The 218255-nt window shown below is 48.9% G+C and overlaps 2 protein-coding genes across 6 annotated transcripts; both read right to left on the reverse strand.

The window, feature by feature from the left end:
• Positions 1-6895: 6895 nt before the first annotated feature.
• On the reverse strand, positions 6896-118133 carry KCNB1 (potassium voltage-gated channel subfamily B member 1). Of its 4 annotated transcripts, XR_009558889.1 has the most exons (5): positions 118074-118133; positions 116159-116891; positions 15318-17969; positions 14773-14884; positions 6896-11926 (listed from the first exon to the last, which is right to left on the reverse strand). XR_009558889.1 is itself a non-coding variant. In XM_060284175.1 (3 exons), exons 2-3 carry the CDS (start codon positions 116723-116725, stop codon positions 15960-15962), a joined length of 2577 nt encoding a protein of 858 aa, XP_060140158.1. In that variant the 5' UTR covers positions 116726-116891; positions 118074-118133; the 3' UTR covers positions 14144-15959. The 4 variants fall into 4 exon arrangements, 1 of the variants encoding a protein (XP_060140158.1); XR_009558890.1 differs by lacking the exon at positions 14773-14884; XR_009558888.1 differs by lacking the exon at positions 6896-11926 and having other exon boundaries at positions 14144-14884.
• A 9113-nt stretch (positions 118134-127246) lies between these two features.
• Positions 127247-170381, reverse strand: PTGIS (prostaglandin I2 synthase). Of its 2 annotated transcripts, XM_030839042.2 has the most exons (10): positions 170229-170381; positions 162547-162670; positions 160575-160753; positions 157919-158062; positions 153313-153464; positions 143206-143387; positions 135881-136049; positions 134748-134929; positions 133085-133236; positions 127247-130596 (listed from the first exon to the last, which is right to left on the reverse strand). In XM_030839042.2, exons 1-10 carry the CDS (start codon positions 170300-170302, stop codon positions 130452-130454), a joined length of 1503 nt encoding a protein of 500 aa, XP_030694902.2. In that variant the 5' UTR covers positions 170303-170381; the 3' UTR covers positions 127247-130451. The 2 variants fall into 2 exon arrangements, with proteins under 2 accessions (XP_030694902.2, XP_030694901.2); XM_030839041.2 differs by lacking the exon at positions 170229-170381 and having other exon boundaries at positions 162547-162819.
• Positions 170382-218255: the final 47874 nt, after the last annotated feature.

Genomic DNA, 218255 nt, shown 5'->3' on the forward strand with positions numbered 1-218255 from the left:
CTTCATATAAACTTTAGAATCTGTTTCTTGATATCCACAAAATAATTTGCTGGGATTTTGCTTGGCATTGCAGGGAATCTTTAGATGAAGTTGGGAAGAACTGGCATCTTGACAGTATTGAGTCTTCATATTTGTAAGATGGAATATCTCTCCATTTATTCAGTTCTTTGATTTCATTCATTATACTTTTATTGTTTTCCTTATATAGATCTTATACATATCTGTTGGATTTATAACCATTTCAGTTTTTTGGCTGCTAATGTAAACGGTATTGTGTTTTTAAAATTTCAAATTCTACTTGTATATTGGTGGTTTGTAGGAAAGTGATTGAATTTTGTATATTGAGCTTGTATTCTGCGACCTTGCTATAGTCACCTATTAGTTCAGGAATTTTTTTGTGTCAGTTCTTTTGGATTTTCTACATAGATGATCATGTCATATGTGAACAAAGACAGTTTTATGTCTTCCTTCCCCATAGGTACACATTTTACTTAGTTATTTGAGTCTTATCTCTCTTTTTTCTTAGTCTAGCTGAAGGTTTGTCAGTTTTGTTTATCTTTTCAAAAAACCAGTTTAGTTTTGTTGATCTTTTCTGTTATTTTTCTGGTCTTCATTTCATTTATTTCTTTTCTGATCTTGGTCATTTCCATCCTTTTGCTGACTTTGGCCTGAACTTGGTCTTCTTTTTCTGGTTTCTTGAGGTGTAAAGTTAGGTTGCTTTTTGAGATTTTTTGTTGTTGCTAATGTACGTGTTTATAGCTATAAAATTCCCTCTTAGAACTGCTTTTGATGCATTCCATAAGTTTTGGAATATTGTATTTCCATTATTGTTTATTTCAAGATACTTTTTGATTTCCTCTTTGACTCATTGGTTGTTTAGGAATGTGTTGTTTCATTTCCACATATTTGTGAATTTTCCAGTTATTAATTTCTAGTTTCATAGCATTGTGGTCAGAAAACATACTTGGTAAGGTAAAAATCTTCTTATATTTGTTAAAACTTGTTTTGTGAACTAACATGATCTATCCTGGAGAATGTTCCATGTGAATTTTGGAGTTGTCGGATGGAATGTTCTGTATATGTCTTTTAGGTCCATTTAGTCTAAAGTATAGTTCAAATCTAGGTTTCCACATTGATTTTCTGTCTGGGTGATCTATCCATAGTTGAAAGTGGTACTCTAATCCACTCAAATCCCTACTTAAATCTCCTACTATTATTGTATTGCTGTCTATTTGTCCCTTCAGATCTGTTAGTATTTGTTTAATATATTTAGGTTCTCTTATGTTAGGTGCCTATATATTTACAATTGCCATATCTACTTGATGAATTGACCCTTTTATCATTGTATGAAGTCTTTCTTTGTCTCTTACAGTTTTTGACTTAAAGTCTATTTTGTCTGATATAAGTATAGCTTACCTTTGCTCTCTTTTGGTTTCTATTTGCGTGGAATATCTTTTCCACCCTTTCATTTGCAGCCATTGTGTGTCTTTAAAGTTGAAATGAGTCTCTTGTAGGCATCATATACTTGGGTCTAGTTTTTTTTTTTTTTCTTTATCCATTCAGCCACTCTGTCTTTTTTTTTTTTTTTTTTTTTTTGCGATACGTGGGCCTCTCACTGTTGTGGCCTCTCCCATTGGGGAGCACAGGCTCCGGACGCGCAGGCTCAGCGGCCATGGCTCATGGGCCCAGCCGCTCCGCGGCATGTGGGATCTTCCCAGACCAGGGCACAAACCCGTGTCCCCTGCATCGGCAGGCGGACTCTCAACCACTGCGCCACCAGGGAAGCCCTGGGACCAGATTCTTGATGGCAGACATTTCCATTTTTATTTGCCTGGACTATGATGACTCCATTATCATCAGAACAATAGCAGATAAGGAAATATCTGGGTGAATAGGATAGACTATTATGTTTCTCTTGAGTTCTTTGAAGTATGTTTAATATTTGAGAGTGAAAGTTACAAACAAATAAAAAAATAAAAACATTTCTTTCAAGGTAGGTATACTGGCCATAAATTTCTTCAGTTTTTGTTTGTCTGAGAAAAATCACTATTTCTCCTTCACTTTTTTTTTTTTTTTTTGGACACGCTCTGCCGCTTGCAGGATTTTACTTCCCTGATCAGGGATTGAACCCATGCCCTGCGCAGTGAAAGCACTGAGTCCTAACCACTGGACTGTCAGGGAGTTCCCTCTCCTTCACTTTTTTTTTTTTTTTTTTCCTCCTTCACTTTTGAAGAATAATTTTGGAGGGTCAAGAATTGTAGGCTTTTTTTTTTTTTCTTTCAACACTTTAAATATTTCATTCCACTCTCATCTTGCTTTCATGGTTTCTGAGGAAAAGCTGGATGTAATTCTTATCTTTGTTCCTCTAAAGGAGAGGTGTTTTTTCCTTGGGCTTCTTTCAGGATTTTTTCTTTTTCCTTTCCTTTCCTCTTTCTCTCCCTCCCTCCCTCCCTCCCTCCCTCCCTTCCTTCCTTTCTTTTTCATTTTGGTCAGTTAGTTTAATAGACATTCCGAGGGAGGAGAGAGGGGAAGCAACACGGGGAATTTAAGGAATTTCAGTCTTCGGCATCCCAGTTCCCCCAGCCGGGCTCAGAAGGTCTTCCTATTAATGATCCCAGGACCGATAAGATAGGTCACAGTGGAGGTTTGGGGTACTTGGGTTCATCATGACAATAAGTGCCACCGTCTACTACCATGACGACGGGCCAAGCCTAATGCCATGCCCAGCACTTAGGTCTAAACTGACACCACGCTGCAAAACAGCTGCCACACTCGGCAGGCACAGGCGAGAATCAGAGACCTGAGGAGGGGACTCGCCCAAGGTCACACAGTAGTCGGGACTCACCCCTCTGCTCCTCTTTTCAGCAGCGCAAGGTCAGCGCTCAGTAGGACAACTGCTCTCGTGCATGCACTTCCCGGTGAAGACAGAAGCCTGGCAGGGGCTCAGCCTCTTCAGATTTTACCTCCCGTCTCGGTCAAATGAGCCAACATGCGCCTCCACGCATTCCACGACAACCCACCGCGCTCGAATCCCCGCCCCTTCCCCTCCCCCACCCCCTCCTGGGTGCTCACCTGCACCCAGCTGCAGCCCAGGACAGCCTTCTGAGCTTCCGGAGGGACGATGGTCGGGGGCGAGAGGCCCTGGTGCAAGAAGTGAACTGTGGTGACCCCCGCCTGCGAGGCGTCGAGGAGAGAGTGGCCATGGAGCAGGACCCGGATCCCTGGAGAGGTGGATTCGACCGCGCTGGAAAGCAGCTGAGCAGCAGCCGCTGGGTGGGCCAGCACTCAGCTCTCTCAGGACTTTTTCTTATCTTTGATTCTCTATAGTTTGGAAATCACATGCCTGGGTGTAGGGTGTTTTTTGTCTGTTTGTTTTTTGTGTTTTGTTTGCATGTATCCTACTTTGTGTTCTCCCAACTTCCTGGATCTGTGATTTGGTGTCTGACATTACTTTGCAGAGATAGTCAATCATTATTTTTTCAAATATTTCGTTTGTTTGTCTTTTTCATCTCCTTCTGGTGTTCCCATTACATATATGTTAAACCTTTTGTAGTTACCTACAGTGCTTGTATATTCTCTTCTCTTTTTTTCAGTCTTTGTTCTCTTGGCTTTTCAGCTTTTGAGTTTCCCCTCTGCTGGAGGGAGGAATTTACATTCTATTGAAGGGAGTAAACAATAAGCAAAATGAACACATAAAATACAGTGTGTCAGAGGGTGTAATCGTTATGGAGAACAATAAAGCAGAAAAGGGGATGGATTGGGAGATGTGTGCATGTGAGGGGGGTCAGTGTGGGAGGCTGCTACTATAAATAGGGAGTGAGCCACTGTGACTAGCCTGGAGAAGATGTTCCAGGTAGAGGGGAGAGCCAGAGCAAAAGCCCTAGGGTGGAAGTGTGCTTGATGTATTGGAAAATTGGCTGGTGGCTAATGTGCGTGATGGGGAGTGAAGGAAGTAAAGAGTAATAAGATAGGAGGTCAGAGAGGGTGGAAGGGTCTGAGAGGGGGTCCAGAAAGGAGCAGCATCACTAGATAAACCCATGGTGGGCATGTTTGAGGACAGCAATGAGGCCAGTGACAATGGAGTGAAGCATCCTTAGGGGAGAGCAGGGGGAGACGAAATCAGAGCGGCAGGCAGGGGCCAGGGGATGTATGGCCTTGTAGACAATGCCAAGGACTTTGGATTTTATTCAAAATGTGATGGGAAGCCTTTGGAAGGTTTTGACAGAGAAGTGACATGATCGAACTGACAGTTTGACAGGATCCCTCTGGCCACTGTGTTGAGAAGGGCCTGAAAGGGATCAAAGGCGGAAATAGGGAGCCTGGGCTGGAGGCTGCTGCAATCATTAGGCAACAGACGACGACAAGCTGGCCCAGAGCTATGGCAGCGGAGGGGTGAGAAGTGCAGATTCCAGGTCTATTTTGAAGGCAGAGCCCACAGGAACCGCTGAAAGGCCATTCATTTCAGAACTGTTTGTTACAGCAAAAGTTTGGAAGCAACTTGAATGTTCAGCTGTAGGAGTCTAGCAGTTACTGTGTACAATAGAATAGAACATAGGCTTGCAAAAGAATGAGGAAGCTCTTCGTGTGTCCATACAGCATGATTTTCAAGATATATTAAATGAAAAAAGCAAAGTGCAGAACAGTGTAAATGTTACTATTTGTGTGGGGTAAAACCAAACACACACACTTATACATGTGTGTGTGTGTGTGTGTGTGTGTGTGTGTGTTTGCCAAGAATGTCTCTGGAAGTATATATGAGGAACTGGTAGCAGTAGTTGCTTCTGGAGACAGGGGGCCTGGGGTCTAGAGGTGTGAGGGAAATTTCACTTTTCAATATACTTTTTGGATTTTGAATTTTGTACCTCTTCCGGTGGTTCTCAACTGGAGGTGATTTTGTCCCTCAGGGGACATCTGGCCATGTCTAGAGACATTTTTGGTTGTCACAGCTGGGGAGAGGGTGTTCTTGGGATCTAGTGGGTGGAGGCCAGGGATGCTGCTAAACATACTACGGCGTGTAGGACAGCCCCCATCACAAAGAATGATCCAGCCCCAAATGTCAATAGTGCCGAGGCTGAGAAACCCTGATCTATGGAAAAAATAAAAGTTCCATTTTTTAAGGACAGTCTTTTATTCTGAGGTAATATTTTTTGGGGGAGATTTGAAATATCTTTTGTTTTACTAGGAAATGGTGATAGTACATGGTCGTTACTTTGGCAAAAAAACCCCAAAACGCCAGCAAGGCTTATATACTTCCCCAAACTGAATTGGCAATTTAATTGGCCTATGAAATTCTAAAGTTGGAAACTACTCTTTCCAGGCTTTGAAATGTAGTGATTTTAAAATATGTCCACAAATTCTTCCATACTTTTGTCTTTATGAGGTGCAATTCCTCTTAACTTTTTTTTTTTTTTTTTTTTTTTTTTTGCCATGCAGCATGTGAGATCTTAGTTCCCCAGCCAGGGATCGAACCCATGCCCCCTGCATTGGAAGTGTGGAGTCTTAACCATTGGACTGCCAGGGAAGTCCCCAATTCCTCTTATCTTGAGTATGAGCTAATGAATAGAATTTGGTAGACGTGATGCTGTCTGATTTCTGAGACTAGGTCACAAAAGGCATTGTGCTTCCTCCTCGCTTTCTCTGTCTTTGATCACTCACTCTGGAGGAAGCCATCTGTCATGCTGTAAGAACATTCAAGAAGTCCTGTGGAGCAGCTCACACGGTGAGGAACTGAGGCCTCCTGCCAACAGCCAGCAGGGACCTGAGGCCTCCTGAGCCATGTCAGAATCAGATCTTCCAGCCTCAGCCCAGCCTTCAGATGACTGCAGCTAATGTCTTGATTGCAGTGTCATGAGAAACTGCTCCCCACCCCACCAGCCAGAACTACTCAGCTAAAGACCCTCCTGAATACCTGACCCACAAAAACAACTATGAGATAATAAATGTTTCAAGCTACTAAGTTTGGGGGTAACTTGTTACACAGCAATGGATAACTAATATAGAAATCATCAAGCCCTGTCAATCAAGGTGATCACAAAAGGGCAACGTATGAGCAGAGTAGCCTGTCCACAGATTTTTTTTTTTTTTTTTTTTTTTGCGGTATGCGGGTCCGTCACTGCTGTGGCCTCTCTCGTTGCGGAGCACAGGCTCCGGATGCGCAGGCTCAGCGGCCATGGCTCACGGGCCCAGCCGCTCCACGGCATGTGGGATCTTCCCGGACCGGGGCACGAACCCGTGTCCCCTGCATCGGCAGGCGGACTCTCAACCACTGCACCACCAGGGAAGCCCCACAGATGTTTTTATTTGGCTACTACAGGACCAAAAGAAAAAAACAGAATTAGTTGTTAACACTAAAAAGTTGGGCTACTTCCCATAAAAATCAAGATTTCTGACTTGTCTGAAAGGGTCTGAGGACCAGGATCTGGCATTGCTGGGCCTGCATCTCTGTGTGGTGACTGAATAGAGTTCACCCCTTTAGACAGGGAATGTGATCTTCCGTTCGCCACACCCACCACTGCTCCCTATGTGTCTTAGCTGGGTTGCTTTACTCAGTTATGTTACCTGCTTAACTTCTGTAGGCATTTGAGCTTATAAGTTGTATTGGGAGACATTTTTTATGAGGTATCAAGGCTAGGAATACCCAGGCATCGTTGACATGAGAGTCAAATGACCAGAATTGGGGTTCCATGGACACAGCATGGGTTAGGTGACCACTGCTTGCATATGGGGATGACAAGTCAGTCATGTTTCCATGCCTCCTCTCTTTCAGATGAAGAGAAACAGTCAGCGCTGCTTCTCCAGGTCCCCAGGCTCTCCAATTCAGCCTCCCTTACAGATCTTCACACCCTCACCTCCCTGTGCCCTCCAGAAAATAAACCACCAAGCTTGTTTTCTCCATACCTTTTTTTATTGAACTCTGCAGACTCATTAAGGGACCATTTGCTTAGCAACTCTTAAACATTTGGACGTATTTTACAAGACAGGACAGCAGCTGGAGGTCACAATGTCATCTCATCACATGCATAAAAAGACACTGGGTTTTGTGTGGTTTGGTTTCCGTGTGTGTGTGTGTGTGTGTGTGTGTGTGATGCTCATCTTCACCTTTACAGGAAGGACTAGAGACATCAACTGACCAGAGATGAACAGAACCCATGAACGTGACCCCGAGAAAAGAGTGGCTAAGGACATTGGTCATTTATGGCTAATGTGATTGGCCCCCATTATGGGTGGGGCGATCAGAATGGCTTTGCTGGCAGAAAAGCCTCAACCTCACACCATGGTTCCTGGGAGAGACAGAGGGTCTTAGCTGATGGGACCAGGGAGCATGCTACCATGGGGGGGCGTTGGGCTCAGAAAAAAGGAAGACCATTGGTTCTCAAAGCTGGAGGACAGGGTGGCCCTGTTTTCCAGCTCAGCTCCCACGGCTCAGGGAATGCGATCCAGTTTCCAGATATCAGCTCCCACATCCCTGCCCCCAGCAAGTCCCAGACCAGGGGGAACTGTTACCTTGGACCCTTGGCCTAGCCTATTGGAAAACCACCTTGTAGTCCCCCGTGGGCTAGTGTGAGCTAAACTAGAGCGCGAGGCTGAAAATGCAGGATAGGAGGGTCAAAAAGAGGCTGGGGATGTCCCCGTAGCCCCCTGGAAGTGTAGCTCTGAGAAGACCCTTAGGGCAGAAAATTTGACCGTCATCTTGACCACCAATTGAGTCAAAGAACAGATGACACTGATGGGGCTTCCGGGCTTCAGTGGGAGGAACCTCCCATTTCTCCTTCCTTCCCAGTTAGGAAAACCTCAAACCAGGTGAGAACGAATGAACGCCTCTCTCCACTCACACATTCACTCATTCATTCATTCACTCAGAAGTCACTCATTTACACAACCACTCAAAAAAAAAGCCAAACACGGGTTGGGTGACCACTATGTGCCAGAGTCATATGTTGGGAAATAACCCTGAGTTCCTTGACCTTGGATTGAAGCCAGGACAGGCCTGGAGGGCAAAGGGGCCACAGCTGCACAGCCCAGCAGCTCCTGATTGTCCTCTTCTCCACCCTGCAGGCATCCGGAGCTCAGATGTCAAGCTCATCAGAGAGAGACCCCAAAGCCCTGGTGAAGACCAGGGAGCCTGAGCCCCGCTGTGGAGAAGTCCAGATCTCAGGGGCATCTTCTTTTTTTTTTAATTTATTTATTTTATTTATTTATTTATTTATTTTTTAGCTGCGTTGGGTCTTCATTGCTGCGCGTGGGCTTTCTCTAGTTGAGGCGAGCGGGGGCTACTCTTCACTGCGGTGCGCGGGCTTCTCATTGAGGTGGCTTCTCTTGTTGCGGAGCGTGGGCTCTAGGCACAGGGGCTTCAGTAGTCGTGGCATGCAGGCTCAGTAGTTGTGGCTCACAGGCTCTAGAGCGCAGGCTTAGTAGTTGTGGCACATGGCACACTTAGTTGCTCCGTGACATGTGGGATCTTCCTGGACCAGGGCTTGAACCCGTGGCCCCTGCATCGGCAGGCAGATTCTTAACCACTGCGCCACCAGGGAAGCCCCTCATGGGCATCTTCTTCTGCGCTTCCCTCCTTGTTTTCCAAACCTGGATTAGTTTAGGGAGGCAGGAAGTATGCAACAATCCACGCAGGACTCTGGAGAGCATCCTAATGGGACAGAATTGGGAGTTTTCTTCATTTTCCAGAATCGTCATCTCATTGCAGCCAGCAACTTGAGCTATTTCTGTAGGGCAGAGCCTCAGAGGGGGATATCGGAAACTGGGTTTTTGTTTAATTTTGGGAGGAAGGCAGCTGCTCAGACTATCCATCAAAACCTATGGCTTTGCCTCATCCTATAATGAAGCAACCTGAGACTTCCTGGACTTGGGGTCACCCTGAGGATGAAGCCTCACTTCCTCCAAGCCCACCATACACAGTTAGCTGGAACTTTAAAACCTCTTTCGTCACATGCTGTCCTTGGAGCATGCGGTATCCAGACTCACTTGGGAAGGGGCTACAGAGGTGGGAAGAGCGAGCATTCAACCTGCAGGTAGCCGAAGCCTCGTTTAGTTGTCAAACTAGATTGCGGCTGTCTCTTTCTTTTGGCCCTTCTGGACTTACTTCATTGGGTGGGGACTCTCAAGGGTCTTGAATGGGATTTCCTGTTTAATTTGCCAAAAAAAAAAAAAAAAGCCCTTTAGGGATGGTACCATGTGTTATTGCCTGGCCAGTTTGTTCATTAGGCAGCCGGCGAGTGGGTAAAGGAAAATTGTATCTCATGTACAGAAAGCCTGAGGCCTACGAGGGCCCAGGGCCTGGGCAGAAGGGCTGAAGCACCGTGAGAAGGCCGCCCAAACAGGGGGGCTGCTCCTTGGCTGGCCTGGGGGAGGGGAGCTCGAGCCTCATCCCACACATGTGGTCCCTGTCAGGGAACTGGGGTGGATAAGCGACCAACAGAGTCACTAAAAGTGTCCAAGATGGGGAGCACAGAGGATCAGGGTATCCTGCTGCCACTTCCCTCCCTGACATTCCCCCAGAAAGCTCCACATTCTAGAATCTGAGTTTCTGCTAACTGTGCTCTCTGCCTGTGCCCCAGTTGCTTGAGCCTGTGCTCAGATGTTCAAACCACACACCCGCACACATGCATACATTGGAAGTGGGTGGGGCGGAGGTGCTGGAGAGAGAACTTCTCCAGACGTTCAGTTTGGTCAGCATGCAGTGCTAGCTTCCCTCAGCAACATCCGTTTTGTACATCAACTAGCCTGTCTTTAAACACCTGTGCTGTCAGAGAGCTCATTACCCAACATGGCATCGAGTTCCATGGTGAGGCAGGCCCACCTATTAGAAGTGCTTCCTTAATTTGAGCCGAAATTGACTGCCCTGTCCCTTTCATGCAGGAGAAACTTTCAGAGACTGGCATGCAGACATAATGTGGGCAGGTGGGCTCTCCCTCAGGTGAACTGCATCCCTTTCCCCGCCAACCTTTAGATCTTTCCAGGATCTTTGCAAGAAGGAATGGAGAGTGAGTTAGCAGTGAAGATGAGGGGTCACTCGATTAACAGAGTCCCTTCCAAATCCATGTCTTCAAGACGTCATTTTGGGGAGTTCAGGAGAAATTCCAGGTTAAGCCAATATCAAGGTCAGTGGATGGAAACCCAGACTACACAACTTCTAGATGAAAACGGCCATGGGCAAGGGTGTTTGCTTATCTGGGCATCAAACCTAGCAAATGACTGGGAGACAATTTTGTTGTTGTTGTTCTTCTTGTGCAGTAGTTTAAAAAAATCTTGTCTGTTTTAGTTGGCTCTGGTTCAAACCAGATTACCAGGAATTTGGGGGCGGTGGGAAAACGCTGATTAGAATCTCAGTCCAGAATTTGTACTTCGGATGGTTTCCTCTTGGGGTTGACCCAACAGGGATGGCTCACTGCCATCTGGGGGTCCTGATTTGGTTCAGATCTCTGACCTGGGCAGAGGCCAGAGCCCTGTAGCTGTGGGAGAGGCAGGTGGGATATGAAAATCTATAGATGCAAGATGGAGATGATCTGGGCTTACGTCATCTTCCTGCATGAGCTGATGGATGGAGAATCATTTCCTGCTGAAGATCCTGCTTCGTGAGATGTCCTCTGCCTACCCGAGGCCTGGAAACTGCCTGGTGGAATTAATTATCAAGATAGTCCAGACACTCCCCGAGGCCTGGATAGGAGGAAGCTGGAAAAATACCACTGCCCTTGCCACGAATGTCTGGCTCTATGGAGCCAGGCAACTGGAAAGGGAAGGGGAGATGAGATGGCAGATTCTGGGGACGCATCTTCTCAGGATTTGGCTGCAAGCTTGTCTGGCCACTGTTTTTTGGTAAGCCTGTTGGAAATGGATTGAAATGAAGAGCTGATAAAAAGTTGATGAGATCTGAGGCCCAGGATTTTCTCTAAGTTTCGCAAGAACCTGAAAGTGCCCTGACCTTCAGATCCAATTGATGTCACAGGAGAGCAGGGCGCTGGGCGTGGCAACAGGCCAGCCAAGAGGGGTTTAGGCGTCTTCTGAATCTCAGGAATGTCAGAGGGAGGTTTTCTCGCACGAGATTTTAGATTCCAAGATCTCTGGAAATGAACAAACTCAGTCCCTTTAGATCCCCGGAACGGCGTGGAGGATGAGCTAAACCATCCCACATCCCATCCTGATTTTAAGGGCCATCTGTAGCCCTGCTTCCCCTGGTTTCACTCCTGCATCTGTGTTCTGGAGTTTTAAGAACAATAAATAGAACAGACAGAATGAGGAAAGTAACAGGTCAACAGATTCTAGGCCTTGTGTCAGGAAATGCCTGCATGAGGAAGTCAGACCCCAAAGTCTTTCCCCACCTCCAGGAAATCAGAAACGAAAAGAAGAAGAAAAAAAACGATCCAAGGAGCAACAGGAGGAAATGAAGGAGACCAGAAGATATCAGCTGCGATTATGACCAACAATAAAACCCCTAAGATGTTATTCCGTATTACAAAAGAAGAAATTAGACTCAATGGCCCAATTATAAATTTGCTAAAAATACATATATATATATTTTATCCGAACAGAAAAATAGACTACTCTGAGATGCGTGGACATCCTATGATGTAGTCACGCATCAGATACTTCTAGAGCCAGAAAAATGGCGACAGAAAATGCAGAGGTAACTCTTATTTCTGGGTGTAGCCAGGGCTGGTTTGAGTCGCCCTGGGTTGAGTGAAAGCATTTGGATGCTGTCATATAAGCAGTGGGAGGCGAGGAAATTTTAGCTCAGGGCTGCAGGTTCTCCACTGTCCTGCTGGGGGAGTCAGGGGAAGCCCCCTTTTAACGCCTGCCAACTTCGCAGCAGTAGAAAAAGTCCTTTCTCAAAGGATCACATGCTAGAGGCTTCTCACCACATTGGATTCAAAGTTACTTGACTGGAGGCTGAAGCCCGGGGTCGTGTTACTTGAGACTAGTTGGCAGAGAAATGAGGAAAGGAGAGAGAGAGAGAGAGAGACACCTGGCATTAGTGACCCTTGTCCATGGTGAATTTTAAATTTCCCCCTGCCCATGGACTATACACTCCAGCCATAACTTGGAGCAAGACAGGAATATACAACAGTTACAAACATCAACAATACATTACAGTTTTACAGAAGAGAATACGGTTCTGTTTTTTCTGCTCAGAAACGTGGATCTTATTCAGAGAAAGGGCAGGGGTGAGGCTTACAGTTACTAAGACACGGCGGAGGAGAGGTCAGGAATCAGTCTGAAAAAGTTTGTATCACCAGCAATTCAAAGGGGCAGAAGCCAGGTGGGTTGAAAGGGAATGGCCTCCTCAGGATTTTGCCGTTTCCCCATCGTCATCGTCTTCCTTTCTTGACCCCCAGTGCTTTTAGATAAAGGGGCTTCACGGGAATGAATGTTCTTTCCTCTTTTTTCTTTCCCCATTAAGTGTGCTTAAGGTAAAATTCCTAAAGAAGGCACTGAGAAATCTACTGCACCGAAGTCCTATTGCTTCTTTACCCCAAGATAAAAAGGTGAATAAACGGAGGACTCCCCCAGAGCTCTCCCACCTCTCTCTGCGGGTCGTGGACAGTCCCCTGTGTGATCAGGACACAGAGCTACCTGGTCCCTAGCCCTTTTTGATAATGGTGTAAGTTTGGTGGGGTTCTTGATGAGTTTTACTGAATTTGCCAAAGGGACCAGGCATCCATTCACCTCCAGTCCCTAGATTCATTTCTTTGGGATGACTCGTTTTTTTTCCCCACTTTCGTTGGTTTAGGAATGGGTGGCACGTGGACCATCAAGTTAAAGCCAGTATTTGCCTCCAAACCATTGCTTTCCTCTCCTCCATCAACACCCGTCTATCAAGGTTAGCTTCTCACTGGAGACTCAGGTAGATATCCCAGTGCGCGTACACAGGTACAGGTAGGGTGTACACATATTAAAAATCTGGGTATGTTTCTTTTTGGCAGGTGGGGGCCTGGGAGAACTGACAATACTCTATTTTGAATCGGCACAGGGTAAAAGCTATATTCCTACAATACATCCACAAGTAAAAGGAAAACCCAAAACAAAACGCAGTACTTTCTAAGCATAGTATATGCTGAGTTTCAGTTATTCTGTTTCTATAAGAACTCTATAGGACTCTGGCTATTAAGCCTGAAAAGGTAGGTTCTTAATGATACTTCTGAATTCATCCTTCAAAAGTGACTCAATAAAATGCTACTTTAAGTTCAGACAAAATACATGAGGAAGGAAGGGGTAGGTCCTGCACGACCACACAAGGCAGAAAGGGCCTTTGGTTAGAGACAAGGAGAGTTGCACCAATTGGTTATTCGTTTAAAAAAAAAAGAAAGAAAGAAATCATTTCTAATCTGTACACTTCTCGTCTGCTTCAACCAGCAAATGAAATGCCTCGATTTGAAGAAGGGGTGGTAAGTTCCTTCTCGCTATATATGGCTATATTTAAACATGTTCACTTTCCTGATATGTAAAATAGACTATATTATTATTATTAATTTTTACAGATAGCATCAGCTCTAAAAAATCTGAATCGGAAATCACAACTATTTACTTTTATCAAAAAGCATTTGTTTGTTTTCCCTGAATTTTCACATTTGTGCTGATGGCGGATGTAAATGGTGATGGAAACAAAGAGACGTGAGATGGCCCAGGGAGGACTGTTCTGCGGCCTTTCCTCCACAGGCCCCCAGCTTGTACTGTATGCTCAGTAAAGCACCTTGGGAGCTTCCTCTCTCTGGTGTGCCGCCAGCACAGGCTGACCTCATACTCCCTGCCCCTTAAATCCCTTTGCATTTGCTGCGAGAGTACTCCGAAGAAACTTCCAGAGTCAAGATACTTTGTTAATGCAGCAAAAAACAGGACTGCACCCTCTTGGAGGGATCTACAATCCTTGGAGATGCTGAGAAGCAGTATGAACCGGGTGTATATGCAGCAGAGAACACGCGTTTTTAAGGGCAGTGGAATGATGCCACGTCATCATACCTGTGACAGGTCGCCCAACCTCATGCCACTGTGCAGAGCGCAGGCAGAATGACGCCATGATGTCTGTGCACTGACAGGTGGATTGTGCCGTTGTACTAACAGGCAGACCAACAACATATTCTACGAAGGACAGGGAAACCATGTTTTGTTCCATCAGGAAGACACATGCCTGGCACTGTATGGAGGATTGGCAGATCTACACTATCGTACCTGGGACACCATCCTTCAAAATTGTATTAGGAGAACAACATCGGTTCATTGTACTAAAGACAAGCAGATCAATAATGTGTCATCTTTACTGACACATGGGCCAACAGCTTGGCATCCTGCTAACCAGCGGCTCCACTCAGTGTTACTGCCCTGAGGAACGGCCAACACCAACATGCTGTTGGACTAAAATCAGGCAGGCCAACGCCAGGTCATCAAACTAAGACAGGAAGACCAACACCAAGAGATAGACCAGAACCGCTCACAATGCACACAAATACTTATTGCTTTTGTCGGTACTGGCTGCATTGATGGCTGCAGAAAGGAGAGCTGAGCTGTTAGTACAGACAGTGACACTGAAAACACACCAACACCTGGTTGACAAGAAAGAGAACAGAGTAAAACACCCAATGCCCAACCGTCTACTTCATTCTTCTGAGATGTTCCTGTTTCCTGTACACATGACTTTACAAGAGGCCCCATGCAGGGGCCAAGAACCCTTCCTGATGCAAGAGGGTTAAGGGGAAGCTTCAGGGGGGCAGGGAAGGAGCCCACAGACTTTGACACAGCAGACAGCAATACCAGCACAGTATCACTCACCGTGGCCAGACACATGCCTGGAGCAAAAACCCAACTGTAGTCCCAACAAGTGGCCCACGGGAAATCATGCTTGTTTTAAAGTGCAAGATGTTGACACTGTCCCTGGTAGAACCTATTTTTGAAAAACATAAAGTGCTTTTTATTTTAACTTTTTTTTTTCAAACTTGAATATCACAGGAAACAAAAAAGAATTTCTATTATAGTAAATGCTTTCCCTGCCCCAGCAGGAAGTATTCAAAAGTCTGAACTGGGCATTTCAAATGGGGTTTTTTTTTTTTTTCCTTTCGTTTTTTTCAGGTAAAAAAAAAAAATCAGATTTTATTCTGTTCTTCGGTAACATACAGTCTCTTTGAATAAGCTATTCTTCTGCATATTTGACACTTGCATATCTTTTGAGTCTACACTAGCGATGTACAGAAAGCATTTTCCTTCTATAACCCTAAAGCAATGCTCAGAGTTCATACTGTTGGCTGAGTGCCCGCCTTCTGAACTCTTCCCAGATTGCCAGGGGGCAATTAGAATTGAGTACAAGTGGTGCAACTCACCCTGATGATATCTCAAAATAAAATCTCAGGTACTACGGAATACTGAAGTCAATGAAGACATTTGAGGAAGGGTTTTGCGCTGGGATCGTGGCTTATGGTGCAGTTTTCCCCATGACACAAGCATTCCCTGTAGCCTTCTAACAGTGGGATCCATCCAGCAGGTGATGGACAGAAGTTCCTAGAGGTGGCCAGGCAACACCCAAAACCAAATTGGTCAACCCACTCTTTTAACACCAGCCACTTGTTCCGGCATCCTTCTCCAGCTGAAGCCAGGAGGGATGGCGATCTTGCCCTCAGAGGCTGTGATGGAAAGCCACGAGAGAAGAATGGGGAGTAGGTGGCCTTGGTTATGTCTAGAACGTGGTAGTGGTGGCTGTGAGTTCTGCTCTTGTCATCTTCCAAAGAGGGCCGTGGAGCTGTTACAAGGAGGCGCCATACCCTGTGGCTTGGCCAACTTCACTCTGATGGACCCGTTAACGGCTCTCAAGGTTTTAAGGGAGATTTCTCTGGTCTCTCTTCTTTCTGGGGGCTTTACAAAGCCTTTCTGTTTCAGAGGTCATGCAGAAAAGCTCCACGGCAGGTAAGCTGAACAGCACTCCTCTTTGGACCCTGCCACAAGTCTCTCCTCCGTGTGGAGGTGGTTCAGATGCTCTGATCCCGTGTGCTTCCATGGGCTCCTCCCCCCGGCAACACGCGGACGTCGGGGGAGATGTGGTTCTCAAGCTTGCACTTTTCCTGACCACTGGGAGTTTTTCCAGTCAATGCTTCTGTAGAGTAAATACAGTTCTGCCTTAAGAACTTAGGGGAGGTGGGTAAGGGGGAGCTTTCAAAGTGGTTCTTCTCTGATCTTGTCCCGACGCTGAACTTGGGACTAGTGTTCCCGTGGAGGCTCTTGGGAGGGCTGGAGTCCACACTGTAGAGCACTTGCCCCTCATCATCTGTGTCCGCATCAATGTACTGGTGGATACCTGCTTCAAAGTTGAACGCTATTGCTGTGTGTTTCTCTGGCGACCGGGGGGGTGTCCTAGCACTTGCTGTGGTGTAGATGGAGGACTCTGGACTCAGCACAGGCCTGTCCAAGAGTGTGGCACACTCCAGCCCAGCAACGGCTGCCGCAGCACCCCCCCGGTTCCTAAGAGGGTCATGGTACATCCCTAGAACGGGGACTAATGGTCTGGGATCCCCCTCCATGAAGTTGACCTTAAGTGCTCGAAGCTTCAAGGGGTTGGTGGTCTTCATGGAACTCTTTGGGCTCTCAATGAAGAAAGCAGAGGGATGGCTGGCATCAGCGGGGGGGTTGGTCTCCACAAACCTACCACCAGTGGCACCCAGAGCTCCCTGCCAGCCAACCTCTGGGGCCATGCCACCTCCGGTTTTGCTGGGGAGTGATGCCAAAGGGCTGTGGGAGAATCTGGTGGCTTCAGGGAAGTCTGTGGCACAGCTAATGAAGCTATCAATGCTTGACATGCTTCGCATGTCAATGACCCCTTCTGTACGAGTGGGCAGAGGGGCTACGGGGCTGGGGATACTCTCCATTTCAAGTTCTTCCTTTGGTTTGCTCTGTGTTGCTGGCTCCTTAGTATTGAGGATGGGTTGAGACTGTGTCTTGGCCATCTTATTGTACATGTCTTCCAACTGCTGGACGTTCAGGTGCTGAGGACTAGAAGATGATCTGGCCTTCTCAGGGGATCCCTGCTCCTTGGTTTCAAAGGACTTACTTGAGCTGGTTTCGGACAGTGTCCTCTTTGTCCATTTCCATTTGTTGGGAGACAAGTGATTATCTTGCACTTTGTCTTTCTGACCCATGTTCTCTCCACTTTTCTCAACCACAATGTCCATCACCTCGATGCTCCGGGGGAATGCATCCTTCATGTTCATGGATACGATGCTGCCATTTCTCTTGGCTCTCTCCAGAGCCTCTCTCCGCTTGATTGCTTTCTCCTGCCTCTTCTGCTCCTTGTAGAACTCAGAGAAGTTATTGACAATGATGGGGATGGGAAGAGCAATCACCAGGACCCCTGCAATGCAGCAAAGACCCCCCACAATTTTCCCCAGGAGAGTCTTGGGGTAGATGTCTCCATACCCAACGGTCGTCATGGTGATGGTGGCCCACCAGAAAGAGGCTGGGATGCTTTTGAACTTGGTGTCATCCTCATCCTTCTCGGCAAAGAAGACAAGGCTGGAGAAGATCATGATGCCCATGGCAAGGAAGAGGATGAGCAAGCCCAGCTCATTGTAGCTCCTCCGCAGAGTGAAGCCCAAGGACTGGAGGCCAGTGGAGTGACGTGCGAGCTTAAGAATGCGGAGAATACGCATGATGCGGAAGATCTGGACCACGCGGCGGACATTCTGGAACTGCAGCACGCTCTTGTTGGATTCAGTGAGGAAGATGGTGACATAATATGGCAGGATGGCCAACAAGTCAATGGCGTTGAGCGGGCCCTTGAAGAACTTCCACTTTTTAGGGGAGGAGAGGAACCGCAGCAGGTACTCCATGGTGAACCATGCAATGCACACGGCCTCCACGTGGGCCAGCTGGGGGTTGTCTGTGGTCTGGCCAAACTCATCAAGGCTCTGCAGCTCCGGCAGTGTGTTGAGAGACAGGGCAATGGTGGAGAGGACGATGAACATGATGGAAATTATGGCAAGGATCTGTGAGGAGAAGAGAGTGGAATTTAGTTATCAACCACCAATGGGATGGTCATCCTAATACTCTGGGTTGCAGGACATTCCTCAACATTCAAGAGCATTTTCATAGCTCACTAATCACCTAATGACTGGTTGTTTGAGCTAAAAAGATTATTTATTCCAATCCATTTATCATACAGACGTGGAAACTGAGGCCCAGAGAATTGAAATGATTTAAAGCTAATCATCAAGCCCAGGGGTCAGTCAATTTTTTCTATAAAGGGCCAGATAGTAAATCTTTTAGACTTTGAAGCCCATGAATTCTTTGTTGCAACCATTTAACTCTGCAGTTATAGCATGAAAACAGCCTTGGATAATACATAAACGAATGAGCATAGCTGTTTCAATAAAACTTTATTTACAAAAACAGGAAGTGGGCTGCAAGCCATAGTTGGCCATCTCGTGATCTAGACCAGTGGTTCATAACTATTATGGGGTGGGTTACCGCTTTCCCGACATTATACTAATGATAATATCAATAGTTACCCTTTATCGAGCGTTCATTGTATTCGAGGCACGATGCTTGTCACTTTCCATGCAATTCCTTATTTCATTCTTACAACAACCCCATTAAGTTGTTCTTCCAATGAAAAGATGAGGAAACTTAGGCTTCCAAAGCTAGTAAGTTGCAGAGCTAGTATTTTAACCTGGGTCTGTCTGACCCCAATACGTGAGCTCTTAAGAATGTGTTAGAAATGAGATGAAAGCCACAGACCTTTTTGCTAAACACTCAAGGTTTTGCAGATGATTTTCAGGGAGGCCTAGATATCCCGGTCTCATGTTATTAACTCCTGAGTATGACTATGAATTTTTGAGGCTAAGGATCACAGCTTAACTACCTTTGAGTCCCCTGGATCAAGAAGAGGGTTTGGTCCAGATGTTTGGGCTCACTGGATGTTTGTTGAATTTAATGGAGCCTAGGCTAATCTACAGCTTATGCAGAAATGCAAGCAGATGTAATAAATTGCTCTAGGGTCTTTTTTTCAAAAATACAAATCCAGTCACATCACTCTCCTGCTCAATAAATCTCCCGGACTCTTCAGGAAAAAATCTAGACTCCTAAACTTATCTATCAGCCCTCCTCCCCACCCCCCAAAAGCTGTCCTCTTCTCATAGACTTGCGCCTCCCTTTCTGCTGCCCCTGCTAAAGGGCAGCGGGTGGGGGTGGGGTCTCCATGCTTGTATCATTTGATCCTGGCTGCCGCTGAGTGGCCAGAGATGGACAGAAAACCCAGGCTGGGCTGAACCGGTCCACCATGGAAGATTTGAGTTCAGGGATCCAGGGGTGAGTGGGTTATGGGGGTGGTGAGCCTCTGAATTAAATGGTCAAGTACGGTCCAGGCCTGAACCAGCTTCACGATAAGCCCAAGCCTCAAGCAACTTTTCACTCACGTTGTAGGGGATCAGAAAAACCATAACAAAATCCGAGAAAGCTGAACCTTTTAGAGAAGCCAGAAATTAAAGGGAAGCGGCAGAGAGAAGAAGCAGAGAGGACACAGGAGACCTGAAAAGGGTGTAGAGGGCCACAGTTAAATGCTTGGGCTCTGGTGTCAGGCTGTTTTGGATTCAAGTCTCAGTGCTTCCACTTCCTTACCTTTAGTCAGGCATTTAACTTCTCTAAGCCTCAGTTTCTTCATCTGCAAAATGGGATGATAATGACAATATCTATCTCAGAGAGCTGCTGTGAAGATTAAATGTTAATGTTAACACATGCAAAGCACTCAGGACAGGTTCCAGCAGCACCTAGTGAATGTCTAATAAATGTTAGCTGTCATCACAGGGGAAATAGCTCAGCCCACACCCTGTCAGCCCAGAACACCCAGCCTCCGAGGGGCCAGCTAGTCTTTGCTTCTCGCCCTTGTTCTGAAACTGCCTGCCGTATCCTGAAAGTAAATGCCGCTGCCGCTTGGGTGAGCGTGAGAGGGTTCTGTCCCCTGCAACACATCCCCGATCAGGACACATGGTTGCCGAGTCTCTCTGAGTTTGACTCTGACCCCCTCTCTTTGGCCTCTCCTGCCACAGGTTCCCAAACTTCACGCTTCCCTAATCACACACTATCATTGGTCAGTTCTGCAGGTCTGTGCCTCTTCCTTTCTGTCCAGTGAATTCCAATCCATCTTTTAAGACCCAGCCCACATGGCCCCTCCCTGCAGAGGTCATCCCTGGAGGGGCCAGCCACTCCATTCTCTGGGCTCCCTCGTCATTTTGCCAGCGTTGGGGTTCTCAGCACACTACAGCCTATTACAGGGGTGTGTGTGTGTGTGTGTGTGTGTGTGTGTGTGTGTGTGTGTGTGAATGTGTCCATCACTGCCCAGAATCTGTAAGCTTTGGGGGGACAGGGATGGATTCTGAGACTCACCTCTGCACCCACAGCGCCTAGGGCAACAGGTTTTCATGGTGTTTCTTGGCTGTGGCTCAAGTTCACGGCCATTTATGGGTCCCGTGGCCTTGGGCATTGCAACTTTCCTTGCCTCAGTTTCCTTATTTGTGAAATGGGGATCCTCCAGTAGTTCTTAACTGGGGATGATTTTGACCCCTCCCCCTTCCTTTGGGGACCTTTGGCAAATCCTGCAGAAATTTTTTGTTGTCACGATTTGGAGGAGGGGTGATAATGGCAGCTGGAGGGTGGAGCCAGGGATGCTGTTAAATACAATGCACAGGACAGTCCCCACCAGGGAGAACGATCAGGCCCCAAATGTTAATAGTACCAACGTTGAGAAACTCTGGGATATACCAGCAGTCAGCCCCTCAGGAGCTGTAGAATGAGGGAAAAGAGCTGTTAGCACAGAGCTAGGCACAGAGTGGGTCTGACCTTACAGAGCAGCCAGCTGGGACCTCGGGGCTGAGCCCCTGCAGTGGAGCTGCTACAGTTTCTGACTCCTGGCCCTGAGGGCAGCTGCAGGAGAATGGAGCAGATTCCTGGGGAGTCTGTTCCTTTAAGAGCTGGGAGATCTCATTTCCCCCAGAGGCTGGCAGGGGAAGCCTGCTCCAGTTTCTAACCCCCAGACAACTCCAGGGAAGGCCCACATAATTGATGTCTGCTGACAGATGCATGAATTATGCACCCACCTATTGTACAGTCCTTAGCGCTGTTATTCTAAGGCGGGCACCCCCTCTTTGGACCCCAGAAAGTGCTCTCCCTCCCGTCCTCTCAGCCTGAGGATGCTTAGGAAAGAAGAAAATGCAGGCAGAGGCCTCACTGCATCCTGGAGGGGGGTGTCCGCTGCTCAGGGCTGCGTTGGGAGGGTCAGAGGCTGCCAGGCCTCCTGCCCTGGCACATGCACTCATCAAATAGCACTTGTGCTAATGCAGTGTGACCCACCCTTCCTAGCCCTGCCCACAAGACTGCTTTCTCTTCCAGACCCGCTGAAGCCCTTAGGGTCAGGGTTACACTTCCTGACTGGGGAGCTCCTGAACATGAGTTAAACCCTCTGTGCCTCAGTCTCCTCATCTGTAAGATGGGGGTGGGTCACTGAAAGGCGGCAAAGGGAATTCAATGAATTCATAAGGCCCTTAGATCAACTTTTATTGCTTTTATTATTTCACAACACTATATTTCTTTATAAGCCGGTTGGACTTGGCTCTGAGCAGTAGTGTTATTATTCCCACCTGGCTGAGTGGCCTTGGACAAATCACTTCCTCTCTCTGAGACTCCATTTCTTTATCTCTAAAATGGAGATGAAAGTAATTGAGCACCTACCACATAACAGCCACTTAATATATATTTTATATTATTAAATTATTATTTGGATAATTTATTGTCACCCTTACCTCCAGCCTCTGGACTTGTTGCTTCTGGAGGTCCAGGACTAGGTCTGTGGACCCCAGTGCCTGGCTAAGCCAGCAGACATCCTCTAAACAGTCTTGAACCCAAATGAACAGTATTGATTTAGTCTCTGGGATGGGCTGCAGGGATGGGGGACCAGCCAGGCCAGCAATGAGTCCTCCCGGCCCCGGCTCAAACCCCTGGCCAGGTCCCTGCATTTTCAGCCTTGCTTTCCTGGATCTGAGCCCAATCGGGTTTGGGCAGGACTCCAGGAACCCAGGGAGCAGAGGCAGGAAACAGGACCAGGACTCAGAGGCTGTCGCCAAATTCCCTCCCTGCAATGAGGTTCTGAAGCCTGCAGCCTACTTGTCTGCACCAAGCGTGGGAGGGGGTTTTGGTCCTCTGGGAGAAGAAATTAGCAGGTAGGGCTACCCAGGGGGGAATCAAGGGTTCTGGATTCCCTTTCTCATTCTAAAAAAAATTGTTGGCTCTGGTGGTAATCACAGGATGCCTACCTTTGGCTCCAGCAATAAACAGGCTGTTTATCACTTGCTCTGACCACTTCCCTGCTCTTCCAGGAATATGGACAAGGCACAGAATGTCTGTGCAGAAAAGGGTCCAGGCTCCTTTCTGGAAGGATGGGGAGACTGAAGCAGAGAAAGGAAGGGACTAGTCTATGGTCACACAGCCCATTAGGGTCAAGTCTGTGCAACAACACTAGAAGCTCTGGCCAGAAGAGAGCTGCACCTAGTGTTCAGGTCCTGCAAACTGTTTTCATACACATCCATCTTCCCAGCAGCATTATTTGTAAGAGGCAAAAAGTGAAATCAACCTGAACGTCCATCAACTGATGGATGTACAAACTGTGGTCTATCTATACAATGGAATATTATTCAGCCATAAAAAGGAATGAAATACTAATACATGATACGATATGGAAGAATCTTGAAAACATTATGCCGAGTGGAAGAAGCCAGACACAAAAAGCCACATAGTGTATGATTCCATTTATATGAAATGACCAGATAAGACACACCTATAGGGACAGAAGGCAGGTTAGTTGTTGCCAGGGTGGGGACAGGAATTAACAGTTAATGGGCATGAAGGATCTCATGGGGATGATGAAAATGTTATAAAATTGATTTAGGATGATGGTTGTACAACTTGGCAAATTTACTGAAAAATCATTGAATTGCTCACTGGAAATGGTGAATTATATGTTATATAAAATTAGCCTCAGTATAAGTTATATAAAAAGTTGCTTTCCATAAAGAGTATCCCATTGCTTTTAATCCTCACAACCACATTGATGGGTCACAGGAGAGAAGCAGAAATCTGAGCAAGCCACAGCCCTGCTGTAAACCCTGAAATGGCTCCCCATGAAGTTCCGATCCTTTTGCATTTAGTTGGCATATGTTTACTGAGCACTTACTAAGCGCTATGCTCTTTGCTGGGGATGCAGCATGGATAAGAAAGACAATTTCCCTGGCCTTAAGGAACTGGTAGGGAAAGGCAGACAAAAAACCGCATAAACCAATAAAGGAGCAAGATGATGTCAGATAGTATTATGTGCTACATGTTACTGAGAAAAACAAACCAGGAGTATCAGTAGAGAAGCACTGGGGGTGTCCACATGAGGTTGGGTGGTCAGGACAGGCCTTTCACAGGAGATGTGCTGGTTCTGAGAATTGAAGGTGAGGAGTATGTCATTCAAAGATCTGAGCATTCCAAGTACAAGCACAGCATGTGCAAAGGCCCTGGGGTGGGAACGAGCACAGCGTATGCAAAGGTCCTGGGGTGGGAATGAGCTTGGCATATCAAGCAACAGAAAGAAGCTCAGTGTGGGTGGGGCTGCGTGAGCAAGGCGGAGAGTGGGAGGAGATGAGGTCAGAGAGGCAGAAGGCATAAAAAGGAGATTGGGATTTTGTACTAAGTCCACCTTTCTTCTCTCTCTGGACCATTTCCTCCATCTCCCACTGCATATTCCATAATGAATCCTGGCAAAACCACTTATAATTCCCAAGCCATTCTGCCATGGTTGCTCACACCTCCAGATCCTTGTCCATGCTGTTCCTTCTGCCTGGAGTATCCTTCCTCCCCTACTTCTCCTGGCTGATTCCTACAGCCTGTTCTGGCCTCAGCTCAGAAGCCACTTGCTCCAGTGAGCCCTCTCTGACTCCCGGTTGTGGGTTGAGAACACCCACCCTCTGGACTCTCACAGCCCTTGAGTTTGTCCCTTCACGGCACTGATCTTTCCAAGCTGGAATTTCCTCCTCTGTGTCCTGCAATAGAATGTCAGCTGCATGAGGGCCCAGGCTGGGTTTGTCTTGCGTTGCTGTAACCCCAGCTCCTGAAACGGTGCCCGGCACAGAGCAGGAGATCCCTAAATAGTTAATAAATGAATGATCAAGCAAATGAATGAAATGGAGGCTCAGAGAATGAAGTGACTTTTCCAGGGCCACACAACTTGCAAGGAGTGGATCTGGGACTCCAGTTCAGGTCTGTGCGTCTCCCCAAGACGTTTTCAAGGACGTAGGAGGTGGCAGAGTTTCTGGAGCATCAAACCTTTCGCTCCTTTTATGGTGCTTCCGCTTCCTCAGCTTTAAGGGGGGATTACAGATGGGGAGTTTTAATCAGAAGGGTCACTGGCGCAGATCCGATTAAGGGGATTGGAAGCAGGCTGATGGATTTGGCTCCCTCTTCTACAGGTAGGGGCCTCTGGTCGGGGCGGGGGTTGGTGAGAAATTGGAGTCGGGAGCCTGCAGGGGGCGCTCATGGGCGCAAAGGGACAGGAATCCAGGGACAATAGAGGATAAAGGCCTTGGGGTGAGCCAGGCAACAGAGGCCTTCACCATGAGAAGGCAACCGAGACACACAGGTGGAAACAGGGTGCAGTGACATTGCTGGGGGTGTCCCAGGCGTTATAAACCAGAGGCCTTGGGGTCGAGAAATTTATTTTTACTTCTTTGTCCAAGTTTCCAAATTAGGAGATTTCACATGAAAATCTAGATTTTCAGATTTCCCTTGGAACGTCACATGCTGTGTCTACACGTTCAACCTGCATTCCCCATGGCAACAACTGGCTGGCGCTAAGGAGTAGCTGTCCCTTTAGACAGGGCACGGGCTCCCCAGTGTCCACAGGCCCCTTCACTCCTTTCATTATCTGTCAGGTCTCTGTAGGTGTCGGGTTTGCCCCCTGGACCCACTGATATGATATTGAAGACAGCAACACTTACCTGACCTGCTACCATATACGAAGAACTTTCCAGACAAGACCTGCATCTAATTGCACATGCCAGGAGCCTAAGGGTCACACTTGCCACATCCAACCCCATCCTTTGCCTCCATATCCAAACTGTCACCAAGTGCTCTCCCTTCAGGCTCACAAACATCTTTGGATCTGTTCCATTCGCTCCACCTGCTAAGCCATGACCCTGTCCCAAGTCACCTTCACCTCCCACTGGACCACTGCAAACTGACCTCTTTCTGGTGTCCCCAAAGCCACTAGATGTCCCCAATATCTATTCTTCCCTTCTTTCATTGTAAGAGAGTTTTAGTGGGACAAAGGGTTACCCAGAATGAAGACTACATTTCCCAGCTTCCCTTGTAGTTAGATGTGGCCATGTGACTAAGCTTGGCCAATGGAATGTGAGCAAAAAGGATGCTTGCCCTCTCTCCTTTTCCTCTTTCTTGCTGGAGGGGAGGCAGATGTGATGCACAGAGCTGGAGCAGCTATCTCGGATCTGAGATGGAAGCTAACCCCAGCCCTGGACTGGCCCTTTACTGAAGAAGTTTGCCAGCTCCTGGTCTACCTCATAACATCCATCTTGTTTAAGCCACTGTATTTTGGGGTCTCACAGTTCCAGTCACTTAGTCTATACCCTGCCTAACTCTCCACCCTCATCTTGTTCCATGCTCCCCTTTGCTTTCTCATCTCAGGCACATTAGCTTTCCTTTGGTCCCTCATAGTCTCCATGATCCTTCTGCCTGGAATGCTTTTCCCTCCACTCTGCTTGGTTAACTCCTACTCATCCTTCGTAGCTCAGCTCAGGCATCACCTCCTCAGGGAAGCCATCCCTGACCAGGTCAAATTCCTAACTGCAGGCTCTAGTAGTGCTATGCCCTTCTCCTCATAATGCTGTCCAAGTTGCAGTTTTACAATAATGCCCACCTCTGTAGAATGTAAGCAACTGGAGGGCAGGGGTTGTGTCTAAATAAAGAATGTTATTTCATCCCCCAAACAATCTGCAGGGTGTGCTGTGTCCCCTCCCTCCATTTTATAATTGGGAGAACTGAGGCTGAGAAAAACTATATCCAAAGCGACAATTAAGGAAGTGGTAGAGGCAGGGTTTAAATCCATGTCTACTAGACTCTGAAGCACCCACCCCACCTTTTTTTAAAACACTGAGGACCTTTCTTATCCCAGCATCCTGGGCTCTGGGTTATGGTTTTTAATGTATGCCCTCACTTGAACCATCTTCCCTAGGTGACCTGACTCTTCCCAGAAAGCTCTGGGTTGGGTACCCTTTTCCTAACACGTCAACTAAGTTCTCATGAGCTTTGCCAAAGCAGGAATTCTAGAAGCTGGTGCTGTTACAACCTCCTGCGCATCTGAGGACAATGTCTCTGATGGGGGTGGGAACTTGACTCTGATCCCTATAGAGGGAGGAGGTGATGGGGAGAAACGCGGGGCAGTGTCCTTCCTGCCTGAGTGATCGCCAAGTCCTGCTATTTGCTGAGGGCATGCGGAGCTGAGGAAGGGACTGTCAGTCTTAACGGTGATGAACGGCATCAGTCCATCCCCGCTGCAGAGAGCAGTGTTTTGAATAAAAAACAAGGAGCATGGGCTTCCCTGGTGGTGCAGTGGTTGGGGGTCCGCCTGCCAATGCAGGGGACGCGGGTTCGTGCCCTGGTCCGGGAAGATCCCACATGCCGTGGAGCGGCTGGGCCCATGAGCCGTGGCCACTGGGCCTGCGCATCCGGAGCCTGTGCTCCGCAGCGGGAGGGGCCGCGACAGTGAGAGGCCCGCGTACCGCAAGGAAAAGCAAACAAACAACAACAACAACAAAAAAAAAAAACAAGGAGCATAGGAGCTGTTAGGCAAGGGCAGTGTCCACAGGCTCTGCTCGGCCACAAACCTGTCCTCTTGCCCCTGAGCCTGACAGGATGGGGAGAAGCGTAGTCTCTGAGAGCTTGGCTGAGGTGGCTGGGTGGCTGAGAGTAACTAAGTGTGTTACTCTGGATGCTGGGATTGGGTACCACTCTGGCTAACGTCAGAATGATGGCCCTGTGAGTGGTCATTTAGACAATAGCCAGTTTTGCTGGTTAATACCCAATATACATTCAGAAAGAGTCATTTGGGTGACTTAACAATAGTTCTTTTTCATTTTAGTCTCAGTAGAGATTCATATTGAGGTAAAATGGATGTGTGGATAGTCTAGAGACCTACTTTCTAATTCTGGCTGGGCATCCTTAGGCCAAGTGTCTTCACATCTCTGATCTTTTTCATGCAATATCTACTGAGGGTCTGTAGCTGCAGGAATGGAGGTCTCATGCTCAGAGCTACTGGATTCTTGAGTCACCACTTGGAAGAGAGCTGTGCGGGGTTGTTACTGGATCCTCAGTGGGAATCACATGAGTCAGAAATAAACCTTGATGTATAAAGTCATGAGACTGTGTGTTCGTACGTACTGCAGCATAATCTAGGGTATTCTAATTCATCCGGTTGAGTTGGAGTGCAGGTTCTATCTGGTTTTAGCTGAACTAGTCCTTGCACACAAAGATGAAAGGCTTACAAAGATCCTCGCAAAGAAACAACTGCTCAGGGATAGTATTAATAATTCAAGCCCAGGAGAGCATCAAGACAATAGCTAAACTGATACTTCTCCTCCTGGTATGAGTCCTTCAACAGTAACAATGTGAGGTTGAAAACAATGAGGATCTCGTCATGTCATCATTATCAGGGAGACTCTGTAATACGGATTTTCATCCACTCTCTTTTACGGTGAACCCTGGCTTCATTCACTCATTACATATAGGAAGAAGACAGGATAAGTGAATTAAAAAAATGAATGAATGGGCTAGGTCCAGTGGGGTGGAGGTACTAGAATATACTGGTTAAGAACTAGACCTGCATTTTAATCCCAGCTTCTTAATTTTCAAGCCATGAGACCTTGGACATGTTACTTAACCTCTCTGAGCTTCAATTTCCTCATCCCTGCAATGAGGATAACCAGTTCCTATTTCACTGAGGATTCATTGAGAAAATGGCTGGCACACAGTAGAGGTCCAGTGAATGTTAGCTGCTCATTTTTTTAAAAACTGGGAGGAAGACTTCAGCTCGATGTAAGACTATACTAAGGTGGGAGCCGTTACAATTAGTTATTATTATTTTTCTTTGGAGGGAGGCCAAAGGGTGGGTATCCCTTACACAGCTGTGTAAATTTACACAAGGAACTTCACCTCAGTTTCCTTGTCAGTAAAAAGGGAATAATAGGGCTTCCCTGGTGGTGCAGTGGTTGAGAGTCTGCCTGCCGATGCAGGGGACGTGGGTTCGTGCCCCAGTCCGGGAAGATCCCACATGCCGCGGAGCAGCTGGGCCCGTGAGCCACGGCCGCTGAGCCTGCGAGTCCGGAGCCTGTGCTCCACAACGGGAGAGGTCACAACAGTGAGAGGCCCGCATACCGCAAAAAAAAAAAAAAAAAAAAGGGAATAATAATACCTACATGGTCAGGTTTTTAATAAGATTGACCTCATTCATTCACTCAGTGATGCGAGGTACCATTTTAGGCTCTAGGGATACAGCAGTGAACAAACCAGGCAAAAATCCCAGCTTGTGTAGAGCTGACCATCTTGTAGAGGGAAGGGATACACAGTGAACAGTAGCAAGTCAACAGGATAATTTCAGGTGGTGAAAGTTGCTAGGAAAAAATGAAGCAGGTCAGTGGGAAAGAGAATGACCATGAGGTGGGTTTACTTTAGCTGAGGTGGTCAGGGAGAGCTTCTCTGTGGAGGTGACATTGAAACTGAGACTTCAATGATAAGGAGCAGTTGCCATGTGACCATCGGTGGGAAAAGCATTCCAGGCAGAGGGAACAGCAAGTGCAAAGGCCCTGAGGTGGGAACGTGTTGGGCCAGTGTGAAGTAGGGCTACTGAAAGGGAGAGGAAGAGGAGGTGAGGTGAGAGAGGTAATGGGGGCAGGTGTTAAAGGGTCTCCAGGCCACACACACTAAATGTAGAACATGTCATGATTATTAGTGGTATTATTAGCAGCAGTATTCCTCTGATTCCCTTCTTCATGCCCAACTAAGGACCCGCTTTGGAAAAGACAATCATTCTGGAGGAGTCCCTCAGATATTCAGCCAAGAATCCTGTTAGGTCAATTTAGCCAGAATCCCCTTTTTCCCTGATGTTTCCTCTTAGTAATTTTCCATCCACTGACCCCTATCTGCTCCTTGGCTATAAACACCCACTTGAATGAAACTTACAAGCTTTTGCACAGCAAAGGAAACCATAAATAAGAAGAAAAGACAACCCTCAGAATGGGAGAAAATATTTGCAAACAAAGCAACTGACAAAGGATTAATCTCCAAAATATACAAGCAGCTCATGCAGCTCAACATCAAAAAAACAAACAACCCAATCCAAAAATGGGCAGAAGACCTAAATAGACATTTCTCCAAAGAAGATATACAGATTGCCAACAAACACATGAAAGGATGCTCAACATCACTAATCATTAGAGAAATGCAAATCAAAACTACAATGAGGTATCACCTCACGCTGGTCAGAATGGCCATTATCAAAAAATCTAGAAACAATAAATGCTGGAGAGGGTGTGGAGAAAAGGGAACCCTCCTGCACTGTTGGTGGAAATGTAAACTGTTACAGCCACTATGGAGAACAGTATGGAGGTTCCTTAAAAAACTAAAAATAGAACTACCATACGACACAGCAATCCCACTACTGGGCATATACCCTGAGAAAACCATAATTCAAAAAGAGTCATGTACCACAATGTTCATTGTAGCTCTATTTACAATAGCCAGGACATGGAAGCAACCTAAGTGTCCATCAACAGATGAATGGATAAAGAAGATGTGGCACATATATAAAATGGAATATTACTCAGCCATAAAAAATGAAATTGAGTTATTTGTAGTGAGGTGGATGGACCTAGAGACTGTCATACAGAGTGAGGTAAGTCAGAAAGAGAAAAACAAATACTGTATGCTAACACATATATATGGAATCTAAAACAAAAAATAGTTCTGAAGAACGTAGGTGTAGGACAGGAATAAAGACGCAAATGTAGAGAATGGACTTGAGGACAGTGGGAAGGGTAAGCTGGGACGAATTGAGAGAGTGGCATGGACATTATACACTACCAGATGTAAAATAGATAGCTAGTGGGAAGCAGCTGCATGGCACAGGGAGATCAGCTCAGTGCTTTGTGACCACCTAGAGGGGTGGGATAGGGAGGGTGGGAGGGAGATACAAGAGGGAGGGGATATAGGGATATATGTATACGTATCACTGATTCACTTTGTTATACAGCAGAAACGAACACACCACTGTAAAGCAATTATACTCCAATAAAGATGTTAAAAAAAACAACCCCAAAAAACACCCACTTGCTCATGCTGTATTCAGAGCTGAGCCCAATCTCTCTCTTACTGTAAAATCTTACTGTAAAACTACCATTGCAGCGGTCCCCACACATGTCTCAATGGTCCTGAATAAAGTCTGCCTTCCCATTTTAACAAGTGTCATTGATTTTTTTTCTTTGACACCTTCCTTCTCTGGACCCCAGTAGCCTCTCATTTTCCTGTTATAAAAGGGAGTCAGCAGAGCCTTTGGCACCTTCTCATTTGCTGCTCTGTGGGCCTGGAGAGCCCTTTGCCCACTCCCTCTCTCTTACACACAGTTTGCTTTCTGACTTCTTTCAGGACTCAGCAGAAATGTCACCTCCTCAAAAAAGCCTTTTCAACTTTCCCCAGACTGAATTAAACGCCCTTCAAGTGTGTTTCTCAACTCTTTTATTGCCCCTGTCATAGCAGTTTTTTGTTTTTGTTTTTTTTTGCGGTACAGGGGCCTCTCACTGTTGTGGCCTCTCCCGTTGCAGAGCACAGGCTCCGGACGCGCAGGCTCAGCAGCCATGGCTTACGCCCCAGCCGCTCCGCGGCATGTGGGATCCTCCCGGACCGGGGCACGAACCCGTGTCCCCTGCATCGGCAGGCGGACTCTCAACCACTGCGCCACCAGGGAAGCCCCATAGCAGCCTTTTTAAGGTAGAAACTAGGCCTTGTCCCTCCCCTTTTCAGCCCTCCAGTGGCTTCCGACTGTGCTCAAAATAAGGTTCCATCTCTTATGGGCCTTATAAGACCCTGCCTGATCTCATCTGTGTTGGCCTCTCAGCTCTCTTCTCCTCTGCTTTCTCCCACACAATCCCTCTCCCCTAGCCACACTGGCCATCTATCTGCTCCTCAACATGCCAGGATCATTCCTGCCTCAGGACCTTTGCACTTGCTGTTTTCTCTCCCTGGGATGCCATCCCTCCAGATTTCTCTATGGCTGGCTCCTTCTTATCCCTCACATTTCCTCCTTAGAGAGGCTGTCTCTGATAACCTGATCCAAAAGAAACTCCTCCCTACTCACTCAATCTTGCCATCCTGTTTTACCTCACTGGGGATTTGCCACAATCTGCAGTCATCTTGTTTCTTCATTTGCTCACTCATTTATTGTTTTCTTCCCCACTGACCTTGGTTAGCACTATGAGGGCAGGGACCATGTCTATCTTGCAAGGCTGGATCCCCCGTTGCCCGGCACAGAGCTTGGTATGGAGTTGACACTCAACAAATACTGGTGCAGTAAATGAACAAATGAATGGATGGATGAGTGCATGGTTGTTGGGTGGATGGATGGATGGGTTTAGAAGCCACGGCCTCAACTAGACCACCCAAATGTAACACGTTTATTGAGTACTCACCCTGCATGAGACACTATGGGGAAACACAAGCTGGAATTAGCAGCTGAACATCTAATAATAATGACATAATAAAAACAACTAGTATTTATTGATTACTCACCATGCCAGGCACTGTACCAACTGCTTTACATGGGCAGTCTCATTAACTCCTTAAGTCAACCCTAAGATGTAGATACTCTCATAATCCCTGTTTTGTAGTTGGGAAAACCAAGGCACAGAGAGGTGAGGCTTCCTGGAGGAGGAATCCTTTGGGCTGGACCTTGAGGGCTAGAGATGGATTCCAGCAGGCAGAGATGAGAGGAGGAGGTGTTCTAGGTGGAGGTAACCATACGTGCAAAGGCTTGGAGGTGGGGAATGAGAGTCAACCCAGTTTGGCTGGGGTGGGTGTGCACAGAGACGGAGGCCGGCAAGAGTGGAAACCACCACCTACTAAGCGCCTACTGCATGCCATTTACTCACTCAAGGCATTTTCTCACAACCACCCCAAGAGGTAAGTTTTATTACCTCCACTTTTCAGAGGACCAATCTGAGGCTTGGAGCAGCTAAATAACTTGCCCAAAGTCACACAGCAGAATGAGGGTTGAACTGAGGCCTGCCTAACTCTGGAGTGGGCATGCTGGGTCAGAGGGGTATTCAGGGGTCGAGAAGAGAGAAGACAAAGGCAAGCTGTTAAGTGAGCATGTACTAAGAGCCAGGCACAGCATATTGTCTCATCTAATTCTCACAAGTACCCAGGCAGTTGGTATTTTTGTAGCGTTTTTTTGTTTTGTTTTTTTGGCCACACCGTGCAGCTTATGGGATCTTAGTTCACCTACCAGGGATCGAACCCTGGTCCCGGCAGTGGAAGCACGGAGTCCTAACCACTGGACCGCCAGAGAATTCCCATGTAGTTTTTGATTTTTGAGACTGTTTAGCATTTTGGGGGGAGAATCAACCCTCTTCCACTCTTATGTATTGAGTGAAGTTGACCCTATTCCCCAGTCCCAGGGAGGGTAAGAATGAGATCAAAGCTTACTGGTTAGGATAATCTATCCCCCTGGACACAGTGATTGGTTTAGCAGTGTGGGCATGACTCAAACTGGCTAATTTTCATCCTGGGATTGTTTCTGGAATTATTGGGAAAGAGGTACTCTCTTTCATCAGAGACTGCTGAGTTGACAGGATATCAACCTATGGGGGCCAGAAAGTAATCTTTGGCCCTCTGGAAAGAATCTGCCCAAGAATATAGCCAATGTAGAGGGACTCAATGCTAAGAGACAAAGGCAAGTTTCTGATGACACTATTTGAGCACCTGGATACAGCCATTCCTGAAGCCATTATCCTTGGACTGTCAAATAACATGAACCAATCAGTGCCCTTTTTTTGATTTGGGTTTATGACTATTGCAAATAAAAAGTGAACTGGCTAACAAAATTCTTAACTTCATTTAACAGGCAAGGTAATTAAGATTCATAGAGGTAAAGTGACTCACCCAGGATCACACAGCCAGGAAGTGACTGAATCACACTGAGATATAACATAGAAGGTGCCTGGCATCTAATAGGTCCTCAATAAATGTCAGCTCCCGTCCCCCACAAACCAAAGAATGACAGAGTAGAGGACTGGAAGAGATACGCCATGTGGAGCTCCAAGTTTCTGGTCAGATTCCGGATTCCATCTATAAACTTCCAAACTGTGTTGGGGTCTGGCAAGAGTGGGAACCAAGGCTTAGGAGTTGGCAAATAAAGTGAATCAGCTGCCAGGATGTCAGGGTTTAAACAAAACTCCTGAGGATCTCACTCCCTCCAAAACATGCCATCTGAGGGTCCTGGCTGCAACCCAAGGTTTCCAGGGAAGGGCCTGAAGTCCTAGCACTTAGAAACTTATACTTAGTAGGAGCGTGCGCAGATAATGGTTTCAGTATTGCCAAGGATTCTGTGGTCATTGAACTTTTCAGAGCTCCTTTTCACTGGAGCTGGACAAAGAATAAAGGGTTTAACCTGCAAACTCTGACACTGAACAGAGTTGGGTTGTAATCCTGGCTCTTGCCAGCTGGGTGACCTCTGGTACATTACTTAACCTCTCTGAGCCTTGGTTTCCCGTTGTGTGAAATGGACAGGAATGGAGGAAGAAATCAGGCAAAGCAGGTAAAAGCTTTTAGTTCACAGTTTAGAATCTCTCTAGCTTTTGGGCCACAAAAGTGAGTTCTACATACAGGCTGAGTCTTGGCATAGATAATCATGTCATCTCTCTGAGCCTCAGTTTTCTCATCTGTAACATGGGATTCAGAATAGTCTCCACCACACGGGTGTTTGTGAGGCAGGGAAGAAATCATGGGGGAACATGCGTACCCCAAACTGCCACTTGGTGCCAGTGAAGGGTGAGTGTCTGTGACAAATATGAACTGAGGGCTGGAGGGCTCCACCTACATACAAGCAGATGGTTTTGGCCCACACAGTGGATTATTTGCCAAAATTTATTTCCCCTACAAATCCAGATTTCCAGTTTCTCAAAAGGAAAAAAAAAAAAAGCAATCTGAAGCTCTGGCTCCTCTGGGCCCCTGTTCCTCTGTGAATGCTGGGCTAGGGCTGAGTGCCAGCTAGTCCAGGCCTGTGCTTTTCAAGTCTTATAGGCAGCCCCCGCAAGTTGTTTATGAGGCCTACTTGGCCTCTGCAGGGATCTCAGTTTGTGAGCCTAGGCATAAATCATTAGAAGTGTGGCCAGCGATGAGGGAAAGAATTAAACAGTGCCAGGGAAACAGTCATGGGCCCCTTAAAGAACGCTGGGTCTGCAGCTGGCTCCACGGGATGCTCTGAATCAGGGATGTGGGGCTGGAATCCCCACCTGTTCTAGCACCTCACCCCTTCCATACTGTAGCCTGCTCTTCCTGGTCTGTAGGAAAGCTGTGTTGTTGCTTCCTTAGAGCCCCTGATGCATTTTTTTCCCCTGCTTCCAGACCTCTCTGAAGCCCTCCCCACCCCCATTCTCCACTACCCACTCTGCCAATAAAACAAAGTGATGGGATTAAAAAAATAGGGAGGGGAGGAGTGACTAGTTCAGTTCAAGTGGCCAGGAAGACCCTCTCTGAGGAGCTGACATTTGAGTGGAGATCTGAGAGATGCAAAGGAGCCGGGCATGGGAAGACCTGGGACATGGTGTTCCAGGAAGAGGCAACAGCGAGTGCAAAGGCCCTGAAGCAGAGAAGAGATTGTAAGAGGAAGAGAAGGGAGAGCTGTGTACCTGGAGCTGGGAGAAAGGTAAGGCGTGTCAGAGATGAGGTCTAAGAGAGAAGTGAAGAAAGCCTTGAAGACCTGATAGGATGTTTCTATTCTGAGAACCACATAAGCCACAGAGGGCTTTTCAGCAGGCTAGTGACACGGCCTAATGTAGATTTTAAGATCCTCCAGGCCTTGGTAACGGCCTGTAGGGAGATAGGAATAGAAGCAGGAATCTAAGTGAGGGAGACTGGCAGGTGTCCAGGTGAGAGATGGTGGTGGCTGTTGAGAATACAGAAGAAAGGTTCAAGGCATATTTTGGATGTGAAACTAACCAAATTGCTGATGGCTCAGACGTGTGAAGTGAGGGAAAGAAGAATCAAGGAGGAATTCCAGGTTCCATCCTGAGCAACCAGGAGGCTCGTGGTGGCCTTTTCTGAGATGGGGACGACTGAGAGGAACATGCTGGAGAGGCCAGAGGAGCACCTGAGGCCAGATCATGATGGGCTGTGAACACTGGCTGAGGGGTCTGGAGGAGACCCTGCAGGCAATGGGGAGCTACGGAGGGCTTTTGAGCAATAGCTGAATATTCATTCAGTCATTCAACAAACGTTTATGGGACGAGGTGATCCACATTCTGCTCTCTTCCAGACAGTGATGCTCCCCCCAGCCAGCAATGGGTTTAGGGGCACAAATCACACTCTTGAGACCAGAGCGTTGATAAGGAGATCTCACCTGCTGATCCATGGGTTCCCTTCCCCTCCTTCTCCATCCCCTGCTTTAGGAGCCAACGTGCATTTAAAAATCATTTACTCACTGATTGTCTGTCCTCCCCTCTAAAAGCTCCATGAATGTAGTGACGATCTTTGTCATTTCTGTGTCCCCCATGCTTAGACCTGTGCTGGGCACACAGTCGGTGTGCCGTGACTATTTATTGAGGAACTAAATTTTTAAAAAAGCCCCAGTCTGCCATCTTGAAGGACCAAGTGAGAGGCTATCAAGCACTGGCCTCAGGCCTGGAACACAGCAGACGTTCAGCAAATGGTGTTGAAAATGCATGGAAAATACAGGCACACTGTGTGCAGCCCTGGCCCCGTGTCTGGTGGGTCTTGAGGCCTTCCCCAGTACAGGATGGGCCTGAGGGGTGGGGACAGAGAGGTGGCCTGTGACCCACCCTCCTGGGCCCCTGTCTCGGGGCCTAGACTGGACAGGTAGGCGTGGTGTCTGAACTAATCCCAGCTAAGCAGCCAGACATGTAAGGATGTGTAATCCGAGGCCTGAGCACACACTGTCCTTCTGGCTTTAGCCTGACCTTGGCTGGGATGACCCAAGTCGAGGTGGACACCCCGGCCCCCCAAGGTCCCCCAGAGCTGAGACCCTCCACACAGTCAGGGACAAAGACAAAAGGGAGCCCTTCTCTGAAGGTAGAGAGTGACAAGCTCACCCAGGTCTCCCCCACCTTCCACCCCTGCCAATGTGGGGAGTGCATCTCTGCACCCCTCCCCCATGCCTGCATCTCTGGATCAGAGTCCTCCCTGATGTGGGAAACACTGTACAAAAACATTGTGTCAGGGAAGAAAAGAAGGATCCATTCATGCAGCAAATATTTATGGAGCCTAAACTATGTGTGAAGCCCTGTTATAGATTCTCAGGACAGCAATGACCAAGACAGACCTTGTCTTCAAGTCTCTGACATTTGGGTCGGGGGAGAAGATATTAAATGAGGAAACATAAATGAACAAGGTTACTTCAGATACCACAAAGACAAGAAAATGGGCTAATGGGATAGAGTGTGACTGGGTGTAGGGAGGGCATCGTTAGCTGTGGTGGTCAGGGAGGGCTTTTTGGGGAGGTGACATCTGACCTGAAGGAGAAGGATTCAGCTGTTTAAGATCTAGCAGAGGAGTGTCCAGTCAGAGGGAAGAGATTTTAATCCTCCTAAGTTATATAAATTGGCACCATTACCTCCGTTTATTGAGTACTTACTATATGCCAGGCCCTGCTCTAAGCAATAAGTTGTTTAACACTTAAAACAATCCATTATTGTTGTCCCATTTTATGGATGAAGAAACTGAGCCACAGAGAAGTTAAGTACTTTGCCTAAGGCCACACAGCTAGCAAATAGCAGAGCGGGGATTTGAACCCAGGTCTGCTCTATCCTCCAACTTAGGATGACTTTTTCCCCATCCTCAGAGCACAGGGAGGAGAAAAACTAATTGTTGAGCACCTACCAAGCACCAGGCCCTTTGACCTCTGTCATCTTTGCCTGGCCCTACCTCTGAAGTCCACCCACTGGTTTCCTGCCATCTCTTTTCTCCTCCCCTGTTACGACCTTGTCCACCTCCAGCTCCGGGAGTGGCCACGTGACCCAGGCTGGTCCAATCACCATATTTCAACCCTCTTAGACACAGTGATTGGCTGGAAGGATGGGCATGTTACACAAGATGGGCCAATGAGAGCAAGTCCTGGGACTTTGGATGTAATCCTGGGCTGGAGAGGAGCAGTTCTCTTTCAAAGGGGAATGTCTAGCTGGGAGATGAGGAACCAGGAAGCCCAGAGAGCTTGCCTGAGAGTGAAGCTCACCCAGGGGAAGGCAGAGACCAAAGATGGAGAGAGCCTAAGTTGCAATGACAAGTCCTGACAATATGGTTCAAGGGCCTGTGTATCTGGGCCAGAAGCCAGAGCAACTTCTTGACTTTCCAGTTGTTTGAGCCAATAAATCACCTCTCCCTTTCTTTTCGAGCTTAAGCCAGTCTGAATTGGATTTCTGTCACTTGCAACTGAAATCAGAATATTTTTTTCCTCCTGGAACGTCCTCCCTTCTCTTCTCTCCTCCTACCAATAGTACTGTTCTTACAACCATCATGAATATAACCATCATTGTCACCACTAATGCAATTACTACTTTCATTAATACTTCTATTACCACTGCCAGTAATAACACTGTCATCACCACCACGAACATATGACTGCTGGGGCCATTATTGCTCCTATGATTGGTGCTGGTATGACTACTATTACCTCTATTAATGTCACAATCTCCATTGGAAACCTCCCTTGTTTACAAAGCCTTTTCACCATCCATTGCAAGGGCAAGGACATTAAGGTTTGCAAAGGTGATGGAGTCTGCCTACAGCCATAGGCAAGGCTACTCAGATTAACATTCATTCACTCCCTCACCTACTCATTCATTTATTGAAGAAATGCCATTGACCGCCTTCTGCATGAGGATGGGCTCCTCGTGCAGCCCATGCTGGGAGGATGCTGGGATGCAGCAGCGATTATAGACTTGGTTCCTGCCCTTGCTGGGCTGCCAGTCAGGGGGACATTCCAAGAAGTTTCCTCACAGCCCACACAAGAAGCCTGGCCAGGATCATTCTCTCCTATGCAGGGTTCTGAGACTATGGTGGAGGAGTCCTGTCTGTAGGTAGAATTGAAGGACTGCTGTTTTTTACCTCTTACCTGAGCTGCCTTGGCCAATGGTCTCAGCCTCTCAACATTTCTCCCCAACTAGACAGTGAATTCCTCGTGCGTGTATGTGTGTGTGTGTGTGTGTGTGTGTGTGTGTGTGTGTGTGTGTGTGTGTGTGTGGTGGAAGGGATGCACGGGGCTTGGGGAGTATGGGGTGAGGTGGGGAGAGAGCCTGACTTTACTTCTCTGTCTCTGCACAGTGCCTAGTATAGGGCTAGGCACATAGTAGGGGCTCAATAAATGCTTATTAATGGATTGTTTTTCAGAGGCAGAACTAAGCCTCCTTTCTTCCATCCACACAAATTTCTATCCATTCATTTATCTAACATACATCTAATTCTTCCTTTCACCTATCCTCCATTCTTTTTTTTTTTTTTTTTTTTTGCGGTACGCAGGCCTCTCACTGCTGTGGCCTCTCCCATTGTGGAGCACAGGCTCCGGACGCGCAAGCTCAGCAGCCATGGCTCACGGGCCCAGCTGCTCCGCGGCATGTGGGATCTTCCCGGACCGGGTCACGAACCCGTGTCCCCTGCATCGGCAGGCGGACTCTCAACCACTGCGCCACCAGGGAAGCCCTATCCTCCATTCTTATATTCAGCCAGCCAGCCAGCCGGCCACCTACCAGTCTACCTTTATCTGTCTACTCATCTATGCATCCATTCACTCAACCATATACTGTCCATCTTCCTCTCTCTCACTCTCCTTCCATCCATTTATTCATTCATCCAGCCAGCTTCCTATCTGTCAATTCTCTTTTTGTTTTTTTAGGATTTATTATTTATTTATTTATTTTTGTCTGTGTTGGGTCTTTAGTTGTGGCACGTGGGATCTTCGTTAAGGCATGCAGGATCTTTCATTGCAGTGCACATGGGCTGTTTGTTGCGGCACCTGGGCTTCTCTCTAGTTGTGGCGTGCGGGCTTTCTCTTCTCTAGCTGTGACGCGTGGGTTCCAGGGCACGTGGGCTCTGTAGTTTGTGGTACACGGGCTCTCTAGTTGAGGCGCAAGAGCTCAGTAGCTGTGGCAGGCTAGTTTGTTGCCCCGTGGCATGTGGGATCTTAGTTTCCTGACCAGGGATCGAACCCGCATCCCGTGCACTGGAAAGTGGATTCTTTACCACTGGACCACCAGGGAAGTCCCTCCATCTGTCAATTCTTCCACTTTGCTTTTCTCTCTTCTTTCTCTTCCCTCCCTCCCTTCATTCTTTCCTCCTTTCACTCATTCTCCATTTTTAAATTCATCCATCTTCTCTCCACTTAACCAGCATCCACTATCCTTTGGTCTTCTATCATCCATCCATCCAACCGTCCATCCATCCATCTATCCTTTCCTCTCTCTCATTTCCTGTGTTTGTCTCCATCTTTCTTTTAATCAATTATTCATTCATCCCTCAAGCATGTCCGGCCCTGTGTCAGCTGCCACGGGTAAGGTAATCACCACTCGATTCCTTCCTCAGAGAAATCACATTTAAACCAGACGGGTGGCTCCTCAGGACCAGGCTCCCTTTCGCCGTCCCTAGAGTCTGTCTCCTGAACCCTCCAAGGGACCCCAGCTCTCACCCAGGCATTTTTTTCTTGCCTGTGCTTGGAATCTTCCCTAGGGTTCCAGCCCACAGCCCCAGCAGAGATTATAAACACAGCCACTTTCTCCGGCTGTTCCTAGAGCTGTTCTTAACCCCTGCCTTCAGAGAACACAGCCCCGGACAGGGCCAAGTTGCCACACAGCTCTGTGCAGCTGTGTACAAAAATAATACAGTACTGCTTAAGCGCCTACTGAGTACTGGCATAATGAGGGGTGTAATGAAGAAGATGACCTAAAATTTCAGAGTCCGAAGGCTGCTCCCCGGTTCAACCCTTTCCTTACAGCCATGCTAGGATAAGAGGCTGGGAACAGCCCAGAGAAGAAAGTGACTAACCAAGGTCGCCAGGCCACTCTGTGGCAAAACCAGGATTAGATTAGGGGTCTCCTGACCCGGTGCCCCATCCCCTTCCTGACTGGTCCCGGCCTCTACCCATTCCCCTTGGGTAATTTAAGTTGATTCCAGCCTCCAGGTTTTTGCTCTTGCTGTGCCTCATCCCAGCCTCCTTCCCTAGAATGTTAACATTTTCCTGGCTCTTAGCAATTTGCGATGAGTTTGCAAGATTGAACAAACAAACAAAACCTTGATTCTCTCAGCCATTTTTGAGGCACTCCGAATTCCTCCAGGGCTTCTTATCTTCCCCGACAACCCAGGCCCAATCCCTCGCTTCCTTTTAAAACTCTTCCTTCCGGTTTCCTGAGGGGTGCTCTGTCCCTCCCGCTTAGAGCCAGCCAGGGGTGGAAAACGCAGTGGTCTACAGGGCCCAGGCAGGAAGTGCGAATAACTCCAGCTGGCTGGATGTAAAACTCCAGGAGCGGGGAGGGGTGCTCAGGCTACTTCTCACCAGCTCCAGAAGGGAACAGAGGTGACCCAAAGGTGGCCTAATTTTCCAACTTCTTAAGAGAAACAAAAAAAAAATCTAGTTTTTTTCCCTGAAATCTTCCGAATTGTTAACGCTGGCAGCTGATTCAAATATGTAAATGCAGTTCAATTCAGACAATACCCATGCGCAGGCTAGATCTGCTTCTCTCTTCACAATCTCATCTGGTAGATAGTTCCCTCCTCCCGCTCGAATTGTCACAAGACAGCCTCGCTCCAAGAAGAGCTTATTGCTCTGAATACAAATGACATAATAGTTAACAGTAGCAGCTACCTCAAATTCGATAACCAAACACTCCAATCACCACTATGAGATATCGTCATTGGACAAATGAAGAAAACGAGAGGCTCAGAGAGGTTAAGGAACTTGCCCAAGGTCACACAGCTAAACAACAACCTGGATTTGAGCCCAGGTCTGTGTGACTCCAAGACGGTGATCTAGCCCAGTGGTGGTGGCGGCGCTGTCCCTTCGGAGGCATTTTGGAAATGTGAGGGTGGGCAGGCATTTCTGATTGTCACGTGATGGGGTGGGTGTGCTACTGGTGTTCAGTGGGCGGGAGCCAGGGATGGGAGAAGTCCTGTGATGCACAGTCTTGCATCAAAGTCTCATCCTGCCTCCAGTACCAAGAGCGCCCCCAGTTTCTCCCTTCCCCCACGTTGGTAGCTATTATTACATGCCAGCTGTATGCCAGGGACTTGAGATCCAGCAGCCCAATGAGGTAGGTACTGTCAGTAACCCCACTTTACAGATGAGAAAACTACAGCTTGGAGCGGGTGGGTGGTGACTTGACAAAGGTTACGTGAAGTGGCACCAGGGCCAAGGCTAAGGTGAAAAAATTTAAGGGTGCAAGATGGAAGGGAGTCCCTCAAAACTCAGTAATCAAAGTAAATAATATTTTAATGCAATATTTTAGAAAATCAAACTTAAGGCAAAAAAATGCATGATGAACAAAGCATCTATAACTTATGTAAAGACAGAATCTGTCATGTTGAGCCATCCTGGCGTCTGAAGGAAAAGAAAAAATCAATAATACTGATTCTGGATTTTTGTGTCTCCCCTGCCACCCCCGAGCCCCGGCCCCAAGGCCATACTAATGGTAGGTACCCTGTCTCTCTATCACTAGCCTCAGTAAGACGGGGAATGAGGAGGCCAGTCTTCCACCCGCAACTCGCCAGGCCTTAATTGCGACTGGTTAAATTATAGGCCCCAGAAAGCCATGATTTGTAAGCAGAAGACAGACAGGCCTTTAATTAGAGCCAGGCGGGTGGGTGGCTGGCTAATACTAAGTTCCGTAATAAGAGCTGTATTTTTGAATCCTCTGGCTTGATCACACCCATTCTGGAGGCCTCTTTGGAAACTTGTTCATAAAAAATAGGGTAAACAGCTATTTCTACCCCAGGAGAAGGAAAACGACTCTGCAGCAGGGCGACCATAACAAGGGTGGGCTCTGGGGGCAGTAGGTCAGGGACAAACTCCAGTCTTGCCACTGACCTGCTGTGTGGCCTTGGGCAAGTCACAGCCCTCTCTGAACTTCTGTTTCCTCATCTGCAACACAAGGATGAGAAAGACCTACCCTGCTGGTGGTGAGGATGATTAGAAATTATACATAGTAGGTTCATACCCCTCATGGGTTTGGTTCCAAGGATAACCACGTAAGATGAATCATGAACCACCATCCTTTACTCTTGAAAATGCCTACCTTTAAATTGGAAGGGCCCAAATCCTGGAAGTTCAAAAGGCAAGAAGTAACATCCTTCACTTCAGATGTGGTCTCCCTCTTTGTGACCGGGAGGCACATGTCTAAAGCGGGGCCTTTAGGGGAAGGTGAAAGGATGAAGGAGGAGATAAAGAATTGTTTTTTTTCTGTCTCTCTTCCTTCTCAAGCGAGAAAAATCCAGTTCTCATGTATTAGATGCTTGGGTAAGAAAGTCTGTTCTAGCTAAAAGTCTGTGGCTCATAGAAGCACTCGCTATGGTTCTGGTTTGAAGAAACAACTGCTGGGGTTCCAGACTTCCTGAGCTGCCTATTTCTGGCTGTGAGCACACATGGGAGCTGGTTAATGTCTACAGAGCTAGTCTGGAGTGGCTGAGAACTCACAGTGGATTCAGCCTGGGGTGGCTGACTTCCTTGGTAGCTTTAGCAGGAATGAGTAGCAAGGCTCATTCAGACTGGTCAGGAGGGAATCTGTGCTGGTGTTGCCTCCTTTATTTCCGAGGCTAATTGCTGAGGATGTGCACAGACTGCAAAAAAACACAGGCTGCTCTCGGTGTGCAAGGCCCCTGATAATGTAAATAAAGTGTAAATAAACCATTAGGTTGAGGATAGAAGGACCAACAGATAACAGAGTGGCCTTCTGCTCAGAGACTGGCTGTTAGTCGGAGGTTGGGGCCAGTGATTCTGTGTGTGTGTGGGGGGCGGACTGCCCACAGGGGCAGGTGCTGGAAAAGTTCGAGGACGTCCCAAGGATGGGGGAGAACACTCAGGCACTCAGTGGGCAAAGGCTGGCATGCCAGGCGACCTGTAACGCACATACGAGGCAGGGCTGCTTATGATTTCCCGACTCCATCTAAACACATCAAATATTTTCTGCCAGTGCCAAGGTTTAACATACCCTGAATTTTCCAGAAATGCAACCATTGAATAAAACAGCTGAAGAACTGTACTTTCATCTGTTCAGGTACTAAGTTACTCACCACATTGGGAAAACCACGTGGCTGATGGCAACGCCACTTGTGGTATCTGGGCTACCGATATACCTGTAGCTCTCTGCTTTTGTCACTGTCACACAGCGCTTCTATGTATAGGGTGAGCGCCTGACACTTCATCGTGTTTTCTGGTGTCATTGTCGTGACCAGGTATTTGTATATTGAAATGCATGAGAGTTTAATATAAATTATCCTTATAATTCTCCTTTCTACTAAAGGTAGGGCATTACATATATTGATTTGGCGGGGGGAGTTACATATACAGGTAAAGTACATTATCTACTTTTTTTTTTTCTTTTTGGCTGTGTGGCATGCGGGAATCTTAGTTCCCCGATCAGGGATCGAACCCAAGCCCCCCGCAGTGGAAGCATGGAGTCTTAACCAGGGAAGTCAAGTATACTATCTATGAATTTCATTTTAGGGCAGTAAGTGGTGAGAGGAGTTAACAAAATATTTGTTATATGTAAAGGGGGCTTGGGGTTGAGCAGGTGGAGAAACATTACCCTGAATGATGCGTGTTTATACATCTTCCCTTCTCAGGGCTGCCTTCCTTGACCCTCTCCTCCCTCCCTGATGAGGGCATGTCTCTCTGCTCATGCTTTCAGGGCCAGGCTGAGGCATGCACTGTACAACCCTGAGAGTGACCATCTTAAACTTTATGCCCTGGGCACCTCACTCGTCTCACCCTCTTCCTGACCCTGCCAACACTATTTTGAATATTTGTATGATTAGCTGCAACGCCTGTCTCCACTGCTTCACTGGGAGCTCCAGTCCAGGGCCCAGTCTGCCGTGTTCATCCATGATCCTGCAGCGCCTAGCACTGTGGTGCTTGAGGCGCTGTGGTCACTGGCTGAAGGGCTGGTATATTTCATATATATGTAAATAAAAATGAATTCATTTCAACTTTATGGCAGGACGAAAGATTATCAGCTCTGGACCAGGCGCCAGGTCTGTAAAAGCAAGTAAGACGCAATCCTCCTCCCTGTCTAGCAGCAGAGAGACAGACATACAAATTATCGCAAAGCAGAGTGGGGCGTCCCAGGGAGAAGGGGGAGCCCGCAGCCTGGGAGAAACCAAGTCCATCTGGGGGTGGGGAGAGGGAAGACTTTCTACAGGAGGCACGACTTGAGTCTTGGGGGAGAGCAGTTTGCCAGGCAGCCACCCACCATCCAGTCTAACCGGCTATTTTATAGACGAGGAAACTGAGCCTGGTTCTAGGTCCAGCTCTGCCACTGCCCTGCTGCATGACCTCAGCAAGTCTTTCCCCTTCTTTGGGCCTCACTCTCCCCATCTGTACAATGAATGACCTCCAGGGTCAGCCTATCTTGTGGAACAGAGGTCTTAAACCGGCAGCTCTCAGGCTGAATCTCACCTGCTGATGGCTGTTACCTGCCTGATGCCAGGATGCATTTGAACTGATGAACTATGTCTGAGGTCTTCACAAAGGCTAAAAACTTTATAAATTAGATGCCAACATTTTAGATGACACCTGAAAGCACTGGTTTTCAACCAGGTGTGATTTTATTCCCCAGGGGACATTTGGCAATGTACCCCCTACGGAAGGTTTTGGTTGTCACAGTGGGCGTGGAGTTGGGGCGGGGGTGGGGCCTGACTGGCATCTAGTGGGTGGAGGCCAGGGATGCCGCTAAACATCCGACAGCGCAGACCCCTACCCCACCCCACCAGCAAAGAATTCTCCCACAGTGCTGACGTCGAGATGCCCTTGCTAAACATCAAGGCCTTTTTCTGGGCCACACCAGCTCCTGGGAGGGTCCATCCAGATCCCATTGTCTTTCTACTTGGCAATTAATCACCAGCCTTTCTCGGAAGTCTGGAATTTTTCTCTGTTTTGTTACTATGCTTTCTCCCTTCAGGCCTAGACACCCTGCTAGCCTCCAGCTCCCTGGGAGCAGGGCGTGCCTCTCCTGCTCACTCTTGACTTCACCTCATTTCTTTGGTTCAAACCTCGAGGCACCTTGGACACCAGGCCTGCATGTTAAGACCCTTCTTTTCCACATGGGCACAGAGGGTGACACTGGCTTGACCAAAGTCACAAAGCGAAGGAAGTGCTGTTGCTGAGATTTGAACCCAGGCACCCTGACCCCCAGCTCGTTCTCTGAAGCTTTGTTTCTGAGATTTGACCTCCTCTGGGGTTCAGGTTTTCTATGTCCTCTCTGCTCACCACCCTCTATGCCTTTCTGGTTAGAACTGAGCCTTAAAGTTACGTTGGAAACAGAAACAAAAGCTGTCTTTGAATCCTCCCTCTTGGTGATGTGCTGAGGCTTTGAGTTAGATCTCAGAAGGACTTTCTGACAATGGTATGTTGGGGTGGGACGAAGGAATGGCATGAATGGTGGGGATAAGGTGGCACACAATATGGGGGCTGAGAAAACAGGCTCTGGAGACAGAATTGAGTTCTAGTGTTTGGGTTTCACCCTAGACTAGGACAAATTCCTTTACATCTCCGAGTCTCAGTTTCCCTGTCTGTGAAATGGGCGCAGTGATCCTTCCTCAATCATTGAGTTGTGAGGATTTGACGGGAACATGCATGTGGAGGGCTGGCCCAGGGCCTGTTCAATGAGGGGAGCTGGAGTGGCTGTTAGCTCCAAGGTCTGTGGAGGCAGGGGGGTGACTGGAGAATTCTAGAAGGTGACAGCGTGTCTTCCTCTCCAGAGGGTAGAGGAAGGAAAAGGCTCTTTCAACTGCCTTGCTTTCTCTTTTAGGAATTCTCCCCCACACACCTCTCTGCCCACTTTCATGCCACAAATTTCTCATCCCCCAACCTTAGCCAGCAGCCCCCAGGGCGTTGAGTACTTCACCAAGAGAGGAGCCTAGACGCTTCGCTCTGCTCTTCTCTGGCTGCGGCACGTTTCACATTTTATGTCCGCTCAGTTGCCACGTACTGGACACTTTATGTGGGCCCGGCACTGTGCTGGGGCCACAAGAGCGAATGAGACAGGAAGTCATGGTCCTCAGGGGAGAGGAGGAGCCGACAAGCATATAAATAAAGGCAGGCAGGGAGGGGGTTAACGGGCAATGGGAGAGGTGCCTGTGGGAGGGAGGCAGCTGGTCAAGAAAGGCCCCTCGGGCTTCCCCGGTGGCGCAGTGGTTAATAATCCACCTGCTAATGCAGGGGACGCAGGTTCGAGCCCTGGTCCCAGAAGATCCCACATGCCGCGGAACAACAAAGCCCCTGCGCCACAACTACTGAGTCCACGTGCTGCAACTACTGAAGGCTGCCTGCCTGGAGCCCATGCTCCACAACAAGAGAAGCCACCGCAGTGAGAAGCCTGTGCAGTGCAACGAAGAGTAGCCCCCGCTCGCCACAACTAGAGAAAGCCGGCGTGCAACAACGAAGACTCAACGCAGCCAAATAAAAAATTTAAATAAATAAATAAATAAAATTAATAATAAAAAAAAAGTTAAAAAATTTTTGTAAAAGAAAAAAAAAAAGGCTCCTCTGAGGTGCCTACACAGCTGAGGTCTGAGGATGAGCACATCAAGACAGAGGAAACAGCAAGTGCAAAGGTCCTGAGGCAGGAATAAGGTATGTTTCACGGCCAGAAAGAGGCCAGCGTGGAAGAAGCAAGGGAAAGGAAGGTCAGAGATGATGATGGAGAGGCAGGCGGGAACCAGATCACCCGGGGTTTTGAAGGCCAGAGCGAGGAGCTTCCAATTTTTTCTGAAAACCCAGAGGAAGAGGAGGCTCTGGGTGCAGGGTGGAAGAGCTGCCTTTCTGCTGGGAGTGCCGGGGCTCATGGATACCAGCCTCAATCCTGCATCCTCACTTTTGCTCAGGCAGATTTGCCTGCCTGGAATGCCCTTTCCTTTCCCCTCACCTGTCCAGCCTCTCTTCAGCCCACCCTTCCTCAGGAAGCCCTCCCTGACAGCTGAGCCCGTGGGGACCTCTTCCTCCCTGACCACCCCTCTGACACTGAAATCCTCTGGGAAATTTTGCTGACAATGTAGATTCCTGGTCCTCCACACAAAGAATGATTCAGGAGGTCTGCAGTAGCACCCAGGAATCTGCATTTTTAACAAACTCTTCCAGATGATTCCGTTACTGAGCCTTAGAGAGACAGTTGCTGGCATTTTCCCAGAGCCACCTCAGGCAGTAGGGTGGGTGGTGTGTATATGGAAGGGGAGGGAAGGGGGCAGTCAGTCGAACCAGAAGACCCTGGGTTCAAATCTCAGCTCTGCTGCTTACCCAGCTGGGTGTTCTTGGGCAAGTGCCATCACCTCTTTGAGCCTCAGTTTCCTCATCTATAAAATGGGCATAGTCACACCTAACTTGAAGTGCTGTGAAGGAGATCTGTCCACATAATGTGCTTAGCCCAGGGGGCGGCCCACAATTGGTGCTTAATAAACCCTGTCTGGTCCTCACCCCATAGCAGCTTCCCAAGGGCCTGAATGAGACCAGTTAACACACTGAGGTTTGCTGTGTACCAGGCAATGCTGTCTAGACCAGGGGTCGGCAAACTTTTTCTTTAAAGGGCCAGACAGCCAATATTTTAGACTTTGTGGGTCACATGGTCTGTCACAACCACTCCACTCTGCACTTGGCACAAAGGCAGCCAGAAACAGACAGAAACAAGTGGGCCTGGCTGTGTTCCAATAAGACTTCACGGATAGTGGAATTTGAATTTCATATAATTTTCACGTATCATGAAATTTCTTCTTTTGATATTTTTCAGTGACTTGAAAATATAAAAACCACTCTTAGCTTGCAAGCCATACAAAAAGGGGTGGTGGGCTGGAATTGGCCTGTGGGCCCCGGGTTGCTGACCCCTGCTCTGGACACTTCGTGTGTATTCACTCCTGGAACCCTTATGAAATAGGCATGTTATTACAACTGGATTTTCAGATGAGGAAATGGAGGCTCAGAGAGGCTAAGATCCTTGTGCCAGGTCCATCTGACCCCTGTTGCGAGAGATGGTGGTGAGATTTGGATGCAGGCAGAGCTGGGCTCAGAGCCCTCACTGTTAACACTGTGCTCTCCTGCCCTGTTGGGGCTCCACACGCCTTAGATGTATATACCACGTTTCAAGAACCAGTGACCTCTCCTTATTGAGAGAGAAAGAGAAGAAACAACTTTGATATTGTTTAAGCCACTGCCATTTGTGTCTCTATCACGGCAGCCAAATCTGTATCTTATGTAAGTAATTCTTAGAATAATTGTGGGGGGGAGGGTGGCTACTAAGCAGGGTGGTTGGTGATGGCCTTTCTGAGAGGAGATGTTTGAGCTAAGATCTGACTGTGAGAAGGAGCTGATCATGGGAAGAGCCCTGGCAGACAGTCCCAGGCAGAGATCAGTAAGTGCCAAGGCCCTGGGGTCGGAGGAGCTTTCAGGGCTACCCTACATTTTAATTCACATCCCACTAACAGGCTGTGCTGTGATCATCCATGGGGTTCTCACTCCCGTGGCAAGTAGCTTGATTTCTCATCTGAGAAATGAGATAAGAATAGCACTCTTTTCATGGGGCTTTTGTGAGGATTGATGAATGCATAACTGGTTCTTACAATGGTGCCTGGTCCCTAATGGGCGCTCAATAAATGGTGGATCTGTTTCCTGTCTTCTCTGAAAAGAGGTGGCCCTGGAACTGCATGCTTCCCAAGTCAGAGGGGAGCGTCACCAGTGACTTAATGTGCAAGAACAGCTTTCTCATGTGGAAATTTTCTATCTCTCACACCTCTCTTGTCTCTCTTTTTCTACTCCCTCCATCATCCATCTGTCCGCCCACCCACCCATCCTTCTTCCTTCCTTCTACCATCTATATACTTACCCACCACCTATCTGTCCATCATCTACCCACTTGTTCATCTATTGTTTATCTATCCACACATCCACATGTCTATCCACCCATCCATCTGTGTATCTATCTATCTATCTATCTATCTATCTAGCCATCCATCCATCCATCCATTCATCCAGCCAGCCAGCCTGCCAGCATCTATGGAGAGCCTGTGCCAGATTCTGGGGCTGCAGAAACTAAATAAACTCAATCTATGCCCTTGAGGAACTCAAAGTCACTTAGGCCAGTAAGTACCTAAGCTGCTTTGTAACACATGACAGACAGTATAGAGTTTGAATTTCCACTCTGCCACCTCTGCCACTTCTCTTGCATGACCTCAAGATAGTGACTTTACCTCCTTCAACCTTAACTTTCTCATCAGTAAAACAGAGGCAGTCATCCCTATCTCCAAAGATTAGATGAGACCAGAAAGATAAAGTACTTCTTACAGAACTTGGCACGTAATAGGCATTTAAAATATGGTTCCTATTATTCTAAGCGGAAACACAGGAAGGTTTCTTGGAGGCTTCTAGGCTTGACATAAAAGGATGGAAAGAATTTGGCTCCGTGAGAGTTAACAGGGGAAAGTGAATTCTAGGCAGAGGGCATAACAAGAGCAAAGGCAGAGGCAGGGAAATCCAGGGTTCGCAGAAAGGCCAGTGGAAGAGGAATCTCTGGTTTCCCTCCCTCAGTGTTCTCGGGGCAGCAGGTCCAGAGAACCGAAAATACCAGAGAGGGGAGGGTGGGTGCAGGACAGGCCCTGAGGGGTGACGACCTGCAGTCCAGGTGACCCAGATAGCCACAGGCAGACAGAACTGGGTCATGGGAATTAATCTCGGCCACAAGGTGGGTTCCCCTCCACTCACCATCTGGGCTGGCGGGGCCTGGCTGGGTGGGAAGAGGTTTGCTTTGACACTTGGCTTCCCACGGGCGTCTCAGGCTTAACAAGGCCCAGCAGTGCTCTTGAGCCCCTACTTGCCCTTCACTGGATTTTGCCTGTTTTGGAAATGGCACCCCCATGCCCCCAAATCCCCAGGCCACCAACCTGGGAGCCCTGCTTGGCTGCTCGCTGCCCCCTGGGCTCCACCTTCAAAACGGATCCGGAGTCTGACCACTTCTCCCCACCTCCACCGCCACCACCCTGGTCCAGGGATGCAAGGATAGCAGTGGCCTCCGCACGGTGTCCGCGTGTCCTCCCTTACCCCTGCAGTCCTTTCTCTACTCCGAATGATCTTTTTTTTTTTTTTGGTACGCGGGCCTCTCACTGTTGTGGCCTCTCCCGTTGTGGAGCACAGGCTCCGGACGCGCAGGCCCAGCAGCCATGGCTCACGGGCCCAGCCGCTCCGCGGCACGTGGGATCTTCCCGGACCGGGGCACGAACCCGCGTCCCCTGCATCGGCAGGCGGACTCTCAACCACTGCGCCACCAGGGAAGCCCCGAATGATCTTTTAAAAACATACATTGATCCTGTCACTGCCCTGCTCAAAAGCCCCTAGGGGTGTCCCATGAACTTGGAATAAAAGCCAGCGGCCACACCATGGCCTCAAGGCCCTGCCTGATCTGGCTCCGGCTGCCTCTCCCATCTCACCCCCACCCCCTCGCTCACACTGGCCTCTCGGCTGCTCCTCCAATATCCCAGACTGGCTCCAGCCTCAGAGCCTTTGCACGTGCGGTTCTCACTACTCCTCCCTAGATCTCTGCAGGTCTCCTTCCTCCTCACCCTTCAGGTTTCAGCTCAGAGGTTACCTCCACAGAGAGGTCTTCCTGACCACCTTGGTAGAGCAGCCCACCAAACCCCCTCACTTGTTATCCCAGGATCCTCTTTCAGGGCTTTTAAAGCACTCAGTCATTTCTTTCTTGACTTGTTCATTGTCTCGTACACTAGAGTGAGGGGGCAGGGACTGTGTCTGCCTTCACCCCTGTGTATCCCAGCTCCCTGGTACAAAGGAGGTGCTCAATAAATGTTTGTTGGATGAATGAATACACAAGGCCTTCTCCAGTGGGGAAGTTGTAGAGACTTCTCAGAATCAGAATCACAGGCTCATGGGAGTATTTTTGAGACATCTGAGTGGTGAGCTTCCTAAAGATCATCAGAGCCACCATGCCCGATATACAGGTGTGGAATCTGAGGCCCAGAGAGGGGAAGGAACTGGCCCTCAGGCACACAGCCCTGCTGTGGCAGAATTAGGGCTGGGACCCAGGCTTCCCTCTTTTCAGCCTCTCATCTGGGGGCTTGTTCTCTGTCATGACCTCGATAGAATTCTCCTGATAACCCCCTTCCCTACCTGCCCCCCTCCACCTTTCCACAGCCTGCAGACCCTGCCACGCTGGCTGCCCCCTCCTCACAGCCCTGCACCAGCCACCCCACCTTCCTTTGCCCCAAGTCTTCTAGACTTGTTGGCTTCTGGAAAGCCCAGAAGGAAGCAGAGACACTGCAGCCTTCTCCCCTCTGGGGTGGTGGTGGGGTGCTGGAGAGGAAAGATCACCGGGTGAGGGGTTTTTGCTACCTCTGGGGTCACAGCCAAGGGTAACCCAGCCCCAGAAGCCCCTGCCCAGACTCAGCCCTAGTCCTGCCAGGCCCTGGCTGCCCAGAGCCCTCATTGCCAGTCAGAGGATTATCCCTTGACCTCCTGCAGATCTAGATGGGAGGACAGGCAGTACGCAGGCCCAGGCAGGCCGGGGTTTGCAGCTCTCCTCGGTCCAGTGGCTTTGGGACAGCCTCTTCTTTCTCTGAGCCTCAGTCTCCCCGTGTGTAAAATGGGGTGAAACTACTGACCCTGCAGAGAAATCAATAGAAAATCTTTTCTTGCTTCCCACAAGAAAACATCAGCAACCACAGTTTGAGCGCCTACTGTACGAACTTTTCCAAGTGCTTTAATTGTAGCCTTTAAGCCTCTACAAGGGCCACCTGAGTAAGACCTACATTTACAAAACCACCCAGAGAACATACCCGCCCTGAAATAAATGCTCCCCACACAGCACGGATCCCGACGATGACATGCTCTGGCCTTTTTTGTTCTTGTTTTTTCAATGGTGGTTGTGACCCACTAAATTGATTCTATGACCCGCCGTTTGACCCGCTGTACTGTGTTAACTCACTTAAACCTCTCAAAACCCTGTGAGAGAAGAACTATTCATACCTCATTTTATACATCAGGAAAGAGCTTTGAGGCCAAGCCAGACCTCAAATCTTAACCGCTGTGCTCAGCTGCCCCTTTAAGGGCTGGGCTGGGTAAGTAGGGCCCCTTCCTGGGATGGGGCGATGGAAACCTTTCCACAATCCCCTGGCAATTTCCCTTCCTTGGCCCCAGGCAGCTCCTCTTTTGGTTTTCCTAAGCAAGATGTCAGGTTAGTAAAACAGATCCCAGAGTTTAATTAAAATAATGAGCCCTGCCAAAGGAAGGGCGCCAGGGCCAGCCAGAGTGGGGAAGATGAATTACAGTTTTGCTCGGGGAAGAGGTAGGCAGGAAGGGAGGGGAGGAGAGGGATGGTGAGTGAGTACGAGAGGGAAGATGATAGGAGAGAAGAGAAAAGAAGAAGGAAAGAGTGGGAGAGAGCAAGAGAAAGGAGGAGGAAGAGAAGGGGGGGAGAGGGTGATAGAGGAGAGAGACAGACAGACAGACCTGAGAGGGCAGTCATGTTTTGAGTTGGTGCTGCTCACATTATCGCCTCCTCTAAGCCCTCCTCCCAGAGAATCCCAAGATCAGAATCTTCTACAAGATCTGAACTTGTCACTCCTCTACTTTAGAGCTTTCAGAATAAACCCAGACTCCTAACTGTGGCTCTCAAGGCCCTGAAAGGTGTGGCCCCTACTGCCCCTCCTGCTGCCTCCGTCCCCACACCCCTCCTCGCCTCCCCACAGCCCAGGTCCCCTCTCCCCGTCCCCACACTGGGCTGTTCTGAGGGGCCATACGAGGGCTCTGCTCTCTCCTCACTCCTCTTGCCTCAGGTAACACTGGCTCCTCCTTCAAGGTCTCTTTAAATATCATTTGGGGACACAGGGCTGAACCCGACTGGCAACACCCGCTTCCTGAGCTCACAGCTCAGAGCGGAAGCTGGAGCACACACGAGTAATGAATAAAAGGAGATAAGGTTGAAGGCACTGAGTGGAAAAGCAATGACCGACCTTCCGAGCACTCTCTGTGCCGGGCCCTGCTCTGAATGCTTTATGTGCGTTCATTGCATCTTGCTCCAGCCCCAAAAGGTGGGTGTTAGTATTGTCTTCACCCCTGTGAGCAGTGAAACAGGCTGCTCGCAGCTTGTCGGGGCAGAGCCGGGTTCCGCTCGGGAGGTCTGGCTTTGAAACCACCAGGCTTCAGGGTGGCTCCAAAGCGTGAGGAGACGGGCAAGGTGGGCAGGTGGGTGGGCAGAAGGAGAGGCAGGCAATTGATATTTGGTGGCTCAGAAGGTGATCTGCTCAGAGAGAGAGAGGGGCTGGCCATGCAAAGATGGAGGAGCGTATTCCAGGGTAGCTGCACGGTGGGATGTTCTGAGCCCAGCCCACCTCAGCACCCCATGAGTTCCCATCCTTTTAAAAATGTGCTTGCCCCAGGCCAGTGTGGGCGCTGGGAGAGGCCACAGTCAAGTCCACTGAAGGCCTTGGTGAGTTCCAGACCTGAGGCAGGTCACTAGGCTCTTTCCTCTCTGTGGGTGACCTTGGGGAAAAGTCTAGGGGACCCAAGAGGGGAGGGGCCACCAGTCTTTCCAGTAACCAGAGGTCAGGGGAGGGCCATGCCTGTCTCTTGGAATATAATGTCTTTTCAGTTGTCACTGAATGAATATCAGCGAATGGCTTCATTGGGAATTCCCTGGTGCAGTGGTTAGGGCTCCACGCTTCCATCGCAGGGGGCACAGGTTCGCTCCCTGGTCGGGGAAATAAGATCCCACATCCCACATGCCACATGGTGCGGCCAAAAATAAAAAAATGTAAAAAAGAATGGCTTCATTCGTTCATTTGCCCACTCCAGCCTCACCATGGCCCCCCTGCCCTCTAAGTCCTCTCTAACCTCATCTCCTACTCCTCTCCCCCAACATGCTCCATTCCAACCTCAAGGGCCTTCTGGCCATTTCCCAATATATTGAGCTCATTTTTGCCCCAGGGCCTTTGCATTGCAGTCCCCTCTGCCTGGAAGGTTCTTCGTCCATTTTGTGATGCTATCCCTAATCGAGCCTCAGCTTCCAGGAAGGGGTTGGAGGTGTGCAAAAGAGGGGCCATTCCACCCAGACCTCATAATCCCTAAGGGTCTTAAACAAGAGTTTTCATGATATAGACATAAGGTTCCTCACTACACCATTGTTTATTAGATCAGAAAGTTCAGAACCAACCTCAGTGTCCTTCAACAGGGTAAAAGTTAAACCAGCAGTGGGTCAGCCACACAACGGAATACTATGCAGCTGTAAAAAGGAGCAAGGTGGCTCAATACACATGAATAGCGAATAATCCCTGAGGAATGATGCTCGTAACCAGTCCCCACTTCAGTACACCAAAGAAAAAAGGATCTACACATCCATGGATTGGGATGAACTTGTATATAGATAGATTGCTTCTGGAAGGGATCAGAAGAAATTGGTAACAGTGGCTGCCTCTGGAGAGGAGGGCTGGGGGAAGGGGAAGGAGAAGGACTTTTCACTGTGTGCCTTTTTGGACACTTTGACTTTCATATCGAGAAGATATATCACCTATTCAAAAAACTGACATCCCAAAATTTTTAGAATTTTGACCTTAACTCTAGATGGGCTACATACATAAACAGGGACACAGTGACAATGATGAAAAAAAGCCATGTTCGTCAAACCTCACCATCCTTGTATCCCATTACTGGCTCATGCCTCGAGAACAGCATGAATTTAAAATGTAAATATATAAGTACATAAAACAAATCCTGTGGTTATCTTGTGAACCTCACACATACATTGTGCTGTAATTTTGTGCAGGTGGGCCAAAAGCATGAATTTGTTCAATTTAATATCTAAAAATTTTATTCTATTTTATTTATTTGGTTCCACTGGATTTTAGTTGTGGCTGACAGGCTCCTTAGTTGCAGCTCGCTGGCTCTTTAGTTGCAGCTCGCCAGCTCTTTAGTTGTGGCATGCAAACTCTTAGTTGCGGCACGCGTGTGGGATCTAGTTCCCTGACCAGGGATTGAACCCGGGCCCCCTGGATTGGGAGCCTGGAGTCTTCACCACTGCGCCACCAGGGAAGCCCCTAATATTTTAAATGTACCATAACTTTTGGGATGTCTTCATTTGGGGGCTTTTAAAAAAATAAATTAATATTCCAGGAGTCTCAAAAAATAGAAGTCTTCCAGGCTTCTCTTGGCCTGAGGGACCCTGTCCCAGTTCTCCTCAGGGAGAGACCAGGAACAGTAAACCCATAATCCCACATTTAGCCACTCCCAGGGGACGATGACAAGTTCTCCAGGATGCAGAGGCTGGGTCAGGTCCGCCCCTGGGAACGTGGCCCCTGGTGAACGGGGGCAGGAGGGAATACCAGCCTGGGAGGCTGGTCTGGCTACGAACTGGGGGCACCGTCTTGTTTTTTAGCTGCCTTTCTGGGAACTGAGCTAGAAGCTCCACCCAGTTCTGTCTGAACCCACAGCCCAGGCTTTTTAGCCACTAGATCAAAGTGAGAGATGTTGATACTGTATGTTTTCATTTATAAATCTAAAAAATGAAATAAACTTATCAATATAACAAAACTGAAACAGACTCACAGATACAGAGAATGGACTAGTGGTTACCAGAGGGAAGAAGGGCAAGATAGGGGTAGGGGATTAAGGGGTATAAATTACTAGGTATAAAATAAATAAGATACAAGGATGTAATGTACAGTACAGGGAATATAGGCAATATTTTGTAATAACTTTAAATGGAGTATAATCTATAAGAACATAGAATCACTATGTTGTACACCCAAAACTAATATAATATTGCAAATAAACTATACTTCAATAAGAAAAAATGAGGGCTTCCCTGGTCGCGCAGTGGTTGAGGGTCCGCCTGCTGATGCAGGGGATGCAGGTTCGCATCCCAGTCCGGGAGGATCCCGCGTACCACGGAGCGGCTGGGCCTGTGGGCCATGGCCGCTGAGCCTGCGCGTCCGCGTCCAGAGCCTGTGCTCCGCAGCAGGAGAGGCCGCAGCGGTGAGGGGCCCCGCGTACCGCAAAAAAAAAAAAAAAAAAAGTGAGATATGTTGATCTAGCGTGGCTGTGACCTGGCTTGAACCAAGGTCAAAGTTTCCCACTAGACTGCAGGACAGCAGAAATGACCAAATGTCGCTACTAATAATGTACACGCGTTTAACACCTTTGTGAGCATTGCCCTTCACTGTCTTCAAAGCTTGTGCCCAGCCTGCATCTTACTTCTCACGGCCACCCTAGGAGGTAGCAGGATTGGTTTCATAATTCTCACTTTACAGACAGGGAAGCTGAGACTCAGAGTGGGGAGGGGACTCGTCTAAGGTCACACAGCAGGGGAGTATCATACATGGTAAGCGTCTCCAGTCCAGACATCTCTCTGAGACACCGCCTGGGGGAAGCCAGGGTGGGCCTCACCCAGTGCCTGGGTCCCCAGGGCACGGATAGACAAGGCCCCCACCTCCTCAGGTGGGCAGAGACCAGGTGACCTAGTCTAGGCTGTGTTGCTGAGCCTGGGTGCGGGGGGAGGCACGTGGAGGCACCAGTGACAGGGAATCTCAGAGTATCTAATGGATCAGTGAGACCTGTCACATCTGCCTTCAAGAGGTATCTGGAGTGTACCCACCTCTCACCATCCCGACAGATGCCCCCTGGCCAGGCCACCATCCTCTTCTGCCTGGATGGCTGCAATCACCTCCTCACTATCTTCCTGCTTCTGTCCTGATCCCTACAAGAACCCCACTCCACCTTCCACATTCATCTGGAGGGATCCCGTCAGAACCGAAGCCGGGTCATTTCACTCTTCTTTGCTCAAAACACTGCCATGTGTCCCAGTGCGCTCAGAACAAAAGGTGAAGTCCTTACAAGGCCCATAAGGCCCTGCGTGGTTGGGCCCTCCTTCCCTCTCTGACCCATCTCTCTCCATTCCTCCCCTCGCTCACTTGGCTCCAGCCATGCCGGCTTTCTTTTTTTTTTTTTTTGCAGTACGCCGGCCTCTCACTGTTGTGGCCTCTCCCGTTGCAGAGCACAGGCTCCAGACGTGCAGGCTCAGCGGCCATGGCTCACGGGCCCAGGCGCTCCGCGGCATGTGGGATCTTCCTGGACCAGGGCACGAACCCGTGTCCCCTGCATCGGCAGGCAGACTCTCAACCACTGCGCCACCAGGGAAGCCCCACGCTGGCTTTCTTGATGCTCCTGGAACACACCAGGCACTCTTCAGCTTCAGGGCCTTTGCGCTGGCTGTCCCCTCTACCTGGAACACTCCACCCTGACATACATACTCATCTCCTTCACTTCTTTCAGGTCTCTGCTTAAACGTCACATCCCCAGAATGGCTTACCCTGACCTACTTCAAGCGGCACCAACCTCCCATGAACACCTGAATATCTGTGCCCTTACTCCTGACATATTACATCTATGCATAGACATTATATATTTGTGTCCTGTTGTTTTTGTTCTTCTCTCCTTTCTAGAATGCAAGCTTCATGAGCTGTGGAGGCTTGGTTCTTTTCCTTCATTACTGTATCCTCGGAGCCTAGCAAGGGGCTAGTGGACAGTAGACACTAAATAAAGATTTGTTGGAGAACAAACAAATGAATCCAGGTCTCCAGACAGACTCCTCAGGACTCCGACTGGGCCAAGGAGCTCTGAAATGCCCCATGGATCTTTCTCTCCGAGAAATGCAAACCCTGCTTCCCACTGGGGTTGGGTAGTTTGCTGGCCACGTGCCCAAGTCACTGCAGTGACGATACCCATTCGGTGTGTTTCTGTGATTGAAGGCAAAGCACGCTCTGTTTCCTCAAGGTACTCACACAAACACAATGAGAACTTTTTGGGGCTCAAGGTAAAATTTGTAGAGTGAAATGTTGCTCCAAATGCATGGTTTACAAGCAAGCAGGAATTATTTCTTTGTAAACAGGAAATGAGATCTTATGCAAAACAGGCTTTCCTTGGGGTTGGCTCCCTTTTTCAAAAGACCATTATTAGGCAGAAAATAATCATTCATAATAATGATAGTTACCACTAACTGAGCAGCTATTATGGGCGAGGCACTGTATGAAGTACACTGTCTACTTCATCCTCATGATATCCCTGAGTAGTATTCCTGCCTGCCAGAAAAGGAAACGGAGGATCGAGAAGTGAAGTGACTTGTCTGATGTCCCACAGTCACTAAGAGCAGAAGACAGTACCCGAACCCCAAATCCAAGAAAAGATCCTCTAAGGACACTGGCACTAGCAATTTGCTAAGACAACCATGCAGATAAGGACAGGCCTGCTGGCCAGGGTCTGAAAAAAAAAAAAAAAAAGGATTCTGGATCATCCGGATGACAAGGGTAGCCAGTCATGCAGCACCCAGAGCTCGGGCTGGGGTTACACTTCACTGCTGGTGCGTTCCTGGAAGACAACCAGAGAGCTCTGGCCGTTTCCCCTTAAAAGCGCTGGTGAAAGGCGAGGAGAGATGTGTTTGGAGAAGCTTCTTTGGATTCCATTAAAGCAGGTGCTTAGGGGCCTGGAGCAGCCACATGCACGTTGCCCCACATGCCGTGTCATGTGGTTTTAAAAGTCTCTAAAACTCTGTCTGCCAAACTGTCCCTCTCTTATTTTAAGCTAGCTCGAACTCCCCAAAGGGCCAAGATGACAGGACAGGCCCAAGGAGGGCTGATAGAGGGATCCTAGCCATGACAGTCAAGGCCCGCTCTGAAGCTGACAGCATCCAAAAAGCTCTCGTCAGCATTACCTTGGAAAACTCTCTCAGGAACCTGGTGAAGATGACTAGATACGAACTGTGGTCTATCCAAAGAATAAAATACTACTCAGCAATAAAAAGGAGTGAAGCACTGATGCACCATGGGTGAGCCTCCAAAACGTGTGCCAAGTGAAAGAAGCCAGACACGAAAGGCCATATATATGATCCCATGTCTACGAAATGTCCAGAAGAGGCAGAGCCATAGAGATAAAACGTAAATTAGTGGTTTTCTGGGCCTGTGGGTGGGAATGGGGAGTGAATGCAAGTAGGCGGGAGGGTTTTGGGGAAATGTTCTGAAATTGGATTATAGCGATGGCTGTACAACTCTGTAAGTTTACGAAAAATTATTGAATTGTACATTTAAAATGGAATGTTATGGTATATAAATGATTCCCCGGAGGAGCCAGGGGTGGGGACTGGGGGTAGTTAAGGCCTCGTGGAACACAGGAGATAAATGGGTATGTACTGGTTAGAAGGGATGGAAGCTGTGATTTTCTTAGTCACCTAACTGGGGAAACCAAGGAGCAGGAGGCCTCTGACTTCCTACTAGTTAAAAAGAGATTATATTGTGACGGGGATAAAAGCTGAGAATCATAATGATAACGGCTGACATTATTCAGTGCTTATTCTTCACCAGGTGCTGTGCGAGGCAGTTTACACATATGAACTCCCTTGCTCCTCCCAGCAGCCCTATGAACTGATGCTGGGAGAAAATTCTCCACGGGTCGCTCGATGTCTGCGTGTCTTCTGAGCAAGAGACACTGAGAGCTTTGTACTGGACTCTCTTCTCAAGGATGTCTGCATAGCAAGCAGCCTTGGAAGATAGAAAGAGTATCTCCCTCTGGGGCAGAGAGAGTTGTTTCCCAATAACTATAATAAAGACAAGGTCTCCCTCCAGAGCAAAGGCTGGGTGGGTTTGCCAGCAGCCCTCTTATTAAGACTGGGGGTTTCCTAAGCCTAGGAATCCTCAGTTGTGACAAGTCCAGGTGGTGCAGCATCCACCTGGGTCAACTTGCTGTGCTCCCACGGAACCTGGGGGCAAAAAGAGCTGATGCGAATGTGAAGTTCATGCCACCTGCTGTGCTGTGAGTGATCAAGTCCTTTGTCTTCTGACCCAGGGGTCTCGTGTCTCCTGCTGGTATCTAGTAAACTGGGGCAGGCTCACTTGTTTGCTTGCAAGCAAAGTAAAATCTCAGAACCTTCCACAGTTCTTGACAGTTGGCGCTCACATCACCCCCATTTTACAGATGAGGACTCTGAGACCCAGAGCATTAAAGCTTCTTGTTCAAGGTCACACAGCTAGCAAAGTGACAGAGTTGGGACTGAAACCCAGACAGATTGGGAAAGGCAGGAGATCTGAGCAGGGGACTGGCGAAGGTAACACCTGGGAGTGACAGGAGCTGAAAGCTCCGAAGATACACAGAAGGTCGTGCCTCTCAGCCTCCCAACCCCATACACCCCCAGATGCTGCCTGTCTCCACATCCGGCTGCTGGGGCTGAGCAGCCATTTGGGACGGCCGCGATATATTTAACGGTGAGTCACGCTCTCCCCCAGCAATCAGCAGTGGCAGGCTCGGGAGGATGCAGGGAGCATCTCTGGGAATCCAAGCCTGAGGGTCGCCATGGCAACCCCACCCAACTCGCTTGCCAACAGCTGGGATGCCAGGGCCTGAATCAAGGTAGAAAATAGTCTCATAGGCCGAGTGCGGCCAAGGACAGGAGCAGGCCTGCCACACGCCATCACTGGTGGGTTCACCAGGGGTTGCTGCAGGAGTCCTGAGGACTTGGTCATCAGTAAGTCTCATAGGCACGCTGGTGAGCTCAGAGTCCCCCCATGGAGGCCTGATGTCCCTGGCCTGCTGGGATGAGGGTACTTGACTTGATGGGTACTCTGGTGAGCACCATCTCTTTCTGCCTTTGTTCCTCTCGGTTTGTCTGTCTCTCTCATACATACCCACCCTCATGAAGACCCCTCTCCATCTGAGGTTTCTAACAAAGCATGATTACAACAGCTACAGACTGCTGGCATCCTGGGGATGTTAACCACAGACCAGCATCTTCCAGGGTAATTCTGAAGACTTCAGAACCTAAGACAAAGCAGCTACACCCACACTCCCACACCAAGTATCAATATTCCAGTGAAAGCAGTTTGGAACCCATTCATTCATTCATTCATAAATTCATTCATTCATCAACTTGTTGTCTTAATTGTTCATTCTGAATTAAATTCAGCCTCCTACAGGCCCTGTATAGATGTGGACCTGGTTATCTCTCTATCCTCATCCCCTTCCACTCTCCTCCTTTCTTACTCCACTCCAGCCCACTAGCCTTGTTGCTGTGCCTCAAAGATAGCAGGCTCTTTCCTGCCTCAGGGCCTTTGCACTTGTAGTTCTAACTTCCTGGAAAGTTCTTCCTCCAGATAACCACAGCCTGACTCCCTCACTCCTTTTTCGTCTCTGCACAGATCGCATCTCCTCAGAGAGACACTGTCAAGACCACCCTAGGAGAAAGCTCCCAGTCCAGCCTCAAGGATAAGGCCAAATATATCTACATCACGTATAACACAGATTGTGACTTAGATTCTGCTATTTGTGACAAGGAAAGGGAAATTGAAAATTCGTGGCCTGTAAATTGAATCTGGCCCACAGATACGTTTTGTTTGGTCTAAATAGTGTTTCCAAAACATTGAATTAGTTGCTAACATTCATAAAATTGGGGAGATTTCATTTTAAAATACCAATTTTCAACTTCTCTTGCAAAACTGGAGGATCAAGCTACACGTTCCTGCATCTCAGCCACTGGCGGGGGCTGAGCAGCGGCGACCCCGTTAGACAGAGCGTGAGAATTCCTGTCTGCCAGGTGCACCACTTGGCCCCCTTCATTTATTTACACAGCCACCGGCAGCCTCTGGGGGTCTTTATTCTCGCAATCCAGGTCTCCAAGCTGAGGTCACTAAGCTTGGTTTTGGATGGAGGGAGTGGGACATCACAGGTTTTTTTACCTTAATCAGTTAGAATTGAGTTTCTGGACTAATGCAGGCATTCTAGGGGAAGGCACTGAGTAAGCAAAGGCGTGAAAATGTAGGGCAAGTTCTAGGACTGCCAAGAAGAAGTATGGAGTGGGAAGAGGCCAGCAGAGTCATTTGGGACCAGAATCTGCAGGGCCTTGAATGCCTTGTTAAGTCCTTCAACTTCTCCTGAGGGTAGTGGGGAGCCACAGAAGATTGCGGAGCAAAGCAAGGGACACGGTCAGAGTCAGCAGGGGTGTGGGGAAGTAGGAGTGAGAATCCCCCATGATATCAAGTCTGGCTCAAGGTTCTCCTGAAGCCAAACCCCAGCCTAGAGAGCATTCAGGAGTGAGAAGGGTGGTGTCTTCCATCAGCCCCTCAGCTCCCAGCTCCTTCCTCTGGCTGTCTGATAATAACTGTTTTCAATACAGATGTTCTGGGTCCCCTGCCGTGGATCACTCAGCCACCCTTCCAGAGAGAAAACAAAGAGCAGTGTTTTCCATGTCTGTTTTAGACGCTGTCTACATCTTTGTTCTCCATGAGGAACACCTGCCCCCCCCAGGGTGCCTCTTTTTCAGGTGTGGCCCAGCAGCCAGGTCTGGACCACCAGGCTGGGTTCCATTATAGGAAAGAACCAGCAGATGTAGCAGAATCATGCCAGTTAGTCTGGGAGCTGCCTGGGGATGGTGGTGTCATTAAGTCTCAGGGATGTGGAGGTGGGGGGGAAGGAAGCTTGTCTCAGTCCACATGCCCATCCTAGACGGACCTTCTTTCACTATTCTGAGTAGCTAGGAAGAGCCCGCTCTCCTTGTCTCCTGAAGATGCTCCCTGGAGTTTGGGAGTTTGCATCGTGTGGTACATTTGTGCCCATTTTACTGATGGGCTGAGAGAAGTAGGAACTCTACTGCACCTGGGTGGACCCAGCTCACCCATTTTACAGGTGGTAAAACCGAGGCCTGAAAAGGAAGCATGGTTTGCTCAACATCATAGCGCAGTTGGCCACAATCTGAAAAGACCAGAATGTAAGATCTCAGAGGGCATGCACTTTGTCTGCCTTGGTCACAATTCCATCCCCACCACACAACATAGTACCTGGCAAATAAAAGGCTCTTGATAAATATATGTTGAATGAATAAATAACATCGCTTCAGCTGTTTTAAGCTTTTCCAAATAAGTCTCACACACATTCCCTCATTTCGACTGTCATCATTACCTTTCAAGCCAGGAATGGTACTTTTCCTCATTTTGTAGGTGAGGAAATGGAGCTTCAGAAAGGTTTAGTCACCTATCTGAGATCACACAGCCTGGAAAGAGCAGACCTAAATCCATCACATCTTACTGTGGGCTGAGGATCCCTTAGAATATCCGAGTGGAGGAAGAGACCTTGGGAACGCCCAGCTATGAGGTAAAAGCCTTGATCCACAGAAGCAGCTCTGACCTAAATTACACTCCACAATCTGGGGGGAGAGACCAAGAGAACAGTTCCTCAAACTGTTAAACAGAGTTGCCATACACGCCTGCAATTTCACTCCTAGGTAGATATCCAAGAGAACTGAAAACCTCTAGCCACACAAAAACTTGTACATGAATGTTCGTAGCAGTCATATTCCTAATAGCCAAAAAGCAGAAAAAACCCGAATGCCCATAAACTGACAAAAGAGAAACAAAATGTGGCATATCGGTACAATGCAATATTATCTGTCTATAAGAAGGAATGAAGCACGGATACATGCTGCAACATGGATGAACCTTGAAAACGTCACGCTAAGTGAAAGAAGCCAGACACAAAAGGCCACATGGTGTATGACTCCGTTTATATGAAATGTCCAGAAGAGGCAAATCTATACAAACGGAAAGCAGATTGGTGGTTGTCAGGGGCCGAGGGAAAGCAGGGATGGAGAGTGACTGTAATGGGTATGGGTTTCTTTCTGGGATGATGTAAATGTTCTACAATCAGACTGTGGTGATAGCTGTACAACTCTGTGAATATACTAAAAACGACTGAGTTATACCTTTTAAATGGGTGAATTTTTATGCCACATGAATTATATCCCAACCAAACCATTGTTAAAAGAATATCAAGAGAAGCATTTCCATGACAACAGAGTTTTAGAAGGAGGAACACACAAATGAGAAGACGTCCCCAGCATGGGCAGCCCCATGCTGTCTTCCGGGATGTCTGAAGAAGGATTTCAAGACAGAATTCCAACACCAAGCCCCAACAATTCACCTTAGGGCTTGTTCCTAGAGAATTGGGAATCTGCAGGACGCTTCCTTCAGGAAGCCCTTCCAGATATCCTAACCACAGATGAGGAAAGGAACCCAGTGTGATGACTGGGCAACGTCTGGTGTCCAGGTGCTCTGCCTCTGATATCTTACTGAAGCCACCCAACAGCCTTGCTGAGTGAGAGAGAACATCCTCACCCCCATTATCTGGGCAAAGAAATGGAGGCTCAGAGGAAAGGAAATGACTTGCCCAAGGTCACATAGTGTGTGATGCCCTCAGCTACATCATAGCACAGGGGACTTGCCTAGGCAGACTTGGGGCCACTTGCAGGGGAACCCCAGTCAAGTTCTTCACACTCTGTGGGCCTTGGTTTCCCCATTTGTACCATGAAATTCCAGCTCACTGTCCCCTTCCCTGTCTTGGTGGGGGCTTCAGCCGGACCACCCGTAACTGCCTCTGATATAATGATTCTCCATATTTCATCAGGTTTCATTTGAACAAAGCCAAACATCTTTTCTCAGGGCCCCACCCACCCAGGGATTCTAGGCTAAATCTGTGCTGTTTTCCTCAACTCTGTCCTTCTAACGCTTGGCACGCCGCTCTGCACTCTGGCCTCTATAACCACTTCTCAAATAACCCTGATGCTGGAGTTCAAGGAAGAAGACAAGGTTGCAGCTTTATGAAGCATTTGCATGATGCGATTTCACAGGCTTGCTTTCTTCAGAGCTAAATGAGATGCTTTTCAGGGGCCCTCCCTTTTCTTTCGAAGTTCAGCTTTGGGGTTTGCAGACCTGAGAAGAATTTCCTACCAAAGTGTACAGATAAAGCTGCAAACACACACTCTTTCACATCTCCATCCATCCAACCATCCATCCATCCATTTCCCCGTTCATTCATTAATTCAACAAAAATTTATTGAGGGCCTTCTATGTGCCAGGCACTGTGTTAGTCACTGGGTACCATGGAAGGAAAGATAAAACAAGCTCCTTGTCCTCATGGAGCTCACAGACTAGTGGAGGAAGATGGGTCTTAGTAGACCCACAAAAATAGCAACACAAATTGGGATGAATGCCACCAGACAAAAGTTCAGAATAATAAGGGGGACCTAATTTCTACTGGGGGCAGAGGAGATCTCTCTGAGGAAGTTGATATGTGACATAAGTATGATTTACAATTTATCAGTGAGAAATGCTCTTGGTTGAAGAAGTAGAAAACGCTGACTCGTAAGAGACTCAAACCAGCAGGGCATTTATAATCCCACATAACAAAATGTCCTGAGATAGGTACCCCATCATTGAGGTTCACAACAATATCATAAAAGATCCAAGTTCTCTACCATCCGTTCTACCATCCTCAGAGGATTGGCTCCATTCTCAGGCTCACTCACCTCATGGACCCAAGATGGCTGCCACTGCTCTGGCCATCACATGAAGACATGGCCACACAAGAAAAGGAAAAAAAGTCCTTCTCGTCCTCCTATCATTTTCTGAAGTAGAGAAAAACCTTTCCAGAAACTCCCCAGCAGATTTGATGTTGGCATCATATATCCTCACTTAAGCCATCACTGGTAAAAGTAATGGGGCCACCATGATTGTCTCAAACCAGCAGTTTTTACCCAAAGGTGATTTTTTTCCTCCTTGGGACATTTGGAGACACTTTTGGTGCAATAATTGTGTGTGCTGGGGGTGCTACTGGCATCTGGCAGGTAGAGGCCAGGGATGCTACTGAACATCCTATAGCACACAGGACAGCCCCACAGCACAATTAGCCAGGTGTCAACAGTGCTAAGGTTGAAAAACCATGTCTTAGCCCAATCAGAAGCAAATCCTGACTGACGGGGGCAGCAGGTGGAAGGCGGTGGGAAATTGGTTAGGGACACTTCCTGGAGGCTGTAACAGCTCAACTCAGTCTAAAAAGATGGACATTGGCCAGACCAATCCAGGAAATGAGTCAAGCCTAGCATCTGGCCAGTGTACCAGCAGAAACGCAGATGACCCCCTCCATCTTTCCTGCCTCTACCAGCAGGATGTAAGCCCATGTGGGTACAGGTCTTGCCTGTCCTACTCAGGGCTTTATCCCCATTCCCAGTTCAGTGACTGTCACAGAGGTTGTTCAGCAGGTCTTTGGTAAAGAAGATGTGAATGGAATGGAGGTAGCAGACTCTTGACTGTGAAATCTCTGGGAATTTCTGGGCATCATACAGAGTGGACATCACATCACACAGAATGAATAAGCATAGGGGGTGCAGTCAGTCAGCAGTAGCAAGACCCCCCAAAACGGTTCAATCCCATCATTGTACAGATGGGGAGACACTGGGAAGGGGAGAGTCCAAACTCCCTCAAGAAGCGGCAGAAGCAGGCCACGTGCCCCTTTCCGAGCCCAGGATCAATACCAACTGGTAGAACCGGAATGATTGTTTAGAGACACATGATGCAGCCGATCACAGCTTCCAGTTCCTAAATCCAGGTCTACTGGGGGGATTTGGGCATGCCTCACCTCCTCACAAAGCGGTCTTCCCGGATTTGCTTACCTCGCGACCCCAAAAGGACGCTGAGCAGGGCCGCCATTTTGTCACCCACATTCCCTGCTCAGATGGCAAAATGGCCGGCCCACGTATTGATGCATGTGTTGTTTGGACCACACAGTTCTCAAAGAATTTATGATTCGCCTTCTTTGCCAGCAATAAAAGTAATTGCGGGGCTTCCCTGGTGGCAGAGTGGTTGAGAGTCCGCCTGCCGATGCAGGGGACACGGGTTCGTGCCCCCGTCCGGGAAGATCCCACATGCCGCGGAGCGGCTGGGCCCGTGAGCCATGGCCGCTGAGCCTGCACGACCGGAGCCTGTGCTCCGCAACGGGAGAGGCCACGACAGTGAGAGTCCCGCGTACCGCAAAAAAAAAAAAAAAAAAAAAGTAATTGGGACAGTGAGCCTATAATCCAAATTTCTCTCTTTTTTTAGATAATTGGAAGGTTTGGCAGCACCGTGCCCATTCTTCTGCCCGGCAGCCGTTTCCCAGAGCTGGAGTGTGGCCGCCCCTTTAGTTGGGATACAAACGCTCCATCCCAGCTCAGGGCCCTCCTGGCATGCCACTCACGTACAGGCTGGGAGAGGCATTCTGAGGTTACAATCTAGCCTCAGTGGACGGGGCACAAGCGTGAGTGGGCGAGGCTGCACTGGACCCCGGGCCGGACACTCTTCCCCTCTCTTGGAAGGAAGCGCCTGGGTGACCATGGCAACATGCTGCCATTTGTAATACATCTTCCTTTCGAAATGGAGAGACGACAAGTACATCTCTCTTCCCGGCTCAGGCGACATCAACTCCTGGTGCCCCCCAAACCTAAGAGCCAGAAGGAGGAAGAGTGTGATCTGTCTTCTCCAATCTGGGCCCCAAAGGCAGATGCCCCCCAAACACCCCCATTTGTTCAACCAACCCAGAGATGGGGGGTAGGGAGGGGTTGATTTAGATTCCATCTTATATAAAAAGACCAGAAAATGTTTGATTAGAGATAGAGGAAGGCGTGGGTGTCTGAGACGGGGCTCTATTTCTGGGCAAACGTACACATTCCCTGCTGCCTCCCCTCCCCTCCCCTCCCCTCCCCTCCCTCCTCCCCTCCCCTCCCCTCCCCTCCCTCCTCCCCTCCCCTCCCCTCCCCTCCCTCCTCCCCTCCCCTCCCCTCCCCTCCCTCCTCCCCTCCCCTCCCCTCCCCTCCCTCCTCCCCTCCCCTCCCCTCCCTCCTCCCCTCCCCTCCCCTCCCCTCCCCTCCCTCTTCCCCTCCCCTCCCCTCCCTCTTCCCCTCCCCTCCCCTCCCTCCTCTCCTCCCCTCCCTCCTGCTGCCTCCCCTCCCCTCCCTCCTCCCTTTCCTCTGGGGAGCAGCGCAGACTCTCCTGACCGCTCAATGCCGCCATCTTCCCCTCTGCCAATATCCTGGAGTCCCCAGTGCATCCGGCATGTTTCTACACTGCTTACAGGATCAGAAGGGAATGAAATGAGAGAATCATCCAGAAATAAAGAAATGCCCCACGCAATATTTCCCTTTGAAACTAAGAAGCTGAAACCCAGAACTGCAGCGGAAATCGGAAGCCTCATTGAGAAACGAAGCAGAGAAGAGTGCCAATTAGCACCCAAGTCCCCTCCCGGGAGTGAAAACCATAAATATTAATGGCCATAATCATCTAGTATTAGTCATATGCCTTGTAAATTAAGGTCTTTTTATCGGGAGTAAATAGCCGCGTTAAAGGCAGTGGCTGGTTGCATGCCAGGTGTGGCCCACCAAGGTGATGGCAGAAATCAAAACAAGTCCAACCTGTGAAGTGGGGCAGCGGCTTCTAGAACAGGTGGGGTGAGGGGCAGGGGGTGTGGCCAACCCTCTCAATGTCTGCAGTTTCCATGCAGGGTCGTGAGGCAAAGCTGATCTGACAGATGCAGCTTCAGACAGTGAAGTCTGGGAAGGTAAAGCTTCCAGGGAGAGGTGAGGCCAGGTGGGCAGGGAGCGGGGGGTCTCGGGGAGGTGCCTCCAAGGGTGCAAACGCTTGGGCTGAGGGCGGAGGGCGCAAGTTCTGGCTGCTGCCCGTCCTGCTGCACTGCAGCCTTGATCTCTTCCATACGTGACGCAGCCCCATCTCTTCCTCCTCGGCCTTCTCTCCCCTCTTCTCTTCATCTTCCTTCTCTGCCTCTACACCTGCCAGGGCTGACTTCTCCATGAAACACCAGAGACACAGAGCGTGGGGCTCACACGGCTTCTAAGGTCCCCTCCCCAGTGTTCTCATTTCTTTATAATTAGAAGGAAAACAATGATTTTTTTTTTTTTGGCCGTGCCGTGTGGCTTGTGGGGTCTTACAGTTTGCCCACCAGGCATCGAACCTGGGTCACTGCAGTGAAAGCTCCGATTCCTAACCACTGGACCACCAGGAATTCCCCGGAAAACAATGAACTTTTAGATTGCAGAAGATGTTTCAATAGGTAATCTTAATCTAGTCATTTTTATATCAATGCAGCCATCAAATGTAACATTGAATAATTTTCATGGAGAAAGGCAAAAGGACCCAGGGCCCCTGGAATGCATAACACGGTCCTGCTTTCTGTCACCCCCTCTTTTTTTTTTTTTTGCGGTACACGGGCCTCTCGCTGTTGTGGCCTCTCCCGTTGCAGAGCACAGGCTCCGGACGCGCAGGCTCAGCCGCCATGGCTCACGGGCCCAGCCGCTCCGCGGCATGTGGGATCCTCCCGGACCAGGGCACGAATCCGTGTCCCCTGCATCGGCAGGCGGACTCTCAACCACTGCGCCACCAGGGAAGCCCTGTCCCCCCTCTTCTCCACCTCCTCTTCCTTATCCTCCTCCCATTCCTCCTTTTTCCTTCTCCTCAACCTCCTTCTTCCCTTTCTCCAACTCCGCCCCTTCCTCCCACTAACCATGGGGTCTTGAGCAATCGGCATTGCCTTATGGAGTCTCAGTTTCATCCTGTGCAAAATGGGCTAATAACAATAATTAATAGTAATGACGAGTCAGTGAAAGCTTTTGACACAAAGCAGTGCTCAGCAGTGGTACTTCCCTTCCTTTCCAGGAGGTTCTGGAGTCCTGGGAGTCAGAGGTGTGATTTATTTGAAAATCTCAGGGGACAAAGTCCCTGGTCATATGCGCCCCATCTCCCCCCTGCTAAATGCATCATCAGGCCCTCTCTCTCCCTGTTTCCTGGGCTCCCCTGTTCCCCTTAAGGATAAAGGCTTCTCTTGACCCTCCGAGAAAACTCACAGGGCACTTGATTAGACAGATCAACTAATGCCTCCAAATCCCAACAGAAAGCAAGCATCCATCTGGCCGGCTCTGGCAAGGGAGGGGAGCCTCCCAGCTCCTTGTCAGCCAGGACTGGATGCACAATTTACAGAACCCAGTGCCAAGTGAAAATGCAGGGCCTCTTGTTCAGAAATTATTATGATTTTCCAGACAGTGACAGCAGAGCACAAACAAAGTATGGGGCCCTTCTGAGCGCGGAGCCCAGTGCTACTGCAGGAGCTGGGGGCTCGTGACGGTGCCTGTGGTCAGCTTGGGGCTGCCGGCCTGAGGGTGGGTGTGACAGTGGGAAGGGGAGGTGACAGCAGTGATGCTGACTCTCTTTGACTCCCCACACCCCCACCCCACATAGCAGGTGCCCTGCAAGTTCTTACTCATTTATCCTCTTAGCATCGGGCCTACAGTGGCAGGTGAGACCCCTCCCAGGGGGCTGTGCCCTGGACCCTCTCCCTCCTCCCTCTTCCAGCTTCCCTCAGATCCCTGACTCCAAGTTACGCTGGCCATAAGCACCCTCACCCCTGCCAATCGCGCAAAGCATAGGCCAGGAATGAAAATGAAATGAAATAATAATGGCTGAAATAGGAAAAGCCAGAATTTATAAAGCATTTACAAGGTGCTGGTCCAAGCTCTGGGTCAATCTCAACCTATTTTAATTCTCACAAGGACCTTCTGAGGTGCGTCCTATGATGATCTCCATTTGGCAGAGGTGGAAACTGAGGCACAGAGAGGTCAGGTCCCTTGTCCAAGGCCACACAATGGGGATGTGGCAGACCTGGGCTCCAGTGAAGGCTGGTGTTGGTTCAGAGCAGGGACAGGAAGGGGGGTCATGTTGCCTGTTCCCAGCCTCTGGGCAGGAGACCTACAGACCCCTACGAGATGCTTTCTCCTGGGAGTGGGGTAGAGAGTATGGGTGACCGAAGAGTAGTGTGTGGCCCCTGGGAGCGCGCTGGGCTGCGAGTCCTGAGACCTGGGTTAGAGTCTGGGTTCTACCGATATGTCAACCTGCAAGGTCACTCACCCTGATGTGCGCCTCCTGCCAGCTTTGCTGACCTCACCTCCTGCACCCTCCCTTCACTCCTACAGCAACACACTAGCCTCTCCACCATTCCTAGACTCTACCAAATGCATTCCCAGCCCAGTACCTCTGCACTTGCTGCGTTCATTTCCGGAGCGCCCTCATGCAGTGATTCACATGGCTCCTTATTTTTCTGGTTTAAAGTCAAAGCCCACGAAGCATGTGTGTGGGGGGGTGTGGAGAGCGTGATCTGTCTTCTCTGTGACAGAGAGGCTTCTCTGACTGCCTCACCTGGAAATATATGTAAACTGCTTTGAACAGCACCCAACACTTGGTAAACACCACAGACTTGTCTAGTACTATTATTGTCATCTAAATTTGCAGCCCCTCAACTTGTCCCTCAATTCCCTCTATTCTTCACCACTCTTATCCCTTCCTGAAATTATCTTACACATTTGTCTGCTTGTGTACCATCTGTCTCTCCCACTACAGGGCGAGCTCCACTGGGCTGGGACTCAGTCACTTTGCACCCCGCGAGTTAGCACAGGGCTCAGCTGGTATCCCAGGGCCGGGAAGTCACCTCTCTGAGCCTCACTTTTTTCAAGAGGTAACAGCAGCTCCCAAAAAGGCTGAGGAGCAGATGGAAGGAGGGGAGACCCAGCCATGTTTCTGTGATACTGGGGAGGGGACTGCAGTGACGGTCCCTAGAGCTTAGTCCCAAAAGCTGGCCATGGCTGCCGGTCGGCATAGAGGGCTGCCCTGGCTGTCTGGCCTGACCCAGGAGACTGCCCAGCCACAGATAGCATCCTGGGATGGCGGGGCGGGAGGGTGGGCGCGTCCCCTGAGCTTTAGACTTCAGCCCTGCCCTGATCTGGAAGGCAGCTGAGAGGGCTGGGCCATGTACACCCTTGTCATTCAATTCACTCCCTCAAGAAATATTCATGATTAGCCATCAGGGAAAGGTAAATCAAAACCACTGGGAAATCCCACTTCACACCCACTAAGATGGCTAGAATAAAAAACAGACAGTAACAAGTGCTGAAGATGTAGGGGAACTGGAACCCTGGTATATTGCTGGTGGGAATGCAAGACAGCACAGCCACTGTGGAAAACAGTCTGGCAGCTCCTCAAAAGGTTAAACATAGAGTTACCATACGACCCGGCAATTCCACTCCTAAGTATACACCCAAGAGAAATGAAAACCTATGTCCACACAAAAACTTGTATACAGATGTTCACCGCAGCGTTATTTATCATAGCCCAAAGTGGGAACAACCTGAATATCCATACAAAACGCAGTATTCTCCATACAGTGGAATATTACTCAGCCATAGACATGAATGAAGTACTGATACATGCTACACAGAACTTTGAAAACATTATGCTAACTGAAAGAAGCCAGACACAAAAGGCTGCATATTATACGACCCCACTTATGTGAAATGTCCGGAAGAGGCAAATCCATAGAGACAGAAAGTAGATTAGTGGTTGCCAGGGGCTGGAAAGGGGTGGGGGAAATAGGGAGTGACTGCTAGTGGGTATGGGGTTTCCTTTTGGGGTGATAAAAATGCTTTAAAATTGATTATGGTGATGGTTGCACCGCTCTGTATATACTAAAAATGATTGAATTATGCACTTTAAGTGGGTGAATGATACATCCCAATATCTCAACAGAGCTGTCGTATGTTTGTGGATATGTATGTAGATAGATAGATAGATTTATGAAATATCTACTCTGAGCCAAGTGAGCAAAGCAAAACCCCTGCCCTCTCAGGAAGCTAACAAGGAAGAGACAAGGGAACAAAGAAAAGTGTAATTTGACTCTTGGTGGTAAGAAAAATAAAGCAGGAAAGGAAGAGAGGGATAGATGGCAGGGGAGAGGCACTGTGGTTCAGGAAGGTCACTCTGAGGAGGTGACATTTGAACAGGGACCTGAATGAAGAGATTGAGGGAGTCACAGATATCTGGTTGGAGAGCACCTGGAGAAATGGCAAGTGCAAAGGCCCTGAGGCGGGAGCAATAATCCAGCAATAAGGGCTGGAATGTAAGGAGCCAGAGGGAGCGTGGCAGGAGGTGAGGTCAGAGAATTGATGGGGGCTGGATCATGGAGGGCCTGGTGGGCTGTGGTAAGAACTGTAGCTTTTTTCGGAGCGAGGCGGGAGCCATGGGGGAGTTTAGAGCAGAGGAGGGATGGGTTCTGACTAAAGTTTTCATGGGCTCCCTCTGGCTGGGAATGGAGAATGAACTCGGGGGTGGAAGTGGGCAGCGTGGAAGCTGGGAAACCAGGGAGGAGGCTACCATAATGGGCCATGTGAGAGATGATGGGGGCTTGGCTCTGGGGATGGAGGTTCGGGAAGTGGTCAGGTGCTGGGTATGGAGTGTACCATCCCATCCCTGGTCTTGTCTGCACCTCCCCACAGCCCTGACATTTGCAGGCACTTTTATTGCCATTTAACTTGCCCAGTGGTCAGCTGGGAGAGGGGGCTTCCTACCTAATGAACAGTCTGAACTCCTTGCACTGTCCAAGGTCAACACCCAATCCACAGCCCTTACCCAGAACCCTGAAAACTCCTATGGATTTGTAGACCCAGGATCCCTGCTGCTTCTCTCTCCTGTGACCAAGTGTCCTGATCCCGTCTGGGCCCTGGCTCAGCCTCCACTACCAATTTCATGAGAAACCCAACCCCACCCAACACTTTATCATTCTGACAGACTTAACTGCAGACTCAGTTTCTTCATCTATAAAATGGGAATAGTAATAGATAACTTGAATGACCGTTGTCAGGGTTAAGTGAGTTAATGTACGTAAAAGCACTTAGAACAGTGCCTGGCACATGGTTGGCATTCAATAAATGTTGGCTGTTATTATTATTGTATATTATGTATTATTATTGCTGTATTATGATTAGTGGTAAGGGGTATTTGGCAGGTCATGGGGTCGGGGGTTCATGTATTAAAGGATGCTAACCCAGAGCGAATTCTCTTCCCTTGCCCCATTCCCACCAGCAAACTCCTGTCTTCTTCTCACGTAGCATAATTTCACTCCCTTTCTGGGAAGCATTGGCTCTACCCCCAACCACCGAGAGGCTCACTCATTTCAAGGGGTCTTAAGAAGCCATCTCCCCAATAGCACTGGGCTCCTGGGAGGAATTCTCCTGCCAGCCGCTCAAAGAATGTGTTTTTCTGTATCTTGTTTAAGGAGATGGAAGCACAGAAAGATGGAGAAATGTGCCCAAGGTCACAAAACTTAGATGTGGCAGGCCTGGGAATTTAATCCGCATCTGGTGCTAAAGCAACTGTTTAAAGATAGAAAGCTGGTGTTACTGAGTGCCTATTATGTTCCAGGCATTTTGTAGGCATTGCCTTTTTTTAAATTGTATTTTTACAAAAATTATATTTTTTTGAGAAGGTCATACATGCATACAGTTTGGAAATCAAAAAGGTACAAGAGGGTATACATACAGGTAAGGGGGGGATCTCCCTTCTGTCCCCATTCTTGTCGTTCAGCTCCCCTCCCTGGAGCCAGCCACTGTCCCAGTTCGTTATGGATCCTTCCAATGATGAGCTATGAATGGCAGACCCCACTTGCCTACCCAATATCCACCTTACTAAGAGAATCCCTGTTTTGTTCAGGTAGCCATGTGCCCAGGTAAAAATACTCATGTTCCCAGACTCCCTTGCAACTAGGAGCAGACATGTGATCCAGTTCTGTGCAAAAGTCCCTGGGCAAGTCATTCCTTTCTACTTCCCCCCAAAGACAAAGCACATTTTGCCCTTTGCCCTTCCTTTTCCTTTCTGCCTGGAATGTGGACTTGATGCCTGGAGGCAGTGCAGGCATTTTGAAACCATGAGGATCAAAGCCACATGCTCTGGAACAGGAAGAAGGAAGACGCCTGAGTCCTTGAGCATCTGGGTCGGCACTGGTCCACCCAGCTCTGGACTTTTGTTGTGTTTGTTCAAACCATTGTTTGTTGAATTTTCTGTTCCTTGCAGCTGCATGCCTTCCTAGCTGATGTACTATACATACATAAGCACTTATATTTATCTGTATTCTTTCTTCCCCACAAAAATGTAGCATTTTTTACTACAGCCTTCAGAATCTTACTTCTTCACTTAATGATGTACCTTGGAAGTTGTTACAAATCAGTACACACAAAGCCCCAAACGTAATTAAATTATTGTGTCAAAGACTTTGTACACGTGCCCCGTAAGTCCCTCAACCAGTCCTCTCTTTGGCCTCATTTGGATCGTTCTCAACCTTACAAAGTTTATCCAGGTATATATATTTCCCACGTGTGAGGGCATATCTACAGGAGCAGAAAGTGTAGATGCCTTTTAAATGTTCCCAAATGTCAAATTGCCCTGCAAAGAGGTTTGGCCAATTTGCATTCCACCAGCAATGTGCTAGAGACCCCATGCATTGTCTCTAATCCTTGCAACGACGAAACTGCTAATGCCCATTTTGCCAAGACTTAGGGAATTGTATGTGGCCTACCCAAGGTCATGGCAGGTAACTGGTAGAACTGGGATCTGAACCAAGGTCTGTCTGATGTCAAAGCTGTGCTTTTAAACACTTACATGACATTGCTTCCCAGGCAGGCTGGATTCCAGAGACTCTCATCAAAGAGGGAAGAGTGAATATAACCTGGGTGCTGGTCTGTGCCTGAGAAGGGCCTGTGGGTGGAGCTGCGCAGAATACATCCCAGGTTGGCTTTCATCTCAGATCTGCCACTGCCTTGCCGTGTGAGCAAGTCCTGCCCCCTCTCTGGGCCTCAGTTTCCCCATCTGTAAAATGGGTAGCTTGGAGTTGTGGGTCTCTAAGATCTTCTAATATTCAGCTTCTGGAAAATCCCCAATGTCTGAGGGTCTCCAGGGAACCACTTTTTCAGCCCCCAAAATGGAAAGTCTTCTGAGCAATTTTTCCTCCGTTCCTGACCAGTCAGAGGTCAGTAGCATCCAGGGGCTTCTATTTCTATCTGTGGACCGTAGTCACACTCCCTGGGGGAGTCTGGGCTGCGGAGCAGAGAATGGCTTGGCTGCCCTGTTTTCTGTTCAGAGCACATCTTCTTCCAGCTCTCTCTGACACCTGGATTCTGAGGGCAATGATTCTAATTATGGCTTCATATACCGAGAGCTTACCATAGGTCAGGCACTTGCCAAAGTGTTTTACAAATATAACATATACACATTTGGAAGAGAGAGCCTATTCTTATCCTATTTTCCTTATCCAACTTTACAGATAAGGAAACAGAGGCACAGAGGGGTTAAACAACTTGCCTTAAATCACTCAGCCAGTAAGTGGCAGAGGCCAGGGTTTGGCTCCAGGAAGCCTGGGCCAGAGTCCATGCCCTTAACACAGGGTTTCTCCGCCAAGGCACTGCTGGGCTGGAGCATTCTTGTCTAGGGGGCTGTGCATCGTAGAATGTTTAGCAGCGTCCCTAGCCTCTACCCACTAGATGCCAATAGCACCCATCCTCCTGGGTGTGGCAACCCAGAATATCCCATACATTGCCAAGTGTCCCCTAGGGGCCAAAACACCCCTGGCTGAGAACTGTTGCCTTAACTACAGCTCTGGAGGAATGGATTCTGGGTCCATCTGGGGGCTCTTACCCTCCTGAGCCCAGATTAGGCTCCTGGGAGGCACTGCGAAATCTGAGAGACCCTTGCTGGAGGTCCATGCCCTGTACAGGTGATGGAAGTGTTGCAGGGCAGCCTTCTCTGAGACTGGTGATGGGAAAACTCAGTGAGGGTCACTGGTGGACAGCAGCGTGGTGGTGGAGTGGGTTTGGAGGTCAGCTGGGTGACCTTGGGCAAGTGCCTTAACTTCTCTGGGATGCCGTCTTCTCAGTCAAAATCAGTGATAACCGCTTGCCGAGTTGAGGCGTGAAACAGATGTCACATTATGGGGGAAGAAAAATGAAAACCAGAAACTACCTCAATGTAAGATCTACTTAAATAAATTATGGTTCATCCATGGCCTAGAAGATTATGTAGCCATTAAAAATGAATGAGATCAATGTATTTTTGCTGATGTGGAAAGAGCTCTAAGGTTTATTAATTTATTAATAGTTAAAAGGCAAGGTATAGAGCAGGATGTATGAAATAATCCCATTGGTATTAGAAAAAAAATTGAATGTTCAGCATATCCTTATTGAAAACCTACTACTTGCCAGGCACTGTTCTAAGCAGTAGGAATACAGCAGTGGACAGAACAGACAAATCCCCATTTCCTCAGAGCTTGTGGAATGTGAGTATGAAGATTCAAACACATGAAGATTTTATAAGAAGTACAAGAAAATGGTTTTTTCTGAGCCTGGAGACGTGGGAGTGAGATTGCTATCCTTCCACTGTATACCCTTCGGTATTGTCTGAACTTGTCTTCACTGGGTGTGTGCATTCATTTTAATTATCAGTTTTTAAAAGACCGGATCAAAAAATTAGAGGCAAAGCACAGTGCCTGGTTGCCTTTATTATGATCATGTATTCAGTAACTGTTTCTTGAGCACCTACTATGTGCAGCTACTATGCTGGGTGCTGAGGACACAGCGGTGAGCAGGAAAGATGAGAAACCAGCCCTCAAGGGGTAGGCACTCTAGTTGTGGGGCACAGACCCATTGGAGAAGTAACTACAAGTGTCATTCGTGTTAGTGATGACGTCCAGGGGATTACAGAGGCATCAGCACTTAACAGAGGGGAGGCCTAAAGATCTGGGGAGTTGGCCAGGGGTCAGGAGCCTGGGCTCTAGCCCTCTCTCCCCTGACACAACTTCCCTGCCCCTCACTGTTCACAGGGTGTGGTCCCGTGTGGCTCTGGAGCTAAAACAACTAAAATTGACTGAGAATGTACAACCTACGAGGCACTCTGTAAGCACTTTACACATATTAATTTACTTAATCCTTACTACAACCCTATGAAGTAAATAGGATTTTTATCCCTATGCTACAGAAAAGAAAGCTAAGGCACAGAGAGGATGAGTAACTTGCCCAAGGTCACTCATGCGGCTGGTACGTGGCAGAATCAGAACTGAAACACAGGTTGTCTGCTCCAGACCCCAAACTTGTAAACACTTCCTTTTATGACTTCTCCTTTTCCTCCTCTTCCCTGCTCATCAGCGGCTGTCCTCTGCCTCCACGCCCTCCCCCAGACTGAGGATGGCCCTCTGGTCCCACCTCCAGCAGAACGTTCAAGGATGAGGGAACATCCCTCCGCACCCTCACCTGCCTCCGTGGCTCACGTGGCATCTTGGCTTTGCCCTCAGAGCCCAGGGGGAAGAGGGATCAGAATGGGCAGGAACAACCAGCAGCACACAGTGCCTCTGCCTGCCTGTCCTTTAGGGATAAGGACCTACGTTGACTCTTAGAGCCCAAGGATCCAGACTGAATCTAATTCCAGACCCTGAGAGAGCCCTGCCCTGGGTCACAGACTGGGTCCTAATGCTGGTCCGCTGAATCCCGACTCTGGCCACAGATTCCTTCACGACCCTGGTCTTAGTCTAAGCCCTGACCCTGGTTACGACAGAGCTCTCACTTTGGTCACTATCTGAGCCCTGGTCCTGGTCACAGACCCAGTCTTAGGCTGAGCCATGATCCAGGTCACACACTGACCTCAGACTCAGATTTAGCTCTGGTCCTTGTCAAGAATAAGTCCCGACCCTCATCACTCCCTGAGTCCTGACCTGGTCACACAGTGAGCTTTCCCTTGGCCTCAGGCAGAGAGCACCCTCTCCACCTGCCGCTTTCTACCGTCCAAGGGTCTGGAAAACTTCTAGAATGCACTCTTCCCACCTAACCCTGAGCTTGGACCAGACATTCCCTCCACCTGCGTGAGGATCGTCCAGACTGCCATCTCCAAGGGCCAGTCTGGGGGACCTGGGGAGCCCTAAGAAAGACCAGGAAGGCATGATTTAGATAGAGCTGAATTCTTGGGAGCCCCTTCCAGCCAGAGGATCTCAAACCCCTCCTGTCTCTCCCTGCCCATCTCCTTCTTTCATGTCCATGCACACATTTCTCTTGAAATAAAATTCATCAGCAGAATTCTGTCTTTAAGGAAGGGAGGTCAGAGAGCCAGCCAGCAGCTGGGCAAAATTCTATTATCAGGAGGAAGTGCTGCCAGCAGGAAAGGACAGTGCCCTTATTTTCCCTGCCAAGCATTACCCACTCCCCTCTGAGCCTGGCTTGATTCTGAGGGGCTGTGGAGTCCCCAGTGGGTGGAGAAGGCCTGCTGGCAGAAGGAACCTGTCTCCCCAGCAGCAGCAGCTGTCTGCCCCTCAGATGGCCAGGATCTGCCTCCGGGCCTGGGAATCAGCCCGTGTCTGAACAACAACAGTGTAAAGATTTGAAAAGGGTCCCCCCTTCCAAGCGTGGCAGGGCCTGGGCAGGACGTGACACATTGGGAGCACGTCCCTGTGGTCTCCTTGAAGAATGATGTTTCCTCCATCAGGCCCCTGGGGGGGGGGTCCCTGAAAATGGGGGTGGGGGACAGTGTGAGGAGCACACATTCATCACCTTCCTCATTCCCCCAGAGTGCAACCATGTGAAATCATGGAGATGGAGCAGGTGCTGAGTTGTCCACCCTACTCCCCTCCCTCCTCTGGAGGGGTACATGGGGGTACATGGAGGGGTACATGGAGGGTACATGGGGGTACATGGAGGGGTACACGGGGTACATGGAGGGTACATGGGGGTACATGGAGGGGTACATGGGGGTGCATGGGGTACATGGAGGGGTACATGGGGTACATGGGGGTGCATGGGGTGCATGGAGGGGTACATGGGGGTACATGGAGGGGTACATGGAGGTACATGGAGGGGTACATGTGGGTACATGGAGGGGTACATGGGGGTACATGGAGGGGTACATGGTGGTACATGGGGAGGTACATCGGGGGTATATGGAGGGGTACATGGGGTACATGGGGTACATGGGGAGGTACACGGGGGTACATGGAGGGTACATGGAGGAGTACATTGGGGTGCATGGGGGTACATGGGGAGGTACATGGGGGTACATGGGGGTACATGGGGAGGTACATGGGGGTACATGGGGAGGTATATGGGGGTACATGGGGGTACATGGGGTACATGGGGGTACATGGGGAGGTACATGGGGGTACATGGAGGGTACATGGAGGAGTACATTGGGGTACATGGGGGTACATGGGGAGGTATATGGGGAGGTACATGGGGGTACATGGGGAGGTACATGGGGGTACATGGGGAGGTATATGGGGGGTACATGGGGGTACATGGGGTACATGGGGGTACATGGGGGAAGGAGGGAAGCATGGTTGCTGAGGCCAGCTGGGAGTCCTTCAAACCCCACCACTACCTAGGACAGCCTGTGAGTTGTGTCCTAGTTGGGGAGTCAAGACTCAAATATCCAGTGAGCCAGTAGGTGGGACATGGAGGTGGAGAAACACTCAGTCAGCCTGTCGGCCATCTTGTCAGTCAGACACAGAGACAGGCAGATATGAGTCAGTCACTCAGCTATTTGATCAGGGACACGGTCAGACAACCAGGCCGAGAGACGGTCAGTCAGTGAGACAAGGAGATGGACAGAGAGGCGTCCTGTCATCATCTGTTATATACAACAGCCAGCCAGCAGTCAGATTGACAAGCAGGCTGTCCGCCCCCTTGCCACTCAGACATGGAGACAGACAGCCGGGCGGGCAGTCAGACCAGGAGCTGAAGAGATAGTCTCGGCCATTCATCTAATCACAGCCGAACACCCTGGAAAACAGGCAGCCCGACAGGCTGTCAGCCGGTCAGACAGACGTGAAGGCAGGCAGACCACCAGGTGGTCACTCAGCCACTGGGACAGACAACCAGGCGGAACAGGCAGACAGACAGACAGTCAGTCAGACACTCATAAAGGCATTTAAACAAGGAGATGGACAATTTGTTACGCATCCAGTTAGATACAACAGTCAGTCAGACAGGCAGACAGACAGATGGTCACTCAGTCATCCATTCAGTCAGAGGTCTCACAGTGTCATCACACAGGGAGCCATTCAGTTTCACAACCACTCAGTCAGTCTGGAGAAAAAGAGGTAATCACCCACTCAGTCAGCACAGGTGAGTCAGGCAGACACCTAGGTGGACAGAAAGACACAGCCAGACAACCATTCATCCAGTCAGTTGGACACCCAGGCAGGAAGGCAGACAGACCAACAGTGACCTAGGCTTGTAACCAGTTTGTTAGATGGACAGATCATCAGGAAGACAGGCAACCGCCAAGCCAATCATTCAGACATTCCTCCTCCAGCCAGTGGTGTGGTGGGTGAATCAGACAGTCAGACCCAAGCTCCCCGGCCAGTGACCCAGCTGGTCATTATGATCCAGGCCAGGCAGTGTAGTAACTGGACCCTGTGAGGGACGCTGGGAAATGGGACAGGTGGTCACAGAATAACCAACTGGGGATCTGAACACCCTTCGCAAGACCCTGACACAGACACCTAAACAGTCAGGGAAGGCTTCCCGGAAGAGGAGGAAGGAGGACCAGGCTCAGCGGTCAAGAGCAAAGCATTCTGGGTGGGCTAGCTGCCCATCCCCCGGCCAGGATTGGAGGCAATTTTCCAGTTTGTGTCTCCTCTTTCCTTAACCCCAGTCCTCTTCTAGCTCTGGGCATGGGGTCCACACATTCCCCAACCTTTTTATCCTCACCATGCCCTGCCCCATCCCAGGAGCCCTTTCTCCCTCTGAAGCATGTCAGACACATTGTCAGGACCTGGGAACACCCCAAAGCTTCCTACTTTTTACAGGTTGCAGGGCTACAGAAGGGCTGTCGTGTGTGTGTGTGTGTGTGTGTGTGTGTGTGTGTGTGTGTGTGTGTGTGTGTGTGTGTGTGTGTGTGTGTTTGGGGATGGTGTGTGGAGTCCTTGTTGGGCCCCCCCTTTCTCACAGCTCTGCCAAGTTTTCCCTTCTTCCCTCCTCCTCTGGAGCTGGGGTGGGGAGGGCCTCCCACCTCCCAGGCCACTTCCCATTTTGGGAATTAGACTGAGAACTATGCAAGGAGACAGAAATAATTCCTTTTTCGAGCCTGGCCTGGGCCATAGCAGCACAAACATTGGCCCAAAACCAGTGCTGGGGAGGGGCCCAGGAGGGGGCAGCTGGGGGCGGGGCTGAGCCCTGGGGCCCAGGGAGACAGAGGCCTGGGTGTCTAGAAAATCTTCCTCAGCCAGCCCCAGGGCTACGTCTCAGAAACTTGGAAGACACAGAAGCTCCCAGACGGGAGCTGCCAGGCCAGAAAAGGTTGGGGGAGGGGTATGGGGAGCAGGATAAAGAAAGAGGAAGAAAGAAGTCACAGATTCCCCGCTGGCAGAGACAACTTGAAAAATAGATCATGTCTGGAAGGCAAGAGGGGATCTCTGATATCTCCTGAGAACATGCCCCGCCCACAGGCAGACAGGGTTTCAGCAAAATGGGGGTAGACCCACTGACCCCTCAAATAAGAGATGGTGGCCAGGGAAGCACCTAGCACACAGGTGGTACACACAAAATGCAAGTGTCCTTCTGGTGGGAATTCAAATACCCCAATTCAGTGCAGCTTTGTACCCCGGCTGCACTGCCTCCTAGCATGTGACCCTGGGCAAGTCACCTCAACTTGCTCAATGTCCATTTCACGTCTGTAAAATGGGAGCAACTGTAACAGGGAAGAGGTAAATCAGACTCCACGTTGGATCTGTTTCTTTGGCTTTAACCTTTGCTTTTCGTTGCTTTTGTTATTATAATCATACATAAGGGCCTGCCTCGGGGAACCCTGCCCACCTCTGAATGGCTGCTAGAAAGTAGAAACTAACACATCCCCTCACTGAGGCTGGTCATTCCACGAGATGTGTCTCCCAAGACCGATGGCCCTTTTACTTTACTTCCTCACCGCCTCTCCCTCTCTCATTCTATAAAAGAAACTGGCACCCAGACCCAGATAAGATGTTTTTTCAGAGACACTAGTCTGCCTGCTTTCCGAATAAAGTCGTATTCCTTGTCTCTGATTCACTGGCCTGTGGTGCGGTGAGCGGAGCAAGCTTGGACTCGGTAACAAATTTGGCTTAGACAGCCAGGAGCCTTGCTGCTCATGGCTAGCCGGCCCCGGTCAGGGAATACTGGGGCAAGGCCCTAGCAGCTGCCAGGACCATTTGCCCTGAGGATCGTCCCTTCAAAGTTCCCTGAAGCGGCACCAGCTGGCCCAGCACTTGGCAGTTGAAGCAAGGAACTGACCAACTTCAATTTGGGGCCACGAGTCGACAGGCTCGATTCGATTCTGGAACTTCGGTTCCATCTGGGGACCTTCGGTTCCAATTTGGGGAACTTCGGTTCCATCTGGGGAACTTCGGTTCCATTTGGGGCTACAAGTTGACGGACTCAGATTATGGAGGGTAAGTCGCTCCGGTGTGCACGCCGGGAACATATTCCACCCTCAATCTGGGCTTTTCGCTTATGGGACAAGCCAGTCTGGTTGGGGTACCCTGTTGAAGGGGAGAATTGTTGCTGGACTCTACCTGATTCTGGGAACCGGTTCGCTGAGAGCTAGTTCGTTGGTTTTGCAGGGTAAGTCTACCCGATCTGGGAACTAGTTCATTGGTTTTGTCTTGGTTTTTTTGTGCATCGATGCTAGAATTTGTGCCTTTTGTGTTTTGGTGTTATCAAACTTATAAAAATGGGAAATACTCCATTTATCCTGAAGGAGAGCCCTTTTGGGCGTATTATTAGTTAAATGAGCAAAACAGCTGTGAGCCTATGACTAAGAAAGACATGTGATGTACTATTGTAATAGGGTGTGGACCCAGTATATGTTAGGATCAGAAGAACGATGGCCCCTGAATGACTCACTCAATTATTATACAATCTTGCAGTTAGAAATGTTCTGCAAAAGAGCAGGGAAAAGAGATAAGATTCCAAATGTAGGAGCATTTATGCTGTTGCATGAGGGGGAAAAGGAGTCAGAGGGCTGCCCCCTAATGGTGCTGTGGTCTAAAAGGAAACACGGAGGAAAACCTGTTCTACAAGGGAAGAGGGAGAAAATGAGAGTGGGGATACGTTATTTCAAAACTCACCCCCCCCTCCAGCCTATCCAGCTCCTCCAGTGGCCGAGCAGGCTGCACCGGCAGTTGTTCCAACTCCCCCCGCCACCCCATGCCGCCAACATATTCTCACTGCCTCCTGTTTCCCCTACCTGTGGGGATCAAATAGAAGTTTCTATGGTAACCCCCCGGGGCACAGGGACCTGGTTTAGTATCACCATCTGAGACCCAACAGGGCGCCCAATTTGGACCGGGAGCCACTTCTGCAGCAGGACAATTTCTCTTGCCCCGATATCCTGTAAGAGGCCAGGGGACTCCCTTGGACTTGAGGCGTACAATTCTGATTTCCCTACAGGAGCCCCGGGTAACATTGACAGTGGGGAACAAGTTGATTGATTTTCTAATAAATACGGGTGATCTTAAAAGGCTTGTAAATATTAAACAAAGGGGAAACAGAGTCATCCTAGGAAAAACTTGCCTGTATCTTTGAGATACAAATGTCCTATCTGGTCTTCTCAGAAACCTTTATCTCTGCCATCTTTTTAAAATGCAAATTTTGAAAAAGAGGGTACGGTAATTTAGAACTTGACTTGTTTTCCATAAATATTAGTAGAAAGGGTTTAGCCATCTAGATAAGGGAGTTGATTTGTTCCATCTGCCAGAAACCCAACTTTAATCCAACCTCTTTTGTAAACTGATGGATTTCACACTGCCGTGCCTGACTCAGGGCTGAATTTTTTTTTTTTTCAGTACGCGGGCCTCTCACTGTTGTGGCCTCTCCAGTTGAGGAGCAACAGGCTCCGGACGCGCAGGCTCAGCGGCCATGGCTACGGACCCAGCCGCTCCACGGCATGTGGGATCTTCCCGGATCGGGGCACGAACCCGTGTCCCCTGCATCGGCAGGCGGACTCTCAACCACTGCGCCACCAGGGAAGCCCAGGGCTGAAATTTTGAAATGAGAACTATGATGTCTCTCTGTTTGTGTGTTTGTATGTGTTTTTGTCTTTGGATAACATTGCTGAGGTTAGTCTGTCAATGAGCTCTATTTAATTGTCTTAAAGAAAAGTAAGCATTTTCAAACCAAATAATTCTAAATACAAGAGAAATTAAGCTAAATGAGTTTCATGTTCACTTGAACTGGAAAATATTTAAATTAATATCTGGTATTAATGTTTAAGTTTGTTGATCTAATTAATATAGACATGTCTTTAGAGCCATCAACATTAAGTATAGTACTTTCACTGCACCTAGGTCTAATAGAAGTTAAATGAACTCTTGTTATATCTGTTGCAAATTTGTCAGCAAGAAAAGTAACTTGATATAATGAAACTTTAAAGTAATTATAAATGAGATAAGAGCTTTTAGGTAAACTATAAAAATATTTTTATGTTCTAAAACTCATCTAAAATAGTTTCTCCAGATTTTGGTAACTATTACTTGCCTCTTTGTTGTCACTAGAAATTAAGGTTTTTAAGAGTCAGGGATTCTAATTTAAATATATAATTAAAGCTACTGAAAATAATAAAACATTTCTGTACAGTGGAATGTGTGTTTTCAGTTAAGAAGGTATGAGAAATGGAATTACATTTTACTGAGAAAGTTTTGTACATGGTCAGGATTAACAAAATTTAGATTGAAGTTAACTAAGTAAATGGATTTTTTTAAGTAAGCTAATACAAGACTGGAATTTGATCTCTCTGTTAGAAGTGCTTCTTTTGATAACAGATTATATAAGTTTCTGTGCCCTTAGGTGATCCGTATTTGTTTTCTTTTAATCATTTTGTGACTTTGGTTAAATGGATAAGTACTGTTTCACAGTGACCTACAATCCTGTTGTGTTTTAAAACCTTTTTGATACTTTTGACAAACTTCCCAAATGTCAAAATCTGACTCAAGCTTTTTAGCCTCCAGCTGACTCTGGGATACTTTGAAAGAACATCTCTGAGACATCTCAGAGACAGATCAAACTAAGTTTATTTGATATGTTAAATTGCTTCAAAAACATTGTCAAGTGATTGGAGATGAACCTTAGATTATAGTGTGTGGAGATATGTCATTTATATAGATATTCCAAAATTTATATGGAATCCCTAACATCTGATATGTCCTGATATGTTATCAATCATTATACTAGCTATTCTAAAATGGTATATCCAAGTTTCCTGCTAATTACGTTGTACTCAAATCTTTAACCATGCTATTTTAAGTTTTGTCCCGATGCTTTTACAAAATGAAGATTTTCAAGAAGACTGATAAAAAGGAACTTTTTAAGAAATACAAGTTTCTGATAGCCTTTAGATAATATCACTGGACTGGGTAACAAATGACAAAACTAATGGGAAACCTGACTACTTCATCCAGATCAACGGGAATTAATTACATGAGACTGAATAAACTGGTAAATATGTTTTATAACTTTACGACTTTGGGAAATATATTGGCTTTAATCTTTGTTTTTCGGAAAACCTTTTTCTCTTGTGCTATGACCTACAACAAGTTGATAAAGTATGCCTTTGTAAACAAAGACGAAACATTTATCTTTTTCTCTCTACCTGACCCTGCCGGAATTTGTTGTCTCCAGCTGGCTCTCCTGTGGACTTGATATTATGCTAATCATTGTTTTAATTTGTTCTTTATTTCCGAATTGTTTGGGCTTTGTGTCTCCCGCTGCACTGTCTTTGTCAATATTACTAGCCGCATTGCTTATATCCTATTTTATAAGATCGTTGTTTCTTGTAGTACCCAGTGTGTAACCAGGCCTCCAACAAAACTTCTATGGCTAAACATCTTAAGGAAATAGATCACTTTTATAACATAAAATAATTGTAATAATGTGATTCTAAGTATGAGAAGAAGCAACAAGGGAAAATGTCTCCTGGATCATAATTAGGGGATCCAGAGAATCTTTAATTATCAATAGGGTCTAATCTGACAATTGGCACCTAGAGTGGCATATCAAGAATTTCCCCCTGACCTGGGATGAGCCTCCCAGCACTGTGGGACAAAACCTTATCATGAAATATCTCCCAAATATTGGTCAAATTCCTGACCACGAGGAGAGGATCAGTCACTGGCGACTGCAGCCCTCCAATGTGAGCCGGTGAACCCTGAGGAAACTCAGGAAGGAGAAGAATACCTGCCACCTAGCAGCCATCAGACTGCAGCCACTCCCTATGGCGAGCCCTGAGGAAACTCAGGATGTGAAAATACAGGATACAGGCCCCAGATAGCTGTGGTGCATATCAAAGAGATGATTTCAGCGAGCCCAGACTCTGGTATCTTCCCATACAAAGAAAAATGCTAAATTCCTTAACTTGAGATGTGGCCTCCTGGGCTTGAAGCCCTCAAAATTCCCGATAAGTCTCAACTTTTAGGTTGTGAATATTTTTAAGTCTGCAGGTGTAAAGTAGACACTTCCAAAACGGAACGAAAGACAAATCTCAACGTTTGGAACACTGACACCGGTGGTGGACCCTCCCAGAAAGATCCGTCGGACGGAGCAGTTAGAACGTTGTCACCCCTTTTTCCACAAGACTGTGGCATGGATATTGACAGTGGGGAATTGTAACAGGAAGAGCTAAATCGGACTCCATGTTCGATCTGTTTCTTTGACTTTAACCTTTGCCTTTCGCTGATTTTGTTATTATAATCATACATAACGGCCTGCCTCAGGGAACCCTGCCCACCTGTGAAAGGCTGCGAGAAAGAAGAAATGAACACATCCCCTCACTGAGGCTGGTCATTCCAGGAGATGTTTTGCAAGACTGATGGCCCTTTTACTTTACTTCCTCACCACCTCTCCCTCTCTGATTCTATAAAAGAAATCGGCCTCCAGACCCAGATAAGATGGTTTTTCAGAGACACTAGTCTGCTGCCTTTCCGAATAAAGTTGTATTCCTTGTCTCAACACCTCATCTCTGATTCATTGGCCTGTTGTGCAGCGAGCAGAGCGAGCTCGGACTCGGTAACACAATGACAGAGACTACTTTCCAGGGTGGCTACAAGGATTAAATGACATGATGGGGGTAGAAAAATCTAGCACGGAGTAGGCGTACAATGCATTTTAGTCTTTCTTTTCCTTCTTAAAGCATTATTCTTATCTCAGTGCGGTCTTACAGAAACCCAGACAAAGGTAGATCTCAGTGCACATTTTCTAGGTGACACCCACCCGGAACCTCGTCTCTCTGAGCCTCAGTTTCCCCTTGTGTAAATGCTAGTTTAGGACAAGAGGAGATATCCCTGAGAGCCAGCCCTTTCATTGCTGTCATCATTAGAGTCTCGGGTGATCTTCAATATCTGATTGCATCATTCCCAGCATGCATTTTCCCTTTGCCAACCTCTTCCTGGTCAGCTGGGATCCATCTGGTCCTCAGGAAGCTGACTCCGCCCCTGCCCCAGGGATAAGCCAATCAGCACATTGCATCCCCCAGGATAGGCACATTGCATCCTCTAGCCACTGAGATTGCTCAGAGTGTGACGTGTGACTTAAACTAGTTCAGTGAGATTGACTTCTGAGACTTTTGCTGGAATGCTGGGAGTTCTCTTTTCTTCTGGACGACATGGTGTGCAACTGTGAAGCCTAGAATTACTTTTAGGGCTCCCATGAGGGGGGCCAGCCCAAGAGCAAAGCTGACTCACAGAGAAAGGCAAAGCAGAATGAATCATAGACATTGAAAAGACATTGTGACCCCTCTTTTACCCCTGGATCAAAACTCCCTGAGACTTTTCAGCTACACCATCCAATAAATGCCCTTCATTTTTTATGCCAGTTTGATTTGGTTTTCTTTTTCTTGCCCCCAAATGCATCCTTACAGACATATCTCTTTTACCAAAGACTTTCCACCAGTTTTAATCCTCATTGTGACCTTTCTAAATAGATACTATCATTCTTCCATTTTAGAGATGAGGAAACTGAGGCTCGGAAAAATGAATTGACTTGCTCAAAATTACAGAGGCAGAAAGTGTCAGTGCTGGGATTTGAATCTGGAAATGCCTTATGTTCCTTTCTTCATGCTGTATGACCTCCCCATTTCTCATCTATCTCTGAGCAATTGAAAGGGAGAAAAACAGTAACAACCCCTAAACAACAATAATAATTGTTCCAGGGAAGACAAATCTCAAAATGTCAAAGTCTGGAAGATTCTTAGAGATCATTCAAGTTAACCTCCCTCAACCCTCCATTTTGTAGATGGGGAGACCGAGGCCCAGAGGGAGGAAGGATCACAGGGAGAAAGAAGCAGATTGGGAACCAGGGCCTGGGAGAGCAAGAGGAGATTGTTCCTGCAAGAATGGACGGGTCGTCTGCTGTTTCATGTCTGCCCGGAGGGCTTCCTCTTGGTAACAAATACCCTCACTCTTTAGAGGAACTGTCTGTCCCTCTGCTCTGGAGCCAGGTGGCTTGGTTGAGGCTGAGCCCACCTCTAGCTCTAGGCCTGGCCAATCAGAACGGTGCATTCCCCTGGCAGCAACCATTGGCTCCGCTTGAGCACATGACCAAATCAAGCCAATCAGAGTGAACCCTGGAACTTGTTGGGGGACTACAGAAAAGAGGGGCTCCAAGTCTGAAACTCCAGGCTCAGAGCCTGTGGCAGGTTACAGTTTAATAATCTAGCTCGTTTTCACAGCATGCATTTTTAAACTTGCTTTCCATTTAGGGTAAGCAACGCAACCCAGTTTGCTGGGCCCATCCCAATTTTAAAACTGAAAAGTTCCATGTCCAGGGAACTGCCTCAGTGCCAGGCAAATGGGGACAGGGAAGGTTGGTCAGTCTACTTCAATTTAGGGGTATCTGATATTGGTTTTCCATTAATAGCAGATTCCTTTTAAAATAAACTTACTTAAATTTAATAAGTGTGTCGTTTACAGGAAAAATACTAAGAAAATAATAGTACCTTTAGTGAAAGGAAATGGCAAGAAGAAATCATGAAAGCTGCATGTCAGTGCCTGACAGTCGTGGGAGACACACATGCCTGCAAGTTCCTGGGTCGCTGGCCTGCTAGCTGTTTGACCCTGGACAAGATGCTCACCCTCTCTGAGCCTCCATGCCCTCCCCAGCTCACAAGGCGGTGGAAAGGACAGAGGCAGGGCTGGCTCGGGCAGGCAGGCTCTGTTTATACTCTTAAAGTGTGGGCTCCTCCCAGGGCAAAACCTGCAGCCAAGAGTGGCTCATAAGTTGTTGGAGGAGGCCCTTCATCCACCTGCTGCGTTTGGCTAATGGGACCATGTCCGCAAATTAGCCACCAGTCAGCCAAGACGCCCTTTAGAGATGCTAACTGCCTGGAGTCCAGGAGTCCACACTCCTCCCTGGCACAGGCGGCTGGCTGTCAATCTCTTGCCATTGTTGTCTGAAACAGCGCTTGATGTCTACACAGACCAGGGGCCTGGAATGCTGTTAGCATCTAACTATGGCAGAGTGCGTGGAGCGTGGTCCAGCGCTGCTCCTGCATGTAGCACACAGGTGCTGGCAGACATCTATTCCTGTGGACATCTCTGTGGACGCACGTGCACCCTCCTGCTCTCTGTGGACATATGTGCACCCTCGTGCCTGCCCTCTGGGACCCTCAAGTTTGGGGATGCAGGAGTGTATATGTGTGCTCTGTGAACCACGCATAAACCTGCACAGAAAGAGCCCCAGACAAGGTACATACAGGCATGCTCCCTGGGGCTGCTGTGAGGATTAAATGACAGACACCTGTAAGGCACCCAGAACGGTGCCTGGCACGTGGTTAGTTAGCCCTCAGTAAATGAGATCACATAAGTGATCATTTTCCCCCATATGCTCTTATTTATTGAGGTATAATTTACACATATAAAATGCACACGTTTTAAGTGTTTCAGCGCAATGCCTTTTGATAAATGGAAACATCTGTGTAACCACCATCCCAATTAAGGTACACATATTTCCATCACCCGAGAAAGTTCCCTCGGGGCCCTCTTCCAGTCAATATCCCCAGAGGCAACCACTGTTCTGATTTCTCTCACCAAAGTTTAGTTTTGCCTATTCTTGAAGCTCATATAGAGATGATGACTATTAACATACTCAGACACATGCAAGTAAGCACGCAGAGCCACACACACTCGCACATACGTGCATGGAAGCTCACGGATGCACCCAGATACACACTGAGAAAGGGGTATTTCTAAGCTGTAAATCCCTGGGTTTCAGTCTGCAGCTCAGATTAGCCTCTCAAGGTCCCGGTAGCTAAGGGAGTTGGGGAAGCTACTGGCACTGGGACCAGACCACGGGGAGGCTCCTTCAGCATCTCCTTTAGCTGCTGCTTGCTGGATGACCTCAGGAAAGTACGTAAAATCTCAGTTTTCTCCTCCATAAACATGGGATGGCTAACATCCTCCTCCCTTGGATTGACCGCTTACTATGTGCCAGGCACTGTTCTAAGGCCTGTACAAGTCCTAACGCACTCCATTCTTCCCGCCAGCTTAGTAGTTAGACCCCTCTCTTATGGGTAAGGGAACTGAGGCACAGAGAGGTGCAGCAGCTTGTCCAAGGTCACACAGCTGGGAAGTGGCAGAGTTGGATTTAACCCAGTATGGCTCCAGAGCCTTCACTCACCACCCTTACAGTATACCCCTCCCCATGGAGAGACTATGAGGGTTATTATCTATGTCCACGCCCTGGAAAACAGTAGGTGCTTAATAAATATTACATGCGGCTACTACCAAGAACATTCATGTCCACTGTCTCAGTGATGCCATAGCAGAACTCAATTTTAAAGACGAGGAGACTGAGGCTCAGAGAATTCAGTGGCAAAAAAATCCAGGTCTTCTGATTCTAAATCTCACATTCTTTTTATTCTCCCCAGTAGAGCTATCCTATCCCACGAGGAAGGGAATTTGTTTTGTTTACTGCCATGTTCCCAGAACCTAGAAGAGTGCCTGGCATGTACTCAGCACTCAATAAATGTTTTTCGGGCTTCCCTGGTGGCGCAGTGGTTGAGAGTCCGCCTGCTGATGCAGGTGACACGGGTTTGTGCTCTGGTCAAGGAGGATCCCACATGCCGCGGAGCGGCTGGGCCCGTGAGCCATGGCCGCTGAGTCTGCGTGTCCGGAGCCTGTGCTCCGCAGCGGGAGAGGTCACAACAATGAGTGGCCCGCGTACCACAAAAAAAAAAAAAAAAGTTTTTCCAATGAATGGGTACAGCAGGGAGCTGGGAGGAATCACCCAGTCCAATGTCCTCCTTTATAGTTGGGGGATCCAGGACCTAGCGAGGGGGTGTGACTTGTCCAAGGTCACACTGCACCTTAGGACCATTGAATCTATCATTTTCTCTCTGCCTGGTCCACTCTCTCTACTTCCTGACCGGAGCAGGCCAAAAGCTTTTGGGAGCCCATGAGACACCCTCAAAGGCCATGTTAATGGGGAGCTGGCACAGAGCCTCTCCTCAATTCATTATGCTGTGCAAGGTCGGCGTGGAAGGCTGCCAAGTTAAACCTCAGAAAACGCCCGAGCAGAAATAAAACAAGGCCCAGCTTGCCAGGGCTTTCGCGCTGGGGATGGCGAGCATTCCTGGTGGAGAGGCGGGAGGGAAGGCCAGGCCAGCCTTTAAAAGCCCTTTGTGCACAAATGCTTGAACTGCAGCCCACTCTGGCCATCGTCCCCACCAAGTCAGCAGAAGAAGCTAAAGCTTGCAGCCCAGCAGGACAGTGGGGAGTGGCCTGAGGTCTGTGCTTGTGGGGACAGAGGGTCAATGAGAGCCCATCCTGAAGATGAAGGAGAAATGAGAGGCGGTTGGGAATGCTGGGGAGGGCGTAGACTGCCCGAGACCGCGGGTCACTTTGAGTTATGAATCCCTAGCATTTGTACACGGGTGTACATTTTTAACACACAATGACTCCCCCTCATGACCGTTAAGTGCGTGTCCCTGGAAGCAGAGATTGAGAGCCTTATGCGCAAGATTTATTGAGGAGACAGCAAGCGAGGGAAGCAGGACCCGGCAGGGCAGGAGCTACGGTAAGATGGGGTCTTACAGGAAGCTAGCTTCAGCCTGATCCCACCACGGGGAGCTTGGGAGCGTGAACTGCACCTGAAGTTGATCTCACCTTAAAGTAAGAAGGCAGAGCTTTTTTTTTTTTTTTTGCAGTACGCGGGCCTCTCACCGTTGTGGCCTCTCCCGTTGCAGAGCACAGGCTCCGGACGCGCAGGCTCAGCGGCCATGGCTCACGGGCCCAGCCTCTCTGTGGCATGTGGGATCCTCCCGGACCGGGGCACGAACCCGCGTCCCCTGCATCGGCAGGCGGACTCTCAACCACTGCGCCACCGGGAAAGCCCAAGGCAGAGCTTTTGTACCCCCGACTCAGTGAGTCATTGGCTACAGGCTGCCAGTGATGCGGGGAGGGGGCCGGAGGACAGAGCTGTTGTAGGGCGTAGTCCCCCAAGCAGGTGACTCCCATTGGCCAAGGGCAATAGTGAGAGGGGGGCAGTTATGAGAAGGAGGCAGTTGTAACTTACCAGCAGCTGGTACTCATAGCAGTTGCAAGGGGTGGGGGGTATGGAGGGAGGGGGAGAGAGGTACAGGTGCACCAGCCTGGAAAGGGGATGTAGGGGGGCACCTACAGCATCCATCCTGACTTAGTGCAGTAACTCATCACTACCTAAACCTCCCCAACTTAGGGCCAACCCTTGGAAGAAAATGAGGAAAAGACTGAATAGTGCTAAGGTTAAGTTTCTACCACCCTCCCTCCATTGCAGGCCATGGAATCTAGTATTTGGAAAATAAGAAATTAAAAAAGAAACGGCACTTCATACATCTGGGCTCACAGAGTACAAGTTAGAAGTATTCTGTCTGTAGGATTCTAGAATCTGCGAGACCCTCAGGGTGGCGTGTCAGAATCATTGCTTTCAGGCGCTCTGAGCCGATCTGCCTGCTGGGGAGGCCTCACCAAGGGAAGATGGGATGGGGCCCAGCTGGAGGACCAGGCTGTGCAGATGAAGTTGCAAGGTGAAGAAAGACAAAGCGGCCTAGGCAGGCCTCAGGGGAGGCCCCGGAACCAATGGCGAGATCTGATCCTGTGAGAAGGGGAGTGGTGGAGCAGGGATGTGGGGCAGAGGATCCTTGGGCAGGTGAGGGCCTGGCCTGCAGCCCCCATCCCAGCCGCGAAAGGCACCAGACCCTTTGGCCCTGAGCAGGCCCAAGGGCAGGGCCACATCTCACCCTCACCCATGCCAAGCTCCAGCCCCCTCACCTGGGCACAGCGCTCTCTACAGTGAGCAAAACACTGCCGAGCAAAACACGCAGCCTTCTGAAGTGGGTGAGTCAAAATTCTACACGTGGGGCAACGGAAGCTTAGAGAGATGCAGTGACGTCGTTCGCGAACAAGTGTTGATTGAGCACCTGCTCTGTGCCTGGCACTAATTCAGGGGCTGGGGATACTTTAATAAACAAAAACAGAAAGCCCTGTTCACATGAAACTTATATTCAAGTAGGCCAGGAGTTGGGTGGGCCAGAAGGGAATAACTGCTGTGGAAAAATAAATAATAAATAAATAAAGCAGGGAAGGGAGAAAGTGTGGCGGGGGGGGGGGGCAGAAGCCGCCATTTTAAAGATGGAGGGTGAGAGACAGGAGAAGAACTCCAGCTTTGGGGTTAGGCGGGTTCGGTGTTTGAATCCCAGCTGGGCCAGGTACGCAGGGCGGAGCCTTGGTCAAACACTTGGCCTCTCTGAGCCTCAGTATCCTCACCTATATAAAGGAGGCTGCTGTGAGAAGGGCATGGCTCAAGAAGGAGTTTTCATGGTGAGCCCCAAGGCAGAGGCACTATGCTTTTAAAGTGTACTTCAAGGACCATCGGCATCAGAATCCACTGAGATCCCTGTTAGAATGCAGATCCCAGGCTGTGTCTAGAGACTTTGATTCTGTGGTCTGAGTGATGGACCTGGGAATCTGAATTCTGCTGGGGTTTGAGAATCCCTGACCTGGGCTTGGGTGTGGGGTTAAGGAGCCTGTGGCTGCCTCCCTGATGAAGATTCACGGGTCCCCAGAGTGGAAATGCCTTTAAAGATCACACAACCCAGCAATGTGCTCCCAGTATGCAGACAAGGAACCTGAAGACCAGAGAAGCTAAGTGACTTGCCCAAGGCCACACAGCAGGAAAGCTGGGTCTGGGATCGTTGACAGCTGGATGGAGAGGTAACAGCTGGTTCAGATAACAAGCAGTCAGACTCCAGATATAGGGGGTAGGGGCAGAGTGAGAGCTGAATTTCATCCCGGGAATCTTATCCTACTAGACTGGAAGATAGATGAGTGTTTCCTTCCCATTTGAGACTGTTAAGTGATCCTCCCCAGACTCCTGCTCAGTTAATTCCTTAGAGAAAAGGGAGCCTGCCCTTGGACCACTCTGACCAGCCCAGGGCACCCTAGCCTCCCAGTGAGCCCCTTCCTACAGCCCAGTGGACTTGCTGAACCCCTATGGGTGCCAATGTGGGACACATACCACCAGTACCAGCTGCATTGAAATCTGATTTCTCAACCTCAGTGCACCCTGGAATCACTTTGGGAGCTTTGCAGAATCCCAGTCCCTGGGTCCCACCCACAGAGATTCTGATTTAATTGGTCTGGAGGGTGGCCTGGCGTTGGGATTTTTCAAAGATTCTCAGGTGCAGCCAAGACTGGGTTAGCTGTACAGGGAAAGACATCAAATCCCATTGATTCAAAGTGAGAAGGTGTTAGCCTTTCCGATTCTCCTTCAAACCTTCAGACTCCCTTAAGGGGAAAGTCCCTGTTGGAAGCTAATGGGACTATCACACCTCTCTAACACACATACGTCTCCCCTTTGAACCCAGAGAGAGCAGGTGTCGGACTCCAGCATCTGGCTGGAATTTCATAACATGATTAATGGCAAATGGTACCAATTCTTCGTGATATCAAATTTCCTCTTACAGATAACTTGATTGAAGTAAAATAAATTAATTAAAGAATATTAAGCAAATCCTATTTCGGGTATTTCCCCTGCACTCAGTGGTGGTTTCTGACCCAAGTGAGTCCCCTCACGTATGTCCTCCTCTAGCCACAGGGATTGGTTCAAAGATGAGCACATGACCCAAGTGTGTCCAATCAGAGCCAACCCTGGGACTTTTGCTGGAACAGCCAGGGAAGAGGGCCTGTCTTTCTGCTGGCTTTGGTGTTCAGAAGATGAAGTTCAGAGAAAATGTCAGCTCAGAGAGAGGATGCGACCTGTCTGAGGCTCCAGGCACTAGTGGTGGAGCTGGGATTTGAACCAAGTCCATCTGCCCCCAAAGGTAGTGCAACTTCCAACTAAACCATATTTCTGGTGAATTTTTCATTTAGAAACCTCCCTCAGAACTTCTGTTTCCTGGGTTTACAGTCTTCGTATGTGGCATTTGCTTTAGAAAAACTCAGCAACACCCTATAAAAGATAACCCAAATAGGTACCTTTAAAAAGCTGATAGAAAACATGAATTATCATTCAATACATTCCGAGCACCAGAGAAGATATTTGGCTGTTTGCAAAAGAATTTGGTGCCCTTCCTCCTTTCAGTTTGGGATGATAAGAGCCTTCTGGTTGGAGTTCTGGCCAGACCTTTAAAACTATTTCACCCACTCCTAACCCAAAGGAGTTCGATATTTGCTTCCTGGCAACTGTGACTAACCTCTGAATTCTTTCATCCATCAGTTCATTCAACACAATCCTACAGAGTGCTTACAGGGAGGCAGGCACAGTGCTAGGTGCAGGAGACACAGACGAACACAGCAGACAAGTCCTGCCATCAGGGAGCTCACAGTCCACATGGGGCAAGGGAAGGCAGAATAATCAGACCATCATCAAAATGGATGTGAAATTACAGTGGGAACAAGGGCCATCCAACAGAGGTACATAGAACTTTGAAAACCATAACTGGGAGGTTTGACCTGTTCAGAGATCATGGACGGCTTCCTGGAGGAGGTGACATTCGATCTGGGAGCTTCAGGATGAGCAGGCAATACTGGGTGAAGAAGAAAGGAAAACAAATTCCAGGCTGAGGGAAAGCAAGTGCGAAGGCCCGAAGCAAGAAGGAATTTAGTATGAGATCAGTGTGGCTGGACACAAGGAACCAGGAGACTGTGGTGGGAGATGAAATCAGAGAGGTGGGGGGCCTGGCCGCATGGAAACTTGCAGGCCACTCGGAGGGGATTTAACCTCTCCTTCCACCCATTCTCCAGCAAATCAAATGGAAATTACCCACCTTTGCCCTCCTCCCTCCTTTACCTCATAAAACTGTGAAAAACCCCACTGCCCTTATGATTTATGGAATTTGAAAAATACAACAAAATATCCACACAATTGAGATTCTTTAAAAACTTGGGGTGTTTGAGCTACTTAAGGAGAAAAGGGAGAAGAGCAAAAAGAGAAAGGCAAGAAGCCCAAGAATAAAAGGGAGAAGCAAGTGAGGGAGAGCTACGGAGAGAAGGAGAGCAGCGTGGGGGTGGGGGTGGGGGTGGGGTGCTGGCTCAGTGCCTGGGCTCTGCAGGTAACAGCCTGGGGTCAGATGCTGCCCTGCCCTCTCTTAGCTGCATCCTTGCATGTATTACTCTGCCTCTCCGGGGCTCAGTTTCCACATCTGTAAAATGGGGATAATAACAGTACATTCCTCATAGGGCGTTGAGGGGACTATCTGAGTTAACGTCTGTATGAGTGGTACAGGAATGTTAGCTATGTGGGTGTTGGCAGAGAAATAGGCTGGATGGTGCCTCTGAAGCCCTCAGAGTCCCCAGGGAAACCTGGGCTCAGCCTGGACAGCTGGAGGGTGAGAAGTACTGAGGAGACACAGGGCCCACAGCGATGGGCTCCTTTGAGACAGGCTTTGGAGGGCAGCTAAGAAATCTTCCTGGGAGAGTGAAACTCCTCCTCCCTTGAGTGAGAATGTCTCATATCTGGGAGGAGGAACCAGGTTCTGCATTTTTCTGAGTGAAAGGGAAGGGCTTCTGGGCACCTCCTCTAAGGAACCTCCAGTTCAGGGAAGATTAACCCCAGAGCAATGAACTTTGGAATCCAAAAGCAGTGAGTGACCAAAGGGGTCTGATGATAAATTCTTTTTTTTTTTTTTTTTGCGGTGCGCGGGCCTCTCACTGCTGTGGCCTCTCCCGTTGCGGAGCAACAGGCTCCGGACGCGCAGGCTCAGCAGCCATGGCTCACGGGGCCAGCCGCTCCGCGGCATGTGGGATCTTCCCGGACCGGGGCACGAACCCGTGTCCCCTGCATCGGCAGGGGGACTCCCAACCACTGCGCCACCAGGGAAGCCCCTGATGATAAATTCTTGAAAGAAATACCAGGGCCCATTGTGGGGCTTAGAATGTCATCAAGTTTGGGAAGTCAAGGGAATTCCCTAGCGGTCCAGTCATTTAGGACTCCTCGCTTTCACTGCCGAGGGCACCGGTTCAATCCCTGGTCGAGAAACTAAGATCCCGCAAGCCACGCAGCGTGGCAAAAAAAAAAAAAAAAAAAAAAAAAAAATCGGAAGTCAAGGGAAGGGTGTTCAAATAGAGTTTTAAAGGATGAATTAAGGAGGCCAAGGGGGACAGCGTAGGGGCTGCAAGCTTGTGCTAGTCAGCACAGCATGTGCAAAGGTCCTGAGATGAGACCCGGAACAGTGTCCTGAAGATCTGAGAAAGGAGATAGGGAGCCACATGATACCTCTGTAATGTGAAGGTGGCGTAGAACTCCTTATAGGTCCTTAGGGGCCAGGTAAGGGTTTTGGAAATTATCCTGAGAACAATGAGAAGCCATGGAGGGGTTGATACCTCTTCCTACCGGGTGCTTCCCCTCACCCCCATTCAAAAACGGTCTAGGTAGAGTGGATGTGATTTGACATGGGCTCTGCATAGAATGATTTGAGAGCTTGGAAAACTCTCTGAGACTATAACAGCAAGAGCAGTAGTCATTCATTCATTCATTTATTTATTCAACAAATATTCATTTAGTAACTACTATATGCTAAGCACGATTTTAGCACTAGGAAGATAGAAGTAAACCCTGAACAAGTTCCTCTCTAATGGAGCTTATAATGCAATACAATGAGACAGACAAAAGCGAGATAAATATATAGCATTCTAGGTGGTGGAAAAGACTATGAGAAAAATAAAAGAATGTAAAGAATGGAGCATGTGAAGATCAGGGGAGGGGGTGCTGTAACCATTTACTGGGGGATGTGACCCAGCAAATTGTCCCTGCAGACCCCCTTCCCACCCAGTGTCCCCTGAGTGTCCATTATTTGCACCATTGTAAGCAGAGTTTAAAGATGATTTTTTAGCACCTCTCCATCCCACAGTCAATTAAGCTCCCCCTCTGCCTGGCACCAAGAGTGCATTTGTGGTGACCACAGTGACCAGCAAACTGTTCCCCTTCCCTACGCGTTGCTGCCAGCCGCATGTAAGGAAGCCACAAGCACGAGGCACTCTGTTCTCGCCTCTGCCTGACACCATTTGCCTTTCTCTGGATAATAGGCTGGTGAGATCATCCGGGTGCCCCCCAGGGGGTTGGCAGGGCTGCATCCCTGGGCCTGTTCCAGGCCAGCCAGCAAGAAAAAGAAGTGGATGTAAGCGGAGTTGACAACAGGTTCGAGGGTTTCCGGCAGGAGTGGGGCAGGGGAGCCATTCTTCAGCCGCCTTCCTGAGGATCACGTCACCTCTGCCAGCACCACCCGAGTGGATGGGCGTCAGAAACAGAAGGAGGTGTAACAGAACCCCCCTGGCTAAATGGAGATTTGGGAACCTTCTGTGGTTTGCATTTCTTCGGGAACTCTGCCAGAGGGGGATGATGAACAGTAATGACACACACAAGAGATGAGACCCACAAATAACGAGTTGGAAACAGGAGTTCCGACTCTAAACACCAGCGTTCCGAATGTGCCTGACAGAATTCTGATCACAAACGCCACTTCGGCAGCGTTTGCGATCAGACCTTGAAACCTCAGAATTCCAACTCCGACCATGAGTTCCAACCTGAAACATCAGCATTCCAACCTTGTCTGCTGGAGTTCTCAATCACAAATATCAACACTCTGGCCGTGTACTCCTTGGGTCCAGTTACAAATCTGAGGATTCTGACCTTGGATGGCAGCCTTCTGACCTTGAACCCCAGAGTTGTGACCTCGAATGGCGATGCTCCAAGAATGAACATCAACCACAGCCGTGATCTTGAGTGACAGACCTGCAACCCCGAACCCCAGAATTCCAATCCCAGGCACCCTAACCTCCACCAAGAATTTCTGAAATCCCAAGCTTTCCAGCCTGAATTTGTAGAGCTAACATCACTCCATAAGGATATAAAGTCGAATTCTACACAATAAACTCTCCCACAGGCCCACAGCCCCCAGAAATAAGCCCGAAGCTTGGATGATGATGAAGAAGATGAAAATAACAGTTCAAATAACACCGGCTCACATTTATTTGCTGCACTTTGCTGAGCACGTCACATGCTCTATCTCAGTGCATCCTCTGGACCACCCCAGGGAATTTATTATTCCCATTTTACAGATGAGGAACCTGAGGCTCAGAGTCGGTCTGGTTTGCTGACTCAATATTCAGTGCTTTTCCCAACCACTTCAGCAGATTTTTCCTCCTGCTCTCTTTGGAGTTTGGGTAGGGGGACCTAGGATCCTATTACCTAATACATTTAGGACTTACCTGTGAATTTCCCTGACCTGTGTTGTCATTCACCGGGGATGGGCTGCCTTGAGTTTTGGAGCCCCACCTGTGTGGAACAGTCATTCATTCAACAGACACTTGCCACCCTGTGCTGTGCTGCAGTAAGGAGAGGGGAGAGGGGACCTGTTACTTCTGACACCCAGGCTCTATACCCTTCCTCCCCACTCCCTTCACGATGGGAGGGTCTCAGAGGCAAGAAGTGATCACCCCCTGCTATTTCTAGCCATCGAAGTTTCTATGCTGCAGGGGTCAAGAAGTGGAGCCCCAAAGGCTGAATGTGGTCCACAGACGTGTTCTGTTTGGCTCACTCAAATGTTTTTAATTTTTTTTTTAATTATTTGGCAACATTGAAAAACGTGGATATCTCAGTGAAAGCTAAAATTTCTAGCTGGGCCCAGAACCCAGCCTGGACGCAGAATCCAGCCTTGAGCTGAATAGCAGCTGCGTCCTTGGATGGGCACATGTGCTCCAGTTCACCACAGTCCCCGCCACTCTCTCCTGCCTCCTTAACTGAGTGTTGAAAACCACCTCTTTGGATTGGCTTATCCTCCCAGTCGTGAGGCCAGCAAGGGTCTAAAGTTTTTATGCAGGGGGTGGGTACTGGTGGGTAGAAACCTGAAGGAAGGGAGAGGAGAACTAGGGGACTTGCCTTGGGTTGCATTTGCATGGGGCTTTTTGTAAGATGGAGAAGGCTCCATGTGCCCACATCAGTGGATGCGGGGTGTGATGGAGACTGGGGAGAAGGTTGGGGGAGGGTCTAAGCCCCCTGCTGTCCAGTCACTCCTTAGCACAGCCATTGCATGAAGGGTTCAAGCAGGCAAAGGTGTCATAAGAGGCCTGATTAAGGCAAGGTTTGGGGTAGCCTCTCTTTCCTCTCTCCCTCTTGACAAAAGGAAGAGAGAAGGAAAACCAACAATATGAACGGAGCATCCATGCCTGGCCAGCTCAGTGCTGGCTGCTCTGGCACAGATGAGTGCACCTGTCTTTCCAGTAGTCCTGCTTGGCAAGTTACCACGCCCATTTTCCAGGTAGGGAAACTGAGGCCCAGAGAGATGATGGGGCTGTTTGCCCCGGGTCTTGTAGCTCATATGTGGTGGTGTTAGGATTATGAACCCAGGCCTCCAGAGTTCCAAGCCAGAGCTCTTTCCACTCATCCTACCAGGGAGATGGCATATGAGAGGAGGAAAAACACTGGTGAAGAGGAGGGGAAGGGCACCTGCCCCAAGTGGGCCTAATCTGAAAATAAACCAGAGAGACATTTTTATCATTGAAAGAGTGGAAATGCCACCACATCCAAACTGCTTGTTCAAGGTCAGGGAGGGCCTTTCTGAAGAGGTGACATATGAGCCAAGATCTGAAGGATGAGAAGGGGCAGCTGGCACTGCAAGATACAGAGCCAGAGGCCCAGAAAGGTTAAGTGACTTGTTCAAGGTCACAGGGCTAACTTGTGCCTTCCCTCCCTCCCTCCAGTCCTCCAACAAACCCCCTCTGACAAAGCCAGCCCCGCCCCTGCATCAGGCCCTGGGGTGACTTTAGAACACAGGTCAGAAAACTTTCCCTGTAAATGCTGCTGTTACCAAAAAGCAACCATAGATAATAGGTAAATGAACATGTTGATGTTCCAATAAAACTTTATTCACAAAACTGGCAGCCTACCCTGCTTTAGAACACAGAAATGAGTACGACACAGTCCTAGATTTTGAGAATATCCTGCCTTGGTTGGGGCGGTAATACAAGTTTAGAAGAAAACAGAATACATGAGGGAGCATGCTAAATGGTGCAGGAGAGGTAGAAACAGAATATGTAGAAGATCACTTCTGCGGCTCAGGAAGGAGAGAAATCAAGTTCAGGTTCTCAGAAAGGGCCACCCGCACTCCTCTTTGACCTTGGCCTGTTATTCTCTATCTAAACACCTTCTTTCCTTTCCAGCATACATAGTACACTTTGTGATTATTCTTTCATTTAACTTTTTATTGGTTTAATGCCTAGCTCCCTCCAGCAGGCTATAAACTCCATAACGGCTACGGATTATTTTTGCCAGCTTACATTTATTCTCTCCTTTTTTGCTAACAGTATTTCAATTTTTCTTTGAAAAACCACCTCTTTCCCATTCTCAGTCCCAACTCAGAAGCAGCCATTGTCATGTGACCCAGACCTGGCTAAGTGATTGGCTTAGGGATGGACCAGTGAAAATCAGCCCTGGGATTTTGCTGGAATTACTGGGGAAGAGACTTGCTTTTTCCCCAGGATGGAAGCCTACAGTTGCTGGGTGCTCTCTTTCCAGCCATGTTTGCACAGCCTGCTGAGAAGCCAACATGGATAAGAAGAGACTGAGATGGATTGGAGACCAATTCTTGATGACATATTTAAGCCCCAGATCCAGCCCTGCCTGAAGCCCTACCTAACCCGACTTTTCAATTACAGTTTTTTTTGATTAAGTCCATTTGAACTGCATTTTTCTCACCCACAACCAAAGGAATCCTAAACCAATAGATACACAAGTGCTTCTTATGCATCCTGCACAATGCCTGGCATATAATAACATGCAGTAAATGTTTGTCACACAGACAACAGGTGGCATTGAAGGAGGACCTCAGAACATGCACATATACCCACATGAAGTTAGAAGGACCAGAGAAGCCTAGAAAGGAAACTAACTTTGAATCCAATAGGATTGTCCCAGGAATAGGAGGGAATGACTGAATCAAATTTCGGTCAGTATTTCAAGGAACAATAAGGGATGTGTAAACATACCCACAGCATAAGAGATAAAAGAGAATTGATCTATTCAGTGGGAATTCTAGACATGTTGAAGGCTGGTTCAACATTATCTTTTTTTCTTTTTTTTTTTTTTTTTTTTGTGGCCACACTTTGTGGCATGCAGGATCTTAGCTCCCCATCCAGGGATCGAACCTATGCCCCCTGCATTGGGAGCGCAGAGTCTTAACCACTGGACCGCCAGGGAAGTCCCCCAACATTATCTTATCCCCACCTTTCTTTCTGTTTTCACATGCCCCTGGCAGGGCGATCATGCACTGCATCTTCGGTACCAACAGTTGGGTCTACAGACTCTGAGAAGAAATGCTGGCCAAGGTAAGGGGCCCCACGGATCACACAGGCCTTGGAAAGGCTCAGGCATGGGCCTTAGGTAGTAATTAGTGAACTACAATGCTCTATGTTTAGAAGCTGTTTGATTCCAGGTGCATTACCTGGTGGATGTGAAAGATGATGTGGAATTGGCCAATATAACATGATTCTCTCAAAGACAGTGTCTGTCTGCCAGGCCATGGTGGGCAATTATGGTGGAGACCAGCCCTGCTGCAGAGCAAACATGGAGCAGACAGGGTGTGAAGGAACACCTCAAGTGCCTAATCCAATTGCACCTCCTCGCTGTGAATGGAAGGCCAGAAGTCACTTCTTCCTGTCCCAGGAAGTATGGGGATGGTAGTGGGCAGGTAGAGATAAGGAAGGTGGGAGGAGATTGGAGGGGGTACACCTGGGAGACGCTTGCCTTGTATGGGAGAACCCTCTGATCGATCACCATAAGATCATGCAAGTTTGCTCATTCGTTCACTCAACAATTGTTTACTAACACTAAACCGCAATAAAAATTAATAATAACAGCCATGGTTAACTCGTACTGAACACGTGCTGAGTACCAGGGATTGCTGAGTGCTTCATATAGAATTGTCACAGGAATTCCCTGGAGGCCCAGTGGTTAGGACTCTGAGCTCTCGCTGCCGAGGGCCCAAGTTCAATCCCTGGTTGGGGAACTAAGATCCCACAAGCTGCGCAGTGCGGCCAAAAAAGAAAGAAAGAGATAGAATTGTTACTCTGGTTGTTATGAGGCTCCCCAAATTATGGATCAGGAAATTGAAGCCCAGAGAAATTCATTCCCCCAAGGGCACACAGCTTGAATCAACATCGAGCTAGGATTTGAATGTAGGCAGTCGGGCTGCAGAGCCTGCTCTCTTAAGCATTCCTGTCTCTCTGTGGGCCAGGCCTGGCATCCACAGAAAAACTCATAAGCTAGTCTTCAGAGTGTTTTGTGCAAGGAAGTTATGAACATCAGGTTTCTGGAGCACAGAGGAGGGAGCAGGCAGCGCTGCCTGATGGGGGTGTGGGTGGTGGAGGGAGGGAGAAGCTGGGCCTTGAAGGGTGATGAGAGAGAGGCTGCAGGCAGACAAGAGGGAGAAGGGAGTGCAAAGCAGAGGAATCAGCTTGGGCAGAAGTGTGGAGCAGGACCCAGGAAGGATGGTGTATTTGGGGAATGCAAGAATGTGGGTGTGGTGTGAGCAGAGGGTACCATGGACAGAGAACAGGGAGAGCCGAAGGTGGAGAGGTTGGCTGACGTCTTGAAGGTCAGGCTGAGGAGTTTGGACTTTATTCTGGGCGCAGTGAGAACCATGCAAGGGTTTTTGGAAGGGGATGATTAGCATGAGCAGATTACGCTTGAGAAAGATGGCTTAGGTTCCCTGCAGAGAAGGGACTGGAAGGGGACAGTTGGAGGCAGGGAGGCCAGTGCAGAGGCTCAGACTCTGAGGAAAGACCAAAGCAACAGCAACAAAGTCATCCCTCTGATCTTATCTCCCCAGCTCCCCTGCTTTCACTCTGCTCTGGCCACACTGGCCACCTGGCTGTTTCTTGAATGCCCCAAACATGTTCTTGCCCCAGGGCCTTAGCACATGCTGTTTTCTCCACTAGAAACACTCTCCCCTGCCAAAGTCCACATGCCTCCCTCTCTCCCTTCCTGCAGGTTTCTGCTTAATTGGCACCTTCTTGGTGAGGCCTTTTCCGACCATCCTGGTTAAACACCCTGCACCGGAACACTCCCGCTCCCTTTCCTGCTAACCTTTCTCCGTGTCACCTGCTACAACCAAAATATTGCATATTTATTTCATCTTGTCATTTCATCCATGAATACTTCACTATGTATCTCTAAAATATAAATATTTCCAAACATAATCACAATAGCAATTATTACACCTAAAAAATAGCATTCATTCCGCCATAACATCAAACATCCAGTTAGCATTCATCTTCCTCTGTCTCATGATTTGTTTTTCACAGTTTCTCAGCTCCAGGAAGTATCTGTATTTGTTTCTTTTTTGAATGGTCTTAATCTCTCTATTCACTGGCATCCCAGTGCCATGAGGGCTGGAGTCTTTGTTTTGTTCTCTGTGCTGTGTCACCAACACCTAGGACAGTGCTCGGCACAGAGTAGGCGCTCAATAAATCTTGTTGAATAAATGAATACAACCAATCCTAATAATAACAGCTGCTATTGAGCTTGTGGGTGTTATCTGTTTATTGTTATTTACTATATTACATCATCTAATCCTCACAACCTCTTTATAAGGTAAGGGCTGTGATTGGGCCCATTTTCCAGATGGGGAAACTGAGCCACTTGGCTCAAGGACTCACAGCTAGAAAGTGGCCAGGGCCTAAGACCCATCACATGGACCGGGCATCTGTGGCTGCTGGTGGAGGCTGACGTTTTGTGGTTGCCCAGGAACCGCCCCACATCCCACATGTATCCCCAATCCAGCCACCTTTCACTGACTTACTTCCCTCTTCCAAGCTGCCATCTTTTCTCTCTCTCTTCTTTTTTTTTTTTTTTGGCCGCACCGTGTGGCTTGGGGGATCTTAGTTCCCCAACCAGGGATCAAACCCGGGACCTGGCAGTGAGAGTGCTGAGTCCTAACCACTGGACCACTAGGGAGTCCCCCGCCATCTTCTCTTGCAGTGCTGCAACATCCTCCTGGCAGCTGCTCATCTTTTATTTCTCTAATGCCCACTCTTCATGCAGCACCTAGGGGGTGGAGGCCAGGGATGCTGCTAAACATCTTATAATGCACAGGACAGCCCCCTTCAACAGAGAATTAACCCTCTTCAAATGTCAACAGCGCTGAGGTTGAAAAGCCAGAGATGTCCTGCACCCAGAGCATGGCAGAAGCAGATGAGAGTCAGACTTCTGGAAATGTGTTAGTGATAATAATGAGAGTCCCAAAGTTTGTAAACAAAGCTCAAAGGCCTAAATGCAAGGTCTGAAAGTATAAAACTCTTAGAAGAAATCATGGGGAAAACACTTCATGACATTGGACTTGGCAATGACTTCTTGGATCTGACACCGAAAGCACAGGCAGCAAAAGAAAACATAGACCAGTTGGACTTCATCAGAATTTAAAACTTCTGTGCCTCAAAGGACACAGTCAACAGAGTACAAAGGCAACCTACCGAATGGGAAAACATATCTGTAGATCATATATCTGATAAGGGGTTGATATCCAGAATATATAAAGAAACTGCTACAACTCAAGAATAAAAAACAAACAACCCGATTAGAAGATGGGCAACTTACTTAAATAGACATTTCTCCAAAGAAGATATGCACATGGCCAACAAGCATACGAAAAGGTACTCAACGTCACTAATCATTAGGGAAATGCAAGTCAAAATCACAATGAGATACCACCTCATATCCGTTAAGATGGCTACGATAAACAAAACAAAACCAAAAACACGCAGGAAATAACAAGTGTTGGTGAGGGTGTGGAGAAACTAGAACCCTTGTGCACTGTTGGTAGGAATGTGAAATGGTGTAGCTGCCATGAAAGACAGTATGGAGATTCCTCAAAAAATTAAAAATAGAATTACCACGTAATCCAGCAATTCCACTGCCGGATATACACCCAAAAGAACTGAAAGCAGGGTCTCGAAGAGATATTTGTACAGCCACATTCCTAGCAGTATTATTCACAAAATAGCCGAAAGGTGGAAGCAACCCAAGTGTCCATTGATAGGTGAACGGATAAATAAAATGTGGTATATACACAAAATGTATTATTATTCAGCCTTAAAAAGGAAGGAAATTCTGACACATGCAACAACATGGGGGACCCTTGAGGATATTACACTAAGTGAAATAAGTCAGTCATGAAAAGACAAATACTGGACTGAGAGTAGTCAAATTCATAAAGACAGAAAGTAGAAGAGTGGATGCCAGGGGCTGCGGGGTGGGAATGGAGTTATCGCTTCACAGGTACAGAGTTTCAATTTTGCAAAATAAAAAGTTCTGGAGGTTGGTTGCACAACAATGTGAATATACTTAACACTACTGAACTATCCACTTAAAAATGGTTACGATGGTAAATTTCATGTTATGTATACTTTACCACAAATAAAAAAGAAATCACCCAGAGATTGTTTCAATTGTGGGGTCCAGGTATGGGTGTTTGTCGAAGCTCAGGTGACCCAAATGTTCAGACAGTGGTGAGCACCCTGCTCTGTGAAGTGTGCCCTATTTATTATTCCCATTCCCAGCACGGGGGAGGTGACTTGTGGGCTTATACCGCCAGGAAGCAGTGGGGGTGGAATTGGAACCCAGGCCATACCCGTACCCGCAGGAATATGTCTCACGTGGTAACATTACGTCTTATTTGCTATTTATGTCATCAGGGAAATTTTAAAGGAGAATTGGTGCTCTGGATACGAACATGTGAATTCCGGCTCCCGCCCCACCCGCCTCCAATTTGGGGGCAGGGGTGTGCCTCTGTCCCTGCCCCCATCCGGTCAAGCCCTCCTCTACCAGAGACACCAAAATCAAGAATATGCCACGTCAGGGAGAAGGTAAGGCCTTATCTTAATATTTAAATTATCTATTAAAATAATGCTTAATGCTAACCCTGTGTCTCCAATAGTCCCATCCCGTAGTCTTTGGGGCCAGGAACACTCCCAAGTTAGGAGGGAGACGCTGAAGGCCTCTCACCTCCGCAGCACTTCAGTTCCCCAAGGTGAAGAGGCATCCTGGAGCTCTTTTCTCACTTCCTGAAGGTCATTCACTTGGCACAGAGGCCAGACCGTGGGCTCACAGTCCTCCCGTTCGCTGTGTGACCCTGAGCCAGCCACTTCACCTCTCGGGGCCTCAGTTTCCACAGCTGTAAGCTGAGGATAATTATCCCTCCCTCGTGAGGTGACTGTGGGAATCAGATACCACAGTGCATTTAAATGCTCCTTGCGCCGCGTCAGGCACAGTGGTAGCTGCGGCTGCTCTTGTTTTCATTTTCTCCAGGAGCTGGAAATGAGGCTGACGGAGCCCAACCAGCCCTGGAATTTTTTCTTGCAAGATGATCCCCGATAGGAGTTTGAGGTTTCCCACAGGTCTTTTGTTGCATCCCTAGAAGCAGATCCTAAGATAAAGATCTGAGTAGAGTGGTTTATGTAGGAAGTGATCCTAGAAAACACTGGTAGGGGAGAGGAGACATGAGACAGGGAAGGGAAAGAGGCCACACAGAGTGTACTAGCAAGCAAGGAACCACTGTGGGCACCTGGGGCTGAATTCTGCTGAGGAACTCTGGGGCCAGTGTGGACCATGAACCTCTGAGTTATATCCCCATCCAGGGGGAGGGAGCTGAAGTATTATACACCCTCCCCATCAGTCATCAGTTGAGGGCTGCTCCCTCCAGGTAGGGCCTTAACTCCCTCTCTTTACTGGACTCCACAGGCCAGAGGAAGCTTCTAGGCAAAGAACTGCAGGTGCTGGCAGCTGGGAGTTGGGCTAGTGGCACTGAAAAGGTAAGAGCTAAAAGGATATGGGTGGGACACTGACCATATCTTCCCCATCAGGACTGGGTCCCTGTTCTGCTCCAATTGCCTATGTGATGTTGAGCAAAGTTATGTAACCTCACCTTATAATGAGCACGTATCTTTGTATAAGAATAATGAATTTTTGAAAAGGATCTTATTTATCTGGCAGGAGAGTCCGGAGGGTTAAATGAAATGACGATTAAAAACGAAACAAAAAAAACCCCGCTAACAGTTACTGAGGGCTTTCTACGTGTCAAACCCTATTTGAAATGCTTTGCATGCATTAATTCATTTAATTCTGGTGGCGATTCAATGAGGCAGCCCCTGCTATTGCCCCCATTTTATGATTGAAGGAACCGGGGCACAAGGAGGTGCAGTAGTTTGTCACATGTCACATGGTGAGTAACAGGGGAGTCAAATTTTGAACTTAGTCCCATCCATGACAGGTTGAACTTGGGCAACCCTAAAATCAGGGCTCCCATCCAGGACACTATCAAGTATAGGAAGTACACATAGTGCTGGGTATGGAGTTGGTGCTTAATGTGTGCTTGTTCTCTTTCAGTTAATTAAGCTTTGGCCAAACTGCTCATTTGGCCAGCACTTGTGCTTCCTAAACATTTTCACAATCTCTAGCTTTTTGTAGCCTTTCAAAAACCCTTGGGAGACCAGCTGCCTAGGTATGATACTGGTCAAGCATCCTGGAGGAATGGAAATACCCCTGAACCTCAGTGAGGGTAACGGGGCGTGGGGGGCAAGGGAGGGGCAGAAAGGCCTGAAAATGGCCCCTGATCTTTCCCCAACTTGTTGTGTGACCCAGGCAAGTCCTTGAAGTATCCTCCGTGTTTCCCCTTATTAAATCAGGATACTGGATTTATGAAGTGTGGCTTCCGTGCTTTCCATGCACGATCATGCTTAATCCTCCAGGCAACTCTGGGAGGTAGCTTTTATTATCATCCTCATTTACAGATTAGGAAATGGAAGCTACGAGAAATGAAATGATTTGTCCAAAGTCCAGAGCTAGGAAATGTCAGGGCTGGGAATCAAACCCAGGTCTGTGTGACCCCACAGCCGGGATTCTGAATCTCTGGCATATTGGGTTGGCCAAAAAGTTCGTTCGGGGTTTCCATAACAAAAACCTGAGTGAACTTTTGGCCAACCCAATACAAACATCCAGGATGACTGACCCGGGCCAGCGGGAGCCTCAGCCAGACGATTCATAGCACTGGAGGGGCCCCATGGATTCTGAGTTGGTTTCCCTCATTTTTCTTGATGATAAAACATGAATCCGTCCTGGTTCAAATCAAGGAAGTAGAAGCATCATCACAGCAAAAGCATGAAATCCCAGGGGGGCAGGCGGGGATCCTACAAGCAACAACACGGTAACAGGGGATGTTGCCAACCAGGGGAGTAGCTAGAAGAGAGGAATTCGGTGCTAATACCAACCATCACTGTGGTCACATATAGAACATTTATTACCTGCCGGGCACTGGGTTAAGCTCTTTATGCAGATTATCTCCTAAGGGCCCTACGAGGCGGGCTCCATTTTTTAGAGGAGGAAACTAACACTCAGAGGAGGAAAGGAACTTACCCAAGGTCATATTCCTGGCAAGCAATGTAGAAATGAACCACATCTGTTGGACTCCAGAGCTGAATCTTTTTTTTTTTTGGGGGCGGGGGGGAAGGCTTTTTAAAAATATATATATATATTTATTTATTTATTTTGCCTGCACCGGGTATTAGTTGTGGCACGTGAACTCTTAGTTGAGGCATGCATGCAAGATCTAGTTCCCCGACCGGGGACTGAAACCAGGCCCCCTGCATTGGCAGCACAGAGTCTTATCCACTTGGACCATCAGAGAAGTCCCCAGAGCTGATTTAAAAATCTGATTTAAAATTCTGTGGTGGGCAAAGTACTGGCCGAAGTCTCTAAATAAAGAATACTCTCACACTGGAATATAGTAATAATAATTCATATGTATAAAGTACTTTCCATTTGCAAATTACATGCACCATCTGAAATCTCACTGAATCATCAAAATAGTCCCAAGAGGTGGGCACTTATACCATCACCATTTGGCAGATGAGCTCACTGAAGCTCAGAGAGCTTGAATGAGCTGTCCAAGATTCCAGATTGAAGAAGCACAGGTTTGGGAACCAGACCAACCTGGGTTCAAACCCTTGCTCTGCCATTTTCATTCCTTCAACAAATATTGACTGAGCACTTAGCTGCGTGAGCTCTGGCAAGTGACTGCCTCTCTCAGAACTTCCATTTCCTCTTTATAAAAGAATATTAATACCACTCATCAAATCCATTCCCTCCCTCATCTGAAAATGCCAGACACGCTTTTCTAGGCTTCCCTGCAGATAGAGCATGAGCATGTGACCTGATGCCGGCCAATGGGATTTAAAAAGAAGTCTGCCAGGGGGCTGCTGGGAAAGGTTTGCCTTGCAGAAAAAAGAAAGTGGCACGTAAGAGGGCACGCTCTCCTTCACTGGTCAGATATCATGTGTCTGCACTTGAAGGCTGGAACTAGGTAGCCATTTTGTGAGATGAGGCATCCAGCCTGAGGACCAAGCCCCCTGCAGGAGTTGGAGGAGCAGAAGGACAGAAAGAATCTAGAGTCCTAATGGCATCATGGAACCATTAACACAAAACCAGCTACGTGGAACTTTCCGTTAAGTGAGAAGATGCATCTTCCTCCTTACAGAAGCCACTTCCAGGTTTCTAGCTGTGACTTGTAGCCCAAACTGGCAGATTACCTTGATTGAACTGCTGAAGGGATTTCAATGAGATAGTGCATATAAAGTATCACTAATCAGTGCCTGGCACAATAAACAGCAGCTACTCTGGAAATTATCTCAGGCTTTAACCCTGAGACTTTTCCGGGGACCACAGACACTCCTGGCCTGGCAAATGAGTTCCCTGTTTCTCCTACTGAGAAAAGCCTGTAGTTTTCCCAGAAAGCAGAAACTCAGTGGTGGCCCAGCACTGCAATCATGTCACTCTGATGAAGCTGACCCCAGCTTCCAAACAAGAATCAACCACACTGCCTGTTGCCTAATGGATTTTGATTTTCACTCCCCTGACGGGGAAGACGAGGGCCTGTACTTTGGTTTGTCTCTGTGTTGCCGGAACATCCATCAATTATTAACAGTGGCAGCTTGGTCTTCCAATACTGCCATCAGAAGGAAAGGGCTTGCTGCACACTCAGCCCACCCAGCCATAGAGAAAGGACTCTGCTCCCTATTATTTATAACAATAAGCCCTATGTACTGTGGGTTAGGCACTGTGCTAAATTTTGACAAACGTGATTTCATGATGACCCTGCAAGGTGGGCCTTTTATCTATACTTTAGCAGGCTAGCTGGTGGGAGGCTAGAGCTTGGAGAGGTGAAGAACTTGCCTAAGGCCAGAAACTGGGGAGGGGGTGAACATGGGCTTGGAACCCAGGTCTGTCCTTGCTCTTAAATATATGAGGTATGGTCATTTCTGTATCTCACAATCACCCAGCAATGATCCTCCACTTGACTTCTTATTCTGTGACCTCTGAGAAATTTCTACAGGCCTTGCTGTTCTGACAAGCAAAGCATCCAAGTTGGGGGGCTGGATGGGGGTGGGGAGGGCAAAGGACAGATGATTGAAGGAGGCCAGAGGCACAGAGAACTGGGCTGCAGGTGGGCTGGGAGGAAGGAATGACAGATTCCCAGACCCTGAGACACAGTGACTGACTGACTGCCTGCTCCATTCGTTCATTCCACGTGTAGTTATCTGGAGATCCTCTGTGTCAGGCACCACGCTGGGTGCTGGAAACAGGGCAGTGGATACCACTCTTGACGTGCATACTCTTGTGGGGGAGAAACGGAGAAACACAAGGAAGCAAGTATAATTTCAGATGGTGCTTAAACCCTATGCAGGAAAGACACTGCAAGATGTGACAGAGTGTAAGCGGAGGGAGGCTGTTTTAAACAGGGGTCAGGAAAGGTCTCTCAGAGGAGGGGACACCTGAACAGGGACCAGCTCCTATGAGGAATGAGAAGGAGTGGCCAGCCATGGGACAATATAGGGAAGAGAATTCTAGGCGGCAGGAACAGCAAGTGCAAAGGTCCTGAGTTAGGATAAAGCCTGATCTGTTTAGGGAACAGCAAGGAGGCCAGTGGGGCTGAAACTGAGTGAACAGAGGAGAGAAGAGATGAGCTCAGAGAGGTCATGAAGCTGGATTCATGGTGAAGCGTTTGGACTTTATTCTGAGTGCGATGGTAAACCTCTCTGGAGCATTTCGAGCAGATGAATAATGTGATCCAATATACATTTAGAAAAGCTCGTTCTGGCTGCCGAATGGGGAATGGATTGCAGGGGGCAAAGGTGGAAGCAGGGAGACTGCAGAGGAGACTATGGTACTTAATCACTATGGAAAGAACAGTGCCTTCAAAATCACACTTGAGTTTGAATTTCTGGCTACTCCTGTTTGCCTGTCACACGACCTTAGGTGAGTTACTTAACCCCTCTGATCTTCCCTCTTTGTGAAAGGTGGGATAATACTAGAGAATTGGTATACGGCTAAGTGTGTTGTTATACTTCAGACACAGTAGATGTGTGAACAGTGGCAGGATTTCTATACTGAGGGCCAACGAGCCTGCCTGCCTCACCATTTCAGCCTTGGCTGCAGAATACCCTAGGCCATCGTCCATCTGCTCGGACTAGCCGGCAGCCCCGGCCTAGGCTCACAGAGAGGTCATGAACCTCGTCCCTGTGAGCGGATTAACCCGAGGGAGAGATGAAGCTGTTGATTCCCAAACAGCGCCTTTTGCGAGCCTGAGTTACTTGCCTAGCTGTCAGGCACAAACCCAAACACAGCCTCTTGCCTGCTTCTTCTGGGGAAGTGACCCTCCCCTCCTCTGCCCCTCACTCTCTTGTCTTGGGGACAGGGCAGGAAGGAGGGAGAGTCGTATCTGGGTCTAAACCAGGTGTGGAGGGGAAGAACCCATGTCAGGCCTGGAAATAGCAAAATAAGTCTGTTGATCCTAAGCCGGTTAAGGGTGAATGACTATGTCTTAAGAGAGAGGCTTTTTGGACATGAAACCTGGGGCAGGATTACGGCCAGGGGCAGCCCACAGAAGAGGAAACAGGCCTAGGAATCTCTCTGTCCTCTTTAGGGTCGACGCGGAAGAGAGAAAACCTTTGGGCCTCTCTCCACCCTCCAACCAGCCACTCAGTCCTACACTCACTCGCAAAGGCCTCTCCTTGGGCAGACAGATCTGGAGAAAGGACCCCCCAAAACCCGCTCCAGACCCAGCCCTGTAGGTGGGCCTTTAGTGGGGGGTAGTTGAGCCAGGGAGCACCCACAATGAGAGGCCAGGCTGGACAGGAGGCAGCCCTAGCTAATACATCATGGCTGGTACGCAGACTTCCTCTTCTCTTTTTCCTTTCGCCATGAATACATTTACCTGCCCCCGCTTCTTTGGCCCTGCACTCAGAGAATGAGTTATGTTCAACACGTCTTTCCCAACTTGGTTTTCCTGGATTTTGACATCAACACCTCTCTGTTCTGGGCTCCCCCTGGGTCCCGCATGGCCTCTTTTATAGCACTGCACACACTGTGTTGTCATTTACTCCCAAATCCCAGCCCACTGGCCTCGTGAAGACAGGCCCCCACCTCTCTGAGGCAACCCCGAGTCCCAACCTGACACAGAGAAGTTGCTCATCAACAAATGACCTCCTGGCCTGACCTGGCCCCCACCCCCATCCTTTCTTAGTCCCTTACAGCCTCTGCTTTTTTTTTACCTGAGAGCACGCAGGACTCCCTGGCCTACCCAGTGTGATTGAACCCATTCCTGCCTCTTTCTCCTGCTTTATTTTTCACATTGCCTCATTTTTTTCCCTCCTATTTCGAAATTTACTTCCTCTTCCGACAGCCAAAGCATCTTTAGAAGCTGCATCAAACCATTCTTGGAATCAACTCACCAAATTAAGAAAGACCAAACCAGGGGTGACCCCTCGCCCACAAGCAACCACAGCCAGCTGCATGCGTCATGCACGCACACACCCACCCCCCAGAGTCCCTTTGCCTCGTTTCTGTCACTTATGCTAAAACCGCCTGACAGTATCTCAATGTCCTCCACGTATGTCTGTAAGCTGCCTTCATTCCCTTCTTGGGGCAAAATGAGGTTATAAATATAGGGATAAGTATTAAAATTGCAGGGTGACCCCCCTCCAGCCCGGGTCTGGGCCTCCACAAGGGAGCATTATGTAGAATAGACCAAGCTCAACTCTACTCCATCCCAAAGCTTTATTGTCTCTCCGTGCCCTTTTTATGTGCAGTGTCCATTCTCTTGCTGTGGGTTTTCATAAGTCTCTGTAAATCCTTTTCTCCAACAAAGTTGGGGTATAAATTATTGAATGATAAAAGGATGAGGTGGCCAGTGCCACCTAGGAACAGTCTGAAGGGGTTGTTCGTCCTCACCTCTGAGATCTCAGCCATAGCCCTTCCTCTTTTCTGGTCTTCACATTTGGGAACTAAGCCAGAGTCCCCCAGCCGTGGTCCTCGATCTGGGGACACAGGCAGAATGCCCCAGCCCAGCAGCCCCTAGATTTCACACTCACCTTGGCGGCCACAGAGGAATTGGGCTTCTCCAGTAAGTCCCAGAGCTTTTTCCTCTTCTCGGCGCAGCACGTGTTATCGAACTCCTCGCCCTCCCGCTCCCGTAGGGTTTCTGCCTCGCGCTTGAGCTCCTCATTCATCTGCTCCTTCTTCTGGTGGTAGCGGGCCTGGCAGCAGGACTCCAGGTAGATTTCGTCGATGCCCCAGTAGTCGAGCTCTTGGCTGAAGCTGAGCGCGCACATCTCCTCCATCATGTGCAGCCGTCCGGTGCGGTAGAAGTTGAGGATGGAGGTGAAGGCGCCCGGGTGGCGGTCGAAGAAGTACTCATTGTCGTCGAGGCTGTAGTCATCGCACACCTCCAGCAGCGAGTCGTGCGTGTTGCAGTCACGCAGCTTGCCCAGCCGCGTGCGGGGCAGGCGGTCCAGGGTGCGCCAGAGCACCTCGTGCGCCAGCCCACCAACGTTGAGGCGGACGCGCCTCGAGCACGCCTTGCTGCGCACGATCTCCATGGGCTCCGGTGGCAGCGAGCTGGTGGAGCGTGAGCCATGCTTCGTCATGCCCGCCGGCATCGCTGGTCCGGCCGCCCCCGCCCCCCCTGCCCCCCCAGGCCGCTGTCACTGGAGGGCAAGGCCAGCCGCCGCGGGGGAGGGGGGCAGGGAGCGCTGTGGGCTGCTGGGGGTGCAGGGGGCCGCGCGGGCGCGCGTCACGGCCGTCTTCTCACCTCCATCCCGACGGCTGCGAGGCACAAAGCAGACGCAGGTCAGCAAACAGGGAGCCGTGCGCGGCCCCTCCCCACCTCTCCACCCGGGCCCCAGCCGGCCTTGACCTTCCCGGCGCTTAAGCCGCTCAGGCCCGCAGAAAGGCTGGGCGCTGTCCTTCGCGCCGGTGCTGAAGCCCGCCCCACCCCGTGGCTGGAGGGAGGGGCCGCCCTTCGGGGCGGGGAGAGGGTCCCCAAGAGGCGCCCCGGGGGCCCAGGAGGCCCTACCCCGGGCTTCTGCTGCCGGGACCCGACCCGGCCGCCTGGGGCGCTGTCCGCCCCTTCGAGTGCTGAAACTCGCTTCTCCCTAGGTCTCCCCGTCCAGTCCCCGACCTGGCCCCGCAATGGGGAGAAGAGGGGAGCTGCATGAGAAAACTTTTTTTTTTTTTAACTGCTCATCTTTTCCTTCCCCCGCTCCGAGATAATTAGGATTTGAGGGCTTGGGGGTGGCAGCGGGATTGCTTTTTCTAAACCTTTAAAGATCGGGAGGAATTCCGGAGGGTTTCAGGTGCCCACCTGTCGGTCACAACAGACGGGGTGGTCATGAAGCCCCGCTGTCCTGAAGCAACCCCTCTCCCCAAGCCACGGGAGCATCTCGTGAGGTCTCTCCGGCAACGAGGTGAACCCTGAAGACGCAAAGCCAAGCTCTGCGCGGGGTCCCGCCCCCCCTCTGCGCCCCCTGCCCCACGGCAGGAAGGGGGAGCAGCGTCCTGGGGATGCACCTGGTTCGTCCTCCCCTCGCTCCTTCCCCGCCTCCCCCTCCTCTTCCTCCTCCTCCGCCGCCTCCTCCTCGCTCCTCTCCTGCGGTGGCTTTTTATAACTCCGGGTTCTGCGCCTTTCCCGGGGCTTGGAAGGGAAGGGGTGGGGGAGGTGGGAGGCGGGGAAGTGAGCTGAATTTTCTGGCCTTTTCAAAACGAGCCCTCCTCCCTCCGCGCACTGGGGATTTCAGGGGTTCCTCTGAGCCCCCAGGCATGTGAAGCTCACGCCCTAACCCCTCACCCCAGAATGCGGATCGCGCACCTCCCCGGGCCCAGGCCCTTCACCCACCCCACCCCCCAGCCTGAAACCGCGGAGCCTGCGTGGACCAACAGGCCGAACCGCGGCAGGCGAGCCCCCCTCCTGTGTCCCCCTGCGGCCCCGCCGCGCGCCCCAACACTCACCCCCAGGGTGGCCGCCTCCCGGGGCCAGGGACCGCGCATCGCCGCGGTCGCCCGGGCGCCCCCGCCCGCGGGCAGCGGCGGACCCGGGGCCGGGCTGGGCCCGGCCTACGCCGGACGGGCAGGCGACGCGTCGGAGCAGCAGGCGCTGCGGGGCCGGAGCGCGCTCTCTGAGGCTGGGGGCGCGGACGGGCGCTGGAGGCGCGGGTGGCAAGACCGGGATCGGGCGGCGGCGCCTCCTCCTCCTTCTCCTGCTCCCGCGGCAGCGGTGGCGGCTGCTTGGGCGAGATCAACAAGTCGGGGCTGAGCTTCGGCTCCGCACTCGCTGCGATTCTGTCCCGCACTTCTGAGCGCCCGGAGTCGGGCACCGAGGCGGGACGGCGCCACCTGCGGGTCGGAAGCGTGCGCGCCGCTTAACTCCTGCCTGCCCGGGCCAGCCAGTTGGTGAGGCTCGGGGCGGGCTGGGGTCTTGGGCGGTTTGGCCCTTCCCACCTGGGCTACCTCCACTGCCTGCCTCTCAACCCCGGCTTCCTTCATCCGGTCAACAACGTGGCTTGAGCGCCTACTGTGTGCAAGGCACAAAGATAAGCATCCGAGATACAGCTGTGAACCAAACGCAAACGTCCAGCCCTTGTGGAGCTGGTTGGAAACAGACCAAAACCAAGAAAGTCAAAGAATATGTCAGACGGTGATAAGCGCAGTGGGGATAATGAAGCAGAGGAGAGGGATAGAGGCAGGGGTAGGGGGAGAAGATTGCAATTTTAAATAGCCCTTGCTTTCATGAGCTTCCATTCTAGATTCTAAAATCTAATTCTAGAATGGAATTCTAGATTCTAGTAGGGGAAGGTGAGCAATGGATACATCAACAAATAAATATCCAGTGTGGCAGTTGGTGATAACTGCTAAGAAGAAAAATAAAGCAAGGTGACAGGAAGAGAGAGTGAAGGGTGAGCTAGCTTATAAAGCCTGGTGATTCAATCATTCATTCATGTCACTTTGGACAGCTGGTTATTGAGAGCTTCCTGTGTGCCAGACCCTGTGCCAGGGTCAACAAAGAATACGTCCTCCCCTGGAGCTCCCTGTCCAGTGGGGGAGACAGAATCGATCAAATAAACTCCAGAAATGAATAAAAAACGGAAGGATTTACCTAGAGGAGTGAGCAAGGCCTCCCTAAGGATGCTATAGTTGGGCCCCATGTTTACTCATTTATGCTTTCACATACATATTTACTGCATGTAAGTAAATAGGTGCTGTGGACACAGCAGTGAGCCCCTGTTCTGGAGGAGAAAAACTGAGCAAGCCACAGTGCCCTAAGGTAAGATCCTTCCCCATCTGGCCCTTTCCTTCATTTCTAAAATTAAGGAATTCATTTCCATGGAGTTGCACATAATATTATTATATATTTTAATCTGTTCATTTCTCGTCACCTCCATCATCACGATCCGTGTCCAAGATGCCATCATCTTGTAGGTAGAGGCAGGGATGCTGCTAAACCTCCTCCAGTGCACAGGCTGGAGCCCCACAATAGAGAATTCTCCAGCCCTGAATGCCAACGGCGCCAAGGCTGAGAAACCTTAGATTAATTTAATAGAAGGCAAAGGTATTTCCCAGTCTGGAAATGCTATTCTCTCAACCAGTAATTAGTGAGCACCTACTATGTGCCAGGTACTACTCTGAACACTGGAAATACAGTGAGAATAAAACAGGCCGTCTCTACACTCATGGACTTATATTCTGGTGGGGGATATAGTTAATAAACAAGTAAAAAAATAAACCAGATCATTTGAATTGTGTTAAATGCCATGAAGAAAAGTAAGTGAGAGGAAGTGATACAGCATGACTGGGAGAGGTATCAGCAACTTTAGATAGGGTGGTCAGGCAGGAAAGGCTTTCTGGAGGAGGTGATATATCTAAGGCAAGAATCTGAAGGCAGGGAGAAGACAACCATGTGAAGTCCTGAGGATGCAGGTACAGGCAGGGGAAACAAAACAAGCAAAAGCCCTAAGATAGAAATGAGCTTGGGAAAGGAAGTTAGAGAAGTGGATGGAACCAGGCCAGGCAGAGCCCTTTGGGGATTTTATTCTCAAGGTTAAGGAATGTTTTTGAGGTTTTTTTCTTAATTGTGATGGGAAGCCATGATAGAGTTTTAAGCAGAGAAGTTCCATGTGCTGGTATATGTTTCAAAGTGATTCTTCCAGCTGCTGTGTGCATTATGGGATTTGGGGGACAAAAGGGATCGGGCGGCGGCAAAGGAAGCAGCAGGAAGACCCGTCATGAGACTTCTGCAACTGTCCAGGCCAGAGATAATGGGGTTTTGACTGGGATGATAGTGGTGGGAATAGCTGGGCAATTTCATAGCTACAGGGCTCTGACAGGGGAGAGTCCTCCCCAAGTCCGAGGCCAGTGCTAGATATTCCATGTCATTCAGATTTGTCACTCCAGGTGGCCCAATTCCTGCAAAGTTCTGGCTCTGGCTCCAGATTCAGATAAAGAACATCTGTGTACAATTGGATGTTAGAAGTGCAGATAGTGCAAACAGTTCTGTAACTTTTAAGCAAAAGCCCTGTTGCTACTACTTGTTCATACATTTACTCAGTGCAAAGGATTCAGTGCAAACTTAAGAAGGAAGTGTTGCCAGTGGCTCAAAGAGTGAGTTCTGGAGTAAGAATGATTGGTGCCATTTTTTGCAAAATGACCTTGGGCAAGTGGTTAAACCTCTCTGAGGCTCAATTTTTTTCTTCTGTGTAAAAGGAGGATGGAAATTATTATAAGGAATTTATAGAAAGCATTTACTCGTTGCTAGCTCTCATTATCTGATAGATCGTAGGTTACCCAAGGGCAGGAGGTGGTCTGTCTTGCTCCTCTCAAGTAACAGAATACTTTACTAACAGGAGCTTAAAGAATGAGGATATTTAATTATCTCACATAAAAATTTAGGAGGAGGGTGGTAGGAGAGTTGATTAAGCAGCTCAACTATGTTATTAAGGACCCAGGCTTCTTCCATTTTTTTTTTCTCTGTCTTCTTCAATATATTGGCTTTTTGTCCCAAGCTTGTTGCCTCATATTCACAAAATAGTTGCCACCACTCCAGGCATAAGTCTCCGTAAAACCATATTCAAAGGCAGAAAGAAGGAGATGGCCAAGGTGGCCAAAAATAATTCCCCTTTTATGCTTTTACCCGCCCCTGCCCCCCCCCCCCAAATCTCTGCCAAGTTCCATATCATGGGTCACATGGCCACTCCTATACCAATCACTGTCAAAGAAAACAGGATTCACCCCTTAGGGCTAGGCTAATTACTGCTCTTACAAAATTGAAGTTTATTTAACAAGGAAGAAGTGAAGATTAAAGTTGGGTAGGCAACCAACAGTGTCTGCCACACTGTTCCCATAGTGCCCAGCACAATGCCAGGTACAGAGTAAATGCTCAATAAATATTTATTGAATGAATAAATAAATCCTCTTATATGAAAGTATATAAGAAACTTATGAATAAGACACACCTCTGACCCCAAGAGTATCCAGTCCTATTGGTGAGGGTGGGGGCAAGGTATATAAGAAATAAAACTGGCAAAGAGTTCTCTTATGGGCCCCCTCTCTGACTCCAAGCCTTTCATGAGGAGACCCTCTGAGATGCTTCACAGTCTCAAGTCAGCTAAACTGATATTTGTATACATCTTTTTAAAAGAAATCGTTAGTATGTAAGCAGTGTTCAAGTCCTCTAGGCAATCCCCTGTGCTAAATAGCAGAGGTCATGTGCTGGTTATCTGCAGACTTTTGTTGTGTGGCCATCACAGATTTTTTTTTTAGTTAATATTTAAATATCAGAGGGATTTCCATGAAAATCTGGATTTCTGTTTTCTCTTGAAAAATTAGAGGAACTGATTAACACTGGCCCACATTCCTGTGTAACATGGCAATTACAGCTGGCTCAAGAGGAGTGGCTGGCCTTGAACCACAGCCACCCCCTTTAGGCAGGATGTGCTCTCTATTATGCTACAGTCTCCACCCCTGCCTAATATTCCTCACTCAAGACACTTTTCTTATTTATGTTACTTTCCTGGTCTTGGTATAAATTTAAGTTCATGCTTGTTGCACACAAAGGCCAAGGAAGTCCAAAGAAGTTGTCTTGCCGCTCTCTGTTTCCCCAGGCTCTGCATAGTGCCCAATTTAGAAATTTTATGTTCTAAATGAAAAGACTTTAAATTATTTGAAAGCACCTGGTCTTCATTTCTTAGAATTTTCCACCGTCATAAGCAGAGAGACTATCTAGAAATAAAGCCAATAGAAGGGATTGTAGAGCCCAGAGATTGAGATACTGAGTCCTGTCAATGTCATTAGAGCTCCTGGATCCAGCCATGCCTGAAGGTAGTGCCTCTGGGTTTCCCACTTATGGGAACTAGTAAATACCCCTTCTTACCTAGGCCAGATTGTGTTGTGATTTTGTCATTTAAGTCCCAAAGAGTCCAACTGATTCAATTCTCTCTCCACTAACCAGAAGTTTACCATCTCCTTATAATGTACTTATAGGAAACAGGGCAAAAAGAGTAATAAAACTTAGAATGTTCTACGGAGAAGGAGCCCTGCATTGAGTTCAAGTATAACCATCTCATTCTACAGATGGGAAAACTAAAAAGCTCATCAGGAGGTGCAGTAAGTACCCTGATGGTCAACCAGTAAGTAGGCAGCCAAGTACCAGCACTAGGTCACAAACCATCTTCTGCTCAGGCCCTCTCGGCAGACTTCCCACTGAGAGGCGTTGAGAGTTTTCTCCGAGGCTGAATGAGGTCAAGTCAGCCCAATTCATCCATGTAAATACAAGTGAATCCCCGTCTAAGCTGGGCTGGCAAGAGACATGTCCACTTCTGGGCACTGAGCAAAACTAATTAATCTCCTCTCCCCTCTACCCACAGACCCTTGGGAAGGAATAATTGTTTTCGGTTATGAGGGTACCCAAAGGCTCAAGGGATATAATCGACATCTCTGAGTGGCTGTCACTCAGGACAATTGCTCTATGCGGTGGCCTTGCCCAGATACAGTTCCAGTAGCCCCAGGGATTTTTCTAGCAGCTTGGAGTCCAGTCTTTTTGCCCGTTTCTCTTTTGCCCCAATAATAATAATCATAATCGTAATCATGAGTAAAATGGGGTTAATGATAGAATCTACCTCCCAGGGTTGCTGGTGGGACTAATGAGATAAGGCATGTGAAGTGCTTAGCACCATACCTAACACTAGCAAGTACACATTAATGTAACTTTAGTAACTATACTGACAACCACAGTAACAACAGCTAACGTGGATTACGCAGTTACTATATGCCAGGCACTGTACCTATTAGCTGTTGGATGGTCTTTGAGTGACCAGATGTCTGATTCTAGTACTTTTTCAATCTAGCCTGATTACCTTTATCAAGCCCTGGGGTTCCTGGTCCAGGTTCCCGGAAAGTGGGTGAGCTTGATTTTCTGACCAACCCAAACATTTTTCCATTTTATCTTTTGCTCACCACCTACCCATCAACCCAACCACCCATTCATCCATCCATATACTCAGCCACCAAACTATCCAACTATACACCCGCCCACTTATCTACCCACTCACCCATCAATCCATGCACTCATTCACTCACTCATCCTTCTTTCCATTCATTCACATATTCTATCCACTATCCATCTTTCTACCCACTCATTCACCCATCTATCATTATCCAGCCATCTACCCATCCATATACCATCTGTCTTTCCATCCACCTGTCTATCTACCCATTCACTCGTCCATCTATCTATCCATCGATCAGTCTATCCATCCATCCATCCATATGCCCAATCACTTACCCACCTAGTCACTCATCCACCTACTATCTACCCACCCATGCATCTACATACTCATTCATCCCACCACCCAATCACTCATCCAGCCCAAATATTCATGCATCTACCCACCACTCACCCATCCACCCAGCCACCCTACCCACTTTCTCAGCCATTCCCACCCATCTACCACCTAACATTTTGGGGTGTTTCCTACACACAATGCTCTGTGCTAAGCTGTGGCATGGTCTCTTGAGCTCCCTCCCTGGGAGGAAGTGTGGACACGACCAGAGGGTCCCCACAGAGGGAGATAGGTAAACCTGCACGTAGTCCATTGAGCCCCTTCATGGCCTGGACTTTGCCAAAGCCACTGGCTTCCAGGGTCTGTGGTCAAACAATGATGAAATACAGGGTAAGGAGGGACTGAGGCATGGGCTTCCAACAGAGCAATTAGAGGTAAACTAATACCTCTTCCCCACAGAAAAGCCTGGGAACTCCAAGATGCAGTAGAAAAGGAGTGAGTCAGCAAAAGGAGGAAATAAAAGCCACAGAGATCAAGGGCTAATTAACCGATTCTCCTAAGATATCATTAAGTCCAGCCCTCCTGCCCTTTGGAGACTGATCACTCTCCTACTTCCTTTCCATCGCCCTTGTCCACTCTGTCCTGACCTCATCTGCCTCCTCTCTCATCTCCCTTCCCTCATTTTATACTTCCTTGAATCCAACGTCCCTGCTGCAACCAGGGTTGACCTTTAAAGGCACAAGTCTGACCACATCGCTCCCCTACTTATAATGCTTTATGACTCCTCATTGTCCAAGATAAATGACAATCTCTCCCAAGATGAGAAAAAGGCCATTCTTTCACTTATTAGCACGTATTTCCCAAGCACCTATTAGGTGCCAAGCTTAGGTTGCATGTTGGGAATCCAACAGTGGTGAAACCAACCTGCTGTCCTGGAGCTCCCATTTAAATGGGAGACATAACCAGAGACATTTAAAAATAATCTAATATTGATACTCGATGTGAAGGAAATAAGTAAAAGTGTGAGAATAAGAATAATGGGGAGGAGAGGCAGCGATTTCAGCTCAAGAACTTCCTGAGAGAGTGATGGTGCTGGTGAGTCTTAAGTCAGAGTGATCACCAAACCATAAATATAGAAGGGAGAGCAGGTGCAAAGGCCCTGGGGCAGGTGGGAGGGTTGAAGGAGATGGAAGACGGCAGGTGTGGCCAGGGCAGAGTGTATGAGGGCAAGAATGGGCTGAAAAGGAGTAGGAAAGAAAAACAGAGGAGGAGAGAAAAACCGTGTAGGTGAGGGTTGTCTGGAGGTTTCTGGATTTCATAGCAAGAGCACTGACGGGTTTTAAGCAAAGAAGTAGTTGACCTGATTTTTAACTTCAGGATATAAAAGGCTGTTTTAGAACCTCTGAGGTCTCCGTTTCTGCTGTGTTCAGAGCCTCCAAACTGGGCACAATACATGACAAGCCCCTCATACTTTTTAGTAGTCACTCTTTATTTCTCCCCATACCTCCCGCCCCTTAACCCCTCGAAACTGCTAACCTACTTTCTGTCATTATTGATCTACCGATTCTGACATTTCACATAAATGGAACCATACAATACGTAGCTTTTTGTGACTGGCTTCTTTCGCTCAGAATATGTTTTCAAGATTCATCTATATTGTACCAGGTACCAGTACCTCATTCCTTTTTGTTGACAAACAGTATTCCATTGTATGAATATACCACATTGTGTTTATCCACTCATCAGTTGATGGACATTTGGGTTGTTTCCACTTTCGAGCTATTTAATACCAACTCTTGAGTGGCTGTATTAATTCTGATATGGAACCTACCTTTCTGTGTTAGGGGTATTCAAATGTCCTTTCATAGACTGACAGTGGAAGCAAATGACAAATGTATTTCTTAATGTCCTTACCTGGCAAAATCAAACTCTGGAGTCTTTCTCTTGACTTTTATAGTACAGGGGTCTGAAAGGTCAAAGTCCTGGAGCTGCAGACCTCTGATAGAAACTCAATGGCTCAGAAAAGCCAAATGTTGTCCCTTTGGCCCTGCATGCGGCTCAGACCATGACTGGTAAACAGAAGAGCATAATGCAGCACTTGTCAAGCTGGGGTGCAGTGCCCTTCTGCAGGCACATATTGGTCTCCTGGAGAGAAAGACTACATTTCCCAGCCTCCTATGCAGTAAGGAGTATCATGTGACTAAATTGTGACCAATCAGATAGAAACAGGTTTTTCCCCTCTTTCCTTCTCTCCCCTTCCTGCTGGCTGGAATGTGGACAAAATGGCTGGAGCTCAAGCAGCCACACTGGTCCCTGAGGTGGAAAGCACTGGTTACAGATGCTGGAGGGACCAAAGGAAGAGGCCTGGTGACTGTGGAGATGCCACACCACCTCTGATCTCCTGCATCTGCATGAGAGAGAAAGAAATGTCTGCTGTGTTGAATGTAAACATTTTAACGTATAAAATGTTGCTGTGTTACTTTGTGCCTCCATGGCCCCCCACAGATGAAGGACATTTGCCTCCGGACACTATTTTTTTTTTTTTTTTGGCCAAGCTGAGCGGCAGGTGGGATCTTAGTTCCCAGACCAGGGATGGAACCTGTGCCCCCTGCAGTGGAAGCACAGAGTCTTAACCGCTGGACCACCAGGGAAGTACCAGGACATTATTTCTACTCAAAGATTTGAGAGAAAAAAATGATTTTCCCTTTTCAATTTTTCCCAAAGCTAATATAATTCATTTCTTCCTGGGAATTCCCTGGTGGTCCAGTGGTTAGGACTCCAAGCTTCCACTGCCGGGGGCTTGGGTTCTATCCCTAGTCAGGGAACTAAGATCCTGCATGCTGTGCGGTGTGGCACAAAAAAAAAAAAAAAAAAAATCTTCTCTTCTTTTTAATATTAAAATAAATGCATATATCTGCATGAAGGATAGGTAACATTTAGTGAACTTGTAAGACACTTTTTTGCTTGCCTTACTTTGGGCTGTGAGCCTCCTCCCCAAAATCCGCTAAGGGTACCCGGTCCCTCCTCTGCCATCAGGAGGATTGTTGATAGAAAGATCCTGAACATGGTCTCAGGAAGCAGGGAGGCCTGCATTTGAATCCCGTGTCTACTACTTATTAACCACAAGATCCTGGGCCAGCCACTTCACTTTCTGACCCTCAGTTTCCTCCTTTGTAAAAATGGAGATAATAATATATGGTCTGGAGGGTGGCTGGAGGTGCGACTTGATTCTGTCCATGAAAGGCCCTGTCCCAGAGCCAGGCACATATGGACTCTGTGCTCCCTTCCCAGGCACTAACCTCGCTATTCTGGACACAGCCAACTCTCAATCTGAATCACACTCAGAGGCAGTTCCACAAACAAGGGTGATTTAATGTATTTCAGCACATTTCGACTCGATAATATTATATAAAAATAGAATTCTTTGTTAAAACAGCAAGGTGGAAAAATCACTGCTACTCACGAAACACCGTCTTTAAGAAACAACAAACACACAAATCAGTGACGCTGAGCCAGACGATTCATCTCTCCAAGCTTGTTTTTCCATCTGGAGAATGGGCAGGTGGGATGTCCCCAGCTCACTGTGGGCGGGACCCACTGGTGGCAGGAGATGACCCTGGGCAGCCCTCGCACCAGGCGTAATGCACGCCCATGTGGTGGGCAGCCTACTCCTCTTTCTCTCCCTTCCCCCCACCCTGTGACTGTCATGGACAGAGTCTCAGGGTGGTGCTGGCGTGGCCTTAACGCCACTCAAACATGTGTTTGTTTCATTTTGTAACAGAGAAGAGACAGAGCTCAGGCTCCGAGCCTTGGTGACACCAGCACAGAGGACCCCTCCCCAGCAGATTTCTTTTTCAGTCACTTTCTATTTCTGGCAGCAAGCGATACATGTTGTTACCGGCAGAGGAAAAAAAGTCCCCTTTTTAAACAAATTTAAGTTTAAAAAATGAGACTGTTTAAAGGAAAATACCTGGTAAATAACAATACAAAATATAGCAAAAAATAATAATCACGATGATGGTAAAGAAACACTCCCTTAGGTCAACCTAAGAATATTTCTGACATAGGTCCTGCAATTTTGTGATTCTAAAACAAAGTATGAAGAAATACAACGACATCTGGGTACCTTCCTAAATAACTTGTAGCAAGGAGCTAACCCACTCCTCTCTCCCTCTTTTCTCTATAGCTTATATTTTTTAAAAGAAGAAAGAAAAAATAATAAAGATTGAAACAAAGGTGGGTTTAAAGCATTGTCTCCCAAGCTGTATTTCAATATCTCTGATACCAGCTGGAGCTGCCTGGTGGGAGAATTGTCTCTTCCTAATGATTGTGGCTCCAAGGTGTCACCTTTAAAGGGAAAAGGCCCTTTTTTGAACACAGGTGAGAATCTAGTCTCAGTGACAAAGCAGCCCTGATTTGGAAGGGGGAAATCAGAAGGGCTTTTCCCCAGCACACCAGGGTAGCAGCCACGTACAAGAGATCTTCCTGGAGCTATTTCTGCGGCCTCCTCCCTTCCCTTCCAAGCCAGGAAGGAAGAGGCAGCTGAGGGTTGCCATGGAAACTGGCTCCGTCCTCCCACAGGAGGCTGCCAGCCCTGATTTCCTGCAGAGTTAAGAAGCAGGAGGCAGTGGGGGTCACCCAGGCGTGAAGATGGGTTTCCCTGGGGATATCCCGCCTCCTGCCAATCACAGTGCCTGTCTGGGAATCCTAGGGCCGCCTGGAGGCTGAGGGCCAGGGAAGCCCCCAAGCCCCGGTGCCGCCCTGAGAAGAGACTAGCCCCTGGGACATTCAGAGATCTCAGGTCCTCCCTTCTCGCTCCAGCTAAAGCTACAGGGACCTAGCTATATGTGTGTATGCGTGTCCACATCTCATGAGATGCATCCACCCATGGGTGTCTCTGGCTCTGTCAGCTCTCTGATGCCAAACAGAACTGCCGGTCCACCAACCCATTGAGCCCAAAGAGCACAGAGCCACCCATCTAGCATTTGCTACTGGGACAGTAAGTCTGTTTGCAAAATTCTATCAGCTTACAAGCTGTGCGACTCTGGGCAAGTCACTTCACCTCTCTGAGCCCATTTCCTCAACTATAAAGAGGGCATAACCATCCTCTCTTTGCAGAGATGCCGTGAAAAGTAGAAATACTATATCTACTGTTCCTGTCACAGGCATTTAGAGGGTCCTCAATAAACAGGACCTAATATTAATACTTGTCATCATAATAAAAGTTTCCAGGCAATTTTTCTTTTTGATCTTTTTTTTTTTCCTAAAGCTGATGCAAAGGCAAGTTTTCATCACTGATCTGTTCGATCAAAGGGTGGTGCACCCAGGATAGGATGGACCATTGGTCTGAGAACCAATCAGCGGGTTCCCACCACCTCCTACAATATCACCTCTAAGAGTAGGAACAGGGTTCTCAAACTTGGGTGTCTTCGGGGGACAGGAGGTGCTGTGACTAGAAAAGCAGACCAAGTAGAAATCCTGGTGAACCAGAGCCCACAGGCCCCCGGTAGGGAGACAGCTGCTACTGAGCTCTGGCCAGTGGTTGCCCTTGGGAATATGGGCCCAGTGTGGACAGATCTTTCAAGTTTTCAAGAGAAGCTGGACATTTTGAATCAACTTTCCCAAAGATGACAAGATAACACTAATGTATTTTTTTTTAAATGTAGGACAAACAAAACAGGCCTGCAATCTGGATGGGGCCCACAGCTGGAGCTTCTAAGCTAGAATGTAGGAAACCAACACCTCCTCTTCTTTGGCTTGACCAGTCCCAGGAGCCCTGGCCGCTTCCTTTCACTGGGGCCATCCAGTCGGGGCTGTGTCTTGCTAACTCCCTGCCTGAGTCCCAGCTCTGGGAACACCCACCCCGTCTGGAGCCCATAACTGTAACGCACAGAAGCCTGGTCCTCAGAGCCCATCATCTGGAGGCTGCCCCCACTCCACACTGGGGATGCACCAGCATCGGGAAACCCTCCAGCATTTTCTCAAGGATCGGTGTGAACGGAGAGATGGGGGAAGTGTCTAGCAAGTGGGGCGCCTAGGAAAGCAGATAGTGTAAGAGACTCTTTGGCTTTAGGTAGTTTAATAAAAATTTGGGGACAGAGTTTATTTCAACAGACGCATTGCCAGGCCCAAATGGCCTTTTAGTGGCCAGCATCTGCTCGGACTGGTTAGGGTCTGGATGGCACCACTGTCAGGGCCTTGGACGGCAGCCCGTGGGGGCTGGGGGCAGAGCAGTGGGGTCTCCTAGTTGTGCCCTGTCTGCCCGAGCTTTAGTGGGTATCCTAAAGGTGAGAGGGGCAAGAGGGGCTGGGAGCGGAAAGAGCCTCATTTTGGAACTTAACCTTTGCAGCAGATAATCCGCAGAGCTTTTGGTGTCTTTTCTTCACTCCCCTACTTTCCCCTCCCCCAGACACAGCCTTCTAGGAAAAACAGTAGGGAAGGGATAACGCTTGGCACCGTTGGGTGTTCAAAGCTCTGTACCCAGGCCGAACGCAGGCACAGAACGTTGGGCGACTAGGGTCAGGCTGGGTGCGTGGAGTCCCATCTGCCCCGGAGCTCAAGGCCGGATGCGGTAACGGACAGGCACGTCGTGTTCCGGCTGCATCAGCCCGAAGCCGTACCTGCTGAGGTCAAACAAGGGCATCTCCACGTCCGGGCTGATCAGCTCCAGGTCAAAGCGCGCCAGCACGAGGAACACGAATCTGCAGAGAGACAGTGTTGAAGGCGTGAAGGGGGAGAGTGGGAGGCCTGTTTGGAGTCAGGCAGGAAAGCAATGGCGTCCTCCTGGGTCTCACCCCAAGCTCTCACTTTGGTTAAAGTGGGAAAGGAGGGCGCGAGAGCAGAGCACAGGCATTTCCTGCTCACCAGCCCAGGAGCTCCCGAGTCCTGGCTGACGGCCTGTGGGCAGGAGTGACGTGGGTCAATTCCACATCAAAGCATTTCCGAGCTAGTGCCTGACTCTCCAGCTTTCTCTACTGCCTGGCAGCTGTGTGGGTTCCATGCTGAGACGATGGAGTGGGAAGATGGGAAGATCCTGGCCCCTGAGTCCCTGCACGGAGGGGAAGAGCCCCCCCCAAACCCACAGCCAACGTTGTGTGAGTGGGAACTAAACCTTTGTTATACGAGCCACTGAGACTTGGAGGTCGTTTGACACAGCAGAGCACAGCCTAGCTTGTGATTAACACGGACAGTGACCCTTGTTGATTCTTCCCACCATACGCAGCCCAGACCCCCACCAAACTCCTGGAACCGTCTGCCTCGTCTGGGCTGCTGCTGAGCCACAGCTGCCTTTGTGAGATCAGAAGCAGGCACCCTTCCCTCCAGATATCTTACTGCTGTCTGGGGAAAACTGTTAGAATATACCAGCTTTGCAAGAGCAGGCAGGCACTCTTTACTGCCACCTTCTGGAAAGCTGTCCTAGTAAGTACACAAACCACGTGATGATGTCATCAGTGGGCCCCGAAATGTGGTGGCAGCCCCACCTGACGTGAACGGGTTCCACCTGCCTTATCTTACCACCACCTGTGTTAATAAAGGTCAGGCTGGATCCTCTACTACTCTGGACCTTACCACCTGCTCCCAGAGCGAACCAGATGCCCAATGCCGGACAGGATGCACGGCAGGGATTCTCTAATCTTATTGAACGACTGAAAAAGAGGGAAGATGAGGACAGAGCAATGTCAACGTTCTGGGCAGGAGAGCTGGGCGCACACCTGGGCTCTGCCTTTTGTTTTTTGGCCATGGGATCTTAGTTCCCCTACCAGGGATCGAACCCATGCCCCCTGCAGTGGAAGCACAGAGTCTTAACCACTGGACCACCAGGGAAGTCCCTGGGCTCTGCCTCTTAAGGGCGTGTGATTCTTCCCACTCGGGGCCTCAGTTTCTCCATCTGGTCAAAGAAGGTCAACAAGGTGGGATGTATCCATTCCAGCTCTGAAGCTGCAGGATGGTAGAGGGTGAGTTTATATGGGTGGGGGGGGGGGTGGAAGGTATCTGTACCCACACCTGGATTTGGATCCTGGCACCTCCACTCCATCAGGTGCCTGACCGTGAGGAATGATTTGACCTCTGGAGTCAGTGATAGACTGACCAGCTGGCAGGTATCATGACAATTAACTGAGATTAAAATAATAACAAATTAGCTCAATTATTGAACACTATGTTCCAGACACAGTGCTAAGCATTTCATATCCATTATCTCTTTTTATCTGTCCAAAAACTTTATGGAGTGGGAACTTCAGTCGGTTCTGCTGCAACACTTGTTTTGAACATGTGCATTTGTTCCAGTGGGATTGATCTATTAGGGCAAGAATGAAGCGTAACACAAATTTCACATTTGCTTGTGGTCATTTCATCTGCAAGAAACACTGGGAGAATGAAAAACTGCACCCAGCTGAACCAAGCTCAGCAGGAATTCACAAAACGCACACACCAGTGGGTGGTGACCCACACCATTCCCTTCAGGCGTCTGACCTCAGATAACCCTCCTCCCAGGCGTCATCGTAACTCACAGCTCCATCCAATGCCCACTTGCATGGCAAACGTCAGGTTGTTTTCAAAGTAAAGCACCATATTTATTGGAGCACTTAGGTATTTCTGTTTATTCCATTTAACATGTGTAAACCTATACTACTGTATTTTCCTAGGTGCATATCTTTTTGTGTGTGTGTCACTGGTGAAGTTTTTGAGGGTTGGGCCCCAGCCCTATTTCCCCCACAATCCTGTGGTTTTTACTTTGTGATTTCCCATGGTGTGGGGATTTTTAGCAATGCACATGAAGCGTTAGAGCAGAACCAACTGTATTATTATCTCCATTTTACTGTTGAGAAAGCTGAGGCCAAAAGCTTAATGTAATGTGCCCATTCACTAGCATAATGCCTAAACATCAATAATAGTAATATTAGTAATCACAAATAATAACTTTTATCAAATACCTACAATAAGCCAGGCAGTGGCTAAAGTACCTAGAAAGTCCACTTCATTTGTCCCGACACCCCTGGGATGTAGTATGATCAGTACTCCTATTTTACAGTTGAGGAGACAGAGGCACAGAAGGTTACCCAGCTGGACAGAAGGACAGGCGGATGTCATAACCCCTGGTCCAATCTGTTTGTGATCCGAAGGCCAAGGCTCTTGGGGCCCAGGGAGGAGAATTTATGAGGCACTCGGCTCCCCGTGCCCGGTACTCACTGTTTGATGCTGCTGATGGCATAACCCCTCCCCAGGCACTGGTTGTGCCCTGCTCCCCATGGCATGCTGTAATTCTTCAGTCGCTTCCCATCCTTGTAAAAGTCTTTCTTCTCTGATCCATCAGGGTTCAGGAATCGGTTGTATTTAAATACCTGAAATAGGAAGAAGGTCCCTTTCTGATGCCACCCCCAAAATAGGCATGGACAAAGAAAAATGTATGAGGATGTTCATCACAGTCTTGTTTATAAGAGAGAAAAACTGGAAATAATGTAAAGCCCAACTGATAGGGGACTGGTTAAAAATTATGGCGGCTCTTTATAATGTTGAGCTTGGTCTGTGTGTGCTGACATGGAAAGAACTTTTAAGACTGGTTGTTGAGGGCTTCCCTAGTGGCGCAGTGGTTAAGAATCTGCCTGCCAATGCAGGGAACACGGGTTCGAGCCCTGCTCCAGGAAGATCCCACATGCCGTGGACCAACTAAGCCCGTGCGCCACAGCTACTGAGCCTGCGCGCCACAACTACTGAAGCCCTCACGCCTAGAGCCTGTGCTCCACAACAAGAGAAGCCACAACAATGAGAAGCCCACGCACTGCAATGAAGACGCAATACAGCCAAAAATAAAAACAAATAAATTAATTAATTAAGAAAAATAATAAAAGGACTGGTTGTTGAATGAAAAAAGAAAGTGTTGGAATAACATGTATTGTGTGATCCTGTACTACACACCTGCCTATTCATATGTGTGTGTGTTGTGTGTATGTCTGTAAAGGCATAAATATTATCTAAAGGACACGCTCCCAACCACTGTTAGAGAACCCTGTGGAACTGGAGAGGAAGTGGAATGAAGATAAGTTTTTACTTTTAAATATATATGTCTATATTTCTATCTTATAAGTATATATTACTTTTGCAATTTAAAATAAAAGAAATTAAAATTATTTTTAAAAAAGAGAAGGCCAATTTCCTTTGGTTACATTGTAGAGTGGTAATGTGAAGATTGTGTCTGAGCATAGGGCTTTGTTGTACAGAGTAGGTGCTAAATGAAGGATGGGTGGAAGGATAGGTGAATGGACTGGTGGATAGACAGGTGGAAGGGTGAGGTGATGGATGGATGGTTGCATGGATGGATAGATGGATGGATGGATGGATGTTGGGTGGATGGATGGATGCATGGATGGATGGATGGATGGATGGATGTTGGGTGGATGGATGGATGTTGGGTGGATGGATGGATGGATGGATGGTTGGATGGAGGCACGGATGCACAGCACAGAACCTGGCACACAGAAAACATCCAAACCTGTTAAAAATTGTAAAAGTTTGCCCCATCTCAAATTCCAGGGAGAGGTAAAAGTGCTGGGAAGCTGACATTATAACATTCTGAAAACAGGAAAAATTGCTCAGCTGTCCCCTGCAAAGCGCTTAGTGTGTGCCAGGTGCTATGAAGATCTTGGTTACATGATCACATTTAATCTTCCTGACAACCCTGTGAGGCAGGTGCTATTCTGAGGTCCATTTCACAGGTGAGGAAACAGAGATACAGAGAGATGAAGTGATCGGGGCAAGGTTCCCCAGCAAACAAAGAGCAGAACTGGCTGCCACTCAGATAGGACAGATCCTGAAGCCACTCATCCTCCCCCACAGCCCCTGGTCTGCCTTTTACCTCTGGGTCTGTGTAGATCTCCGGGTCCTTCTGGGGACTCAGGAAGGGGAAGAGGAGGAGGCGGTCGCCACATCGCAGGGTGAATTCCCGCCCATCTGCCATGGGCAAGGCCATGTCCACCACGACCTCGCGGGTGATGAAGGGTGCAGCGGTGAGCCTGAGGCTCTCACTCAGCACGCTGTCTGCACAGGGCAGGTAAAAGGGGGGTTCAGCACTGTCCTCTTCCCCACTCGAATGCCACCCCCAGCTCTCATTTTACAGAGGCAGGTGGAAAGGCTCAGAGAGGGTGCATGACTTGCCCACCATCACAAAGCAAGACCCAAAATGGCCAAGTGATGAGATGTGATTGCTGCAGTCTTCAGAGACTTTGGACATGAAGGTTTGGGTCTGACCCTAAAAGAAGCTGTGAGGGAAGGTATCTTCCAGGGAGATACCAGAGCAGGCTAGGGAAAGAGCAGGGCCAGCCATATTGGTTGTGTCTGCCTGCCCAGCATACATTCCGTTTCTGGAAACAGTTCCCTGCTTTCTTCTGGGGACCATCCCCTCCCCCACTCTCAGGGGTTGGGCTGTTGATTTCACTAATCAGAGCACCCATGATTGGCTCCGGATGGGCACATGACCCAAAGAGAGCCAAAGAGACACATTCCTGGGGCTCTGGGTAGGAACGTTGCAGAGAAGCACACCCTCCCAGAGCCGGGAACACATCAGCCCGGAGCCACTGGCAGCCATCTTGCCAGCCTGAGACTGGAGTCAACCCAGTGGAAAATGAGGCTGAGGATGGACAAAGACCTGATGGCATTGCTAAAGCACCTGGATCTACCTGTGCCTGAAGCCAGTCCCTCTAGACTTTTTAGTTACCTGCCCCACATGAAGTCCCTTTTCTGCTTCAGCCCATTTAAGTTAGGTGTTTTGCCACTTGCAACAAAAAATCTCCCACTGAGACCATGGAACATGGGTAGTGGAGACCAGGGCATGGAGATGCCAGGTCTATGAAGACAGGAGGCCCAGGGGGACCCTAGGTCAGAGGACACCGATGGACCCTGGACGCTGGGAACCCATGACGGGGAGGGCAGGCTTGGGGGCCCATGATGCCCTGGCCTTTGGGGCTGTCTTGGAGGGTCTGACTGTCTCACCAAGCACAGGCATGCTGTCCAAAACCTTCTGTGGGAGGGCGGTCATCTGCGAAATGGGCTGCTCTACTTGCAAGAGCATAGGCTCAAGCTCTCCGCGGACAGCAGCCAGAGCCTCGGGGGTCCTGAGAAGGAAGAGCAGGACCCAGAAGGCGGCAGGACCCATGTTCCCCTGAAACGAGAAGGCGCCCCCGTTACCGCATCAAGAGCGCAAAGCTGGGCTGGGAGCTCACCAGTCTGTGCCACAGACACAGCCTGGGCCAAGGCACTGGGGCCGGGAGGCCTGGCTTCCCACTCCTGAGGACCCATGTCTATCTTCGGCCTCAGGACACGGCCCAAATATGCTCTGGTGGCTTTGGCCTAGCCCAATGCCTGCTTCAAGGCCACTCTTGGCATCCCTGACCTTGAGCAAAATCATTGATCTGAGGTCACACAGGAAGCCTCCATAGCTAATCAGCGAAAATGTCAGTACAAAGTATATCAGTTAAGATTACTGTTAACATCTGAGGATGGATGCATCCTTAGCCCCGATTCCCCAACCTTCCCTGCATGCATGCTTCTTACCGTGTGACTCTGCACTTCCTCACATTAAAGGGGCGGAGCGTATTTCCTCAGCCCCTTGGATTTGGGCTGAGCCATGTGACCTGCTTAGGCCAATAGAACGAGGCAGAATTGACAGAACAGCAGTGCTAAGTCTAGGCCTTAAGAGACCTTGTGGGTTTCTACTTGCCCGGCTAGCTGGCTGGTCCCAAGAGGAACATGAGAAACACCCGGAGCAGAGCTGAGCTGTCCAGCCGAGCCTGGTCTAGACCAGCTGACTCCCAGCAGACCCACAGACAGGTGAGTTAAATAAACGCTCATCAAGGTATGCCACCGAGTTTTTGTGGTTGGTTGTTATGCAATAAGAAGAAACTGGTACAAAATCTGAACGTTTGCTTTCAAACATTTGAGTATTGTGTGCATATATAGCAAAGCAGCAATGATCAATGATGACTGTGAAAGCTATTAGTTTCTTGAACAAAAATTATGTAAAACTTCCCAATAGGTAAATAATTAGGAAAACGGATAAAATTTCTTGCCCCAAGACTTCAGCCTTGGCTCAATATTTTAATACTCCGGTATTCAGCATGTGGCTAAGATATGATGGGGTATCCTTAAATGAACTCTAGATATGGTTGGAATACCAATTAACCTCGATTTGGAGGAAGATTTTTGTCTACCATAAATGACTATCTTATCCAATCTTAATAATGGAATTTTAAGGAGTCATCACATATCATGTTTACCCAGAAATTCAATGACAGACGCTATTGCACATGGACGAAAGGACATTTGCACAAGGATATTTCTCACGGTGCTGATGTAACAGGGAAAGATTGGAAGCAACCTCAATAGGAGATCAGTGTGATAAAGGATGACCCATCCATAGGATGATGACACCGGAAGTTGCTAAAAAGGAGCTGACTTTGTGCGTGCCGATATGGGACAGTAGCCAAGATGCACTGAAGCAAGATGCGGGACGGGGCCTCATCGTGCTACCATTTGTGTGTACATTTAAAGAGGGATATATATGAGGAAGCACAGACCATCTCTAGAAGGAGACTCAAGAACCTGGCAACTGAGGTTTCCTCTGGGACAGAAGCTGGGAGGGGAGAGAGGCAGAAAATAAATGCACAAAGGCATCCATGATGGTGAAACAGATTTTCTTTCTCTTTAGCTGCCATGAATTTAGAGGTGCCAGGTGCCCTCATTCAATCTTCCTATCAAGCAGGCACCGTTATCACACCTTCTTACTGAAAAGGAAAACTAAGCATGCCCTAGTCCCTCCCCACTGCCCAGCAGATTGTGGGGGGCTCAGTGGTATCTGTCAAATAAACATCTATGTGCCTTTGGGCTGGGGACCTCCAAAGCAGGCTTGGAGGTGGGCTGGCACAGCCCAGGACCAGGACCAGGCAGAGTTGGGTTCAAATCCCAGCTGCCCACTTCCTGTGACCCTGGACAAGCCACTCCCCTCTCTGGGTTTCAGAACCTCCCTCTTGGTAAAATGGGAATAAATACGTGCCCACTCCTGGGTCGGCCACAAGGAATACGAGCGACTCCCACAGGCTGAGCACACGGTAGGTGTTCAGAAGTGGTCTCCCTCTCTCACCAGCCCCTCCCTCGGGTTCGAGAACCGATGGAGGCCTTGGACTCTCTCTGAGATTTCCTCCAGAGCCTCAGGTCTGGCTGAAACAAGCAAGGTCACTTGCTGTCCATCACTTAAACAGCCAGGGGAATGCAGGCGATAAATAATTCAGCTTTGGGTTAACTCAGTGCCAAGGCCATTTTACCTGCCCAGATGGTCAGATGGGGGCCACCGCTCATTAATTACAAAGCAGGAGTGGGAAACAAGGCTGCTTGGTTAACTTTGCTTTCAGGAAGAAGCTGTGGCAAGTTAGGGAGGTGACGAAGACTGCTTTCCGCCCAGCTGCACCGATGTGTGAGCGTGCATGTGTGTATGATCACACAGCCATGAGATCCTTAGTCCACTACCCTGGAAGCTGAGTGTTCTCCCACAGGACCTTGCCTCAGTTTACGAGGACACTTCTGTCTAATCTCCCTCCCTCCCACTGCAGCAAAAGTCCACCACCCAGCAGCGCCTGTGCTCTGTTCTACCTTTTCTGTGAACGACGGTATCTGACCTCCAGGGGGCGCGCACTGTGAGCCAGACCCGGTGCTCAGCGGCTCACGTGCGCCACCTTGTGGCCTCCTCTCCGCACTGTCAGTCAACTGGAGTGGGGACACCTGCAGCCCTGCCTGCCCCGCACCACTCCCCTGCCTTTGGGTAACAGCAGCCCATTTTCCTTGGGAGAACTACCTCCACTTCATGTGAAGTCCAGTGGATTGTCTGGGGCGAAACTACCCCCTCCAGACGTCAGGTGTGACCATGTGACCCCAGCCTGGGCCACTCAGTCAGTGACGGACTCAGAGGGGACAGGTGACCTGGGCTGGGCCAGTGGGTATCAGACTTGGGGTTTGTGCTGGAATTCACGGGAGAAAGAATCCCTCCTCCATGGGGACTGCCAAGTTGCCAAGAGCTGCTGGTGGCCTTTGCTGCCACCACCTGGGAAAGCCCATCTGAGGCGTGAGAGAACACAGAGGTGAGGGGTGGGAGATCACAGATTACATTTATTTTCATTTTTTTGTGATTAAATTTTTTTTCTAAGGGAATAAAAGAATACTCTAAGTGCAAAGTAGATCCTGGATTGGATCCTGGAAGAGAAAAGGGACAGTAGTGGAAAAACTGGGGAAGTCTGGATAAAGTATGGACTTTCAATTAATAGTAATGTACCAACGCTGATTTCTAGTTTTCCCACATGCACAGTGGTTCTGTAAGAGGTTAACACTGGGGGGAGCTGGGCGAAGTGTATTTGGGAACTCTCTGTACTATCTTTGCAACTCTTCTATAACCTATAATTATCTCAAAATGAAACTACTGAAGGGGAAAAACCCAATTCTGTGCACAGCTATTATTCTTATTACCTCCTCCTTTTGGATGGTGAAATTGAAGCCCAGAAAAGTGAAGTGATCTATTCAAGGTCACACAACTAGTCAGTGGCAGAGCTGGGATTCCACCCAAGTCTGTCGCACTGGAAACACTGCTTTTGCTTTTCATCCTCACGTTGCAGTGCCTCCACGATCACGATCGCGATCATCTCCACTGAGCAGCTGAGCATCTGTAAACCCCGTGCCCATGCAGCTCCCACAGTCCGCCTCCCCCCACTCAGGACCACCCAGGAGTTCCTGCAGCCATGGCTGCTGAGGCCAAGGCAGACGTGGAGAAGGAAGAGAAGAATGAAACTTGACTGATGGGGCCGCGACAGTTAGCGGTGTCAGTCCCAGCACTACCGTGGTCAGCAGAGCCGCCCATTGCCTGACAGCTCAGAGCTGGGAGAGCAGCCCGGACCATGATGGGCCCGCAGGGGCAGGCCTTTGGGAGCTCTCCTCCCTCCGCCCACTCAGCCCACCCCAACCCGGCCCACGTCCCCTAGGAGCCAGCCTCTTCCCCTGCCTGGACCTTGGATCTCAGCCCACCAGGCCCTCCTCTAGCCCCTGGATGCTGGAGACCCCCTGACCCCTCCATCAGCCTAGACCCCAGGTCTGGGGCTCTGGACTCACGGAGCCTTTTCGAGGTTCCTGTGAGATGATGTTTGTAAAGTGCTCAGTCGGGTGACTGGCACAGGGTTAAGCGCTCAACAGTATCTTTTGAAATGATTACTCCTCACTCAGATCTGACAACAGCAATCCCAGCTACCATTTCTCAACCCCTTGGAACACTTTCTGCAGCCGGCCTCTGGGTGGCGCTCCCTCCGAGCTCCCCTCCCTGGCGGCTCCTCGTCTCCCTTGCTGGCTCTCCTCATCTTTCCGACCCCCACGCTGGAGAGGCCCAGGGCTTGGCCCGCTTCTCCATCCACCCTTGAACAACCATCTCTGCGCTGTCAACCCCCCAACATGTCCAGCCTGGACCTTAACCCTGGACCCCAGACTCTTCTTTTCTCCAGGCGCTCCTACCTGCCCGCTCTCCACCTAGAACTCAACATGCCCCAAACAAACCCCCGACTTTCTCCCCCAAAAGTCACTCCTTCCACCATCTTCCTCAACTTCAGCCTTCCTGCTACTCACGCCCAAGCCTGGAGTCATCCTGGTTGACATCTTCTCCTAATGTCCCATCCAAGAGCAAAGCCTGTTGACTCTACCTGGAAATATGTCCAGAAGCCAATCCCTCTCCCTCTGCCCTCTGGTCCAGCACCATCCTCTCTTGCCTGGATACTGCTGCGGCCTCCTCCCTGGTCTCCTTGCCTCCACTCCCCCCACTACAGTCTATTCTCAGCAATGCAGCCAGAATGACCCCTCTAAAGCAGAAGGCAGGCCATGTCACTCCTCTGCTCACAGCCTTTAAAGGGTTTCCGTTTCAGAGGAAGAGCCAAAAGTGCTCCCCATGGCCTACAGGGTCCTGCATGGTCTGGCTCCTGCTGCCTCCCTGCCGCATCACCCTCATCCCCACCTCAGGGCCTTTGCACTTGCCCACCCCTCCCCCATCCTACACAGCTACATGGCTCACTCTCTCACTTGCTTTGAGGTTCTGCTCAGATGTCACCCTCTTGGTGAGGCCTTCCTTGACCACTCAAAAAAGCAGGCCCTCCTCGCTCCTGCCGCCATCCCCTTTCCCTGCTTTATCTGTTCTCCACAGAACTTATGATCTGTAATACATTTTACATACTTACGTGTTTAGTAATTGTCTGTCTTCTCCCACCACGATGTCAGCTCCTTAAGGGCAGGGGTCTTTGCTCTGCTCACTGCTCTCTTCCCAGCTTCTAGAATGGTGCCTGGCACACAGTGGGCCCTCACTAAGTATTTCTTGAATATGTTTATTGAGCACTAGTTACCTGCCAAGCACAGTTACAGGATTTTACATGGATTGCTCCCTTTCATCCTCCCCACAACGCCTTGAGGAAGGTCCTGCCGTCTCTATTTTAGGGAGGAGTAAAGCAAAGCACTAAGAAGGGACTGACTTGCCAAGTAGTGGTAAAGTCAGGATCCAAGTTCAGGCAGGTTGTCCACAGAGCCTGTGCCCCAAACCACTGGGATACCCAGCCTCTTGGCCCTACTCTCAAAAGACTCGAGATCTTGAAGGGTCTTCCACCTGCCTGAATTCTGGACGCTGCCAACAACTCAATTTCAACTCTTGCCCAGTTCTCCTGGCCCCGCCAAAGGCTGTTTGCCGGGCCTGCTGCCACTCAAGCCCCTAGGCCAGCATCCAGTTCTGCTGACAGAGGTCATTTCCATAGGGGATTATGGGGACAGTTTGGAGTCCCAAGTCACTGCCCATAAATATGCTATTAGACACTAATGGGGCCCCAACTGCTGATTAAACCCAGCCCCCAACCCTTCCCAGTCTCTGCCTGCAAGGACAGTTAATGGCTCTGGGAAAAAACTAAAAATAAGTCGTAAGTCAATGGGAGAGGAATTACCCAGAAATGTCAGCCTGTGTAACTGTCACTGCCGAGGTGGGGCCCAAAGAAGGAGGGGGCTCATGGTTGGGGCGAGGGCAGCAGCCAGGCCTGGAGATGCGGCAACCTCAGCCCTGCTTTCTCTCACTCCAGTATCTAGTCCTTCACCAGCTTCACTGGCCCTGTCTTCCCTGGGTTTCCAGAATCTATCCACTTCTTCCTCACCTCCATGGCCACCACCTCCCCTTCCTGGAATACTCTATCCCCACATCTTCCCCCAAGTCCCCAAATCTAGATCTTTCTTATCATCCAGGGTTCAGCTCAGTCATCTCCTCCTCAGAGAGGCCACCCTGGCCAGAGTAGACCCCCAGGACCTATCTAGTCATGACCCTGTTTTATATCCTGCCTATCAGCATCTAAAATCACCCTATATCTCTTTCCCTGATGTCTGCCCCACCCCTGCCCCTGGCTGAAACAAAAGCAGCACAGAGCAGGGTCTTTGAGGTCCATGGTAAGTACTCAGTGGAACTTTTAAATGAGTCTTCAAGATAACTGGTCTGCATACTTCAATAATCTCAAGGTCGCAAAAAACAACTAAAGGCACCAAAACTGTTCCATATCAAAGAAAACTAAAAAGGCAGAATGACTAAATGCAGTGTGTGATGCTGAGTTGGATGCTGGACCAAGATGAGCCGTAAAGAGTATTATTAAGACAACTGGCAAAATTGGAATGTGGACTGTATATTAGATAATGATCCTGTATCTGGGTTAACTGTCCTGAATTTGATCACTGTGCTGATCAAATGATGATGTAAGGGAATATTCTTGCTCCTGGGAGATGCACGCTGAAGTAATTAGGGGCAAAGAATCATGATGTCTGCAACTAATTTGCAAATGGTTCAATAAGATACGCACAGTAGGAGACAGAGAGAAAGCAAATGTGGTCAAATGTTTAAAACTGGGGAATCAAGGTGAAGTATATATGAGTTCATTAAACTATTCATACAGCTTCTCTGTAAGTTTGATGTTTTTCCAAATTAAAAACATATATATCGAATGAATGATCCTGTTCATGAGACTGTTTGACAGTTAAGAGAGTCAGGGAACTGGGGCAGACAGCTGGGTGTGTGCGCACCTACCCACAGCCATACTCACAGTGGCACACTCTCACACATGTACACCTACATGCACCAGGATGTGAGCGCCCATGCAGGCACATGCATACGTGCTCGCAGGCATGTGCCTAAGTGTGCCTGATGGCACACACGCACATGAGTGCACACACGACACACAAGCACTCATATGCACAGCCTCACGTCCACACCTGCACACACCCACCTGTGTGGCCCAGAGCTGCAGCACCAGAGCCCGCGCCTGCATCTCCTCCGACACGCCCATCTCCTCCAGGTGCAGCAGGTAACTCTCCAGCCATTTGCTCCGGTGGGCCCGAGTGGCCAGCCTGGCTGGGGACAACAGCTTCCACAGGCGACCTTTGACCCTGCACACCTGGTCCTTATCCCCTGCAGGGACGGAGCACAGAGGATGAGGGTTACAGATCCACCTCCAGCCCAGGGTCACCCAGCCCTGACCTCCCATTAGGCCAAGGGTCTTCCAGGTGTCACCCCAGGGGATGGGGAGTTCCTGTGGGAAAGAGGCAACAGGGACCCAGCCCTTAAATGCTGGCCTGGCCCAGAGGAGGTACTCAATCAACATTTGCTAAATGAATGGACTTCTCAGCACAGCAGGGGGAGGGGCAGGAAACGGGGAGCCACATTCTCCCTTCCTGGGGTCTGATCCCAGAGGAACACCAGCCCATGTGGGTGGGGAGACCCTGAGAGCACACTCAGCACAGCGTTACTCAGGGGTAACAACCAAACTGACCACCAAGAGGGGACAGGTTGGTCTGGGGTCTCAAACTCAACTAACTGCAGGAAAGGCAGGTAAAGTGAATGAGGGAGGAGGGACAGGAAGGGGCCCAACGGGAGGGTCGGGTGGCTCCACTCAGCTCCACCGACCAGCCCAGCCCAGCCAGGGAGCCTGGGTTTCTAGAAGAAACTGAAATCCAGATGTTCAGGGGGAATCTTCTCATGTGTTTTAAAGTTAGCATCTCAGTAAGAAATTTTTAATCACCGCACAGGCCACAAAAGCATCTCAAGTTAAACTGGCTCACGGATCACCAGTTCAAAAACACCATTAAATAAACGATGGCGTGTTTACATTCTGGAAAACCATGAAGCAGTGAAAACCAATGAGGAAGCTCTTTACGTCCAGCCCTCACCGGGCCCACACAGGCAGACCATTGAAGGAATAAAGTCAGATGCTTATTTATTTATTGTATTAACGCTACAAGATGATGCTGTATTGACATATATATATGTGCAAATATAAGACTTGGTTGTTCCAAAATCACTCCTTGGAAAAGGGGGAGTCACTTGGATTGCTACAAAATTCCAGAGTACTAGAAACTCTCTCATTGACTTTTTTGAGCCACAAAGCAGTGTTTCAGGAAGGTCCATCCACCCAGTGGCTCTAAACCAGGCTGCACGTTACAGGATGTAAAACGTAGGCGACACTTATTCAAGTGCATTAGTTATGTTTTCAAATATTATGCTCCCTATGCTTTTCTTCAACCTCTAGACACTTTCAGGTGACATACTTCTCAATTTAAACCAGTGAGGCCAATTGTTATCTGAAATACATGATTTTCCTCTTTCCCAAATTTTCAGGTATTGGAGCATCACCAGGCAGGTTTAAATCTCTGGCTGCTCAGGTCCCCACCCCACCCCCACCAATCTCATCAGAATATCTGGGGGTGCGGCCCAGGCACACGGAGATTTTAAACAGGTGGGTGCAGGGTGCAGGAGGTGCTGAAGCCACCTCAGTTGATGCTGGTTCTAGATGCTTACTTACAGGACCGATCTGATGAGATTGATAACAAAAGGAGGTAAAGGGTTTCCCTGGTGGCACAGTGGTTAAGAATCTGCCTGCCAATGCAAGGGACACGGGTTCGAGTGCTGGTCTGGGAAGATCCCACATGCCGCGGAGCAACTAAGCCCGTGAGCCATGGCCGCTGAGCCTGCGCTCTAGAGCCCGTGAGCCACAACTACTGAGCCCACGTGCCTAGAGCCTGTGCTCCGCAACAAGGGGAGCCACTGCAATGAGAAGCCCGCGCACCGCAACAAAGAGTAGGCCCTGCTCACCGCAACTAGAGAAAGCCCACACGCAGCAACGAAGACCCAATGCAGCCAAAAACAAATTAATTAATTAATTAATTTAAAAAAGAGAGAAAAGAATCAAAATAAAATTAAATTAAAATTTTTAAAAAAGGAGGGGAAATTTAAGGCAGATTTAGAAATGACTGGCATTTTTTAAGGTCTGACAGCACAAGTGCAGGTCTTGAATGTCACTGTAAATACGGCTTTTAAGGATGACTTTCAAAAGCAATGCAGTATGCAAAGACAACGGACAGAATGGGAGAAAATATTTGCACATCATACAGATACTTGTATACACCCATGTTCATAGCAGCATTATTCACAATAGTCCAAAGGTCGAAATAACCCGTGTCCATCAACAGATGAATAGGTAGACAAGAGGTGGCATATCCATACAATGGAATATTATCCGGCCTTAAAAAGGACATTCTGATGCACGCTACAGCAGGGATGAATCCTGAGAACGTTCTACTAAGTGAAATAAGGCAGACACAAAAAGAGAAATATTGCATGATTCCACTTATACGAGGTACTCAGAACAGGCAGATTCATAGAGACAGAGAGTAGGATACAGGTTAATAGGGGTGGAGGGAGGGAGAGATGGGGCGTTATTATTTCATGGATACAGATCTTCTGGTATGATGAAAAACTTCTGGAAATACATAATGGTATGGCTACACAACATTGTGAAGTTTATTTATTGAATTTTATACTTAAAATGGTTTAAATGGTAAATTTTATGCTATATATATTTTACCACCACTAAGAAAACAGGAAGATATGTGAATGTCATTTGGCAAATGAGCCAAAGATGGTGGTGTATAATAAAAAATTGGATTGGCAAAAACACAAGTAAAAAAAAATATAGCAGTAATTTGATCAAATCTGCTTAACATTTGGAGAGCTCTTAGAACAGTGCAGGATACACGAAATCTTACACAAGAGTTAGCTATTGCTACTCTACCTTGTTAGAAAAGGGCAAAGCGTCTACATCAGTGTGTTTACTATGCACTTGTGAGCAAAAGAGAAAAACAAGAATATAGCACATTTGCTTGTATTTGCGTAAAGGAACTCTGGAAGGATCCACGAGAAACTAATAAAAGCAGCCAATTGTGGAGAGTGGGAATTGGGTGGAAGGAGGGATGACAAGAAGGGAGGGGAGACTTTTCACTGTTACTATTTTATATTTTCAATGTTTGAACCACGTGAAACATATTCAAAATCTGGCACCACCCCCATGCCTGTAAAACATTTCCAGCGAAAGATCACAGATTCATAGACTTACAGATTCAAAAAGCTCATTCTGTATTTCAAACAGATGATCGGGAGTGAAGAAGAGGGGTTCTGAAAAACTGAGTTTGGTGACTCCACCTGGGATCCCGCTGATGGGGAAGACGCAGGTGTCAAAGGTGGAGTCTGAATAAGCCAACTCCTGAAATGTGAGCATGGGAAGAAAGCAACATTTCTAAACGGTTAGTTTATATAACACGTGAGCTTAACGAGGGATGCTCAACAAAATCAATAAGGAGACATCGGGGCTTCCCTGGCGGCACAGTGGTTGGGAGTCCGCCTGCCGACGCAGGGGACACGGGTTCGTGCCCTGGTCCGGAAAGATCCCACATGCCGCGGAGCAGCTGGGCCCCTGAGCCATGGCCGCTGGGCCTGCGCGTCCGGAGCCTGTGCTCCGCAACGGGAGAGGCCACAACAGTGAGAGGCCCGCGTACTGAAATAAATAAATAAATAAATAAATAAGGAGACGTTATTTCATTTCCGGTCCTAATTATTTCCATGTTTAGGTTGACCAAAAAAACAAAGCAAGACAAAACAAAAAAACTTTCCCACTGGGAAAACCAGGGTTTGTTGTGTATTTAGATCAGAGTATAATTGGGGCTCGTACCGTATTTTACCACGTGGAGAAGGGTCTAGAACTGCTCTGTCCAGGAAGGAAGCCACAAGCCACATGTGCTTACTGAGTACGTGAAATGTGGCCGCCTGGAACTGAGACATGCTATGAGTAAAAAGTACACCCCAGATTTCACGTCTTGCATGAGAAACAAAATGTAAAATATTGCAAGAATTTTTATACTAATTACATGCTGAAATGCTAATATCTTAGATATACTGGGTTAAAGAAAAAACATAATATTTTTTATATTTTAAAAAATTGATTTATATTTTATAAAATTGATTTCACCTCTTCCTTTTTTCTTAATGCGTCTACTAGAAAATTTAAAATTACATATATGACTGGCATTCTGTTTCTGCAGGATAGCACTGTTCTAGCAAGATAACACCAAACTGATAACAATGGTTACCTTGGTGATAGATGTAGAGGGAGTGTGGTCAAAAGAGAATTTGCCTCTTCTGTAATATTTGATTGTTTTTTCCACAAGAGGCCGGGGAGCCAAGTTAACAGCCCAAACTCTGGAGCAGAGTGCCTGACCTTGAACAAGGCACCTCACCTCTGAACACCTCAGTTTTCTTACCTATAAATTGAGGTAAGAGTACTCATCACATAGGGTTATACAGGGATTGAATGCATTAACATATAAAGTCCAAAGAGGGATGCCTAGCACAGGCCTAATAAACATTAGCTATATTATTAAACAAAGCTTAATGAATGTTAGTAAATTATTAGTCCAAGGAGAATATATTCATGTAGTATTTCTATAAGTAAGAAATAATAATAAATTGTGAGGTAACGAACACCCAGTTTGCAGCCATAGAGACCCAGGTTGAAATCCCAGCTCAGCCCCTTCCTAGAAGGATGATCTTGGGCAAATCACTTTGTATCTCTGACTCTCAGTTCCCCATCTGTAAAATGGAGGCAACCTGGCTCACAGGATCATTAGGAGGACTCAAAAAATCACACACAGAACACACTCTGTACTGGCAGGGGTTTGGTAAGTTGTACTTGCTACATTCCTGCCATTTTTTTTTTTTTTTTGCAGTACGCAGGCCTCTCACTGTTGTGGCCTCTCCCACTGTGGAGCACAGGCTCCGGATGCGCAGGCTCAGTGGCCATGGCTCACGGGCCCAGCCGCTCCGCGGCATGTGGGATCTTCCCGGACCGGGGCACGAACCCGTGTCCCCTGCATCAGCAGGCGGACTCTCAACCACCGTGCCACCAGGGAAGCCCATCCTGCCATTTTTATAAGGTATTATTCATCAGCCCCAGTGTAATGACAACGCTGTGAATCAGAACTGGCCGGCTCATGTGACAGGTAACTTGGTCAGAGGCAGGAGAAACAGGTTTGATGTCAGACCTCCCATGCTGTGTGGGCTTGGCTGAGGCCCTGTCCATCTCTGGGCCTCAGTCTCTCCATTTGTAAAGCAAGAGGACTAGGCATGGAAACACCTCTGACCACTGGAGACCTGAGGGTACAGTTCAGAGAGGCCCCCAGCGGAGACATGTTTTTTTTTTTAAAGTCTTGTGTTTTACCTTTAAAATGCATTTGATTTTTGCATTAGACCCTGTGATTCTTTAATATAAGAATGCTTTTTTCCCCCCAAACAATATTTAAATAAATAATAATAATCCAGTGAAATGATTATTCCAGAAAGAAGCAGTATGCTTAGCTTGGGGCTCTAACTCCCTACTGCCCCCCAACTCCCTCCTGTATGAGAAGCACCAGACTCAGTGGTCTAAGGGTCTCCAAAAGGGTCAATTTTCTTTTAAAATGTTTACATTTCTAAAAGCAGAGGAGGAATAATGCATGTAAATGGTAAACAACAACAACAATAATAAAAGAAAAAGAAAGAAAGAAACTCTAAGAGTTCAAATGGGTGTAAGATTCTCTCCATCCCATCTCAGCTTTCCCAGAGGCAAAAATCTATAAATGTTCCCACATTTAAACACAAACACACACACACACCCCCATACCCTCTGTTCTGCACCTTTTTCCTAACAGTAGATTTCAGCCTATAGCAGTATATCCCATTACTTTCTACAGTTGCATAGCTTTCCTTTGTGTGAAAGCATAATTTATTTCATCAGCTACTACGGGGGACATCTAGGTTGTTTTTAGGGTTTGCTAAAACAAGTGACATGTTAATGAATATCTGTGGATCCGTAGACACATGCAAGCATTTCTGTGGGGTAAGTCCAAGAAGTGGAAGTACAGGATCAAAGGAATGTGTACTTTATATGTTGATAGTTTCTACCAAATCACTCTTCGAAAGAAGCTGCATAGCCTCACGTGCCCACAACCAGGTCTGAGGGCCGTTCTGCACCTCAGCCTCCAGTCCCTAGCTGAGAAACCTTCCCCAACATCGCCACCTGCTGCCCATATTGGGAAGTGCAGCCTTCCCATACCCAGCCCAGAGCTGCTCCCAGAAAAACAAGGAGAGTTCCCCTCTGCATCTGCACAGACTCCCCTGCAGCATCTGTATGGAGGAAACGGCAGCAGAGAAACTACTCTTTCCTGGAGAAGCAATCCATGCCGGCACGTGTCAGTGCTTTATGCACTAGCTTTTGAAAGCAGACAGACCAAGTTTCCATTTTGCTGGCTCTGCCACCTACCAGCTGTGTGTCTATGACAAGTGACTTCGCCTCTCTGAGCCTCAGTTTCTTTACCTGCAAAATGAATTTAATAATACCAACTTTCCAGCACTGATGGCAGGATTCGATAAGATAAGGAGTTGTCTCTAAAAAGACATTAAGAGTCATGAACAGGCAACTCACAAAGAGGAAAAGCAAATGGCTGGTAACACTAAAAGATGTCTCATACAGTAGTCAGGGAAATGCCCATAAAGCCAGATGCCCTTTTTTGCCCATCAGATTGGCAAGGATTTAAACACCGATAATTGCACGTTGACAAGGTGGTGGGGAAATGCAAATTAAAACAACAAGTTACCCACCTCTGTCCATTAGATTGGCAAACAAATGGAAAGACTGAAAAAATCTGGTGGGGAATGAGCAGACTCCTTTCCTTTGGGTAGGCGTATGAATTGCTCCATGGTTTTGGAAATGATGTGGCAACAGCTAATAAAAATTTTAGGGCTTCCCTGGTGGCACAGTGGTTGAGAGTCTGCCTGCCGATGCAGGGGACACGGGTTCGTGTCCCGGTCCGGGAGGATCCCACATGCCACGGAGTGGCTGGGCCCGTGAGCCATGGCCGCTGAGCCTGCGCGTCCGGAGCCTGTGCTCCGCAACGGGAGAGGCCACAACAGTGAGAGGCCCGCGTACCGCAAAAAAAAATAAATAAATAAAATAAATTTTAATGTGCATGCCCTTTGACCCAGCAAACCCACTTCCAGGAAACTGTTAGAGAGAAATAAAATCACCAGATGGTAGAAGAGATACAAGTACAAGGAAATACTATAACAGTAACACACATGAAAAAGGAAACAATTATAAATATCCATTGGAGGGGGATGGCTGCCTAAATAGTGACCTCTACTTTGCTATATTCACTTTTGCTTGAGTTAGTTTTATCATAGATTTTCTGGGGTTTTCTGGGTATAGCATCAGATTATCTGCAAATAGGGATACTTTTATTTCTTCTTTACTCATTCTTATATTGGTAATTGATTTCTTATCTAAGTGCATTGGTTAATGCCTCTAGATGTTTGTATTGACAAGGGAGACTGTATATCGTTAGGTTAAAAAAATAAGTTGCAGTTAATAGATATAATTCCTTTCTATAAATACACAGTGACACTTTAGATACATATATTTGTCTCCATTTTCAAAATAGAGTATCCCTACAGAACACTGTGAAGGGATACATCAGCATGTTAACGTTGGTTTCCATAGGAAGCTGAGCTTGGAAGACTGAGTATTATTACTTTTTACTGTCTATATCTACCACAAGAATATGTTTCTTTTTTTTTTTTTTTTTTGCGGTACGCGGGCCTCTCACTGTTGTGGCCTCTCCCGTTGTGGAGCACAGGCTCCGGACGCGCAGGCTCAGCGGCCATGGCTCACAGGCCCAGCCGCTCCGTGGCATGTGGGATCTTCCCGGACCGGGGCATGAACCTGTGTCCCCTGCATCGGCAGGTGGACTCTTAACCACCAGGGAAGCCCTCTTTTTTAATTTAAACAATCTAATGTGTTAAAGTTTCATTCTTAAAAATATATAAATAAATGAAATGGGGTCATGAGCTGTTGTGAGCACTGAATGAGACAATGTTTAACCTGGTATCTGGCACCAAAGAAAATGCTCAACAAGTAGTATTTTTTCTTTATTACCTCAGCCAATCCTAACAGCCACCTTCTAGGAAGATCCTACTGTTCTTCCCATTTTACAGATGGGATCACTGAGGCACACAGAGATTACATAAGAGCCAGTAAACCACCTCAAGCCACCTGAGCCCAGAGTCTGTCTCGACCACTGCCTTCAACTGCTCCTCCGGAGAAAAGACCTAGGGCAAAAAGAAGTTAAGTAGGGACTTCCCTACTCTTAATTTCCCTATTCTTAACAACTGTGGCACAGTAGTTAAGAATCCGCCTGCCAATGCAGGGGACACGGGTTCAAGCCCTGGTCCGGGAAGATCCCACATGCCACGGAGCAACTAAGCCCATGTGCCACAACTACTGAGCCTGCGCTCTGCAGCCCACAAGCCACAACTACTAAGCCCACGTGCCACAATTACTGAAGCCCGTACACCTAGAGCCTGTGCTCTGCAACAAGAGAAGCCACCGCAGTGAGAAGCCCGTGCACCCCAGCAAAGAGTAGCCCCCACTTGCTGCAACTAGAGAAAGCCTGTGCGCAGTAACAAAGACCCAATGCAGCCAAAAAATTTTAAATTAATTAATTAAAAAAAGAAAAGAAGTTAAGTAACTTGCCCCAAATCACCAGCAAGGAAGCAGCACAGTAGGGATCTGAATTCAGGTCTTGTTGCAAGTACCTGAGACCAGGACACACAGTTATTTCTCAACCTTCCTACAGCACCTGTCATACATGCAGTGTCCCAGCCTCACTGGAGATTCAGATTCAAATGGACCATGATGGGGCTGGGTGACTTGTCTTATTAACAAGGACCCCAGAGGATTCTTCTCACTGGGGAAGTCTGAGACACAGTGGCCAGGGAAGAATGCAGTCCAGTGGTTCCTATGGCCCTGGCACTCTGAATCCAGCAGGAAGCTCTTTACCAATATTGAGTCCACAGAAATGAATGACGTGGGTTTTTACAAAGCGATGTGGAAAGTTCTAGATGTGGAGTTCAGTGAAAATGCTAAGTAGCAGAACAATGCCTCTCCAGTGTGCTAGGTCGATGTTCTAAAAGCACAGGGCTGACAACTAAGAGAAACGAAGGCATGTGTGCTCAGAAAGACATGCTCAAGAATGTTCGTAACAAGCTAACCCAACCAGAAACCAGAACCCACCAAGATGTCCATCAACCAGGAATGGATGACAAATTGTGGTTATTACACTAATGAAATACTTCACAGCAATGAAAAAGAACAAACTATAGATACATTCAACCTGCATGAATCTTACACACATGAAGCTGAGTGAAAGAAATCAGACATGAAAGGGCACATGTTGTATGATTCGTTTTAAAGGAAGTGTAAGAACAGGTAAAAGTAAGCTGAGGTGAAAGAAATCCATACAGTGGCTAGCTCTAGGGGGGGGATACTGACTGGGAAAGGGCATAAAAAGTTTAGATTTACCTCTAAGCTGTGCATTTAGGACCTGTGTGCTTTCCTGTGCATAAATTATACCTCAGTAAAAAAGAGAAATTAAAAACCTTAACAATAGAAAAAAAATGACACACAACTCTGTGTGCGTGTGTGTGTGTGTGTGTGTGTGTGTTTAGAGAGAATTCTGCAGGATGTACTCCAAGCTAGTAATAATGGTCACCTCTGTGGATGGGAGCGGGAGTGGTGGGCTGGGATGGGGAGAAGTTGGAGAATTCTTTTATTGTTCCCTTTAAATTATTCTATATGGCTTGAATTTCTTATACTCAGCATAAACTACTTATAAAAAATTCTAGAGCAAATTAAATCATAAAACTAGAAAAGGAGCATACACAAACACACACACACACACACTCAAGGTCCCCAGGCCCCACTCTAGATGTGCTGTATCAGAATTTCCACCAGGAACCCCAGCTCTAGTCCAAGCCCTGCCTCCCCACCACTCTGCTCTTGCATACCCCAGTGACGGGGATCTCACTACCTTTAAGGGCATTAGAACGTCTTTCCTCCTATGTTATCTATGATCCTCCCTCTCTGGGTCCCTCCATTAGCCCCACCACCCACCAGGGCCCCCATGGCGCTTACCCACTGACAGGGAGCCACGTGCCAGTTTGGGGAGCAGCAGGTCAAGCTGGCGGAAGGTGTGGAAGACGTCGGCCGAGTGGACGCGGTCCTGGGCCTGGCTCTCCCGGGTGTGTGGCGGTGCCTCGACACCGTACAGAGTCAGGTAGCCGGCTCTGGGGGCGGCAAACAGCTGGTCCGGGGGTTGTCTTTGGATACTCCCGGCCGAACCCTCCCAGGGCTGCCTACACGTTTTCTTCATTTGTACACCTGAAGAGCACCTGATTTTCCTACCATGTGTCAGGGACCTCTCTGGGCCACAGCGTCAGCAGAGAAGAAAACAGACAAAACCCTCACACACCCATGGAGCCAACACTCTAATGAGGGAGACAGACATACAGAGAAACGAGTGGATGAATCATAGGTCAGCTGGGGCTCAGAGGGAGGGACAAAGAGGGAGGGGGTGGGGAGGGGCTCTCGGTGAAGGATGAGAAGGAGCCAGCGTGGGAGGAGCAGAGGGAGGGGCCTGAGGCGCAGGGAAGAGCCAACCTCCTGCGGCAGGAAGGAGGCAGAGTGTGGAGGCGCTACCCGGAGGCTGGCAAGCAGAGCAGAGTGAGGGGTGGCCAGTGGGGCAAGATGGGGGCACCGATCAGGAAAGGAGGCTCCTGCCCCTGGAGATGGAGTCAGGGTGGGCTCCCTGGAGGAGGCAGGTCTGAGCTGAGACCTGCAGGATAAGCAGAGGAAAGGGGTTCGGGCAGAGGGCATGGTCCCCGCAAAGGCCCAGAGCCAAGGGAGCAACCACAGCCAGGTCAGGGCGCTGCCAGGTACTGCCGGCCCAGGTGCTGGACTGGAGAGGGGCCGGTGCTCCGCGCACCCTGGGAGTCTGCGCGCGCGCACACACACACACACACACACACACACACACACACACACACACACACACACACACACACACACACACACACACACACACACACACACACACACACACACACACACACCCCGCCCGCAGGAATGCTCTCAGAGGAAATGTTTTCACCACCATACACTTTTTTTTTTGCGGTACGCGGGCCTCTCACTGCTGTGGCCTCTCCCGTTGCGGAGCACAGGCTCTGGACGCGCAGGCTCAGCGGCCATGGCTCACGGGCCCAGCCGCTCTGCGGCATGTGGGATCTTCCCGGACCGGGGCACGAACCCGCGTCCCCTGCATCGGCAGGCAGACTCTCAACCACTGCGCCACCAGGGAAGCCCCACCAGCCACTTTTTAATGCTCCAGGAGTCCAGCCCCACTGGCCTCAGTCCTGGGAGGAAAACCACAGGTTTTCACTTTTTCCACGTGGTGAGAGGGGCCAGGACTTCTGAGAGAGACACCGTGAAGCCCTGATGCAGCCCCCTCAGGCCCTCCTGGGTCTCCCAGGACAGGGATTTTCCGGAGAAGGAGAGGAAAGAAGCAGGAATGAGGGAGGATGGGGCTGAGAAAGGCCTGTCTGTTCCCCACTTTGTCCCTCATTCACACAGTGTAGACACGTAGTAGGTCTTCAATAAATGTTCTATCAATGGATGAATGGAAGGATGGGAGGGAGGATGGGTGGATGGATGCATGGATAGTGAGAACTTAATCCTGAGAACACTGATATTGGAAGAAAATATGGGGTCACCATGATTCTGAGCTCAGTTATCCAAGCTACTGTCCCACCTTTTCCCTGCATCCCACTCACCTTCCCCTCATCCAGTTTTGGCCTCCATGTCCCCCAGAGATGGCAAGTTCAAGACCTGCCCATCCCACTGGACTAAAAGGAGGAATCCTTCCTTCAGAACAGCTGAAACGAGCTACCTATAGAGTCTAACCCGTCGGCCCTACTGATGCCTCTGCATCAGCCCGGAAGAAATTCCCTCCTCCTTTTCCTCCCTGGATCCCTCTTCTTCAGAAGAATGTCCTCAGTCTCCTTATGGCAGAAGTTGTAAAGGCACAGCCCACAATCTGGATTCAGTCCAGAAACGTGTTTTGTTTGGTTAATAGAGTTTTCCTAAAAACAACCGAATGCATATTTAAACATTTGGGGAAATTCATACAAACTCTGCATTTCCCCCTCCATCTCATTTTGAAAAAGGAGAAAGCCTGACCACTGGCGGCCTACAGTCCCGCCTGGCAGCCCTGGGCAGAAGTGGAGTCACGGCCACCCCTCTCAGACGGAAACAAGCTGGCAGGGTCAGACGGTCCTCCCCAGGCCCTGCGGTCTCTGTGACACTGCAGTTAAACACCTGTCACCATTTGTCATCCTACTTGCACTGGTTTTTTTCTTAAAGCAGAAAACTAGTTCCTTAGATAAAATAGCTACCAAAAATAGGCGATGAAAAATAACCCCTCCCCAAAAGACAAGAAAACCAGGAAGACCACGAGGTTTCACGCTGTGGACACGAAGGCCCTTCCTGTGGCACCTCCACATCAAAATAACACCTGGCACAGCTGAAGACAGGGAATAAATAATTACACGGCCTATAAATACACACATGACCTACAGGTGGCACTAGGGGCCATAAAGAAAAAGCTGGAATGGGCCGGGTAATGAGGGGGCCATCATATTAAATGGGGTGGCAGGAAAGACCTCCCTGAGCAGGTGACCCTTGAGATGAGACTTGAATGAAGTGAGGCGGGAGCCATGCCGACATATAGGGAAGAGCATTCTTGGGCAAGGGAACAGAAACTGCAAGGGCCGTGAGTTGGGAGCATGCCTGGCCTGTTCCAGGGCCAGCAAGGAGGCTGATGAGATAACACCAGTGGAATCAGAGTTAGAACTCTGGACGTGACTGAGTGAGGCAGGGGCCCACACAGGACAGGTTGGAATCTCACGGTCTCGGGCTACGTGAACACACACCTCTGTACCCATGTGACTGTCATCCAACTTGCCCACTGCCTTTCTATTTCAGGGGCTGCAGATGGCGATGAAAAGGCCCAAGGAGGCAGGAGCTGCAGCCCAGGGCTCAGGCCCTGAAGACACAGGGATCCATTTACGTCTGCCCTCCTGCACTGTGCCTGCTGTTACCATGAACCTAAACGGACCCAGCTGCCACCGCGTGGCCCCCACCTCCCCCAGTGCCTCAGCTTCTTCTCTGACTTCTTTGCCCGCACAAGGATATGGGATGGCAGGAGCTAGGAGACCTGGGAGTGTCCTGCTGTGAACTTGCTGGGTGGTTTTAGCGGCCCCTCTCTGGACCTCAGTCTCCACACCATATGACAGGGTAGACCAGACCTGTATCACCCAGACCAATCACAGCCCTTGATGGTATCTGCACCACTCCAGGGTGAAATGAGAAAAAGGCGACACACCAAGGGTCGTGCTTGAGAGTGTAGGCTCTGCAGCCAGCCCTGCCAGGACCCCAACCATGGGACTCTGGGCAAATGACTTAGAATCTCCAGGCCTTAGTTATCTCATCTGTCAAATGGGGTTTGTAAAGTACCCGCTTCACAGAGTTGTTGTGAGGATTAAATTAGTGCACACTGAGCCTACAAGAACACACACACGTCATAAATATTCCTGTGTGCCCATATGTGTCAGCAAATGCCTGTCCTTTATCCTCAAACTGTGTTGCTGTAATTTTTTTGGAGCGGTTGAAATGTCTCGCTTGTATGAGATGCTGGTCATTAGGGATGCCACCAAAAACTACTGGCTCTCCTTCCCTCACTGCCTGTGGCCATGCTCCTCCATCCCTGCCACCACGCAGTCAAATCCACCAGCAGGTCCCACCGACCCCATCCCCCAAAGCTACCCGAATTCTTGCCATCGCCTGGTCCAGGCCACCATTCTGTCTCACCTGGGCAACTAAAACAGCCTCCTAACAGGTCCCCCTGCCTCCCTTTCATTGCCACCCACCCGAACTATGGTCTAGTCTCTGTCTGGCAGCCAAAGAGAGCTTTTAAAACTCTAAGTCCGGGCTTCCCTGGTGGCGCAGTGGTTGAGAATCTCCCTGCCAATGCAGGGGACACGGGTTCGAGCCCTGGTCTGGGAAGATCCCACATGCCGCGGAGCAACTAGGCCCGTGGGCCACAACTACTGAGCCTGCGCGTCTGGAGCCTGTGCTCCGCAACAAGAGAGGCCGCGATAGTGAGAGGCCCACGCACTGCGATGAAGAGTGGCCCCCGCTTGCCGCAACTAGAGAAAGCCCTCGCACAGAAATGAAGACCCAACACAGCCATAAATAAATAAATAAATAAAAATAAAGAAATTCCCTTAAAAAAAAAAAAAAACCAACTCTAAGTCCAATGGTGTCATACCCCTGCTTAAACCCCCAATGTCACTCATCTCACTTAGAATAAATTCCAAAGCCTTCCATGGCCTCGAGGCTCTGTGAGACCCGGTTTCTGCCAGTTTCTCTGACCTCATCCCCCCACCCAACCTCCTTGCCACACTGGGCCTCTCACCAAGCATCTGGGTGACCAGCAAGGCCCCTCTTCTGGTCTGTGTCTCCTTTACAGCTCACAGGCTGAGTCAGGTGACCACTCAAGAGTCCCAGATACAAAATGTCGCCTTGCAGCCTTTGCTTTGGAGCATCCCGAACTGCCTCCCCAACCACAAAGTCCTCCTGGTTCCCTTGGCCACTATTAATGACTGGTCCAGAGGGCTGGGCTCACCTGAGCAGGAAGCTGTAGGAGAATTCGAGGAGTCCCATCTCATGCCAGCCACTGCCTGCTTCCGTGGTGTCACCCAGCAGGACAGTGTGGAGGTTGGTATACATGGCTTCCGTGAGTGCCTGGAGCTCCTTGTGGAGGAGAGTCCTGGGGCAAGGAACCAAGGTGTGAGAGTGTAGCTTCCAAAAATATATATATATGCACACAGGCACCTCCTTGGCCAAAGCTCAGAGTCCCAGGGCTCCAGTGCCTCAGTGGCAATGAGGGCTTTTGGAAGATTGGCTTAAACAAAATATTATTATTTCTATCATCATCCACAATGATGATAGTTACTATTTATTTTGCCAAGCACAATGATCTCATTTCATCTTTTGACAGCCCCAGGGATAACAGTTACTATTATGATACCCATTTTATAGATGGAGAGACTCAGGGACAGAGAGGAAAGTGATTTGCCAAGGTCACCCAGCCAGTAAGTGATACAGCTGGGACTGAAACCCTGATCTGCCCAACTCCAGAGTGTGAACTTTTAAACATGATAGCCATCCCCTCTCGGGGCACATGAGCTTGGATAAGGAACCCACAGACTTGCAGAAGAGAAAGAACTAAGAAACCAGCCCTTTCTCCTTGAGATCTAAAGTTAGGGAGACCTGTTTGGATAAAGTGTCCTGGACCAAGGATTGCTAATAAACATGACTCCAAGTGAATGCTCCATGAGGAATAAGGGAATCTGGCTGGTGATCTGGTCTCGTTGTTGAGTACCTAGGAGTCTGAGGAGAGGACCAGTTCTGGGAGAGCATGTGGCTGAAGCCAGAAGCCCCTCTGTACTGAGCCCCCACAGTACAGTCAATATTGAGCCATGACTGAATGTATGATTAGAAGCCAGGAAAGATGGGATCTTCTATCTAAGTTTAAGGCCCCTCTACACTGCACAAGGATCTAAACCATAAAGGACCCCACTGCATCGAGCGAAGCGTCCATGGGGTGGTGCAGAGCCCGTGTTCAACAGCGACACCTTGTGGCAGCAACAAGACCAGTGCTAGTGTGCCCATCAGGTGCTCTGGCTCTCTGTCGCCACCTGCTGTTTGGACATAGGATGGACTCCTTTAGACTGAATAAGCCCCTGGGTTCTTGGATAATTCAAGACGGGAAAGCATCCAGAGGGGTTCCGTGAACTTCCAGGTAATAAAAGCTCTGGGATGTTTCACTGTTGGAAAAACGATACGACCCATGTGAGATAATGTGTGTGAAGGGCTTAACATAGCGCTTGGCACATAGTAAGTGCTTAATACATGGGAGCTGACACAGTGATCAACCCTGCTCCAGCTGTTCCCTTGACTCCACTCCAAGCACTAGTCCTTGACAGAGACAGTAGCCCCCAACAGATGTGGCAGCCATGCCCAGAAGACCTCATGCCAGCTTTTGAGAAATGCCCAGAAACTCTTGAGGGTAGACACTGGAGGAAACTGGGATCCTCCCTGGGTAGGGGGGGGTAGGATGCAGTGAACTGTGGACTCTTGTTGCTAATGGAACCCCTAGAATAGCAGGACCCAGGACACTCAGGCTCAGGAATACTCCTAGCAGCTGTCCCACAAAGCCAAGGTCAGACTGAGCATTGTCTCTCATCCATGTTCACCTCATGAGGCTGGCCTTTCCTCAGCTTTAGCAGTCCTGCAAAACCCGGCCTTCTAGATGCTTTTCCTGACTCCAGGAGGTGAGCCTTCCTGGAGAGAGATCGCTAAAGATGCCCATCAGACCGTGTGCACTCTTTAGGGGAGGTCTTACTTCCTCAGTATCTCGGTGGGAGGAGAATGGGCTGTGGAGTCTGCAGACATGGGTTCAAATCCCAGCTCTGACGCTTACTAGCAGTAGACCTTGGGTAAGTCACTTCACTTCTCTGAACCTCTGTTTCCTCATCTGTAAAATATGGATAAAAATACCTACCTCTGAAGCTGTTGCACAGATATGAACATGTGCCTATCAAACACCTGGCATTTGGCAGGTGTCTTCAGAGGGAGGTTGGCGTCATTCTGCGCTCCTGCATCTAGGATGGTGACCAGTGTATGAACGAATACAGGGTAAATGCCCTCACAGGTCCTTTTGTAAGTATTACTTATGTTTCAGGACCTGCACCGCTTCCTAGCTGTGTGACCTTGGGCAAGTCACTTCTCTTCTCTGAGCCCCGTGTCCTCATCTATAAAATGGGGCTGTAAGTTACCCTCCAGCATTGCTGTGAAGACTCATGAGATCATGCATGATGCCTGGCACAGAGTATGGACTCAAAAACATTAATCACCCCACCACCTCCCTTTATTTGACAGATGTGGAAACAAAGGCTCGGTGAGGGGGGTGTGGTTTGCCCAAAGTCACAAAGCTAGGCAGTGGGAAAGCTGAGATTTGAATCTAGATCTAGCTGACCCCAACCCTGGTCTCCTTCTACTAAAAATCATAGCTGCCTCTTGGGAAGTAAAGAGTTCTTCTTCAGCCCAATTCTCTAGGGTTGTTTCTTGTTTTGTTTTTGTTTGTTTTCACAAAACGAAATGTCTTTACTGGACACCTGTTGTGGAAACAAGCTCAGCTCACACAGGACTTGAACTACGAGGGTAGAAGCAGATCGTCCACCCTGGCCCGCCCATGGGTACCATCTGCAGCCACTCACGGTTTCATCTTGGACTTTTCATCACTGGGGCTGTAATGCGGAAGCTGCACGTCGAAAATCCTCTCCATGAGGAAGACGGCGTAGGCGTGGAAGTCCAGCCTGGTGCGAGGCTCCCACACCACCATGTCATAGGAGTGTGGGTCCAGGAGGACAGTGACATACCTGCCCCCCACCAGCACCTGGGAAGTTGGCAGGGATGGAGTGAGGAGTACGACTATGAACAACAGCAGTTCTCTGAGGTCGACTTACCCCGTGACAGGCAGTGGCCCCACCAGCTACTTAACAGACAATGTCCCCTCATCTACCTCTCACAACCACCCTGTGAGGCAGGGACCATCATTCACCCATTTATAGCTGAAATGTGATAAGGCGTATAACGTGCCCAAGACCACACACCTGAGAAGTGGCAGAGCTGGGAAAGGAATTCGGCACTTTTTCTGAACCAAAGGTTATGCTCTTAACCACCTCACTTTTAAGCATCTTCCACGGTTATCTTGGTTAATGTCATATCTCCAGCAGCCAGGAGAGAGTCTGCCCACAGAAGCAGCAGATGGATGTGTGTGCATCGTAGGTGGATGGATGGATGGATGGGATGGATGGATGAATGTACAGACGGATGGATGGGAAGATGTTGGTGGATAAATGGATATATTATAGGTATGGGTGGGTGGATGGATGGATGAGTGGATAAATGGATGGAAGAAAGGAAGGAAGGATGGATGGATGTTGTTGGATAAATGCTAGTGGATGTGAAAGCAAAACCTTCTTTGGGAGGCTGAGCTCTGTATGTAACATGCTGCTCAAGACAGGAAGGAGACAGCACTGGAGAGCTATAATCCTGCAGTCAACAAGGGTGAGGGCATTTTCCCTCAAATGTGTGTGGAGGGGGTCACACAACTCCAACTACCCACTGCCTTAGCCTTGTTTTCAAAATGTGGTCTGTGAGTCATGGTAATCAAACTCTCTTATAAAATACAAGCCAATATCCAAGAAAAATGCTGTTGGATGGATGGTTAGATGGGTGGATAAATGGAAGGATAGATCATTGAATGTATGTTGGATGGAAAGATGGATGGATGGGCAGCTAGAGGGTGCTTGCAAACTAAATGTATGAATGAATGTTGGGTACATGGATGGCAGGATGCTAAGTGGATACTGGGTAAACAGATTGAAGGGTGAATGTTGGATTCACTTCTAACCTCCAAGTTAGAAGGAGACGTGGAAGGTGGGTGGATGAGTGACGGTTGTTTGGATGTTGAAGTGGTGGATGGAGAGAGATGTAAATAGATGTATATAGAGTGGACAGACATTGGATATTGAAAGGATAGATAATCAAATGCTGGGTGGTGGTGGCAGATGGATGGAAACATGGGCAGATAAGCAGAAGAATGGAAGTTGGTGGAAACTGAATATATGGTTGAAAGTTGGATGGATGCTACGTCCATGAGTGGAAGAATGCTGGATAAATTGGGTAGACAGGTAGAGGAACAGATGATGGACAAGTGGATGGAGAGACAGATTTTTGGCTAGATATTTAGAAAGATGGACGAATGAGTGGATAGATGGAGGTTGATGGAAATGGAATATATGAATGAATATTGGATGGATATTAAGACGGAAGAAGGCTGCTTAGATATTGGGCAGATAGGCAGAAGGACAAATGTTAGATGGATGGGTGGATGTGGGACAGATGGAAGTTGAATGAATGGATAGAGGTCGGTTAGATGAACACACCAAGTATTGGATAATATTAAATGACTGCATAGCTGCATGTTGGGAAGATGCTAGAGGGATAATGAAGGGATGAATGTTAGATAAACGTTGGATGTACAGTTGGATAGGCATATAGAAAGTTGGCTGGACCACTGGATGGTTAGTGTATGGATGGGTATTGAAGAAATCAGTAAACACCAGGTTTAGTAGGCCCAGCTGCTCATCCCCTTCCCTCCCAAGAGGCAAAAGAGGCACTTACAGTAAAGATATCACCATGCTTCTCCTTCATCCTAGTGAGGAAGCTGGCGGCATCTTTTCCAAACTCCAAAGCATAGCCCAACCAGGGGATACTGCCCAGGTCCAGGGGAGGCTCGCCAGGTCGCCTGCAGAAGCCACAGCACTTATCACCATTTGATAAAGCAGGGAAGAGGATAGAGTGTGGGGTGTGGCGTGAGATTTTCAGTGGAGAGGAAGGCTTCCCTGAGGAGACATTTGACCAAAGACCTGAAGGCGGTGAGGGAGGGAGCCACATGGATATCTCAAAGAAGAGCTTCCAAGCGGAGGGAACAAGTGCAGAGGCCCCTAAGCTGCATCATGCCTGGTGTGTGCAAAGAACAGTGAGGAGGCCAGGGTGGCTGGATGTGGGAACAAGACGTGTACAGTAGAAGGTGAGGCCGGAGCAGTAACAGGGCCAGACCATGCAGGGCCTTGCAGGCAGCTCTGAGGACTTCAGCGTTTGCTCTGAGTGAGGGGGGAGCCATCAGAGCTCGAAGCAGAGGAGGGACAGGATTTGGCTTTGGTTTTTACAAGTGGCTTTTGGCTGCTGAGTAGGGAGTAGACCACAGGGGGCTGAGAGCAGAAGCTGGGGTACCAGTTGATGTTCGTACATACTGGGGGGTCCAGTTAAGGTGGTCACCTCTCTGCAGGTAGGAGAACCTTCCAGAACCCAGTGGTATTAGGATACAGAGTTCTCTGTATGAGCCAGCATGGACCAGGGTCCTGGTCCTCTCACACTTCCTCTCATGCCCACCGGGAAAGGGTAAGGCTGGAGGGCATGGCTGGATAGCAGGAGGTGGTAGAAGAACTGCCCTGTCGCTGACCCCTGACTGCCCCTCTCCAGCTCAGAATCTGAGGTCTCTCAGGAGGCCAGACGCCATGCCCATGGCCTGCGGGGATGCCCCAGGGGTACAGGTAGCTCAGCCAGGGGGTAGGAAGGTTGTGTGTGATATTCAAGGTCAAAATCTCATCTGTGAGACCAGAGGGACTCCTCTGAGGATATAATAACATATCTACACCTCACTACGGTGGATGGAATTCTAATATGACGACAATGACCTACAACTGAGTGAGGGAGATGGTACAGTTGACTTTGAGAAAGGATGATTCTTCTTAGTGGACCTGACCTAATCAGGGGAGGACAGGGCTTACAAGGGGCAGGGATCTTCCTGGCAAAAGAGACTGAGATTTGGCGTAAGGGAGATTCTTTGCTGCTGGCTTTGAAGATGGAAGGGGCCACAAGGCAAGGAATGCATGGGGCCTCTAGGGGCTATGAGTGGACCTTGGCTGACAGCAAGCAAGGAAATGGGGACCTCAGTCCCACAACCGCAAGGAGCTGAATTCAGCCAGACTCTTCCCTGGAGGTTCCTGATAGGAAGGCAGCCTGGCCAACACCTTAATTTCTGCCTTGTAAGACTCTGGACAGAGAACACAGACACACTGTACTGGACTTCTGATCTACTGAAGTGTGAGCTAATAAATGGGTGTTGTTTTAAGCTCTCAACTATATGGTAATTTGTTACACAGCAAGAGATAACTAATATACTCAAACTGACATTGCACTTGCACTGGGCCCTGCCCTTGGCCAAGCATTCGATATATGAATGTCTCATCTCATCCTCCCCAACCACCCTCTGAGGGCGCGGCTCCATTCACACCTTCACCAAATATTAACTATGAAGCAGGCATCGTCCTGGGTGCTGGGGATACAGGAGTGAACAGGGAAGATGAGGTGGAGAGCCCTGACCTCACAGGGCTTACACACTAATAAGCGGAGACAGACAAAAACAAAGAAGCAATATCATTTCAGAGAGCGAGAAGTGTGATGAAGAAAATAAAGGAGCTAAAACGTGACAATGAAAAGACAAATAACCCAATTTAACAATGCACAAAAGAATCTGAATGGACAGCTCTCCAAGGAAGATATACAAATGGCCGGTAAGCACATGAAAAGATTCTCAACATCATTAGTCATTGGGGAAATGAAAAGCAAAACGACAAGCAGTACCATTTCAAATCCACTAAGATGGCCATAGTGTTTAAAAAAAAAAAAAGAAAAGGAAATAAATGCTGGGAAGACTGTGGAGAAATGGGAATCCTCATGTATTTCTGGTGGGAACATATAATGGTGCAGCTGCTCTGGAAACTAGTCTCGCAGTTTCTTGAAAGATTAAAAGAGTGACTATATGACCCAGCAATATACCCCAAAGAATTGAAAACATAAGTTCATACATAAACTTATACACTATTGTTCATGGTATCATTAATCATAATAGCCCCAAAGTGGAACCAACCCAAATGTCCACCGACAGATGAATGTATAAACACAATGTGGTGTATTCATACGGTGGAACATTATTCAGTCATGAAAAGGAGTGAAGTACTGATTCACGCTACAACTTGGAAGCACCTCAAAACCATCATGTTGAGTAAAAGAAGCCAGACACAAAAGGCCACATAGGGTATGATTCTATTTCTATGAATGTCCAGAGAAGGCAAATCAATGGGGACAGGAAGTAGATTCGTGGTTTCCAGAGTCTGAGGGGAGGGTGGAATGGAGAGTGACCGCTCACGGGTACCAGGTTTCTTTTTGGAGTGATGAATATATTCCAGAGTTAGATAGTGGTGATGGGTGCACAGCCCTGTGGCTATACTAAAAACCACTGAATTGTATATTTTAAAAGGGTGAGTTTTATAGTATGGGAAATACATCTCATTAAAGAAAAAAGAAAGAAGGGTGATACGAGATAGTGGGGAGGTGCTAGTTTAGAGAAGGTGGTCAGGGAGGGCCTTTCCAAGGAGGTGCCATGTGAGCAGAGACTGGAAGGAAGAGCGGGGAGAAGAACCTTACAGGCAGAGGGAACAGCAAGTGCAAAGGCCCTGGGGCAAGAGTGCACTTGGTGATGTTCTCAAGACAGCAGGAGCCGCTGTGGAGGGAGTGGAGGATGTGGGGGTGAAAGACTGGAAATGACCTGGGGACCAAGAAGGCCAGTGGCCGAGGACAGAGTCTGGCTTTTATTACAAGTGTGGTGGGAACCCTCTGGAGGGTAGGATTTAGGAAGTGATGTGACTTAGGAAGTGATGTGATTTAGGAAGTAGGATTTAGGAAGTGATGTGATTGTGCTTTTAAAATGTTCCAAGAGGGAATTCCCTGGCGGTCCAGTGGTTAGGACTCCACGCTTCCACTGCAGGAGGCACAGGTTCAATCCTTGGTCGGGGAACTAAGATGCCGCAGGCTGCGCAGTGCGGCCAAAAAAATAAATAAAGGTTGCAAGAGCGAGAGGCGGGAGGGAGATGTGTCAGGAGACTAAAGCAATTACGGTGGGAGTGGAGGCTGTGATCCTCCAGGAGCCAGGCCTAGCATCCGACTCATCCACTTCCAGGTTGGGGGTTTTTGTGCCATCCCCAGAAGTCCAGGGGGGACCACCTTCCCTTCATCCTTCTTCCCCTCCCTGTCTACGTTCTTCCACCATGGCCTCCTGCCTCCTCAGTCTGACTGTCCCCCAACATAACCCAAAGCGGGGAACAGGTGGTGGACAGAGAGACTGGCTAGATTTGAGGGCCAGAGTTTGGGAAATATGGAAGCAGAACCAGAGGTGAGGGTTGAGGGCATTAGGAAATGCCTCCCCCCGCCCACCTCCTCCTCTCGCCCCACGCCCACCCTGCCTCTGAGCCCATCATTGAGGAGACTCGCAAAGGGGCAGCTCGGGGATTCCAAGGGGGTGCTGGGGACGTGCCAGGACCCTTCCTTTCCCCTCGCCTCTCTGTGAGCCAGCTTCTCCTGAAGGCTCCGTTTAAAGGCTGGCACAGCCCAGGGCTGGAGGAGCCCAGCGTGCACCTGCCCTCTTCCAGTCCAGGTCTGAGCCCAGAGACAGGACACGGCAGCGGCGATTTCTGCACAAGAGGCAGGAGGGCAGGATGGTTGTCATGAGCCTGACTTTAGCACCACACTTCCTGGCTTCAAATCCCAGCCGTGCTTCTTGCCGGCCGTGTGACTTTGCTTCCCCACGCCTGTTTCCTCACCTGTAAAAGAGGAGTGACGACACTACAGACTACACTGGGCTGTGATGAAGATGAAGGGGGCTATAGAACAGTGCTTGGCACCTGGCAACCGGGGAGCAGCTGGGGTGGGTCTGAGAAGCAGGACCAATATGACTCCCGGGTGCCATTTCTTGAGCAACGGCTATATGCCAGGTGCAAAGGTTTCCTTGCTTGGGAATAATGGCTGATACTTGATGAGCCCTGACTGTGTTATCCTTTGAGGAAGGAAGCATTGTATTTCTATCAAGCCCATTTTACAGCAGATGAAACTGAGGCACAGAAGGGGCTGAGCCACTTGCCCGAGGGCCCACCGTGGAGGGTCTGGGTTTCTAACCCAGGCAGGCCTGGCTGCAGAGCCCACACTCTTGATGCTACCCTGGCCCCAAGTCACCCCAAGTGGACATCTGCACAGCCACTTTGCAGGTGAGGAAACTGAGACACAGAGAGGTTCCAGCGACCTTCCCAAGCGCAGGGCCTGAGACCTTCCCCTAAGACATCTTTGGGGTGTGGGTGGGGCTTCCTTCCCCTGCCTTTCACTCTGCCTGCCACCGGAGCTCCCCAGCGAGCCTGGTGTTATTTCTGGCAGCACTCATCTTTCCCCTGAAAAGTTCCAAGGAGCTGCGGACAAAGGCAGGAAGCCGGGAGCCCAGGCGTCTGATTCCTGATGTGCCAGAGGCTCCTTCAGCCCCCGGGCCCTGAATCCAACTGAGGCCCAGGTCACATTCCAGGGTGACTCAGCCAGAGGCCAGCGGGGGCGAAGGAGGCTCTATTTTGGGGTCTACGGTCTCTAGCCTCCCTCACGGACACTCTCACTGTTCTGAGGCAGGGATGCAGGGCGTGACTCTCTCATCCCCAGCTGCTGCCCACACGGCTGATCGCTGCCTTCCCTTCCTCCTCTGTAAAATGGGGGTAACAAGAGTGCTCCCATCTCCAAGTTAGGAGAAAATGAGATCGGGGGCCTAAATTCCGGCCCCTGTGGGGTCTCCCAAGGGTCCACGCAACTCTGCCTCCCCAGGGTCCACACTACCACCCGCACAACTGTCAGTGACTCCCATACCCACACTTCTCCCCAGTACCCCACCTGGTGAAACTGCTAAGCTGTCCACAGGTGTAAAAATCAACAACTCACCCTCAAAGACAAATTAGCTCTCTGGATTGATAGCAAGAATTAGCTAAAATTATGTTTGGCATTCCTTCTAATCCAGCAATTCCACTCTCACCTACTATTATCGTCATCATTCCCTGTTTTGTTTTGTTTTGTTGGGTTTTTTTTGGCAGTGCCGTGCGGCCTGTGGGATCTTAGTTCCCTGACCAGGGATCGAACCTGTGCCCCCTGCAGTGGAAGCACGGAATCCTAAACACTAGACTGCCAGGCAATTCCATCAACATTCCCATTTTAAAGACTGGGAAACTGGACTTCTCTGGCGGTCCAGTGGTTAAGACTGCGCTTCCACTGCAGGGGGCGCAGGTTTGATCCCTGGTTGGAGAACTAAGATCCTGCATGCCGTATGGTGTGGCCAAAAAGAAAAACAGCATAAAGATTGGGAAACTAAGGCAGAGAGCAGTTACTCAACTTGTTCTTATTCCTGGAGGCTGGGAGTTTCCATATGCTAAGCACCCAGGTACCCAGCCTCCCAGAATCCATGTATTCTGTGGCTGCCCTCATCTGCCCCAGAGAAAAGCACAGACTAGGAGGCCCCACAGGATGAGCCCAGCACATTGCCTGAAATAGCAAAAACACCGGAAACAACTTGAGTTCCTCAATAGGGACAGGAATAGAAGGGAAAAAAGAAACCTGCACCTATTCATACTATGGAATACTACACAAAAAATCGAAAGAATGAATTAGATCTCCACATAGCAACATGGACGGATGTCAAAACGAAAATCTGGAGTGAAAACAGCAAAGGTACAGTCTGAAAACAACTCTGTACAGAGTTTCCAAAAAGCCAACAACTTAGGAAAAATAATTTATTTCTCTATAAGGAAACTTATCTGTAGCCTTTTTCGTTTTCATTTTTCCAGGCAAATGATTGAATGTATGGTGTTAAGTTTCACCTGGAAAGGCGTCCAGAGGTTGAAGAAAAATATCGTGAACTCACTGTGTGGAAATTCAACTAACACATTGTTTAAAAATAAAAGGTTTCCAGAAAACTTCTGGAATTTTCAGACACTCTGATTTAAACACACACACACCACACTTCCACCGCCCTGTGTTATCTACGAGCTAATGTCTATGCGTATAAGAATAATTTTTAAAACAGCTGGGAGGCTGAGGAGATATGACAACCAAAGGCAGTACCCTGGATGAGATCCTAGCACAGAAAGAAGACGTTAACGGAAAAACTGATGAAATTCAAATAAAGTCTGGAGTTTGGTTAATCGTAACAGACCAGTGTTGGTTTTTTTAGTTTTAATGACTGTACCATGATAATGTAAGAGGTTAACAATAGCAGAAACTGTGAGGGGTATTTGGGAACTCTTTGTACAACTTTTCTGTAAATATAAAACCAGTCTAAAATAAAAAATCTTTTTAAAAGATCTGGGAGGTTCCTCTCAAATTAATCAACAGTAGAGGTCCTGAATTGTCGGAAGAGTGGTTAGTAGGGCTTCAGTCTTATTTACAATGGGATAAGTGCTTAAGTCGAATGTATTCCTTGTGCAATTCAAATTAGTTTTTAAAATATTTTATAAAAAGAACAAGATCTATACTGCCATCTCCTTGATTTGAGATAGGTGAGTTTTACTTTTCTCCTAAATCGCAGATTCTCAAGGGAGCAGGAGAACCTTGGGGACTAGGAAGCTGAGGCGTTTGGTTCTGGTTCTACTCTGCCCGAGTAGACCTCCGCAGAAGGGAGACCCCTTTGTGGGCCTGAGTTTCTCTGGCAGAGGGAAATACCGAGCCTACTCAGCCCCTGCATCCGGATCGGGGAATCCTGTGGAAGGTGGTTCCAGGGCCGGTAAGAGGGCATCGCTCAGGGCCTCTGCCTTCCCCAGCCTCAACTCTGCCGTCTGTGTAATGGGGGTGAGAGCAAGCCTGGGGGGTGACACCGAGTTGGTGCACGATCCAGACAGACGCTGAAGAGCGGGAGGGGGCTTCTTCCACCGGGGGTCACACCGAGCATGTCCACGCACCCACTCTGCACCCGTGACTCTCGGTTCTCACCTGCAACCCCCTTGCAGGTCCCAGGCACCGCTCTCTGGGCCAGGCCCGGGCTTCTCGCGCCCCGGCCGAGCGAGTGTGTGCGGTGGGTGAGCAGCCCTCTGGGACTCCCGTCCCTGCACCTTCCCGTGCGCGTCTCCCCAACTCTGAGCCCTCTTTAAGCCCTCTGGGCCTGGCCCCCTCGCCGGGGCGGGGGAGGGGCGCGGAAGCCCCTTCGGCCGGACACTTGGACTCCCACCTCTAGGCTCGCCCGGGGGGGGTAGGGGACGGTGGGAAGAGGATCCCCTCCTGCCCGGGGGACTGGAGCGGGGGCTCCGACGTGGGCCTGCCGCTGGCTCGGCGACCCCCTCGTTGCAGCCGGGGCGCGGGCCTGAGCGGAGACGACCCTTTGTCTGGCCGGGGGCGGCGCTGGCGGGCCGGGGTGGGGGAAGCCGGGGGTAGGCCGGGCGGGGGGCACTCACCGCGTGCGCCGGCGGGTCAGCAGCAGCAGCAGTAGCAGCGCGGCCAGAAGCCCGAAGACCACGGCCCAGGACATGGCAGGCCCGGCGACCAGGCTGCGGCTGCGGAACGCCGGAGGCGGCCGGCCTGGCTTGGGGGCCACGGGGGCCACGGGGACCCAGTCCCAGAGCCGACCCCGCCCCCACGCCCCTCCCTCTCCCCCCGCCCACCCGCCTACGGGCGGGGGCAGGGCCTGCGATCCCTCCCAGGTCCAGAAGGGTGGGTGGGGTGGCTCTTGGAGACTCCGTTCGGCTCAGCTTCTACGGGACAGGCTCCGACCCCTGGCCCAGGAAAGGGTGGGAGGGATGTGCGTGGAAAATGTGGGTGCAGGGGACGGGAGGGATGGTGTAGGGGAAAGGGAAGGGATGTGCAGGGAGGGAGGGGTTACGCGGGGGTGTGGGGGAGGAATGGGGGATTTGGGGAAGAGGAAGGAAGGGAATATGGGGGGACGGAGGGGTGATGGGGATAGAGAAAGTGTGAGGATGAGAGGTCAAGCGGTGGCAGAGGAGGGATTGGGGGTGGGAGGGGACTGGAAGGGCCTTTCCTCCACATTCCACCTAAACAGTCTCCACCACTCTAGCCGCCCCCCGCCCCTCACCCATCCCATCGCCACCCCACCCCGGATGGGCTAGAGTCCATTAGTTTTCTATTCTGTTGGTCTGGGCGGAGTGGGGTTGTACCGCCCCCTATTTTACCTTCAATAACTACAGTGGAGGGGGCACAAGAGCTCAGAGCACCCCGCTCTGAGTCCCTCATCTGCAACTGCTGTAAGGGACAATAAGTGTACGTCACCCACGTGTACCTGCAGCACAGCAGGGGCTCAGAATATGGTGGACATTGTCACATTACCTGGAGCTTAGGGTGTTGGCCTCTGGTGCCAGTGGCTCTGCAAGAGACCACCCCTGGGCACTGGCGAGAACCTGGGCTCCCAGCTGGAAGCGTCTGGACCTCACTCCACCCTCTCCACTCCCTACACACACCCCACCCCACTTACACCTGGGAAACCTTGGCCAGGGAACTTACCCTCTCTTAACCCGCTTCCTTATCTGGGGACAGAGGTCAGAGTTGTACTTTACCTTAGGGGGTTGCTGTGAAGAATTGATGAGAGCTTGTCAGTAGAGGGAAGTGCAAACTAGGAGTGCAGGGCACATGTGAGTTTTGTGAGGCAGTGAGCAGAGTGTGGAGCTGGGACCCAGAATGTCTGATTCTAATCCTTGGGCTGTTGCTCACTGCTGGGTGAATTGAGACAGGTTTCATTTCATCTTACCAATAGCCCCCAGGCTGAGCTGTTACTCCTCCCCGGTCTCCTGGCTTCTGCCCTCATCTCTCTGCAGTCCATTCTCCCCGCAGTTGTCAGAAGAATCCTGCTAGAACCTAAGTCAGATCCTCTACTGAATCCTGCTCAGAACCCTCCATGGCTCCACCTCACTCAGAGCACAGCCCAAGTCCTTACAAGGTCCTGTAAGGACTTGATCTGCCCCCTCCCACCTCTACCTCCCTGCCCTCATGTCCTCCCACTCTCTGCCTCACCCACTCTGCTCCAGCCACATTCATCTCTCACCCTGCCCCAAGTGTTCCAAACTCACTCCCACCTCAGGGCCTTTGCACTTGCTATTCCCTCTGATTGGAACACTCTTCTCTCATATACTTGCACAGCTGGCTTTTATCATCACATCCCTCATCCCTCTGTCTCTGCTCAGTTGTCAACTGCTCAAAGAAGCCCTCCCTGACTGCCTGGTCTAAGGCAGTCACATTAGCCCTGTCTATTGCCTTGAACTGTTTTGGGGTTTGTTTTTTTTTTCCTTGACAGTACTTAACATTTCCTGCTATCGTATTAGAGCTTCATTTATTTGTCTATTTAATGTCGGCTGTCAAGGCAGTTGGATGACCCTCATGTGGCCTCAGCAGACTGAGAAGAGCAAGAAGCAAAAGGAGTTTCTTGAATCTCTTGTTTATTTATCCAGCTTACTCACCAGCAAAGCTGACAATCCCAAAAAGGCCACAGAACAGGCCTGGAGGATTTTCTCCAAATTTGGGGAGCCCCACGGGGCAGCCTTCTGGCAGTGGGGTTCACAGTCCGGCTTGGCCAATACTAAACCATGTGACCTCAGGCAGTCTGCTCCACCTCCCTGAGCCTAGGTGCCTCATCGGTGAAATGGGGATGAAGTGAAGAGTAAATGACCTAATCCAAGTGACACACTTGTCAGAGTGCCGGACGCACAGTGAACTTTAGTGGGGGTCAACTGCCATTAGCACTTAATTCCAATCCAGCCTCTCACCATATGTGTGATCAAGGCTTGGTCTCAGTTTTCTTATCTGAGAAATGGGGAGAACAGTTCCTTCCTCACAGGACAGTTGCACCCAGCATGGGGCCTGGCACACAGTAGGTGCTCAATAAATGTTAGCTCTCCAATCCCACACCCCTGGCTTGAGTGCAAACTAGCATCACCTCAGTCCAAATCCCCCCCAAATAAAATGTCCCTCTTCCCCCCTCAGCCCACAGGCAAAATCCCACCCCCACCCCCCAGGGAAGGAGGCCAGCTGCTCACACACCAAAGAGGGAAGAAGGTTTTGGGGCCCCTGGCTTCTCCCTTGCTATCAGAATCTGATTTTGTTCACAAATCAAGCAGGTGTTTAGGAAGATGGCCCCACCCCCTTCCCACAGAATGAACCAGTGTTGGTCTGAGCCAGCCAGGGACATCCCTCTTTGCTAGGGATTGGTCCAGTGGTGGCCACGTGAGCACCATCTGGACATTTGTTGGGGGCTTCTGGGAATTTTTCCTCTCCCTATTCTCCTCCTTTTCTTTGGGGGCCATTGTGTAAGGATGTGATGGTGGGGATATTATGAGGGAAGGCCAGGAAAATGGCAGAACCCCAAACCAGAGCTGCAGGAGAACCATTCCTGGAACCACTTACCCCCAGACTTATTGTTTAATGAGATAATCAAACGCCTTTGTGCTGAAGACACTGTGAGTCAGATTTTCTCATACTTGCTGCCAAAAACTTTCCTAACTAAGATGACTTCCAGTTATGGCCATGCCAAGGACAACGTGACGTAATCACGCATCCAAAGTGCCTTGCCCATGAGGAGCATTCAAAAATGTCACTTCATCTCCTTAGTTTTGCTTTTTGTTTTTTCTTTTACAGCTCAGTCTTTCTATGCTTATTGGGTTAATAGGGCATTAGGGCATTCAACTTTCTGGTTATGGCATCTTGCAGGAACAGGCGGGCTCTGAAAAGTAGCAGATATTCCAAATTCCCCTGACCTGTGAGGACTAACAGGGCCCTGCAGAGGACAGGGCTGGTATGTCCTCAAGAATGAAGAGGAGGGAAGACACCCCAAGAGTGACCCTCAGCCCATGGTGAAGGGCTTGAGAGCCAGGTTCAAATCCCAACATTGCCCACTCGCTTGCTGTATGAAACCTAAGCAAGTCACTTCACCTCTCTGAGCCTCAACTACCTTATCTGTGCAGTGGACGTGTTGCTGGTGGTGGTGATGGCAGGGAGGCACCCAGAGGGATTTCAAACCCAGCATTTAAGCCTTCATCTGAGAAGTGAAGCCCACATGTCAGGTGGACCTCAGGAAACCCCTCCTTCCATCCAGCTCTACCAGGGGCTGCCACCCAGTGACAAGCATTGGACTTTCCCCTGTAGGAGTCTCGGTATGTCCAGATGTCCGCTGTCCACTAGAGCCAAGACATCTGCGCAAGTCTCTGGGCCTGCCTGACCTCCACTCTCTTATCTGGCTGCTGTAAGGTCATAAGGATAATGTCAAGCCCCAACTCCTTCAGAAAATGGGGGGCTTCGCCTGGGAAAGGACACCCCTTCCAACCCCATGCCCCTGCTTCCTCTCTTCCAGGAACCAGGTCTGGTTCATGTCTGCATCCTAAAGGCCACAAACCAAATGTGTCAGGAAAGGAAAACATGTGTGTTGCCTTCTTCAAAGCTGAAAACCAGCCCCATCAGAGATCGGCAGCTGTAGATGCTTCTGTAATTGTAGCTCTAACTTCAGTTGGTAATTTGGGCCATTCAAAACACTTTCTCATATTTACTCACTGAATCTCTACAAAGGCCTTATAAAATGGGTACTATTATTATCCCCAATGTGCAGATGGTGAAACCAAGGCCCAGAGAGGCTCAGTAACTTACCCAAGTCACACAACACTTCCTTTCATAGACTGGAGCCTGGCAGTTTGATGCCCTCTGAGGACAGGCTATTTTCCCTGTGGTGTGAACACACCGGGGGCTTTCCCACCCCCATAGCTTTACTCATGCTGTTTACCTGCCTGGAAGCCTTCTCTTTCTCTTCCTTTTGGTTTATCCAAATCTGTTATGGGAAGGTGTGTTAGTTCAGGTCCTCTGAGACAGCCAAGATGAGACGAGACATACAAGAAATTTACTGGGGAAAAGGCCAGGGAGGAAAGTGAGGGGGAAGCCAGAGGAGGCTGGAAGAAAGGGAAGGAAGGAAGGAAGGAGGGAGGGAAAGAAGGGAGGAAGATTGATTGGCTGTAGACCACAGGGCAGTTCTAAAAATGTTCAGTAAGGCTGACAGGTAGTCCTTGAGCCTCTAGAGGAGCCCTGTGTCTCCAGGAAATGGGCCTGCCTTGGGATCCCTTCCTCCCTCTGTGATTAACTGGGAGAAGTCCCTGGGAAGCATGGCCTCCACTCAACTATGAGGATGAATCCATGATCCATCTGTCAACTAGGCTCCACACAGAAGACTTGAGAGGTACCTTTTCACAGCTGCTGAAGTGAAGAAGTACATCTGCCACCTAAAACAACAACCAAGAAAACAGCAACAAAAAAGCTGACTATATATGCTTCTATAGGCATGAACCATATCAGTGCAAGAAGAAATTCTTCCACTTTCAGAAGCTGGGCCAGGTTGAGAGTGGAGGGGAAGGAGAGACCAAAGGTGCAAAGCTGCTATTGCTTTTGTGCTGCCAAAGAGAGGGTGGCAAACTCAAGTCTCCAAGCAAGTAAGGTAAGTGAATGAAGCGAGCCTGTCATATCAGGGAGGCAATAGGGAGGAGTGGGGACAGTGGAAAACTGGAGAGCACCACCCCATCCAAAAGGAAGCTGCCTCTACTCAGTTCAGCCAACTGTGGCCATGCAGAAATATAGCCCAGTGTGGCCAGGTCTTCTGATTCAAGAGAAGCCAGAAATAATGGCTCACATTATTTTAAAACACTGAATGGGCCAATAACACACATCTGCCACCTGACTTTGGCCCTGGAGTTTAGTTGTGCCAGAGGCCAGTGGCTTAGCCATTTTGGGGTGTGCAAAACAGATCTGGAGTTGGGAGGTTGAACTAAATCACTCTGTAGAATTAAGGAAGTATAGTGGAGTTTCAGGGGGAAGCCAGAGGCAGTGAAGGCCAGGCTGACATGAGGGCAGGTTGGGGGCCTGTGTAGAAAATCAGCCAAGTGAAATTCCCTGTGGAATTAGGAGTGGCCAAATGACAATTACAGTGGAAGCCGGGTTTATTTGTTTCCTATGTTGGGCTATGGAATAGCAACACACATACACATGCTCACACGTCACCTCCAGTTGCGCCCACATATTCAGAAACAGTCTGCTACACACACAGGGTGAACACCTCATTCTAACTTGCCCAGACTTTCCTGGTTTTAGTCCTGAAAGTCCCATGTCGCAGGAAATCCCTCAGTCCTGGACCACCACGAAGGCTGGTCACACTACCAACACACTTCTGTAGTGTGTGAGTGGGCTGGAGATAGGTTCAGTGCTGTGGCAGCCATCTTGGGCCCTGAGGAGAGTCATCACCAAGTCACACGTTTAATTAACTACCCCAGGACCATGCTGTGGTAGATGAGAACATGGTCTCTACACATGGAGATCAGCTCGGTGCTTTGTGACCACTAGAGGGGTGGGATAGGGAGGGTGGGAAGGAGACACAAGAGGGAGGGGATATGGGAATATATGTATATGTATAGTTGATTCACTTTGTTATACAGCAGAAACTAACACAGCATTGTAAAACAATTATACTCCAATAAAGATGTTAAAAAAAAAAAGAACATGGTTTATAATTCTGACACTTGCCCTGTGTTGGAATTAGACAATCATACCCTTTGCTGTACATCTGCAGAGCCTCCCACTATGGCCAGAGAATACCCATTCTGAGTAAGGATACGAGAGGAATCCTGTATCTCCATGTGACATTCCTGGGTTCTGCCATTGGCCACTACTCGTGGAGCAAGGCTGAGCTCGGCCCGCAGCCTGAAGCAAGACTCCCCAGTGGACCTGCAGACCCGTGAGTGAGAAAAATGAGAATTTGCTATTAAAAGTCATGGAGGTTTTGAGGCTTTTGTTAGGCAGCAAAAGCTGACTGATCTAGGCTTTATCTCTCAACATTTGGAGTCAATTTGGTTAGATGTTCTTTGTACCAGTTAGATACAGAATAGGCTACTTTCCATGCTTTGGGACTTGGTTTTCACATCTGTACAAGGGGAAAATGACAGGGCCTCCCTCCCATGGTGGTTGGAAGGACTCGAGAAGATCATGGGTCTAGTGCGTACTGTAGGCACTTAATAAAAGGGATTTTATTAAAGAAGTGAAATTCTTGGGCTTCCCTGGTGGCGGAGTGGTTGAGAGTCTGCCTGCTGACGCAGGGGACGCGGGTTCGTGCCCCGGTCAGGGAGGATCCCACATGCCGCGGAGATGCTGGGCCCGTGAGCCATGGCCGCTGAGCCTGCGCTCCGCAATGGGAGAGGCCACAACAGTGAGAGGCCCGCGTACCACAAAAAAAAAAAAAGTGAAATTCTTTCAGCACACACTTGCTGAACACTTATTTCCCAGCATTGTGCTAGCCTCTCTGTCAAGAATTTTAGAGGAGGAAGCAAAGAAGGCAAACCTCCCCCATTTTGGTCATTTTCAAACAGGAGTAGAAAAACCACGTCTGGATTAGAGGCAGAGGGATAGAGGAAATGACCTCTTTTCTGACATCCAGGACTTGGGGCTGAATTGTCTAAATGATGGGGGCATATCTGTGGGTTAGGAGACTTGAGGGTCTCTAAGAAACAAGGATTTCAGCTGTAATAAAGCCATCCTCCAGCGTCCTTCCCCAGGGAGAGCCAGGATTATGTAAGGAATGTGGTCGGCAAAAAGCCCAGAGGCGGGGTGGGGTGGGGGTGGGGGTGGTGGGGGTGGTGGTGGGGGGTGGTGGGGTGGGGGGGGGTGGGGGTGGGGTGGGGGTGGGGCAGCTACCCAGACGCAAGCAGGGCTGAGCTGGGCAGGCTTCTGTTCCACTCTCCCAGGTTAACTCCATGTGGGCCTCATCTCAGGCTGGAGGTAATGTTCCGGAGGGGTCCTGCCTGTGTTCCAGGCTATCTGTCTGAGCGGACGGTGCTGGAACAGAGCAGCTGTGGCAAGCCCCCCCTCCTTTGATATCCCCAGGACAGGGGTGTAGGTGGCCCCATGGCTTCCAACCAGCTGACTTGGCCCTTTGGATTGGAACAAATGAGGCAGCCAGACCTCAATCTCCTCAACTCCCTGCTGTCCTGCCTGAGCGCCAGCCTGACCCAGAAGATAAGGAGAAAAAAGACCCACGTTGATCCAATACACAGACCTCAAGTGCTGGCCCTCCTGCTACCTACAGCACTGCGAGAGCCTCAGAACCTCTGTTGTCTCGTGCAGAAATGGGGACAATACTCAAAACTGCTCTGCTTATGTGTCAGAGGAACTGAAAGGACCCAATAAGAGAATGGGGGTAGGAAAATGGCTGCAGAAGTTAATATTTTCCCCTCCTCCTTCTAGAAATTATACCAAGGCATCAAAGAGAATGAAAAAAAAAAACCCAAAAAGCCCACAAACTCCATTTCTAGCAAAACCAGGAGAGAGTTATAATCCATAGACTTCAGAGTATGTGTGAAATTTTCCAAAAGCAGCTTTGAAATAGGGCAGAAGTCATACAGGAGGTGGTGAGTGGGTTCAGTGGCGGCAAATCTCAGAAAACATCAGCAGAAATGTACTTTCTGGGGATGAGTCTTGCCCTGAGGTGAAAAGCTGCATTCCTTATTTATAAAAGTGAACGTAGGAACTGGGGTGAGTAGCAGAAGCCCTCTGGGATCTGGTTTGATTCTGAGAAACAGAGATGGTGTAACAAAGAATGAGAGAGAAGACATATTTGCAGGGAACAGTCTGTCTTTTTGGCAGAGAGGAGAGAACCTTTTAGTTACGAAGTCTAAGAAAATACCCTTTTTCTTCCCAGCACCCACAAGAACAATCAGCAAATAGCTGACACAGGAAAATCAAGCCCTTCCAATGACAAGTTTTTTAAAATAAGTGTAGGGACTTCCCTGGTGGCGCAGTGGATAAGGCACCGTGCTCCCAATGCAGGGGGCCCGGGTTTGATCCCCGGGGTGATCCCACACGCCGTGGAGCAACTAAGCCCGTGCGCCACAACTAGTGAGCCTGCGCACTAGAGCCCGCAAGCCACAACTACTGAGCTCACGTGCCACAACTACTGAAGCCTGCACGCCTAGAGCCCGTGCTCCACAACAAAGAGAAACCACCGCAATGAGAAGCCCGAGCACTGCAACGAAGAGTAGCCCCCACCCGCCGCAACTAGAGAAAGCCCGCACAGCAACGAAGACCCAACGCAGACAAAAATAAATAAATTAATTTTTTTAAAAAAACCTATCTTACCTAGTTTTGTAGGCAAATCCTATGAAACTTTTAAAGACTAGATCATTCTAAGGTAGTTAAGTTGTTTGAGAGCAAGGCAAAGAAAGAAAACGTTACAATTATTTTTATGAAGCAAGTATTATGTTGATACTGAAGCCTGACAAGAATTGTACAAAGAAAGTAACAAACTTCGCTTGTAAGTATCAATGCAAAAAGTCTAAATAAAATGTTAGTAAACACAACCGTAAGCACAATAGAAAGAATAATACATCATGACCAAGTGGGTTTTATTCCAGGAAAGCAAAGCTATTTCAATGTTAGAAAATCTATTAATGTAATTTATGAGGAGAAAGGTCATATGATTCTGCTTAGGGCTAAAAAGACATTTGAGAAAGTCCAACATGCATTCTTGATAAAAACTCACGCACATGTATTCAATAAGAATCATGAATACTCAGTAAAATAGAAATAGATATTTACCTCTTTAACGTGGTAAAATATATTGTGGAGTACATCATGCTTATTGAAAAAACCCTAGGGGCATTTCCACTAAAGGATGGAGACCAAAGTTTCCAGTTTAACACAGAGCTGGACATTTAAGATAGTACTGGGGGACTTCCCTGGTGGCTCACTGGTTAAGAATCCGCCTGCCAATGCAAGGGACACAGGTTCAATCCCTGGTCCAGGAAGATCCCACATGCCATGGAGCAAGTAAGCCTGTGCACCGCAACTACTGAGCCCACACACTGCAACTACTGAAGCCCACGCGCCTAGAGCCTGTGCTCCGCAACGAAGAGCAGCCCCCGCTCACCACTAGAGACAGCCCTCACACAGCAATGAACACCCAACACAGCCAAAAAATACATAAAATTTTTAAAAAATGTATTTAAAAAAAGATAGTATTGGAAGTACTAGTCAGTACAACTGGAGGGCAAAAGAGAAAAAGAGATACAAAAACTGAATAAGTGAAAGTAAAATTGCCAGTGTTACACATATGAAATTATTCTGTGTGTAGGAAACCCAAGATAATTCAGTAAGGTATCAAGATACAAATTTAGCATGCATAAATCAGTAGCTTTCCTATATTCAAGCAATCATCAGTTGGAAGATATATTGAAAGAAGTTTCCACTTAAAATAACAAAATTAAGATTACATATCTGGTAATAAAATTAAACAAAAGATGTGTAAGACCTACATGAAGAAAACCTGAATTCACTATGGAAGGATACAAAAAACTACTTGAAGTGAAAAGGTACACGGTAATTTTGTAAAGTTTTTTATTTATTTATTTATTTTTAATTTAGTTATTTTTGGCAGCGTTGGGTCTTTGTTGCTGTGCGCGGGCTTTCTCTAGTTGCGGCTAGTGGGGGCTACTCTTCGTTGCGGTGTGTGGACTTATCGTTGTGGCTTCTCTTGTTGCCGAGCATGGGCTCTAGGCACGCGGGCTTCAGTAGTTGTGGCTCGCGGGCTCTAGAGCACAGGCTCAGTAGTTGTGGCGCACGGGCTTAGTTGCTCCGCGGCATGCGGGATCTTCCCAGACCAGGGCTCGAACCCACGTCCCCTGCATTGGCAGGTAGATTTTTAACCACTGCGCCACCAGGGAAGCCCTACACTGTGATTTTGGATGGCAAGTTTCATCATGAAAACAATGTCTGTTATTCCTAAATTGATTTATACGTTCCTTGTTACTATAATAAAAGTACCATCAGCCTTTTAACAAGAGAAAATAATTTTAAAATTAATCCTGTGAAAACTTAAACAAGCAAAAATATCCAAGAAATCTCTGGAAGAGAGGGAAACATTATCAAATGTTAAACCATGTCATAAAATCTCAACAATTCAAACATTGTAGTACTCGGCTATATCAATAGACAGATCGATGAACAAAACTGAAAGCCCAGTCATAGATCCAAATCCATTCAGGAATTCAGGATGTGATAAAGTTAATGTGGAAGGTTGTATTTTCTAAAAATATTTGGAGGGCTTCCCTGGTGGCGCAGTGGTTGAGAGTCCGCCTGCTGATGCAGGGGACGCGGGTTCGTGCCCCGGTCCGGGAAGATCCCACATGCCGCGGAGCGGCTGGGCCCGTGAGCCATGGCCGCTGAGCCTGCGCGTCCGGAGCCTGTGCTCTGCAACGGGAGAGGCCGCAGCAGTGAGAGGCCGGCGTACCGCAAAAAAATAATAATAATAATAAATAAAATAAAAATAAAAATATTTGGAAAGGATAGTAACAGATCAGCTCCAGGGACTTGAGAAGCAGAGAGAACAGGAGCCACAGGATGGGGTCTTCGGGGCACCAACTGTTTCTCTTCTTAGCGTTAGTTCCCCTTGAGTTTCTGGTTCTCCCGAGAGAGTCGGATTCACTGAATTTGGGTCATACGCCCACCCACTGATCTGGATGGACAGTCAAACAAGATGGTAGTCCCCAAAGGAGGACCAGAAAGTGGGGTGGGAAGGTTAAAAGTTGGACAGGGATGGCCATATGCCCATTTTACAGATGAGGAAAGGGAAGCCGAGAGAGGGACAGGGATCGGCAAGGCCACAGAGCCCAGGGACAGTGGATTCTGGGATCCAACCAGAGGCCCCAGCTGCCTTTCCCCTCCTGGGCTCCAGGCTGGCAGGGGAACAAGAGGACACTGTGCTGCTGGCAGGGATGAATGGCTGGCTCCTGGGGACGCACCCTGACCCAGATGAGGCCTCCGTGGTTCAGGAAACCACCTCAGACTGAGCTGCATTCAGGAGTCGAGGTCTCCTCTTCTGGCTCCTCCTACGGTGAACAGACCCCCCCCTTCAAATGTGGCCCTGCCCCTCAACTCCAGCCCTAGGGTCTTTAGGAGAAGCCAGCGAAAAAAGCCTATTTTTCCAATATGTAAAGCACTGCATGGACCAAATAAAACATGTCCAGGTTGGAGGCAGCCCAAGGATGGCTAGTTTGTAAGTCCTGGAATGCTCCTTTCTGCCCACAAAAATTAAAGCTCTGTTTAGATAGATACTACTAGGGTTGCACTAGGGTTGCAAACTTTCTCACTTTGAATTCGGATATGCGAAGAAAAATCTAGTGCCATGATTAGGAGTGAGGGATTTTCTGGAGCCAGAGGACCTGGGTTCAAGTTCCAGCTCTGCCACTTACTGTGTGGCATCAGGCAAGTCATTTAACCTCTCTGGGCCACAGTTTCCCTTGGGGGGACACATGTAATCAGTGTCTGGCATATAGTGAATACCACAAAAAAACTCTGCTACTGTCCTCGGTCCTCGGTCTGATCTTTTCATGAGCTTCACGTGGTAAAAGATACAAAACCTTAAACCAGGCTAATCATTTAAACTGTTCAGGGTAGACCAGCTTCACTCGGGTGTTTCAGGGACAAGTGTGGCTGTTCAGTTCCCCTCCCTCCTTGCTCCTCTCCAAGATGGCATCTGCCCGCACCTTATCCGAGGAGAAAGGTCAGGTTCGGAAGTGACATTTAATGAGTGTCCCCTCTGCACTAGCAGATGCAGATGCCCGAGCTCTGGGAATCCTCATAACCACTCCTGAGCAGGAGGAATTGAGACTCCCTGAACCAGTGCTGGGGAGCTTGCAAGCAATGGGAGCACATGAGACTCCACGATGTCCGACTCCGAAGCCCGGCTTTTCTCTGCTCCTATCAACTCTGTTCCCATTCCCAGGCATGGGACAAGATTCAGAAGCTTGTATGCGCCAAGTGACCCACATCACTTAATCTCTAAAGGAAAAACTTTCTCTACCTTACCCACAAAGTGTGTTCATTTGTCTACATTTCTCTTTGCAAATGATAGGAACTCAACTCAAATTGGCTTGAGGCAAAAAAAAAAAAGGTAATTTATTGGCTCAAACAGGGAAAGTCCAGGGTTGGAATCCTGGCTTCAGGGAGTTGAGGATCGGGGTGGGGTGGGCAGACAGCTTCAGGTAAAGCAGGATCCAGGAACTCCAAGGATGTTAGGACTTGTTTCGCTCCATCTTTCAGTTCTCTTTCCTCTGTGTTGGCTTCACCCATAGACAGCCTGTCCCTGTGTTGTATCATGATGGCTCTTAGCAGCCCTTATATCCTGCCAGCTCAGCAATCCCGGTGGGAGGAGGGTCTCTTTGTCGAGTAGTTTTAGTGAAAGTCTGAGACTGATTCAGTTGGTCTTATTTAAGTCAGATGCAAATCCCTTTAGTAATCCCTGAAGCCGTATGGGATGCTCACATGGGCCAGGCCCCGATCTCCTGCCAACTTCTGGAGGTGGAGCTGGAGACTGGAGTAGTTTCACTACAATGTTGAGTAATTAACGGCCTCCCTGGACTCAAGTGTGCAACAGGAGCTTATTCCACATATTCTGGCTTTGAGACTTGCTCTGACCGATGGAATGCAGGGAAGCGATGCTGTACCTGTTCCCAGCCTTGGCCTCGAGAGTACTTGCAGTTTCTACTCTCTCTTGGAACCACCGTGAGAACAAGCCGGCCTATGCGGGAGGATGAGAAGCCACATGAAAGAGAGCCCAGTCCCCCGCAGAGGCTGTCCTAGAACAGCAGACAGCCAGCTGACCTCCCAGAATGTGAGCAGGCCCAGCCAAAGTCAGCAGAGCTGCCTACCCAATCCGAAGCTGACCCCAGACGCATGAGACCAGCTGAGACCCAAACTGCCCTGTGGATCTATTCACTTGTGGGCAACAATAAATACTTATTATTTTAAGACACTGAGTTTTAGGACAATTTATGTACCCAGAACTGACAGATACAGGAGTTGGTCCAGCAGAACCATGTGGATTGAGTGGAGGAGGACTGCTTTTTAAAAGGAGACATGGGTTCTAGTATCAGAAAGGCAGGATGAATCTTGGGGAATCTATTATTTATTGCTCTACAACTATCATCCCCATTTTGCAAGTAAGGAAACTGAAGCTCAGAGAGTCTCCTCAACTGGTAAGTGAGAGAGAGATGAATTTGAGCCTTGGCCTAATCTACCAAGTCTCCCAGAATAAGTACAAACATTAAGTGATGAACCCAGATGCAGTGGAGCATGGACGCAAATGTGACCATGCACCTGAGATGAATCAGTCGTGGCAGTTGAATACTGATTTTAGTTGAGTTTCCTGGCAGCCAAGGTGAAAAGGGAAATGTATTGAGTTGCTTCAGTCTGTTCACCTGATATTTAATGAAGGAGGAAGTGGGGAGGAGAAGGAAAGAAAGAAAAAAAGAGACTATATACAAGGTTGTCTAAAGACAAATGTTTTTCTAGCCTTGACTCCAAGATGGCAGTGAGGGCTCCTTACATAAGGAATCTAACAGAAAAAAAAAAAGGTTCTTAAGGTAGAAGCTGCTCATTTTATTCCCCATAAAAGTTAAAGGCAGTCTGTGAATTCACAGGCATTTCTGGGAGGAACTCAGGTAATGAGGTCCTTTCCCTTTCTCTTTTTCTTGCTTTCCTCTCTCCTCCCTCCTTTCTTTCTTCCTTTCTTTATTTCTTTCTCTCTTTCTTTATTTCTGACAACATAGAAGTTTATTTCCGTCTCTAGTGTGACAATTTAGAGATCACTGATCCAGGGCTGGTGAGTTGGCTCAGCCGTTCGTCCCATGCAGCTTCAATCTCTGCGTTCAAGGTGGCTGCTCTAGTTCCTGCCTTTAAGCCGCTTTCCAACAAGCAGAAAATGGGGAAAAGCAAGAGTTTGCTTCTGAGTAATCTTATTTACATTCTGGCAGGACTGGGACTGACAGAAGCCAAGGGAAAAGAGGTCAAGTGCATTTGTAAAGATGAAAATTGAAAGGTTGCCAAGGTTCAAATGCTGCCTTGGCCATTTACTAGCTGTATTAGTTTCCTGCGGCTTGGTGACTTACAACAACAGAAACTCATTCTCTCACAGTTCTGGATACTAGAAGGTCAACATCAGTTTCACGGGGTCAAAACCCCATTGCCAGGAGTTGGCTGGGCAGAGCTCCCTCTGGTGGCTGCTGGCATTCCTTTGCTTGTTGCCACATCACTGCAACCTCTGCCTGTCTTCACGTCACCCTCTCCTCTGCATGTTCATCTACTCTTCCTCTGCCTTGCTCTTATATTGACACATGTAGTGGCACTTACAGCCCTCCTGGATAATCCAGAATAATCTCCTCATCTCAAAATCCTTAATTTAATCACAAATGCAAAGACTTTACCACAACATTCATAGGTTCCGGGGATTATGACCTGATAACTTGGAGGCCCACCGTTTAGCCCACTGCACCAGCTGTGTGAGCTCGGGCAAGTGTCTTAACCTTCCTGTGCTTCAGTTTCCTTACTGTAAAATGACAGTAGCCACCTCTGTAGGTTATTATGAGGATTAAATAAACTAATCACGTAAAGCACTCCAAAGGGCGACCAGCACATGACAAGAGCTTTGTGTCAGCTTTTAATATGATCAAGACGCTTCTGCCGTGACTAAAATCCCCGTAAGGACAGTTCCCATCTTTGTCCTGTTCACCACTGTCTTCGCAGCACCTGCCACAGGGACTTACACACTGTAGGCGCTCAGTAAATACTTAATGCACACGTGCAACTGGCTGGCTGCGTGGCTTTAAGGAAGTTGTTTTTCCTCTCTGGGCCTTGGTTTCCTCATGCCTCCATGAGCGCTGCTGTTGGGGAAAGTACATTTCTCTGTCTGGAAGGGTGTGTCCCTGTCGGGGGTAGAGGGTTTGGGGGTCAGGGGACGGCTGCAGCTGCTTTCTCTCTGAGTCACCGGATTTCTCAACTTGAAACCGACTGTCTAAATATTATGAGCAAGCCGGTTGTAGATAAGGTGGGGAAACACTGATTTGGCCAAAGCTGTAGCCAAGGTGCTCGGTCTGGACTTCCCTGAAACTTTTCAGCAGCGTGGCTTGGAGCTTAGCACCTGCCAGGAAAACAGGCCGCTGACCCACAACCAAGAGGGACGGCCCAGATGCCTGGCTTTAGAGTCTGCTCTGGCCGTCTCTGTTCACAGAGCCAGCATCTACTCAAATCCTTGTGGCTCAAGTGGAGAAACTGAGACCAAAAAGAGTGATGACCTTGTCCAAAGTTATGCTGCCCAATGAGGCTAAGATGCAGGATCCAGCCAGCACCTGCAGGAACCAACCAGGCAAAGGGAGGGGGAAAGCTGCAGGCATGTGCAAATGACCAGGGGTGAGAGATGGGACTTAGAGTCAGAAGCTAGGGTAGAGGAGAGAGAGGGGGCTACAGTACATGCCCAGGACTTTGGTCTCAATTCTGAGGAGAAAGGGGAACCATTGATGGTTTTAGGAAGAGGAGCAACTAGATCTGAGAGTCTTTTTTTAAAAAAATAAATTTATTTATTTATTTATTTTTGCCTGCATTGGGTCTTCGTTGCTGCACGCGGGCTTTCTCTAGTTGCGGCGAGCGGGGGCTACTCTTCGTTGCGGTGCACGGGCTTCTCACTGCGGTGGCTTCTCTTGTTGCGGAGCACGGGCTCTAGGTGCGCAGGCTTCAGTAGTTGCAGCACGTGGACTCAGTAGTTGTGGCTCGCGGGCTCTAGAGCGCAGGCTCAGTAGTTGTGGCGCGTGAGCTTAGTTGCTCCCTGGCATGTGGGATCTTCCTGGCCCAGGGATCGAACCCGTGTCCCCTGCACTGGTAGGCGGATTCTTAACCACTGCGCCACCAGGGAAGCCCTGAGAGTCTTTTTCCAAGTGTGGTACACAGACCATCAGCATCAAAATCACCTCCAGTGGGGACAAGGAGGAGGCTGTCAAAACACAGACTTCTGGGGTCCCCCAGAATGGGCTCTTCATTTTAACAGACCCTTCTCCGAGGTGATTCTGAAGCACACCCACTGTTTTAATGAGTCCAAAGATGCTGGGTAACATTCCAGTTTAAAGATCTCGACTCTGCCAGACCTGGTTTCAAATCCCAGCTCTGCCACTCACTTGCTGTGTGACTTTAGGCCAGTTACTGCACCTTTCTGAGCCTCAGTTTCTCCTTCTCTGAAATGGAGACAATCTTAGTCTTTGCCTCTCAGGGTTCTTCTAAGGACCAAGTAACATAATGTGCAAAAAGTGCTCAACACAGGTCTAGAACCTTCTTAGTGCTCAAAAAACACTAAGTGATGTGGTGATTAGGGATTCACCGTGGTGGCCATGTGGAGGAGGGGACAGAAGGGAGCAAGCGTGGAGGCAGGGAGACCAGTGAGAGGGTGGCTGCAGGATGTGCCTGTGGTTGGGATGTGGAAACAGCTTGGACGGGGCCCTCTTTGCATAGCACCAGGTGGTGCTTTCAGCTACACTGCACTGTGAACGGTGCCGCCCGGCATCCTGCTAGGAGATGGTCTGGGGCTGGAGAGAAGAGGGGGGAGTAAACAGAGGAGAGTAATAATAACTACATTCGAAGCCACAGACTCGGCGCTTAGCATGGGCCAGACCCCATGTGAGCTGGTTCGGGTACGTCATCTTCACAACAGCCCTATGATGTGAGGATGGCTTTATCCAGGGGTTTCTCAACCTCCACACTGCTGACATTCGTACTGGGTCACTCTGCGGTGTGGCGCCAGGTTTGCACTGTGGGATGTTCTAGCAACATCCCTGGCTTCTACCCACTAGATGCCCATAGCACCCTTTGCCATGTCTCCAGACTTTGCCAAATGTTTCCCAGGTGGCAGAATCACCCCCAGTTAAGTCCCAGTGCATCATCCTCGTTGCACAAGGAGGAGACAAAGGCTCAGAGCCAAAGCATCTTGCCCGCAGTCACTCAGCTAAGAAGCAGCAGGATTTGAATTCTGGCTCTGAGCCCTGGGTGTTGGCCTCTGCTGTGCAGGAGGTCAACTCTTTGCAGTGGCAGACCCAGGTTGTATATATGGGAGCGGCTGGGGGTGGCGGTCTGGTGCAAAGGGGCAGCCTGCTAGGGATGTGAGTTGCATTAATTTAGATTGTATGTTTATTGGGGTGGCTTTGGGAGTGGGGACGGAGATTATGGGGGAGCCAGCTTCACCCATCGCCACCAAGCACCCTCTAGGTGCCACCACGGACGGCCCTGGACGGTGGGGCTGAGGGAGATGGGCGTTGAAGGGGCAGAAAGGACCAAGATGATGCCGCTGGGAGAAGCTGTGAGGTCATTGGGGCCTGGAACCTTGCTGCCAGGAGCCTCCCAAAACTCTGTCTCAGACCTTCAGGCTAAATATTTATACTGTGAGCTCTCTTTTCCTTCCTGCATGGGCAGATGGACGCTTAGAGATGGGTCCAGGAGATATGGGGAGACAGAATCCAGGGAAAGGGAAAGAGTCGAGGCTAGAGGCCAGGAGATTGGAGACCAGAAATAAACATCCGTTCCCCAGCTTGACATCCAACGCCTTCCAGAGCGGGACCTGGTGCCAACAGTCTTCTCCCTCAGGGAGGCGTGGAATTCAAATGTGTTTTTGTTTTCTTAAGAGATGTGGAAGAAAATGATATGTTTCTTTGGCCCAGTCTTGATCTTTTTAAGCATGGGAGTTGGAGATGAGGGGACAATTAAGTCAAAAAATTATGCCCAGAGAAGAACCACTTTTCTAGACCCCAAAATTCTTTGTTTATACAGATGGTTGCTGTCAAAGTCCTGACTGTGAGCACTTGAAGAAGGTGGATTTATGTTGCAGGGGCCTCTGTGTGAGCTGGGCAATCATAGTCAAGGTCCTGGCACTTTAAGCCACAGTGGGCTCTGCTCTCCATCGGAGATGACAGGCCCCACCAATGGGTTCTTCTTCCAGGCGGTAGAGACCGATAAGGGCCCTCATGCTGTCAGTTTAAATAAATCAGAAAGAGAAAAACAAATACCATATGCTAACGCGCATGTGTAGAACCTAAAGAAACGGTACTGATGAACCTAGTGGCAGGGCAGGCATAAAGACACAGACGTAGAGAACGGACTTGAGGACACAGTGGGGGAAGGGGAAGGTGGGATGAAGTGAGAGAGTGGCACTGACATATATACACCACCAAGTGTAAAATGGACAGCTAGTGGGAAGCTGCTGCATAGCACAGAGAGATCAGCTCCATGCTTTGTGATGACCTAGCGGGGTGGCATGGGGAGGGTGGGAGGGAGGCTCAAGAGGGAGAGCATATGAGGATATATGTATACATACAGCTGATTCACTTTGTTGTACAGCAGAAGCTAACACAACATTGTAAAGCAATTATACTCCAATGAAGACATTAAAAAAAAAAAAAAAAAAGCAGATCTGACTCAGTAGGTCTGGGGCAGGGCGTGAGAGTCTGCTTTTCCAATAGGCTCCCCGGTAAGGCTGATGCTACATTTAGAGAGGCGGGTCCTTAGCACACGGCTTGACGCTTGACGTCATTGCCAGGGGCGAGCTTATCATTGTTTACCAAGTGTGCTGTGTGTGCCTCTGCCACTAGACCTTTGCTCCCACTGTCCCTGCCACCTGGCACGCCCCCCGTCTCTCTGCTAAGCTTCTCCATAAGCTCCCTGCCTTCTCAGACAGAGCACCTCCTCCAGCTGGCACGTGCTCCACTTAAGGATTCAGGAAATGTCTAAGCTCGAAGGATCTTTGAAATAATCTCCTTCAACTCTCTTTGGAGTTCCAGGTGATTTTGTGGTAAGAGCTAAAACCCCAGCTCAACCCGGCCAAAGCAGAAAAAAATTTTTTAAATAATGACTTACTGCCTCATGTAAATGAGAAACCAAAAACATTTCTTGAAGCAATGTTTGTCATAATCCAAAACTGGAAACAATCTACATGTGTCCTGCTGTTTAAAAGGTTGGGGAGGTTTGTGTATGCCGACCTGAAAAATCTCCAAGATGTATTATTAAGAGAGAAAACAAGCACAGAATGATATATACAATAGTATATCACTTATTTTAAAACACCAAAAAAAACCTTGGTATCTTCTACAAATCTGTATAAATTTATGTGGCTGCATAGAATAAGAATCAGACAACGTTTCTCAACCTGGCCACCACTTGGGGCGGGATAATTCTCTGCTGTGGAGGCCGTCCTGTGCTTTCAGAATGTTTAGCAGCACCCTGGCCTCCACCCACTAGATGCTGACAGCGCCACTCCCCCAGGTGTGACACCAAAATGTCACCAGGCATTGCCAAATGTGCCCTGGGGGGGCAAAAGCACCCCTGGTTTAGAACCACTGGAATAAGATCTGGAAGAGCCCATTTCAAAGAGATAAGATCAGTTACCTGTAGGGGTGTGGGAAGGACTGGGATGGAGATGGAGGTTTTTCATTCATTACTGATTCATTCATTCATCTATTTCATACATTCTGTTTCTTTGGTGGAACCTGACTAATTCAGGAAGGTTAAATGAAATAATACTTAGAAAGTCTGGCACAAAGTAAATGCTCAAGAAATACCAGCACCATTGTGGTTGCTTCTGTCACTCCTCTTCCCTCACCTAAAAGGGCAGATCTCGTTTTGAGGTCATTCTGAGACCAGCAGACATGGCTGAAAAAGCACTGACCTGGGAGCCAGAGGACATCAGCTCAGGCTCACGCCCGCTCCCTTCCTAGCGAGATCTCCTCTGAGCCTCAACATCCTCCATCCGTAGAATGTCAATAATCTTACCCCTCACAGGCTTGCTGTGATTAGATGCCACCCTGACTGTATAAGCACCTGGGACACCAGAGATGGCTGATGAAGCTTCGTGGTCTCCAGATGAGTTTATTTACTTGGCATGTCACAGGCACGAATGCATTGTACTAGGTATTGTGGGTGATTATAACCCACACAGAAGCCGGGGCGTCACATGGCTCAGTCTCTGAAGGAAGACACATCTTCACCCTGGACGTGCTTGGACTTGAGGGAGCCAGGAGGGAGGGGAGTTGCAATGGGCCTGGATGGCCCAGTAACTTTCCTCCAAGATCAGTGTTCTTAGGATTAAGTCCTAACCATCCATCCGCCCACCCACCCACTCTCCTTCCCTCCTTCTCATCCATCCATGCATTGAACATTTATTGAAGACCTACTACGTGTCTACACTGTGTGAATGAGGGACAAAGTGGGGACCAGACAGGCCTTTCTCAGCCCCATCCTCCCTCATTCCTGCTTCTTTCCTCTCCTTCTCCGGAAAATCCCTGTCCTGGGAGACCCAGGGACGAGGAGGGCCTGAGGGGGCTGCATCAGGGCTTCACGGTGTCTCTCTCAGAAGTCCTGGCCCCTCTCACCACGTGGAAAAAGTGAAAACCTGTGGTTTTCCTCCCAGGACTGAGGCCAGTAGGGTTGGGCTCCTGGAGCATTGAAAGTGAAAACGTGCATGGTTGGGACTTCCCTGGAGGCCCAGTGGTTAAGACTCCGTGCTTGCACTGCGGGGGGATGCAGGTTGGATCCCTGGTCAGGGAACTAAATCCCGCATGTTGCGTGGAGCTGGAGCGGCCAAAAAAACCCCGAAAATAAACAAACAAACAAAACATGGATGGTGAAAACATTTCCTCAGGGAGCTTCCGGGTGGGACTGCGGGGAGAGACAGCAGAGAGCCTCGCACCGACCCCAGCCTCCTGTCTGCCCAAGGGGCTGCCTGGGCCCCCCTGCTGTGTTGGGAAATTCCTGCAGGTACAGTCGATGATGGGTTCCAATCTCGCCATTGTGCATGGGCTCCCCCAGCGATGTGTCCCACATTCCCCCTTCCTCCTGCTGCCCCGTCCTCCAGGGATAGGATACTCTGTAGTCTATTCAGCCTCTGGCCTCTCCCCAGTGGAAGGACATTCTGGTCACACATCCCGTGACTGAGCCCCAGCTATGCCCCAGGCGACTATAATTCATCATTCATTTCATGTCACCACCAACGCCCTTGGGTGGTAGACACCCATGTTGTCTCCATTTTACAGACTTGGAAACTGAGGCAAGTCCCTTGTCCAAGGTCACACAGCAGGTAAGCAGCAGTGCTGGGACTCCAGAGCCACAGGTCACCATTATCTTAGTGGAAAGTCAGCTCATAGAGTAGGACAGGTCTCAGCAAAGTGTCCACGATGGACGCGAGAGGAGGAAGGGGGACTTTGGGGCTCTGGCTTCAAACCCTCACTCCGTGGGAAACAGCTACAGCTTCACCTCCTCCCTCCCATGTCCCTGGCCTATCACCACCCTGTTCATCTACGTCTCTCCCGAAAGCCCAGGTTTTCCTTGTTGCTCACTGTGGCTCCAGGAACGACATCAGCCCATGAAGGCAGGACCTGGTCTGTCCAGTTCAGGGCCGTGGCCCAGGCCCACGTCAGGATTCAATACATTTTGGGCAAAGACCTTTGGGATCAGTTGTCAGTTGATCAGTCACTTGCGGCTCAGAGACAGCCCCAGTGCTGACTCTGTGAGCCTAGTAAACTACATTCCCCCACCCCACCCCCGTGAGCCTCCCTTCCCTCATCTGTAGAATGCGCAGTGTAAAGCTTATCTCTTAGGTCCTACAAATACTAAATGCTCAAGCAATGAGCTGGAAGGGCCATAGGGTCGAGGGTTGTGAACTCAGACATCCCAGCATCCCAAGACACAAGTGAGAAATGATGGAGTGGGCTGGCCGCAGACTGTGATAGCCCCTAGGCAGCTCCAGTCACCAGCTGCCAGATCGTCTCATTTCTCGAGAGGAGAAGAAATCTAGAGTTTATGAGAAGTTTACGAGAAGAAATCTAGAGTTTACGAGAAGTTTCCCAACTCTTGAGTGCTGGCAGCTAATCTAAAACATTTAAACACTTCTGCGGGAAGGATGTGGCTGCAGGCTGCCAATCTGAGACCCTGATTAATCCAATGTGCCTCAGATGTGGAGATTGAGGCCCAGAGAGGGTGAGCCACCGGCCCCAGGTCACAGAGCACAGGAAGTAGAGGGGAAATGGTGACCTTTATCCCCCAGCTGCAGCCCAGCTGCCCAAGCCTAGGGTATAGGCGGGCCCGCTCGCCACGATCCCAAGGGAGGCACCGCAACCTTCACCTCCCAGGCCTGGCAGTTCTGGGGTGAGAGAGAGAGGTCACGGTATCTCTGCCCAACCTGCCTAGACCAGGCTGTATCAGGCTATGAGGTCCAGAGAATAATTCCAAGCAACAGGCTGGCCTAGGAAGCAAGACCTGGGGTGGGATGGGGGGTGGAGGGGAGTATGCTCCTCCCTCACTTCAGTGACTTGGAAACCATGTCAACAGGCCTGGGCAGAGCTGGGCAAGGGGCAGATCTTGGTTCAACTCCTGTCTGGAGAAGCATGTGGACCTTCAGCCTAGCACTGCCTGTAGAGGTCTTGCTGACAGGCCAACAACACGTGCCAGGCCCATCTCACCAGAACTCACCTGACACCCCACGATCTCCCTGAGCCCCCCTCCCTCCAGCCTCCCACCACAATGGCTGCCCTGCTATGCCTGCAACATACCAGGCATGCTCTCACCTCAGGGCCTTGGCACTTGTGGGTCCCTCCACCTGGTACACTTTCCCCCATTATCCATATGGCTCATGTCCTCACCTCTTTCAGGCCTCTGTTGAATGTGACCTTCTCAGGGAAGGTCACATTTTAAGCGGGGTGAACCTGCCTGTTCACTGTGCTTAAAATCGCAAGCCATCCCTACATTCCTTATCCTCCATCTGGCTTTATTTTTCCCCACAGCACTTATCACCACCTAACATATTATATGTTTCATTTCTTTATCATGTATTAGTTTCCTCTTGCAGCTGTAACAAATCACAATTTGGTTGCTTAAAACAATACTAATTTATTATCTTACAGTGCCGGAGGTCAGAAGTTCAAACTGGATCTCCTTAGGCCAAAATCAAGGGGCAGGGTTGACTTCCTTGGGGAGATTCAGAGAGAGAATCTGCTCCCTTCCTTTTCCAGCTTCTACAGGCTGCCTGCATCCCTTGGCTCGTGGCCCTAGCCTCCAGCTTCAAGAGGCAGGTCTAGTCTGTCTGCTGCTGCATCCCTCTGGCTCTGACTCTCCTGCTTCCCTCTTGTACTTACAAGGACCCTTGCAATTAAATTGGGCCCACTGGGTAATCCGGGACCATCTCCCAGCTCAAGGTCAGCTGCTCAGCAACCGTAATTCCACTGCCACCTTAACTCCCTATGTAACTAGCATATTCACTGGTTCCAGGGGTTAAATGGACGTGGATGGGGGTGGGGGGGCATTATTTTACCCACTACACACACATACACACGCGCGCGCACACACACGCGCACACACACACACGCCAACAGAGCTCCAGGAGGGCCCGGATTGCTGTCCGTCTGGTTTACTACTTTATGCCTAGTGCCTGGTGCTAATCAGTGCTCAATCACATTTGGTGACCGGATGGGTGGATGGAGCAGAATGTGGTGACTGACGGAAAGGGAGGCCCGGGAGGCGGCTCAGACACCCCAGGGGTCCTCCCCATCTCACTCATGGGACCTTGGCTCAGAGGAACCCAACACGCCTAGGGCTGGGGCACTGTGACTTAGCCCCTGGCCTCGCTGTACCCGCCAGAGCACTTTCTCCTCTGTCATCCTGAGCCCACAGAAAGAGGACGGATGTGGGTGGTCTCACTCCCTCACCACTTAGCTCATCCCCTTCCTGGACTGAGCTTTCACTTCTCTGACAGGCCCTGGGCTGCATGTGGGAGGCCCAGAGAAAAGGCCTGAGCTCTGAGTGGCTCCAAGAGGGGATAGCCCCGGCCGTGACCCCCTCTCTGCCGGCGCCCCCCACCCTCAAGAGCTCTCCCCCCAAGGCCGTGCCAGGCGGCGTGCGCAGACAGCTGCCCAGCCCCAGCCTGTCCATGGCGGGGGGTGTGTGTGCCCAGCAGGACCCAATTAGTCACGTAGCAGCTGGAGCTCTCTCCTCCTTCCAGCGGTGCAGGCCCTCCTGCCTTCAAAGGAGACAGGCTCAGGGCCCAGGTTTTCTCATGACAAAAAAATGTTCTGCCCCCAAAGGACATGAGCAAACAGCCTGCTATGAAGGCAGTGGAGATAACGGTGTTTCACCGTAGCAGGAGACACTCGTCTCCAGCAACACGCAGAGAATTTGGAAACAGAATGTTGAATGAAAGAAGTGAGAAACAGAAGAAGAACTTGTCTATAAATTAAAAACACCCACGTGTAAAATAATAATACTTGTTTCACAAAGACACATACATACCCAGAGACAGATGTCACAGGCTTGGGCATTAAGGATGAAGGGAAAAAATACAACAAAATATAACAAAGTAAAACCATGGAGTTCCCTGACACAAACCAACTGATAGCATGCTTAACGCAACAAATAAGAGGTGTCTGCTTCACTCTCAATTTAAGAAGAGAGGTTTAAACTATACTAAGATATCTGCTTTCATCTATTAGAGTGACCAAAAAATCCAAAAGTTCATAACACACGGTATTGGCAAGTTTGTGGGGAAAGAGGAAGCCTCACATTTCATTGGTGGGAGAATAAATTGGTACAATCTCTGCAAAGTGAAATTTGATCATACAGATCAAAATGTAAAATGCACAAATGTGTCATAAAATCTCACACACAAAGAAAGACATTAAGGAGAAAGACACTTACTACAGTATTATCTGCTAAGAGCAAAAAGCTAGAAATAACCTGAGGGCCCAGCAATAAGTGAATGATTAAGTAAAATACAGTCCAGCCACATAATGGAATACTACGCACCTGTGGAAAAGGATGATGCAAGACATCATCAGCCTATTTGATGAATTAGGAAGATCAACAAGGTATGTCAAGAGGAAAAAGCAAGATGCGAGACATGGGTTGTATTATGCTTCTATTTGTGTAAATAAAAAGTGTCTGTGGTCGTGTCATGGTCAGACTTTCCCTGGAGGAGCCCACGTGAGACTGGAAACAGGGCTGCCTTGGGAAAGACAACTGGGAGAGCTGGGAGTCAGGGTGGGGAAAAGACTTAATTTTCACTGCTTACCTTTATGCGCCATTTGAATTTTTATCGTTTACATGTCTTGCCTATGTTTTGAATGTAATTTTTTTAAATGGAAAAGCAACACTCAATTGATCACAAAATTTAAACAATGAAATACAACCAGTATGAACCAATTGTTCCTAACTCTTCCCCTGAAACCACTACTATTAACCACTTTCCAGATTTAATATACGATCTTAAATTTTGACATGCTTTTGTATTGTTTGAATTTGTACGACAGGCTGCATGACTTGAAATTAAACATGAAACTGCTTTCTTTTTAACGCAAGAGACCAGCAAGGAAGCAGTTGTAGTTGTAAAGGTGAGAAAAGATGGTGACCTGGACAGGCTGTTAAACAGTGAAGTGGCCGGTTTCCGGAGACAAGTATAAGAGCCAGATGTGAGGGCAGGTAGGGACAGGAGGGAGGATGTGCCACGATCTCATGTCCAAGTGGACACCAGTGTGTCGGTCCCAGACAGAACTGGGGAGACTGGAGCCAGGGTCAGAAATTCAGTGATGGGGGTCACGGAGTACCAGGAGTGGGTACAAGGGTCCCAGATTTTAGGGGCTGGGACTCTTGAGGTCAGAGCAAGATGCCTGGATAATGGACTCAGTTTCTAAGAGTTAAACTCCAGATTTACTTGGAGTTCTTGGGACTTCCCTGGCGGTCCAGTGGTTAGGACTCCGTGCTTCCACTGCAAGGGGCACAGGTTCAATCCCTGGTCGGGGAACTAAGATCCCACATGCCTCGTGGCCAAAAAACAAAAAAACAGATTTACATGGAGCTCTGGAGTCTGGATTCACTGCTGGGAAGCTTGGAGGGAAGTGATGATTATGATGATCCCAACAATAAGAGTAACAGAGGCCAATACTTTGTAGCACTTACTAGAAGCCACGTGCTTTACACGTGTTAACTCCTTTAATCCCACAACCACCCTCTAGAGAGGTGCTGTCATCCCCATTTCACAGATGGGAAGACTAAGACACAGAGAGGTGAAGTAACTTGCCTAAGTCACACGGCTTATGGGCAATGGAGAAGGGCAGGGTGTACCACTGAGCAAAAAGGAGGTCCCTTCCCCCCAGAGTCCCAAATTCAACCTTCCTCAGTCCCTCCATCTCTCCTGCCACCACTGCATGGACAACGGCCACAAGCCCCTCCTCAGCCTCCCTGCTTCTGCCCTCATCCCCCAGCCCCTTTTCCACCAACTGATCGAATTTAACATCACCGATAAATGATAATGACAATCAATAATTATTTCAATAACTGGCCTGTACTCCTCAAAAATTATAAAGATTAAGGACAGAATCTGTCAGATTGAAAGAGACGAAAGAAACAACAAAGTCCTATTATATAGCACAGGGAACTATATTCGATATCCTGTGATTAACCATAATAAAAAAGAATATGAAAAAGAATATATATATGTGTATAACCGAATCACTTTGCTGTACAGCAGAAATTAACATGACATTGTAAATCAACTATATGTCAATAAAAAAATTTTTTTAAAAAGAGAGAGAGACAGGGCTTCCCTGGTGGCGCAGTGGTTGAGAGTCCGCCTGCCGATGCAGGGGACACAGGTTCGTGCCCCGGTCCGGGAAGATCTCACATGCTGTGGAGTGGCTGGGCCCGTGAGCCATGGCCGCTGAGCCTGCACGTCCGGAGCCTGTGCTCCGCAACGGGAGAGGCCACAACAGTGAGAGGCCCGCGTACCGGAAAAAAAAAAAAAAAAAAGAGAGAGACAGAAGAGACATGACGACTAAGTATGACGCACAATCCAAATTAGACTCTGGATGGAGGAGGGCGAGGAATTGCTATGAAGGACACCACTGGGACAGTTGGCAAAATGGTTATGGGCTTTGGGTAGCATCTCTAGTAAAGCTGCTGAATCTGATGGCTACAGGGCTGGATAAGGGAATGCCATTGCTCGTAGGAAATACACACTAAAATATTTAGGGGTAAAGGACCATCATGTCTGCAATGTATTCTCAAATGATTCAGGGAAAGAAAAAAAAAAAGATTTCTCCAGAAGAGAGAGAGAAAGAGTGAATGATAAAACAAATGTAGCAAAACGTGGTTAACAATTGGTAAATCTGGGTAAAGGGGTTTTTAGAGCTCATTATACCATTCTTGCAACTTTCATTTCTTTCAAAATTAAAAATCTTTTCCAAAGTCCTCAGCATCCCCCTGTGGTGGGTAAACCCTCCACGTCATGAGCTCAGGCTACACTGTTCAATTCCTCTCTGCTTGTAGCCCCTGAAGGTTTATTTCCCTTCAATTCTGCAAGCCCAGCCGTCCCTTTAAAAGGCTCCTTGCCATGTTTTATCCAGAATCCCTAGGTGTCCTGGGGGGAGGGGGTCCCCATCCCTGACCTGTCCCAATGTCCAGCCTCTCAGCACTGTGAGGGCAGGAATGCGTCTCTCTCACTCCCAGGCCCCTGGCACAGACCACGGGCTTGGCAAATATATGGTGAATAAACAAGCTTCGGGTTATAGGCTGGGCTCAAATCACAGCTCTCTACTCACCCATGGGAAAGCCACTTCACTCCACCAAACCTCCCTTCCTTCATCTGCATGGGGACATGTCCGTGGTTTTTTCTGTTTTGTTTTGTTTTATTTTTTTTAATAAAACACAAATACAGAAAGCCACACAGTACAGACATATACCTTAATGATTTATGATAAGGCAACTAAACTTCCTTGTGGCCACCTCCAGGTGAAGAAACAGAACTTGGCCAGTTACCCCAGAAGCCGCTGCAGTAGCCCTGTCCTACTCCGGGACAGCCCCACCCTCCTTCCAAAAGGAACCACGACCCTTACTTTTAGAGTTAACTCTTGTGTTTCTTTATAGTTTTATCACTTCTGTTTGTATCCCTAGGCTATATTTTTTCTTGCCCATTTAAAAAATTGAGAATTCCCTGGCAGTCCAGTGGTTAGGACTCCACACTTTCACTGCTGAGGGCCTGGGTTCAATCCCTGGCCGGGGAACTAAGATTCTACAAACCGCATGCAGCATGGCCACCCCCCCCCACAAATTGATATGTTTTCAGTCTTTTAATTTCTGTTTCCCCTACCATTTGTTTCTTTTCCTTACAGTTCACCTGTTGCAAAACCTGGGTTGTCTGACCTGTTGATTGTCCTGGGGCTGATTGTAACACAGCACACTCCAGCCTTGGTGTTTCCCACAAAATGGCAGAAAGATTCAGATGCCTGATCAGGGATATTTGTGAGGAATGAGGATGGGAGAGGAGCCTGGCACTAGGGGGCAGCCCCTGAATGCAGGAGCCGAGAAGGTTCGGGTGCCCATGTAACCTGACCGCAGCTCAGCCAGGCGAGACATCCAGTCACAACAATCCATCTTGGCTTCTCTCCCCAACTCAGACCAAGCTTCCCCACCTCAGGAAAGTTCCAGGACCTAGGCTGGCTCGTCCCAGTGGGAGCTGGCAGCAGAATGGCCCATAATTTTAGCAGTTCCTCTTCCCTAAAATTATTTCCCATCTGGAAATGGATTCCAAACCCCGCCCAGGAAAGAGTTGGTGGTGCAGGGAACATTTTTCTATTAAAAACAACAAAATGAGATCAGACACCGAACGTTGAGTTATTGTAGGCCAGGCTCTGGAGGCCTGGCTGAGTGCCAGCTGTATACCCTCCTTGAGGGGCTCTGCCAGGGAGGAGCAGAAGGTGAGAGGGACAGTCAGGCTCTGTTCCCAGGATCCCCCATCCCACCCTGGGCACAGACTCTGCATGCAGGGCCTGGGAGGGCCTGGATGACCAGAGGGGAAGAGTTTGGGCTGGGATCGAGCTGTGGGCTGTTCTAGGTCACATGGGACATCAGGTCCCAGAGAGGAAGGCGGTTTTCCCCACAGGGATTCTCTTGCTCCGAGCACCTCAAGGAAAATGCTTCTTGCTGCTAACAGCTCCTTATCATCTAGCTAACCCTCCCATCCCTTCTAATAAAGTTCCAGCAGGCTCTGTTTCCAGACTGGGTGAGGAAGCATCTGGCAAGGATGCAGTGGTGTTGTTTAGCTCTCATTGTGTTTATTTTCATCATTATCTTCAATTCATTACACAGGTTTTCCATTTCTGCTAATGATATATAGTTTCCTTTGTACAGAAACAGGTTTAGTTTAGAAGAAAGGTGGGTGGGCAGTCCCTTTAAAATATAGATTAAGGAAGGCAGGGAGCACATATAACACAAAACTCAGAGCCGACCAGAGTTTGGGAGACTCTGGTGCCACGGTTAAGAGGGCAGACTCCAGAGCCTGAGGGCCTGGACTTGAATCCTGGTTCTGACGCTTGTGGGCTGTGTGATCTCGGGAAAATCACTTGCCCTCTCTGAGCTCTGGGGTTTTTAATCTGTAAAAGAAAGGAAAATAATAGCACTTCCATCACAGTTCTTTCTTTCTTTCTTTTTTTTTGAGGAAACTTTTAGTTTATTTTAGTAATTTTTATTGGAGCACAGTTGCTTTATAATGTTGTGTTAATTTCTGCTGTACAGCAAAGTGAATATATAAAACCTTCCCATTTAGGTCACCACAGAGCATTGAGTAGAGTTCCCTGTGCTATACAGTAGGTTCGCATTAGTATCACAGTTATTTCTGAGGATTCAATAAGACATTGCTGGGAAAACACTCAGCAGGCACACGAAGGACCCATTCTATTCATTCAGCCAAAATTCATTGAACGTTGCTCCTGAGTTCATGATGTTTCCTGAAAAAGCAGGTTCAAATCCCAGCCCTCGGCTTACTGGCTGGCTGAGCAAGCTGCCCTGCCTCTCTGAGCCTCAGCTTCCCCATCTGTAAGAGGGGGACATTGATAGTCCTTTGAGGTTCCCTCAGGAGGTGGAGGGTGGCCTTCTGAGACCCCATGGCACACTGCGTGTCCTGTGTCTGTCCCTGCCTCTCAGTCACAGTGAATTGAGCCCCAACATCTACCTCATCCTGACTCCCTGCCGATCTTTTTAAAAATTATTTATTTATTTTATTTTTGGTTGCATTGGGTCTTCGTTGCTGCCCGGGGGCTTTTCTCTAGTTGTGGCGAGCGGGAGCTACTCTTCGTTCCGATGTGCGGGCTTCTCATTGCAGTGGCTTCTCTTGTTGCGGAGCACAGGTTCTAGGCATACGGGCTTCAGTAGTTATGGCACGTGGGCTCAGTAGTTGTGGTGCACGGGCTTAGTTGTTCCGTAGCATGTGGGATCTTCCCCGACCAGGGCTCAAACCCGGGTCCCCTACATTGGCAGGCGGATTCTTAACCACTGCGCCACCAGGGAAGTCCCCCCCTACCCCGCCCCATCTTTTTGATGTTATTTTAGCCAGACTTGGCTACTGAGGTTCCTTGAGCCACCCCGGGGCCTTTGTATACACTGCCGCTTCCGTCTGAAATATCCTCCTGCTTCCAGATGGGTAACTATTGCTCCTCCGGAAAAATCAGGTAGGCTTCCTGCCCTCCCCTGAAGCATGCCCTGAGGCTTCCCCTCTCTGGGCCATCCCAGCTCCCCAGTCTTCCCATAGTTTCTGATTCTCTGATATGGAGGGTCCATGAATATTTTAAACAAATAATTATGCTCTTGGCACAATGTCTGCCTCCCTTTTTTCACTGTGTGGATACACTCACTCCCTCCCCAAAGGAGACCACGCAAATGTCTAATGAGTACAATCATAGCTTATGATCCCAAGGTGCGCGATCTGCCTCCATACACTGAAGACGCATTGTGGAACAGCATCGCCTCTGCTAGCGACCTCAGCTGTCCAGCCTCAGTTACCGCCTCTGAATAATGTGGCAATAACAGTGCCCGCCTCATTCGGGCTGTCCCAAGGGCTGTTAACGTATGTGGGAAGCCCTGAGCACAGCGCTCGATGCAGGGGAGGAGAAAGACATCTCTTTGGTAGGACAGGACCTCTCAGACCAGGGCTGGGACTAGGGTGAAGCAAGCGAGGTGCCTAGGGTGCGAAATGTAAGGAGGCGCTCACTCTCAGAGCCACGAAGACCCAGTTCCCAGGAGCCTCAGAGGAGGCCCAGATCTCTGCTGCCCCCTGCTGGTCACTCTGCAGAATGACACTCCTTCCCTCTGCTCCCAAAGGTCCCTGACCCTCATCCTCAGAGCTGGACGGGAGGAGGGCACCTTGCCAGCTTCGAGGGACAGGTCCTGCTTCTGCACCTGTGGGAGCCTCAGTTTCTTCACCCATAAAATGGGTTAGGAGAGCCTCACAGTGCATGGCAAACAGGAGGCACTCAATCATCTATGTCCTTCCTTCAACACCAGCATTTAAGGAGCACCTACTATGTGCAAAGGACAAAGAAGGAGACTGAAATTCAAGTCCTTCCCTTCAGGGGCTGAAGGGGTGGAGAGGGGAGGATGAAGGAGGCCGGGAATGGCGACTGAAGTACAGGACTGCCCCTATTAGGCACCCACTGGGCACCACACACTGTTCTAAACACCTGTGGAGGAACACACTTAATGCTCTCAGAATGCAATGAGGAGGGTACTGTTTTTACTCTTGTTAGGAAACTGAGGTCCAGAGAGGTTAAGGAGCCTGTCCAAGGTCACACAACCTTGGTTATGGAAGTGATACTAAACCCCACAAAGTTCTAGTGCAAGGTGGGAAGGGTTGTGCAGATTCATCCATTCATTCATTCTACAAATATTTGTTGCACACTTACTGGGTACCAGGCACGAAGCTGGATGCTGGAGAGAGAACAGTGACCAAACAGACAGCCTCTGCCCCCAGGGAGCTGTTCACATAGAGGAGATGGGCAAAATAAATATATATCACTTGGTGATTCTTGCTGTATATAAAAAATGGAGTGAGAAGGGAGGGAAAGCAGGCTGGAGTGTCTTTTGATTTTAAACAGAAGGGCAGGGGCCTTTGGGGCCATTTAGGGACTTTGGATTTCTTTGTGAAGGAGAAGTGGGAACCATGGAAGGTTCTGAGCAGGAGAGGGACATGGGGGTGACAGACAGAGAGAAGTCAGAGACAACTGACTCCCTGAGTGTTTGGGGGAAGAGCTCAGTTTCAGATGCGTCCGTTCAAGTTGCCTGTTAGTGTGGATGTGAAGTTTGGGCTCATCTGGATAAAACATCTTGCATTGACCTGGCACACCGTGAGCCATGGGCAAGCGCTTGCTCGATACTATTGGCATTATTATTACAGGAATGCTGGAGGGATCATTTCTGAAGTCTTGGTTCCTCCGGGAGCTGTTGCAGTGTCTCACGAGGCCACCAGGTGGCACCAGCGCACAGTAGGCAGGCCTGAGGCTGCTTACCCGGGGACACAGCATCCCAGGCCAGCATCTCTCAACCAGCCAGGTTTGGACAGGCTCATTCTGTGGTGACAGCTGTCCTGTGCACTGCGGCATCTTTGGCCTCCGATCACTCGATGTCAGCAGCACACCCCGATGCTCCGGGGGACCAGCAAATGCACCAAAATTGTCTTCAGACATTGCCAGGTCATCTCCTAGAGGGAAAAATCTACCCCTGCTCTTCTCTCAACCACTCTGTGCCAGATACATTGGCCTCTTCGAAGCTCCTCCCACTCATCTGCATATTCCTGCTGCAGGACCTTTGCACTTGCTGTTCCCTCTGTCTAGAACTCTCTTCCCCCAAGATATTGTCATGGCTCCTCCATTTCATCCAGGTCTCTGATCAGATATCACCACGTCAGGGACTTCCCTGGTGGTCCAGTGGTTGGGACTTTGCCTTCCAATGCAGGGGGTGCGGGTTCGATCCCTGGTCAGGGAGCTAAGATCGCACATGCCTGGCAGCCAAAAAACCAAAACATAAAATAGAAGCAATATTGTAACAAATTCAATAAAGACTTAAAAATATATATATATCACCACCTCAAAGGCCCCCTGTCCCAGACGCTCTCTACCCAATTACCTGCATATTTTTACAGCGCATTATCACTAGCAGAAAGGATACTGTTAAAATGTTAATTCCTTTACTGTGGATCTCCCCCACACAACAGACAAACCCCTGCCCTCTTAGAGCTCAAGTTCTGGTGAGCCAGATGGTCAGGAAGGGCCTCTTTGAAGTGGTGACATTTGAGTTGTGACTTGAAGGATGATAAGGGACTGGTTGTGGGAGAAACTGAGGGAAGGTCTCTCCTGACAGAAGGAATAGCAAGTGCAAAGGCCCGGGGGCTGATGAACCCCTAGAGCCTGCCTTGGAGCAGGCCTGTCTGCTCACTGGGTGGTGAGCTCCCAGGCCACGCACAGCTGACAACACTTGAGTCATCAGGAAGCCTGATGGTGTGGACAGGGACTGGGCTACACCTGGGCACACAAAGGCTAATTCACGGCCAGATGGGAAGGACACAGGGCAGCCCAAGTGGTTGGCTCCCTCTTGTCAGCTCCCAGGAAGCTCTGGCTGGAAACAATTGAAAGTTTGGAGCTTCCCAGGAGACTCAAGTTTCCCTGGGTCGGGGAGAGAAACACGGGCAGCCTGGTCACTTGGACACACTGGGCAGCTGTGTAAAGGCTTTGAGGTCCCACGGTCCCATTCTAAGTCCAGCCCCCCACCCCTCGCCAGCTGAGCGACCTTGGCCACATCATCCCACTCTCTGGGCTTCAGTTCCCTCACCTCTAAAATGGGATGAAAAACAGGACAGTGTGAGGCCACGTGGGAACCAGGTGTTATGCGGTAGGAGCTTGATAGCAGGTGGCCGGCCGTGGCGGTTGGCTATGGTGGTACTAAGTATGAAGACCAGCAGGGGAGCATGGCATGGGTTTCCGGTTCAGAGAGCCCGGGTTTGACCCAGCTCTCCTGCTTTCCAGCCTGAGGCAGGTGTGATCTCCCTGCTCCTTGCCTCGGTTAAGGGATAATGAGAGCCAGACACAGGACGATGGCTATAAAGACCCCAGCATGGGGGCCTGTGGTTATAGATGTGGGGTCCAGGGCTTCAGAGGGCAGCCTCAGGAGGGCAGGTGGGAAGTGTAAGGGCATGTTCCCTACAAGCTGACAACAGGAACGGTTTCTGGAAAGGCCCGGCTAAATGGATGATATGGCAGAAGAATGATGCATCTGGGTCAGCCTGCTGCGTTCAAGTCCCCCGTACTAGCTGTGTGTCCTCGGGCAAGTTACGAAAACTCTCTGTGCCTTGGTGCCTTCTTCTGTGAAACAGGGGTAAGATCATCCCCACTAGGCCATGGGGTGGGTGTAAGGTCCTGATGGGAGAAGGTTCACACAAAGAATGGCTGACAGGCTGAGGGTCCGCTTTGATGACCCATCACTGAGGAGGCATCAAGGCTCCAAGGAGCTGGGAGGGGAACGGGGAAGCGAGAGGACCCGGAAGGGCCGTGGGGCAGAGGAGGCAACACCCGCGTGTTGTGTGAACACATTGAGAGCTCGGCCGCGGATCAGGGTGAGAAGGCATATCTCAGGCCGGGGAGCAGCAAGAGAAGAGAACCTGAGGCTGGAAAACCACACAGTGGCCATGGATGCTTCAGGTCCTACTAGAAAAGCTGGCTGCACCCGAAGAAAGGAGAGCGGACATGTGGAGATAAGGGGTGTGGACTCCGGCCTGGGGCACTAGGGAGCCATGGAAGGTTTGGGAATTGAGGGCCCAACTGCTCTTTGCATGAGACTTGACGTAGTTAGGATCCTCCGCTTCGGAGCTTCAGCCCCTGCACCCAGCTTGGAGCCTGCCACATGGTGGGTGCCCAGGGAAATGGTTTTGAATGAATAAATGAAATAATGAGCGCATGGAACCCAGCCACTTGACAGCTGCCCTTATTCTGCCTTTCCCCACCCACACAGCACTACATACATACCTCGAGGGACTTAGATATAGCTCTAGAAAAGATTATAGTAGCTATAGGGCATCTATTATTGGGTTTTAGGAAGAGCCAAGAACTAAACAGGTCTAGTCACTGCGTTTGTGGAGCTCACATTTCGGTGACACACCAGGAACAGGTAAACAAATAAATGTGCGTCTGACGTGATGTGCTCTGGAGTGGATGAAACAGGAGTGAGACAGAGTGATCAGGTGAGGGTCAGGCCGGCCTCTCTGAAGAGGTGGCTCTGAGGGGATAGTTGAAGGAACAGCCATGGGAGCAGCTGAGGGAAGGGCATGCCAGGCCGGGGGACCAGCAAGTGCAAATGTCCTGAGGTGGGAATGAGCTCAGTGAGAGGGAGTCGCGGCGAGGAGGCCCTAATGGCTGAGGAGGGAAAATGAAGGGACAGGAGGGCCTGCATGGCCTGTGGGGCGAGGAGACAGGACTTCCCTCCGTACGCAGCGGGCGCCCTGGAGGGCTGTGAGCAGGGAACTGGCTTGGTCTCCTTCACCTTTTATATCCTCCTAGTCAAAGGGCTCCACCATTATCATCATCCCCATTTTACAGATGAGGAGACCGAGGCTCCAGAGTCTGCATGATTTACCTTAGGTCATATGGCCAATAAGAGGCAGAGCCAGGGCTCAACGCCCCCCTCCCCACTCCCCACCCCGTCTGTCTCTGGGGCCTGCAGGGCTGGAGGTGGATTGAAAGACACCTGCTGGACCCAACACAGGTCTCCTGAGTCACCAGGTTGGGCCCAGAGCTAATTTCTAGCAGCCAAGAGCTGCCCCGGGGAGGTGTCCCTCGCAGGGTCACTCCTTGGTGGCCTGCCCCAGTGGCTGTGAAGTGCATCCCTGCCCTTTTGATTCCCCGGCAGTTCCGGCTACACTACCTCAGCCCTCAGTGCGCGTGTTGTCCCGTGTGGAGTCCTGGCCCATTGCTGATACTGGGCCCAGGCCTGAGGGCAGAGGGCAGGACAGATAAATGCAGGCAGTGGGAAGCCCCTGTGGGCCCCACTAGGCCAGACTCCTGTGGATGAAGCAGAGGCCAAGCCTACCTCATCAGAAGCTCAGGGGCCCAGGTCCCACACAGATAACATGACCCAAGAAGAGGGAGACTCCTGTGGCAGAACTTGGCTTCTATAAGAGAAAGAGGGAAGGAAGAGAGAAGGGGAGGGAGTGAGGGAAGAAAGGAAGGAGAGAAGGAGGGAAGGGATGAAAGAAGGGATGGAGGGAGGAAGGAAGGATTCTAGTGCTATCATCTCATTTAATCCTCATAACAACCAATGATGATGATGATACCCATTTTACTGATGAGAAAATTAAAACCCAAAGAGGAAAAGTTTTCTCTCAAAGTCCCAGAGCCAGGAAGGGGGAGAGCCAGCATCAAATCCAGGCCTTTCTCCTTCCAGAGCCCCTTTGACTGGGCCTGGTAGCCCCTCAGACTCTTAAGCTTTCATTTTCTTCCCCACAAAGTACAGCACTCTGGACTGAGCCTCCAGGGGCCAGCCAGGCCTGGCTGTGGACCTTGGAGCAGGGCAGGGTTGGTCAGTGCAGCAAGGTGGGCCTGGGGGAGCCTGGTGGCCTCCCTGGGGTTGTTGGCCATCATGCTGGAGGCCACTCTGTCCGTGGGACCCAACCCACCCAGGAGGAGCTCATCTCAACATAGGAGTCATCTGGGGCCTGTGTGGCCCATTTTGGGGTGGGAGGCCCAGAAATTGCCTGTAACTTGCCCAGGGTCACACCGGGGGAGAGCAGACACAGCCAGGGAACAGGGGGTACAGTGTCCTTTCTTCCTGACCACTCAGGATAGTCTTCCAACAATTGCCTCTTTTGTGCAGCCTCACTTTTCCCCACTCCCAGGACCTCATGTTAAAAAACATAAAATGCCTTCCCTTGACCCCATCACCTTACCATGAGCTCCCCTCCCTCCACTCCCCCACATACCTGGTGACAGTCCACACTCCCTGGCCCACTTCCACACCCTACCCCCTCCTCAGTGTCCCCCAACCAGGCTTCCACCTTCTGTGCCACCAAATGGCTCTCAATGTCACAATCCTTGTTGCCAAGTCCAACCGTGGCATCCGTGCTCAGCAGTATCATTTCTCAGCAACATCATTTCTCAGCAATGTCCTCCCAGAGTCCTGCGTTTGGACCCCTGCCGGCGGCGCTCCTCTCCCTCCCTTGGTGACCTCACCCATTCTGCTGCCTGAAATAAACATGCGTGATGAATCTCACATTCCTATCAGCATCCTGATCTCTCCTGGGCTCTGGACTGGAATATCGAATTGCCGACTTGAAACATCCTAAGAAGACATCTTGCGTTTCTCCAAACACTTATTCCTCCCCCATCCCCACCCCAAACCTCCAGTCTTTGCTCCTGGTGACACTACCCTGTGGCTCAGGCTCCAAAGGCATCACTATTTTTTTGTTTTTAATTGGGGTAGAGTTGCTTTACAATGCTGTGTTAGTTCCTGTTGTACAACGAACTGAATCAGCCATATGTATACACATATCCCCTCCCTCTTGGACCTCCCTCCCACCCCACCCCCCAGGCATCACTCTTGATTCCTCTGTGCCCCTCACTGCTACCTCCAAAATGTGTCCTGAATCGTCCACTTCCGCTGCCACCACCTCGCTCCAAGCCACCGCCATCCTCACCTACAACCTCCTTGCTTGTTTCTCCGCTGCCACAGAGCTCCCTACAGCAGCCAGAGGGAACTTTATTTTTTAAATTGTTTTGGCCACATCGCGCGGCTTGTGGGATCTTAGTTCCCCGACCTGGGCTCTCGGCAGTGAAAGCGCCGGGTCCTAACCACTGGACAGCCAGGGAGCTCCCAAGAGGGAACTTTTGGAAACGTAAATCCAAACATGTCACTCGCCTGCTGAAACCTTCCAGTGGCTCCTGGCTGCCCTTCCGCAATCACCAAAGTTCTCACCACGGCCCGCAAAGCCCCGTCTTTGCCTCCTCCTCTCCCCTTCAGCTGCTCTGGCTTCCTTCTACTTCTTCCAACAAGCCAAGTTCTCTCCTGCCTCAGGACGTTTGCACTTCCTCTTTCCCATTCCCCTGTTCTTGTCATAACTGCCCTTCTTTTAAACCTCAGCTGAACTGTCACCTTCCCAGGGGTCTCTTCCCCGACCATCCAATTGAAGGAGCCCCACCCTGTGTCCTGGTCATTCTCGATCCCATCTCCTTGTTTATTTCCTTCACAGTTCTAAGCACATCTGGAACACATTTATTTGTTTACTTGTTTATTGTAAACAAGTTCATTGTAAACAAGCCCCACCCACCCTTCCTCCCCGGAAAGTTGGTTCCACGAAGGCAGGGATTTATATCTGTCTTGTTCGCTGCTATAGACGGAAGCCAGGTACCCAGCACAGTGTGTAGCACAGAGTGGATGCTCAGTAAACATCTGTTGGATGGATGGGTGAATTCACACAACCAGAAAAATGAACCTAAACTACCCATTTAATCTTGCCACTCTCCCACTCAAGAACCTTCCTTGGCTCCCCACTGTCTACAGAGTAGACGGCAAACCCTTCTTTGTGACATTCAAAGCTTTCTGAACTGGTCCCACATTGGGTGCTCACTGCACCCCCAGAAGATAAATCATTCATCGTGGCCTGTTAGGAAGTGGATCGGTTAGGTGTCCGTCTCCCCACACCCTGCCCAGAGCCATCTGAGAGTGGGGTCTTGGCGGTCTTCATCTTGGTCTATTGGCATTTAGCCCTTTGTCAGCAGCATCAGAGACGTTTGATGAATAAATACAAGAATTAGTGAGTGAGTGAGAGAAAGTGGCCTCACTGTGACTTGGGGAGCCAGCAAGGGAGAAGGCTCAGATGCAGGAAGCTTCAGACTCAGAGAGCGGCACTTTCCAAATTTAGAATATGGGAGTAGTTTCACTGTTTCAGGTCACTGCTCCTGGTCAGGGTTTCAAAAGTATGTAGAGGTGGGGCTTTGTGGTAACAGGGAAATTTTGAAAACTACCAGCAATCAGCCCAGCAGTGTCTCTCAGGAAGGGATGATTTGTTTTTTTTTTCTTTTTTTTTCCCCTAAATTATTTATTTTTGGTTGTTTTGGGTCTTCGTTGCTATGCGTGGGCTTTCTCTAGTTGTGGTGAGCGGGAGCTACTCTGTTGTGGTGCATGGGCTTCTCATTGCAGTGGCTTCTCTTGTTGCAGAGCACGGGCTCTAGGCGTGCAGGCTTCAGTAGTTGTGGCACGCGGGCTCAGTAGTTGTGGCGCACGGGCTTAGATGGCCCGCAGTATGAGGGATCTTCCTGACCAGGGCTCGAACCTGCGTCCCCTGCATTGGCAGGCAGATTCTTAACCACTGCACCACCAGGGAAGTCCCAGGAAGGGATGATTTGAATGATAGTTATCAGATCCTCCAATTCTAAGAGCTGTGCAGCATCAGATTAGTAAAAACACACTCTCATGTGATTTTGACCAAAACCATGAAGACCCACAGCCCTGGCAGTGAAGGTTGTTGGGACTTACGGTCTTGCTGGCATTCTTCTGGTCCTTGCACACCTCTCAGACCCTTTCAAATCTCTTGATTTGCAGGTGGGATGGGAGCAGAGCTGGGATGGAGGAGAAGCACCTATGCGAAGCCACTGTGGCTTAGCAAACTGGTCTTATGGTGCGTGTGTATCTGGAGTGGCTTTGGAGGCATTGAAATTACGGGGAAGAGCCAAAGGCACTTCCCACAGCCCTTGATGCCAGCCCTTGACACTACCACTGACCATGATAACACCCCAGGCCTGACGTGACAGATGCCAACGCTCCCTCCTAACCTGGCCCCAGGACCCCACGCTACAGTGGGGGGTGAGCTGTTCCTTTAACGATCATGATGACTGATTAACGATTCATATTTACCATCACCTGTGAATTAGCTTCAACGGAAACTTGTTAAGGGTAATTTATGCCACTTGTGAAATGAATTCTGCTCCCCATTCTGGCAGAAAACTTCCTTGGGAGGTTATGAGCTGTGCAGCTCAAGAGAGCACAGCTCTGCGACCTTCTCTCCCTCCCTACCACCTTGCCCTGCCCCCCTCAGCTGCCCACTACTACTGCATGTGGCACTGACAGGCGCTGTGTGATTAATCTCCGGGACAATGGTGGGTGGCTTGGTGAAGTAGCCAAATGGGAAACAGGTCCCTGCTTTGCGGGGGGAAGGAATAGGGGAGAGGGAGATGTAAATCTTCTGCTCTTAATTCTAGAAAGAAGAGGGACTGGGAAAGATGCTCTATAGCTGGATTCCAGTTCTACCACTAGCTCCATAGCTAGAACTCCACAGCCTGGGGAAGTCATTTCACGTCTCGGGGGCTCCATTTCCTTAGCAGTGGTTCAGATTTTTGTAAGAAGGACAAATTGAAAAGCCAAGAAGCCTGGGTAGCTGGGTAGGCATCTCTCTCTCTCTCTCTCTCATTCAACAAATATTTTAAGACCATCTACTGTCACACCCTACCCTGGATGGCAAGGAGACCTGAGATTCTTGCCCTCCAGAAGTTTACAATGTAGAGGGGGAAGAAAGATAATAAACCAGTGAACACATAAATGAACAAGCAGATTCATCTAGTGATGTGGAAAGAAAAATAACACACAACTGGGACAGTCGGCTGCTCCAAACTGGGTGTTTAGGGAAGACACCTGAAATTGATGGAGTGCTCCCAGCAGAGGGAAGAAAAAGAGAAAATCTTCCCCAAAGCTAACGTCTCCAGCGTCACCTTTAAATGCACTCCAATTCTTGACTTACTACCCTACCTAAGATATGCCAGATATACCTACAAAATTTAATCTTTTAAACTGAATTAATTAGCCATGAGGCTGGCAAAATTTTTCCTGTAAAGGGCTAGATAGTAAATATTTTAGACTCTAGAGGCCATACGTAGTCCCTGTCACAACTCAACCACTCGATTTTCCCGTTGTAACTTGAAGCAGCCGTAGACAATAGGTAAACCAACGGGCATGAATGTGTGCCAATAAAACTTTATTTACCACAGGCTGGCTGGCCAGAGTTTGCCAACCTTTGTCAATTTTTAGGCTAAAGGGTCTTCCCTGGTGGTCCAGTGGTTAAGACTCTGTGCTTCCAAAACAAGGGGTGCAGGTTCAATCTCTGGTCAGGGAAGTGAGATCCCACACGCTGAGCGGCGTGCCCAAAAAAAGAAAAACAAAATTAGGCTAAAAATTAACAGAAATATGAATGGTGAAGGAAGATCACAGAACAAAAAGAAGTCCAGGAAAAATAAAGCTAACAATGTGTACTGGCCAGTTTATCACCATGTAACACGTAATAGCAATCCCGCAGAAGGAGATCAAACCGCCCAACAAGAATAGACAAACATGCTAAGCTCTGTCAACACAAAGGAAAAGGAAGTGACAGCGAAGAGTGACAGAAACACGGAAAAGCAAGCCAGATAGTGAAGAAAGGATGCACCACAGGAAGGATGTGCCGATTACAATATTAAACTGTCCATTCCTTGATCCTGGCCCACGGCTGGAGAGAGCTAACCAGAGATTCAGAGCAATGGGGGACATGGTGCTTTTGTCTGTCATTCTGTCTTTATGTCTGTCATTTTATGTCTGACAAACATTTATGTCTGTCATCTGAACAGACGATCAAAAACAGAACAGAGGCAAAAGTTTTTTTTAATTTACAAATTGATTCAACAAATATTTAATGAGGACCTACTATGTTAGGGGCTACCAAGACTTAAAGTGGGGAAAATGGCAGTTCTTATTGGATGGGGTTATTGAGAAGCAGAATTTTATGATTATTTTTTTAATTTTAATTGTGGTAAAATATACATACTGTAAAAACTACCATCGTAACCATTTTCACATGTACAGTTCAGTATTGTCAAGTATATCCACACCGTTGCGCAACCACCTCCAAAACTTTTCATCTTGCAAAAATGAAATTCTATTATCACTGAACAGCAAAACTTCATTTCCCCCTCCCTTCAGTCCCTGGCAACCACCATTCTAGCTCTTGTCTCTATGATTTTGTCTACTCTAGGAAGCTCATATAAATGGAATCGTAGAGTATTTGTCTTTTTGTGAGTGGCTTATTTTACTTAGCATAATAGCCTCAAGGTTCATCCATTTCATAGCATGTGTCAGAATTTCTGTTCAAGGCTGAATAATATTCCATTATATGTACCACATTTTACTAATCCATTCCTCTGTTGATGGACACTTGGGTTGCTTCCACCTTTTGGCTATTGTGAACAACACTGCTATGAACATGGGAGTACAACTATCTCTCTGAGGCTTTCAATTCTTTTGGATATATACCCAGAAGTGGAATTGCTGGGTCATGTGGTAATTCTATTTTAAATTTTCAAAGAAAGACTGTTTTCCATACCATTTGCACCATTTTACATTCCCATCAACAGTGCACAAGGGACGCAATTTCTCCACATCCTTGTCAACACTTATTGGAGGCAAAACAATTTAGAACTGAAACCTTAGCTGTACCCTGTCACTCCCTAACATGATATATTGATAGATACTATGAAGTGGGTTTTGTTTGTGTTTGTCTTTCTTCCCAACTGGATTGGAGAATATGGACTCTGTTTTTCTCACTGCTCAATCCCCAGCACCCAGTCCAGGACTTGTATACAGCAGGACCTAAGGTATCATGTAGGTGCTCAAAAATTTCCTGAATGAACAAAAGAATGAACCATCTCAATTTGACATGGAAAAAATCAGATGAGATAAGATGAATGTAGAAAGAGCCAGACACACCCATCTCTGAATCCCACTCAGGAGCTTGGGGCCTTAAGTGAAGTCACATTTCTCCAGTCCTGATTTCTCTTTTGCAAAAGGGAGGTCACAATACTTTCCATATGATGTCATTGTGAAGGGTAAGTGCGAAGACATGTGAGTTACTTAGCACAATGCTTGACGCATAATAGGTGGTCAGCCAACGGAGCGTCCTTCATCATGGCAGCTTCACCAGGAAGCGCGGTATATAAATCTAAGGTGTTCTTACTGTTAGTAAATCCTAATTCTTAAGACCAACTTACCCACAGGAGCAGTAACTTGGAGCCAAGATTTCTAGCTGGTGACAAGACCACAGACATATCTGTCAAAAGAAAAATTGTAATGGAATGAAATACAAAATAATACAACAAAATAGAAAGATGCCATCAGATTTGTTTGCCTATCATTTAGGGATTTTTCTTTTTTCATAGTATTTTTGTTGTGAATCCACTGACTAATAAAAACATAGTTGCAGGGCTTCCCTGGTGGCACAGTGGTTGGGAGTCCGCCTGCCGATGCAGGGGACGCCGGTTCGTGCCCCGGTCTGGGAAGATCCCACATGCCGCGGAGCGGCTGGGCCCATGAGACATGGCCGCTGGGCCTGCGCGTCCGGAGCCTGTGCTCCGCAACGGGAGAGGCCACAACAGTGAGAGGCCCGCGTACCGCAAAAAAAAACCAAAAAACAAAAAAACCCCATAGTTTTAGGATCATGAGTTGGTCACAGCTAGAGGGAATGGTTCATGTTTTCTCTGAGCAAAAGGATTTGGTAATTCTGGAGATTAGAATTAATACTGTAAAGATACTAAGACTTCCCAAATTAATACTTCAATGTCATGTCAATCATAATCCTATATCGATTTTTTAATAGAACTTGACAAAATGAATCTAAATTTCACTGGATTAAGAAAATACATAAAAATATCCAAGAAATTTTTAATAATAAACAATCATGAGGTTATATGGATATGTTCACTCTAACAATTCAAAGGGCTATTCACTTATGATTTATGGATTCTTCCGTATGTAAACTCCACTTCTAGGAAAGCTTACATTTAAAAGTTCGAGGAGTATATGGAAGATGAGAGATACTTGTCTTTTGAAAATATACTATAGGGATAAATATGAACTATGTAAAGCAGAATGAGACAAAGAACTTGGTGGAATGCAAGAATCTTGCTAAAGGGGACTTCTCTGGTGGTGCAGTGGTTAAGACTCCAAGCTCCCAATGCAGGAGGCCCGGGTTCGATCCTGGTCAGGGAATTAGATCCCACATGCATGCCGCAGCTAAGAGTTTGCATGCCACAACTAAGGAGCCAGTGAGCTGCAACTAAGGAGCCCATGAGCCGCAACTAAGGAGCCTGCCTGCTGCAAATAAGACCCGGTGCAACCAAATTAATTAACTAAAAAAAAAAAAGAATCTTGTTAAAGAATTTAATGTATGAGACATGGTATTTCAAAAACAATGAGGAAATTACATATTATGATAAACAATATTGGGACAATTAGCAGTCCATTCAGAAAAAAAAATTTGGACCCTCCCCCCTACCTCATCTCATACACAAAATCAATTACAGGGGATTAAAGATATAAAGGGCATGGTCATTCATAGATGGTAGAAGGGTTAATTCAGACTTCCTTTTTGTAGGACAAACTGGTGTATTCCATCAACATTTAAAATGTGCAAATTCTTCGCCCCAGTAATTCCACTTTTTGGACTCTCTCAAGTTGACCTGCTTACATATATGCACCCGAATTTATGGGCAGCTGTGTTCACTGTGGTGCATATCATGTGATAGTGGAAAACTGGAAACAGCCTCCATGTCCCTCAGGAGTAGAATAGGTAAATAAATTACATCCATCCATACTACATGCGACCATTCACAGGAATAATATAGGTTTGCTCATTCATTCATTCAACAAATATTCATTGAGCACCTACTATGTGCCAGGACTGGTTCTTGGCACTGGGAATAGAGCAGGGAATAAAACAGTCTCTACCTTCATGGGGATTACATTTGGGTGGGGCCGACAGTCAGTGAACAAAGAACGAATAACCATATAGTAGGATTCAGAGTAAGAGATCTTGTGAAGCAAAAGAAAGGTGAATGAGGGCTGACGCACAGTAGACTGGGTGCCCATGGAATGCCTCCCGGAGGGAGTGACATTTGAACTCTGGGACAGCTCTTCATTCACAGAGAAGAGGTCACCAAGAAATAGTAATATACAAAGCCAAAAGTAATACAATTTAAGTTTCTTTAAAAGTATACATGTCTTAAGCGAGAGAGAGGCATGGACATATATACACTGCCAAACGTAAGGTAGATAGCTAGTGGGAAGCAGCCACATAGCACAGGGAGATCAGCTCGATGCTTTGTGACCACCTAGAGGGGTGGGATAGGGAGAGTGGGAGGGAGGGAGACACAAGAGGGAAGAGATATGGGAACATATGTATATGTATAACTGATTCACTTTGTTATAAAGCAGAAACTAACACACCACTGTAAAGCAATTATACTCCAATAAAGAAAAAAAAAGTATACATGTCTTTATCTCCCTATACATGCACGTAGGCATATAGGTACATACAGATACCAGCTAAACTACTAAAATTAAAGGGAGAATTGAAACATTGTTTTCAGCAAGCATGTGCTCATGTATTACTTTTATAATAAAAATATTTGTGAGTTGTGTTTGTGAACAAAAGCTAGTAAGAGCACATATGCAGAAAAAGAAGTTGCATCACAAGTAGCCTAGGGGTTAAGAGCATTTACCTTGGGGTAAAAACGACCTGGTGTTGAAATCCTGGCTGGCCCCATCGGCTAGTTTTGTCACCTCAGGCAAGTGGTGGCTTGGTGGCTGCCGTTCCCCACCTCTAGCGCCATGGTTCCCTATTGGGGATTTTGCTCTCCCCAGGGTCACGTGGTAATGCCTGGTGACATTTTTCGTTGTTACAACTGGGAGGAGGGAGTGCTATGCTACCAGCATCTAAAGGGTAGAGGCCAAGGGTGCGGCTAAATAGCCTACATTGCAGAGAGGATGCCAACCCTCCCCTCTCCATCCCGTACAAAGAATTATCCGGCCCCAAGTGTCAAGAGGCGAGACTGAGAAACCCCGCTTTAGAGAAAGGGGCAGAGTCTACCTTGCAGGGCTGAAGATTAAGAGTGCACAATGCACTTAATTAGCACAGCACCTGACCCTGAAGCAGCACTCAATAAATGGAAACTACTATTTTTATCACTGGACTTCCCCCAAATTAAAATAATTTTTGAGTGGGGAGGAAGTGGTAGAACCAGAAATCAATTCGGCCAAATTCCGATTCTCGTGACTTACTAGAAAGGAACCTGGATCTTTTAACAGCAACATGGGTCTTCACGGGCTGTTTGCCAATTAGAGATGGCATAGGAAGGGCTCCTAATTCCTCCTGGTGTTTGCTTTGATCTCACCCCCTGCTAGTAGTTCGGGAGCATTCCTGATGGAGTATTCCTTGTCTCACGTATATTCAGCTATCTTTCTCTGGTGGGCATCTCCCTGGGGTTCAAAGACACACTGAAGTTTCTCTTGTTGGAAAGCCAAAATCAAAACCTGCCCTGAGCCTCACACACTTCCTCCAGGTACCAGCCTTCTTTTTTCAACCCTTTATAGGAAATTCAAGAAACGCCTGCACTCGCTGCTACTCCACCCCCTCCTTTCTTGGTCTTCTCCAGTGTGGTTCCCCTTGCACCTCCACTTCAGCAGAATGGCTCTAGCCTCGACCAATGTCCTCCCCGCTGCTAATCCTTAATTTTCATGCCTCATCTTGCATCACTTCTTTGCTGCATTCAGTGCTATTGACCACCCCCTTGAACATGTCTCCTCCCTTGACCTTCCTGTCCTATCCACTCCTGTCTTCCTCCTATCGCTCTTCCTGTCTGCCCCACTGGCTAATCCTCTTCTTCCCAACTGTTATTAATGGAGATCTTAGAGTCTTGGGTCAAGACCACCTTCTGTTCTCCCTCTATGCGTCCTGTTCTACTCCGTCCCTAAACAATCTCATCCACTCCTAGATTTTCACTAATCTCCTACCCCAGAGACTCACAAATCCATCTGTGGTCCCGACTATTCCTTTGAGTCCCCGAGCCAGCATACGCAGAACGGCCTGTTTGCTGTTTCGGCTTGGTTGTCTCAAAACCCCCTGAACTCAGCACACTCATGACTGATCTCATGACCTTCCCCGTGAACCTGGTCCAATGCCATCCAGTGCCCTCATCTCATGAAAATGGCCTTGCCATCCATACAAGTGGCAAAGCCAGCTTAGTGGATTCCTCCATCCCAACAGCAACCCATGTCCAGGTCTTGTGAGTATTACGTCAGCATCCCTCCATCTCCTCTCCTCCGTCCTGCACACCACGCCCCACCATGACCGCATTCACCTACCTGGTCCTCCTACTTCTTTCTCTACAATCCGCCATTCTCCCTGCAGCCAGAGGCCTCTGTTCAAATTACTCTCAACTCACATCACACACAGCCCTACCTACTGGAAGCGCTTGAATCCACTGCTCTAAACATAAAACCTGAAAGCTTTACCTTGGCTCACAGGGCCCTGCACTGCATGGTCCAGCCCCGTCCACCTCCCCAGTCTAACACTGCCCGCTGTGCCCCTTTGCTCTTTCTGCTCCTGCCTTACCGGCCTTCTGTTCTTGCAGCTCCCGGGGTACCCTGTTCATCTCCCCTCAGCTCACCCACCGCACCTCAGGGACGCCTTCCCTACCGTGCACTCATGGTCCGGAGTTACCTCCTTTATAGCACTTACCGTGGTTGTAGTTAAATCATACCCTCCATCTGGGAGTGCAGGAGGAGAAAAGGATAGTAAACTTTATGAAGCCACTGACCCTTTATTATTTTGCTAATCATTGTATCCCTAGCACCTGGGCACAGAACTTTCCACGCAATAAATATTAGTGAGTGGTAAACATTCAACAAAAAGAAGCTACGATTATACTCCACGCAGTATCAGGCAGACGGCA

The sequence above is a fragment of the Globicephala melas genome, chromosome 15 (assembly GCF_963455315.2).
Source record: "Globicephala melas chromosome 15, mGloMel1.2, whole genome shotgun sequence".
Taxonomy (NCBI): domain Eukaryota; kingdom Metazoa; phylum Chordata; class Mammalia; order Artiodactyla; family Delphinidae; genus Globicephala; species Globicephala melas.

Bases quoted from the DNA above. Each gene is read 5' to 3' on its own strand.
- KCNB1 (XM_060284175.1), bottom strand. From the start codon at position 116,725: ATGCCGGCGGGCATGACGAAGCATGGCTCACGCTCCACCAGCTCGCTG. The intron at 17,970-116,158 runs GTGAGTGTGAAA...TTCTCCTCACAG, and splicing joins ATTCCTCTGTGGCCGCCAAG to ATCCTTGCCATAATTTCCAT.
- PTGIS (XM_030839041.2), bottom strand. From the start codon at position 162,819: ATGTGGCTCCCTCCCTCACCGCCTTCAGGTCTTTGGTCAAATGTCTCC. The intron at 134,930-135,880 runs GTGAGACAGTCA...TGCCCTGTGCAG, and splicing joins GGACAGCATGCCTGTGCTTG to ACAGCGTGCTGAGTGAGAGC. The intron at 130,597-133,084 runs GTGAGTACCGGG...GTCTCTCTGCAG, and splicing joins GCCATCAGCAGCATCAAACA to ATTCGTGTTCCTCGTGCTGG.